Source organism: Pseudorasbora parva, chromosome 19 (assembly GCF_024679245.1).
Source record: "Pseudorasbora parva isolate DD20220531a chromosome 19, ASM2467924v1, whole genome shotgun sequence".
Classification (NCBI taxonomy): Eukaryota; Metazoa; Chordata; class Actinopteri; order Cypriniformes; family Gobionidae; genus Pseudorasbora; species Pseudorasbora parva.
The window spans coordinates 34,106,711-34,365,054 of record NC_090190.1 but is presented as its reverse complement, the minus strand read 5'-3'; the positions used below and the strand labels follow the sequence as shown (position 1 = coordinate 34,365,054).

The window sequence follows — 258,344 nt, the reverse complement described above, 5'->3', positions numbered from 1 at the left end:
AGAGAATTCTTTGGCCATTAACACTTTAAATATATTTGAGTGCAGTTTTAGTACAGCTCAATAAATCGTAAACTGTGTGTACTTGCATAATAGATACATGCTTTATGAAACACATAAGGCTAGTGTTTTCAACTCTAAAATGTCCGACTTCAGAGACCAAAAAAAAAAAAAATCAACAAAAAAAAAAAACCCTCTTTTGTCAAATCAAGACTTTTATTGTTTTCTCTATTCTGGAAATGGTTGTAATTATTTCCATGTTTGAATTCACTCACATTTGTTTTGTTTGTTTTACATTGAGTTCTACACACATTAGAGTAATGATAGTGGCACATGTTTACATGTAAAGTCATAAAACAATTCAAACATTGTTGACACACAAATGTAAGAGCTTTTTTAGAGTCAGTGTTCACAAAAAAATCTCTTGGCTACTCTAAAGCTATGTGCCAAAAAGACATAAAATATTAATAATAGATTTTATTTCTAACGCACTTTTCATTCCGAAGAATCTCAAAGTGCAACAATGGAAAAGGGAAAAATAACAACAATTTATAAAAAGTAAAAATATAGATTAATACAAACAATCAACACATAAAAGCCTTTCTGAACAGAAAAGTCTTCAGTTCTGCTTTAAACTGGTCCAGGCTCTGAACTGTTCTCAGCTCACTGGGAAGGCGGTTCCAGAGTCGCGGTGCAGCCGAGCTGAAAGCTCGATCCCCATGGTACGAAGCCTGGTGGTGGGGACTTGAGGAAGCAGATGGCCTGAAGTTCTGAGGGTGCAGGTGGAGGATTTCAGACTGATGAGTTCCTGTAGATATGGTGGTGCATGTCCGGTGATGTATTTATGTGTGAGCAGGAGGATTGTGTAGTTGATTCGGGGTGAAACAGGAAGCCAGTGCAATGAGTGTAGGGTGGGAGTGATGTAATCATATATACGGACACTCATAGGGACTCTGGCAGCACTGTACTGGATTTATTGAAGCATCTGAATATTTCTGACAGAAATCCCACTGAAGAGTCCGTTGCAGTAGTCCAGCCTGGTGGAGACAAAGGCATGAACAAGTTTCTCTGCATCTGGAAAGGTTAGAAGGGGACGGAGTTTGGAGATGTTTTGAAGATGGTGGAAGGAGGTTTTGCCGATGTGTTTAATATGGTCATTGAAGGTCAGCTGGGGGTCAAACCGAACCCCTAGGTTAGGGACTGAGGAGGAGAAAGTGATGACCTGGTCATCAAAGATGAGCTGGGATAAGGGAGAGGAGTGGATCTGATGAGGGGTGCCAACCAGTAGTGCCTCAGTTTTACTGGAGTTCAGCTGGAGGAAGTTACTTCCAATCCATCCTTTAATCTCCTCAAGACATGCGTGGTGAGTCGTGACAGAGCTGTGGAGGGGCTTGGGGCAGTTTTAATATAAAGTTGCGTGTCATCAACATAATGACAAGATAGTCCATGTCTGCTGATGACAGGACCGAGGGGAAGCATGTAGAGGATGAATAAGATTGGGCCGAGAACAGACCCCTGCGGAACACCACATTTAACAGGGAGCAGTCTGGATCCATTTTACAGAATGTTATAATTCATTTTGTCATCCAGACAAAATTTGATAATATGAAAACCAATTTTAATTTCTGTGTTTAAAATAAAATTGTGATTAGATACAATAATAGAAATAGACTATATATATATATATATATATATATATATATATATATATATATATATATATATACACATACACATACACATACACACACCTAAAGGATTATTATAAACACCTGTTCAATTTATGCAATTTCACTCATTAATGCAATTATCTAATCAACCAATCACATGGCAGTTGCTTCAATGCATGTAGGGGTGTGGTCCTGGTCAACATAATCTCCTGAACTCCAAACTAAATGTCAGAATGGGAAAGAAAGGTGATTTAAGCAATTTTGAGCGTGGCATGGTTATTGGTGCCAGACGGGCCGGTCTGAGTATTTCAATTACTGGGATTTTCATGCATAACCCTTTCTAGGGTTTACAAAGAATGGTGTGAATGTATGCAGCAGTCCTGTGGGCGAAAATGCCTTGTTGATGCTAGAGATCAGAGGAGAATGGGCCGACTGATTCAAGCTGATAGAAGAGCAACTTTGACTGAAATAACCACTCGTTACAACCGAGGTATGCAGCAAAGCATTTGTGAAGCCACAACACACACAACCTTGAGGCGGATGGGCTACAACAGCAGAAGACCCCACTGGGTCCCACTCATCTCCACTACAAATAGGAAAAAGAGGCTACAATTTGCATGAGCTTACCAAAATTGGACAGTTGAAGACTGGAAAAATGTTGCCTGGTCTGATGAGTCTCGATTTCTGTTGAGACATTTAGATGGTAGAGTCAGAATTTGGCTTAAACAGAACATGGCCCCCACAGTCAGCAGATCTCAACCCAATAACGGGAGCTTTTGTGCCCTGGATGTGCATCCCACAAATCTCCATCAACTGCAAGATGCTATCCTATCAATATGGGCTAACATTTCTAAAGAATGCTTTCAGCAGCTTGTTAAATCAATGCCACATAGAATTAAGTCAGTTCTGAAGGTGAAAGGGGGTCAAACAGAGTATTAGTATGGTGCTCCTAATAATCCTTTAGGTGAGTGTATATATAGAAGATCTGTTGATTCTTCATTGATTGTCATTCATCAAACACTAGTTTATACAAGGAAAAAAATCTGCACAATTATTTAAAGTCTTTGCTCACAGACTAGTGGCTGGTCAATGAATTAACATCTCCATTTGAACTCTGGTTTTGTTGATGTTCTCCATTATCTTTTTAAGAAACTCAATTTGAATGTATCTTCCAAACATTTATTTGCCTGCTGTATAGTGATGTTACACCAATCACAAGGTATATCTGCTGGTTTAACTTGGTATTGTTCAGCAAATTTGGTGTTGTACTTAGCAAAGATATACTTCCAGAAGTCGGTGGCCTCAATACTAGAGTCAGGCTGTATCCTCCAGTCTGGGTAGATCTGTCTGTATTCTTTATATGGATGCCACTGTTGTCCTGTGTCTTTACAGCGGAATGATAGTTCACTAGCAACAAGAGATGAGCATATGTCAGGGATTAATTTATTTGTGTTAACCCAACTGTAGTAACCAATGCCCTGTGGCCGATGAACTGAGGCAAAATGTTCAGTATGTTCTTTTCCTCCAGCTTCACATGGTGCTTTGCAGAATGGACATTTTTTCCCACAGCCAAACACTCTGTTGAAGAGCACCTCTTGAGGTCTGTTTAGTGACAGTCTGGCTAGCTTAGCCCTTATATCCCTTTCTCCATGTAGTTGATATTTTAAGGCCTGATACATTTTGTCTATTGATGATTTAAGGCAATCTGGAAAATCGGCAGGGTCCGAGTTGTTTAAAACCAGAGTTGCACTGAGGGTGTCAGTTGGTATGACCAGCTCTTTATCAAGACATTTGAAGACTTTGGTCACAAAAATGTGTATATTTGTTCCCTCTCCAGCATCATTGCTATGGCAGATGTCTGCTTCTCTCTCTGCTCTTACAGCATCCTTGATTTTGTTGATAATTGTGTTCAAATGTTTCATCTCTAACTTGAGAAAAGAGTCTTCCTTTGAAAAATGTTCAATGATCTTCTCTGAAATCCACTCAGTTACAAACTTCTCATAGTTCACCACATACTCAATAATATTGTTGAAGTCTTTATCCTGAAGCAGTTGTTTTAAAAGTGAAAACTGGAAAAATGACCTTGTGCTAAAATCAACAGCTGTCTTGCCTGTCAACATTTCATCCACAATGTCCGGTCCAAGACGTTTCTGGATGTATTCCATCACGGCAGGGGCGAAGCATTGCATGGCACACATCTCTGCCTTCTTCTGACACTGGTCTCGTTGGTAGTAGAGGTCTTTAAAGTCAGCTAACCACTGCTCTTTGAACCTTTCAAGAGATGTCAAAGGATCGGTTCTCTGTATGTAGTCGTCATGCATTTTCTGGAAAGCTCTTGCTGCAATCCCACAAATGTGGATCTTGAGAGATGCTTCAATTTCAGGGCTGATCTCTACATCCTTGCAGTCTTTCAATTCCTTGTCAATGGAGCACAGCAGTTCTTGTATGTCAGCACTATTGTAGTCTGATTTTGCACTTGTCTTACAGTTCATGAATGTTACACTGTGATTTATTATGGTTTGACACGACTGTTGTATGTATCTTCTTTTATTTCTCTGCTCAGGCAGAAAAGAACACATTTTTTTAAATATATTGTCTGTTTCGGTGTTTGCCAAAAAAGATCCAGTTCCACACTGATCTAGACTTGTGACATTTATTAGCATCTCATGTACTGCCCCACCTTTCATATCCAGGTTACTGCATAAGAGTCTGTAGGTTTCCTTCACCACATCTTGCCTTGGTAGAGCTGTAAAGGAAAACTGCTTTACAATGTCATCCCACATTTTTTCAAATTCCTCATCTAGTTCACTTTCAGAGGGACTCGTTTTTCTATTCTTGCAGACACTGATCAAATTAAGCACTTTGTCTCTCATGGTATCCCTCTGCTGTAGCTTAATAAATTCCACCTTTGCTGTCCCCTTCTGTATCAATACAGCATTCTCCAGTTTGATTCGTATCTCTGTCTCTGTCTCCCTTCGAAGGCCTCGTACACTATTTAAAAAGTCCTCCTTGTGATTTTCAACAAGGTGCACATGCTCCTCCTCTCTTTCAAAGTATTGCTGAATTTTATCAAAAAATATTTTCTCCTCTCTGTCAAGCTCAGCAGCAGCTTCATGTTTCAAGTCCGCTAATATTCCTCTAATGTTAAGTGCACCTATTGAACGCACTGCCATTACACCCATGTTTGTGATTTTGGTTTCAGATTTTGTGTACCAGTCAATCATGTGCTTCTTGAAGGCCCATTCCCAAGTGTTAAACTCGACACAAAGTTTGGAGTACGCTTCAGCGACAAGGGTGTTGCGAAAACTGAAAATAAAGTTTTCAAACTGGACAGCCTTCCAGAGACTTCGTATCCATTCTGCAAATGCCATGAAATCCTGTGCTGGGACTTTTGTTGACTTGAAAACCTCAAGTATACTGTCCTTGAAGTTATTCACCTCCTCGCTGTAACCGGTACTAACAGGGGCCATTGGTGGAGTTCCAAGCCACAATCCAGGTATGTACCAGTTGTTTTTTTCAATCTTGTAATCTAGAATGTCTGCAAATTTCTTGTTTTTGCCCATTTTCTCCATTTTAGCTGCTGCTTGTGTCATTTCATCTAGCTGTTGCAAGAGAATCTTTCTCTCTCTCAAGGTCTTTTCGTACACCGCAATATCTGCAGTGTTTTGATGCACAAAATGACAACAGGGTCTTTTCCCCACCTCTTTCATCCGGAGAAAAGCATGGACGACAATTTGCAAAGTGTCTTTCATTTCTGTAGCGTTTTCCATGGCAATGTTGACAATAGTGATGTCGCTCAGCCCAACAACCACAGTCGCAAGTTCATTATCATGCTCGTAGCTATCAGCTAGTTTAGCCAACTCTGGAGATTTTAACCCCTCAGTGTCAATCACAAGGATATAGTCACATTGAAGCTCTGATCTGAATTCCTCAGATACGCCTATTAGAAGCATGAAGGCGCCTCTTGTGCATCTTCCACTGCTAACAGCAAACTGAATTCCAAACATTGTGTTGAGTAGAGTAGACTTGCCCGTACTTTGGACTCCTAGAACTGTTACAACTCGTATCCTGTTGTGAGGTCTTGTCAGGTTGTTGAGTGCCGTGAGAACATCTCTAATCCACCTCAGTGGAATGTTTGATGCCTCTCCATCAATAAGTTCTAGAGGAAACCCAGTCAGCATCAATTGTGCACATATTTTTGGTAGGTTCTTCAGGCCAGGGTTCTTCCAATATCCTTTTGCTGACTCATAAAGTTGACTCAACTCTCTCATGAAGTGTTGAACTCCTAAAGAGCTGTTGGCAATCTCATTTTCCAGATCTCTGAGACGTTCTTTATCATCTGTGGCATTCTTACATACGTTCCTATACTGCTCCTCAAGCCTGGATAGGTGCTTTCTTGTTAGACTGTCTAAATAAATTTTCATCCATTTGAGAAAATGCATCTGTTCATTCGTGGAGTTGCTCAAACCAGAAATGAACTGATATATTGCTTCACTTATCCTTTGACTTCCTTGTTCCATTCTTAGATTCTGGATTCGACTTTCAAGGTCACTCCTGTATTGCTCAATGTTTTGTTTTTTCGCCTTAATTCGACACATCTCTTTCTCCAGTTTGGATAACTCTTTCCACGGTTTGCCTTGCAAAGGGAGTTCCTTCATTTTATATTCTGGTATATTGCCGATTTTACTTGTGATTCTATCTGCCCTTTCCTTTGCTCTTAGACATATAGCATTGGTTTCATCTACAATAATACCCAGATCTGGTGCAATCTTCGACATGTTTTTAATACTTAGTTTTATAGAATCTGTAAGTATTTCAGAAACTGCATCCTGTAGTATAACAGAAAATTCAGCCTCATTAATGTTGCCTTCCTTGAGGATTACTGAGTATTTTTTGTACTTCATCTGTGACAAATTTAAATTGTTGCTTGATGTTGGACAATTTTGGTTGCAAACAAGAACCAGTTTTGATTTGAGTTGCAAGGAATCCAGAAACATCTCATTGGAGTCTAAATCATCACAAAACAGAAAAACTGCAGAAGATGTTTGGCTCAGGAAAGCAAATTGGACCTCAAACGCAGAAATATCCCCACGAAGATTAGCCAAAGCTACTGGTTCTGTAAAGATATCAGAATTTCTCTTCCCCCCAGGGAGATACCAGCTCATTTCAACAAGACCATTAGAGATCTTTCTTGGAAAGTTTCCATTTATCAGTTTCCTGTGAACAAAAGTGTCATGATGTTGCTCTTTGTTTCTGAGGAGATGATTAAGGAACTCAGACTTGGACAAGCTGCTTTTTCCTAGTCTGGCAAAAGAGATCAGGGGCAAATCAGTTAGCACAATACTGTCATCCTCTAAACCATGGGATCTGAACTGTTTTGTTATGTCCCTCAAGGCCCAAAGCATCAGAGTGCACTCGTTCGTGTCACAGTTTGGCAGCAGCAAAGGCACAGAGAACTGACACATTGACATTTTTAGAGCCATTTCTTGCTGGAGGAATGGATCGGCACAGTGGAACAGAGCTGTGATCAAATCCAGCGGATTGATTCCTTCCTGATCGCTGTAAAATCCAGTAGATATCTCACTGATATTGACACCTTTCTGTTCACATGTTTTAGAGTTACACTTTGAGGCACATTTAATGCTTCTAGCTGATGAATTGACCATCATGAGCTTTCTGAGGAAAACCCACGGCAAAGATTTAAGATTATGTGCAGTTTGGTCCTCATCTGATGGTTTCCTTAATTCCAACACAGACTTTAGAGACAATTTATCCCTCAGGTAGCGTTGTAGTCCCAGATCCATTAATACTGATTCCATATTTATGTCTGCAATGCAGAATTATACAGTTATGTATATGTGTACATATAATACATTCAAAACATGGCAGTAAATGTGTGTGTGTGGAATTATTTATCTGCTGAAAAGACCATTTTGTATTTTGTTTTGGATACTGGTGTCCAAGTAAGCTTCTTAACTAAGATTTTTTTTAAACATAAAATTTCCTTGGGATTAAACCCATATTCCTTTTGCTAATGATTGATAACCAGTTCTGCTCCGGATGGGGCTGAGATTAGCAATAGCCAGTATGGTAGTTGGGTGAACTAACACGGAAGCAAAGACCTCGTCAGTCACTATAGTGTACATCTTCAAGCCAGGTGAGTGAGGTTTACCTGCTCAACCATCTCATAGTTGGCTTCTAGTACAGCACCAAACCAACCTGGATTCGAATAGAGGTATATATGGTCTTATATAGTCTTTTCAGCAGAGTTGCATTGGCTTTATTATTTCATTAGGTAAAGGAATAAATAACTTACTCGTGCGTTGTGCGATTTTTACAGGAATGCTCTCAAGCATTATGCCATTTGTTTCAATTACAGTGTAGACAGAGAAGGAATATTCAGTTCCTGGTTGTAGACTTAAATTTGCTTCTCCCATATTTGTGAACATCGATTCTATTGTATTGGCTTCATCACTGCAGATCACCCTGAAACTGTGAACAATCTTGTCATCAGTCATCATGGGATCAGTCCATTTCAGATAAACAGAAGTAGCACCATTTTTGATTTCCAGGTTTTCAGGTGGGAGTGGCACTGTAGAGGGTTGAAAAATTCCATATTGTTTTGTGCAATTTCATTTGTGCATTAACTAACATAAAAAAATGTTGCTATAAATGGACAGGCTCCTAAAACAGTCACTTACTTGTATGGACAATTAAAATTGCTGGTTCGCTCTGTTTGTCATCATCCAGTATTATGTTTATTGTAGCTTTGTATTCAGTGGCAGGAAGTAGGTCTGTCATTAAAATTTCATTTACATTTGATTTCACAGTCACAGATTCGGTTTCCTCTTCATTTTTATACATAATCACTTGGTATTTGTATAGACTGTAATCTATTTTCTGAGGTGATATCCAACTTAGTTTCACAGTTGTTGGTTCCACTGAGACATATTCAAAATTCTCAGGTGCTGGGATTACTACAGAAAAAACACATAAGTAAACATAAATCATTTGGGTTTCTATATATATATATAGAATATACAACCAAAAAAGTTGGGACAAAATAGTGCAATATCAGAAAGGAGTTTCTCAGAGGAAAAAATGCAAAGAGTTTGAAGTTATCATCATCTACAGCGCATAATATCATCCAAAGTTTGAGAGAATCTGAAACAATCAAGGACGGTCAAGGACGGAAAACTTTCAGTTGGAGAACTGTTTTTTTTTTGTTTTGTTTTTTACAGTATACAGGAATGCTACTGTAATGTAAATCACTACATGGGCTCAGGAATACTTCTGTGAAAACAATCCACCATTTTCCGTTGCGGCTAAAACTCTATTGAGCCCCTTTCACACTGCGATTCCGGCAAATACACGGATAATGCGACCCGGCATTTGTTCCTGGGCCGCTAGATTTGGTCCATTCACACTGCCAGCGAAATACCGTAATATGTGCGCTTTCACACACAACGCTTAACGGTCCCGGGTCGAGTTGACACGTGACATCCCGCAATATTACTAGGTCCCCGACCCGGGTCGAATTCGGTAATCAATGCCGGGACGTGGTTGCTTTCACACAGAAGGCGACCCGGCAATGTTCCGGGAATATTGCGGGTCCGACGTGCAGTGTGAAAGGGGCTCAAGTCAAAAAAGAAGCCATATCTAAACAGAATCTATCTAAACCAAAAGCGCAGCGTTTTCTCTGGTCCAAGGCTCAATTAAAATGGACTGTAGCAAAGTGGAAAACTGTTCTGTGGTCAATTCTTTTTGGAAAACTGTGACACCCTGTCATCCGGACTAGAGTGGACAAGGACAACCCAAGTTGTTATCAGCGTTCAGAAGCCTGCATCTCTGATGGTATGGGGTTGTATAAGTGCATGTGGCATGGGCAGCTTACACATTTGAAAAGACACCATCAATAATGAATTGTATGTCCAAGTTCTAGAACAACATATGCTCCCATCCAGACGTCACATTTTTCAGAGAAGACCTTGCATTTTCCAACATGACAATGCCAGACCACATACTGGATCAATTACAACATCATGGCTGAAGAAGGACACGGGCACTGCAGTCCAGATCTTTCACCCATAGAAAACATTTGGCGCATCATAAAGAGGAAGATGCGACAAAGAAGACCTAAGACAGTTGAACAACTAGAAGCCTGTATTAGAAAAATGGGACAACATTCCTATTCCTAAACTTAAACAACTTGTTTCCTCAGTCCCCAGACGTTTGCAGACTGTTATAAAAAGAAGAGGGGATGCCACACAGCTGTAAATATGGCCTTGTCACAACTGTTTTGGAATGTTCAAATCCAAAATGAGCCAATATTTGGCATGGCATTTGAAAAATGACTCACTTTCAACTTTTGACATGTCATCATCTATGTTGTATTCTGAATAAAATATTGAAATTTGAAACTTCCACATCATTGCATTCTGTTTTTATTCACAGTTTGTACAGTGTCCCAACTTTTTGGAATCGGGTATATGTATGCATAAAGGTAGTAATAAAGTGGATTAAATACATAATACATGGTGGAAAGGATGTATACGTTATAAGGACGTACACAGTTTAGACGACTATAAGGTGAAGTGCTCGTTCATTATTATGATATTTGACTACACCCCTGATCTTCCTATAGATTTATCATTGAAGTTTGGAAAGTTGCTATTTTAAATTATTATTTATGCTTATAGTGAGTTAATCAATTTGTTAAAACTTAAAACAATTTGTTTTTGGTGTATTCCAATTGTCTGCATCTGAATATATTTTAAGACTTTCCCCAGACTGGCAATAATAGGATGGATGTGCACGCCATTCAGTCGTAATTTCATGAGATAAGTTTAACTGTTTCCAGGTTATCTTTCCCCAAAGACTATAGAATGTCCAGAACTCTCAATTGAATGCAAAAATGTCACATTCATTTGATCAGTATAGGTAGGGCTGTACTGTCTCTATCTTGTGACATCAGAAAGACATCATGTATAGCTTTCCTTTAAACTGTACTTTATTATACTAATATACATGACAAACATAAGCAGCTTGCTATAAGTTTACCTGTGCACACAGATGCAGAGAAACTCTTCTTTTCTTCAACCGCCACTACCGTGATGTTATAACTTGTGCCAGGTGAAAGCTGTTTTATCTCAAAATGGTTTTCACGTGTTGTTTTTGTAAAATCTTGTTCTTTATTCTTCCATTTGATTTTGAATGTATGTTGTCCATTTGCAGCCACATCTGGATCTCCCCACTCTAAGCGCACTGAGTGTGGGCCTACATCAGTGAATCTAATGTGACCTGAGGGAGGGGGAACATAAAGTGTGTAATTTTTCTGCCTTTGTCATCCAACATAATAAAAAATAAATAATTAAAAACTTGTTTTTGTGTCCCGTCATTTGAACAGGTTTCCTGAATATGGCCCTCCATCTGCAAACAGATACTCCTGTCCGAAACTCACACTGCTGGTTGAGTCAGTGTTACTGTTCTGGGCTCATTGAAATGTGCAAACAAACAATGCAATGTTTAATAGTGCCACAGAACCCGTGTTTACACATTTCGACCTACAAACGACTTACATAATTGACTTTCCTTATTAATCAGAGGAGAATAAGTTTAGGGTCAGAAAGTTTGATCAAAAAATATATAATGTTACAAAAGATTTTATAGAAAATGTAAATCTGTTTATTCTATTCTTTAAAGAATCCTAAAAAAAAGTATATTTGTATATTCATAATTTTTGAGTATTTAGTACTACAAACAAACAGACAGACAGACAGACAAACAAGCAAGCAAACAAACAAACAAACAAAAAACAACTTTTCATATCATTTCATATCATAATCATTATCACAGGATATAACAATTTGGTAACACTATAATGATAATGGTTTGTCATTAATAGGTAACTGCAGGGAGTAATGCAGGACAAATGAGTATACTATCAACACTATAAAATGATATAGAAGCAAGACTCAGTAAGCAATTGCAAATTTAGGATTTGGATAGTTCCTAATCAAATGATTACTGAATGAGATTAGCCTAATTAGGAAATATTAACCAATTGACAAATTATAAAGAATTAGCTTTTATTACTAATCACAACATTTACATGCATCTGAGACAAGAGCAAATTGATACATTTATTATTTTTTTCACTTTTCCCAGTAGTTGAATGACTATATAGGTAGAGGGACTTTAGTAGAGTGACTAGGTAGTGACTTTATGTAAAACACTGTTAAAAGTTGATCAAAATGTGTTTAAAATATAATCATATATAATATATAAAATTATTTTCTCTCCAGTATTTGATTTCAGTTTACTTGTGAATACCACTGCTTTCATTAGGGTCCTCAGCAGTTTTCTTTAAGGTAATATGAATGTTTTTTGTAAGACATATATTCTCTATGAACATCATCTTAAGTTTTAATAGTCATTCATTCATTCAACATTCTGAAAATCCTCTAAAAATAGACTGAACTTATTTGCCTATATTTTTGTAAGATGGTAGAGAAAGCATTGAATTTGAATATGCAAAAGACTTTTTGAAAATTAAACAAATATATTTTTGCATATTTAATGTAATAATAATTGGGGGTTGACTGTTTATTTTGATTCCAAATTTAAATGTATTGTTGCCAAAACGTATATATTTTTGCCCAGCCCTAAACTGGTAAATGTGGACTATGAGGCAATTAGATATTATAAACATTATGCATTCTGTAAATCTGCTTTGAAACAATCTGTATTGTGAAAAGCACTATATAAATATTTGGTGACTTGGTTAAAATAACATTGGATAATAATAAAAAAATACTCACATGTTGATTCATAGCGATCCATCCTCCTTGAGATTCAAAAAGCAAAATGATTGCCTGTATGTCTCTGTTTTGCTTATATAAGACATTAGTACTTGAGTACTTGACTTTCAGTTTTGATTGCATGGGTTAAGCTCTTATAGGGGTGGATCAAAGCTGGTTACTAGGAAAACCTTTATTGTGAGATAAATAACAAAAATATAAACAAAAGGCAATGGCACGAATAATTCAAGTTGGCAGAACACAGTTCTGTGGGGTACTTCTGCTTTTTTTTTAAAAAATCGTAGCTTATTGGTGACTTTATTGGTACTTCGTATTTGAACACTCAAAAAAATTGAGGACAGGATTTGATAAGTGGTTGGGAGGGGGCGTGGTTCTGCGGGGTCTGCAGCGGGAGAGGAGAAAGAGCAGAGCAGAGCAGAGCAGAGCGGCATGTAAGTAGGTCACCGTCACGCACAGATGACGAACACCTGTTTCTGATTGCAGTAATTGGCGTGGAGAGACCATTTAGGCCATGTCCACACTAAAACGGTTTCATTTGAAAACGTATATTTTTCTCTCCATTTTGGCCTTCTATCCACACTGAGACAGCGTTTTAAGTCACTGAAAACGTATCGTTTTGAAAACGCTCTCAAAAGCGGATACATTTGAAAAGGCCGTCTTCGCGTTGTAGTGTGGACTGTGAAACTGGAAGCTTTTTAATACGATGACGCATTTTAGCCATGTGAGGCAGTCATATAACCAATTCAGCCAAGACAGTAAATGACATTGTACAGCAGTTGTTTTGTATGCTTTCTGTTTTGACAGCCTTAAATATTAATGTCAGTTTGTACATACTGTTAAAAAACTCAGTGCCTTTTCTCGACATTGCCGCAAAATTTCAAAGAGTAAATCGAGTACCGGAAATGACGCAAGTCGAAGCGTCTTGGTTTTGCTCATGCGCAGTACGGGGATGTAAGCGTTTTCAGACGTTTCAGTGTTGATGAAATTTTTTTGGAAAACGATTGAATGAATCTTCCAAATAAGGCAAAAACAGAGCATTACATCCTGGGGGTTGGGGAGGCTTGTCCACAGATCCCATGGACATCACTTTTGCCATATGTATACGTATCTATGGCTGTTGCAAGCTTGATAATAGCGTGTCATTTTCTCTCACAAACCATTGCAACCAGTTGCTGCTTCTGCTTTTAGAGGGAAACACTGCCCATACCTGCTTATCTAGGATCAGTAATCCTCTGTAAGCATTTAATTAGCATATTAGCGAAAAGAAGCAAAAGATCCAATGTGTATCTGTATTTGGACTCGTCAAACGATTACATTTCCAACGTGTTTTCGCTTCGGTGAGTAATGTAGCCAATCACAGACATGTGTGTAGATTTCTACAACGCAGTTGGCCAATCATAGGTATTGAATCTGGGATCCACTCACTGCTCGAGTGTTTGTCCAGGACACAGCTGAGTTCAGTTAACACGCGTCTCTTTAAGTGCAGACATTGTGAAAATAAAAGATTCATTGTATACCAGCTTCACGAATTAATCCACTTCTACTACTTTTAAGATTAGTGTTAAAATGGACAACAACAACAAAAAAAATCTAATCTGACAACCCTAGAACACATGCTGAGGGGTTAAATATTAATACTGGATAGGTTGTATGCTTGAACCAGAAGTGTCTGACAAAGTTTTAATAACAGTTTTGGCCTCCTGACTATTAGTTATTACTACTAACTAGTTACTAACACCTAACCCCAAAGAAGTTAGAGAGCAGTTATGTTAGGATGGAATTATTAACTATAGTGATATGTCAATTAAGCAAAAACTCACTTAATTTAGATTTTTTTTCATCAAAACATGAAAAAATATCATGTGATATTACTTATCTAGTGAATTCATCTTAATTTAAGATTTTTTTTTAAATATTTAGACTAGAAACGACAAAAATTCAAATTAAAAAGAGCTTTTTTTTTTGCAGTGCACAAACATATTCAGAAAGAGCTCACGTGAGAGTGAAGAAAACTTTCCTAACCTCTGCATACAGCGGCCTTACTAATATGCTCCGCATCTGATATTATATAAAAAATCATTAAAACATGGTACTAACTCAAATAATTATGCAAGTGGATATAGCAAGCAAAAACATCCTAATCTGACATGAATGTAACTTCCTACAAATTACTGCAGCCTCCTCATCTACAGGATGCTAGCTGTCATTTTGACAGTTCCCTCTTGATGAAAATATTCAGTGAATGAATGCACCTGCACTGCAAAAAATGATTTTCTTGTCTTGTAATTCCCAGTCAAAATATCTAAAGATTTTTAAATCAATGTGCATTTCCACATAAGAAATGCATGTTCCTGGGGACAAAAGAAAAAAGCTAATTTAAGTATATTTTTCTTATTTAGCAAATTATATGCCAATAGCGTAAGAAAAAATACTTAGTATGAAAAGCATGTGCAGCGTGAATGAATGAATTAAGTATTTAAACAGCGCTGACACTTTAAAAATGGGGTAACTGAGTAGAAGTTACCTCTCTTTCAGAAACGGGCTTGACTTTATATATAATTTATATATATAATTTGCACGTAAACTTGTTGTAAAAAGTTAGAGTCTTACATTAATAATAGTCAGATTTTGTAATTTGCACGCTTTTTTTACTGTTGATGAATTAGTCTATTATGATTTTAGTTTTTTGAGACGATTGTAAATTAATAAATAAAAAGTAAATTGATCTAAACTAACGTCCCATCCCAACATTTTTTAAATTCTGCATCAGAGTAATCAACCTTTACATATTGAGCCCTCAACATCGGGATTCTCTCTCTGCTAAAAACGTGTTATGGCAAAATAAATATATGGCATTACCCAATTAATCGTACAATAACAATGAGCGTTGTTTAAACTTAGCCATCTAACGCAGAATTTTTTAAATGTTGGGAAGGGACGTTTGTTTAAACCAGTTTATTTTTTATTAATTAATTTACAGTCTGCTCAAAATCAAAAATCATAATAGACTAATTCATCAGCAGTAAAAAAGCGTGCAGATTACGAAAACTGACTATTAACGTAAGATGCTAACTTTTTACAAATTCAAATTCAAGTGCAAATTATCTCTAACTTCTTTGGCAAACATCATTAATAATAAATCGAATTTAGAAAAAAAACAATGCACATTTTACCAATAAATAAAAGGAAACAATCACCTTTACATACCTGTAATCCTCCCACTTGCCTCTGCTCTGGCATGCTTTATCTGTTCTGTTGCGATCTGCGTCTCCTGCCGATGACGTGTTTTGCGGGGGCGTGACCCCGTTTCTTGACTCCACCCCCACGTCAAACCAGTGCCACAAAGAGAACCGTGCAAAAATGCAGCGCAAAGGAAAACCGGTAACGTGAGCGTACGCTTGACTGAAACGCAGAATAAAATGAGCGGTGCAAATCATTAAGTGAGTTTGAACATGTAAAATATGTGGTAAAGATAAAATAGGATTACAGCTGTCATAGATTTTTGTAATTGATTATAATTTTATTTTTGCACTACTTTATTTTATTTTGCAATTTATTATTTTTGTTTGCAAAACTTATTTTTTTCCGCTCAATACTTAATTTTTCCTTGGCAATTCTTTATTTTTGTTTGCAAAACATTTTTTGTATTGCTCAATTCTTTTTTCTTTTTTTTTTTTGCAAAACTTTATTTTTGTCCTCTCTAGCTCAGTGCCAAAAGAGCGAAAGAAGCGCTAATCTTAGCGGTGTGATCATGTGCTGCAGAGGCAATCCTACAGGGATGATTACATTTCACTCACCAAAGGTAGGTCAAGTCTATCAAAGTCAAAGAATTTTTGACACAGAAATACTCCATCAAACGTTTTTGAAACTTTGTCTATGTTTAGGATGGGAATCCAAGTCTTTAACAGTGTAGCTCAGTATGCATGAAACAGCATTTCACCCCCCCCCCCCGCCCCTTAAGTCACACTTTATTTTAAGGTGACATATTGTACTTATAAGTATAATTACTGAGTAATATTAGTTAACTATGTACCACTTACTTTAGAAGTACAGTTTGGTGTAGGGTAAGTTACTTGTAATTATGCATAAATTACTGTTATTACTATAGTAAGTACGTGTAACGTGTAACTACGTCACTTTAAAATTAAATGTTACTGTGCTTTAGATTATTAAATACATAAGTCCAGTATTTTGCAAATATAAAAAATGTCAGACTCCAGAGACCAAATAATGAATATCAAGAACTTTATTGTTTGTATTTCTATAATTATAATCAGTAAATGGTTATAAATGCTTTTCATTGTTATTCATTCATGATTTTTTATATTTTTTGTATTAAGTACACATTAGAATGGCAAACGTAAAATCATAAAACATTTCAGACATTACATTGACACTGTACACGTGTAAAAGATTTTCTAGAGTCAGTGTGTTTACAGTGCAGTGAGAAATCTCTCAGCTACTCTAAAGCCTGATATGGTACAAAGACAAACTGTTAACCATGTTACAAAAAGTAATTAATTTCTTCATTGATTCTCACTCAGCAAAAAAAAAAAGTTTTCTAAAGAAAATTTGCTGCACAATATTGGAATTCCCTATAAGCCAGGGTCACATTCTGCTCACAGGCTCAATGGCCTGATCGGTGATTTCAGTACTTCTCAAGATCATCTCTACTTGTGTTACTTACTGATATTAAACATCGTCATTATTTTTTGTGTGAATTCATTAAGAATGTATCTTCCAAGCATTTATTTGCCTGCTGTACAGTGATTTTATACCAATCAGCAGGTATGTCTGCTGGTTTTAAATTGTATCTCTTAGCAAATTTTGTGTTGTACTTAGCAGAGATGTACTTCCAGAAGTCGGTGGCCTCAATACTAGAGTCAGGCTGTATCCTCCAGTCTGGGTAGATCTGTCTGTATTCTTTATATGGATGCCACTGTTGTCCTGTTTCATTACAGCGGAATGATAGTTCACTAGCAAGAAGAGATGAGCATATGTCAGGGATTAATTTATTTGTTTTATCCCAACTGTAGTAACCAATGCCCTGTGGCCGATGAACTGAGGCAAAATGTTCAGTATGTTCTTTTCCTCCAGCTTCACACGGTGCTTTGCAGAATGGACATTTTTTCCCGCAGCCAAACACTCTGTTGAAGAGCACCTTTTGAGGTCTGTTTACTGAGAGTTTGGTTATCTTAGCCCTTAAATCACCTTCTCCATGTAGCTGATTTGCCAAGGCCTGATGCATTTTGTCTATTGATGATTTAAGGCAATCTGTAAACTCAGCAGGGTCCGAGTTGTTTAACGCCAGAGTTGCACTGAGGTTGTCAATTGGTATGACCAGCTCTTTATCAAGACATTTGAAGACATTGGCCACAAAATTGCAGCTGTTGTTTGTCATGCTTTTTGCATTTTCAATTGCTGTTTTGAGATGGCTGACAATTGTGTTCAGATGTTTCATCTCTAACTTGAGAAAAGAGTCTTCCTTTGAAAAATGTTCAATGATCTTCTCTGAAATCCACTCAGTTACAAACTTCTCATAGTTCACCACATACTCAATAATATTGTTGAAGTCTTTATCCTGAAGCAGTTGTTTTAAAAGTGAAAACTGGAAAAATGACCTTGTGCTAAAATCAAGAGCTGTTTCGCCTGTCAACATTTCATCCACAATGTCCGGTCCAAGACGTTTCTGGATGTATTCCATCACGGCAGGGGCGAAGCATTGCATGGCACACATCTCTGCCTTCTTCTGACACTGGTCTCGTTGGTAGTAGAGGTCTTTAAAGTCAGCTAACCACTGCTCTTTGAACCTTTCAAGAGATGTCAAAGGATCGGTTCTCTGTATGTAGTCGTCATGCATTTTCTGGAAAGCTCTTGCTGCAATCCCACAAATGTGGATCTTGAGAGATGCTTCAATTTCAGGGCTTATTTCTATATCCTTGCAGTCTTCCAATTTCTTGTCAATGGAGCACAGCAGTTCTTGTATGTCAGCACTATAGTCTGATTTTGCAATAGTTTTAGATGAAATTAATACTTGGCTCTCTTTTATTATTCTGTCGCATGTTAGTTGTATGAGTTTATGTTTTTTATTCCTCTGTGCAGGCATAAGGGAATTCCTGAGTTTTTTAAATACATTAACTTTTACAGTCGTTGCATAAAAAGGTCCGGTTCCACACTGATCTAGACTGGTGACATTTATCAGCATCTCACGTATGGTTCCACCTTTAGTTTCCAAGTTACTGTGTAAGAATCTGTACGTTTCCTTCCCCACATCACAGCTTGGTAGAGCTGTAAGAGAAAACTGCGTCACAATCTCATCCCACATTTTTTTGAATTCCTCATTTAGTTGACCATCAGAGAGGTTATTTTTTGTAGTCCTGCAGGCACTGATCAAGCTGAGCACTTTTTCCTTCATGGTATCCCTTTGGTTTTGCTTTATAAGTTCTACCTTTTCAGTTCCCTTCTGTATCAATACAGCATTCTCCAGTTTCTTTCGTAGATCCGTCTCTGTCTCCCTTCGAAGGCACAGAGCGCTATTTACAAAGTCCTCCTTGTAATTTTCGACAAGGTCCACGTGTTCCTCTTTGCTTTCAAAGTATTGCTGAAGTTTACCTAAAAGGCTTTCCTCCTCTTTGTGAAGCTCTTTAATAGCTTCATGTTTTAAATCAGCCACTACTCCGTCAATATTAATTGTGTTGCTTGACCGCACTGCCATTACACCCATGTTAGTGATTTTGGTTTCAGATTTTGTGTACCAGTCAATCATGTGCTTCTTGAAAGCCCATTCCCAAGTGTTAAACTCGACACAAAGTTTGGAGTACGCTTCAGCGACAAGGCTATTGCGAAAACTGAAAATAAAGTTTTCAAACTGGACAGCCTTCCAGAGACTTCGTATCCATTCTTCAAATGCCATGAAATCCTGTGCTGGGACCCTTGTTGCCGTTAAAATATTAAGTATCCCATCCTTCAACTTTCTCACCTCCTCACTGTAACCGGTACTAACAGGGGCCATTGGGGGAACTCCAAGCCACAATCCAGGTATGTACCAGTTGTTTCCATCAATGTTATACTCTAGAATGTCTGTAAATTTCTTGTTGTTGCCAAGTTTCTCCATTTTAGCAGCTGCTTGTGTCATTTCATCTAGCTGTTTCAAGAGAATCTTTCTCTCTCTCAAGGTCTTTTCGTACACCGCAACATCAGCAGTGTTTTGATGTACAAAATGACAACAGGGTCTTTTCCCCACCTCTTTCATCCGGAGAAAAGCATGGACGACAATTTGCAAAGTGTCTTTCATTTCTGTAGCGTTTTCCATGGCAATGTTGACAATAGTGATGTCGCTCAGCCCAACAACCACAGTCGCAAGTTCATTATCATGCTCATAGGTATTAGCTAGTTTAGCCAACTCTGGAGATTTTAACCCCTCAGTGTCAATCACAAGGATATAGTCACATTGAAGCTCTGATCTGAATTCCTCAGATACGCCTATTAGAAGCATGAAGGCGCCTCTTGTGCATCTTCCACTGCTAACAGCAAACTGAATTCCAAACATTGTGTTGAGCAGAGTAGACTTGCCCGTGCTTTGGACTCCTAGAACTGTTACAACTCGTATCCTGTTGTGAGGTCTTGTCAGGTTGTTGAGTGCCGTGAGAACATCTCTAATCCACGTCAGAGAAATGTTTGATGCCTCTCCATCAATAAGTTCTAGAGGAAACCCAGTCAGCATCAATTGTGCACATATTTCTGGCAATTTCTTCAGGGCAGTGTGCATCTTATTTTTTTGTGAGTGGGTTGATTCATATAGTTGACTCAACTCTCTCATGAAGTGTTGGACTCCTAAAGAGCTGCTGGCAATCTCAGTTTCCAGATCTCTGAGACGTTCTTTATCTTCTGTGGCATTCTTACATTCTTCCCTATACTGTTCATCAAGCCTTGACAGATGCTTTCTTGTTAGATGATCTAAATTGATCTTCATCCATTTGAGAAAATATAACTGCTCATCTGGGGAGCAGCTCAGGCCAGAGATGAACTGATATATTGTTTCTCTAATGTCACTGCTTCCTTGTTGCTTTCGTAGTTTCTGGATTTGATTTTTAAGTTCACTCTTGTAGTGCTCAATGTTTTGTTTCTTTGCTTTCAGTCGACACATCTCTTTCTCCACTTTGGATATCTCTTTCCATAGTTTGTCTTGCAATGACAGTTCCTTCATTTTGTATTCTGGTATATTTGTGATTTCTTGAGTGATCAGGTCTGCCCTTTTCTTAGCATTTTGACAAATGGTATTGTTTTCATCAACAAGAATCCCCAGTTCTGGTGCAATCTTTGACATCTTTTCAATACTAATTTTAGTAGAATCTGCAAGTATTTCAACGACAGCCTTCTGTAGTGCATCAACAAAGTTAAAATCATTCATGTTTCTATCCCTAAGGATTTGGGAGTATGGTTTGAACTTTGTCAAATTGTCTCCTGATTTTGAACTGTTTGTGGTGCAAACCAGAACCAATTTTGATGTAATTTGTAGGGCTTCAAGAAATGTCTGATTTGAGTCTAAATCATCACAGAACAGAAAAACCGCAGAGGATGTTTGGCTCAAGAAGTCGAATTGGGCCTTAAAGGCCAAAATATCCCCACGTAGATTAGCTAAAGCCACTGGCTCTTTAAATTTGTCAATAGTTTTCTCTCCCCGAGGGAGATACCAGCTCATTTCAACAAGACCGTTAGATATCTTTCTTGGAATGTTCCCATTTTCCAGTTCCTTGTGGAAAAATGTGTCATGATTTTGCTGATTGTTGCTGAGGAGTGTGTTCAAAAATTTAGACTTGGACACACTACTTTTGCCTAGTCTGACGAAAGAGATCAGGGGCAAATCAGTTTGCACAATACTGTTTTCCTCTAAAGCAGCTTCTCCCAAAGAATGGGATCTGAACTGTTTTGTTATGTCCCTCAAGGCCCAAAGCATCAGAGTGCACTCCTTCGTGTCACAGTTTGGCAGCAGCAAAGGCACAGAGAACTGACACATTGACATTTTTAGAGCCATTTCTTGCTGGAGGAAAGGATCGGCACAGTGGAACAGAGCTGTGATCAAATCTAGCGGACCGATTCCTTTCTGATCTTCATATATACCAGAGTTACTGGAGTTAGTTGTTTCTAAGTTAAAATTTGAAGCACATTTTATAATTCTAGCGGATGAATTAACCATCATAAGCTTTCTGAGGAAAAGCCACGGCAAAGATTTAAGACTATGTGCAGTTTGGTCCTCATGTGACAGTTTCCTTAATTCCAACACAGACTGTAAAGTTAGTTTATTCGTCAGGTGGTTTTGTAGTCCCAGATCCAATAATACAGATTCCATATTTATGTCTGCAATACAAGGGTTATACAGTATTATATCTGTTTCAAATCATTGTAAGAAATTGATGTGTGAAATGATTCTTTCTCTGCTGGAAAAGACTAGCATATACTGAATGTTTCGGATGCTGGTACCCCAAACAAATGCATTCAGGATACTCATTTGATCAGTTCATGCATTTATTGGGGTTTTAAAAAGTGAAAAATTGCGTCAGGCTCAACTGTTTAAGCAACGGGAAACACAAACCAGCACTAACCAGCATAAACCAACCTTAATCGTTATGGATGTTCATGCTGGTCTTTTCAGCAGGGTCATATTGGTTTTATTGTTTGATCAGGGATAAAATACTCACTTGTGCGATGTGTGATTTTAACAGGAGTGCTCTCAAGTTTTGTGCCATTTAACTCAACTACAGTGTAGACAGAGAAGCAATATTCCGTTCCTGGTTTTAAATTGAACACATTAAGCTCTTCCTGATCTGTAAATGATTCCATTGCATCGGCTTCACTTCTCCATATGACCCTGAATCTGTGAGGAATCCTGTCATCAGTGATAGGGTCAATCCATTTCAGAAAAACTGAAGTTGCTTCATTTTTGATCTGTATGTGTTCAGGTGTGAGTGGCTCTGTAGGGGATTATAAAACTTCATGTCATTTTGTGCATAGCAATTCCATTTGTTTATTCACTAAATATTATTATAATGCATTGGCTGTAAATGAGCAGGCTCCTCTTACTTGTGTGTATGATTAAAACGTCTGGTTCACTCTGTTTGCCATTATTCAGTATTGTGTTTATTGTAACTTTGTATTCAGTAGCAGGAAGAAGATCTTCGATTAAAACTGTATTTTCATTCGATTTCACAGTCACCGATTCTGTTTTTTCTTCATTTTTATACATAATCACTTGGAATTTATAGAGACTGGGATCCATTTTTTGAGGTGGCGTCCAGTTCAGTTTTACAGTTGTTGCATCTTCTGCCACATATTCAAAATTCTCAGGTGCTGGTATAGCTTCAGGAAAAAAAACAATACATGAGTAAATAAAGAATAAATAATGCACCCAACTTTTTTTCAACCCAAGTACATTTGTGAGGTCAGGCAATGATGTTGGATGAGAAGGCCTGTCTCACAGTCTCTGCTCTAATTCATCCCAAAGGTTCTATAGGGTTGAGGTCAGGGATAGTGGTTGAGTACTCGAATCCTTAAAACGTGACAGCGACAATCGCCCTGACTTGAAAAAATATATTTGTATATTTTTTGGATTGGTAACTGCGGCGTTTTGGGCGATAACTAAGGTCTGATTGGTTAGCATTAGACAGCACGCCTTCCAGACCACGAAATTAAGTGAAACTGAATCGCGCAGGGATGCCTAGAAGCACTGCGATTGTAAAATATAGTGCAATATGTGCAGTGCCAATCTGTCATAGCATTATAATGAGAATACGATTGTAATAGAATGTTGAATTCTCTGTGTTTTAGTTCTCCGTATATCAGCGCGCTGTTAAAGGAAATCCACAACAAGAGTTAGGCTACATCAGAGCGCAGTCAAGTTCATGGGTGCATCCACGTCCTTTTCCACAGATGCAAGTTGTAAGATTACTTGTTTAATACTTGATTATATGTTGTCTATATCTGATTAATCTCAGGACGTGTTTGGTTGAGTTTAATACCCAGCAAACAAAGCAACCCAGGCTCATTGGAAATATGTGACTCTGCCTACATTTTTGCAACACCTGAAATATGTACCTCCAGGTACGTTTACCTGCACTTTTTGGGTGAAACCTCCACCGGAGGCGCTAAGTGGTAATATTTTTTCTCCATTCCCAGACTGATCTCACGAAATGGCGTATGTATGACACGCCAATTCGTATGCCATTTTGGCGTGCTATCAAGACGCATAATCGCTTTTTAGGTTTCTTTATACCCCTACACTGCCTCTACCCCTAAACCTACTCGTCACACACACACACGCACACACACAGCCCCTAAACCTACCCATCACCAGAAACATTCTGCATTTTTACCTTTTCAAACAAATAATTTAGTATGTTTATAAATCCATTTACCTTGTGGACAAACACATATTCAGACACATTTTGAACGTGTAACTTAATCCCTTCCCTAAACCTACCCATTTGTGTATTATAAAAAACAGGATATAACAGGTAGATACAACTGCATGCATAATTTATTCAGAAAGTACAAATATCCCAAGTGTTCCGAGGCCAAACGATTGATTTGTGTGAAGAAAATCCCCAAAAGTGATCAGTCACGTCGAATCCATCCGCCAAAGATTAATAATACATTTCAAATATTGCCGCCGGAAGAAACGTCACGTCAGCTTTAACAGCATCGGCTGTCGTGTGTCTCGTGACCAATTGCGTCATTAGTCCAGCTTTGATTGTAAAATGCCATTGACTCTCATGTGTCTCGTGACCGATCGCGTCATTCAACTTGTGTGTATCATTTGAATCAGAAATATGAATGAACGAGTGCGTTTGTTCTGTTGAGGAGCGCGATCATCATTTCAACGACTAAAACATTAAGATCAACTCTGTTCTTCACATGAAGATATCATTTGACTTCAGAAGACTATGAATGCAACATGAGTTAATACTTTTATACAGTTTTTTGGTCCGTTTTTGCAATAAATACATTTATTTGGCTGTTACGTGTTTTGTAATGTTGAGAGTTGGTAGGTTTAGCGTAGGAGTGGAGTTAGTTGCTTCAAAATATAAAATTAGGCTATAAATATTCATTCTGTGAGATCAGGTTGGCACGCCACGTGTATGTTTACGCGAAGTCATGATGTCATGTTGAGAATCTGGAATGGAGAAAAAATATTACCACTTAGCGCCTCCGGTGGACGTTTTACCCAAAAAGTGCAGGTAAACATACCTGGAGGTACATCATTCGGGTGTTGCAAAGATGTAGGCAGAGTCAGTATTTCCAATGAGGCTGGGTTGCAACAAAGGGCTGCCGTTATCTCGGCTGGTGATTCCGCTTTAGCTCTTAATTTAATTTTACTTAATTTACTTAAATAAATAAATAAATAAATAAATAAATAAATAAATAAATAAATAAATAAATAAATAAATAAATAAATAAAAGTAATAATAATAATAATAATAATAATAATAATAATAATAATAATGTTCCTGGATAAATTATTTATAATAAATACTGCAATAATTCATAAAACAAGAGCTGCCTATTTATTTTTCATTGTGATATTAATCAATGTAACTTTGTCACTTAACAACTTTTCTTCTCGCATGTGAGCAAACCCAAACCATCCACTGATCCAATATCATTTGCAAAACCCAAAGGAAAAGTTTTTCTTAGAAAATCAATCTAGTGACAGAAAATGTTATAGTTGACAATTTGAAGAAATAAATATCAATAAATGGTTTCCTTAAGTAAACCTGAAATGCACGTTTTACTATATAATTAGTAACAAAATGCATCATGTAGGTTTTATAGTTTAAATTATAGACTATACTATAATATACATGACAACCATAAGCAGCTTGCTATAAGTTTACCTGTACACACAGATGCAGAGAAACTCCTCTTTTCCTCAACCGCCACTACCGTGATGTTATAACTTGTGCCAGGCGAAAGCTGTTTTATCTGAAAATGGTTTCCTTGTGTTGTTTTAGTATATTCTTTTTCTTCATTCTTCCATTCGATTTGAAATGTTTGTTGTCCATTTGCAGCCACATCTGGATCTCCCCACTCTAAGCGCACTGAGTGTGGGCCTACATCAGTGAATCTAATGTGACCTGAGGGAGGGGAATATTTGGATAAGAGTTCTTCAATGCTTTTGTTAAAGATTAAAGGGTTACTTCAGCGATTAACATATGGCTTTGTATCAGTAGAAACCCGGGAGTATATTTAAATGATCGTGCTCCCCCCTCTTATATCCCCCTGAGACGAGAGATTTATGCATTTTATTTCTGGAAAAATTCCTCTCGTGACGCAAATTGACGATATTTGCGTCACGAGAGGAATGATTGCCCAGAGGCTAAAGACTACAGCCAGCAGAGGGAGCCATTTCCGCATGTTTTCATCTCGTGCATGGGGAATGGAGATCACACTTACAGCACAGCTCAGCTACAGGCATTAATTTAAATGGATGCTAAGCAATGTAAGTGTTTTAACTTCTCAAATTAATTTCTATGAAAGTTAAGCTTCCAAAGGCATGAACTGAAAACGCGTTGTGAATGTATGCCGTGAATGTGGTCGCGATTACCTCAGCTCTCATCACGAGCTCATCAGCTCATTTATGACGTTAAATGTAATCTGACTCCTAATCTGAGTCAGCTGTGAAACTCACGCGGCAACTCGATCGTTATATTGAACAGACACGTTCAGTATTTAATTGTAGGAACTCAGTCTCTGTAATCCAGTAGCGGTGGCTTTGGGAATGGCCTCACAGGGCAGCGAAGCATTCTGGCATTCAAGGTGCAACCAGGAAGTAAATAAGGGCGCCTTGCAAACATGACACCAGCTTTTTTGTCTTCAGGGACTGTTTTGTCTGAATGCTTCAAGTCAAAATGCAATCCAAAATCATTTTATTCCTGCCTGGGATTAAGAGCGTGCCACAGCCAAGCTCTTATCAAGTTGTTTGTTTGTTTGTGTGCAATGGGAGCGTTTGTTCAATCCAAGATTGCTCCGCTCTCGTCTGACTCTCTTCCTGAGGGAAGAGGGTTTTTGCATCTGAGATTAGTAAAGTGGTCCCGCTCACGCCGAGGCTGAGTGCGGACGCACGTCATGATTTCCTCGAATGGGGCTCAACGATCGTCACGTGAGGTCGGTTCCCTCTGGTGATCTGGTGGCTGACGAGATCTATCAGAAATGCTCTTAGGGATGGCTGGTGAGAAGATAAACTAGTTCGCAGCCATCCTGACCATGTACGTGGAGCCGATGGATGTTATGGAACTGAATGATCGTTAGACTGAATATTAGACTGAATGATCGTTTTCTCCCCAGAATTAATTCATCAGCTCAGTTGAGCTTTCCATTCCTTCCTGATCTCCTTATTGAGATCGGGAGGGCATGGAAGAACCCATATCCAGTGCATTCACTGACATCAGCGGATTGTGAATGCTGATGTTTGGAGGATGAGTGGATTTGGATATGTGTTCTCACCATGGATTGTCGTTAAGAGTAATCTACGGTCCTGGTAGGCGAGAACACTGAGCGAGCACACTGAGCTTCAACCCTGCCATCTGAGCTTTTTCAACAACATTTTCATCAGATGGTAGGGCATACACAGCAGCGGGTCAGCCTGGTGCCACTTTATACACAATGTCGGTGTTACAAGCGTACTAGGAGAATCTGCTGAGGGATCTCAATCAAACCATGTGCGGCAGTGTCTGAGGACACGCACGCCGCTGAGATCCGGGTCCCAGGCAGGCGGGAGGCGTCACGGTCATAGACCTGTGACGGGGCCTGAGGGCCAACATCGCCTCTGGTGCGCCCCGCGGTTAAGGGTGGGGCACCAAGAGGCAGACTCCCATAGAAGAGGAAAGGTGTATTACAACGTGGTTGGCGTGGATGAAATGGTCTTCCCCTGGCGGGTGGGTTAAGAATTACAACTGACTTTTATTCCTCTTCTTCATCATCTCCCCAGGCGCTTCTTATATTCTGCCTGTGGTGGGGCCGTGAAGCGATGATACTCTAGGTCCTGCCTGGCTGGTATGTGAAAAGTGCCCCCCTCAGGTTTGGTGCACCGAAGCATGCATGTTACATGGAAGCGATGAGGCACCGGAGGAGAGTGGGTGAGTCCCCTTTGTAGGGCAAACATTCTTTCTTTCCCTTATGTTTGGACTATGCTTCCCTGAGGGGTTTTGTGGGATGATGGATGTGTAAATCAAGTTTCTACAGAGAAGATTGGGCCTGTAGTTCCCAGGTGGGGGAGCTAGAACGATGTTTGTGATAAACACTGTGTGTTAATGTTAGGCTGTATGCTTTGTTAGTGGAGTGGAGTGCAGCACTATGGTCTGTTGTAAGCAGTTTCTCGCTGGGGATCTGCTTCGCGTGGGTCGGTCGGATGCCCTCCTGGAGCCGTAACACTGCCATGGCTGACACCCTTGCACGGACGGCGGGCCGCTGGATGAACAGACGACTGTCCTGGAGGCAGGTGACTTAAGTTGTACTCCCCTTGCTTTAGAGGGTTCAAGGCGTTTTTTGCTGAGTACACTGCTGTTGGCAATGTGTTTTAGGCCCAGGCTGGTAGGTGCTGCCCGGGAGAGGGCCCTACGGGTCGCTGGGACGGACCGGCTTCAGAAGGCCGGCCGGCGGTGAGACGCCAGCTAAGGCAGTCCCGGCAGTTGACTCCAGGACAGGTGGTAGGCCTTGGCAGGCCTCCTTGCGGCCTCCTGAGCACCCCTGTAATATATGTGTTCAGCAGATCCTAGGATCGAGCAGAAAAAACTCCCCTCGCTAGCAAGGGTTAGAAAGCACTATGCTGAGTATTGCTCTCCAGGATTCCTGTCTCTGAGCCTATTTTTTTTTAATCAGGAGGGGGGTCAAGACGTTTTTTAGGAGGGTCTTGAGACCCCATCATCCTTAGGGCTTCACCAGGGTATCTCATCTCTCTGGCTTCACCTTGGTCAGACTTCCCTCTGCCACAGATTTCAGAGTCTTGGTCTGCACATCGACCCTCCACCGTTTTAGTTCTGTTGGGCTCCTCCTTCCCTCCAGCTCACCCACGTTCCACCTCAAACACTTGTTGCTGCGACTCTGCCTTGGCCTCTGGTATCGCTGGCTTTTCATCTGTGCCCAGCCTCCAGTTCCATCAGCCTTGTCTCCATCAGTTGTTCCCCTGGAGTTGTCAGCCAAGTCTCCACTGTAACTCCTCCCTCTCTCGACTCCACCATCATTCTTCATCCTGGCTGCACTTTGGGTTCCCACCTGGCTCCTCCTGCTCCTGGCTCCTCCTACCATCATCACCATGGTTTCTCCCACCTTCACTTTTCCTGCCCTTAACCTGTTTCACATCCTCCTCTAGAACCCCCTCCCTCCTTCTTTTTGAGGGCCATGTGTTTTTGTTTCATTTTGCTCTTTGTTTCACCGCTTTACCTGCCCGAGATCTTGTTGGTTTCCTTTATTGTTAACTGTTTCCCAGTCAGGATTTTTTTCTATAAAAACGTTGCCAGCCACAGCCAGTTTTTTTTTTAACATTTTCACACAATTTTCATGCCAATTTTCAAAGAGAACAAACCCTCTGCTTTTCTTGAATATGAGAAAGTTTAATTAAAAAAAAGAAAACTGCAAAAAATTTGAGAAATACTTATTTTTGTAAGGGCCAGTTTACACATGGTCACTTGCATTTTTCCAGATAGCTAACTGGTTTATACATCTGGATAAGATAAGAATGATGATCAAAACATAGATGGATTAATCATTAGATTGAGTCCATTAACACCCCCAAGAAGTTTCACAGTCCTAGCTCTTCCTGGGTAGACATTTCATTCAATAACATTATAGCCATGTTGATTTATATGCAGTTTAATGTTGAGGATCGTGTTATTTTTAGGGCTGGGCAAGTTAACGCGTTATCACGTTAACGCATTCATTAATTAACGCCGACAATTATTTTATTGGGCATTAACGTAGTTATTTATTATTTTATTGAGAGTCCGTTGCTCACTGCCTCTGGATACACATACAGACAAACCATTGATCACATGAGAATACAGTGCTGTCTGTAGCCTAAGCTAGGGGGTTGACATTCTTTGTTTAGGACAAATAAAATATAAAAATAACCAAAAATTCGAGAATGATTCAGATTTTGTTTTTATTATATTCAATGTAAACAGCGATTGATGAGTGTATCTCTGCCTCTGGTATGTTAACAAGTCGCGTTGAGGCTCGCGCTGCCTGTCTGTGTGTGTGAGACATTTGTGGAGGAATCAAAACAATTGAGCAGCAATATAAACTCACAGAAGAAACATACTGGGGTAAAACTGAGTTTTTTGTAGTTGTTGATATTTATGATATTGTAACAAGTCGACTTTGCAATCGTGAATTGTGTAGCGTGAATGGTGTAGTTCAGTGTTAATTTTGACAGCAAATTCCGATTTAGTCTTAGGGCGTTTTCACACCTGAAAGTCCGCACCAAGGTCCGAACCAAAGTTTGTGTTTGGACATTTGGTTCTTTTTGGTTTGCTTTCACATTGCAGTTATGTTAGCGCACCAAAGAACTTTACATGACGCACTGGCGTCCTGTCATCATCATCTATTTGGGCTGCATCTTAACATTGATTGGTTTGTTAGCGGACGTGCGTCTGACGTCAGTGTGTTGTCAATTCAGCGACTAACTTTGACAAGAATGAATGAACAGACGCATCGTTGCCACTTCATTTTAATTTTGACCACTTCATTAAGATTTGTTTTGTAGACACCTTTATTTTGTATCTTAATTTTAATAAATGTTTCATCGTTTGCCTGAATTTAATAAATAAGCTTAAATAAATAATATAACATCCCGTGACGGAGTGATCATTTGCGTTGCACATGAACTGGAGCGGTCTCATAAATAAACCGAAACTCAGCTTACTTCTCACAGACATCAGAAATATATATATATATATAGTCAAGCAGAGCACGCTGTTCACGCGAGCTGACATGACTACACAAGCGGTTCTGGATAAAATGCTGCGCGCTCCCTCACTGCATGTGCTGTGAGTTTAATCTGTGTTTTTTCACTAATCCTACACCAGAACTTCCTGTAAATGGTCTGAAAGTCCGAACTATACAGAAAATGCTTTCACACAAGAAACGAACCGAACCTTTGTTCTGTTTGGTCCGGACCGAGACTACCTCTTTTCGTCGGACCAAATTTCGTCTGTTTGGTCCGGACCATGGTCCGAGGGAGGTTTCACACCTATAATTTTGGTTCGTACAAAACTGAAAAGTCAGAAAATCCGGACCAAACAAGGTAGGTGTGAAAGCACCCTTAGTCTTTTGAATAACACACCATTTAGTTTTAGTCCCATTTTAGTCATCTGAAATCTTTTAGTCTTAGTCTAGTTTTAGTCGACTAAATATCATAAGAGTTTTAGTCTTAGTCTCACGGGTCGGTTTGTATAACGTTTTAGGTTCACGGTTTCAGTACGGTTCGGTATTTGCTATGTTCACAGAATAAAAGTTATTAAAAATAAAGAAAATAAGAACAAATAACTTATATACAAGCAGTAGCACAAATAAATTCTATTGAGCAAAGATACTGATAAAATGAACAATGCATTTCCTGTTTTTTGTTAGTTTTAGGTAGAGAAATAGAATAAATAATCAAATGTAAAATAATTACATATTTAACTGTTTAAATGAAAGATTAATCCTTATTAAACTTACACAAGTTATTCAATCAAGAGCAGTGAGTCCTCATATTTTCTTTGACATTAAAGGTTGCTGCCCCTTTAAGACAGGGGTACGCGTCGTTTTTCTCGACTGTATAAAGTTCACTTAAGGCATATTCAGACTATGTCTGCTTGGATACTTAACAAGATGGACATGTTGACATACTTTTTGTATGAGTTTGTCCGTTCAAGCGCAAGACTTGAAAGCTACCTGAATATTTGCGCGCTGTTGGACGCGTGCGCGCTCTCGGATGACAGATCTTCACACAGTCCCTCCCATATATTTTCGTCTCATTTTTATTCGTTGTCTAAAGTGTCAGTTATATTTCGTCACGTTCTTCGTCATCATATCTGACTTTTTATTTAGTTTTTATTTAATTTTCGTCCGTGAAAAAGGTTAGTTGACGAATATTTTTCGTCATAGTCTTTGTCAACGAAATTAACACTGGTGTAGTTCAATAAACAAGTAGCCTAAATAATATATTAAGTTATAATATAATTATAATTATATAATTAGACCTTTTTTGTTCCATTTGACCCATTATTTTACTGAAGTACATAGTTCTGGAGGAAAGCAACACAGCGCGGTGTTTTGTTGCTAAATGATTCAGCGTTTTGAATGAATCATTTGAATAAACGACTCAATGACTCACTTATGAAGACGTTCTCTTGCTGCACCCTATTGGTGGTTATGTTTAAAAGTATGATTGCATGTTTTATTGAGAACATCAATCTTATAACATTATTTTTTGCAGCTGTATTTTTTGCAGTTTAAATTATTTAATTTATATTTAATTTGGGATTATTTAATTTGATAACAGCCTATAGTGTTTTTACTATGACAACTGAATTTATTAATTTATTAATCAAATGTAAGAATTTTATATGAAAGATGATGCATACATTTAATAAGATTTAAAAAAAAAATTGCCTTTATAAAATTAAATAATGCCCTGGGGTGAATATCACAAATATGCAGATTTAAGTAGGCCTATGTAAAAACTGACAGAACACTGATGAGAATATTACTACAGAATCAATATATGTATACCACCAATTTAATTTAATTGGATTAAATTAATGTTTAAGTTGATATTTACTGCTGTAAAAAGTGGTGAAAATTGAGTTACTCGATTCTGGTTTCTTAAGTGTATTTTAAAAGAGAAACATCCATTGAAATTAAAGCAGTACAATGAATGCATCTTAAAAAGAAAGAACTCTGCTTTTTTAAGTAGAATTGTTAATGTACAATGCTTTGCAACCTTTTTTAATAAACCGCAAGAAAACCTCTGCAGAATGGTTGTTATTAAATGCTACCAGATTACTGGTTGCCTTCTCAAATATTAATGGCTGTATTTTTAGTGCTAGCAGTCAAAAATAAAAAATAAATCTGCACAAAACGATTTCACACTTGCACACTTTCTTTGTGCACTTTTAAATGATTAAAAGGATTACAGTATTAAAAGCCTTAAAATGATGTGAATGGAAAGTTATCATTAGCATCCTAAGCTTTAATAAAGAATATACAAATATCATTAACCTCATCAGAAACCACATAATAATCCCTTAAAGGGAAATTACACATTTATGAATGTCCTAAAAAAATGGAAATGTATAAAGTATACGTTAAATTTACTTCCATACTTTCAGTTTCTTCCTCTTCTTCTTCTTCTTCTTCTTCTTCTTCTTCTTCTTCTTCTTCTGTTTCTTCATCTATGCACGTTCTTGTATTGCTATTGTTACACAACACAAACATATTCCGAAAGTGTCCATTGATAGGGCATTCAAAATATAAATATATAAAAAAAAGTTTCTCTCCAGTATTTTTCATTCTAGTTTACCTTTGAGAACCAATGCTTTCATCTCCATGATGAAATTCCATCTCTTGCATCAGAGCCTGGTAGTTTTCTCTAGGGTAATATTTTAATGATAATGTTGATTGTAAGAAAAAAATCTGGACATTATACAAAGATTTAATATGCACAAGTGAACATTTCCCATCAAGTATGTAAAAATCTTCCAAAATATTATTTATAAAATTATTTATTTGTCTACTTTTGTGAAATGTATGTTATTCATATTAAATTTTACACAATGGCCCAAAAAATGGGCTAAAATAATTCAAAATAAGATTATAAACAATACTCACAGGTTGATTCAGTGTTTTTTAAGACCTGCATCTTCCTTGAGATTCAAAAGACAAAATGATGGACTCTGTCTAATATATGACACTTATACACACTAACCAGCAAAGCTTGCAGTGTTTATTACATGAGCTCAGTTCCTGTCATAGGTGTGGGGTCACTGGTCGGACTGGTTTATGCGTGTTTTTTTGGTGTTTTTTTACATTTTTGAATGTTAGGTATGAGGAATATGTTGGTAATGTATGCTGAGAAAGAGCGAAAGGTTAATATAAATCAAGAAACAAAATAACACACTTGATGACACAAGAATGTTTTCAGCTGATGGAAAGAAACTTTTGCCAGCACGCGAATGTGAAATGTCTGTTGTTTCCACCACAGGATAAAATATAGAAAAATAGATATAAAAAGTCACAATTATCTTTTAAAGTGTTTTATTCTGTGTCAGAAACAAGCTTCTATATCATTAGTGCTTGCACAAAATGTGAACTTAAAATTTACTTATAAGAACAGGTAGTACTTCTCAAATAAAAAAGAAAGTACAAAATAAACAAGTATCTTAATTATAGTACTAATAAGAAAACCAGTAGAATCCAGAATGGAGAATTATGCTTACCTTTCATTATAATTTCTATAACAGATTTGGTTACACTTTATTTTAAGTTGTCATTGTTACAATTTAAGTACTGAGTAATATTTAGTGAGTACATGTACATACTTTAAGGTTAGGCTAGGATTAGGGTTAGTTGCATGTAACTATATGCAAAATATACAGTTATTACTATGTAAGTACGTATAACATGTAACAAGGACACTGTAAAAAAAGTGTTACCACAGATTTTAATAGTTAATGATGCTTACCTCAGATGGCAAAAAGCATTATCTGAGCAAGTCCTTAGTGCATCCTGGTGCCATGAGTTCCACAGGAAAGCGATGCACACGCACCCAGCCTTCCACGTAATGTAAAAGCAAATAAGATTCATCAGACCAGGCCACCTTCTTCCTTTGCTCCGTGGTCACTTTGGTGCTTTTGGCGGTGGACAGAGGTCAGCATGGGCAGCCTGACAGGATTGCACCTATGTAGCGCCATACGCAACAAACGGTGAATTCTGACATCTTTCTGTTAGAACCACCATTAACTTCTTAAACAATTTGATCAAGCTACAGTAGCTCATCTGTTGGATCGGATAACACGGGCCAGCCTTCGCTCCCCACGTGCATCAATAAGCCTTGGCCACCCATGACCCTGTCGCTGGTTCACCCCTGTTCCTTCCTTGGAGCACTTTTGATAGATACTGACCACTGCAGACCAGGAACACCCCACAAGAGCTGCAGCTTTGGAGATGCTCTGACCCAGTTGTCTAGCCATCACAATTCAGCCCATGTCAAACTCGCTCAAATCCTTACGCTTTCCAATTTTTCCTGCTTCTAAGACATCAACTTTGAGGACAAAATGTGCACTTGCTGCCTAATATATCCCACCCACTAACAGGTGCCGTAATGAAGAGATAATCATTGTTATTCACTTCATTATGTCAGTGGTCATAATGTTATGCCAGATTGGTGTATGTTATACATTACTCATCAAAATAATTCAAGCAATTTCAACAAGTTATAAGCATCAACTTGATTTTCTTAAGTCAGCTTTATAAAATTCACTGTAAGTTAAAATGACTTGTACAGTCAATTTGATTATACTTAAGGCAAAATGAAAGGTTTTTTTTGTTTTGTTAAAGTGTTTGAAAAAGTTTTGTATTTTTCTCAGGTTTTCTGGTTATATGATCTTTTCCAGCAACTACATTTAAAAAATAAATTTACTGTATATACAAAAGAATTACAAATATGTCCTCTTACGACTCTTTCAATGTGCTACAGGCATTTTTCCGTTTAATAACCAGAAAACCAGTTAGACCAGCACTCAAAAAAATGCTCCCCAAATCCAGTAAAGACCAAAAAAGAAAAGAAAAAAAGATTGCAGCCATGCTGAGAATTCACTAACTCTGATTGAACTATGGCAGAGCACATGATTTACTGGAAGATCGGGCCCTTCCTATCAGAGCATGCTACACAATACCCTATCCAAGCTATTGCTCTATCCAGGCTGGACTATTGTTATACTCTCTTGGCAGGGCAATGACAGTGTTCTTCAACAAGCCGAAAAGAGAGCACTTCACACCTCTCTTAATCAATTTGCACTGGTTTTCAGCCGCTCTAATCAAGGATTTAAGGAACTGATGTTTGCTACAGAACAATAACTGAATCTGTGCCCCAAAACATCCATTGAAATTAAAGCAGTACAATGAATGCATCTTAAAAAGAAAGAACTCTGCTTTTTTAAGTAGAATTGTTAATGTACAATGCTTTGCAACCTTTTTTAATTAACCGCAAGAAAACCTCTGCAGAATGGTTGTTATTAAATGCTACCAGATTATTGGTTGCCTTCTCAAATATTACATGGCTGTATTTTTAGTGCTAGCAGTCAAAAATAAAAATAAAGTTAAATATTTTTGTTCTCCATCTCTTTCGTTGTGCACTTTTAAATGATTAAAAGGATTAAAGTATTAAAAGCCTTAAACTGGTGTGAATGGAAAGTCATCATTAGCACCCTAAGCTTTAATAAAGAATTTACAAATATCATTAACCTCATCAGAAACAAACAGGAGGAGATTTAAAGTATCAGTTCCCATAATAATCCCTTAAAGAGAAATTACACATTTATGAATATACTAAAAAAAATGGAAATGTGTAAAGTATACATTAAATTTACTTCCATACTTTCAGTTTCTTCTTCTTCGTCTTCTTCCTGGTTATATTCCTGATCTTTTCCAGCAACTACATTTAAAAAATACATTTACTGTACATACAAAAGTATTACAAATATGTCTTACGACTCTCAATGTGCTACAGGCATTTTTCGGTTCAATAACCAGAAAACCAGTTAGACCAACACTCAAAAAAATGCTCCCCAAATCCAGTAAAGACCAAAATACCAAAAAATTGCAGCCATGCTGAGAATTCACTGATTTAACTATGACAGAGCACATGCTACAATTATTTATTTTTATTATTTATTATTATTATATATTATCTATATTGATAAATAAAAAAATCTGTTGGATAGAAAACTCAAAGTACACCACACAATACATCCAAGCAAAGACTGAACAGAACATGTGGCATCAGTTGCTAGCCAAGAGCAAAGCAAATAAACCAGAACTGGACCTTATAATACAATCTGTAGTATTATCTCAGCTTTAAAGGGGTGATGAATTGAGAAAACAACTTTCCCTTGAGGTTTTATATATTAACAGTGAGGAAATTAAGTATTTGAACACCCTGCTATTTTGCAAGTTCTCCCACTTAGAAATCATGGAGGGGTCTGAAATTGTATTCGTATGTGCATGTCCACTGTGAGCAGTGGCGTAGCACCAAATTTTGGGCCCTGGGTACAAACCATCTTGCTGGGCCCCCGTACCATGTATGTGTATGTATAGAAAACTGACTTCTAAGCCCCCCCCCCCCCCCCCCCCCCCCCCTGCCTCGGGCCCTGGTTACTCAGTACCCATTATCCCCACAGTCCCGACGCCTCTGACTGTGAGAGACAATGTATGATTGTCTATGTATATACATTGTCACAGTATATCTTCAATGTATGATTTTTTTAACTATTTATTTTTATGATACAGCTGCAAATAAGTATTTGAAAACCTGTCTATCAGCTAGAAATCTGACCCTCAAAGACCTGTTAGTCTGCTTTTAAAATGTCTACCTCCACTCTATTTATTATCCTAAATATACTCCTAAATTAGATGCACTCCTTTTTGAAGTCGTTAGCTACAAGACACCTGTCAACTCCATACAATCAGTAAGAATCCAACCACTAACATGGCAAAGACCAAAGAGCTGTCCAAAGACACTAGAGACAAAATTGTACACCTCCACAAGGCTGGAAAGGGCTACGGGGAAATTGCCAAGCAGCTTGGTGAAAAAAGGTCCACTGTTGGAGCAATCATTAGAAAATTTGCGTACCAATGAAATCAATCCCCAATGGGGCTAATGAGTGGTACGACCTGGATGCACGTGACAGAATAGCCAAATTAAAGGAAGTGCAGGTGGGCCATGATCAGGGAGGTTTTAATAAGGGGCTCGGAAAGTTTTGTGACAAAGTAGAAAATGCTGCCAGGTCTCTTCCTCCCTCTATCCCGACTGACTCTTACCAGGAAGTGCAGGTGGCCCCCACTCAGGGATCCGCCCCGCTTCCTGATAACAGAGAGGAGGGACCGTATGAAAAGGCACGCCCAATATTGAATGCACAGGTTGAAATCCCTCCCCCGTACAACCCAGAGTTTCTTTCCGCACAAGCAAAAAGTAAATTAACCACAGAGGTCAAGAATATCAGCTTGTCCTCTGTTGAGGCATATAAACCCAGAAAAACAGTCTTTGCCGCCCCAATCCGACATTCGGAGTGGGACAACCAGAACACTGAAATGGGGGCTGGGCATGAATATGGGTCATTGACCAGACTAACCCCAGCTGAGAAAAATAGTTTGCTTGCGGGGATAGAACCTTTCAAACTGTACAGCCCAAATAAAGTTTTATGGGATAAGATAGAAGCCATTGCCAGACAACAAAATCTGGGCATTGCTGACATACAAGCACTGGTGGAAGGATTAATCCCTACCAGTAAACTGAAAGCTGTACAAAGAATTAGACCCCACCCCTTTGTTCCTTCAGTCTGGCCTGACACCGCCCTGAGAGACTCTGAAGCTGACTCTACTGATGAAACTGCAAACTATTCTTCAGTAAAATTCTCTCCGATTATTGAACATCCTGACTCCTGGTCTTCATTTCGCATATCTGGTCTATGGGTCAAAACTGTCAACCCCTAACAGTTTTTTGGTGTTTCCGCCCGGTTCGTTCCTTCAGACTGGACTGAGTACTGCGAGGCCTAAACCACTTACAAGTATGAGGTTGAAGAACTTTTAGGTCAGGGGTCATACCCCTGGACCAGTGTAACCCAGGTCAAACAGAGAGTAGGGGAAAACCCTTTAGAATATGCTGACCGTTTTCGCATAGCCTATGAAACTTACTGTGCTGTAAACTGTAAGCCTGAAGATTGTGATTGTTCCATTGTCCTTGAATCAGGCACAGGCAGCCTGAACGTGCTTCCCTTATCTCAATGTGGCCACCATTGTAAACAGAGATGCGCAGTGACTGATGTTGACAAAGAGACTGAAACTCAACCTGAGTGGAAGTTTTTGATTTCAAAATTTCCTGATGTTTGGGCAAAAGATACATTTGATTGTGAGCTTGCCCAAGTTCAGTCACTGAGCATCCCAGGACCCATGCATGTAGCCAAACGACAATACCCTTTAAAAAATGAGGCTCGAGAGGTTGCGAAGAGTGTGGTAGACAGATTATGCAAACAGGGTATCATAATACCATGCACCTCTCTGACAAATTCACCGATATGGTCCGTGAAAAAGAGCGACAACTCTTGGGGTCTCACAACAGACTTCACTGCATTAAATGCAGCTTCCGAAAAGATGCACCCCCTTGTCACGAACCCCGCCATGATCCTTTATGAAATAGGGTCTGAACACTGTTATTTCACTGCACTGGATATTTCTAACACTTTCTGGACTTGCCCTCTAGCCAAGGAGGACCCAGGAAAGTTTGCTTTCACCTGCAGGGGTCGCCAATGGACATGGTGCCGTTTCCCACAAGGATTCTGCAACTCTCCAACCCTGTTTCATCAGGTACTGGCATCCTTCATTGATCCGGTAAGAAAGACTTTTGAAAATGATGGATCATTTGTCCTACAATATGTGGATGACATTCTGATTGCCAGCCCAAGCAAATTCAAACATTTAGCTGCTGTACAAACTGTTTTGAATGCCCTGAAAGATGGGGGATTCAAAGCCAACTTGAAAAAGGCACAGCTGGCACTGCCCGAAGTGACTTATTTACGGCAGATTGTCGGGGTGCACGACCAACGAATCACTCCAGAAAGAGTCAAAGCCATCGTTGAACTTCCAAAGCCAAACATGGTTACTGGTCTAAGGCAGGTAATGGATCTTCTGAATTACTGCCGCCAGTATGTTCCTGAATACACTGAACTTTCTAAACCCCTCACAGAATCTCCTAAAGGGGGAAAACCTGGATCCAACCTGATCGACTGGACGGAGGAGATGGAGGAGGTGTTCGTGAGTATCAATGAAACTCTCACTTCCTCCCCAGCACTGAGACATGCTGACAACAGCCAACCTTTTCACCTGTGGACATGGGTGGGAACCCGATCATACTCCGCTGCCATTGGCCAGAGAGTTCCAGGCCGAAATTCCTACGGAATGGTAGGATATTATTCTGCTCCTATTCCTGTTTCTATGGCAGGTCAGCACCCCTGCCTGCTGACATGTGACTGTGCAGAATGGGCTGTGGAAACCACAGAGGACATTGTGACACATCAAAAGGTGATACTGCACACAAGACATCAGATTTTGAAGTTATTGACAAACACTTGCTTGAGCTCTATTTTAAATCAAAGACGAGCAAAGGGGGAAACCACTCTTCTGAGTAAGAATGTGGAAATTCAAATTGACATAGAAAATGCTGTAAACCCTGCCTCCTTGCTTCCAGAAGAAGGAACTGCCCACAACTGTGTCCATCTGATCGAGAACGACAGCCAGAGCCCTCTCCAGGCCGAACCATTATCTGATGCCATGAACTTGTTTGTTGACAGGTCCAGTTTTCATGAACAAGGGCAACGCTCCACAGGCTGGGCTGTGGTAAAGAACATTATGAGACTGTTGAATGTGACTCTCTTTCAGGGGGAGGGGCTCAGGTGGCAGATCTGGTCACTCTCACGCGTAAACTTCAATACGGCAAGGCCTTCGGGACGGTCCGTGATTTCGGACCTGTGTGGAAACAACGGGGGTTCCCTATCACCCCTGGTCTACCCATCTCTCATCAAAAGCAGGTACAGAAACTCATGTCTGCCTGTGATTTTCCTGCAGAAGGAGCTGTTATCAAAAGAACAGGACACTCTACTGATAATGCCCCAGAATCCAAGGGCAACCAAGCTGCTGATGCTGCTGCCAGGCTGGCTGCACAACAGACAGAGACATGCGTGAGTGTAATGGCTATCTCTCCCCAGGAGAGTGAGCCACCCAGAGACATTTATGCACAGGATAAAGATCCTGAAGTAACAGAGCAATGGACAAAACTTGGTGCACTGATGAACTCAGATGGACTTTGGAAATTCAATGAACGTTTTGTCTGCCCTGTTTCTGCTCAAACCGAGCTCCTGTCGTTATATCAAGGGTTGGCACATGCTGGGCCTGAGAAACCATATGCAATGATTTCTAAAACATGGTGGTGGCCAGAGATGAGAGCTTCGTGCAGGGATTTTTGCAGATGTTTAGTTTGCTTTAAGGTTAATTCTTCAGCTAAGCTAAATATCCCCTTAGGTCACGCCCCATGTCCCCAGGGTCCGTGGACCCATCTTCAGATTGACTTCATAGGGCCACTACCCCCTAGTGGGGGCTTTTCATACATCTTAATGATTGTTGATTTGTTCTCCAGATGGGTAGAGACTTTCCAGTTGAAGAACTCTACTGCAGATGCAACTGCCTTGATGCATCTGCACATGCTCAAACTAACCGTTGACTTAACTGTTTGGATGTGAGTGTTCGTTTTAGTCTTTTCTATCTGTGCAGGTCCTCTTGCTGAGGAGCAAGCTGAATCCTGCCGAAGAGGACAGGAGGATGCTGACACTAACGAACAATCTGAGAAGCGAGCTGACAAAGAAACATGTTGTACCCCTAATGTGAGTGGAAGGTGTGAGAGCCTCGGAATGGGGACTGGTCTTTTTAGTGGCCAGCATGTCCGTGATGAGGTGAAGAGACAAGTGTGACCCGTCAGGGAAGCATGAGTCACCACTCAACCTTCCATAGAGACCTCACTTGTAGACCAGACGTGGTGGTATTGGACCCCACATTGGTCTTAAAACGGGGGATTGAAAGGGGGAGTGGGCCGACACCCTTGCCTCTTCAGCATATGCATCTTCATCTTATGCATCTTATCCTTTTGAATGATTTTTAATAACCTCATGAATTAAATAATCAATTATTATCCTTTCAAAATAATGAATTATTGACAATCAATAATTTAATTTGATCATTAATACATTTAGCTATTATTTAATATGATTTTGACTCTATGTCTGCTGTATGGTGTCTAATTTGCTTTCCAAAGACAGTCTGACCCCTATCTATGTGCCCTGACATAGATAGCCTGACCTCTATCTCTGGGTCCTGACCAACAGGGCCTTGGAGAGAAAGTTAGAACCTCCAAGAGGTGAATCCTGCCTTTTGTTAGTAACCCCAGGACAGGAAGGGGTGGGAGGATTTGAGTCTCCCAATTGTGATTTCTTCCCATTTATATAGTGTGATTTTTCCCATTGATAGAAGTACATTTTTGTCTTTATATTTCTTTATATTTCTTTATAGAATGAGTAGATGATATTAGTCATACTTTTCTTTCTGGAGATTTGTTTGTCATGTGGTGTTGATATCTTGTCCTGTTGATAAGCTCACTGCTGCGCTAACCTTGGAGGAGTGATGTGCCCTAGAGTCTTGTGTGTGTGTGTGTTACATGTTCTGTGCAGGTCTATGGAATGGATTGGACCGCTTTTCTCACACCCTAGACCTCTTGGCGTCTTTTTAGGACTCCCCTGAAGTCAACACTACCCCAATCTTGGGATTGTCTGATGTATACATCCTGATTAACAACAACAACATCTCCTATCTATTCTCGTGTGACACATTGTTTAGACTTTATGCCAATCAGTAATATTCCACGTGTTTGTAATGATGTAAATCATGCCCTTGAAATTGGTATAACTGGTGTGGTAATGTTGTGTAGAGTAGAGTCTGGCCTGACACCGCCCTGAGAGACTCGGAAGCTGACACTACTGATGAAACTGCAAACTATTCTTCAGTAAAATTCTCTCCGATGATTGAACATCCTGACTCCTGGTCTTCATTTCGCATATCTGGTCTATGGGTCAAAACTGTAACCCCTAACACATTTTAGTAGAATCTGCAAGTATTTCAACGAAAGTCTTCTGTAGTGCATTAACAAAGTTATTATTATTCAAGTTATTATCATTCATGTTTCTATCCCTAAGGATTTGGGAGTATGGTTTGAACTTTTTCAAATTGTCTCCGGATGTTATACTGTTTGTGGTGCAAACCAGAACCAATTTTGATGTAATTTGCAGGACTTCAAGAAATGTCTGATTTGAGTCTAAATCATCACAGAACAGAAAAACTGCAGAGGATGTTTGGCTCAAGAAGTCGAAATATCCCCACGGAGAGGTTTAGTTTTCCGGTTCCTTTCTGATCTTCATAGATAACCAGAGTTACTGGAGTTAGTTGTTTCTAAGTTAAAATTTGAAGCACATTTTATAATTCTAGCGGATGAATTAACCATCATAAGCTTTCTGAGGAAAAGCCACGGCAAAGATTTAAGACTATGTGCAGTTTGGTCCTCATGTGACAGTTTCCTTAATTCCAACACAGACTGTAAAGTTAGTTTATTCGTCAGGTGGTTTTGTAGTCCCAGATCCAATAATACAGATTCCATATTTATGTCTGCAATACAAGGGTTATACAGTATTATATCTGTTTCAAATCATTGTAAGAAATGGATGTGTGAAATGATTCTTTCTCTGCTGGAAAAGACTAGCATATATGTTTCGGATGCTGGTACCCCAAACAAATGCATTCAGGATACTCATTTGATCAGTTCATGCATTTATTGGGGTTTTAAAAAGTTAAAAATTGCGTCAGACTCAACTGTTTAAGCTACGGGAAACACAAACCAGCACTAACCAGCATAAACCAATCTTAATCATTATGGATGCTGGTCTTTTCAGCAGGGTCATATTGGTTTTATTGTTTGATTAAGGATAAAATACTCACTTGTGTGATGTGTGATTTTAACAGGAGTGCTCTCAAGTTTTGTGCCATTTAACTCAACTACAGTGTAGACAGAGAAGCAATATTCCGTTCCTGGTTTTAAATTGAACACATTAAGCTCTTCCTGATCTGTAAATAATTCCATTGCATCGGCTTCACTTCTCCATATGACCCTGAATCTGTGAGGAATCCTGTCATCAATGACAGGGTCAATCCATTTCAGAAAAACTGAAGTTGCTTCATTTTTTATCTGTATGTGTTCAGGTGTGAGTGGCTCTGTAGGGGATTATAAAACTTCATGTAATTTTGTGCATAGCAATTAAATTTGTTCATTCACTAAATATTATGATAATGCATTGGCTGTAAATGAGCAGGCTCCTCTTACTTGTGTGTACGATTAAAACGTCTGGTTCACTCTGTTTGCCCTTATTCAGTATTGTGTTTATTGTAACTTTGTATTCAGTAGCAGGAAGAAGATCTTCCATTAAAACTGTATTTTCATTCGATTTCACAGTCACCGATTCTGTTTTCTCTTCATTTTTATACATAATCACTTGGAATTTGTAGAGACTGGGATTGACTTTTTTGAGGTGGCGTCCAGTTCATTTTTACAGTTGTTGCATCTTCTGCCACATATTCAAAATTCTCAGGTGCTGGTTTTGCTTCAGGCGAAAAACAATACATGAGTAAATAAAGAATAAATAATGCACCCGACTTTGTGACTTTTTGTGTAAGCTATATTGTTACGTCAGTAGGTGGCGACAAGACTTCATTCACTCAACCGATTTGTTCAGACATGATTCATTCAAGCTCATTGGGTGAGCAACTGAGCAATTCTTTTTTCAATAATTTAATTATTCAACATGTTATTCGGATTGGCAACACTCCTACTTTTCCCATATTCCTGAAAATAGAGTGTTATGTATCTTTGAGGAGTGTTTTTAAATTTAAGTAGTTACCATAGATATCTACTGCTATAAATCTGAAGAAACTAATGAAATTAAGAAGTTTAAAATAAATTATGGTGTTAAGGAGAATTAGATTTTTTTTAAAAATAGAGTTAGTAAAATATGTAAAGATACTGCGAGATGTTATAAGCTCGGTTCACTCTATCATTCACTCTTATTTTAAACAATAAAGAAACTCACAACCGTATGCTTCTCAGTGCACATATACAAGACTCACAATTTAACCATAAATGTTCTGTCACATCCTGCTGACCATAGACATTATAACATATTGTAACATGAAAAAATCTATGAGTAAGGGGGATTTTCTTTCCTATTATTATGTATATGAAGTGAAAATCTGAGCTTCTCAAACTATTTTTTGTTTTAAATTGTGTCCACCATGAATTGTTTGTGGTTTGCTATTGCTGTGATCTATTAAAGACTATCACAACTTCTGTTTCATGCAGACATTAAGACATTTTAGTCTTGATTTCATGAGATCAGTAACCCATAATCTTTCAAATTAGATAGACAATCCTTTTTTAAAGACTATAGAATGTGCTTCAAATACATATTTACGCCTGGTTTTACAAACAAGGCCTTGATTAAACCAGGATTTGTTTAAATTAATTCAATTAGGGCATTTAAGTATATTTAATAAATCATGCCTTAGACAATAACAAAACAAAACAACAACAAGAAAAAAACTTTACAGTGCGCATCTTGAGACCAAATGGCACTGACGTCATGTGTTTTAAGCTATGTCAGGAAAAAGTTATAGTTATAGTACACATCAATTTAAGTTCACATAAGTTTACCTGTACACACAGATGCAGAGAATCTCCTCTTTTCCTCAACCGCCACTACCGTGATGTTATAACTTGTGCCAGGCGAAAGCTGCTTTATCTGAAAATGGTTTCCTGTTTTAGTATTGAAGGGGGGATTTTGAAATCCACTGCCGCTTCAATATACCTGTATATATTTATATCCTAATTAACTTCATAATCAAAACTTTAATCAATATTTATCCTATATTATTATAATGATTCTATCCAGTTATGATTTTGTTTTAGTTTCTTGTTTTCTAAAGTGTGTATTTGGTCTCTGAGGAGTGACTGAGGGTCTGGCCTAGAGATGTGTGATGTGTCATTAAACACTGGCAACAAGGTCATGTGTTTGGATTTTGGAGGTATCACACACCCCTAACATGTCAGGAGTGGAGTAACAGGGTTTGCTCACTTAGCCCGGCTTACAGATATGAAATATGGATTTGTCTTTCATTTAATTTATTATGTTTTATTCCTTTTATATTTCCTTTTACTGAAACACTAAAGACTCAAGATGAATATTGCCTGTACTATTGTGTGTCCCTCTCACTAAAGGAAAGCACATGTTATCAGTATGTTTTGGTAAGAACTGGTTAGAACTGGAGCTTAATCAGCTCCAACCTTGGAGAGACTGTGTATCTGTGTATGTGCGCAATATTCTGTTACAGATCAGAATGGTGTTCAATGGGCACCCTAAGAGATGGGTGGACTTGTTGTTCTGGGCAAGCTGGCGCCTGCTCCAGATCTGGAAGGTCACTATGGGCCTAATTCTGGGTGAAAGCATCAACAAGTGACACGTCAGTGTAAACGTGCATCAGATTAACTAACATGAGTGGAAATTTACCATGACTGTGCATTGTCTCTGAGCCAATCAGAACCATCCACATCGCAGTAAGGATGTGGATAAGACCTTGAAAATGGTATAACTGTTGGGACAATTGTATGTACGATAGGGCGAGGCAACGAGACGGTGAGAGAGGGAGCGTGGCCTACGAACTCCTTGTGAGACTTGAAGCTGGCTTCTGCTTTTGAAACTGCAAACTATTCTTAAGTAAATTTTTCTTTTAAGTAATTGCAATCCTGACTCTGTCTTCATTTCTTCACTACTGGTCCTGGGTCATAAACTGTTAACCCCTAACAGTATATTCTTTTTCTTCATTCTTCCATTCGATTTGAAATGTTTTTGGTCCATTTGCAGCCACATCTGGATCTCCCCACTCTAAGCGCGTAGAGTGTGGGCCTACATCAGTGAATCTAATGTGACCTGAGGGAGGGGAATATTTGGATAAGAGTTCATCAAAGATTAAGTGTGTAATTGTACAGAAATTTAATCAGGTTATTTCGTTTTTAAACTGGTGTTCTGAACACAGTGCAGCCATAAACTCACGCAACCACTGAGCCAAATTTATTGTTTTTGTCTTTTTTGTGATGTACAAATCAAGCATTTAAAATCATCCCACACACAATTTATAGTTTACCTTGAATCTGAGAAATTACACAATTAAGTAATACATGCAAATAATAAAAAGGAATTTCATATACCTTCAGTTTCTTCTTCTGATTCTTTATCCATATATGTTCTTGTATTCCTAGTGTTTACAAAAAAACAAACATAGTCCAAAAATTTCCATAAAAAAAAAATATAAATATATAAAATACGTTTTTCTCCAGTATTTTATTCTAGTTTACCTTTGAGAACCACTGCTTTCATCACAGTCCTCCATCTCTTGCTTCAGACCCTGGTAGTTTTCTGTTGGGTAATAATTTAATATTAATGTTAATTGTAAGCCATATTTTCTCTAAGAACATCATCTAAAAATATAATACTCATTAAATATTTAAAGAATGTGGTAAATATTAAAAATATATATATATTTTTTTTAATTACTTGCTTGCCTACTCATGAAATGTATGCATTCAGATGATAAAATAATTAAAACAAAAATTAGAGGAACATTACAATAACTCAAATTAAGAATGTAAACAATACTCACAGGTTGATTCAGTGTATTTTGAGAGCTGCATCTTCCTTGAGATTCAAATACAAAATGATGGTCTCTATGTCAATATACAGGTCTTTCTAAAAAAATTAGCATATTGTGATAAAGTTCATTATTTTCCATAATGTAGTTATAAAAATTTAACTTTCATATATTTTAGATGATATCCTTGCACACCAACTATTGAAATACTGAAATATTTCAGGTCTTTTATTGTTTTAATACTGATGATTTTGGCATACAGCTTATGAAAACCCCAAATTCCTATCTCAAAAAATTAGCTAAATGGCTAAAGCTGTGCACATCCCATTGTGTCAGTATAAAGACAAGTTGAGTAAAACTGTTTTTACACATATGCATTGCATACGTATAATATGTGTATGTGCTTGCACAAGTTAGGAACTTAAAAATATACTGATATATGATATTTGAGGCACCTTTATATACAGTGCTAACACAGGTATTTTCAAAAGCACAGCTTTTTCTATGCAGTTTGGCTGTTCGTCCACGCAAATGCAGTATTTTTTGAAAACTCTGGCCAGGGTGAAGATTTTTTGAAACTCTGGTTACAGCGTTGTCATGTAGATGCTGAAACCGGAGATTTTGGCTTGTTAAGTCAAAGTGTGCACCTTTCTCTCCTTTGTTTGATGTCAGATTTTGCACGTTATCTTTTTTGATTACATGAGTCGAGTCTATGCGCCGGATGTAGGCTAGCTTTTAATAACTCTGCTAACAGCGCTTATCACATGTACAGCCTAAAGATATATGTGCAGGTATCTCATTGTATTGCGAAACAAAGGTGCGAGAATGCAATAATACAAAATAGTAAGGCAAGTGTGTGAAGCTATTACAGTCCACTTGGGCCTTGCTGTCACTGAATCCAAAGTAAAAGAACTGCTAGAAGGGTTTCACTGAGCCCATGGCATCCCTCTGTGCATCGGTGCCTTGGATTGAACCCATGTGGAAATCAGGCAGCCAATAATTTTTTTTTTTTGTGGTTTCTTTCATAGGTTCACTCAACGCTGTGTGGCTATGATGCACTGGAAAGCCTTCTGGGCGTGCCGATTGTCTGAAGCCCTTATATAATCAAGCCAATTCATTGGCTGATGGCGCGGGCGCCACCCCGACGCTCTACCGTTGCCATACTATACTGGCACGTGTGCCATCTGCTCCTCAGATTTCTATGCCTTCATGAAGCGGCCATTTCTAGCCCTATGGTTTCGGTTTTCTGGCCCAGATATCTTGGATTTATTCGACTTTATCACCTGCACTTTAGCTACGCCGGATAGTGGAACTATCAGTGAGATTAAAATCTTCTTCTCAAAACCCTCCGCTCTAGGCTTGCGGTTTTTGAGAGGGAGTCATTCATTTTTCCCTGTAGCGCTTCAAAAAAGAAAAAAAGAGGTCTCCAATTGAAAATTTTCTAGTGACCGATCACTTCTACATTTTTTCAGTTAACTTAGACATTTAACTTAAACATTTAGATGTGATCAGTCACTAGCAAATTTTCAATTGAAATTTTTTTTTTTTACAGTGTTCAGCAGCCTACGCTGAGCTCGTCGACATGCTTTCGCACGCTACTGAAAAGCTCACTATTGAGTGGCCACGAGGTGCAATCTTCTCAATTTGATGATAAATTTTTAAGTGGCCCTAATTCTAGGCCAGCGTGGAGAAAGCTGCCATTTTTCAGCGATCTGCATAGTGAAATCTCCAGATCCTGTAAACAGCCCTTCTTAGCCCACATGACAAATGTGGCAGCGGCTGACTTCACCAACCTCGTTGGTTCTGTGGAGCAGGGCTATTCAACCATTCCCACGGTGGAAGATATGCTGCCCATCTCGCTCCCGGTGGTTGAAAAATTTAGAGCCGCCAAGTCCCATTTGGCTGCCTTCAATCAGTTTATGCTTAGGAGGGCTAGGCACTCTCCTAACCCCTCCCCCTCTCAGTCCAGAGAACGCCCTTCTCATAGGAGGGAATTCCCTGGTAGGAGGAGCGACCAGGGTCATCCCCCACCCACCACGATCTGGGGAGCTTGCTGTCGCCCATTTCCTCGCCAGCGGCCCCACAGACGCATTGACCCGAAGCAGCCAAGCAAACCCAGAAAAAGGAGAGCTCCACCTCACGTCCGAGTTTGGGTCAGACCGCGCAAGCATTTCTGCCCACCTTTTGCCAGCTTTCCTTGTCCAGCTCTGTCACTTTTGCCGCCTGGCGCGTTTCTGAGTACAAAACTGGCCCGACCCAAGCTTCGACGGGTTATTCCTACTGTAGTAAACAGTGCCTTAGAGGCTTCTGTCCTGCAACAAGAACTTGCTTCTCTCCTCATCAAAGGGGCGATAGAAGAGGTCCCAGTATCGGAAATGGAATTTGGCTTCTTCAGCCATTACTTTCTGGTTCCAAAAAAGGGCGGTTGACTATGCCCCATTCTGGACTTTAGCCTTTTACAAAGGGAAGTTCAAGATGTTAACGCTGAAGGCTATTTTGTCACAGATATGTGTGGGGGACTGGTTCATCACCATAGACCTGAAAGATGCCTACTTCCATATTCAGGTCATCCGACGACACTGGAAGTTTCTCAGATTTGCCTTCGAGGGAAGGGCTTATCAATACAAATTCCTTCCCTTCAGCCTCACCCTGGTGCCGAGGACGTTCATGAAGTGTATGGATGCTGTTCTGGCCCCACTGAGGCTCCAGGGAATCTGTATACTCAATTACCAGGACGATTGGCTCATACTGGCCCACTTCAGGGAGTTGGCTCTTCAGCACATTCAATCCCTTGGCTTGAGAGTGAACACTGACAAGTGTGTTCTCACCCCAGCTCAGCAGACCACCTTCTTAGGGGTTTCGGCAGAATTTAGTTCTGATGCAGACCTGTTTGGTTCCTGCCCAGATTTTCAGTCTTGTGACATGTTTGGCCCACTTCAGGCTTGGCCATCATGTTTCTGTAGGTATTTGTCACAGGCTTCTGGGTCTCATGGCCGCAGCTTGTGGATGAAGCTCTTAGGCTCCAAATAAACAGGATTGGCCCTCCGCCGGCTAAAGGTGTTACGCCGTTGCTCCCACGCCCTATCAGTATGGCTGTACCCTCTCTTTCTCTAGAGGGGGGTCATCATGGGGGCTGTTAACCATCAGCAAATGATTATGACGGATGCCTCTCTGACTGGCTGGGGCACGGTTTTCGAGGGCAGACCAGCATGCGGGAGGGGACATAAACATTTGCTCTTGGCACATAAACTGCCTAAAGCTTAGAGCTGTCTCCCTGGCTTTTCTGCACTTTCTACCCTCTCTCAAGGGGCCACCATGTCATCGTCAGGACAGACAATATGGCAGTGGTGTAATATGAATCGCCAAGGGGGCTCACACTCACGCAGCCTGGACAGGCATGTGCTCCTTCTCCTCCTGTGGACTCAGGACAAACTCCTGTCCCTGAGAGCAGTCCATGTACCCGGGATCTTGAACCTTGCTGCAGATTTTCTGTTGAGGCAGAAGCTCAGGTCAGGGGAATGGATGCGGAACCCTAAAAATGTATCTCAGATTTGGGAAGTGTTCGACAGAGCAAAGGTGGACCTCTTTGCCTCGGAAGAGTCATCCCAGTGCCAGCTCTGGTTCTCTCTGAGCTCCCCAAAGTCATTGGGGATAGACGCGTTCACGCACCCATGGCCCAGACTGAAACTCTGGGCATTCCGGAGTTCAAATGCATTTCTGCCCGTTAAACTGATTCTGGCGGTTCTGTGCAGGGTGAAGGAAAGCGGAGTCAGTCTCCTGCTTGTGGCCCCTTTTTGGCTGTTCCAGACATTATTCTCCTACTGGACTCTCCACCTAGGAGATTCCGGTCAGAGAGGATCTACTGTCTCAGCTTCAGTGCAGGATTTGGCATCCTCGCCCAGAAATTTGGAAGCTGTAGGTATGGCCTATCAAGGGCCATCAGCTCTAGACGCTGGTCTTCCTGCTGATGTTCAGGAGACCATTGCGAGTGCGAGAGCTCCTTCCAGTAGGAGACTCTACTCCAAGTGGAGGGTTTTTGAGTCATGGTACTCATCCCATGCCGGGTGGGTTCAGTACTGGAAATTTCTGCAGGAGAAGTATGCCGCTGGAGCAGCAGCCATCACCCTTTACCCTTGCTCGTATTAAAAATCTTAATTTGTGTTCTACTGAAGAAACAAACACACCTAAATCTTGGATGCCCTGGGGGTAAGCAGATAAACATATTTTTTTTATTTTTGGGTGAACTATCCATAACTGGTTAGACAAGCACTGATAGCATAAGAAATAAGAATACTTTGTGTCAGAATTAAAAAATAAAATAAAAACAAGATAATTAAAATAGTTGTAGAGAGAATTAATTTAAAAAAATAAAAATAAAATCTGCCTGATTCTCTGATTTCAGGTACCCCTATCTGAGATGGAAGAGATGGAGCAGGTTCACAGTGTCTCCTGGACCTACACATCAGTATTTGTACTCAAAGTATGGGTTTAGCCATAAAGTGAACTTTTTTTTTTTATCATTCTGGGATTGCAGTTATTGGTGAGAAACCTTTTGCCCTGTAATGCTTCAAAAAATTGGACACATTTGAGTGATATGGAATAAGTGCTTTATATGATGATGATGAAAAAAATAATAACATAACCCCAGAACAAATAATGTAGAAAAATACATTTTTGGTCAAATTAAAACCTTTATTTTTTTTTTCTTTTCTTTGTAAGACTAATTCTACAATTATATTCAGTAAATGTATCAAATGTTTTTCATTGATATTCACACGTTTTTTTCTACACCCATTAGATTTTACAATATGCATATTCATAAAACATTTCAAACATCATGTTAGCATTATGTTAACATTGCTGAGAAATCTCTCAGCTATACTTTAAAGCAGGGGTCCACAAACTCGGTCCTGGAGGGCCACTGTACTGCAGAGTTTAGCTCCAACCCCAATCAAACACACCTGAAACAGCTACTCAATGCATTAGGCCTGATTTGCCTTAATTTGTTCAAAGCTTTATTCCTGATTCCAAAACTTATTTTTTCATTGACTGACATTCAGCTATCACTAGCTTTAAACAAGAAATTCTGTAGATACAATATTTGATATACTCATATACCAAGATCTTTGCTTACAGGCTCAATTGGTCAATGGTTTGAGTACATCTCCAGTTCACCTAAAATTGTGTTATTTTTTATATTTTATTAATTTTTGTATTTGTATGTATTTTTCAAGCATTTATATGCCTTATGTTCAGAGATGTAATACCAATCATAAGGTATGTCTGCTGGTTTAACATCGTATCTTTCAGCAAATTTTGCATTGTACTTAGCAAAGATGTACTTCCAGAAGTCAGTGGCCTCACTTCCAATCTCAGGCTGTATCCTCCAGTCTGGATAGAATTGCCTGTATTCCTTAAATGGATGCCACTCATGTCTTGTGTTTTCATTGCGGAATTCTTTTTCACTAGCAACAAGAGATGAACATATGTCAGGAATTAGTTTTCCTTCTGGAATCCACCTAAAGTTACCGATGCCTTGTGGCCGATGAGCAGATGCGAAATGTTCAGAATGGTCATTTCCTCCAGCTTCACACGGTGCACTGCAGAATGGACACTTTTTCCCGCAGCCAAACACTCTGTTGAAGAGCACCTCTTGAGGTCTGTTCTGTGACAGTCTGTTGAGCTTATCCCTGACATCGCCTTCTCTACATAACTGACCTGCTAAGCTTTGATGCAGTTTGTCTATTGATGATTTAAGACAATCTGCAAACTCAGCAGGGTTAGAGTTGTTTAACGCCAGAGTAGCATTGAGAGTGTCAGTTGGTATGATCAGCTCTTTATCAAGACGTGCAAAGACAATTAGTCACAAAACTGTGGATGTTTGTTACCTCTCGAACTTCATTGCTACAGCGCATGTCTGTTTGTCTCTGTGCTCTTATAGCATCCTTGAGTTTATTGATGATTGTGTTCAAATGTTTCATCTCTAACTTTAGAAAAGAATCTTCCTTTGAAAAATGTTGAATGATCTTCTCTGAAATCCACTCAGTTACAAACTTCTCATAGTTCACCACATACTCCAAAATATTGTTGAAGTCTTTATCCTGAAGCAGTTGTTTTAATAGTGAAAACTGGAAAAATGACCGTGTGCCAAAATCAAACCCTCTCTCGCCTGTCAACATTTCATCCACAATGTCCGGTCCAAGACGTTTCTGGATGTATTCCATCACGGCAGGGGCGAAGCATTGCATGGCACACATCTCTGCCTTCTTCTGACACTGGTCTCGTTGGTAGTAGAGGTCTTTAAAGTCAGCTAACCACTGCTCTTTGAACCTTTCAAGAGATGTCAAAGGATCGGTTCTCTGTATGTAGTCGTCATGCATTTTCTGGAAAGCTCTTGCTGCAATCCCACAAATGTGGATCTTGAGAGATGCTTCGTTCTCAGGGCTTATTTGTAGATCCTTGCAGTTTTCCAAATTTTTGTCAATGTAGCATAGCAGGCCTTGTAAGTCAGCGCTAATGTAGTCTGAGTTTGGTCTTGTCTTACAAGTAATGAATTCTCCACTTTTATACAGTATTCTTTCACATGCCACTTGTATTAAATGGTTTCTTTTATCCCTCTGTTCGGGTGGAAGAGAATGTGTGAATATTTGAATTATATTGCCTGTTTCAGCCTTTGCAAAAAACGGTTCAATGCCACACTGATCTAGACTGGTGATATTTAACAGCATCTCACGTACGGCTCCCCCTTTCATTTCCAAGTTATTGTGTAGAAGTCTGTAGGTTTCCTTCACCACATCTTGCCTTGGTAGAGCTGTGAAGGAATGCTGCCTTACAGTGCCATCCCACATTTTTTTAAATTCCTCATCTAGTTCACTTTCAGAGAGACTTTTTCTTCTCCTCCTGAAGACAGTGATCAAATTGTGCACTTTTTCTTTCATGGTTTCCCTATGCTTTTGTTTTATACGTTCCACATTTTCAATTCCCTTCTGTATCACAACTGCATTCTCCAGTTTGTTATTTAGGAACATCTCAGTCTCTCTTCGAAGGCCCCGCGCACTATTTAAAAAGTCCTCCTTTTGATTTTCCACAAGGTGCACATTTTCCTCATCGCTTTCAAAGTATTGCTGAATTTTATCAAAAAGGATGTTCTCCTCTCTGTCAAGCTCATCAGCAGCTTCATATTTTAGGTCAGCCAAAGTGTCATTGATGTTAAGTTCATCCATTGACTGTACTGACATTGTACCCATGTTTGTGATTTTGGTTTCAGATTTTGTGTACCAGCCAATCATGTGCTTCTTGAAGGCCCATTCCCAAGTGTTAAACTCGACACAAAGTTTGGAGTATGCTTCAGCGACTAGGCTGTTGCGAAAACTGAAAATAAAGTTTTCAAACTGGACAGCCTTCCAGAGACTTCGTATCCATTCTTCAAATGCCATGAAATCCTGTGCTGGGACTTTTGTTGCCTTGAAAACCTCAAGTATACTGTCCTTGAAGTTATTCACCTCCTCACTGTAACCGGTACTAACAGGGGCCATTGGTGGAGTTCCAAGCCACAATCCAGGTATGTACCAGTTGTTTCCATCAATGTTATACTCTAGAATGTCTGTAAATTTCTTGTTGTTGCCTCTTTTCTCCATTTTAGAAGCTGCTTGTGTCATTTCATCTAGTTGTTTCAAGAGAATCTTTCTCTCTCTTAAAGTCTTTTCACGCACACCAACATCTGCAGTGTTTTGATGCACAAAATGACAACAGGGTCTTTTCCCCACCTCTTTCATCCGGAGAAAGGCATGGACAACGATTTGCAAAGTGTCTTTCATTTCTGTAGCGTTTTCCATGGCAATGTTGACTATAGTGATGTCGCTCAGCCCAACAACCAGGGTTGCAATTTCATTATCATGCTCGTAAGTATCAGCTAGTTTAGCCAACTCTGGAGATTTTAACCCCTCAGTGTCAATCACAAGGATATAGTCACATTGAAGCTCTGATCTGAATTCCTCAGATACGCCTATTAGAAGCATGAAGGCGCCTCTTGTGCATCTTCCACTGCTAACAGCAAACTGAATTCCAAACATTGTGTTGAGGAGAGTAGACTTGCCCGTGCTTTGGACTCCTAGAACTGTTACAACTCGTATCCTGTTGTGAGGTCTTGTCAGGTTGTTGAGTGCCGTGAGAACATCTCTAATCCACGTCAGAGGAATGTTTGATGCCTCTCCATCAATAAGTTCTAGAGGAAACCCAGTCAGCATCAGCTGAGCACATATTTCTGGCAATTTCTTCAGGTTACTGTATTTCCAGTTTCCTTGGAAGTGAGCTGACTCATAAAGTTGACTCAACTCTCTCATGAAGTGTTGGACTCCTAAAGAACTGCTGGCAATCTGATTATCCAGATCTTTGAGACGTTCTTTATCCTCTGTGTGATTCCTACATACATCCCTATACTGCTCCTTAAGCTTAGACAGGTGCTTTCTTGTTAGACTGTCCAAAGTTATTTTCATCCATTTGAGAAAATATTGCTGCTCATTCAGGGAGCAGCTCAGGCCAGAGATGAATTGATTTAATGTTTCTCTCATGTCGTTGCTTTCTTGTTCCATTCTTAGATTCTGAATTTCACTTTTAAGTTGACTCATATAGTGCTCAATGTTTTGATTTCTTACCTTTTTAAGGCGACACATTTCCTTCTCCAGTTTGGATATATCTTTCCATGGTTTCCCTTGCAAAGGCAGTACCTTCGTTTTATATTCTGTTATATTTGTGATGTCTTGTGTGATCAGCTCTGCCCTTTCCTTTGCTTTTTGACAAATGGTATTGCTTTCATCTACAAGAATCCCCAGTTCTGGTGCAATCTTTGACATATTTTCAATGCTCACTTTTGTAGAATCTGCAAGTATTTCAGCAATAGTCTTCTGTAGTTTAACAACAAATTCAGCATCATTCATCTTCCTATCCTTGTGGATTGTTGAGTATGTTTTGAGCTTCATCTGTGCCAGTCTTTGTTTCAAATTGTTTCTTGATGCTGGATCATCTGTGGTGCAAACCAGAACCAATTTTGATCTGTATTGCAGGGAATCCAGATGTTTCTGGTTTGAGTCGAAATCATCACAGAACAGAAAAACGGCCGAGGATGTTTCACTCAAGAAAGTGAATTGAGCCTTATATTCATAAATGTCCCCACGGAGATTAGCTACAGCCACTGGTTCTTTAAACTTGTCAGTTTTTCTCCGCCCCCCTGGGAGATACCAGCTCATTTCAACAAGACCATTAGAGATCTTTTTATTAATGTTTCCGTTTTCCAGTTTCCTGTGAACAAATGTGTCATGATGATGCTGACTGTTGCTGAGGAGTTTGTTCAAAAACTCAGACTTGGACAAGCTGCTTTTTCCTAGTCTGACGAAAGAGATGAGGGGCAAATCAGTTTGCACAATACTGTTTTCCTCCAAACTCTCCTCTTTCAACGAATAAGATCTGAACTGTTTTGTTATGTCCCTCAAGGCCCAAAGCATTAGAGTGCACTCCTTCGTGTCACAGTTTGGCAGCAGCAAAGGCACAGAGAACTGACACATTGACATTTTTAGAGCCATTTCTTGCTGGAGGAAAGGATCGGCACAGTGGAACAGAGCTGTGATCAAATCCAGCGGATTAATGCCCCCCTGATCTTCATAAATATCAGTTTCCTCCGTGATTTTAACGGGTTCCTGTTTTAAATGTCTGGCTGATGAATTGACCATCATGAGCTTTCTGAGGAAAAGCCACGGCAAAGATCTAAAACTATGTGCAGTTTGGTCCTCATCAGATGGTTTCCTTAATTCCAGCACAGACTGTAATGTCAGTTTATCCCTCAAGTGGTTTTGTAGTCCCAATTCCATCAATACAGATTCCATATTGACATCTGCAATGCAATGTTATATATGCGTTTATATTGGACTATATATGTACTATATATGTACAGTTATTTATGCTTCAAATCATGATGAGAAATGATTGTATGAAATTATTCTTTCTCTGCTGAAAAGACCAGCTTACTTACTAAAGTGATCACCCATGTGTAAGACCACCATTTTTTTTTTAAATATCTCATTATCTCATTACCTGATCAGCACATCTTCCAATTTACTTTCCTTTAAAAAAATGTACATTGTATTCAAGGTAGACATTTTATCAATGCATTTCTGCATTGCGACTTTAACACCATGCTTGGAGCTAAGGAAGAACCAAACAAACCTGGATCAGATTAGAAAGAGCTGAGCTGGTGTTTTCAGCAGGGTTGTAAGTAATAATAATAATAACTTACTTGTGCGTTGTGTGATTTTAACAGGAGTGCTCTCAAGTTTTTTGTCATCTGATTCAACTACAGTGCAGACAGAGAAGAAATATTCAGTTCCTGGTTGTAAACTGTATACATTTGCTTCTCTCATCTTTGTTAGAAATGACTGTATTGTATTGGCGTCATTACTGCAGATCACCCTGTAACTGTTCTTGTCATCAGACATGGGATCAGTCCATTTCAGAGAAACGGAAGTTGCACCATTTTTGATTTCCAGGTTTTCTGGTGAGAGTGGCACTGTTAAGGGTTAAAAAATACCATATTGTTTTAATTTGACCATCGACTAAATATTATGAAAACAATTGGCTGTAAATGAACAGGTTCCTAAAACAGTTACTTACTTGTGTAGACGATTAAAACGGCTGGTTCACTCCCTTTGCCATCCTCTAGTATTGTGTTTATTGTGGCTTTGTATTCAGTGGCAGGAGAAAGGTCTTCCATTAAAATGTTATTTTCATTCGATTCCACATCCACTGATCGTGTTTCTTCATCATTTTTATACAGTATCACTAGGAATTTGTAATTATTGGCAGTCATTTTCTGAGGTGCCGTCCAACTTAATAATATAGATGTCGGATCCTCCGAGACATATTCAAAATTTTCAGGAGCTGGTATTGCTTTAGAGAAAAATGAATAAACTCATAATACAAGTTGTAATCAAAAAACGCTTCACAAATATGAAATGATAGTAGGTCACATTTGTTTTGTTTACTCTTATTTTGACATTCTGTTCCTTTTGTTGTTAAAGGTCAACTCCGGTGATTAACGCATGGTTACAAAGTAGATAGTTCTCTGGGATGCATTTTCATTAAATCAAATGTAAAGAGTTTTATGTCTTAAAACAAATTAGCTTATAACGCTAGTGTATGGGGCATAGGATAAGTAAAATTAAATTGGTAGTTAATACCACTAACAAGGCTCAAAATAGCCTCACACTAACACGGTAGCATAATTAGGGTCCCTACATGCAAACCGAAACATTGAGAACTTTTTTGTAATTGTACAAACAGTTTAATAAGAAGATACTTTATAAAGACAGTACATTACGCATTTACTGACAGGCGCCATCTTGGAAAACTGTCTTGTCCAGTCGAGTCACGAACGCTGTGCTAAGTGATGACCTGTGACTTGGAATCTCATACGGGACACCTTCTTTTCTTGGAGTAAGTCAACCATATATTTTAATAAACAGTTATAATTCATGCATTTCCATGTAACTAGATTTCACAAACTTAATTCCAATCGACCAGCTTACTTAGCACAGCGTTTGTGGCTTGACTGGTCGAGAATGTTTTCCAAGATGGCTACTGTCTGTATACACGTTATGTACTGTCTTTATAAAATATCTTCTTATTAAACTGTTTATACACTTACAAAGTTCTCTGCTTCGTTTTGCATATAGGGACCCTCATTATGCTACCATACATGTGAGGCTATTTTGAGTCTTGGTAGTGGTATTAACTATCGATTTAATTTAAAGGTCCTGTTCTTCGCGATCCCATCTTTCAAACTTTAGTTAGTGTGAAATGTTGCTGTTAGAGCATAAATAATAAATGTAAAATTATAACGCTCAAAGTTCAATGTCAAGCGAGATATTTTATTTAACAGAAGTTCGCTTTCAAAGCCTACAGCGAACGGCCGGTTTGGACTACACCCCTGCACTTCCTTGCAGTAACTAACCCTCCGCCCACAAGAACATGCAAAATAGGGGGCGTGGTCTCGTTGCTCTCCCACTTCAAGAAGAGCGCACGCTGAGCGCGTGCCTCTCCCCGTTATGGTAAGAGGCGGGACCTTTCTGGGCAAAGTGCTAAAGTGCTGTCCAATCACAACACGGGGAGCGCTGGCCCAATCAGAACTCTTTACGTATTTCTGAAGGAGGGACTTCATAGAACAAGGAAATCATCAGACCATTTTTAGGACAGAGAAAACAGCGCTGTACAGATAAGTAAATTGTGTGAAAAATACAGTTTTTTTTTACACGCGAAACATGAACTTATGTTATATTGCACACTGTAAACACAATCAAGATTTCAAAAACACACATTTTAACTTATTCTATGCCCCATACACTCGCGTCATATAATCTGTTTTTAAAAGATAAAACTCTTTACATTTAATTTTCATGAAAACACATCCCAGAGAACGATCTACTTGGTAACCATCTGTTAATTACACCAGGATCATTTTTCACCGGAGTTGTCCTTTAATTCCTGTTTCCCAGCTCTGTTTTCTTGGTTTCTGATTATGTCCTTGTTTGTTACCATGGTTACTTATCATTTCCACCTCTGTCACATTTAGTTTTCTTTATTTTGTTCCCTGCATTCGTAGCCCTTAGTTTGCCTTTTGGGTTTGTTGGTTATGGTCTGTTGTTTTTTTTGTTTTTTTTGTTTTTTTGTGGTTGTTTTCTACGATTATTATTCCGGCTATCTAATGCATGTTCCTAGATGGGTTTGTGAATAACTAGTTTTGTTTTGTACAGAGTACAACATGGCTAAAGACACGCTTTATGACAGCCACAGTGTAATAGATTTTCCTTTTAGATTTATTATGAAATTAAAGCAAAACAGTGAAGATATCATGTTATATCTTCTTGTCAGTATTGTTTCTGATGCCGAGTCTGTCTAACCATTTCTCCTCATAATCTTCTCCATACTACTTTAAAATACAGTATTCTGAGCAGAATTCAAATGGGTCCGATGCATTTTCTGGTCCCATAAGATCCGCTCTGTGCTATCGTGTCACTGGACCGGAGCAGACTGTGTCCACTCTCAACTGTTTGCATGACATTATAGTGCACTATGTGCCACTCACCATATAGGAAATAATTGTGTGAACAAGTGACCGATTTCAGCTGCAGCTTCAGTGTCTATTCATAGTGTAGGGGATGGGACAGGAAATCAGATAAGAAGCTGAAGTGCAGTAATGTCATTAAAATGAGTGTGTGGAAATGAGAAGGAGATTGGATAATCGAATTAATGCCATATGGTATTACAGTTACAACAAGAAATACATAAGTTATTTTGATCACACTTTAGTTTAGGGTCCAATTCTCACTGGCTAACTATTAACTAAGACTTTGGTGTTCTCTCTGTATTTACTTTTCTTTTTACTTTTTAAAGTCCTGGCAACAATCCCTAACATTGTGTTTTGCATGTGTAACCCCTCCTGTTTGAGGCGCCCACTCTAAGTGGGACTCGAACCCTGGTCCCCCGGCATGAGAGTCGGACGCTCTAACAAGAAAGCTAAGGTTGCAACCTCTAAGCATCGGTTGCTAGACTAGCGTGAGATCAGAGGAAGGAGCTTTACTCACACAGTAGCTGGCCTCCCTTACACATGGGCAAGCTCTACTCACACATAGAAAATGTTTAAAAGCTGTTAGGCCTAATATATGCAAATACATATACTGTAATTTAGTTTTTAGGATTTAATGGAGATGCAGGTGGAGGTAAAGCACTAGAGTGCATTCTACAATTAAAGGAAATGTACTGAGATCACATTGGTAAAACACACCCATAAAGATATTTGAAGAATGAAGAAAAACAAATCATGTCATATGTCACAAATCATCTTTTCATCATGTTGCTTTATCTATTATGTTAAAATGTCATGTTACCACTTACAATCTACTACAACATGATTCTTTTTGTAATGTTCTAATATACCGCCAAATAACATTTTTACTTTTGGTATTGAGGAGTCAGTGATGAAAACTGATAAAAAACCCCACAAAGATAAGATAAGAGGAGAAGTGATTTTTTGTCCCTCAAGCAATGTACTCAAATGATGTTTAAAAACAAACACATATGCAATGTTTCTCTAATTATTTACTTAATTATATCTCTATAATTAGGCCTATTCAAATACATCATGCAGAGTGGTCTTTGATTATTTGTGGCAATGTATTTTATCATAATATAATGTACACAATCATTGTAAGCAACACGTTTACCTGTATTCACTGATTTAGAGTAACACTTGCAGTTGTCCTCGAGTGCCACCACTGTGATCGTATAAGTTGTTCCAGGATGGAGTTGTTTGATCTCAAAATTGTTTGTATTTGTTGTATAAGAATAAGTTACTCTTGAAGCTTTCCATTTAATTTTAAATTGTTGTCTATTTGCAGTTGCACCTGGATCTCCCCACTCTAAGCGGACAGAGTTTGGGCCTACATCAGTGATTCTAATGTAACCTGCGGGAGGGGAATATTTAGGGGAAAAAAAGTTTATTTACATGATTTTAGTTTCTCTTTAATTAACTGGATGTTTAAAAAAAAAAATCTCAGTCACTTGTCACCACAGAATTAAGATGTTAGATGCATGTAAACTTCACAATATATAAATAGCCTATATTTCCTTACCTTCATGTTCTTCTTGTTCTTGTACATTCCTTGTTTTCCTGTTATTTTTACACAACATACACTTTGTCAAAATGTCCTTTCACAGTATATTGTAAATTATTATAAATTATTTTCTTCTCAAGAGGGAGTATTTAATTCTAGTTTACCTTTGAATACTGCTTTCATCAGGGTCCTCCATCTCGTTCTTGAGAGCCTGGCAGTTTTCAGAGATGCATCTTCCTTGAGACTTAAAAGACAAAATGACTGTGCTTTCGTCTCTAAATAAAAGACATCCCCATGCACTAAACTATTTATTGGAATACTTTCACTTTAAAAATGTACATAAGCTCAATTCTTGTCAGGGGTGGAGTGTGAAATGACAGTAGGGAAAAGCTATTGTATTGTGTAAAGACTCATTTAAAGATTACATTTAAAGTAGATTTACTGCCATTTGGAGACATCCACAAAGGATCGATTTACAGGCCATATTTACAATGATTTACTACTATTTGTTATTTATACAAATGTACTCTAAAAACACATCTTATTGGATCTGTTTTTACCTGGTGCACTCACATATGATATGGTGTGTCTACTCAGTCTTTGATACTTGTAGCTGGCAACCATTGTAAAAAAAAATATTGTTGTTTTAACTTAAAAAAGTAACCTGATTGCTTTAAAATTGTGAGTTTATTGAAATAAAACATTTGAGTTGATACGATGAAGAAAATTGGTTTAATAGAAACTCAAAATAGTATTGTATCTAAACCACATAAAAATGTGATAAATCATGAAAATAGCACAATTTGACATATTTTGCTGTGTCATCACAAATAAAACACAAACAATTACCCGATATTCTTACAAAAATCTTTTAATAATATTTAAATAAAGGTTGTCGATTCTCAAAAATGTTCATTGCATTAACTCAAATTTTTTATTTCAATGAACTCAAAATTTGAAAGTTTAAGTCAATAATACCAGCAACTGTTTTATTTGGTCAATTCTTCAAAATATATTTTGTATTCAACAAAATAAAGAAATTACTACAGGTTTGGAACAACATGAGGGAGAGTCAATTATGCCAAAATGTTCATTTTTGGGGGAACTATCCTTTTAATGTTCTGTGTAGTATGGTAAACAGAAAAGCACAGAGGGGCAATTTTTGACATTTGCAACATCAGAGCACATCAAAGTTGTGTAAGAGATGGTTCAGAGACACCAGAGGGGTTCTTGTCTCTGAAAAGAAATGTCAGTAGAAACAACACAACACGGTCTAGTTTACATGAATAAATTAATAAATGAATTTGTATATGGTCATACACTTACATGTGTCACTATATTATTAACATTTTTGACTAGTGAATTTCGGAGGATGTCAGATATGTGCATTCTGTCCGTCATCTGAGGCAGTAAGTCACTAATATAGTTGTAAATAACGTACAGGTTATAATGTTTACTGTAGCTATGCGGTTAGCCTACTTTTTAAGTTATTAAAGGGTAATCCAATGTTAATCTTGAGTATATAAAGTGGTATTGCATCCTTCATATCTCCGAAAACAGTCTTTAGTTTTATCATATTTAAAAAAGACAGATAACGATTCTTCCTGAAAACAGCCAAACTCGTGGAGTATTTTAATAACCACTAACTGGTTAGACCAGCACAGAAAATGTTCTCCAGAAAGGGCCAAATACCAAAGATCTTATCCATGCTGAGAATTCCCTGACCCGGATTTAGATTGATTTACTGTAAACAGTATTGTGTCTGATATCTCTCTTAAACATTAACAAGCATATTAAACTTTTCATCAGATTATTTTTTCAGATTTTATTAGTTTATTGGGTCAATAAGGCAGCATTTGTCCCATTACTGTACATTTGTTGTGTTTCTTCATTGAATACACTGACTGCATTAATGTTATTTTGACAGACCAATAATTAGTTTCAGTCAGGAATGAAAGGACAAAGAGAGAACAACATTGTGAATGTGTTAGCCAATGCATTCTTGTCAATTCTTCTTCTTCAAGGAAATAAAAAAGCAGGTGAAGGTTTAATCTGTTTTCCAACACACACACACACACACACACACACACACACACACACACACACACACACACACACACACACACACACACACACACACACACACAAAAACCAATGGACAGCTGCTAAGGCAATGTGGTATCACTTTAAAAAAGGGTTCATTGGTTAACTTAACATTGGTTAACTACATTAGTTAACATGACCTAAGAATAAACAATACTTCGACAGAATTTATGAATATTAGTTAATGTTAATTTCAAAATGTATCACAATTCTATCAAATGCTGTATTTATTAACATTAGTTATGCACTGTGAACTAACATGAACAAACAATCAAGATCTGGATTTTTATTAAATACCATTAACAAAGTTTAATAAATACTGTAACAAAAGTAGGCCCATTGCTCAGTTATTTCTGAGTGTGAAGAGGCAAAAAAAAACTTTTACATTTTCAACATATTAGGCATACAAATAAAAGTAGGCTACGTCACATTTTAATGCAAATGCGAATATTATATTCTATTTCAAAATGATTATTATTAGATCGGAATTTCCTTCACTGTTCAGTGAAAAACTGTTCAATGTTCAAGACATGGTTATGGCCTTGGTTCATAATTTTACAACATTGACAACAATGAGACCTTATTTTAAAGTGTCAGTGGCAATGTATTGGATTAATGGTTATTGTCAGTATTTAGAAAATCGAAGCTGCTACATTAAATTCATGAAGGGATGGGAATTCCACCTGATTGCACCGAGAAAAGATTCTCAGAGGCTCGACAACAGCGCTATCTGCTGGCTAGTAAAGTCTGCAACATCCATAGTGTGTGCGTGTGTAAACAGTGCTGGGTAAGTCACTCAAACCACATCAAAATGTAGAAAAAAATCTCTTCGCTTACAAATGAAACATTAGGCTATCTATTAATTAGAAAATAGAGTTACCTACATTAGACAATTAAAAATAAAACCAACCAATCCAAGCTGACACGCAAAACCGAAGCGATTCAGCAGAAAGTGAAGCATCGTTTGTCATTGATCACGTAGGCTTACTTTTCTGAAAATATTACAATACAAAATAGTAAATTACGCCGCGTACTCGATCCTTGCATTGCTAACGTTATGAGCCTCGAGGTAGCCCAGCTGATTATCTGCTGACTAAGGCAAATATCAAGCAAATGTATTTCTGTTAACTTTGCTAGACCTTTTCACGTTGACATTAAATGATTAAGTTAGTTCACTTTAAAATGAAAATTACCTCATGATTCACAAACCCTCAAGATATCTTGTGGGTATCCCCTTTTCACCTTCTTTCTGGTGATGTTTTCAAGCTTTAATGGAAGTGAACGTCGCTCACGAGTTTAAAGCTCAAAAAGTGTATAACCGGTAAGTTATCAACACGGCTCCGCCTGTGCCTCTCGCATTTCAAACTGCTTATGCTACGTCCAACGTAATGCTTTTTTCACCCCGTAGGTTAAATATGGAAGGCGGACCAGCCGAAAGCTAGATATTTTACTTTATAATGAGTTAAATATGGTTATTTTTCTTACACAAGCCCATCTATTCGCTTCAGAAGGCCTTTATTAATGCCCCCAGAGCCATGGGGAGTACGATATGGATGAACTTTTTTGAGCTTCAAACTCGTGAGCCCCTTTCACTGCCCTTTGGCTAACATCAGGCTATTTATTATTATAACTCTGATTGTGTTCATAAGAAAGGAGAAGGTCATTTAGGCCTTCCCCTGTTGAGGATGCATAATCATGGGGAAATTTTCAATTTAAAATGATGAACTAATCCTTCAAATCTTGTTTAAAAAACGTTTGAAAATACTAATTGGTTTGTGTAAATGATTTTGGGGGCAATTTACAGTATTAGGCTTATACTAGATATATTTTGTTTCCTATACATAGATAAAAATTAAAAAATAAAATAAAAACTACTGTAGCCATATATCAACAGGGGCAATAAGAACACATATGGTTCTTACATGTCTTGTAGTAGCCTATGATTTTGTAATAATTACTTTACGAAAGTATGCAAATGATGCAAACAAAATTCCTGGTCAGTGACTTACATTCCTTGCCAGTTTTGGTTATGAATCATGCATTAATTGCTGTTAATGATAAAGAAAACCTGTGGAACCACAGTCCACAACTGCAAAACTGAATTGAATTAACTATCTTTCAATTGAATTATTAGCTGAAAACAACACTGTTTTAACTATTTGCAACTTAGAGAATTTGCCTGAAATGTTTTAGTTCACTCACACGTTACCTTAGCTTGATTACTCAAGTTTTGCATGTGTGAACTGATTTTATTGAACATGTGGAGACAAGATACATGCATTATGTAAATGAGTAAGATTATGTAACTTTTGTTGTTACAAGGAGGACAACTGAGGTCACTGGAAACCTCACTGATGTTTTACAAGTTTTAAATTAAACAGAGATTATAGGAGTATGTTTTACAAGAAAAAAAAATCATGTTTAATTTAATGTGTTACTTGTTATTTCTTTAGGTTTTTTTGTGAGATTTACTGATGTATTCATATTAGTATATCAGTGGTGATATAGGGATTATTTTGCCACCCCTAGTCTTTCTGAGTATGACTGTGGGGTTATATTACCAAAGAAGTGTCCTTTTTTTACAGGGCAGCTTCTCACCCCTATATGTTGGGGCATGAGGACTCACAAAGACCACAGGTTGAGCACTTCTGCTGTCCTCACTAACACCTCTTCCATCAGCACCATGTCTTCCTAGAATGTTTCCCATCAAGGCACTGACCAGGCTCAACCCTTCTTAGCTTTAGTACATTGTAAACGCCAATAAATTGGCAAAACTTTCATCAATTGAGGCAATCAGTTTTTTAAGTTAAGAAATGTAAAGTTTAAGTATGCAGAGCTCGCAGATTTTTATTTTGTTATACATTGTTGTTGTGAACTTAAAATATATTACTTTGTGGAGTTAATTTGTATGTTTTAGTAGTGGAAAAATGATTTGCTTTAACTAGCTAATGCAATAAATGCTACCTTGCTAATTTTGCAATGCTTTGGTAGCATTAGCAAAACACTTGCTGAATGAGGACAGCAATATAATACATTTAACAGATAGATATCTGTTCTCAAACTAAGATCATTCTCCACTTGTCACCATTATGGTAACCATACAATCCTCACATAACAATTCTTCTAAACTAGCACAAACTATTAAACACCCTAAATCTCCCACTTAACATTAATCACTCTACACACACACAAAACATATAATATAGCACTTAATTTTGGTATTTACTGTCTCTTTTGAGCGTTGTAGCGACTCAGGCGAATCAAACACACAATCGCCAGTTACATTTAACAAATATGTTTTGAAAGTTGTGCTCACTAGCATACCTTCCCCCAACACAACAGAGGGAGATTCTTCAGTCACCCTGGAAACCATCTGATAAGGTGTTTTATGGCCGGAAAGAATGTGGCCACAGGAAGTCTTATACACAAAGACTTTAAGACACAGAGCTTTTGCCTCAAATTATAGACAAACCATCTATAAATGAACATGCACCCCAGGACATTATATGTAAACACATAACTGTCTTGTAAAATGTTTATTCTGTATGGTATTTTGCATATTTTTGTCTTTGTCTTAACAAAGTACTAGTTCAGATAACCTCATATATGTCATGTCTCCTATCAAATTAATGCTCACTTCACGACTTACACTTCCATGTATATCACTTATTCAGAAAATGCAGTGTGTGTTTGTTGCATTAATTATAGTATGAAGAACTCAGAGACCCACTGAGTCCAACTTTTAAACAAAGAGCTATAAATTCTGCTGAGGAATTTCCCGCCGGGAAATCCCAACACTCTCATTGGTTAAGTCTAACCCTGGAGGGTGGGACTATTTCCAGACCTTAAAAGACCAGTGAAGACAGGCTCTTCTCTCTCTCTTCTCTCTCTGGCTGAACCAACACATCATCGGGGCTGGCACTTAAGCCATGCCACCAATGCAGGCCCTCCAAGCAGGCCTCAGCCCTTCCAAAAATCTTCTCTTCTACAATCCGATCTTCAAGAACACGAAGCATCGCTAAAGCAAACAGCCGCTTTCCTCTCTTCCTCGGAAAGAACCACCAGATACGCAGGAACAAACGCACACACGCGAGAAGCCACAACTAGAGCAAGTATTATCTTCCAAATTCAACTGCTGTAAAGAGGGTGTGTTATTTTCCCGTTGGGATAAATTAACTCCGTGAAGGTCGTATCTGGTGAATTGAAGGAAAGTTGGTTCTCACCCTCCCTCACTCTCTTTGTCTCTCTCTCTCTCTCTCACTCTCTTTGTCTCTCTCTCTCTCTTTTATCTCTCTCTAATTTCAGTCTATTCATTATTCTGTTTTATGTATTCTTTCGTTAATATCTATACTTCTACTCTCTTGATGCATATTTAGTATGTACTTTCTGTGTGAATTGTAGTGTTATTTTTAGTCTGTGTTTATTAAACCTTCAAAAGACATTTAATGAGTTGAATCTGTTATTCTGCCACATACACAAAGTCAATGAAACTTGCGATCTAACGTTACCTAACTGCTTATGCTACTATGTTAGTAAAGTAAACTGTATGACCATTTGAAATATTGAACTTATCCTGATCAGTAAAGTTAATGTTTCTTATGCGCTCGTAAAGCAGTAATCCCTTTATTGAGAATTGATTTGAAAAGTCTATAACTAATTTGCAGGACAAACTTAGTAGGATAAGTTCAAGCAATTCCATAAAGGGTTACTTGTATTTAATTAAACAATTTTCCCTATCGGAAAATTTTAATACGTAATGAACAACTGGCAAATTATATTCATAAATTCATGAATATTGAATATTAAATCCCTTTTGAGTTAATTATTCCCCGAGACATTAAACTCATGAGTCGTTGTTGTTACAGCGTCATGGCAAAGCATGCTGACTGAGAAATAAAAATCCCAGTGAACAAAAGAGTGAACAAATCAGATTACTTAAAATGCACTCGTTTTCTCAAACGGAAAAGAAAGTTCTAAATACTCATCAAAGTTAATTTGTTTGAACTAATTTGTTAAAGGGTTAGTTCACCCAAAAATGAAATTTCTTTCATTAATGACCCCAATGTCGTTCCACACCCGTTAGACCTCTGTTCATCCTCGGAACACAGTTTAAGATATTTTAGATTTAGGTCGAGGCCTTTCTGTCCTTTGAATGTCACTATACTGTTCACGTCCAGAAGGTAATGAAAACATCAGAGTAGCCCATATGTGACATCAGTTGGTTAGTTAGACTCTTTTGAAGAGTCAACAATACATTTTGGTCCCAAAATAACATTGTCTTCTCTTCCGTGTTCCTCAAATAAAGAATAAAACGGTCATAATTCAAGATTCGGATCGCGTATCAAACTGGCAAACTGCTGAAATCACGTGACATTGGCGATATGAATCACGCTGATTCACGACCGTTTGATTCTTTATTTGAGGTTTGAAAACAAACGCGGAAGAGAAGGCAATGCTGAATAAAGTCGTATTTTTTGTTATTTTTGGACCAAAATGTATTGTCGACGCTTCAAAAGAGTCTAACTAACCAACTGATGTCACATATGGACTACTTTGATGATGTTTTCATTCCCTTCTGGACGTGGACAGCAAGTGTGCATACACTTACATTCAAAGGACAGAAAGGCCTCGGGCTAAATATAAAATATCTTAAACTGTGTTCCGAGGATGAACAGAGGTCTTACGGGTGTGGAACGACATTGTGGTGAGTCATTAATGAAAGAAATTTCGTTTTTGGGTGAACTAACGCTTTAAATTTGAGTTGGCTCTACTCAAACCAATGAATTATTTTAAGCATAAGGGTTTGCAGTGTGGGTGTGCTGGTGAAAGCTTCAGGTCGAGTTACAGGTTTGTGCAGTACATCTCCTCAAGCTCCCATATAGCTTTCCAGGCATAGACCAGCATGATAGTCATTGTTGTTCATTGGCATTTAGTTGCTTATCTGAAGTATGTTGTGAACAAAGGCACATTCTAGATATTTATCAATTTGTGTTTCAAGTAAAGATGACAAACACACTTCATTTAATTCAGTGAACTCTGTTCAGTTGAGTTCACTTGATTTTAGAATACATCAATGATGCATTTATTTGAAGTAAAACTAGTAATATCCCCGTGATTTATTCCTGTGAGGGAAAAGCTGAACTTTTACTCCAGTCTTCAGTGTCACCAGATCCTTCAAAAATACACTATACAGTTTTTGGGACGCCTGCCTTTACATGCACATGAACTTTAATAACATCTTAATCCGTAGGGTTTAATATGGAGTTGGCCCACCCTTTACAGTTATAACAGCTTCAACACTTCTGGTAAGGCTTTCCACAAGCTTCAAGAGTGTGTTTATGGGAATTATTGACCATTCTTCTAGAAGAGCATTTGTGAGGTCAGGCACTGATGTTGGATGAGAAGGCCTGTCTCTCAGTCTCCACTCTTATTCATCCCAAAGGTGTTCTATCGAGTTGAGATCAGTACTCTGTGCAGGCCAGTCAAGTTTACTTGACTGGCCTGCACCAGTCCCCCCTTTACTAAACTTTACACATGGCACAATACAGTCAGGCTAGAACTATTCTCCTGGCAACCACCAAACCTAGACTCCATCAGATTGCCAGACAGAGAAGCGTGATTTGTCACTCCAGAAAACACGTCTCCACTGCTCTAGAGTCCAGTGGCGGTGTGCTTTATACCACTGGATCCGACGCTTTCAATTGCACTTAAGGATATAAGTCATGGAAGCAGTTGCTCAGCCATGGAAACCCATTCCATGAAGCTCTCTATACACTGTTCTTGAGATAATCTGAAGGCTACAAAAATTGGAGGTCTGTATTGAAATTTGGTGATGACTGCTCACTGTGCGCCTCAGCATGTGCTAACCCCGCTCTGTGTTTTTATGTTGCCTACCACTTAATGGCTGAGTTACTGTTGTTCCCAATCCTAAATGCTTTCACTTTGTTATAATACCACCAACAGTTGACCGTAGAATATTTAGTAGTGGACTTATTGCACAGATTGGCAACCTATCACGGTACTATGCTTGAATTCACTGAGCTCCTGAGAGCGACCCATTCTTTCACAAATGTTTGTAGAAGTGTCTGCATGCCAAGGTGCTTCATTATACACCTTTGGCCATGGAAATGATTGGAACACCTGAATTCAATGATTTGGAGGGGTGTCCCAATACTTTTGGCAATATAGCGTATATGCTGATTTGTTGCTCAAGAAAAATATATTCTTATTATCCTAAATTATAAATTTTGTGGATACTATTTCAGGATACTCTTTTAAATAGAAACTTTTTTTATTTGAAATAGGTTAAGTTGTAACATAACAAATTTCTTTACTGTCATTTTTGGTCATCCTTGCTGAAGTTTTAATTTCTTAACTAAAACATATGTGTGTGTGGGGCCAAATGCTTTGAAATGATTATTATCTATCACATCAGCAGAAATCTGCAAACCACACACATTGTATTTCGACCATGCAGTCTCTCTCTAACATTAATAACATTGTTTATTTAGAAGATATCTGGTTCTCACAATGCACACTAGCTTTCTTATTGAAGTAAATACTCTTCACTCAGCTCATCATTGTTATGTAACTACAACTGTTCTTTCAAAACCACTACAGCATGAAAATGAAAATGCCACGATATTGATTTTAGGATAAAGCAGTCAAGTCATGTTTTTACTGTGTTTGCTCAAATGACAAGAAAACAAAATAATAATAATACTAATTTGTTACATTTATATAGCTCTTTTTTATGCACTCAAAGCGCTTTACATAGAAGGGGGGAATCTCCTTAACCACCACCAATGTGCAGCACCCACCTGGATGATGTGACGGCAGCCATATTGCGCCAGAACGCTCACCACACACCATCTGATTGGTGGAGAGGAGGTCGAGTGATGAAGCCAATCAGAATAGGGGAAGATTAGGAGGCCATGATGGACAGGAGCCAATGGGCAAATTTGGCCAGGATGCCGTGGTTACACCCCTACTCTTTATCAAAGGACATCCTGGGATTTTTAATGACCACAATAACGAAAACTATGACTTTATTCAGCATTGTCTTCTCTTCCTGGTTTATTTTCAGTCCTCAAATAAAGATTTGAACGGTCTGAATCAGTGTATTGATTCATGATTCGGATTGCCAAGGTCACGTGATTTCAGCATTTTGGCAGTTTGACACGCAATCCCAATCATGAATCTAAATGCTGATTCATAACCGTTCGAATCTTTGATTGAGGACTGAAAACAAACCACGAAGAGAAGACAATGCTGAATAAAGTCGTAGTTTTGTCGTAGTCTATACATGGACAGTATAGTGTGCATACACTTGCATACGCTCTCTGACTAAATATCTTAAACTGTGTTCCGAAAATAAACGGAGGTCTTAGGGGTGTGGAACGACATTAGGGTGAGTCATTAATTACATAAATTAAATTTTTGGGTGAACGAACCCTTTAATATTTAATGTTTGCCCTAGATCCAGTCACAGGACAGTAATAATCTATGTTCTGTAACCTGCTGAGCTAGATAGCATTTTCAGGCACTTGATGGGTTCATGTAGAACTTGTTTTTGCGTTCCACGCTGGTCTTCTATTGTTTTTTTCTGTAAACGTGCCACACCACACCATCAGCATTTCACGCATGGGCGGCATATTTTTAAGATGCTGTGCAATCTAAATTTAAAAAAAGTTCAACTTTCAAAATGCGTCTCGCATTTTAATGAGCGTTCTTCCTTTTTTTGCTCTGCACTGTCTCAAATTTGCTGCCTTTTAATGTAAATGTAAATCACACACTTCCCTATACTATACAGTATGTGAAAAAAGTATGTGAAGAAAAAAGTATGTCTAAATTCACAGTATGAGAAAGATGACCCACTGGTGAGATTCTGAAGTGTGCGTTTGATAAGACCAAAGTAAAGATGTTCAGTCATAATGCACAAAGACTGTCGCTGTGCATTATGACCATACATTTCCACTTAAGTCTCATCTGTCCAAAGAACACTTTTCTAGAAGTCTACTTGTTCAGATGTTTTTTTCTTTCTTTTTTGTTTTTTGTTGGCAAAAGCTAAACTAATGTGAAGTTATCTGTCCACCATCTAAAGCTTGCCCAAAATCAGCTCATGCAACAGAACAATGATCCCAAAAACACCAGCAAATCTACAACAGAATGGCTGAAAAAGAATAGAATCAAGGTGTTGCACAAAGCCCAGTCAAAAAGTCCAGACCTCAACCTGCATGAAATTCTTTGGCAGGACCTTAAAGGCTCGATATGTAAAATTTTGCATTAAAATATCCAAAAACCACTAGAACAATGTTATATATATTTGTTTACTTGTGTACTTACATTGTCCTAAATGTTTCCAAGAATGTTTAAATCCAGAGAAATAAGCAATTTTAACCAGGACACGGACCGTGTCCGTGCGTCGCCTATCAGTGACAACCTACCCATTACCCTCGATTTCGTATTATTTTTTTGAAACCTTTGGCATAATAAAAGCTCTGCGAAATCAAAGCGTCATCAAGCTATGCCTTTGTTTTGAATAAGTGGTGAAAAATTACATATTGCGGCTTTAAGTTGTGCATAAACATATGCCTAAAACCGCAAGGAACTGAAGCAATTTTGTAGAGAAGAGTGGCCCAAAATTCCTCTCACAACATGAGAGAATGATACTGTCATACAGAAAGTGATTACTTCAAGTTATTGCTGTTAAATTTGATTGTAAAAACAATGGTTGGTCAACCATGGTTTCTCTTTTGGCTTTATTTTTTGCTAAATAAATAATGACACGGTGTAATAGGCCTGTGCCATATGCTGCTGTTTAGCTAATGTTTTATTTTTACTTAATTTTAAGACCTTCTAATGACCAGATGATATTTGTATTATGTCCTGACTCCTGAGACATAATTGTCCTTTCTTTTTAACATGACTGTTAACTCACTATTGAAATAAAGAAAAATCGCAATGGCCTTTTTAATCTTTATTATTTGGCGGAAACAAATATTCCATACTTGTGTGAGGAACAACAGACTGTTGTGGGTATGTGTAACATAAATCAGCCTTTTTTAGTGTGCTTGTGTCTGCTGTCCTTTATAAACATTATTAAACATTATAACATATTTAAAGAATTATTCACCCAAAAAATTATTTTGTAAAATTAAAATTAAAAATTTAAAAGTTTATCTGCTTACCCCCAGGGCATCCAAGATATAGCTGTATTTGTTTCATCTGTAGAACACAAATTAAGATTTTTAACTCCAACCGTTGCTCGAATCTCATCCTGTATTCTCAATGCCATCGCTTCCACCAAAGAAGGTAAAAAAAAAAACGGTGTGATCATAGAAATGTATACATAGATGCCTCATTCGACCTATCTGTGCAGGCACTAATGAGGAATCTATATATGATTGCGCCAGGTTTTGGACCTTCGGCGGAAGTAATGGCGTTGGGAATATTAGATGAGATTCGTCTGCTATGATGTAAAAAAACAAACAACCAACATAAATACTGTTCGGTTTCTCGCAGAAACCGATCGTTTCATTAAGACATCAATGTATCGTCACAAGCCGCGGGGTTTAATATGGCTCTATATGTTTTTTACTCTCATAGTAACTCTCATAGAAAAACACCCCATTGGCATAAGCACACATTGGGTGCCCTGGGGACAAGCAGATAGGGGGACTAAATGTCCCGTTTTCCCAAGCCATGTCCTGTCCTGGCCATCCTGGCTGTTTTTGTATAATGTAAAGAAAATGTCCTGGTTTTCAATATTTTTCATTGGGCCATTGAATTGACCAGCACTCGGGCAATCTATAAGTAGCTCATTACCGGGCAGAGTGTCCTGGTTTGGTCACCCTATTAGCAGATAAACATCAAATTTTCATTTTTGGGTGAACTATCCCTTTAAGACTGTACTAATTTGTTTCTAGATAAATTTCTTTCTTTGAGACATTTGTAGTTGTGCGACTCGTCCTAGAGGAAGCGCTGTGGAGTGACGGCTGAGGGAGGTATCAGGGCTTGTCCTCTGGTGATCTCACTCACCCTGCCTTGTACACGGCAAACAGCCTTCTCATTACGTGAGTCACAGAACAACACATGCAGTAGTGCAGAGCAGACAGTCTGCATATGTCTTCAGCAAGGTAAGACGCCTTTTTTTCATATTTATGTATTAGGCTATTCAACGGTATTTATGCTAAACTACAGGGAGATCTTAAAGAATTCAATTAAATGTTATATTACTTTCTCAATCAACCGGGAATTCCGACGGCGGATGTTTTTCAGTCGTCAGAGTAGCGAGTTTTTAATAGTTTATTTAAACTGTTTACATTTGTCTTTTTAAGTGACTTACAGTATCGAGTTTTTTTGTTTTGTTTTGTTTTTATTTTATTTTACATTCATTAGGTTTTCGGAATGTCACACAAAAATGTTGAGGGCTTCTCTACGTTCCATCCTAACCAATAAGTGTTAGCAGTAGGACAGCAATACCATAAGTTCCCCATGTAATTATATTCTTAACATATGTTTACTGTTGTGTTATATTCGGTGATTATATGTCGGTGATTATATGTCTGTGATTTTAAGTGCACCAGCTACTAAGCTCTTAAATTTATCTCTTACCATGAGACATATTTTGGTCATACTCTATCATATCAGATGCCATGCCCTCTGTGTGGAAACATATCATGCTGACTCATTGGTTTGTGCCTTCCTTCATGCAAACCATTTCAAAAACACTGACTTTTTACTATATTTGAATGTGCAATACTTAATGATTGTGAGAGGATTATAGTATTTGCTTAAAGGTTTAGGACTGTGTAGTCTATATGTCAGTATATATTTAAATCAATCTGAATATCAAAAGCAGATTTCCTTCTAGCAAATTATACAGATTGTTTTCCAGAGGAGCGCCAACATTTATGCACAATTTTACGATGCAAAAAGACTGACTCTAATCTGACCCATGCTGACTAGTATTATCTAAGTTTATGTACTTTGCTGACTCACTGAGTTCTTTTAGATCATGTCTTGGCACAAACGATGCACAGTGGCTCTTGGGGCAAGATGAGGTCACTTCCCCCCAAATCAAAAGGATAAATGAGATCGTTGGTAACCTCACCTATATGTTTTTTTTGACTATTCAAAGGACGCATTCACACCTAAGCCTTCGTTGATATGTGGCAGGTAGCCTTTCAGAATATGATGTGTATGTATCATGTGTGTGTAGAAAATCTAGCAGTCATTTTTTATGTCAAGACAAATTCACATACAAAGAGAAAATGTCTCTATATTAATATGTCACATACGTGGAGATTTTGCAGGTCTCTGTCAAAGGCAAATGGCCAAAACATTTGTCAGTCTTACAATGAACGCCCTTTTTTTCTTTTTTTTACATGCACTTGCTTGCGTTTGTATGGTTTTGAAGTACTAGTTACGTGAAGTATAGCTGATGGTATTTCATATAATGATTCCTGAAGAACACTTCTATATGGTTCACTAAAAATAGCTTCAAATTTAAATGGTTGATCTCTTGAACATTTTGGAGTATTATAGTACTAGAAAAATAAGATTCATAGAGTATAACCCTGACCATTTTGAAATGTGATTTATAGCATGTTTTTCTCCATTCTGATACTCAAACCATTTGATACTTTGGAAATATGTAAATCACCAAACAGTAATTTGCAACACAAGACCTTAGGGCATGCTTGTCAATTACATGGATTGACAGAAACCTGGAAGGAAAATTAACAAAATCATTTACATTTCCACTTAAATGATCAGCTTTCGTTGTTTTTGGATCAGTGTCAATATATAAACAGGTCTTTCATTTCCACAGTAATACATCAACATTCTGATATAACAAAGACTAAACAAGTTTTACATAAGAGCTCTTAACAAGATTGGGTGAGAAGAGGTTTTATATCAGCATGAGATGATGGCATGTGACGCAGAAGTAAATGTTTTCAGGCTGGCTGGATTTCCACTTGATTTCCACTTGTCACAGTCCTTGATGGATAGAGTGTTATCACTGATGGTCCATGTGTCGAGCTGGAAATCAAAATGTTCAACTCCCTCGTGGAAGAACAACAACGTCATGTTTACCAGGATCAACTAAAGTCTTGATTTTCAAAAATATGGGAAGTTTGCGGCTCCATTGTTGCAGTAAACTTGCACCACATTCTTGAATGAATAATTTATAGATGCACGAACATCGACATTACATTTTCACGCCCCTAAACATGATGCGGAACAAAATTAAGTATGATTACAGGTTAGTTTTAATGTTAGCGTTAATCAGAGGTGGATACTAGTGGAGTATTTTTTTACTTAATGAGTGTTTTTCTTTGGAAAACTTGAACTTTACTACATTCCAAAGCATAAAATAAAATGTCATACTTTTTACTGCACTACATTTCATAAATAAAAGTTGTTGTTTTTTACCTTTAACTACTTTAAACATATAGTACTTTCTTACTTGTACTTAAGTAAAATTTTAATTACTTTTACTTGAGTAAAAGTACATGTTTAATGTAATTAAGTATTAAATGATATTCAATATGAAACACAGTGCAGTAAAAATGACAATATTATGTTTTGGAATGTTGTGAAGTAAAAAATTTCCAAAGAAGAACACTGATAAAGTACATATTCTTGAAAAATAAAATGACTTGGAAAGTAAAAATACTCCACTACTGTCCGCCTCTGGCCGGTGTAAATACAGTTGAATTATTATTATGGCAGTTAAACTTTCTCTTGGGCTGTCATTGGTCAATGAACGCTGCGAAAGAGTGCAGACCTTCTGCCATCAGTGTAAATGTCTGGCTACGTGAGACTCCCATGAACTTCTTTGATGAAATGCGTCGCAAAAAAACGCATTTAGTCGACAAGAAAACACTAGTCGACAAGAAAATTGTAGGGACAGCACTGCATTTATGTTTATCTTTATACACTGGGGTCTCAGACTTCTATTTAGTTTTTTTGTGTTTTTTTTTGTAATGTATAATGTAGTTTTTTATTTTATTTTTTTATTTTTTTATTTTTTTACATTTATTAAATTTAACCATGTGAAGCAAGTATCCAAGTATGTGAAATTAAAATGATTTTCACAATGTCATGCATGGTACAAGTTTTTTTTTTTGTTGCAAAAAAGTGTTGTAACAGCTTTAAGAACTATTTTTGTAATAACAAAAATAACTGAATGTTTAAATACAATAATACAATGCACCAAAAATATATACAGCTCTGGGAAAAATTAAGAGAAATTATTGTTAAGTGGTCTCTTGATTTTTTCCAGAGCTGTAAAAGTACAATTTTCAAACAGATTAAAGTGCAAAAGAATTAGGCTATAAAGAACAACAGGTAACAAATTAATATAAGGTCTCATTTTTTTAATGCATTAACTAAGATTGAGCAATAGCTACATTTGTTACAGAAAGTATAATGTTGTTGGTAATGTTAGTTAAGAAATACTGATCATTGTTAGTTTTATCTTAGGTCCATCAAAAAAGTTATTTTGTAATTAAACAGTAACTAAGACATTAAAATTACTTAGAATAATTAATTTTTTATAAGTTTTTTCATTGTCAGTTTTGTAATAATGAATTAACATGTTAACTAATGAAGTCGTATGTCTTTTGGACAAATAATCCAAAACATTCTAATCATTAGGGCATGTTGTAGTCCAAATTAAAACATAATGTTTAAGTTTGAAAATAGATAGCCTATTAAATCTTTAAGTATTAAGTATTTCGTGCTGAGCCTGTGATGAACAACATTGAGATTACAAAAACAAATGGCTGTTTTAAAAACTTCTTCACTAGGTGGTTGCTTTTGTTTGCGGGGTTTCCAGGGTAATCGCTGCATTCTGCCATTCCATCAGCATCCTCTGCTGTCACTGAGCGGCACTTCATTCAGCCCGTCTCCTTCACCCGTTCAGTCATGTGCAAACGCACGTTGGGCTTGTTTACATCTGAGCGCATGTCCCTTTGACTCAGAATAGCTGTTGAACATTTATACGGTTGATGGGCAAAGTATTCTTGAGTGCATTATAAATTGTTAATAAATTATTATTTACGATATTTTGAAGTGCCCACAATAACAATGTTGTGCATATTCATTATCGTTATAAATCACATTACCGAAAATCAGCACATGCCTAATCACAAACTTGCTTATTTATTTAGAGATAAACATTATTATCTTATTTATTAAGACAAAATAAATTGTCTAACTTAAATGTCTTAGTCTAAAACTAGATGCAAAATTTTGTTTAAATGACACTGTTCATTTGCATGAAAATTACGTTTTGGGGTCCTGGCAAATGCAAACTTGTTGCAAGTTTTTGAAAACGATTCCTTTATCGTCTCCATGCAAACAAAAAAAGTGAATATGTGGAAACGATGACGTCATGCACATGCATATTACGTGTTCAGACTAATGGTGCAGTTTCTTTACAAAGTGATATCGCCACCTACTGGCCAGGCATGAATAATACAGCATTTTTTGTTGTTTTCGCAGATCAGTTTTGTTCCAGATTGTTTTGACAGCGTTGTCTCATACATGAAAAATGTCTGTTTTTAGTACATAATTGTCATGTAAACATACCCTTTAATAATTACTTAAGGTTCCCAGATTTTTTGTGTGCTCGCAGACTTTTTGGATCCCTGTTTTTAGTACCATCCGTTTCTGGTCTGTTAACTTGCTCTCAAGCAGATGTGCCAGACATGCTTGTGCAAAAATGAACAGCAATTGCATGTACGCTTCTAGCAAATTCCACACGATCAGAACATGAAACAATGCATAAGACAGACTTATCTTTGCACAAAGAACAAAATGTAAAAAAAAAAAATTGATCTTTTGAATTCTTTGCTGTGGTCATAAAAAGCTCACCTTGACCAAGTGTTCAGATCAGTTGCGTATAGGTCTTTTATCACTTAAAATGTCCATTTATTTACAGTAAACATGTTCCAGGCACTAATGCATTGCTCGGTTATAGTCTAGCCTGGTCATGACATGAACAGTTTTTGGTCTAACAGAATTTCCAAAGCAACTGCAGTGATTTCTCCCATATTTTTCTTCTCCATGAAGTCCTGGCTTAGGTAATCGGACACCTCCGGACTGATTTAATGTTGTGGAGGCTATCGTACAGGCTGTGGAATGAAGCCTGGAGGTCTGATTCAGTACAAATTGTCCTTTTGAAAGGTCAAGCTGTTTTCTTAACCATTCGGAAAGGTTATTTTGTGATTTAGTTGAGCTGACAGTGAATGTAGATGTATAGGGTAGAAGCTAGGCAATTCAGCATTGCAGCATTCCTGGTCAAATACCTGAAATCACTTATATATGCAAATAGGATCCTGTCTGGTGTGTCTCAATGTATAGACCATTCATTAAAAAGGACGTCAATCTAATGGCGCCAAGAAAAAAACCATTAGGCCAGAGACGATTAAGGTAATTATGACAAAGTGCTGCATGACCGATGGACGAGTTAATGAGAAGGGTGTGAGAGCTCAAGAAGAGAACATAAAGTCTTGATTGTGAAATTCACAGGGTGTGGCAGCGCTCCTTTAAAACTTTCTTTTCCCCCCCAGAATGCTCCTTTTTCTGTTGATTGTCAGGCTGCATGTTTTTCTGTCAGTTTAGAATGTACTTTTTCTAAATTGCTGTGTGGTGTGTGTAGATTTCCCCCCGAGGCTGTTATTCTTTCTCTCACCTTGCGCACGTCCCCTTTGCTCTACCTGCAAGGATAAAACATCACAGGGCTGATGATTTTTCAGCTCAACATGCGCTTCACATGTGCCTTGCAAAGTGTTTACACACAGAAATATAGACGTGCAAAGCAGGTGAAGACAGGCTGGTTGATAGAAAGGAAAGTCCTAGACAACTAAGGCAGATAACGCCAAAATAAGTCATGTTTAAGCCCACACAGATAATAATGATTAATTGAGGCTGTAAGTTTAACATTAAAAAAAAAAAAATCTTTGTTACTTTACTTGGACAATTTAGCTCACTTCATTTGAATTTGTATAATTATATATCACACTTTTTATCCTGAATAATCTAGACCATGCTTTGTAGACATGCACATTCATATTCATATTTCATTTATGTGTTTCTTGCTTTGGACATGTTGCGGTACGCTGGTCGTATCTTGCTGTAATCTAGTCTTTATTTATTTATTTCCTTGTTTGGCAAAGTGGATTTTTTCGTTTTGCTTCTGAAATGGAAGCACTCGCTCAAAACGAGAATGTTTGCTGCTTTTTCAACGTTATATTTAAATTTTGTCACAACTTAATTTCATTGTGTACAGTCTACTTACTAGGGGTAAGGAGATTTCTAGTTCCCAGAGTGCTTTGCATGAGATAATGTGGTCCCACATTATATTAGGTGACCTTATATACTATGCACATATCAGAAAATAACTACACTAATATTGTGTTCATATTGTGTTGCAAAACACTTCTGCTGATATTGAGGTGGGATACGGTAAAGTTAGGGACAGGTGTGGTGGTATGGGTAAGTTTAAGGGTAGGGTTAGGTCTAAGGGAAGTGTCAACAGTGTACATATTAATTACATATGTAATTACATTCCGGTACAATGCAATGTACACAATAAGCACATTGTATCAAACGATGTTAGTACATAGTAGTTAAGGCCACCTAATATAAAATGGGTCCAAAACTTTCATGTGTTTCAAGTGTTTTTTAAGAAAGATAAATGAAGGAGAAGGCTTGAAATTATTGTTTAATGTTCGATTAAGTTGTGATTTAGAATTTTTTTTTTTTGTCATATTGGACTTTTGGGAATTCGTATTGACGAGTGGAGCCTGATTGGAGGTTGATGACAGCAGTTCATATGAAATGCTTAACTCAATGAGCAACCGTTTTTAGCAGTAATGTGGTTTGTCTCTAGTGCAGTCTGTCACATATAATGAAATAAAACAAATGCATGTCGTACGAAAGTGTTTTCACAAGTTATTTTTACGTCTAGTTTTATTGGTGCTTAATTGGTTGAATTATGTTTCTGCTACTCAAGTATTTGAGTTGTGTTTACAAGGAAACTTGAGTTGAAATTACTTAAGGGTGCATGTTGAAGACGTACAGTCTATTTGGTCAAACACAATTTATGAGTTAAAAATACTTAGTCTGATGCAAATAGTTGCAAAACCAAGGCGATCTCTAACAAAGATTAAGTTTTTTACACAATGTTTTTTTTGCATATAACCTGATATTGTTTATATACCAATGCAGTGCAGGGACTTGTATGCACATTTATGCAATTTTAAATTATTTTAAAAATAAAATAGTTCCAAAAAATTATATGTTTAAAATAATTGTTCATGTTTTTGAAAGAAGTATGTTATGCATGTTAATAGTAATATTGTGAAACGTTATTACAATTTAAAATATTGAAATGTAAAATGTATGAAAATATGAAAATGTAATTACTAATTTATTCCTGTCATCATTACTCCAGTCATTTGATCCTTCAGAAATTGTTCTAATATGCTGATTTGCCTGTCCAAGAAACATTTTAATGTTGGAAATTATGGTATTTTTTTCAGAACACCTGACCAGGAGATTACTTCGTCTGTTTGTTGACTTCTTCCTGTTTGTTATTAAATTCATATTGTGTGTTTAATATTTGTGGTATTTCACACAAAGCAGTGATCGAGACCGCTGTGAGACACTAGCATAAGGATGGTATGGTACATAGATGCTTATCCACAAACTGTGTTCTTATCTCTTGTACTAAACAAAGGGCAAGCACATGCTAACCTGGTAAAGCCACCTACACCTTTTATTATTGACTTCCATACAAATCTCACCATCTGTTTACACAGACGCTCTCCATCGTGCCTCCACCCTTCACTGGTATCTGGTGTAACTGGAAGTGGAGTGAATCAACAGTCTATTTGAATGATCTCACTCTTATTCAATATATCTTTCTGCTGTCTGTGGTCACATCCCAGAGGATCAAACCCTTTTCTCCTCCTGTTCTCCTGCATGGACATGTTGGTGTCTCGGTTAGATGTAATCACTTCCTCTCTGCTGTATGCTACGGATGTTGCTCTGTTGTCTATAAGAACAAGTTGGTTATAGTAAACCACAGGTTGAATATGTTAATAGCTCTTTGTTTGCAACTGTAAATGGTTTGTCATGATTTATAAATGTTTGTCATTTTGAAAGGTAAACCATAGTTTGATTTGTCAATTCACCTATATTTATATAGTGCTTAATACAATGCAATCTTCACTGTGATAAACAGGAAAATAATTATGAAAATGTAAAGTCTCAGAGCGGGGTCAGCGCATGTGTGGCCTTTAGATTTTCTCAAGAACAGTATGTAAAGAAACTTCATGGAATGTGTTTCCATGCCAGAGCAGCTGCATTCAAGCCTTACATCACTAAGTGCAATGCAAACTGTCGGATGCAGTGGTGTAAAGCATGCTGTCACTGGACTCTAGAGCAGTTGAGACGTGTTCTCTGGAGTGATGAGTCACGCTTCTCTGTCTGGCTATCCGATGGACAAGTCTGGGTTTGGTGGTTGCCAGGAGAACGGTACTTGCCTGACTGCATTGTACAGAGTGTAAAGTTTGGTAGAGGGGGGATTATGATGTGGGGTTGTTTTTCAGGGGTTGGGCTTGTTCCTTTAATTCCATTGAAAGGAAGACTTAATGCTCCAGCATACAATACATTTTGGACAACATCATGCTCCCAACTTTGTGGGACAAACACTCCCATAAACCTTGTGGAAAGCCTTCCCAGAAGAGTGAAAGGTGTTATAGCTGTGTGGGCCAACTCAAGGCATGCGTCCCAAACCTTTTGCCAATGTAGTGTAGTTTAATTCAGCTATAAGCAGCTCTATGTAAAACAATAGTCATTTATTCAGCTTGAGTCAGTTCAGTGTTTATTCAATTCAGTTCAACAACAGTATCAATGTTGCAAAATGCATCATTTAGGAAGCAAAATCAAAACAGGTCAAATCTAAATAAAGCAGCTCTGTAGAAAACACATGTCATTGTCTAGCTCAATTCAGTTAAAGTTTTGGATAGTTCTGATAGTCAATCAAATCAATAATATTACTGAATTTTAAGTGTCTAATAAACCCCAACTAAACTCGCCAACCATCTAAACATTTGTGTAGAACTCCAAAAACAATGAATATTTCAAATAGGTTTCCCAAACACTCATACTGGTTGTAGTCCCTCTCCAAAGTTAACACCATTGGCTGAGCCGCTGTTGCAGTGTCGAGCTGGTTTGGATGTTGAGATATATTCTTCAACATTTTTAATAGCATCCCAGATTAATGGCGTTTAGACTTTTCATGGAAATCCAACCACTTAAGTGTACTTATACTTGTCTCTACACATTAAGCTAGGCTATCAGAAAATGATTTATCATGGAAAGCATTACATCATCTTTATATCTCTGGATTAACTACTAAATTATGTAATGTAATGATAGTTTTTTCTCCTTTCTTTTTTGAGCTTTAAACTAGCAATTAGACAAATCCTAAAAGAAAAGATTTGATATGTCATAGAAGTATAGGTATGCATATGTTCCCATTATGCTCATTACATAGGACTTTTTGCAGTGGAGATTACGTTATTATAAAAAAATGTTGTGAGTAATTGTCAGATAGTTCAGTGTCTATTGGAACTAGTCTCCCTCCTAGTCTCATTTTCTCTAATTATCTATCCTTCACACCTTATGTTCTTGGATGTAATTCTTGTCTCTCTTTTGTTCCACTTTAAAAGATTGCAAGCGTCACTGGCACTGCACAACTTTATCCAGAATTTGATCATCAAGACCTCGTAGAACATCTTACAGGTACACACATTTCCCCTTCAGATGAAGAGGAATATAAAACAGCCATCTATATGTTATAATGTGATGCTTCAAATATAAGGACACTTTATATCAATATTAAAATTGATTAAACGGATATAAAATAAAAATTTGGAACAACATGAGGGCGAGTAAATAATGACAGAATATTTATTTTGAATTGGATTGGAAAACTTTATTAATCCCGTTAGGGAAACTGATTTGCCACCAACTTCGACAATACAACAATCAAACTCAACACACAGTAAACATGGATAAAATAGATTTTTGGGTGAACTATCCCTTTAACCAATGAAGATAGCTTTTTCTTTTTGTTATATGGCGGTCCCATTAAACCACATAATTGTTTGCTACTACAAATGCCTTTTAATGTATAGATTTTATTGTTTTACCCTTGTCTCTGGACACAGACCTTTGAATTTAAAGGAACACGCAGACTTTTTTGGATACTTCACCGCTTTTTCATATTAAACTATGTTATTCCCTTAACTAAAACGAGTTGATACATACCTCTCTCGTCTCAGTGCGTGCACTTAATCTCTCTGACGCGCGGTGATGATCTGATAGCATTTACCTTAGCCCACTAAGCCCAGTTCATTCACTATGGTACCAAACAGAGATCAAGTTAGAAGTACCAAACACCTCCACGGTTTCCCTATTTAAATACAGTTACACGTATAGTTGAATGATCAAGTATGGTGATGAAATAAAACGTGGCACTTCTCTAATCAGATAAACAAGGAGAATTATAATGTATGGCGGAATAGCACTTCTGAGAGTACTTCGGCTCGGCGCAGTAAAAAGTCCCGGCCGAAACATCTTTCCTCACACCTCCCCCTCACTCTCTCATTTCTGTCAATAGGGAGATGTGAGGGAAGATGTTTCGGCCGGGACTTTTTACTGCGCCGAGCCGAAGTACCCTCAGAAGTGCTATTCCGCCATACATTATAGTTCTACTTTTTAATCCGATTAGAAACGCGCCATGTTTTATTTCATCACCATACTTGATCGTTCAACTATTCTTGTAACTGTACTTAAATAGGGGAAACGTGGAGGTGTTTGTTCGCTTCTAACTTGATCTGTTTGACAACATGTTGTTGTTTTTATAAATTTTTAACTTTTATTAATCAAGGATGCATTAAAATTATGAAAATATTTAAATGCTGTTCTTATGTACTTCCATCAACAAATCCTAGAAAAATACCTGAAAATAAATTATAACTGTTTTCAACTTGAATAATAATTTTTGTACAACACTGTGAATCTGGTTGTATAAAGAAAGCAAAGAAAAATCAAGTTAAATATCATCAGTAAACAATACTATTTGTGCATCATTTCCAATAAATTTGCCGTTTTATTCAAAAAATGTCCATCGTCATTTCCACTAAAGAATGCACAACGTGAGATGTGGTACAAAATTAACATTTGCTAGTTCAGAAATGACAAAATAGTCCCTAGGGTCAAAAGTGCACACACACAAAGAAACATCCAATCATACACCCACTCAACAACATCCTTCAGAACCCTGTCAGACTCCCTGGCTTTAGAAACCAGGTCTCTGCACAAAGTTAAAAATCTAATGTGCTGATGTCTTTGTTTGCAGTTCCAGCTATTGCTATTTAAGTAGTAAATAATTCACACGGCACATATACGGACCGGAGGATCAGCTGTTGACAAGAAGCAGAAACGTGTCAAGATGTTGACTGATGAGGTTACACAGGTGCAAGAGGTCAGTGTTGTCACCGCCCACTCATTAACCATGACACATCTGTATGTGTCCGTAATCTCTCTGGTTTTTTCTTCAGGTGAGATACTGCCTGAAGACTCTGAGGGAGCAAATGGCAGCCAGACAAAACAATAACAACAATAATAAGGTAAAATGTTGAGATTTTTAATGGTTCTGATGGATCTCATAAAATCAGTCTATTATAGTATACTAAATATTAGATTTTAAGTAGGTATCCATGGTTTCCTCAGTTGCTACAATGTGCATTGTAATTTCCCATCAGCACTGGAATGCTTTGCAGTTTTCTTCAAATTTCTTTACTAAGCTAAGCTGTCGCTTTGTAAAATAATCACTTTTTTTGTGCCCTAGGTTCCATCCAATGGCTTTAAAGTTGATGTGCTTGTGAGCAAAGCCAATGGCTCCAATGGGTTTGTCAAAGGATCTTACTCTAAAAGTCAGGTAAACCATTTGTCATAAAAATATTATTCATATGTGCCATTATAAATACACACCTATACACCAATGTATAGGCTACTTACAAAAGCAAACAAACAGAGACACTCCCATAGAAAGCGAAAGAAAACATTCAGTCCACTCAGTGTATCACATTTCAGTTGTTTTGGACAGGATTGAATGCCGTATTGTGAGTTAAAAAAAAGCCCATTCCTCCATTTAAGGATGTTTATCCTTCAGCACTTAACCTTTCGAACTAAAACGAATAACCTCCCTGTTTGAAAATGTGAATCCTGTTCTACTGTACAAACTCACAAATAATAACGTTAATGAAAACAAAGAGAACACAAAGTAACATATACAGTTCAGCCCATCTAATGAGGATATGAGGACGTTCATAGATTAATAATTTGGCCTCAAAAAAACCATTACCACATCTCTGTTCATTCTTGTTTTCATGTTGATGTGCTGAGATTTGGAAGCGCATGCACATTAACTTTTTGCTTCTGCCTGTGAAAAGTCACACCCTTGACATGATGCCTTTGGGAGCAGCAATTGCCAAAATAGTGGCTGCTCAGTAAACAACCTGTCATTCTGTCTTTACTACACACCTACAGCGCCCATGCACACAGACTATAATTTTCCTTATTTTATTTAATAATAATAATATTATCATTATTATTATCATAATATATAATTTATTATAAAAATCAATACTTATTTTTAGTAGTACTTTTATCTACAAGCTAGAGAGAGAATTAAAATAATATTTTAAGTATATAAAGAATAAACTACTAGAATATCCTAAATATACCATGTAAGTTTAATTACATACAGCAGCTCCTATGCATACATATATTTACTTATTTTATTTAAAGAGGACCTATTATGCTTTTGTACAATTCCATCATTCTTCAGTTTGCAATGTTGCTGTTTAAGCAACTCTCTGAAATGGCTTGATTTGTAGTCTTGAGTTTTCAGGACCGTACACACATCACAATATTCCTCACGTGCAACCCCATTTTACTAGCCTAGAAATCTAGACGCACCCTAGCGGCAGCAAATTTAATCTGCCCGCAAGTGTCGTGTAGGAACTCTCAATATCCTTCCTCACAATCTGGACGGGCCAATCACGTCGTGTATAGAGTCGGTGGGCGGGGCCATAATGACGACGGCCGAGTTGCGTTTGCGTGCTTCTAGTAAACACAGAAACTGGCGAACGGCGGCGGTCTATTGAATCAGCTCTGACCGCGACTCTGGAAGACTTGGAGTTAAGCTTTTCTCTGAGAAAAGAACGGCACTGAAGTCATTCTTAAAAAGGGAAGATGTGTTCGGAGTTTAGCCGACCGGATACGGCGAATGTTTAATCTATCAACAAGCTCTGTTTCACCTTCGTTGCTCTGGTTGGTGAAGCGCTATCCTATCGCGTGCAGAGGGAGTTTTAAAGACAACCGTTTATCCCACCCCTCGAATTGAGCCCTGCCAATGGTGAGTTTCCAGACCAAACATATTGATGTGGGTCTGGCTTGTCAGGCTAACATTTTACAGAATCCATATGAATTTTCTTCTGCTGAAAACAAAATATATATTCAAGAATGTCAGTAAACAAACAGTTGATGGACCCCATTGAATATATATATATATATATATATTCCTTACTTTGGACATTTTGAAAAATGCAATAAAAACAAGAATCTGTGAGCTGTCATTCTCTTTAACCTTTAACTGACACAAGTACAAAGAAAAGATTTCCAATGTTTTAACTGACCAACATACTTTTATTTTGTAAATATAAACCAATGTGCAACACACTCCGAAAGGCAGACAAAGGCATGTTTACCACTGTGTCACAACACCTTTCTCTTTAATTACATTTTTTTATCATTTGGGAATTGAGGATACCAATTACTGCAGTTGCAAATTAAATTTCTACCCAATCTAGCCAAGACAGCTGCTCAACCGTCTGTGGTAGTTGTCTGATTCATACATTTTCAATAGGTGTAGTGTCTATGAAAAAAAACTAGGGATGCACCGAAATGAAATTCTTGGCCGAAGCTAGGGATGGCTCGATACCACAATTTTGGCTTCGGTACGGTACTACAATTTAAAACCGAAGTACCGATATTAAAACGATACCACACAGTCGGATATTGGCGCAGGTATATTGCACATGAGTACAATTATGCAAGTTTTGAGTTTATAAAGTGGGATATTATCACAAATGTTTATTAGTAAATTAATCAGCAAAGCTTATCACATCAAATCAGTCATTTGAAAACTTTCTTGTGAGAAATAATTGCAGCAAAAATCTCTCAAAATTAGCAAATTGCATCTGGTTTCAAAAGACATCCCACTACACTAAAGCAATCTGTATAATCCGATTCAACATTTCACGCTCGTCTCGGGATGGATAACGGAAATAATTTAAGCGATTTTATAGCATTTCGTAATAACAGTTACAGGAGATATGAGCTCATAAACGACACACACACACACGCCTGTGAGCTCGCACATTACAAAGTTTCCTTAATAAGTCAAATACACAGAATTATGTACAAATGTCCGTCTTTAGTGAGTATTCACATAAACACAGTCAGTTCTAACGCGAATGTAAATAGTGCAATATACGCATGCAAATATAATGAGATCTAAATGTCATTGGTTGAAACGAAAGCTGGAGATTTTGTGATGTTCGATCTTATGTTAGGCTATGTGTGTGCGTTGATCAGTGTAAAAAGAAAATAAATGTCTAAATGAGATGGTTTGAATGATTCACTGACCTGTCGATCTCTTAAGAAGTCTTAAAGTCAGGATAGTGACGGATGCTTCTAGGTTTGATGGTTCTTCATCAGTTTTATATGCAAAGTAATTACAAATTTCACTTCTACTCCTCTCTTTATTAATTCGTTTTGGGCATCTTGAGTGAGATTCGACTGCTTTATCCATTTTGTTCGTCTATGTTGTCACATTTGCCGGTTTTTTCGGGTCAGTTTGGGTGGCGCGCTGCCATCTAGCGGTGAACTTCGGAACAGCATATACCAAAATGTGCAAAATCATGATATCGTACCGTTTGAAATAAAATATATACCTTCGCATCCCTAGCCGAAGCCGAAACCGAATAATAATGAAATGCTTGGCCGAAGGCCGAATACCGAAAGCGGTGTTTCGCATTTTTTCCATTTATTTGGCCATTTTACCATTACAATAATTAAATAGTAAAAATTTGCTTTTTACTATTTTGTGTTGCTTTTCAGAGAAATAAATCACATAACAAAAATACACTCTGTATGTCTACAACATCAAATGTGCATTGAATATTGCAAAAAAGGTGGATGAACCCACAACAAATAAATAACTGTCCTAGACATAAGCCTACTTAGCCTACTTCTTCAGGAAAAGTGGCAGGTTCTTCTTTATGAAAAGTAGCTTCTCTGCTTTCTCACATGAGATGCAGCACTAAACAGTGCTTCCACACTGCTGACATGTTTGCTGCATAAAGCGCGCACCTCTCACTCTACGTGGGTTACTATTTGATCGCGTCATTAAAAACGTCATTGTTCGGCAAAAATTATTCGGCCTTTTTACTTATTCCGAATACCGAAAGTGCTTTTTTTGGCTATTTTCGGCCGAATAATTTCGGTTGCAGAACATTCGGTGCATCCCTAAAAAAAAACGGTTGTAGAATGTGCAAAATGAGGACTTCCCAGGAAAGATGTAATCTCGATGGCAGTACATATCCCAATATACGCCTTCATACACGGCCAAGGCATACGCAAAAAAAGGGATGAGGCCTGGTTGAGTTGTGTTAGTAGTGTGTTGTAATGAGTGAAAAAGATGGAACACGCTCAAAACAGTTGACACAACACACTGGTCCAGCCGACCAATCAGAGCACATTACACTTTTTGTAGTGTTGGGTCAGAGTCCACCTTGTCAAGTCCATGTCAAGTCTATGTCCTTAATCAATTGAGTTTGACTGGGAGACGTTTATTTATGTCTTATCTTAATTTTATGTTTTTTTATATTTCCAAGCCCGTGTCAAGTACGAGAACATATATATATTAAGCATACAATAATATACTTAAATAATATACAAAATATGAAATGAAGTGCAGCTGCAAATGATGCTATACTTTTTATACTTATAAAAATATTGTATTAAAAAATTACAATAATTATTGTGATAAAGTGTCCAAAAATACATAATACTATGCTTTTTTCCCTGGTATATTTTAATTTGATGGCATGGTGCTTTTGTAAGGTGGACGATGCAGAAGGAATATATCAAATATCAGAGCAATTTTAACATGATTTCTTATGTTTGCACAGGGCCAGGAGGAAGATGAAAGCTGTATAGCCTTAAAAGAACTCACCAAACATCTGTACGCTCGTCTGCAAGAGATGGAGAGGAGACACCAGGAGGAGATAGAGAGATTACAGGTCAGAAACCTAATGGATAAAACACAGCAGGCAAATTAATATGACTGTGATATAATGTGGTTTGTCTTTCCTTAACTAAACCCCTTGTTTTTTTAAAACCTACATTAGGCAGAAAACACTGAATATCAGCGGCGGTTTCTAGAGGAGCATAACTCTTGCATGCAAAAGTCAGAAACTGAGGCAGATGAACAGAGCAAGCGTGTAAAAGAGATGCAGAAGCTAATGGATGGTTTGAAGCTGGAAAATTCCACACTACAAGAAAAGTTGGCTGCTAGCGAGGCTGAACTAGAGAAACTGCGAGGGCTGAAGAAAATGGATAGTGAGGACAAGTGAGCCCTATTTTTTTCCCTATACATAATGCATTGGTCTTATGTTTAATGTTTCCTTGGTTACATTATATTTTCCACCGGCAATTTAGTAAGCAATAAATTGGCCTAATTAAAACTCTATTAGTTGCATTGTGCTGCCATAGAAACCATCCTTCATTGTCACGCCTTTCGCATGGAATTTGACATGCTATGACTCACTTTTGTAGAATAAAAGTAAACACCCTCTGCGTTGAGAATGCAGTTGTTTCTTTGTAACATGTATGTGTTACTAAAAGTGTTATTTGTTAGTGTGTCCACATATAACATACAGTTTTTTTGTACTGAAGGTCTGAACAACTGAAGAAGGAGCTGGCAACTCTGAAGGATAAAAACCATAACTTAGATGACATGCTCAAAAGCCAACAAAGGAAAGTCAGAAACATGATTGAACAGGTACTAGTTCCTGCGCACAGAATATTTGGAGAAACACCCCATCACACAAAGATACAAATCACTAAATGGCATTTGCCAACCATTTTATTTTATATATGTAATTTGATGTATTTTGAAGTGCAGCAGGATATTCAATGAAAGTTTCTGCTGGTCTTAAAAAGTCTTGATTCACCCTTACAGAAATTAAGGCCTTAAAAATGTCTTACATCAGAGCACAAAGTCTTAAATTAATAAAGTGATGGCATTAAATGCTGCATGCACTGCAAAATCTCCCTCAGTATTTTTGTCCTGTTTTATTTTTGTTTTTAAAGCGGGGTCTCTCCGCTCTGCTCACCAAGGCTTAATGTATTTGACCGGTTGTGTGTGTGTGTGTGTGTATATATATATATATATATATACTTTTAAAGAAGTATGCTCATAAAGCTCAAACAGTAGGACGATCCTTTTTTTGGGTGATTCTCAAAAACAAACATGTTGTTTTATAGCGTTTGCTCAGAGATCAGAAGTGAAACTCAACCTCATTCATAAATAAAAGATGCCGTCATTTCCCTGCTGATCAGCCTCTGTGCACTTTAGATCTCATGTTACACAATAGCTTCATCCATGAACACTGAAATAAAAGCAAAAGCATTATGCTTCATAAATGAAGCTCCATTTAATGTGTGTAGATAATGCAAATTTAATTTCTCATGATAAAAAAAAACTCATGATTACCATATTACATCCTTCAATAGACTTAAAATCATCATTAGTGCTGGCATTCAGTTATTTATATTTTCATACTGTACATGATAACAGGTGCAAAATTCACGAACCATAATGGAGCAAAGAGACCGACTCATCGGTGACCTCAAAGAGAGGGTGGCTTTCCTTGAAGCTGAGGTCAGTGTCTATTGTTTCAAAGAATCTCTTTATGTTTTCCCTGCCTTTCACTGTGTGACTGTAACATCAAATGTGATCTACAGAACAGAGAGATGCATGACCGGATGGAGTTTTATATGGACAGTGAAGTGCCTAATCCATATAGCTCAGACATGGGGTCCAAGGTTGTCTACAGGTATTTTTTAAATAATGTATGCATGTAAAGAAAAAGGTTTTTCTCTATACACATTGGCCACTATTAATGGCTCCGTTATATTCCGTACTTTATGCAACCTCATTTTGCCCAGATAACAGCTCTGAGTCTTCTCCTGTAATGCCTGATGAGTTTGGAGAACACTTGACAAGAGATCAGAGATCATTCCTCCATGCAGAATGTCTCCAGATCCTTCAAGTCCATGTTGGTGCTTCTCCTCTTCAGATTACTATAAGATTCAGGTCTGGGGACTGGAATGGTCATGGCAGACCTTAATTTCGTGCTCATTTTTTTGTTGATTTTGATGTTTGTTTTGGATCATTGTCCTGTTGGAAGATCCAACTATGGCCCATTATAAAAAAATTAGCAGAAGCGCTCAGTTTTTTTTTTTTTTATGTTGGTATTTGATAGAATCCAGAATGCCATGTGTCTGAACAAGATGCCCAGGACCGCCGGCAGAAAAATAGGCCCACAACATAAAAAATCCAGCAGTATATTTAACTGTGGACATGGGGTACTTTGAACCAAACCCATCTGGTGTTTTTTTGTGTGTGTGTGTTTCGTTTGAAGAATCTGACAGCTGAATAAGCTGGAGTTTGTTTTCGGATGATTTTTCTTGAAACCCTCTCAAACAGCATGTGCTGATGTAGGCGCTGTTTGACCCCAAGAGTCAACTTTTTTTTCTGGAATTCTCCAGCTGTGATCCATGGAGCCTTTGGCCACTCAAACTATCCACTTTTTTTGAAAATAGGCTCATTTTCCAAGTCACTTAGAGTGAAACAATTGAGTTTTACCCTTTTTAATCTATTCAGCCGATCTCTGTTACTGGCGGTAGCACTTTTAGCATAGCTTAGCATACATCATTGAATCATATTAGGCCATTAGCATAGCTCTCAAAAATGACCAAAGACTTTATTTTTTCAAAGATAATATTTTGCCAATTTCAAACTTGACTATTCTGTAGTTACATTGTGTACCAAGACCAACGGTAAATGTAAAGTTTAGATTTTTATACCGATATAAATAGGAACTATTTTTTGATTCCTGCGTAGTAATTATGGAACTTGGCTGCAGTACCATGGGTTCAGCGGAGCGATGATATTAAGCTGCGACTGAAAGTAATCCTCAGATAGGTATCTTCCAATGCGACCAGCGCTAAGTTTGTGTCGTTGCAGAAAATGCAGAGTTTCAGTCGGCAAATTATGCTGTGGATTTACTGTGCGATTAGCCATGGTTCTGTGTGTTGTAAAGAGCTGTGATAGTGAGTCGAAGGTGTATACTACTACCATCATGTTTCACAGAATACCAACGAAAATCAAGTAACGAAAGAATCAGTGGTTGACTGCTCTGAACCATAGATATCAAAACACCAGTAGATTCAAACAGGAAACTGCATGTTTTCTCAAAGCATTTGGGATCAGATAACTATTTAGAAAACATGGACAGTGTTACCACGGTACAGCATCTAAAGGATCTGGCCAAACAGGGCGAAGTGTATCATCTCCCATGGCTGTAAGTGTAACATATTTTTTTAGCTTGAACGACCAGATTGAAAAGCACTGCTGTTGTCTTTAGCTAACGTTACCTGTGAATGCAATCACTAGCGTGGGGGATTGCACGGCCATTTGGTTTATACAGTATAATGTTAGTAGTTTTGTTTTAGAGTTCTGGTGAGGTAACTTAGTGTATAGTTTTGATTAAAATGGAATGTGGAATTGCCTGTATTGTTTATCTACAGTTTCTAAGGTACAAAATACTACATTAGTGATGTTCCCTTGTGTGCCGAGGCTTCAGAGCGTGTTTCCTGCATTGAAAATTATTTGCCGGCCACCAAATTTTTTTTTTGTCCTGTCAAAGCCTTATTTGATCAGTTTTTTGTGATTTATGTAGATGACAGGGCGCATGTTAGCTGAGTGACAGAGAGAAACGACAGAGAGCGTGAACTGTCTTCAGAATAAGCAGCACTGTCTTAGCATATTTCATTCACATATAATGTTAGTCAAAATCAAAAGGTCGGAAGACGATGGTCCACGTCGGACCATTTTTCCTTGAATTTTGACTCTTCTCTCTTCGTCCCTTCTGCCCCAGTCTGTTCAGATACGGTTCGGGATCTGCACCAAAGTAAATTTCTTCTGAAGCGTCTCACAAACGTCTCCATGGTTACAAGGCACGCTCTTTGTGCAAGCAGATTGGCACGCTGGTTATATTGATGGACATTTGCCTATTTTTAGATGCTGTATAGCAACTTTTCATTCCTCGTTGGTCTTATTACACGATGTAACGATATAAGAGTCAAGTTTTAAATAGGAAAAATATTGAAAGTCTGGTTATTTTTTTGAGCACTGATGCTAATGGACTCAATATGGTTTAATGATGTATGCTAAGCTATGCTAAAAGTGCTAACGCCCTATACCGAGATTGGCTGAATGGATTAAAAAACTGTGAAACTCAACTATTTTCAAAAAAAGTGGAGTGTTCCTTTAAGACAGGCAGATTCATAACATTTCCTGTGGATTGGAACTTCCTAATTATTGCCCTGAAGGTGGAAATTGTTTTTTTTTTTGTTTGTTTGTTTTTTGTTGCACTTTCAGGAGCTTATGACTCACTGTTCATTTCCTATCAAATACATTACGTACAACAACTCCTGCATATTGACAGAAATGTTTATTAATATGCACTGTCCCTATAAATGAATACATAAATAAATATGAGCGAGATCATATTCATATTATAAAAACATATGATAACAACATATACACATGATGCAATTCTTAAAACCAATAAATACAATTTTAGTTCAATATTCATTCCAAAATCTCAACAATACCAACAAAACACTAATTAATCATCATCATCCATAGAAATAAAATGTACTTCTATACACCATTTCCTTTTCAAATGTAACATATCATTATTCATTTTATAAAACTCATTCTCTATTTTAACTCTTGATTCCCCCAAGGCTTTAAACTGTTCTACTATTGAATATTTTATCTTCATTTGCAATTGTATATGCTTTCCATTTTTTAACTTTGCTTGACCAGTTAAAAAAATTGGAGAAAGTACAGCACTCACTCTGAGACTTAACATATTTAAACCCCCCCAAAAAACAAATGCTGTTTTTAAAAAATTCCAACCAAAGCCTTTAAAAATATTCTCTAAGAGATCCAAAACAGATGTAATTCTGCAACAGTCAGAAAAAAATATTGAAACCAGTATATGGCACATTACAGAATTTACAAACTGAAGATGTACTAAAGTTACACTTAGACAAAAACGTTTTTTGTTGCTAATGCACAATGCATTATGAGAGAGAGAGAGAGAGAGAGAGAGAGAGAGAGAGAGATGTCTGTAATGTCAAAGTAAAGGTTTATATAGACCCTATACTTAAAATCACTTTTTTATCGTTCTTTCCTTCTTGTACAACCAACCAATCACAGTCTTCAAAAGACAGTCATATGTAGCAACAGGGTCAGCCCTGCCTCCTGACTAAAATATATTTTTTAGAAATTTTAAATATGAAGGGGAATATCTAGAGGTACCAATAATTGTGTCCAATGTGTATTAGAGAAACATTTATTTCCTAATGTGGAACCCCCCAACACACACATACATTGGTTTTACTTCAATGAAAGGTTGGAATTTAATTTTATTTTGTATAAAAGATAAAAAAAAAACAATGCTGATTTATTTTCACAGCAGCCTTGTTTGATCATATTCACCAAGGGTGCCAATAATTATGACAATGTCTTTATATATTCAAAAAATGTATTTACCATTTTGTTTTATAGCAAACCTCTGACGCCAACAAGCCCAGGAAACAAGTCACTGCCATTCATCAAAGTGGTCGAGATCAAGTCTTAAACCATATGAGAAAAGAGGAAGATTACAGATGAAAGAAAGAGAGACTGAGTGAGAGAGGCATTTCTGCATCGTCCATCAGTTTAGCACACATGGGTAGCACTTCTTTTGTATACAAGTAATACAATCCTTTGTATATAGGACTGTCCTGTCTGGCTTTAATTGGAATGTCACGTGTATATTGGATTTGCTGATCATACTCTACACCTTCATGCCTTAAGCAACTTCATTAAAAGTAGATCTTATAAGTAGTGATATTTATATTTCCTAATGATCACTGTCTAAATCATGTTACAATCTGATAATGCAGCCATTGTATAAATATTGTGACTGGCAGCCATTTTGAGTAATCTGACTAAGCCAAAATATATTAATGTATCCCAAATATAAGCGATATTTCTGTGCTACATATGTATCTTTGTATATACAATATGCTGATATACCGTTCTGAATTTAACTACCTTGCAAAGTCTTTTCCCTTTAGGAACTGACACTGTAATTGTATTGTGTTCTGAAGAACTATTTTTCTGTTACTGTATTCAGTGCTAGACTCTCTCCATCTCTTATTAAATGTGAAAAAATGTTACTGTAGATGGAATTGTAGTGCTATGCACATTTCTCTGGTATTGTATTTTTGCTGGTACATGTATTTATCTTAAGGGCTAATAAATAAAACGTATTTAAGATTGCTTACAATATGCGTTAGACAATGTTACTTGTATAAAAGTGTCTGTTAAATCAATTTGATCACTCCATTTTGTTTAGTAGGCTAACATTCAGTGTATTGTAATTGCTACTAGTGTAGATTAAATAATGCCATTTTATGTTGTAGTATTATGTATATTCGCTGAAATTACAGAAGCAGCCCGTTAACTAGATGTGTGTATGTTCATTTACTTATGGACCGTGTAGTTTATCATATGTACTCTTTGAAATTATTATTGGTGTGTGTCTGGAGCTCGTAAACATTCCGCACGGACCACTAGCGACATCTACTGATAGGACCGTGAACTACAGTAAAATAAAACATGTTTCTTTCATATGAAATACAAAAGGACGCTGAATATATTCACCTTATATAGGCAAATAGCCTATTTAAATAGCTCGGTTTAGTTGTTAACTCTATAAAGCCACTATAAACACAAAGTTTTATGATCAAAGCTGTCTGTAGTTTTATTTGTGCAATGTAATAGCCTTTACTTATCACCAATAGGCCTACATGAGAAAATGTTTAATTAAAAAAGCCTGTACAATAAATAAAATATGATACAGTATGCTTAACTGTACGGGTAAATAGTTTTTATGGCACATTCCAATACAGTAGCCTACCGGTTGATATTCTGTTTTAAGAAACCATTCGTGGGTCACAATCTAGGCTACTTTTGTTGTGTTAACTGCTAGATAAGGTTAGTTAGTAAACAGTATCTACATTTAACCTAGTGTTAAGAGTAGCTAGTTTTAAACACATTATGTCCTGGTTTCACATACATGGCTTAGATTAAGCTAGGATTAGGCCTTAGTTAAATTAAGACATTTAAGTAGCTTTTATAAACGTGCCTTCGGAAGAAAAAAACATTACTGATGTGCATCTTAAGACAACATCATGGCACAGACGTATTTTAAGATCTTGCAGTGCAAGTTGCTTTCAATTAAATCAGCTCAAACATGGTTATTAGACTATAGGTTTAAACCTGTTCTGTGAAACCAGGGGGAAATGTTTTAATAATGACAAAGTTAACCTAGTGACCTACACCTAAATGTGCAACATTGTATCTATTCTTTAAACGTTAGTTTATATAATGTAGGCCTATTTAATGTTTATTAAATAAATCAATCAGGTTCAATGTATAACGCAGGTTATAATTTATTAATGGAATATATATGGCATAGGGCTACATCTATATGTATGTTATAGAGTCAAGTGAGTTTTTGCATAACATAAGATAGCCGCATCAACTAGAGGGTGACATATTACATAATTGTGTTTAAGTTGTTATATATGCACGTAGTCATCACGTGGTTGGGCTCTGCGAGTGAAGCCGCAGTGGCTGTGATAAACCACGTGACGCGGTGATCCGGGTGTCAGTGTGGAAGAGAAACAGGTAAATTTTGAGTCTCTCGCTTATTGTCTGCGCGAGTCGGTTCGGCCTTGTTGTCGGCATTGGGGAATCGATTTAGGACGCGAAAGAGTTCGTGTTTTGTTTCCGTCTGATTAGGAGGTTGATATTAAAGCCTCCTTCGGTCGGTGTTATCTCCACATTTCTGACATCCAGCCTGGTCTTTGGTTAGTACCTCGCCTGTTCATTTTTTTATCAGTTGGGGCCTGTAGGCCTCAGTGAAGCCTCGGTGTCGAATGCACATGAGAACCGACTAGAGTCCGCCTCATCCCGGGGGGCGTGTGCCTTCCAGTTTAAACAAACGTAAATTACTATCGTGTCGATTAATCTAACGGATGATTTGCACAGTCTGTCATTTAAGTTGAGAAACTAAATAGTTGATTAGCCTTAGGGAAAGTTTATTTTTTGGGCAGCATAATGATGCCCGATAACCGGCCATGAGGTTATTAAACGCGGTCAGGGCGGAAGCCACCTATTATGCAGAACTTGCCTTTATTATTTTACTTATCAGTAACTTAACCCTTTGCGACTATTAAAACCGTGTGTATGTGTGTGTTCATATAGGATCGTTGGATCTGCTTGTTTGAGTTTATTCGAGTTGCTTTTCCAAGGCCCATCGCCTGGACCAATTTATAACCCTTAATCTCTGAAGATTTTTATTATTAACTAAGTTTAATCGATTATAATTTGCTTTACTCCTGGACCGGTAAGTCGATATAGGATTCCCAGGATGTCGATCTAATGTAACGTTAGAGCGCCACGGGTAATGTTGGTTACCTGTTGGATGCCTATTGTACAGCTTGATTGGGTAACGTTACTTTTTATTTTATGCACAAGGCGATTTTATGTTGCTTTAAATGGAAACCTGTTTAAGTGCCTCCATTCTTGGGTATTTTCCATGTTATTGCTAACAAATTACTTGTCTGGCGTTGTATATACTATGGTATATTATAGAAATAAAACCCTTCACATCTTTGATGTTGACTGCCTACACCTTTACCCATTGGCTGTGTGTGATTGTTTTCACGTCTACAACATGCTCTCAGTGCGACGGATGTACCCTCGCCCTCACCCGGTTCAAAGGCCGTTAAGCTTGTTTTTGTTGAGCTTTGTCCGTTAACGCACGCTGTTTCCCGCGGGTGGACCCGCGTGTTTCTGTCTCGCTGGTTGATTCTGTGCGCGTTGTGAAGTGCGCAGTTGCTTTCGGCCACCACATGCCCTGCATTTCCTCATGCGCAGAGCTGCTATGCTGTGGGCTGTTTGGTATATCCACACATGCAATATTGCATAACTCTCATCAGGTGGATTTCTTTTGCTGTTATTTTGTCTAATAATCCGGCGTTGTGGTGTTTTTCGTTGTTTTAAAATATCGATAAACTAAAGCTGTTATGTTCCGGAAGCGCGTGCATAGTTGACCTGTTGAATCTTGACTTGTAAACACCGTTCGTTCGTTCGTGTGTGTGTGTGTGTGTGTGTGTGTGTGTGTAATGGTTGCGCAAAGCGAAATTCCCAGAATTGAATTTGTCAGTGTTCTGGTAAAGTTGTGCCGTCGTTTTATGAATAGAGCGTCGGACATGTGACCGTGATGTTTACTTCCAGATTTGGCTAATCAAAATGGCTACACAAGGTGTATCGCGTTTGTTTGCATCCATCCATGTTTTCTTAAAATGGTTTGTCTAGAGACCACATGATGTCATGATGATTGTTTGGTTTTTAGAGCTATTAATATTTTTTTTCAATCTTTCTCTTTTAAAGGCGATATTCCATTGTAAATACTGTTATTTGTATATACTGTAAATGATGACTTCAGTGGGCGGAAGCCGGCCCCGGGGCAACTGGGAGCAGACACAGGGTCAGACACAGAGCCAGTCACAGCACAAGCAAAGGCCCCAGGTAAGTTTACAAGCATGACTTTCTATTGATAATGAAACGGACCCTTCGCATTTCTGGTGTAAAAGCTGTGGATGGGAGATGGTGGCAAATATAATTTTTGTATTTCCAATACCTCAAATGGCAAAAGAGACCAATCGCATTTGCCCTATTTCCAAAAGAGGGGAAATTGAGAGATTGATTACAGCAGTCAGAATAGAGCTAGATGTCAAATTTGCTATCATTCCTTAAAAAAAAAAAACAATCTCGCAACAGTGTTAATTCACTTTTTGTCATTAACTGCCACGGTAATACACCAGAAAGAATAGCGTTATACATGTCTGTTGAAACTTTGAAAAATTCTCCTAGTGTCATACCTCAAAGCTTCTTTAACCCACCATAGATATATATAAAATATATTCTGACTTTGGCATCAAATAACTAGTTGGGCATCAAGTGCCTGTTTACACTTGGTTGCTTTATACGTTTTTGATTGGATGGCTAACCGATCATGAAAGGACCAGGGACCTATTGCACGACTAGAAAAAGGGATTAAGCTGGAATATCTTGGTGTTCTTGTCATCTGTATGCAAAATTTAGTACACCTCTGTCGTGCATACCCTGATGGTAGACTCACACTCACCCAGAACAATGATGAAAAATAACGGTATATTAGCGGATAAATTGGGCCAGGATCACTAAGATATCCCGGCTTAATCCCTTATCCTAGTTTTGTGCGATAGGCCACAGGTGTAAATGCCCTCTGAAAGGCGTTCGAGATGGGTTTAAGTCCGATTACTCGATAGATACCGATAGGCTTGAAGATTGGATATATATCCGTTTTGCGGAGGCGCATTTATGTGACCATGTGTAAATGATATTTTGATGAGTCAGATGGCTATCTGATCAGTAAAAATGCATAAAGTGACCAGGTGTAAACATGTCCTTAATGTTGAATCAAGTGTTTTGATAAACTTTAGTAAATCAATATCCAAAGTATAAAAATTCTCCTGCACAAGAACAGGAGTAATTTCTTTAAAATATTTTTTTTACTTTTGGCTTAAGTTTCATATTGTCAACGGTTTTATGCTTGATAATTTTGGATTCTATACAAAAAGCCAGCCGATTAGTATAAGGGACATGGTGCTGGAAAAAAATGTGATGGGAGGAAGAATAAGTCTTAAGTAAAGTCATAGGTGCTTTTGGCTCCTCTTTAGAACTGAGTTCCCTCACAACCTGTTGAGCTCTTTGCAAACGAGAGGTTTTCTGCAAACATTTGCAAGAGTGAAAAGGCATTGACGAATTATCAATTTTTATAAAGTGATGCAGGATTTATTTAATTTTATTAATCTGCAGTCAGCGTTTTCTGTCTCCGGACAGACAGCAGCACACCACAAACCCATCACTGCTCTCTCTATAGTGCTGAAGGGACAGTGTGTGCCACAGTAAAGTTTGAGCTGCTACCGGATACTCTCTCTCAGCCTCCGTCTGAGATCGAGAGCAACATAAGGCTCATATACTTGATTGACTCAAGTTTCCTTTATGTCACTTTAGGGCCTCTGTAGAGTTGTTATTGACAGCTTTTAGTATGACATTTAAGACGCAGCAGTCATTAAATCATCAATCATACGTGACCATTTTCTCCTTTTTGTTCATTCAGGCCACCGCTGAGCAGATCCGACTCGCGCAGATGATCTCGGACCATAATGATGCAGACTTTGAGGAGAAGGTCAAACAGGTGAGTAGGGATCTCAACAGTTTAGCTCGCAGGAAAATAACGGCAGCTTCTGATTTACCCACATCTCAGTTTCATGTGGTCCGTACAATTCAGAAAGTCCATATTCTTTGTTTGGCAAATGGCTCGACAGTAGCTTCTAATTGTTTTTTTCCGTGGACTATTTCTGATGTACGTTTCATTTTCAGACGCATACACACAATGCACACGCAATTTCCCCCACTGCTTTCTTTATAGCTCTGATGGGGACCATACGTGCCAAAGTAAAGTTTGAGCTGCTACCGGATACTCTCTCTCAGTCTCCGTCTGAGATCGAGAGCAACATAAGGCTCATACACTTCCTAGTTCACTCAATGTTTCCATCAGTCCCCTCAGCCACTTCTTTTTTTTGTTGCCTTCAAAATATATGCACAGTATATGTCATACACCCATGTGGAGAAATCCCCAGAGATCGAGAAGGTGCTTCCTTTACACTCATGTCTGAGAGTAAAAGAGAGAGTGACATAGCACTGATTTACTTGCTGGTTGTGAAATTACAGTCTGTATTAATTTAAAATAATTTGGGTAACATGCACAATATGGGTCTTTAAAGGGTTATTTCACCAAAAAAATTTACTCACCATCAAGTTGTTCCAAACATGTATGAAGTTTTTTTTTTTTGCGCTGAACAAAACAATTCGACACATTCAGAAGAATATGGGTGTCCAAACAGACCCTATTGTTTCTTCCCAACCCATGGAAGACAATGGGGTTCATCAACTGTTTGGATACCCATATTCTACTTTTTATTTTGTAGAAGAAAGATATTCATACAGGTTTGAAAACTTGATGGTGAGTAAATGATGGCAGTTATAATTTTTTGGTGAGCTATGCCTTTAAAAAGATTTTTTTTTTATTGGCTTCCATGTATCTCTATATAATATACCCACATTAAATAGTGATTTTTATGCTTTTATCTTTTCCCCCACTTTTCCCCCCCAATGCTAGAGTTTTTCCTAATTCTTATTGCTCCTTTTTCTCTTTTTAAGCTGGTTGACATCACAGGAAAGGATCAGGATGAGTCCATGATAGCGCTTCATGACTGCAATGGAGACGTCAACAGAGCCATCAACATCCTGTTGGAGGGCAGCCCTGATACTGTGAGTTCAGGCTTGAGTTTAGAGGTAGAAAGGGTTGTTTGTAAGAGAAATGAAATGGCCCAAATATATATATAATTTTTTTTAGTCTCGTATTTTTTTAAAAATTTAGTTAGTTTAATTTTCAGCTTGTTTTATTTTGTAGGTTACCTCTTAGTAGTTTTGCTGTGCTTAGTTTTAGTTTTAATATATATCTATATAGCTGGATAGCAACATTTTTCAGTTTTAGTAACATTTCCAATTAGTTGCCAATTAAATATTTCAATTTTCAGCCATTTATTTAATCTTTTTTTGATTAATGAAAACGCTAACAAAAATAACCTTTTTAGGGGGCTTTCACATTGGCCATGTTTGCCACAGAATGAATCCGAGTGTTTGTTCCAGATGCCACCCGCAGTGTTGGTCTGGTTTCACACTCACTTGATTCAATTGAACCCTGGTGCATTTGTGTTTGTTACATCATCACAAACCTGATAAAAAACAGGATGTGGGTCAAATTGTTTTATTAATTTGGTGAAATTATGCGCAACAGTAAACAACGCTAGGTGTGTTGCAAGGAGGCGGCCTTCTGCTGCTTGCAAACTGACTCTTTTAAGGAGACTGCAGATTGTGAGCCATTCATGTTTAAGTTGGTTTCACATTTATTTAAATTCCACCACAGTTCCACCTTCTACAATTAGTCTCTGGTTCAGAACCCTGGTGCACTCCTGAGTCTGCATGTCAGCTTTCACCAAGTGCACTTCTTGGAAAATGAAGCCAAAGCAGCTCTATCACCCCTGATGGTGGGTTTCAGTATAGCTTATAAACTCTGCCCCCTCTGTGTATTCTAATGGGACTAGACAAACTAAACAATAAAATTACACTTCAGATAAAAATAATTTTCCAAAGATTTTTTTAAATTTAGTTTTAGGGGTTTATTTGATGATAAAAATGGGTGTGTAATGTCATGATTGACGTTTCACATCCCAAACTTTTTTTGGGGATGTGATTGAAGCTTTAGCTTCCTTTTTTTTCATACTGACATAATGAGTTGCTCAGCAGTAAACCGTATTAACAGATATTGAGTGTGGGCAGGGTTTTGATGTTGCATCTCTACTTCCTGCTCTACTGCGCAGACGCAAGTCCCAGATCAGCGAAGATGTCTGCCCTATTTGCACATTGGAGGCTTCACTTTTCTCCAATGGAAGATGGTGAACATTACCTTTTTTTCATGCCCACTTTTGAACTAAACTGCCCATGTGAAAGGACCCGTAATTATTTTGTGAAGACCTGTGCAGTGCAGCCAACGACTTCCCTAAAGCTGAGCAAAGCAGGTTGTTTGTTGGGTGTGCTGCTTTCGCTCATGCTCTGGGGAAGTGTGCTTGTGCGCCCTTTCGGGAGAAGTGCCCGTACAATGAAAATCCACCGTTGTTGATGTCACGCAGACCCGTACTCAAAAAAAACTTTCTGGAAGGATTATTTTTGCTACGAAAATACTCCATCAAATGTCCAACTTATTATTTTTATTTTTTTGAGGGCTACTGTAGAAACTTGATGGTGCAAAATGGCGACTTCACTGTAAAGGGACCCGTTGTATTAGTACAGGGTATCCGCGGGGTCTTGAAAAGTCTTAAAAGGTGATAAATCAATTTTGGGAAAATTAAGACCCTTATAAAGTATTAAAAAGTCTTATCACGGCTTTATAAAGTCTTAAATTTTGAAAGTATTTTGTTCAAGCTTTGTCAAAAGAGTTTGACTCCAAAAAGTATTTATGAATATATTTATTTTCATCCCCATAAGTATTAAAAAACAACGGGGTGCTCAGTCTGAGATCGGCTCGGAGCGCGCGCGCCAGGAATGGAAATTAGCATCGCCACCAGTCAAATGCGGCTGATTTTGAGTTGTGGCGGGTGAACTCGCTTCACCTACCGAGCTGTTTCACCTCTCTGTAAACTTTGTTCAATGCATGCGAGTGCTGCCGTATGTGCGCATATAACCAGTCGTTTTCTCCGTCATCACTCGCGTGGAGACGCGCCGTGAGACTCGCGCGCGCTGAGAGAAGATCTGACGCTGTGCATCATCCGAGAGCGCGCGCTCGTCTCACAGTGCGCAAATATTGAGTTCTCTTTCAAGTCCTGCGCTTAAACGGACAAACTCACACAAGAAGTATGTCAACATGTCCATCTTGATGAGTATCCTAGAAGACATAGTCTGAATATGCCTTAAGTGAACTGTATAGTTTGCACAGTCGAGAAAGACGAGCATATCCCTGCCTCAGATCTTAAAGGCGCAGTAGCCTTTACTGCTGCCTGAGGGATGTCCTTATATTTAGTTTGACATTAAACAATGCTCTTTATTGAATAGCTTTTGTAAGTTTAATAAGGATTAATCTTTCATTTAAACAGTTAAATATGCAGTTATTTTACATTTGATCACTTTATTCAATTTCTGTACCTTTCTGCAGGCCAGTAGGCCTGTACATTATTATTTAATGTACACATGAGTGAGGTCGAGTTAAACATTTTAGTTTGAATTTTATTTTTCGGTTTTCGGCTTTGGTTTCTTCTTTTTTTGTTTCGGCCAAGAATTTTGATTTCGGCGCATCTCTACTGACAATGTTCTGCTCAGTATGTTGTCAACACGCTTCAAAGATGCCAAAACGAATAGTTTCATTCTTGGGACTAAAAACCATAAAACTGGAAGCCATAAAAGACCACAAATCATCGTGAAAATGTCAGTATTTCATTGAGACTTGAGATTAAATAAACTGCTTAAGTATTGTAGAGCTTGTAGTATTAATTTGTTAAAAATAAAAAAGTGGCTGGTAAAAATATTGAGTGGTAGACTTTGAAAAAAGTTAATTTCCATCCCTGGCGAGCGCTGTCTACAGGTGACGTCATGTATTTTGTGAAATGCGCAGTTAGGTGATGTCGCCCTCCATACATTGTAAAACAGATAAGCAATATAAACAATACAAAATTGGCCCACGATAGAGATTTTAAGTCTATATTCGACTACAACTGTTTATTAAAGGGTTGTTGCCGATTAGAACTTGAAGTGCGATGAGGTCTTAAAATATTTTGAGAAGGTCTTTAAAAAGTCTTAAAAAGGTATTGAAATTAACTTCAGGATCCCTGCATATACCCTGTAGTAGTTAGTAATGGCTCATTCTGATGTAATAAAAACAACGGTTCATTATGTCAGTTTTTTTATACACCACTAAAAACATGGTTATGTATATAATATTGCATGTCTGTTAATAGATTCTCATAAATGCTACATGCTGCACCTTTAAATTTGCCTTTTGCTTTGCAGGACTCTTGGGAGATGGTTGGGAAAAAGAAAGGAGTTTCAGGTCAGAAGGAAAGCACACAGACAGAGGGAGGAGATGAAGGAAAGGAGAACCGAGAGAGAGGAGGAGAAAGAGATGTGGCACGTCGCCGAGGAGGGGCCCCAAGGAGGGGCCGTGGAGCCAGTCGCGGACGAGAGTGTGAGTGGAAAGAATGCTTCTGCACTTTTTGACACCCTTTTATTTTAGTCTGAAAGACTTCATGCCACTGTTTACCAATAGAGGGTATGCATCGACACTTTCCCGCCGAAACATGCCCCCTCAGCCGTTACTGAGTGGCTAAAGAGCTACTGCATGGCTGAATTTAATAGGGGAAAATTAGATGGTTTGATGCTGGTCCGGGGGCGTAGCCTAGAAATCTAGACGCACCCTAGTGGCAGCAAATCTAATCTGCCCGCGAGTGTCGTCTAGCAACTCTCAATACCCTTCTGAGCTGTATTCCCTTACTCTTGCCGAGTCAATCACATTGTGTATAGAGTCGGTGGGCGGGGCCATAATGGCCCAGTTGCGTTTGCGTGCTTCTAGTAAACAGAAACTGGCGAACGGCGGTCTTTCGAATCGGCTTTGACCGAAAAGAACGGCACTGAAGTCATTCTTAAAAAGGAAGATGTGTTCGGAGTTTTGCCGACCAGATACGGCGAATGTTTACTCTATCAACGAGTTCTGCTTCACCTTCGTTGCTCTGGTTGGTTGTGTACCGTATCCTATCGCGTGCAGAGGGAGTTTGAAAGACAACCGTTTATCCCGCCCCTCGGGTTGAGCCCTGTCAATTGGTGAATTTCCAGACCAAACATCTTGATGTGGGTCTGGCTTGTCAGGCTACTGGGGGCATGCACCTCTGGAATAAATCAAAAAAGTATGTATGTGTATATATATATATATATATATATATATATATATATATATATATATATATATATATATATATATATATATATATATATATATATATATATATATATATAAATAACCTCTTAAATCATGACTTCTGGCAAGTTTTGTGAATAAAAATTGAGACATACAACTATGACATACTATCAACAGATTCAAGGCAGGATTATACAGTTTGATTCTTCATGTCACTAGCCTCAAATATGCCTCTTCACTGCATAAAAGCGTCCAGATGGATATAAAAGAATGGAAATAAAGTTAGATGGTAACAAACGTGGCATTAAACGTTTGTCACTTGGTTTTAACTGCTTGTGGTAATGGATACTAATGTTAGGATCAGCCTCGATTGCATACAGCATCTAGTCAACAAAGTAATTGTAGTTATAGTAAAGTGTACTGTACATACAGTTTTGTTGTCTGTTTTAAATCCGTTTTTGAAGTGTCCCACTCTGCTGCGTGCAATCTCACGTGTCATTCGCTATAGCAATGGATACAAGCTCACCGTGGTTGCGCGAGCACTTGTTTGCACAAGCTTGCAGTCTTCTGAATTTATTTTGTAGTTGACAAAAATGCGTTGGGAAAATGTATCGGAGTAAAAGTATACTTTTTTATGTGGGAAATGTAGTGGCGTAAAAGTTGACAGAACTTTTTTTTTTTGATTCTCCCCAAAAATATTACTGATTATGTTGAGAACTTGCAGAGGTGCTGTAAATGAATACATTGTAGGGGAAACGCTGAGTAGTACTGGCAGCAGTGGTTTGAGTGAGAATTCTACTATTATCAATTCAAGTCTTGTTCTGGAGGGAGGCACAGGGAGGGTACCTCCCCCCAGCCCACCACCCCCCAAAACCTTTCCTTGTGCTAGGCCTGATAATGTTGCCCCCTCAATCTTTTTGCCACTCAGTGGGCGTAACCAGTCACTCCGGTCAATGGTGATGTCACGTGCATACCCTCTAATTGCTAAGCGATGCAACATTCACTGTCATTTATTAGTTTGCAGTCAGCGTTTTCTCTGTCTCCGGACAGACAGCAGCACACCACAAACCCATCACTGCTCTCTCTATAGTGCTGAAGGGACAGTGTGTGCCACAGTAAAGTTTGAGCTGCTACCGGATACTCTCTCTCAGCCTCTGTCTGAGATCGAGAGCAACATAAGGCTCATATACTTGATTGACTCAAGGCTTGTGCCTTGGTTTTTCAAATAAATCAGTAACTTGTGCTGCCCTGTCAAAGTGAGGTAATGAGAAAGCAGAATAGATGCTATTATTCCTAAACACCAGAAGAACTAATTAAAAAGTGTGTAAATGTAGCAGCAATTTCCTAATGTTTTTATTTTCCTGCTCTTAAATTCCCTCAAAATAAAGCTTGCATGCCACGTAATGCAATTAAAAAAAATCAAGTCCAGGCAAGTCTCTTCAACTAATTCCGTCCTTTGTTCCCTCTCTTCAGTCCGTGGGCAGGAAAATGGGTTAGATGGGGCCAAGGCAAGTGGAGTCACGGGCAGAGGAATGGAGCGAGGCCGTCGAGGAAGGGGCAGAGGAAGAGGCAAGTACTTCTATTGGTAATGATTAACTAGAATAAGTTGATGGTTTTGGTTTGACTATCTTCCTGTCCTGCAGGTGGAGCTGGAAGAAGAGGAGGGAGGTTTTCAGCTCAGGGCATGGGGTAAGATTGTGTGCCTCCATCCAGGTCGTTCTTCTTTTTGCATGTACACTAGAGATCCCCCAGATTAACAGTTCTGGGAAATGCTGATGGTATTCAGCTAGCTAGTAAAATGTATAAGCTTGTGCTTCAAAACCTGCTAAAGGTATGACACAAGTTTTTAGCATAAAGTGCTGTTCTGGGTTTAAAGCCTGCTGGTGTGCTTATCTTGAGACTGTATGCGCATTCATAGTATTTAAACCTGACCGTTTTTAATGTGTGTTCCATGCAGAAGCTTAACAAGGTAAGTAAGGCTACGTTGACACTGTCAGTCCACATCCAATTGGAATCTGATCTAAATTTGACTGTCCACACTGTCGCGCAACTGTTTGGATCTGATTTGTGTTGACTGACGTTTTTTCGTCCTAAGGAATTTTTTTTTTCTTTGGTAGGTATATGCTAAAAACGCCTATTTACGACATGACTTCAACACGCTGGAGTACTGCGTTTTATGAGGCGGCGGCAGAAGAAACAGGCTGTTATGCGTGGCTTTATGCTGTCGACTTGAAACGTGCGTTAGTGGCATTTTCTGCTCATCCGGCACTTTGCAACACAGCCTTCTTTCTGCAGTGACTTTCACCATGTTTCCTATAACAATGGCTGATGTTTGTTTTATGCAGTGCGAATAGACATATTTGGACGGCGGTTGTTTTTCGTGGGTTTGTTTTTATTGCCATCCGAATTCAGAATGTCAGTGTTTTTCTCCCACCACCCAAGTAAAAAATCCCCGTCGAATTACCCACTGTTTTTATACAAACAGAGTTTGTGGTAATTTAATTGCCATCAGAATCCACATCTCACAAAAAAAATTGCTTAAATTCACTTTTTATATCCTTTTTGACCAATGCATAGCACCGTATGTCTACTTGTCGCTGTAATTAGGGGGAATTTTAAAAGTCTAGCCTTTTATTACTGAAATGCTGGTGAGTATTTTCAAGAGCCATACATTTCTTCACCGCTCAAAAAAAACAACGCATGTAAACATTTGAAATGGACTGTTATTACGACAGCAATTATATGTTAAAATAACCAAGCAGCATTATCTAGCTCATGTAAATAAGAGGCTATATCTATATAGCTTCCTATTTAAAATTGATAATTATGATTATTATTCTATTAAATTAAATATGCATTTATTATATGCATTATTACTCAGGATCACAAAACTCTGCCATGAATAAATCGGCATTCGAATGCACAAGTTTTATCACTGAGGTCGTGCGCAAATTATATATATTTTTCCCTTTGCTTTTCACATTTGCTAAATCTGATCGGATTTCAATTGAATATGCACAACAATCGGATTTGGACTGACGAGCTGTTGTGGGTTTATTTGCTGCTTTTTGGTGCTATGCCCTTTTTAGGCTTGTTGATTTACACAGTTTATTAAATTTTTTCATGGCAACTGGGGTGGGCAGTAGAAATGCAGCTAGAAAGGTCGACATTTAAAATGTTTTATTTTTATCACTTGTGCAAAATGCCACCTGATCATAAGAGACTTCTTTTAAAAGAGAACCTTTACAGACCCTAAACATTTCACTAAAATGCCATCACATCATCTTCCTAATTGAGCAAATGAATCTGAGCAGATATGGTTATGTATAAATATATATTTTTTTAGTACTGGTAGTTGTTGTATTGCAATATAATGTTTAAATAATAGTTTTACAATTAAGTTATTTTTATAATATTACATTTTTCTTGGACTTAATTCTTCTCAATATAGCCTATATGAAGGTACAGATTTTTTTTGTTTGTTGCCCAGCCCTAAAAACAACCAAGATGCTTTTTAATATCTTGTAAAGTGGCAAAAGGTTTTGAATGTGTTCAATGTGTCTTTCATGCTTTTTAGAAATGTCAGAATTTCAATGTCAAATTTAGCATCTAGTTTGGCTTTTTTTAAATTGTATATACACGTGTAAACTGCGATATCCAGTAGTCTAGACGTGCTGATATCACATCTAAGCCATGCCTAGCCCTGGACTAGATTTCTGATTTTGTCAAGGACATCTCTGGTCACTCTTCTTTGACAGTTGCCTTCAGGCTTCTTAACTGGCGCCTTTCGCTTGTTTGGTTTGAAGTGTGCGTTTGGAGTTTGCATGTTTGGTTTTTCAATTCTGGACCTCCAGGTACAAGTTTAGCCTTGTATGATTTGGTAAGTCGCACCACTAGCTTAGTTGTTTCATTCTCAAGCTTTAATGCCTATAGTGCAGGTGTGGTGGTTTGACTGGTAATGGACGCGAGCATGAAGGTTGCCATTGCTCTCTCTCGCGCACACACTCAAGCACACTGTTCACACCATGCACCCCCGTCTTTCTGCCTGTGTTGAGATGCTTGTAATTCTCCCTGTTGTTTCTCCCTAAAGCCAGATTGATAAGGGCCCCAGATATGATTTGTCAGGAGATGAGAGGTGAGTTAAATTTATTAGTGTTGGTTTTTGTTTGTGTAGGATCAAAGGGTTTAATAGTGATTAGTTGGTTACTGAAGAATGCTTTTGAATTTGAGCTTCACATATTTAGTTTCCACCAGGTTGGTTTCTGGGTTTGAGATTTGACTGGAAAGCCCATTTGTTCTTGGTATAATTGCAGTTAGCACTTTACAACAAAGGAGTGGTGTTTTTTTTTTTTTTTTTTTTTTTTAAGGTTGTAGTGGAATTGTTGGTATGAATTTATTTTTTTTGCACTGTTTACTGATGGGCTCTGACGTTATTTCTTGCTTCCCTCATTCACACAATTCATGCTCAAAAACAAAATTAACTTGTTTTTTAGTACGTTCAACCCAGCGGACTACACTGAGCCAGCCCAAACAGAGGAGAGCTACACAAGCGGAAGCACTTGGAGTAACACGGGCAACCTAGAACCTGAGGATGGAAACCGTGAGTTTGTCTCTTGTAAACCCCGTCTCCAGTTCCCATCAGTGTTTGCATGCATTCACGCTAAAGCACAAAGTGTCAAATAGAATGTTCAGAGTTGCCGTTCTGACTCGCATCTGTTTCTGCAGGGCTTGAGTTTACAGGTGGAGAGGGAACAAACTATCCTCGCAAGTTTGACTCCGCCCCTGGTGAGTTTTAACGGCTTGCACTTGACTATTTTGTGAAGGATTTGTTCACCTGCTGTCATTGTAAGTAAGCTGAGTGTCTGTGCGACAGGTGCTTGGAGAACTGCCACGGAAGAGTGGGGCACGGAGGACTGGAATGAGGATGTGAGTATTTGAACCGAGACCATAAACCTGCTTTCCAGTTGAAGCCTGAGCAAATCTAATTCTTGTTCTCTTCTGTCTAGCTGTCAGAGACCAAGATATTCACTGCCTCCAGTGTGGCGTCCATGCCCATTCCACAGGAGAATGTCACCATTACAGCTGGACAGAGGTATGCCTGTGGCTTTAAGGAAATGTTATGGATTCAATTGAATTTTAAACTCCATCAACAGCATCTGCAAACTTTTCAGTTACTGTTTAACATTATTTTGACTTGTCATTTATCTGCCTACACTGCTTGTCAAATCTAGGGATGGAAGTTTTTGTTTTGTTTTTGAAAAGTCTCTTATGCTCACAGAATTAAAGTCAATATTGAATGCAGAATGTAATTTTACACACTGATATGCTTTCACAGATGTGTACATTTTCTTGATCTGCTGCAGTCATGGCATTATGATAACGTTATTGATGTAAGCATGTTTGACGTTCAGGATCGATTTGGCGGTGTTGCTGGGGAAGACTCCTCCCTCCTCTTCCTCTGAGGCAGAGCCTGCTTCGCTTGAAGGCCCACAGCCGCCGTCTCTGTCTCAGTCTCTGGTGTTTAGCAACTCAAAGCAGACAGCATCACTGTCCCAGTCCTCCTCCAGTGCCCCTTACAGCCAGCACAGCATGGTGAGCCAGATGATAAAAGCTCAGTCCCACTTTATATTAAGTGGCTTTGTGCTGTGTACTAACATTTTTAAATTAATCATTTTATAAAATGTGCTTTTTGTGTAAATGTTTTCATGTTGCACATATTTTTAAAAATATAACTCAATGTAATTAAAGCTGTAATTAATTTCTATAATTACATTACCTACCCATATCACCCAACCTGTCCATAACCCTTCTTGTATTTGACCTAAATTTGTAAAAACAGAACTTTTTTGCAGTACAATATGAACACATCAAAAAGTACATTGTACTTATTTTAAGTACATAGTTATTTAAGCGACTTAAAATAAAGTGGGACCACATGTCCTGTCCCGTCTTTGTTAATGTGCATTTTTTGCTGTAAATGTCAGGTTTTTATATTTTAAGATGTATTAAACAACACAACTGTATACTACCTAAACTATCTGGAGGCAAAGTTCAACCATATTGTTTGGTTTCTCTTTGTCCTTTGCTCAGGTGAGCATGCTTAGTAAGGGTTTTGGTGATGTTGGTGATCCAAAAGTAACCACTGGAGGCTCCACGACTGGTTCTCAATTCCTGGAACAGTTTAAGACGGCCCAGGCTTTGGCCCAGCTTGCAGCCCAGCACTCACAAAGTGGACCGCCCAACGCTGGTCCTTCATGGGATACCAGCTCCACTTCACTGGGGCAATATGGTAAGAGGGCCGGCATGGTTTGAATCACTTCTGTGACTGTTCAGCCCTTTCTGTGAAGTCTTATTTATTTCTGTGTCTGCAGATATGAAATCTCAAACAGAGCCTGTGCACAGCCCCTTCACCAAACGGCAGCCCTACCAGCCCACCTCCACTTCCTCCTCCATGATGGATGCCTTCTTGCAGGAAAAAGCCACGCCCCCTTCTACCACCTCAGCTCTGCTCCCTCAGTCCACCCAGTCATCTTCACTGCCCCAGACCATCAGCACCCCTGTCCCCAAACCCTCTGGGCCCTCCCCAGGTCAACAGAACTCTTCCAGCCCAGCCGACCCGCAGGCATCCAGCCCTCTCCCGCTGCAGCAGCACAAACTCAAACAGCAGAAGAAGAGGGCTTCCATCACTACCAAGGTCATAATTATGAAATCTGGCTGTCGATTAACGGTCTAAAAATAAGTGTTTTTTGTTTAGTTTTTTTATGGCCATTACATTTTCTATTTTAATTGTCTGTTTTAGAGCTTTGATTAGAATTGTTTGATTATTTGATCGTGTCAGGCCTAGTCTCAGCTGCTTTTATGAGAATAATAGCTTTGATCATATTCACCTAATAGAGTTGCTCTGTCTTTTTACTCAATGTTGTGATTTTTACAGATTCCAGCACTAGCGGTGGAGATGCCAGGATCTGCAGATATATCCGGGCTCAACCTGCAGTTTGGAGCATTACAGTTTGGCTCTGAACCGGTGCTTCCTGAGTATGATGCCTCAGCAGCTGTTGCCACAACGACACCAGGCAACCAAGGCCAGAACAGCCTTTACACAAGTGCTAGCAAGTGGGTATCTTGCTTCACTATATCCAACGGCTGAGACTCTTGAATGGGACAGTAACATCATCACAGAGTCTATTGATTGGTTTTCTGGTTTGTCCACAGTGAGCAAGCTACATCCCTTTCCAACCCCAGTCAGATGGAGCTGTATGAGCCAAGAGTCAGCCAGACACGGCGCTACCCTCCTTCAGTGTCCTCCTCGCCACAGAAAGACATGCAGGCCAAAGTGAGTTTTCTATCAGTGTACCAGCACAAGTCTTGTTAGAATTATGCATCCAAGCAAACCTTTTTTTTTCTTTTTCTTTTTTCTCACAGAATGGGTTCAGTTCGATACAGACGTCACAATCTATGGAAGGTAGGTCAAGCTTTAGCAAATGGTTTCAAAGTAAAGCGATATAAATATTTATAATGTAATTGTGGTTTTAACTGCAGTCTGACATTATTGAGGATGTCCCTCACTTTGCCAAAAACATGCCTAGAGTAGTGCCAAAAACATGCCTAGAGTAGTGCCAAAAACATGCCTAGAGTAGTGCATGCACTGCTATGATGAATTAAATGCCTTTCTCCACTGATGTTCTAAGTTGTTCAGAGTTTCTCTGGATACTTATTTTTAGAAGGCAGACTGAGATGGTGCACAGGAACATTTGGATTCGGATGGGCTAATTTGCATATTCATGTTTCTGCATATACTAAATGAAGCAAACGTGTAGAAAAACAAACATTTAAATTTAATTTTGTTGAGTTTTAAGGGATAAAATTGACGACAGGGGGACTTAAATATTAAAGATGATCTTAAAGGGTAACGCTTTATTTTAGTGTCTTTGTTACACCGTTTAGTGTATTTATGTACAATTCGTGGTAATTGCCACACCCTAATCTTATAGTAAGTGCATGTTGTTTATTATTACTCCGAACTTAAATATTTATTTGCACTGTAACATGCACCTTAAAATAAATTAATTATCCCTCCCAGCTGCAGCAGGCTCTGCAGTGCCCATGAAACCGGCGTCCGACTCAGTCGTCCCACCATCAGTTTCCAACATGGGCTCAATGGCTGACCCCTCATCAGGTCCTCCTTCCCTGCTGACTACATCCAATCAGACGCCTCTCAGTGCTCTTGGGCATGAAGATACCTCTTCCAGCTCACTGGCTCCTCAACACAATAAGTATGTCATTTTTTTTTTTTTTTTTTTTTTTGCTGTTTTACTAAAATTTTGTGAGTGATAACTATGTTGATGATGATGATGATGGATGTTTCCCATCAGCTCGCTCCCTACACAGCAGAACAGTTTGGCACCTTCAGTTCGCACTTCAAACTCAAGTCTGCTGGTGAGTTTGCAACTAAACACTTCCTTTTGCCAATTACAGAGTGAAATTTGTATTGTCCCTATACATTTCTATAATGCATATTCCTGGTCTTGTTTTTCTTCATGAAATTTCATAAAAGGCCTCAATGTCTTAAATTGGAGCAGAAAATCTTAAATTGAATATGCCATTAAATTAGAGCCCTCTGATTTCTGCAATGCAGAAAATGTGGATTTGTTAAAATTACTTTGTCTCTGAAATGACTGCCATTTTAAAATTAAGTCCTGTTGATTTTTACTTTACAAACAGCCATTTATTTACATTTAATGAAGTCATATGAAGTTTGTTTTTATTTAATATTAAATGTATTATCTCTTTTGCTCACTGTGATCTTCCTTCAACTTCATCTCAGCACTCAAGTGTGGATGCTGATTCCAGCTTGCACTCCTCATCCTTCTCCTCGGTCTCTGTGGCTCCATCTTCAGTTCCCCCGCCCTCTTCAGCTACTTCAGCAGCCCCAATCTCCCACAGCGTCCCTGTTGCCCCCTCTTCATCTGTCAGTTCAGTCTCTGCGCAGTCCGCCCTGGGCCCTGTCAGCAGTCTGACCATGGGATTGAACAGTGCAGCTGGTGTGGTTTCGATGGTCCCCCCTCCAGCTGCTGCATCTTCATCTGCTGCCTCGGCCTCTGTGGCACTTTCATCTGCCTCGTCTCGCAGCACGGCTGCCTCAGGTAAGAACTGGAGTTATTAGGGTTTGTAAAATATAGTCTGATACATGTTTAATATGTATCTGCCATGTAATAGCCTGGTGATCAGGTGATGCTGATATGGCAAACTCCATTATTACTACTAAAGGCATATTCCATTACATAATAAATAACTGGATAAAACCATTGCTGCTTCATTTGTTTGTATGATGCTTCATCTAAACAGGGAAAGCACCTCCAAACCTGCCTCCTGGAGTGCCGCCCCTGCTGCCCAACCCTTACATTATGGCTCCTGGCCTGCTTCACCCATACCCAGTGAGTGTTTGGCCTGTTTTTGGTGTTTTTTTTTGCTGCTGCATGCTTTGACCTATTTGGTATCTTGTTTTAGCTCACAAACCTCTTATGTCCTGCAGCCTCAAGTTTATGGCTATGATGACTTGCAGATGCTGCAGACCAGGATACCACTGGTGAGGGCTTGTTCCTGTTTGAGTAGCTGAATTATTTTAGACGAATGCAACAGAAATAGGTTTGTGACGTATAAAGGAGTCATTATTTTTGCCCTCTGCAGGACTATTACAGCATCCCATTTGCCACTCCAACCACAGCACTGACTGGCAGGGAAGGCAGTTTAACGAACAACCCTTATTCTGGTAAGATGGAGGTTTAATTTCCTTTTCAAATTCAGTCTCTCCATTGTATTCAGTATCTGGACAGGGTATCTGAAGGCTGTGAGCCCAAAGCTTCATTGTCTGAAACGCTGTCTGAAATCTTTTTATTAGCTGGTGACCTGTCGAAGTTCGGCCGTGGTGATGCCTCATCTCCTGCCCCTGCCACAACGCTGGCTCAGCCCCAGCAGACCCAGACACAGACGCACCACACCACCCAACAGCCCTTCCTCAACCCAGCCCTTCCACCAGGATACAGCTACACCAGCCTGCCCTATTACACTGGTGTGCCTGGTCTGCCCAACACCTTCCAGTACGGCCCAGCCATGTTTCCGGTAAAGGCGCTTAAGGCATCTTTACACGACCTTGTTAAATCAAATGTGCCTGCTTTATATTCAGTGAAAAAACACAAAAGCCAGACTGTTATGCCTGCTTTGATCTACCTCAGTCCTCCTTACAATCAAAGTATACCCTTTGTAATAGTCAATGTTTATGCCATTTCTGATCTATGCATGTTTCACTACTGTAGCTGGATCTTCCAGTGAAAACGACAATTTTCTATTTGGTGAAGTAAGCAGGACTTCATTTTACCAATCATTTACTCCGCTTAAACCCGCCCCTCCGCAATTGGCTGCAAGCATTTATTTTTGAATGCACTGCCCATATCTCAATCCAGTCAACAACTTCTATACTGGTACAGAAGTAAAAAAATCTTTGCTGCTTTATTTTCATTACGACTTTTAAGGACTGTTTCTGAATGTTCCTCCAGGTGGCTCCTACCTCCTCCAAACAGCATGGTGTGAATGTTGGTGTCAATGCGTCAGCTACAGCCTTCCAGCAGGCTAGCGGTTATGGATCACATGGATATAGCACTGGTAATGCATTTTCTTTCATGCAACGTTTAAAATGCAGTAAAAACGTTCAGATGGAATGTTTTACAACAGAATCTGCACTAGAATTTTGTTTACCTGAAAATGCTCTGCTGACAATTAGATCTTGCTACCATCTTGTTCCTCATGGCCGAGTTTAAGCCATGTTTAACTAAACTTGGTCAGTCACCTCTTAACCCTACATTGGCCAAGTCCGTTCCTTTTCTTGTCTGTGAAGTTGAAGCATGAGATGATTGGTCATATGTTAAAGGTATAAGCCTTTACTAAGGTAATAGTACTGCATCTTGTTTGGTTTTTGCAAAACCAGATGACCTTCGTCTATCACAACTGTACTGCATGGAGTTTTGTGTCGCTAAGCTTTAAACGTCGATCCTACTTGTGGGGTAGTCTTATCATACAACTTGACTTGGAGTGTCCTGAGCAGAAATCAATCTGCAGCTTCAAGCATATGGCCATCTTTGAACATTTTAAGAGCAGATGTTGGCCAATCATCTGCTTGAGAATCCATACAACTAGTGAGTCCCAACTGACGCACAAATAGTCTTAAGCACTTTGACGTGCCGCTAGTGGGTGGGTTTCTGTGGAACCAGTGACGTAAGGAGAATGAGGCGGGAGGGAGGTCGCTTGATTTAGGGTGGTGGGTTCACACATGCTTTCCACACGCTGCTTGCTTTTGACCATCCACCACTTTTGAGCACTGTTTGTGTTGTACCCTCCCATTCCTTCGCTCTTATGCTCCCCCCTCCATCTAACGCCTCTTCTAAAATATTGTCTCTTAGCTTTAGAATCTTCTTGTCCTTGTTTCTTTTCTTTATTCTTTTTCCATATTGAATATCTTCCAGCTTCATCTTAGTCATTCCTAATGTTCTGTTTTTTGGCCCGTTCTTTTTTTTCCCCTTCCCTTTTGTCTAACACTTGTATAGCTCCTCTATATCCTTAATGTCACACTACTCTTTTCCGATTAGGCCCCTCCCTCAGCTTGCTGCACCCCAGCCTCCATCCCTGTGCCCCCTCCCCATTACTCCTCCTTCCCTCTGGCCCTGCCTGGTGTGTGTCTAATGCTGTGGGGCTGTGGCTGTGTGTGTCTGACCGTTTGCAGGCTATGAGGATTTGGGCCAGGCTTCGGCAGGGAGCGGGGATTTCTGTAAGGGTGGCTACGGCACCGCCGTTGCTGCAGCTGCTGCTGCCGCCGCCGCTGCTTCTGCGCAAAACAAGCCTGCCAGCTCTGTCACCGGGCCTGGAGTGGGTGAGTGCAGCCTCACGCTAAAACCCCCAATTTCCTTGTTCCTCCTCCCTTTTCTTTCTTAAGCTCTCTCTCTCCCCTCATTTGCTCCTAACTTACTACTGGTCAAGCTTGATGAAGCGGTCACATGCCACCTGGTCTCAGATGAAAGAAGATCAGGAAACTCTTTGAACCTAGAAATTTCTGTTCTGGCTTGAGGACGTTGAAGTCACTTTCTCTGGATTGAATATCAGGGTTGTTACTTCTGTGACAGTCTTTTCTTTAACACTCTTGAAAGGGTTTCTTTATGGTGCAAGAAACCAACTACCCAAATGCGTAAGATCTGATTAGTGGAGTTGTTTGACTGGCCTTTTTCAGTTTTTGAAGATATTTAATGTGTACAAATTGTTTCTCAGAAATGGAATAGTGTTTTGTGCTAATAGTTTTTAAATATTGTGAACAGTCCGCTTGATGATCTGGGCTGCTGATAGCAGTATGGTTTTCAGATTTGATTTTATGTTAGCGAATGTTTTTCTTTCTTCTCACAACATGCCATATGGTTATTTTTAAGCTTTTATTGGGGATATTTGTGAAAAATATTTTAATTTACCTCTCACACTGAAACGCATGTGATGGTCACGTGTTTACATCTCTGCCATCTCATATGAGGACACGAACACCAGTCACTGGCTAGTGATTTACTGAAGTTTCTTCCCGTGCTGCATTTTCACTGTTCACAATTTTGACATCGATACCATGGAGAAAAAACCCAACGTTATAGGTATTTGTAATATTATCCCATAATATATTAGGCTGCTGTCACTTACTCACTTTAAGTACCTGACATACAGGTAGGGACGAGAATCGGTATTTGGGATCGCGTGGATATAGTGTGTGGTCGCGTTTCGCAGCATATGAGAGGAATGATGAGATGAGTCAGACTCTATACATGATGTGATTGGCCTGACCAGAGTTTGCCATTTACAGCTCAGAAGGGTATTGAGTTGTTAGACGACACTCGCGGCAAATTAGATTTGCTGCTGCTAGGGTGCGTCTAGATTTCTAGGCGACAAAACATGACTCAAACTTCCCAAACAGGTGAACAATTTATTAAAACCGAGGTAGATATATTAATTCCTAACAAAATCAATATTAATAGAATAGACTATTATTAATATAAATAAAATCCATAGTAAAATCTAGAACTGAAATATAACATTTGGCTCTGCTGACTGCAAAGTGTTTTAACGATGATGTTTGTCAATAAACAACAACAACAATTTTATTTTATATATTTATTTCTGGTCAGCAAGCCACTTTATAAACAAATTACATTGACAAAATAAATAAATGAACTGCGGGCAGCTTTTTTTTTTTTTTTTTTTTTTTTACTCTACACTATATATCAATTTATTTTTATATATATATATATATATATATATATATATATATATATATATATATATATATATATATATATATATATATATATATATATATATATATATAATAAAAATACATACTTAATTGTGCAAGTAGTAAAACGCAAACAGGCAAAATGGACATTTAGAGTCCTGAGTTTTTGCTCCTGAGTTAAAGATGTAGAAAACAGACAGTTAACCGTGGTTTTAAACTATCCCTTATTGTCAAAACATGACAAACACCCCAAACAGGTGAACAATTTATTAAAACTAAGGTAGATTTATTTATTAAAATCTGAATTGTGGTCAGCATTTTTGTACTCTGCACTGTATATCAATAAAATCATTACTTAATCGTGTAAGTAGTAAAACACGCACTCACAAAAAAGTCCCCTGTGCATCTCACTCACTCACTCACTCACTCACTCACTCACTCACACACACACCTTGCTTCACAGTGGATTGGTCCACTGTGCATCTCGCATATGCACATGCACCTTACTGACAATCGGCTGGCCGCGAGAGAGAGTACAAAGTTCAGCTGTGGAAGTCCAGTAAGGGCTGTCAATTCGATTTTATTCACTTTAAACATCGGATGAAATTATTTATTTTGATACAGGCGATGCTGAGTCATTATATCACCAAAGACAAACAATTATGATACTGATGTATTTTTCCACAAGTCCAGCGTTTTAGTGATTTATAGTTTGGTAACGTTAGCTTGTTGTAAATCACCCACTACAACTAACAAGGTGATTAGCCTAATATCAGTTCATGCATAGGCTTGTGTAGCTTTAACGCTGTGTTGGGCTCAATGCTATATGGAAGAACTTCGAAAAAGCAAGATATAATGATCAAATTATTGCGTAGAACGGTTGGCAAGATGGCATCTGTATATCAATTTTTAATAGTAACTCTATTTTTCTAATTTCTCAAGCACTGACAGCAGAACTGATAGCATCGGAGCTTATCAATACTGTAGTATATCATAGTTAAGCACCGGGTCTCCTTTAATACCAGTTTTCAGTACTCATCCCTATGCACGGATCCATTAGACTTTTACGCATTCGTTTTATTTCTCAAATGTTTAAGTTTACTTGAAACATGACTGACTGACTTGAATACTTGCCAAGACTGACATTTTAGTATTTGAGTGTTTAAGTGCAATAAGCAGTGAAAAAAAACTTTTTATTAATAAGAGGTGGCTTTATGTGCGTGGACTTTGGGTGAGCATAAAATCTGCAGGAATGAGTAAATGGCAATACATAATCTAATGTATTGTATGATATTCAGCCCTGTAACACCAACAATATCAATATCTGGAGCAAAGGAAACGGATGAGTGAGGGAAGGCGTGTTTGTGTGTCAACTCTATCGGAGAGATGAGAGGGTGAGAGCACAGCTGGTGTATTGTGTCTAATCGATGGGAAATGAGCATTGGAAGTGTTGGATATTTCAGTATCATTGTATATTTTAGGGTTTGACATTTTATGTATCGTTTTGTGCCTCTGTTGTGGATTTTCATTCTTGTAGTTTTTGCCTCGCAATCTGTTAGATCAGTGAACAAAAGTGGTGCCAGTTCAAGGCTGTGACACAGTGTGGTACCACAGATGAGCATTTTTTACACAGTTGTCCACCTAAAAGCCTTTTAGGGACATGTTCCTTGTAAAGGTCACATTTTAGCATTCCACATTTGGAGAAGTGTAAAACTAAACCAATTCAGCAGTCATATTCAAGTCAGCGTTATAGTGACAGTCTGTCTCAGCTTAACAAAGTACTACCGTTGATGTTTTGCTAGTTTCAGTGAACACCATTTCATACATTTTGACTTTTCTGCTTTAGGAGTCTCTGTGACATCAAGCAACACAGGAGTCCCTGACATTTCAGGGTCTGTTTACACAAAGACACAGGTGATGACCCACATCAGATTTTAATTTAATTTGAGTCAAATTTCACAAATGCTAAAGTGTCTTAATCTTCCCTCCAGTCTTTTGAGAAGCAGGGTTTCCACACAGGAACCCCAAGCGCTTCCTTCAGTTTGCCCTCTGCTCTTGGGAGTGGCGGCCCCATCAACCCTCCGGCTGCAGCGGGTTACGCTCCGGCCCCTTACATGCACATCCTGACCCCGCATCAGCAGCCACACTCTCAGATGCTCCACCACCACCTGCAGCAGGACGGACAGGTCAGCTTGCACCATGATGCCTTGTGTTTACCAATGAGGAAATAAAGAAATCATCTTCTGCTTTTCTATCCCTCATCCTTTTTTTTAAATTGAAAGTTCTTCAGCGTGTGGAAAACCCTAGATCTTTCGTGGTACTTGAACCACGAGTACACAAACAGATTGACTGGATTTAAGGAGTTTTGTGGTTGAAATTAAAAAAAAGGTTCTGCATCCTTCCCTTGTGGGTCATTTTGACCACCGTAGGAATGATTGGAATGCTTCAGTACACATAGAAAAACCTACAAATGCTTAATTCAAACTTTAAAATAACTAATTTTATGGCTTCGTGTTAGGGCTGGGCGATATAACGATAATTATCACGATATAATTTTCCTCGATAACAACAGTTCGATAAATTCTCGATATAATGCTTGCGCGCTATGCGTAATGCTGCGCATGCGCATTGCAGACCGGGCTTCTGGGTGCTGCACGCGCTGCTGTTTACAGTCAGTGGCTGACAGGCTTGGAGGATCAGAGTGAAGTGAGAAAAGAGTGATAGTGAAAGCTCAGAGCCCACGACCAGCTCGGAGGACACCGATAGCGTTGGCAAGTTAGTTCGCTCAACTTCAGTGGTTTGGAGATTTATTAAATGATCGTTCTTCTTCCAAGTTCTTCCATATAACTACATTCCCACACGGGCTTATTACCTTGTTAGTTGCGGTGGGTGACTTACAACAAGTTAACGCAAAGCAAACTATAATCACTAAAACATCGGACTTGTACATGATCGCTATCATAATTGTTTGTCTTTGGTAATGTATTAATGACTCTGCATCGCCTGTATCAAAAGAGAAATAATGTCATCTGATGTTTAAAATAAATAAAATAGTCTAGGCAGCCCTTACTGGAGATCCACAAATACTGAACTTTGCTCTCTCCCTCCTCTTGCCACCAACCCCGTGCGTGCGTGAGATGCACGGGACCTTTTTTTTTTTTTTTGTGCCCGTTTGCGTTTTTAGTGTTTTACTACTTACACGATTAAGTAATGATATTATTGATATACAGTGTAGAGTACAAAAATGCACAAAATATAATAATAATCATAATATTAATAATAATTTCCCCTTCCAAATCAAAGCTTATTGTGTTTGACTTGGGATGTATTCTATAATAATAATAATAATATTGTTTATCCCCTTCCCTAGTGGACTTAAAACATTTAAATAAATGTTCCGATTTCCAAGTCATAAATTGGAAAGGGGTAAATAATATACATTTGTTTTTTTTGTTTTATTATAATATGGCATGTCTTGTTATTCAAATGCATTTTATTACATTTCTATTCCAGTCTATGGTGGTTTTCAAACTTTAATGGGGGGTGGAGTAATTATTATGAAATTATTGAATTGTTTTTTAATATAAATGTATAATTTTCTCATAGAAATTTAATTTGACTTAATTTAAATATGAATCTATTCTTCTTTCAGAGTGGCTCTGGACAGCGTAATCAGAACGCCTCCATTCAACAGAAGTCGCAGATCAACAAGTCGGGATACAACAGCTACAACTGGGGAGGCAATTAAACCCCCCCGTCCTGTCCCGTCTAGTGTTCCAAAGGCTGGATTAGTGGAACCTTTTCTTTGTCCCCCAGATACCTCCCCCTTTTCTCTGTCCTCCACGGCGCTCTCTCTCCTCTCTCTGCACGGTCACCCTGCAGTTCCAACCCCATTCCACTGGTGGCGCTGTCCTAAGAGAGAGATAGCACTGTAAGGCGCCGCTTGAGGAGGGGGCACGGGGGAGAAGTCTTAACGGGGAGTGTGATCTCGCGCATATTTGGATAGTTACATAGGCCTTCATGATCGGAGTATTGAGTATTTGGAGTTTGTATTGTGTTCAAAATGCATAAAAACCCAGAACCCCCTTTTTTTCTGGAATATGTAACATAGATCTGTTTTCTAAAAGGACATGTTTAGTTTTTTCCCCTTTTTTCTTTTTACTGATGGTTAAAATGAAAAAGAGGTTTGAGAGAGGGCAGGATTGTTTTGTTTTCCTCACACCGTTCGTTCTTTTCCGCTGCTTGCTTGATCAGTACCTGCAATCCAAATGTACTTGCACCTCCTCTGTTTCTCCCCCTGCAATGAGTTTTTACCAAATTTTATTTTGGGAAAAAGGAAGATATCACTCTAAATCAGCTAGTGCAGTTGTGAAGTTTATTTTTTACCAAATATAAATAGATATATGGAAAAAAAAAATGTATAGGTGAGTTCACAGGCTTTGGTTCTGTACTGCGTGTGTATGTGCATGTGTGAGTTTTGCTTTATTTCGTGTGTGAATGAATGAATTGCATCATCAGGGTGGCCAGTATATGAATGTTCTGCTTATAGAATAGGCTTCAATGTGTATTTCTTTTATTTCTTTTATTGGAGCCTTATTGTACTCTCTAGATGTGAGAAGTGCACTGGTCACCTTAACTTCAGACTATTATTTTCACCTATTTTTGTCATTTATTAACCACCCTTCATGTTGCAGGGACATTGGATTACGTTAAGGCATGACTTTTGACCTCAGCGTTTTGTCATAAGCGTAAAGTTTCTCATTTGCTTTGGGATTGAGTTCACTGTTTTTTGGGCCACCGTGTCTTTCCACAGCCTTTGTCCTCCTGTCACACCTGCAGTCATTCTCCCCCTGAACCGCCCCACCTTCTGTCCCCAAATATATTCTTTTAGTAATATGATTATTAGGAAAGTGCTGATGGACAGAATTGTACTATGGGTTTTTTTTTCAGTGACTTTCTTTTTGTACTGTGCGTTTTAAAAAGATTTAAATGGATAAACTTGTCTTGTACATATATATATAAAAACACAAGTACTGTAGTCTGTTTGTTTGATGGCTTCTTTTCTCCCCTCTTGAATCCTTACACAGACTTGTTAGCATTTTTTTTGTTTGTTTCATAATGTTTTTTTATTTTGTAAAAAATATATATATAAATATTAAGTAAATAAACAAGAAAAAGACATTTTCATCATTTTTGGATGTGAATGTCTTTTTTAAGAAAACTACGTTTGTGTGCCTTTTAACTGCAGTCTGCTTCTGTGTTCTAGTTTAAGTTTGATTATTTCAGTTGTTGCTTTGCAAACAAGAAATGTAGGAAAGTCACCGGATTCTTTTAATTAAACCCAGTATGAGATGCGCCGTTGACACACCCCATTTTAAAATGTCAAGAATGTGGGTTTGTCGATTCATTCTTTGCATGGAAAAAGCCTTTGAGAGTTTAACTGGGATATTGCCTTATATAAACCTCTTACATAAACACAAATAGCAAGAGATATGATTAAAATAATAATTGGGGGTTTATTTAAATAGCTTGCAGCACATTTAGAAGCTCCTAGAGCAGTAGCAGTTGTTGGGAAAAACTAATTTGCTTAAATTTCCAAACGTTCATATAGCAATTTGAGGTTGTAGCAGGTCTCATCTGAAGTAAGATGCCTTTATTGCCCTCCAAATGTCCATGAATTGTACCACATTGTATTCACGTTAATACATTTGCTTAATTTCATAGTGGAACTTTTTTTCAAAGCATGTAAACAGAGATGTACCGTAACCATCCAAAATATTCTATTTTCTTTAACATGAGGACAATTTATTTAGAAGGTATTTGTGACCTCTGAAACCGTGCAACTTAAAAAAAAAAAAACAAATAAAATAAACACCTTTCCAAACTAGAGTCCACCTAGTGGATTTTGGCCATTTCCACCACTATATATTAGTGTGTATATATAATGTGTATATATATTATTATTTTTATGTACAGTCTATGGCAATGATGCATAGACATAGACTATCCCCATAAAGGGATAGTTCACCCAAATATGAATTTACTCTCAAGTAGTTCCAAACCATTATAAATGATTTTGTTCTGCTGAATACAAAAGATATTTGGAAGAATATTTGTAAACAAGCAATGACTACCATAGTAGGGAAAAAATACTATGGTATTTTACTCTATCTGCTTTGTTACAAACATTCTTTAAAATATATTTTGTGTTCAACAGAGAAAAACTCCGTACAAATTGAGGGTGAGTAAATGACAGAATTCTCATTTTTGGGTGACATATTAATTTAATGTAATGTACGGACTTTTATTTTGAAATGTGTTTTCCGGAAGCAAGTGGAAAGATCTGGTAGGACTCCTCTTTGCCCTTCCTCCAATGCTGGATCTCTGATGCAACTGTTTATGTTGTCAATTCCGAAGGTTCACTGGATACTGCGTCCTTAAATGAGCGTATTTGATCTGTTTCGTGGGTTTTTCGGGGTTCCCGGTGGTCATTATCATGGTGATGGCCGCAGGTGAGTGTTTTAAGAGTTTAATGTTGAAATGACACCTGCCAGTTTACTCAATGGTTATGATGTCATGTATTGTAGCATACATGATATAAGCTACGCCATTGTGTATAATGTTATGAAGTACCATGCTTCACGATATTTCCTCTCTTTTTATTGCTTTTATTTACGGATTTTTTGATGTTAGAAATAAATGTTTGGTGACTTCTTAATATAAACTTTATAAAGCAGTTTGAAATTTCAAAGTATTTTCGTTTGTCATCACTGTTATACGTTATTTTGTAATACGATAACTTCTTCAGTGCAGAAATGTGGTGTTTTATTATTCCCCAGAGTCGTTGACAAATTACTAATATACCTGAAACCATATGGTACTTAAAGGCATAGTTCGTCCAACAACAACAAATCATAATTATGTCATCATTTAATCACCCTCAAGTTGTTCCAAACCTGTAGGAGTTTCTTTCTTCTGCTGAACACACACACACACACACACACACACACACACACACACACACACACACACACACACACACACACACACACACACACACACAAAAAAAACATTTTGAAGAATGCCAGTAACCAAACCGTTAAAGGGCCCTATTGACGTCAATAGTGAACGTGAAAAAAAGTGAACTGTTTGTTTGCGCTGTTTTTCAAAATATCTTATTTCGTGTTCAGAAGGGGAAAAAAAGAAATTCACATAGGTTTGGAACAACTCGAGGTTGAATAAATGATGACAGAATTATCATTTTTGGGTGAACTAGCTCATTAATACGCTCTTTCAGTTTTACTTCGACACATTATAACATGAATTAGCTGCTGCTAAAAAAAAAAAAAAAAAAAAAACACATTTGAAGGCATTCTTAGACTTATAAAGATAGATTAGCATTTTTCTATAGATAGCCTACTCAAAAGGTATATTAGCTGCATCATCTGATATCTAAAGCACTTACCCTATTTATTAAATAATGTCACTTGAGTTGACACTTTTAATTAACTAATTGTTTCTTAATGTTTTATGAAAAATCTAAAGATTGTTTTTCACATGTATACGAGATATTAGTTCTAAATGCAAATGTACCTCATTCCTGCACTGTTCCTGATTAATACACTAGTGACATTTAGTTCTCAGTGGTTTTAAATGCTCATTTAAATGTGTTTTAATCAGGGACCCTTTCTTTGATGGGATGATTCATGATGATGATGATGATGATGACGATGATGAAGACGATGACCGTGGATTTCACTACGATGACTTTAATAGGCCACGTCGGGACCCGTTTGATGATGCCTTCAGATTTGGTTTCAACTTCGGGCCTGGCGGGATGCGCTTTGAGGAACCTCAGCTGTTCGGACAGATCTTCCGGGATATGGAGGAGATCTTTGCTGGTCTAAGTCGATTTGATGAGCACCGTGGCTTTGGACATAGAGGTACGTTTGCTCGGTTCCTCATGTTTATGCCTAGGCATCTGTACATCGTGTATGATTTAATTTAGATTTTATAACCTTACTGGATGCCTTACTGGATTTCAAGTAGTCTGTTTACAAAAGTAAACAGATATAAGATATGTGTGTGTAATATATGTATATGTATATGTGTGTGTATATATATATATATATATATATATATATATATATATATATATATATATATATATATATATATATATATATTGTATATACACACACACACACACACACACACACACACACACACACACACACACACACACACACACAGGTCCTTCTCAAAATATTAGCATATTGTGATAAAGTTCATTATTTTCCATAATGCAATGATAAAAATGAAACTTTCATATATTTTAAATTCATTGCACACCAACTGAAATATTTCAGGTCTTTTATTGTTTTAATACTGATGATTTTGGCATACAGCTCATGAAAACCCCAAAATCAAATCTCCAAAAATTTGCATATTTCTTCCGACCAATAAAAGAAAAGGGTTTTTAATACAAAAAAGTAAACCTTCAAATAATTATGTTCAGTTATGCACTCAATACTTGGTTGGGAATCCTTTTGCAGAAATGACTGCTTCAATGCGGCGCGGCGTGGCGTGGAGGCGATCAGCCTGTGGCACTGCTGAGGTGTTATGGAGGCCCAGGACAGGGCCGGCTCTAGCTCTTTGGTTGCCCTAGGCGAGATGGAGTTTTGCGCGCCCCCGCCCCGCCCCAGTCACTTTTATCGTCTCTAATTCAGCACATATCTGTTTACCTATAGGCCTACCCCTAACCGAGAAGCACTTATTATTAAACACGTTAGACGCTTTATTTCCACTTCTCTAATATTTTCTCACTTTTTATTGAAAATAAATGCCTTTCCGATCTGATATGTGATGGGAAAAGGGAATAGAGCGAGTGTGGCAAAAGGCAGACTCGACCCTCTGATTGATATGCATCAATACTTGATGACATGTGTCTTACCCCTACACCACAGCCACTGCAGAGAAAACAGTGATTTCCGTAATTTTGTCTAGCCCAATCAATCTTTAAGTAGCCTAAAACACATCATATTTGTGTTTAATGTAAACAATATGGCATCTATCATTACTCCAGTCAAAAAAAAAAAAAACGAGAGGCCCCACTTTTTATTTGCTCCCGACGCCCATGTAGATTGCATACTTTTCATAACTAACGTGCATACTTTATCCATATTTATAACAAACTGGACTTTTCATCCATGTAGGTTATTGTAGATTCCATGTAGGTTATTGTATATTTGACAATATTAATAATATTTATAAAATAAATATTAGTTGATAATATTGATAATACTAAGTAATTTTATTTTGTTTGACAACGTATTGACTAAGATAAGAAGACTAACCTCTATACTGGGCTTTCTTTCTTTCTTTCTTTCTTTCGATTTCTTTCTTTCTTTCTTTCTTTCTTTCTTTCTTTCTTTCTTTCTTTCTTTCTTTCTTTCTTTCTTTCTTTCTTTCTTTCTTTCTTTCTTTCTTTCTTTCTTTCTTTCTTTCTTTCTTTCTCTTTTTCCGTCCCTGTGCGTGGTTTAGACGCCTCTTTTTTGATGAACGCGCAAGATGAGCACTTGCCTGACCTAACGCCTGAACTAATAATCAATAATCACCATCAATTCAATCTAATAATCAGGTTAAACCTATTAAACGTGTGGCTGAGGGGGCGCCCTATGATGATCATGTTTAATAGACATTGTTGTATTTCGCTTGTTCCGATTCTATGCTTAATGGGAAGTAATGGGCGGCACTAGAGCGCGCTCGCGCCCCTAACACAATTGTCACCCTAGGCAACCGCCTAGCTCGCCTATAGCAAACGCCGGCCCTGGCCCAGGATGCTTCGATAGCGGCCTTAAGCTCATCCAGAGTGTTGGGTCTTGCGTCTCTCAACTTTCTCTTCACAATATCCCACAGATTCTCTATGGGGTTCAGGTCAGGAGAGTTGGCAGGCCAATTGAGCACAGTAATATCATGGTCAGTAAACCATTTACCAGTGGTTTTGGCACTGTGAGCAGGTGCCAGGTCGTGCTGAAAAACCAAATCTTCATCTTCATAAAGCTTTTCAGCAGATGGAAGCATGAAGTGCTCCAAAATCTCCTGATAGCTAGCTGCATTGACCCTGCCCTTGATAAAACACAGTGGACCAACACCAGCAGCTGACATGGCACCCCAGACCATCACTGACTGTGGGTACTTGACAATGGACTTCAGGCATTTTGGCATTTCCTGCTCCCCAGTCTTCCTCCAGACTCTGGCACCTTGTTTTCCGAGTGACATGCAAAATTTGCTTTCATCTGAAAAAAGTACTTTGGACCACTGAGCAACAGTCCAGTGCTGCTTCTCTGAAGCCCAAAAGTGGCTTGACCTGGGGAATGCGGCACCTGTAGCCCATTTCCTGCACAAGCCTGTGCACGGTGGCTCTGGATGTTTCTACTCCAGACTCAGTCCACTGCTTCTGCAGGTCCCCCAAGGTCTGCAATCGGTCCTTATCCACAATCTTCCTCAGAGTCTGGTCACCTCTTCTCGTTGTGCAGCGTTTTTTGCCACACTTTTTCCTTCCCACAGATTTCCCACTGAGGTGCCTTGATACAGCATTCTGGGAACAGCCTATTCGTTCAGAAATTTCTTTCTGTGTCTTACCCTCTCGCTTGAGGGTGTCAATGACTACGTTTACATGGACAACAATACTCTGATATTAATCTGATTAAGACAATACTTTGATTAAGAGGCTCCCATGTAGACAGCGATTTCTAATTACCTTAATCTGATTAAAGTCATAATCTAACTACACATAAATCGGATTAAGACATGTGGAGTATGCCTATTTTAGTCGCATTATCGGAGACATGTACACACCTTAATCTAACTATTAATGTCATGTCGGAGATTTCGCCGCATTTTGTGACAGGACACATAAAGTTACACACAACAGGGAAGTGCAGAGGGGAGGCTTTGGGGGTTTGAGCCTCTGCCTTTTTTGAAAATGAATCAAAAGTGCCCCTCTCAACAATCATCGATAATATTGTGGCCAATAAAACAGAATTGAAATTATAATTAATATAACAACGTCTACAAACCAGTAACAAATGCCGGAAAAGTCACGTTTATCTTTTACAGATGGATCATTCAGTGAACGCTGTGGCTCAACGGCAGGAAAAACAATCCAAAGAGTCATGATTTTTAAACCTTTTTCATCATTAATCAAAGATATTATTCTAAATGTAGGCTGTCAATAGGGAGGAAAAAGGGGCAGTGTCTCTTCAAAAAAACAGAAAGAGACAATACATATTATTACAAAAATAAATCAACGTAAATGTATATAAAACATTATAAAAACGCATGTTTTTTATACTTCTTAATGAAAAACATGCGTTTTTATAATGTTTTATATACATTTACGTTGATTTATTTTTGTAATAATATGTATTGTCTCTTACGTAACACTGTCAGACAGCGACACCCGCAGGTGAAGTTTGCGGGTTTCCTGAGCCCATAAAATTAACATACCTGCTAAAGTCACGCTATGATTGGATGTTGGAGAACATAGCGTGGCATAGGGACGTAATGACGTGCCATAATCGATCTATGTTCTATCACATGTAAAACGGGAACATGAACGGAGTACTCTAAAAGCAACTCATGTAAACACCTTAATCAGAATATTGTCTTATTTAGAATAAGGTCAATAATTAGATTACTGCTGTCCATGTAAACGGAGTCAATGATGGCCTTCTGGACAGCAGTCAGGTCGGCAGTCTTACCCATGATTGCGGTTTTGAGTAATGAACCAGGCTGGGAGTTTTTAAAAGCCTCAGGAATCTTTTGCAGGTGTTTAGAGTTAATTAGTCAATTCAGATGATTAGGTTAATAGCTCGTTTAGAGAACCTTTTCATGACATGCTAATTTTTTTAGATTTAAATTTTGGATTTTCATGAGCTGTATGCCACAATCATCAGTATTAAAACAATAAAAGACCTGAAATATTTCAGTTGGTGTGCAATGAATCTAAAATATATGAAAGTGTAATTTTTATCATTACATTATGGAAAATAATGAACTTTAACACAATATGTTAAGTTTTTGAGAAGGACCTGTGTATGTATGTGTGTAGGTATATATATATATATATATATATATATATGTGTGTCTCCCCCTGCCCAGCAGGTGTCCCATCAATAGAAGCTCCGCCTCCTCGGGAAGGTGTTGAGAAAGGCAGGAGTGGGGCAGGAAGTAGTAACCCATACAGAGATTTCATGTTGAAGTCACCTGAGAGCACACCCAACAATCCACCTCTCACTCCCCCCTCTGTGGCACCAAAGGACAGGGATTCTTCATCTCCACAGGGTCCCAGCAACTCCTTTCCCCAGTGGAAACCCTTCTCAAAGGTGAATCAGTGTTTCAGTGTACTTTTAAAGCAAGGGTGTCCAATCCAGCTCCTGGAGGGCCACTCGTGCAGAGTTTAGCTTCAATCGCATACCTGCATCAGCTAATCATAGGCTGCGTCTGAAATCTCATACTCTCTTGAGTAGGTACTCATTTTGTAGTAATTACTTCACAACCACTAAAGTACATTCTATATAGTATGAATGAGTGTAGTAGGGATGTTATACATTAACGTACACACCACATTTGCTATGTTGTTGTCATGTGACCTACCAGCGTCAGTTGCGTTGCTTCATTACTATTCACTAATCCTCTCTCGTAGCCTAATGAGATAGTAAAGTGTCCATCTTATGCACACTTGAGAATCTCACCAGAAGTAGTAGGTCACCCTGGTACTTTTTGCCTACTTTTTATTTATTTATTATTATTACTTATTTTGTCACACATTGTATTTTGCCTACTATGTAGTAGGGATGTATGCAATTTCGGATGACTTACTAAGCATTCTAGAAGCTTCCAGAACAATGCCCTGAAGGATAGTGACCCTCAGGAGCAGGTTTTCTCCTGTTTTAGAGTCTTTTCATGCTGGGTTCACACTTGATTGTCTTCATTTTATTTTTAGTTTAATGATCTTTGGAAAGATGGTCTATTAAGACCGAAGGAGAATGAGAAAAAACAGGATGGAGGTAATGCATTTTGCACTATTTTTATGATTAAAATTCAAGTACAGACAGTAAACTCTTCTGAAATATATTTTTTTTAAATCACTATAGTTATTGACATGAAGTCCTTCAATGAATTGATTGCCTTGATGCAAGTATGCATCCAGGCTATAAAATGTCTTTGGTTTGCAAAACCTTTTTGTCTTCTGGTTCCACCTTCAGATCTGGATTCGCAGGTGTCTTCAGGTGGGCTGGATCAGATCTTGACTCCAGCACCTTCACAGCCAAAGATGAGGTCATTTTTTAAGTCTATCAGCGTCACCAAGGTGGTCAGACCAGATGGAGTGAGTGATCCTGTTAAATTTCATCCTCAGAAGTATTTCTGATAACAAATATCATAATCATGTACAGCAAGGCTTAAAATATGCCACGTGTCCACATGGTGTCTAAAAAATTAAAATAGAGATTGTGTGTGTATATGTGTAGACAGTAGAAGAAAGGCGAACAGTCAGAGATGGTGAAGGTAATGAAGAAACGACAGTGACCATCTCTGGGGGTCCAGGTGGCCAAGATGGGCCGCAAGATCAGTCTGGTCCTCTCATGTCAGGTTAGCCGTTTCTAGCCAACATGTAGCCTATGGTCTTAAAAGGTAAAAGATTAAAAAAATATATATATTATAATAATGTTTAGAAGCATTGTGGTTTATATAGTGTGTAAAGACATTTTTAAAAAGTGTTATATTCCTCAAGCTTTTACAAGATCAGTTTTGATTCTTGAATAATCGCCCAGTAATGTATTTTCTGTATCTTCCAGGTGGTTCTGACATGCAGGATGATTTCTCCGTGTTTTCTAAGTTCTTCAGAGGCTTTCGAGGCTGAAACCGCTCTGGACACAAACCAAAGGACCATCTCTCTTTTCTGAAATCCATCAACTGCCAGCTACAATAATAATTAGGATTTTTTATTCTTCAGTCTGATTGAATTCTGTGTGGAGATCCAGTCTGGATGAAGTCAGTGAACAACAATTATTTGCTGCCACAAAATGACCCTGATGACTTTGCTTTACTTACTTTTGAATATCATTTCCATTAAGGATGTATAAATAATGATATTAATATCCTGAACTTTGGGTCAGTTGTTGAAGCCAGTGTCCTGAAAAGGACTGGCTGTTGGTAAAGAGGATCCATTGGATTTTGTCATGGAAAGATACTGCAGATGACAGGCCAGAGTATAATATATATAGAGAGAGATATTGTATTTTTAATGGTGTTATTACAGTGAAATAAAGCGAAAAATGTGATCTGTCCTGTTTTTCTTCTTTTGTGTGGAAGGTGGGAAGCTTCACAGTCTCAAGTTGGTGGTTTCCTTTAATATAACTTTTTTAATTTAAGAGAACAGGTCAATATAAATAAAGAGAGATGACCTCTTTAGTCTAGCCATAGTTACACTGATGCAAACAGGGTTAAAAAAGTAGATTAGTTGAATCGTTTGTTCAGCTGTAATTTTGCTCAATGTCAAAATGCTTCAAATGTAATGGCTTTTCGTAGAATGCCAACCTGGATGTAACCTAAAGACTTTATATTTTACTACAGAACTCATAACATTTCCACCTTTCTAATATTGTGTTGGTCCTCCTATTGCTGCCAAAACAGCCCTGACCCATCCAAGCATCAACTCCACTGACCCCGCACTTGTTTTTTTTAGCACATCCCACAGATGCTCGATTGGATTGAGATCTGGGTAATTTGGAGGCCACGTCAACACCTCAAACCATTCCTGAACCCTTTTTGCTTTGTGGCAGGGCGCATTATCCTGCTGAAAGAGGCCACAGCCACCAGGGAATAATGTTTTCTTGAAAGGGTGTACATGGTCTGCAACAATGCTTAGTTAGGTGGTACGTGTCAAAGTAACATTCACTTGGTGCCAGGACCCAAGGTTTCCCTGCAGAACATTCCCAAAGCATCACACTTCTTCCGCCAGCTTGTGTTCTTCCCATAGTGCAACCTAGTGCCATGTGTTCCCCAGATAAGTGACGCACATGCACCCGGCCATCCATGTGATGTAAAAGAAAACGTGATTCATCAGACCGGCAGTGGACAGGGGTCAGCATGGGTATCCTTTTCCCATACGCAAAAAACTGATGCACTGTGTATTCTGACATCTTTCTATCATAACTAGCATTAACTTTTTGAGCAATTTGAGCTACAGTAGTTTGTCTGTTTGATCAGACCACGTGCATCAATGAGCCTTTGCCACCCATGACCCTGTCGCCGGTTCACCACTGTTCCTTCCTTGGAACACTTGATAGATACTGACCATTGCAGACCAAGAGAGCACAAGAGCTGCAGTTTTGGAAATGCTCTGACCCAGGCGTCACAATTTGTTCCTTGTCAAACTCGCTCAAATCCTTATGCTTGCACATTTTTCCTGCTTCTAACACATCAGCTTTGAGGACAAAATGTTCACTTGCTGCCTAATAATCAGTATATTTCAGAGATAATCATTATTCAGCTGGTCATAATATTATGCCTGATTAGTGAATGTTATTGTTGTTGTGCAGCTGTTTCATGTTCCTGTTAGTCAGTGTCTTTCCAGGTAATGATGTATACCAATATGTAGAAGATTGTGTTTCTTTTTTGGAATGTGGCAGTCTTTTTCACAACAAGCTCACCCAGTTCTGCTTCATAGACTTGTCAGTCTCTGTTTTAGTAAACTGTCAGCATTGCTCTAATGTTGAACCATTCACCCCGGAATAAGGCATGTAGTGACCTTTCAGATCTGGAGCAGGTGCCAGATTGTCCAGAACAAGTCCACCGATCCCTTAGGATCCCAATTGTACACCACCTCAACACTGATCTGTTACACAGACTATTGGGCACACACAGATACACAGTCTCTCCAAGGTTGGAGCTGATTAAGCTCCAGTTCTAACTAGAATGTTCTCTAAAACGTACTGCTTTCTCTCAGTGAGTGTATCGTCTTGACTCTTTAGCCTTTCAGTAAAAGGAAATGTAAAAAAAAAAAAAAAAAAAGTATAATGGAAGCCAGTAGCCTGACGTGGTCATACTCAATTCTAGTTAGAATATGAGTCTGAAACTGCTCCATTGGGCTGTGATTATGGGGCGTACTTCAACCGAACCAGGAAAGACATCAATTGGCTAGACCTACAACCAATCAGAGCAACGAAGCAACGCATTACATTAGTTGTCAAATGTCAACAGAGCTCAACTGCACTGTGTTGCTACGTCTGCGTTTTTTTCCGTGGGAATTTTCTTCAATGAGAGTTTTAGCAGGCAACCTTGCCAAAATAACACACATTTTACCCCCCAAATGCCAGTTTTTTCCGGAGAACCCCCCGAGACGCTATTGTTTAGGGCTAGTAGTTGGCGGGTTTTGTTATAAATCTTGGCAACTCTGTCTGCACACACGCTGAAATAAGCAATCTTTGCCTGTGTTTTAAAAAAAGAAAAGAATTTAAGGATTCTTACCAACATCATGATCATTTCAGAGAGAAATTGTGAAGGTGAATGCATACACAAACAAGTTCTCCATTTAGGATTTGAACAAATATAATCCAAGCATCTTTGATGACGTGCATGATTACGTTACTGTTGATCATCTGTCCGTCATCGTCTAAAGCCCGCCCTGATGATTTCATTGAACAGTTTCTGTTCGGTCATAATCACTCCTCTATGTATCGAGTCCAGACCGAACTGCCTGTCCTCAAATGTTGTGGACGGGGCTGAGTTCGGCTGGCATCCAGGCTAGGAAGCCAGGCTGAGCAAGCAAACACTGTTTCTGCCCTCCTGGCATATCAGAGGGTGTGTGATACCTCCAAAATCCAAACACACAACACCTTGCTGCTATCAAGGGTTTAATGACACATCACACATCTCTAGGCCAGACCCTCAATCCCTCCTCAGAGACCAAATACAAACTTTAGAAAACAAGATCAGTGGTTTGCAATATAAACTAAATGAAAAGAATCATTAAAAATCATGGACAAATATTGATTAAGGCTTTGATTATTATTTAATTAGGATATAGGTATATTGATACAGCAGTGGATTTCAGAATCCCCACCCCCTACCCCCCTTCACTGTCAATGTCAGGTAATATGATTAGTAAACTATAGTTCACTAATCCTTTTTTATTTTTTCACCAATATCTAACCGGTACATTGCTGGTTATGCTACATATCACAACCATAGTTGTTGTGAGCATTGGTTAGCTTTGCACCCAATCTGATCTTTATCTAGTGACAGATGAGACATGAGTGATATCAACTTTATTGAAGTTGACTTTATACTCAGTTATCTAATGATTATCTCCTCCTAAGTAGATAGAAGCTTAAACATTACTTCAAAAGTGATGTTTTTTTTTTTTTAAACCAGCAGAGTAATGAGTGTCTATTTTAAATGTGATGTTTTTCATGCCGAAAATCTAGGTAAAATTGTAGTCCATTGTCAAGACTCACATGATGGGAACACTAAGAACAGCTGCACACATTAACTCTTCTGGAAGCATTCAGACATCATCAGGTCAAACATTTATGTCAGGCTTTGCTTAATTGACTAAAACTAGTTAATAAAAAAAGAAAATACAAAAAACACTAAGGGCCTGAGAACAAATTTACCATTTACTTAAATAGAAAAATATGCATGACAGATAAAAGTATGAGTACTATAATATGCCATAGACTGTAAAAAAAAAGATGGACGACGTCTCAGTCTCCTCACTATCAACTTTTATCATCGCTGATTTGGGATCTGCGCCTGCGCAGTAGTGACTTCGAGACCTGCGTCTGCAGTAGAGAGCATGCGGAAACCAAGGGGGTAATCTAGCGCTCGGAAAGCGTTCCACCCCTAGGGGCTGCCATTGCTAACCAAGCCATCACCTGCTGTTAGCATCCCATTGACTCCCATTCATTTTTGAGTCACTTTGACAGTGAATAACTTTACATCTGAGACGTTTAAAGACTCAATTTGTCCATTGTTTATTTCTAAAGAAACACGACAATGTATAAAAGGCTCCATTACCTTGTATCTTACACTATCGCCCCACAGAAGCTGTTTTTGTAAAAATAGGCTAACGATTGCGTCATAACCAGCGCGACTCTGTCGCACAGTTGAGAAATTACCGTATAGACCTGAGGAGACGCTCGCAGGCAATCTTTTACTGTCTATGAGACAGTCGGGGGGACGTGGAGACATGAAGTCTGATAAAGTCAAGGGGGAAGAATGGGGAGAAGCCCATAGTGAGCCAAAAGCAACGGGAGAAAATATTTAAACAACGTGATTCAGCTTTCACTTTCCACATCTACTAGAAGACTCACAGCTGTCAGACAGGTTGCTTACGTCACATCTATGTCCCCAAGCTCCGTCTGAGCCTGCGCAGTTCGCTCAGCCATCAGGAAGTGAGTGGCCCTAGGTTGACTTCATTATTTAGCCGTTGATGTCAATGGGATCGCTCGGTCCATTTCTTTTACTGTCTATGGCGGAAACCCCGATATCAAAACTCAGGAAAAACTCTTTTGTCTCACTGACAAGAAAACAGAAAAGCTGTAAATCACAGCTGTCAATCATGACTTCACCCCCTGTTTTTATACTGTCAAAAACTAAAACTAAATAGTTCACCCAAAAATGTAAATTATTTCTATCATAATTTGTTAACCCTCAAGTTGTTCCAAACCTGTATGAGTTTCTTTCTTCTGCCGAACACGAAAGACAATATTTTGAAGAATGTCAGTAACCATTTATCCCGATAATAACGGCTGATTTTTCCCCATATAGAAAGTCAATGGGGGTCCATCTGTTTGGTTACCCACATTCTTCAAAATATCTTATTTTGAGTTCAGCAGAAGAAAGAAAAATTCACACAGGTTTGGGACAAACTTGAGGAGTGTGATGACGGAATTATCATTTGAGTTTTTCGAGTGTAGGCCTATACAGTAGGCTATATCAATATATATTTTTAGAAACTGGAATGAGGCATGACGAAACTTAATGTATTTGCCATATCAACAGTTGAAAATTGTGGCAAAATTCAAAAGTCTTTGGAAGATATCACTAAACATGTAAGCTATACCATAGCAAAAGTAAAACATTTTGTGTTTATTGTAAATGAGACAAATCTGATATTATTGTAATCTTATATCTGTCCTTAAACAGTTGAAATAGTTCTTTAATGCTGATCTAACCTAGCCTAGAAATCTAGATGCATCTAGCAGCAGCAAATCTAATTAAATCTAATAATCTAATAAAATCAAACATCTTGATGTGGGTCTGGCTTGTCAGGCTAGATCTAACCAGCAGAAGACACGGTTTAAAGCAGTTCTGCAGATAGGGTGCGTTGTAACACTGCGTTGAGCCCCTATTAGAACTACTTTTATGAATTCTATTGAGAAACCATGAGAAAAAAGATGAATACAGGTTGAGAGTCAATCTTCAAAAATGATTCATTATTATTATGTTTTGAACTATGCTGTATAGCTGTGTTTAACGATGTGTTTGTTATCAACCTCAAACATTTGTTTATTTTTAATTATATATAAAAAACATAATTGTACCGTATGACAACATATGTTAGCTTGTCTTGTGTGTGTGTGTGTGTGTGTGTGTGTGTGTGTGTATGTATGTATGTATGTATGTATGTATGTATGTATGTATGTATATATATATATATATATATATATATATATATATATATATATATATATATATATATATATATATATATATAATTATTATTATTATTATTATTAGGCTATTATTATTTATGAAACAAAACCACATAATTAAACTAGACGTGTGAAATTATTTGGAGGGAAAAAATAAATACTCAATTTATTACACAGAGCGAGACAGTCAAAAAGCGTCCTATCTGTGCTTGAAGATAGCCTACGTAATGATTTATTTGGAACTATTTTATGGCGATATAGAGCAAAATGTCACAAAGTAATTTCATATTAACTTCTGTTTTTTTTAATTGTAGCCTGTAAATTATGTTTGGGAAAGCACGTTATTCGTCTGATATGTTGCTTTGCTATAGGCATATTGTTATAGCCCTAGCTATAAAAAACTAAACAAAAAACGAACAAACAAAAAAACACCTGCAGGAGATTTTATTGTGAATTATATTGTTTCAGAAATGTGATTTTATTGTAATATTTGTTTGACTGAGTTTGGTTGAGTGGTTGCTTAATAACTGTATTGCCCATCCGCAACTTGCTCCCATTAATGTACCAGCTGCAAATAATAATAATAATAAACAGCACTAGTTTTTGTATAAATAATCATGAATTTAAAAATGCTTAGTAACTCTTTGTATTTGTATAGCATTTTCTGTTTTAATCCAACAAAACAGCGTCACAAACGCGAGTGTTCGATTTTTAACGTCACAGATCGCCGCATCAATTCTTAGAACGTTCGGTGAGTATATTGTTGAATGCAAAGACTTTTTGCTCTTTTTAGCGAGTCGGCGAGTGTGTGAGTATGCTTTTGCAGGGTTTGGGGATATGAATTTTAATCTTTTCATAACTCGGAGAAGAATCTGCTTAAACTGGGATGTTATTGTCACGATTTACTGTATTTAGATAAATAAATGCTACACAGAGGCGGTTTGTGTGGAAAGTTAGGCTGATATCTAAATCAATAATGATCAAACCAGTATACACAGTTTTCTATGTAAATGTTGATCATTTATATTTCATTGATCATCCGATAGCAAGTACTGTATGCAGGGCTCGACATTAAACCTGTTCATGTGCTTGTAAATCTGTCATTCACTTGTCCGAGTAAAAAATTAGCTTGAGCCGAAAAAAATTATAATTCAAAACGCTGAATCATTCAGTAACACACTGTTGCTGTGTGAGACGCCTTATGTTTCTGCTGTGATCTTTGTTTAGAACTATTTTAGCTGAAATATACAAAAACAGCTAATATTGCATCTAAAATGTAAGTGACTTAATGTTAATGAATTATTGTCATTTGAAATCAGCGTCACATTTTCAGTTGTGATGGTATTCTGGAAAACAGCACTCTTGTTCGTGTGATATTGCTCAACTATATCATATGTTAAAAATATAAAAACTAATTTAGAATTTGAACTGTGTATGTTAACTAAGTTTCTTTGTGTGAGCGGCGCTCATTTGTTTTGTATTTTTCCTCGAGAGGCTGCGTGAGCGTCAAAAGCATCTTCCAGTTTTGTTATTGACGTTTTAATCAGGCTGCTTGTCCGGTCAGTCAAGTAAAATTCTCTTTCACTTGCCCCTTCAGAAAATCCACTTGTCCTGGACAAGCGCTAATGTCGAGCCCTGCTGTATGTATACTGTATGTTTACTCAACTCATCGCTTTCTTTTCTCTTTCTTTGATAGTATTTCACAGTTTTAGATATCAAAGTATTGTCCGCGTGTAGATCATCTTTCACCATCACATCAACATGAGTATCAACATGTCAACTATGCCCACCATATTTGAGATTACAGAGCAGCCATCTGAGTACTCGGATGAGCTCATGACGGCCCTTGCTGCGGGGCGGTGGTGGGCAATCATGGAGGTTTCCGATCCCATCTCTGCCGAGCCTGAGGACGTCATGTATGGGGACCTCATCTCAGGCCAGTGTTGGGGAACAGAGGAGGCAGGAAGAACTTCATGCCCCACATCCCGGCTCTTCAGTGCTGCATCTGGGAAGGCTCAGTCCCGGAACTCTGGCTTCTCCGATACAACACTGAAGACCACCAAGAATTGGAGGCGGAAGACACAGGGAGCACCTGTTCCTGCTGAGTCGCACCAGGAGCCACATGTGCCTAGATCCCCAAAAAGAGGAAAACTCAGGATCCCTGATTATCTAACTAAACATCTGAAAGAGGCCTCTTTAGAAACTGCCAAGTCTCTAAAGAGAGCACCTGTGGCTGCCTCACAGGTGATTGCATGCTCCCCACATGCACCTGTGCAATCACCTGTGCTAACCAGACCCGCAAAGGAAGCACCTGTGCCAGCTAGTCCCAGAAATGAAGCACCTGTGTCATCCAGAAACAAACAGGAGAGCCTCGCCTCATCCATGGTCTTCAGTGATACTTCTGAGGACGTCCCGGACTCAGATGATTCTCTGAAGAACACACAGCAGCAGAGAAAGCGGAGGCCGAAAAAGCAGCAGGAAGCACCTGTTCCCAATGGGTCCCCAAGTGGACAACTCGGGGTCTCTCTGCATCAGAGTGAGGATCTAAAAAAGACCTCATTTGAAAAACCAATGCCCAACAAGCCTCTAAGGGCACCTTTGGCTCCCATGCCAAAGATCTTAGGTTGTCCAAAACTTAAGATCCCTGAACCACCGAGGCAGGAGTTGCTCCAACAGAGGACTCTAGCCCCTTCCCTAAAGATAGAGCCTGTCAGCTGCACAAAGCTTACGGACACAATCTCCGAATGGAGACATGTTACAGACCCTGAGCTGCGGAGCAAAGAGCTCCTGAGGCAGCGTTTACAGAATGCACCAGCAGTTGTGCCTGCCTCAAGCCTCATAATCCGTAGGCCGCAAAGGGAGAAGTGGAGGGAAATGTTGGAGCAGGAGCAGCAGAAGAACCCAAAGGGAGAGTCTGTTCCTGCCAAGAGAACACTTGTTCCACCGTGTTCCCCAAAGCGACCACCCGGGTCTCTCCAGGGAGCACCCATGCCCGGTTGGAGCACAGAAGCTCCTGTAAGTCCCTTCTATCTCTTGTATTGACTTATTTTCAGATTTATTTAAGTAAGCACAACCTTCAACTATGCTACGATGTTTTCCAGGTCCTCTCTTTAAAATCCTTTTATATTTCAAAACGATTAAAACATACAGCTTTAGATTTAGTCTAAGAAGCACAAACCTGTCCAGTATTTCACGATCATATGTGCATCTGTTCACTCAACAGGCACCTCGACAGAAATTTGGTGTGGAAACTGACAAAGCTCCACAGATAAACACTTCGAAAGTGAACCGGAGGACTCTGAGCAGCCTTCAGCCCAGGACCCAGCTGACCCAGAAACGAGCATTGGTTAGTCTCACCTATCTCTCAGTTTTACTAATCGCGTTTAGAAATTAAATACTTCAATCATTTGTCATCATTTTTAAACAGATCCCTCATATCGAAATAATAGAAGCAAAGTGTTCTTTAGATTAAGAAGCACTCATTAAATCTGGATTCTGTCTGTTCCTTCAACAGGACATTGCAGGTGTGGACCGTTCACCACCCCAAAAAAAGCAGCGAAAGGAAATCAAAATCAAGGACCAGCTGTCAGATCAAGGCAGCATAGACCAAATGGATTATTTATGCTACATTTTTACCAAATGTTGTGTTATTTAGAATATTTAAAATGTTTATTGTGTTTATACATGCCTTATATAAAATGCATGTATAATAAAAAATGAAATCTAATCTGTGTATGTATTTATTTGTCAATGACAACACACATGAATTAGCACTGGCGTTATAACAGATCATTTTCATCTGCTGTTTATTACAATATTATTACAGTTTTTATTACTTAATCATTTTAAGGCAATGGATTTCCTCACTTTAATTAAAGTCAACCGAACACTTTTTACAGTGTGGAGGGCCAGTATCCTGCAGAGTTTAGCTCTGACCCTTATTAAACACACCTGAAACCAGTCAAGGTCTTCAGACGTATTAGAAACTCCCAGCCAAGTGTTTAGGAGCTCAAACCTGCGGGACGTTTGCCCCTTCAGGAGCAGGACACTTCTGCATAAATCATCTTCTGTATCTCTTTATTATTATTTTTTACCTTTTTATTCTGACTATAGAGAGGGAGAGCCAGAGTAAAACACATATTTTTGAAAATGTTGACAGTATTTGGAATAAATTGGCAAAAACAGAACATTTACTTTTGTTTCAAAATGAAGAGATGAGTTATGCATATATATGAGTCATGTATAAACCAGCAGTTCATCACAGATAAAAGTTAACAATAAACTACTCATCGTTTTATTACAAAAGGGCAATGTACTACATGTAATTGTCATTCCTTCTCCAGACACACACACACACATCAGATAGTCTGCGTTTTTATGTGGTGTGATAATTATCTAAACAGAAGAGCATGCGTTCTCTACGCTGCTGACTGGATCTTTTCATTCGAGAACTCCTCAATGGAGTCCTGAGAATCATCTGTCTGGCCTACATTTACTCTTATATGTAAAGGAACAGAAAAACACCGACAGTACAGAGGTCAGAAATAATGGATCGTCTGCTGAGGAGATGCAGAATCAAGAGCAGCTTGATCAGAGAATGCCTGGCTGAATTTTTCGGAGTCTATGTTTTGATAGTAAGAAAGTAATCTTCATATCTATATTTATAATATTTGTGCCATTAATGAGGCCAACACTGTAAACTATTTAAATACGATTAAATACTACAGCATTTCATGTTTAATTCAATGTGTTAATTGCCATTTCATTGTAATTATCTGTGAAATTTTAACAGCAATTAATAGCAAAGCTACATTTCTACACCCATTTTTTTGTGTACCTGTACTTATTCTAAATTCTGATTTTCTTTGGTAACACTTTACAATAAACTTCCATTAGTTAACCTTATTAATGCATTAAAAATGAACTATTAATTTGCTACATTATTTATTAATCTCTATTACTGCTATTTATATTGGAACATTTTCATTTTCATTTTTGGAACATTTTCATTAAGTATCATTTTCACTACACAAATGTTTCATTCACAGTACCTGCCTTTCCTAAAGCCTTTACAATCAAAATTTTGATTTGCACTTCTCGTTCAGTTTAATATATTTGTCTGTTATTTAATCCAACTGAAATTAATGGTTAATCATTGGTTATTATTATTCATCATAATTATTACACCTATACATATCTATAGACAGTTCTATAGAACTGCAATGTCCGATATGGATAACCAAACGTAATTAATTATTTTACATAATTGATTTATCTTAAATGTGTGTGCGTGTGTGCGTGTGTGTGTGTGTGTGTGTGTGTGTGTGTGAGAGAGAGAGAGAGAGAGAGAGAGAGAGAGAGAGAGAGAGAGAGAGAGAGAGAGTTCACTGTTAGTTCATGTTAGCTCAGGTCCATTAAATACTATTAAAGGGCACAATATGTAACATTTTTGGATTAAAATATTAAAAAAAACTACTAAATATTTTGTTGACTTGTGTACTTATCCAAAATGTTTCCAAGAATGTATAAATCCAGAGAAATCAGCAATTTTAAGTTAACCAGGACCGTATCAGTGCATCGCACATCTACATTACCCTCGATTTCCCTCGTTTTATTTAGTAAAAACCATGGAAACACCAAATACAGGGAGTGCAGAATTATTAGGCAAATGAGTATTTTGACCACATCATCCTCGTTATGCATGTTGTCTTACTCCAAGCTGTATAGGCTGGAAAGCCTACTACCAATTAAGCATAATAGGTGATGTGCATCTCTGTAATGAGAAGGGGTGTGGTCTAATGACATCAACACCCTATATCAGGTGTGCATAATTATTAGGCAACTTCCTTTCCTTTGGCAAAATGAGTCAAAAGAAGGACTTGACAGGCTCAGAAAAGTCAAAAATAGTGAGATATATTGCAGAGGGATGCAGCAGTCTTAAAATAGCCAAGCTTCTGAAGCGCGATCATCGAACAATCAAGCGTTTCATTCAAAATAGTCAACAGGGTCGCAAGAAGCGTGTGGAAAAACCAAGGCGCAAAATAACTGCCCGTGAACTGAGAAAAGTCAAGCGTGTAGCTGCCAAGATGCCCCTTGCCACCAGTTTGGCCATATTTCAGAGCTGCAACATTACTGGAGTGCCCAAAAGCACAAGATGTGCAATACTCAGAGACATGGCCAAGGTAAGAACGGCAGAAAGTCGACCACCACTGAACAAGACACACAAGCTGAAACGTCAAGACTGGGCCAAGAAATATCTCAAGACTGATTTTTCTAAGGTTTTATGGACTGATGAAATGAGAGTGAGTCTTGATGGGCCAGTTGGATGGGCCCGTGGCTGGATTGGTAAAGGGCAGAGAGCTCCAGTCCGACTCAGACGCCAGTAAGGTGGAGGTGGAGTACTGGTTTGGGCTGGTATCATCAAAGATGAGCTTGTGGGGCCTTTTCGGGTTGAGGATGGAGTCAAGCTCATCTCCCAGTCCTACTGCCAGTTTCTGGAAGACACCTTCTTCAAGCAGTGGTACAGGAAGAAGTCTGCATCCTTCAAGAAAAACATGATTTTCATGCAGGACAATGCTCCATCACACGCGTCCAAGTACTCCACAGCGTGGCTGGCGAGAAAGGGTATAAAAGAAGAAAATCTAATGATATGGCCTCCTTGTTCATCTGATCTGAACCCCATTGAGAACCTGTGGTCCATCATCAAATGTGCGATTTACAAGGAGGGAAAACAGTACACCTCTCTGAACAGTGTCTGGGAGGCTGTGGTTGCTGCTGCACGCGATGTTGATGGTGAACAGATCAAAACACTGACAGAATCCATGGATGGCAGGCTTTTGAGTGTCCTTGCAAAGAAAGGTGGCTATATTGGTCACTGATTTGTTTTTGTTTGGTTTTTGAATGTCAGAAATGTATATTTGTGAATGTTGAGATGTTATATTGGTTTCACTGGTAAAAATAAATAATTGAAATGGGTATAAATTTGTTTTTTGTTAAGTTGCCTAATAATTATGCACAGTAATAGTCACCTGCACACACAGATATCCCCCTAAAATAGCTAAAACTAAAAACTAAAAACTAAAACTTCCAAAAATATTCAGCTTTGATATTAATGAGTTTTTTGTGTTCATTGAGAACATGGTTGTTGTTCAATAATAAAATTAATCCTCAAAAATACAACTTGCCTAATAATTCTGCACTCCCTGTACTGATTAATATACTATGTGTTTTATTAGACAGGTGGCTAACGGTTTGGATACATTCATTGAAAGAAAACGAATCATTGTTATATAGCTCAAGACAGTTAGTCTTATTGTTTAAATCTTGTTTTCTTGATTTACCATGAATGCCATGTTGACCATGCCTAATATCGATAGCTTACTGCAGTGTGAACAAGTGTCTCATAGTAGCCGAGTAGCATTATAACATAACTTTCAGCACACTCAAAATGTATCTAATATGATAAAACCAACCCGATCTCATGGCAATTTGTACGTATTTTACAGGGTGGCTAATTCTTACGAATTTGTACGACCTCACCGCCCCTAAACCTACCTGTCACGGCGGCTTAAACAAATCGAATGAGGGCGTATGAATATATACGAATTAGCCGTCTCACACAAATATGTACGAATTGGTCATGAGAACAGAAAACAGCGCTGTGTTACCCCACATGCAGATAATCGGAAGAAGAGGAAGCATTCGCCTGCGGCCAGTAAAAGCTCCACTGCTCTCGAGTCATGTTTTGCACATATCACATTAGCAATCGCTCCAGTGGCCTCATTCTGCTCCAGCAGCTTTCGGCTCCACCCAGCTTCATACTGCAGTAACGTTAAAAAATCGTATCCATGAATATTATTTCTGCCCGAGTCCCATCGGATTCTTTTCCACTGGCTGTAGAGGTGGAAATCAATGTGTCATCAAGCTACGCCTTTGTTTTGAATAAGCGACCTCTAACGGTGAAGATTACATATGGTGCCTTTAACAGATACAACTTTTGATTTGTAATAATGTATTAGTACATTCTTTAGAGGTATTTTTTCTTGTTATACTGTACATGTAAATGGTAAATCTACTGAAATAGGGTGAACATATTTTGATTACCGATAACCAGGACACTCTGCTCGGCAATGAGATGCTGAAGTGATACTCGAAGTTTACTCAAAGACGCCTTATTAATTTCAATACATTTAAAGTATGCCCCCTCTGTATGGATAGACAATTGTTATATTACAAAATACTTTCTATAACCAAAATGTCTATGTCCTGGGAAAACAGGACGTTTGATAACCCTATACTGAAATGTACTGACTTGCACACATCTATTCAGTAGCACATGCACAAAGAATTTCAGCAATATTCTAGAGGTCAAACTTTGAAGACTTTGAACTACTTAATAATCTTTTGCCGCTTCTCAGGAACTGCCGTTACCATAATGACCAACAATCTCATTGTGCCATAAAGCTTTTCATTATAGACATCATGTCTAAGTACACGTTCAAAACAGATAATTCTTCAAAATGTCTTGATGTCACTCTCTCTACACTTCAGCTTTTTGGGTGTGGCTCAGTTGCCCAGGTGACGACCTCTCAAAACACTAAGGGCGACTACCTGTCAATCAACCTTGGATTTGCACTGGGCACCACATTTGGAGTCTATATTTCAAAAGGTGTATCAGGTACAAACTCTCCAGTGCAGCTGTGTATATTAAGTATGTCCATGCCAATAAAAATATTTCTCACCTGTTTAAGGAGCTCATCTGAATCCAGCTGTTTCCCTCAGCATGTGTGTCCTGGGAAGGTTCTCCTGGACTCGTCTTCCTTTCTATGTGTTGTCACAGGTTTCAGGTGCATTTCTGGCTGCAGCAACTGTTGCTCTTCAGTATTATGGTGAGGGGATCTTAGTCGATAGGTAATCTCTCTATAAAAATACAGTACAGTAAGTACATCCAAATTAAGACTCTTATTCAAATGTATTATTTTAGATGCCATAATGGATTTCACTGGAGGGCATCTGACAGTTAGTGGTGCCACTGCTACAGCTGGTATCTTCTCAACTTACCCAGCAGACTACCTGAGTCTATGGGGTGGAGTGGTAGACCAGGTCAGTAACATATAAAACGGGGACATTGCTTGAAATGCTAAGACTATTCTTAAAGGGTTAATTAACCCAAAAATTAAAATTAGACCCTGATATATTCACCCTCAAGCCCTGTAAATAACAATAAAAATCGGAGTTATCCACTTAAACTCCGAGGACCCGGTACAGGGTCCGGAATGACATCGTCATGTATTTACTTTCCATTTTAAATGTCTGTGGAGGAGCTATGTCATATGTGGTACCATTTGAAAGCTTAGAGTCTCTACTTTCTGGAGATATGCATCACTTTGACATTTGTTTTACACAAAGTAATGTATTTACACTAAATTACTCTGATGTCATTTCCGCCTGGATTTGGCCTACCCAAATTGAAAAGCCTCCCATACACACATACAGTGGTCTAGGTTCAAAATGTTGGTGTCATTTTACAGGAAACCCTTTGAAGTTACATAAAACACTGCTAAAAGTGATAAACATGTAAGTATATGTTGTGTAAGCTGTTATAACCGCCCCAAAAATGAGGCGCTTTTTGATTTTTTTTATATAAATTAATTTTTGAAAGTGTGTAACTCAGGCCCTGTGTGCTCTAGGACCCTGCAGACACTTTGGGCTGCTTCCAGCATGTATAATTAATTTAATGACACTGGAATATTGCATTTATATCGCTGTATATGGTGGTAGGAGGGGGTGGTGGAGGGGGGTAGCAGGGTCGGGGGAGGGGCAATAAGGGGTAAAAAAGGGGTAAAAAATAGGGGTCATCCCTTCAGACCCATTTGAGTAAATCTTGCACACAACATGACACAGACAAAATTCTTTTTTCCACTATTTTCTGGAATTTAGTGGAAACAGCCCGAACTGTCTGCAGGTTCCTAGAGCACACAGGGCCTGAGTTACACACTCTCAAAAATGAGGGGGGTGAATAAAGGCCTGAAGCGAAGTGGTGCATATGTGTGAGAAAAATTTCCATATTTAAAACTTTATGGACTAAATTAACTAGCTTCCGGTGGTCAGCGGTACAGATCTGAAGTGAGCTGTATAGGCAATTAACTTGTTCTCAGAGCCGGACAGTGTTGAAGTATTTTTACTTTCCAAGTAATTTTATTTAGTAAGTATATTTTTTTAGTTATTAGTTTATGTTCTTTATCAGTGTTCTTCTTTGGGAAAATTTTTACTTCACAACATTCCAAAGCATAATATTGTACTTTTTACTACACTGCGTTTCGTATTGAATATCATTTAATACTTAATTAGATTAAAAATGTAGTACTGTATACTTTAACTCAAGTAAAAGTAATTAAAATTTTACATCAGTACAAAAGTAGCCTACTGTAAGAAAGTACTATGTAATTAAGAGTTAAAGGTAAAAAAACCCTTTTATTTATGAAATGTAGTGCAGTAAAAAGTATGACATTACACTGTAAAAAATAATTCAGAAATAATTTACCTGGTTGCCTTAAAGTTTTGAGTTCATTTAAATTTGAGTTAATACAATGACATTATACAAATACATTTTTGAGAATCGACAAACTTTATTCAAGTATTATTAAAAAAAATTGTAAACATATTGGGTAATTGTGTGTGTTTTTGATGACACAGTGTGCTTTTTCATGATTTATCACACTTTTTATGCTGTTTTTTTATGCAGATACAATAATATTTTTAGTTTCTATTTACTTAAACCAGATTCCTTCATTGTATCAACTAAAATATATATTTTTTTTATAAACTCAAAATGTTAAGGCCACCTGGTTACTTACTTTTTTAAGTTAAACCAACAATATATTTTTTACAGCGTATATATTATGCTTTGGAATGTAGTGAAGTAAAAGTTTTCCAAAGAAGAACACTGATAAACATATACTTGAAAAATGTACTTGAGTAGAAAGTAAAAATACTCCACTACTGTCCGCCTCTGCTTGTTCTGCAGATAATTGGCACAGCTGCTCTGCTAGTGTGTGTTCTTGCATTGGGAGACACTCATAACACACCAGCACCGCCTGGTCTGGAGCCTGTCCTGGTAGGAGCAGTTGTCCTGGTGATTGGTATTTCAATGGGATCTAACAGCGGATACGCCATCAACCCAGCAAGAGACTTGGGACCAAGACTCTTCTCTTATATTGCAGGCTGGGGAGATGAGGTGTTCAGGTCAGTGTAACAAACAATGATCAATTAATATATAGTGATGTTAGTGTTAGTTTTTGAAAGTCTCTTATGCTCGGTGCCCTGTAGAGAACAATGCAATCGCAAGGAGATTGACTTAAAGGAAGTGTATGTAAGATTGTGGCCAAAACTGGTACTGCAATCACTTTCCCCTCTCCCCCTCCCCCTGACTTGAGGTTGCCAGATAGGCTGCAGGATCCAGCAGGAACGTTTGTAGCTGCAGCTGTGGTAACTAGAGCAGATCTGGCAACCCAGATGCAGAAACACAACTGACTTCGTAATTGGTAGATAGGTGGAGGGCGGAGCTTCAGGGCAAAACACGACATGTCAACATCAACATCAGTTGAGGGCTGCAACAATATAAATATCCTGGCCAGACTACTGTTGTCAGTGATATAAGTATTTGAAATTAACATGATTTCTTAATGTCTAGTGACATAGGGCCATTTTATGATTAATTGAGATACATTTCTAACATACAGTTCCTTTAACAGCTTGCACCATTTTGAATTTCACGACAGAGCTTTGTATTTGTTTGAAATAGGTATTATTAAAAAAATTGTAAACATATTGGGTAATTGTGTGTGTTTTTGATGACACAGTGTGCTTTTTCATGATTTATCACACTTTTTATGCTGTTTTTTTTATGCAGATACAATAATATTTTTAGTTTCTATTTACTTAAACCAGATTCCTTCATTGTATCAACTAAAATATATATATTTTTTATAAACTCAAAATGTTAAGGCAACCTGGTTACTTACTTTTTTAAGTTTATGATTAATTGAGATACATTTCTAACATACAGTTCCTTTAACAGCTTGCACCATTTTGAATTTCATGACAGAGCTTTGTATTTGTTTGAAATAGATATATTTTGTAATATTATAAATGTCTTTACTATTACTTAAAATGAATGCATCTTTGCTGAATGCAAGTAATAGTTCATAGCCCCTTAAAATCACCAAACTTTTGAACAGCAGTGTGTGAATATATATGTACAGATAAAAAGAAAACCTTTTCAACACTAACATGAGACTACTTCTTGTCAGGGCCGGACACGGATGGTGGTGGGTACCGCTGGTTGTACCGTGTGTAGGTGCTCTTCTGGGTTCATTACTTTATGAGCTGCTGATCGGCATACATCATCCAGACTCAGAGCTAATGGATCCTGAAGGCCTGGCAGCGGTGGACCAGAAAACGTTGGAGTTAGAGGGTGTGCAGCCGAAGTTTGACACCAGTAAAGAAAACGGCAAGGAAAGGATCTTTTCCATGACCTCAGCAGACATACGCTAAAGTGAAAAGAATCTGTCAAACGCATGATGGAATCTTAATTGTTACAATTGATATGTATTTAATTACAACTTTTTGTAGGTTTATAATGAAATACATCCAACAATTACTATGTAATAACCTGAAGGCTCGCTTCAGAGTCCTTCATATTTTCTTTTGTAAGCAAAAATTAAAACATATTCAATTCCAGCTCTAATGAAGCTGTGAAATTTTACAATAACATTTAGTTTAATGTTAAAGTTAATAATTTAATACACTGACAATGGAGACCTTATAGTAATGTGCAATCGATTGATTTTCTAGCTAAAAAAAAAAAATCACAAACCGCAACATCAATTTATTTCTGTATGTATTTTTCATCAGTAATTGCATTGCATTTAAGGATTTTGCTAATGTTGATATTCAATTCGGTGCATTTTACTATTATTAGTGTTCCCAGCATGCACCGGGACACAAATCATTAAGGACACCATGATCTGTACCGTACCAATTTACTGTTTTATTTAGAAAGAGAACTGACACAGATGTACGGCAGTGAAACAGGCAGGTCATCACAGAAGAAGATGGCTGTCTATAGACTGTCTATGTATGGGATGTATACATCTATTACTGGAGAGATAGAAAGTCACACTCACACAGAGGATTCACACGATCACGATTATTTTTTAAGAAATGTGGTTTTCGACAAGCACAAAACATTCTGATAGAAAAGACTCTTATCAAAGAAAAAAAAAATACACAAACAACATTCATATTTGTACATAATTTGCCATAAAACACACAAGCAATCCTTCAAACTCAGTGTTGATTTTTCAATCAGATGAAGCCGTAAAAATTACATCAGGTCCCGAACACAAACTTTCACTAGTAGCATTTCAATATCACCTTTCAGCTACGGGGGGGAAAAATACAAAGACTTATTCACATTTCCAAATGCAACAACCATATCAAACTGATGTACTGCATTTATACACATATAAAATGAGCTCAAGTGTATCTGCGAATGAAATGTAATGAATCCGTGTTTACTTATATTGACCTTTTTTGTCTATTTAAACTTTACAATCCATCTTTGACCTCATATACGTCTGTTCTCCTTACACAAATGAAACTTTTCCACATTTCTTTTTTAAGTTCTCAATGATTATCAAAAGACTGATGAATGCTTCAATATAAATAAATATCAGTACTACAATGTCTGTACAATATCGTTACATTTAAAATCAGTGTTTTCCTTTATTTGTAAAAAAAAAAAAAACCTTCACTAGCACCCTTTTTGCTTTAATGCTTTTGTGGATTGACGCTCAGCTCAGCGGAAACCCAGCAGACGCCAATTGCTCTAAAAGTAAAGTCGTTTTCGAGCAATACAAAGCCTGTCTGAGATACAATTTGACCTTTTGTAAATGTATTTAAAAGGCTGAGGATGTTACAAACAGGGAGCGATTGGAGGAACGGGCGAAATAACTTTAATATCTTTGTATTTCGGAAGACAGTTCACATTACAATCAAAACGACGGGTTAAGTTTTCCAAATTATATGCATTATTTTTAAACTCGTCTTATTGGCTGGTTCAAAGCCGTGTCCTGTTTTGCAATGGCTTTTCCTTTTTTTCATTTTCCCCGTCTCACTCGTTCTACAAGGGTTTATCGGTCCTGTGTGCCGTGATGAAGGCCATGCCATGCGTGCGGAAGTGCGTGTTAAGGTCCGATGTTTTGTCGAAGCGCCGGCCGCACACCCTGCAGCTCACCCCTCCCTCCCCGTCCTCGCCCGCTTTAGGTGAGGACGGCGATCCGTCCTGCGGAGACGCGCCAGGCGATGCGTTTCCACCACGGCCGTCATGCTGACCTTGGCGCAAGCGGTGTGTAATGAATTTGTGTCGGCTGAGAGAGCCGGCCGAGGCGAAACATGCTCCGCATTGCAGGCACTGCTGAGACGCGTTCTCTGCGTCACAGTGGACGGGAATGTGCCGCTGGAACTCTTCCCAATCCTGGGTGGTGAAGCCGCAGGGTGTGCAACGGAAAGTGCCGTCGTCTTCCTCCTGCTCGACCGGTCGGTTTTCAGACGCTCGAGTTCTCTTCGCTGGACCCGAGGCGTCCTCTCCCGTGTCGTCCGTATCGCCGCCACCGCCCCCTGCAGCTGGAGCTCCGCCCTCATTGTCAAGCTCAGATGAACTGCCCGCCCCGTCACCTGGAAGTGAACGCTTCCTGGTGTTTGGAGCGCTCTGAGAGAGGATATTAAAATGAATATGTGGATAATTAAATATAATGAACTCTAAAGAGGTAGAGAGTCCAAACTGACCGGTTTGTCTGTTGTTTGTCGCGCTCTAATGCCATGTCTGACCCGAATGTGCTTCTCCAAAATCAGGCGACTGCTGAATGTACGTTTGCCCTCTGAGCAGTGCCTGAAAGAACAACATCAAGAGAAAAACAATCAAATAAAAAAATTTTTTAGGGAGGAAATGAAAGATTCAATTAAATTGGTGGTTGATGAATATTTGACTCACGGGCAGTGGAAGACTCTCTTGACGCCCTCATGTATTATTCTGACATGTCGACGAAGGCTGTTGGCCGAACTGAATGAACGCTCGCACGATCTGCAGGGGAACTTCTTCATTAACTAGAGGAAGAAATAAAAAAAGGCAGGTATTACACAAATTTAAAGAATTTACTTTTTATTTTACGTAAACATATTGTAATTAAAGCTACAGTGTGTAATTTATTCATCCGCTAGAGGGCGCCTATTCAAAACAAAAGCGGAGCTTGATGACGCCAAGTTTGAGCTCAGAACCTTGGGACGTGTGGTCTTCACTTCACAACCAGTGGAAAATAATCATGCTAGGACAGAAATCATGTTCATGTACGCGGTTATTAACGTTACTGTAGTATGAAGCAGAGCAGAACAGAACAAAGTGTTGTGGAGCTGAGCAAGGCGACTGGAGCCATTGTTACGCAAACATACGCCTCGCGAGCAACAGGACTTTTATTATGACGGGACACAGTTGCTGGCACTATTTCTGCTTTTCCGGTCATGAGTACGAGGTAACGCAGATATGACACCATTGACAGGCGACTCCCTCAGACGTCCTGGCTCCTTGGTTAAAATAGCAATTTTCTCACAATTTACAAATAGTTGGAAACATTTTGGATATTGTAAGAACTAGAGCTGCAACTAACGATTATTTTTTCTGTCGACTAATCTAACGATTATTTTTTCGATTAGTCGACTAATCTAACGATAAATTTTTTTACCCTTTGAAATTTTTCAAAATTCTGTGGCACCCCCTCGCATAAGTTACGCTAGAGGTGTAACAGTACAGACTGCTCACGGTTCGCTTTGTATCACGGTTTTAGGTTCACGTTTCAGTACAGTTTGGTATTTGCTATGTTCAGGGGAAAAAGGACTACTGTCAAATGAAAATAAAGAAAATAAGAACAGATAACTTAAATAGAAGCAGCAGCACAAATAAATACTATTGAGCAAAGATGAGAACAAAATAAACAATGCTTTTCAGGATTTTCAGGTAGGTCTAACATTAGTTTTTAGGTAGAGAAATGGAATGAAGTAATCAAAAGTAAAATAACCACACATTTAACTGTTTAAAATCAAAAAAATAATCCTTATTAAACTTACAAAAGCTATTCAGTCAGGAGCAGTGAGTGATGTCTTTATCTTTTGTTTGACATTAAACAGACAGCAGTGAATGCTACTGCCCCTTTAAGACCCACGGATAGTCGTCGTATTTTCTGTATAAAGTTCACTTAAGGCATAGAGTAGGCTATGACATTTTGACATACTTTTTGTGAGTTTGTCCGTTTAAGCACAGGATTTGAAAGATAACTCATTATTTGCGCGCTTTGGGACGAGTGCACAGAGACAGATCTTCTCATTCGAGTCTCCTGGCTACACGGGGGTGATGATGGTGAAAATGACTGCTCATTTTCGGACGTACAGCAGCACTCGCATGCGTTTTATAAAGTTTACAAAGAGAGACCGTTTTGCCCACGTTTTTCTTTTATTATCGCTGTTGTTGTTGTAGTGTACCTGAGGAGTCAGCGCGTGTATCCATCGACAGAAACATACATACAGCATGATTTTCAAGTTACAACCCATATTAAAGATGCGTCATCAGATGCGAGATGAACCGAAGTGTAAGTGCGTCCCCGCAACTTTTGCTCGGGATCCCGGTTGGGAAACACTGGTCTGTATTGATTGACACACACCGCGCTGGTTTGTTTAGAATTATATGAGCGCCGTGACCGCGCGCTGCCGCGTGATGAAGGCGTGTCGCAACTCTGTTATTCAACTGCTCTGGTTTTAAAAGCTATGTCATACTAAATGCGCCAAAATGCAATAAAACTTGTTTACGGTCGAATGCAACGTGTGTGTGTGTGTGTGTGTGTGTGTGTGTGTGTGTGTGTGTGTGTGTGTGTGTGTGTGTGTGTGTGTGTGTGTGTGTGTGTGTGTGTGTGAGTGAATAAGAGACGCGCAAAAGGACGGAGAGAGAACTTAAGGAAATGCAGCTAAACGAATATGCGTGCGTCTTTTAAATAGCGTAAAAATGAATGAATGACGAATGTGGCGGCCGTTATTGATTATGTGGCAGTCCGCCACAAATTAGTCTATGTTCGGGAAACACTGTTTGGCCTCTGTTTAAAGTATTCCCATACTTTTGATATTCGCGTTCTAGGTTTTTGTGATAGAACCAGGAGCAGAAACCAACATTACGCGAGATGAACGTCTGACACGACGCGTCGACGCATTTCACGAACGTCGACGTATTTCCGTAGTCGACGTCATCGATGACGTCGACGCGTCGTTGCAGCACTAGTAAGAACTCAACTGAACAAAATATATAACACTGGGATGGTGATTTTTGGATATTTTACTGCAAAAATACTACATAGTGAACCTTAAAACGAAGACTACATATTGAAAATGTGTTTTGGGATAGCAAGATTTATTTGAAAGAAATGCATACTTTTATTCAGCAAGGATGCATTAAATGGGACACCGTTGAGATATCGGTGAGAACTATAGAGACAGAGAAGTGTTGCTTACTTATAAAAAACAGAATTTCTAAAAGCTGATATGTGACATGGTGTACAGCAAACAAGCTAAAAAACACATAACCAATTTTTTATAAGCTGTCGACCACAAAAACCGAGCGTTTAAGGAGACAAAAGCGGATACAGGCAATAAGACGTGAAGCTTAGGGGAGAATGGAATCCTGACACTCAGTATGTCTCAGTATGCCTACGTGTGCAGTAAACATTTTGTCAAATATCCAAATGTTTTATATAATATATTTCCTGTTGCCCACTACATTCCCCTACAATAGGCGTAGTTCTCAGTGTAATAACATGTCCACTTTTGTGTCCTTAAAAGCTCGTTTTTTTGGGTCAACAGGTTATAAAAACTTCTGGGTTTTTGGTTTTGGATTTTTTAGTTTGTTTTCTGTACACCTTGTCACATATCAGCTGTTAGACATTACAAGGAGGCAGCTTCCTGCAATACAAAAGTCAATGGAGACACTTGATTTGTTTTCCTCCCGGTTGGCGTGGCTTTCAGATTATGACGCGTGTCACTCTTTCTCTATGCTATTCGTGAGAGTGATTGCGATATGGATGATAATCAAAACCAGGCAGATGTCTTGTTAATATTTGGCAGAGAATCTGATTGAGGCAGGAACTGTGTGGAGAGGGGGTGGCACGCAGCAACTCATTTGCATTTAAAGGCACATGCACAAAAACAGTCTGTTCTTAACTGTAGTCAGAAATGGGTATTTACAACATGGATTTATAAATGATCTGATGTATTTTAAGCTGAAACTTCAAAGACACACACACATTCTAGGGACACCTGAGACTTAAATTACATCTTGGGCACAAATAGGAATAATAGGCCCCCTTTAAATTAATCAAAAGTGACATTAAAGACATTGTTACAAAATGTATATTTAAAATAAATGCGGTTTAAAAAAAATCCTCCACAAAAATATTAACCAGCAACTGTTTTTAACATTGATAAGAAATGTTTCTTGAGCAGCAAATCAGCATATTATAATGATTTCTGAAGGATCATGTGACTGAAGACTAGAGTAATGATGCTGAAAATTTAGCTCTGCATCACATGAAAAAAATACAATTTAAAATATACTGAAATAGAAAACAGTTACATTTTAAATTATACATTTTGTTTAAAATGCTATTTTCAACTGACTCCAAATATTTAAAAAAGAAAAATGCAAAACGCAGAAGTATATAATATTATCATACATTCATAGAATAATCTTTTAGCTCAAATATATAGCATCTGTGCTTGCATTTTCTTGTGATTGCATCATGTATGTCTTTAAGGGTACCAACCGTTCCGTGGTCGTTCTTCATGTGGTCGATGTAATCCTCTCTCTCAGCAAAGCGTTTCTTGCACTCCCTGCACCTCCACTCCATATTCCCGCTCTCTGGAGAGCTCGGCTGCTCTTCCTCCTCATTCTCCTCCTCTTCTTCCTCTTCTCTCTCCTCCCCTTCCTGCTCTCCCTCCTCTTCTTCCCCCTCCTCTTCCTCCTCTCCCTGTCCCTGGCTCAACTCATCTGAATTGTTTTCAGCTGGTTTGGGTTTAGATGTGGAGTTGCTGGCAGGGGCTGTGACAGGAGGTGAGGTGGTGGGCGGAGTCTCTGCTTTGACAGACAGGCCTCTATGAGCAGTCTAAGGGGAAATATGGAAAGACAGCTCTGGTCAAAAGCATGAGCGAGACAAGACAAGGAAATGTATAAAAAATTCACATTGAGGTGGCTTTTGTACTTGGTAAGAGCATTAGAGCAAGGTGATATGCAGAAATCACTCTGTAAAGGCCAAACCAAGAGTTTTACTGTATGCCTTTGCTGACACCACATTCTTTAGGGGAAGTGAAAAGAATGGGTAACACAAAAGGCAAAATAACAATAATTGATTTAAAGAGTAATCATTAAATATCCTTGTTAAAAATAATAAACTAGACGTATTATAGTATTACTATTGTTAAGATATCTACCTTGATGTGTTCCATCATGGAGCCTTTCTGGGCATAAAGTTTAGTGCAGTCTGGACATTTGAACACATGCACCTTCTGTTTGGCCAAGTGAGTGTCAAAATGCATGTAGAGCAAAGGTTTCTGGGTAAACACAGTGTCACACATGACACACTTGTAGATCATCCTGTAGAATGAGTATAAGAAAATAATGAGGATCAGAGCTATACTCAAAATATTGCCCATCCATGGCACTAATCATGAAAAGCTGTGTGTGATGTGGTTCAACCTACTTAGCCTGTGCAGCTGTGAGGGCGGGATGTTGGGAAGTGATGTGCCCCTGGGCGCTCTGCGCAGATTTGAAGGCCATCGGGCAATTGGGGCACTTATGAAAGACTTCACAGTGAGCTGTCTGAATGTGGGACTTGATAGAATTCAAACCGCCGAACACAACTTGACAACTGGAGCACCTGGAATTAAGGAAGTGGATTTGAGCATGCGCGAGTACAGGCCGGCGATTTCTTTTTATTTAAAAAAATGTAATATTACAAAACACTGATAGGAAATTGAAAGCCAGGAACCTGTAGCCGATGCGCCTGGCGAAGTGAAGGCAGGACTCTTCCAGATGGGTTTGAAACGTGGCCTGGCGGGCGGTGCCACCACATTCGGGACACACATGGGGTGCACGGTGCTTATGAATCCGCTGATGGGCCGACACACTGCACCAGTTAGGCAGCATCATGGGGGGAGAGCAAAGCGTACAAGTCTGAAATATAAAAAGAGACAGAGTTAGTTAGTAAGTAAGCTAAGTAATTTTATCTAGCTTATACAGAGATGCTGGGCCCTATTTAAAGGGTTTGTTCACCCATAAATAAAACTTTTGTCATTAATTACTCACCCTTATGCCGTTCCAAACCTGTAAGGCCTTCGTTTATCTTCAGAACACAACTGAAGATATTTTTTATGATATCCGAGAGCTTTTCGACCCCTCTGTAGAAAGCAATTTAATTAACACTTTCAAGGTCCAGAAAGGTAGTAATGACATCGTTAAAATAGTCCATGTGACTCCAGTGGTTTAACCTTAATTTTATAAAGTGACGAGAATACTTTTTGTGCGCAAAAACAAACAAAAATAACGACTTTATTCAACAATTTCTTCACATCTGTGTCAGACTCTTACACTGTTGACATAGTGTAAATGGTGCAGCGTTTCCTATTTTTGCGGCAGAAGGACTCGAATGCGTTGTCATGATCATGTGAACTACCTTGGCCAATGGTAAGCCGGCGTTCTGGAAGCACTGCACTTTCACTGCGTCAACAGCGTAAGACTCTGACACAGGCTAGAAGAAATTGTTGAATAAAGTCGTTATTTTTGTTTGTTTTTGCACACAGAAAGTATTCTCTTCACTTCATAAAATTAAGGTTGAAGCACTGGATTTTAACGATGTGTTTAATACCTTTCTGGGCCTTGAAAGTGTTAATTAAATAGGTGTCTATGTGGGGTCAGAGAGCTCAGATTTCATCAAAAATGTCTTAATTTGTGTTCCAAAGATGAATGAAGGTCTCACGGGTTTGAAACGACATGTGGGTGAGAGATTAATGACAGATTTTTCATTTTTCACCAAGTTGGATGAAGCTTTTTGAAATTACAAAACTGACCTGTGATGGTGATAGAAACCTCAATCAAATCAGTAATGAACGGATAAAAACGCAAAATTATGTCAAATACTTGTTTTGTCGAATATCCTCATAAGCACAGTCTAAAATGAGTTAAAAAGTGATAAATAAACTGATAGAGTTAAAAAATAAGATAAGTGTGAGATCTGTGTCATGTGTGTCAGGTCTTTAAGTGACAGCAGCCCAATAAACCTGCTGATGTCTGTCCTTAATGTTAATCAGACATCTTGACTGAATAACTTTTGTAGCTTTAATAAGGATTAATTTATTTTTAATTTATGCAGAGAAGATACAGAAATTATTCAAATTCTATATATTTACCTGTTAGACCTTCCTGAAAATATTACTGTTTATTAAGGTTACATAGATTAAAAATAACTGACATGTCTTTTAATGAGATTTTTTGTGTACATTTAAGGTCCTGCCCACACAAACATGGGTATTTTTAACACCGCAGCTTTCTCTTTGCGGTTTGGCCATTCGTCCACATGCAAATGCAGTATCCGGTCACTGAAAGTGAACTTTTTTTGAAAACTCCTGCCAGGGTAAAGATTTTTAGGAACTCCAGTTGCAGTGTGGCGTGAGGACAATGAAGAAGGAGATTTTGGCTTGGTGCGTCAAAACCATAGACAGTAAAAGAAATGGACAGAGCGATCCCATAGACTTAAATGGTGGAAAATTAAGTCAATTAGACGCACTCACTTCCTGATGGCTGAGCGAACTGCGCAGGCTCAGACTGAGCTTGACGACGTAGATGTGACGTGAGCCTCCTGTCTGACAGCTGTAGGTCTTCTAGTAGTTGTGGAAAGTGAAATCTGAATCATGTTGTTTAAATGTTTTGTCCCGTTGCTTTTGGCTCACTATGGTCTTCTTCCCATTCTTCTCCCGCGACTTTATCAGACTTTATGTCTTTATGTCTTTATGTCTTTATCAGACTTTATGTCTCCACGTCCCCCCCCGACTGTCTCATAGACAGTAAAAGATTGCCTGCGAGCGTCTCCTCAGGTCTATACGGTAATTTCTCAACTGTGCGACAGAGTCGCGCTGGTTATGACGCAATCGTTAGCCTATTTTTACAAAAACAGCTTCCCCGGGGCAACAGTGTAAGATACAAGGTAATGGAGCCTTTTATGCATTGTCGTGTTTCTTTAGAAATAAACAATGGATAAATTGAGTCTTTAAACACCTCAGATGTAAAGTTATTCACTATCAAAGTGACTCAAAAATGAATGGGAGTCAATGGGATGCTAACAGCAGGTGATGGCTTGGTTAGCAATGGTTAGCTATGGGTGGAACACTTTCCCAGTGCTAGATTACCCCCTTGGTCAAAACAGGAACTGGCAATAATCTTTTTCTTCCAGGCTTCTGATTGGCCAACATAGCTTTACAGTTAGGGTTATATTGCCACCTGTTGGTTTGGCTTGCTTTTGACATCGCTTCATAGTGTGTTTTTGGTTTTCATGTGGACACTTTTTTTTAATTGGAGGAGGAAAATCTGTTAATAAAAATACATGTGTACGTGTTGACTAGGCCTTAACAAGGCAAGTAACAATTTGGAACCTTCCCACTTGGACCAGAAGAAAAAATCCTTAGCTTTGAACCCTGATATATAAAGGCAATGCACAATGAGTTTAGGTGAAGATGGCTTGAAGTTCACTTAAATAAAAATATTTGATATTTTTTTCAAACCAATTAAAATGTTAACAATGAGAGCTTTCACTTTTTTTGTAATGTTCAATGGCTAAAATTAAGAAAAAAAAACATGTAATAGAATACATCAGTATCAGTACTGGTAACAGTGATACAGTCCTTTGTTCATAGCACAGTACAAAAGATGCCATTAAACGGATGTTTTGTATTAACTGTCGTATTGTTTTTTTTGTACATTAATTTGGAGATTTATTGTGAAAGTATTACAGCATCAAAATATACAAAAAACATTAATGTCAGGTGCGAATAATTTTCTTAATCAATTGACAGCAGAAATAAAAGGTATATACACATTTTTATATCTGTCAGGAATAAATGTTACTTTTAATAATTATAGATACACAGACTTACACGTTTTATATATATATATATATATATATATATATATATATAAATATAATCTTTGTTTTTTTCTTCTTTTTTTTAATTTTATTTTTATAAAATGTATTTCTGACAGATATCAAAATATGCTGTAAAATTAAAACATAATTTTGTGGTGAAGTAGACATGCAAGTAGAGCATGAAAAAAATAAAATAAAAAAATCCCATCAGAAAGAAAGAAAATCATGTTTACAACATTTAAAACTTACCGAATTAGGAGTAGCTCTGATTTGCTGGAAATGGGTCACTAATTCAGCCTTGCTTGAAAATTGGGCTTGGCATTCAGGACACTTGAAGTTGTGATATTGCAGGGCCTCGCCTTTCTTGCAGGGCAGCGGCATCAGGGCTTGGGGACTCTGGGGTCCACGGCGGGCAGGGCTGGGCTGGGTTGAGGCCGTGGCTGGAGACGGGGAATCCTTTAGTGGACTGGAAGTGGACGGTAGAGAGGTCGTCCCTGTTGGGGTGGTGGAGGATGACAGAGGTGGAGAGGAGAGAGATGGAGAGAGCATACCTAAAGGAACGAGAATATTAATTATCAATATTAAGCTGAAAAAGTCCTATTCAAATCTTCACAAAAACTACAGCATTTCCCACAACTTACCAATGGGAGTAGTGTCTGCCTGGCCAATCATCTGCTCCACTGTGACTGGTCTCATAACCAAATGTGAGCACTGCATGACCAGGCCTCGTTCCTTGTGCTCCCGAGCGTGTAGCAAAAGACTGCACTTATTGAAGAAAGCCAGCCGCTTTGCACAGTGATTACATGTCACTTCTATTCTTAATGAGCGCCGGTCGTAGTGTCGTGCCAAGCTGCGCTCCAAAGCGAAAGAATCTCCGCACTCCAAGCATCGGTAGCCAGCAGCAGGCATTGGAAGACCCCATTCAGGGGGTGGTGGGGTTGAGAGGTCCGGACGGTAGCTGGGCAGCAGGTTCTTGCTATTCAGGATCTTGTTGAAAGCCTCAACCAGGCTGGATTGGCTACGGGAAATAACTGCACCGGTGCTGTTGACGATAGATGCTGGTTTACATGGCACAGTACCTCCATTGGCAGTTTTAGCGACTGTAGGGCGCACGCTTATTCCGCCAACAGCTGGAGCGACTGGTAAAGTGGTGGCTTTTGTGATGCTCACCGCTGTGGCGGAAACTTTCATTTTATCGGATTGCATGGTCATTTTGTTTTGGACCTTGCTGGCTGCTGCTAACATGGCACTACTGGCTTCTAGAGTGGACACTGGTAGGGTTGAGCTTTTTACCACTTGACCAGCAGTGGAGTCATTTTTTCTGGCGCCTTTCGCAGGGTTGGCTCGATTTCCCGTTTGGGTTTTACTTCCATCTTTGCCTGCATTGGCAGCACCTCCCTTACCCGCTACTCGGGTAACCGTGCGGGTGATGCCTCCTGTAGATGTCTTAATGGTCTTGATGCGGACTTTAAGTGGTCTGGAAGGAACATTGCTGCCAGCTACAGCTTTGCCACCAGTGCTTGGCGTTGAGCCAGTGTCCGCTGGGAGGGATTGTGCAGTATTGACCTCCATTTTCTCTCCATCCCTTTTCCCACCATCCTTACCATCCACATTAACCACATCTTTTCCATTCTCTGTAGACCCTTTGTCTACTTCCATCTCCTCTTCTTCTTCCTTGGGTTCTTGAAGGGCGGCAGATGGTGATGAAGATGCCACCGCTGGGCTGCATGATCTTTTGGTAACTGCAGACGTTGGCATGGAGGACTTGGGCATCTCAGGCTCAGGGCTCTCTGGCGAGTCTCGTTCTTCAATTACATGCTCTGGGTTTCGCTCCTCTTGCGGTAAACTCTTTCCGGTTCCTGTTTGGACTGGTGCGGAAAGCCAGTTCTGTTGAGCTCGAGGTGAAGCAGGTGAAGCCATGGGGATGTCACCTGGTTTGGGGTAAGCGCTGGGTGATAGGGACGTTGAAGGAGGGAGAGATGGAGACTGTGAATTTTCTGGAGGTGACCTCAGCCTGCGTGACAGTTTCGGAGGGGTGGGCGAGTCCGGACTCTCGTGGATGACTAGAGATCCTCCAGAATCAGGATCTGAGTCCTCTTCATCTGAATCTACGCGTCTGAATGCAGACGAACTAAGACGTGGTGTTCCGTTAAATGGCTCTGTTAGAGATGTAGCAAGGGGTGATGATGCCACAGCCCCAGAAACTCTGGAACCAACTGAGGGAGAAGACGAAGATGGCGAAGAGGATGTAGCTGTAGAGGGGGTGGAAAGAAGTGGTTTAGGTGGGGGAAAGAAAGGAGATGCTGCTCCACTTGCCCCACTTGGAACTGCAGGGGCTTTTGCCTTGTCTGCACCTTCTATGTTCATCTCCTGCTGCATATGCTGCTGTTGCAGAAGCTGCATTTTCCGGGCCCTTCCAACAGAGTCTCCAGCGCCTTGTGCCATTAAGGGTTTTAGCTTATTGAAAATGTTGCTACCCTGTTTGGAACTGCCGGAAGATCCAAGGACAGACCCTGCGGTCTCAGGAATCGACTTTGAGCTGCATATGGGCCACTGCTCCCCATTTGGCTGGCAACGGGTCTGCGACATATGTGCTGACCCACCGGACGACACAAATCCATTATGGTTGAGTGGGTCTGGTACCGAGTTATCACCACCATCAAAGGGCTCAGGGCGAACACGGTTCTTCACAATCACGCTAACAATAGAAGGGTCACTCTGAGAATCTGAGGATGGGCTGGGTGATCTTATGGCTGAACTTCCACCTACTGAAGCATCACCAGACTTAATGAGTGATCCTCCACCTGCACCCTGATGCCCCTCAACCTCATCTGGTGCTGACTGGATAGCCTCTTTGGCGTCAATGTCAGGAATATCAAACGCTGCCAATAGGTCATCGAAATCGGGGGTTTTCATGTCCCCCATGCCGGGTCAATGGACTCAATCCTAAAACACAAATAAAATGTCTGAAAAAAAAGTGCGTGATAAGAATTGCATTAAAGGGATGGTTTATCAAAAATTATAATTTAACCAAAAGTAAACATCATTTACTCACCCTCATGTTGTTCCAAACCTGTATGACTTTCTTTCTTCTGTGGAACATATAAATAATGGAAGTCAATGGTCACCAAAACAGTTTGGTTGCCAACATTCTTCAAAATATCTTCTTTTGTGTTTCGCAGAAGAAGGTCATACATGTTTGGAAAGCCATGATAGATATATGAGAGACACAAAATTAAGATATATGCAGGGGCTTATCCCAGTTCTCTTTAATACTGATATTTAAAATAATATTTTATACAAACCAGTGAGATTTAAAGATGTCTTTCATGCAGACAAGGGGTAATGTGTTCTAGTTTTAAACAGTATATCATAGCAAGTCATCTTTTTTCATGAGGTGATTTTAGTATATAAAAATGTATTTTTTGCACAAAGATATTTTATTAAAAAATATCAAGTATTCTATGTTTGTAACCCTAGTAATAGAAACTGCTTCGAGTTGATGAGGCACCAATTAGTTAAAATTGACAGTTTTTGACACATGCATCCTGCTGTTTTAATAATAGCTCATTCTTTTCTTTGACGACAACAAAAAATATATACAAATATATAAATACATCACGCTACAGCAAAATGACAACGAACGGCTTTGTTTTGTTAGCTTTGGCTAACAGCCACGCAATGGTTCTGTACAAACGAAGCATTGGTGTCTGAACTAGAAGACATTCTCTTATTCAGTATAAAAAAAACTAATATTTTATTTTTTTATATCAAAATGTATGATCTAATAACCACTTTTTCTTTATTTAACAATGGATCATTTGCAGGTAACAGACCCTGTTTAGCACGCTACAGCTGCTATGGTATCAACAAGAGATTCCAAACAAGCCCTCTTAGATTGAATAAAAAAATACATGAATACATAAATGGTCAATAAAGAAAGATAATGAATTAGCAACCATTAAACATGTTACAGAGATCAATTTGGTGTATAAAATAAAACAAACACAACTGCCTGAGAACGGCTAAAACCTCCATCTGACCTGGCTAACTACAAATGGGGACCGAAATGTATCGCTAATGGTACGATTAAAGGGCTTTTGTCACATTTTGTCCCTTAGTTGCGGTTTTGGTGTTGGTGTGATAATAAATAAATAGCTCGTAGCCTCATAAACAGATATATGACGAATATTTTTGGGTTTGTTCTGTCATGACGGCGGGGTCCGTGCTGCCCCGTCGCGAGGGTCATTTAAGCGCAGGCCACTGCATGTGCACGGCAACATTTACCTGTTTATAAATAACCTCACATGGATGCCACATTATGCCTTTATCATCATGCATTTTTATGTACGTGTGTATTATTTTTGGGTTGTGTATTTTCATGCACGGACAGTGATTTTGTTTACCTGTTTTTTTGAGATTCCCGACTATCCTCGCTCCAGATGAAGCGCCTTAACTTCCCGTCATCGATCGAGTACGGACAGGTCTTGGCAGACAACAGTACAAAAAATGGACAGAAAAATTATTCTTTGTCTTCTTTGTTTATCTTGTAATGCGTGCATGAATGGGTTTGGTGAGTTTTAGTTTTTCATATTAATTTCAAGGAAAACACGAATGTTATCATTGCATTTTATGGATGTATAGTGGTTGTATATTTACATCCTTCCAGGATCTCATATTTCACTGTCTTTAGGTTGATTTGGTTTAGGCCTTTATTAGAAGCATTGCGGTTTTTTGCATCCCCCAAAGCGCAGAGGCTTCATGTTTATCATAGTATCGTATAGTATATATCATAGCCCATAATTGAGTAAAAAAACAGGATAGTTTCTTTTCTATAGGCTTTAGAAATGTTGTTGCCATTTCATCCACAAAATATTCTTGCATTTACAGACTCACAGGCTCAGATAATAGATTGTCCAGTAATATGAAAGACAAGTACACAACAGTCACTCATTATTGTGAATCTGTATGACTCCTGGTTGGATAGACAGACACAAATGCTGTGTATAATATAAATCTTTATTTCTAAAAATCGCTAGTTTAAGAGATGAAAAATCTTAAAATATATGTCGACCAAGTGTATCAAAATGCATAAATATACACAGCAAAGACAAGTACTTCACTGGAAATTAATGGTGCTTAATTTATCTCGTCTGATGTTTTCATAGACTAGGTTATACTGCCATCTAGAGATCCCTGATGACATGCACAATCATGGACACTTTACATCTGCCAGCATTTTAATTCGTAATATTTTTGTCGTTATAACATTCCTAAAAACAAAACAAATATGTATAATACAACAATATAAACATGTAGGGTATAAGGGAAAATAAATAAATAAAGAATTACGCTAAATTTGGAAACAGGTCAGAATCTTTACCATGAGCTGCTGAGAAAACTGAAAGTGACCATACTTGGCTTCGTTTGGTGTTAAATGTCCTTGTATGTTTTTCTGAAAGTTTAATAAAAAATAAAGAAAGAACAAATAAAGTGAACATAGAGACTTTTATTTGTGAGTAATCACTGACATTGGGTGCGTCTCAATCAGCTCCCTAGTTTAGTTGTCAGGGCACTGATCAGGGAGTCAGCCCATTGACGTATGTCCTGATCAGTTCCCTGACTAGTGAACTAGGGAGTTGATTGAGACGTAGGGATAGGCTGCCGTCATGACGCCCTTGCATCTTGACCAATAAGAATTGAGTTGTAGCCATTCGAATTGGATTGTGGGTGGGGTTAGAAGAACTTGCGAGGGAAGTTCAAGCGCCAGTCAAAAGTAAGCGGTTGTTGTTGTTGCAAATTGCGTTTGGAAAAAACTGTTTTCACACTAAAACGAAAGTACTATTTGATTAAGTAAACACCTAAATTAATACATTTACAAGAAAGAAGAAACAGTAAGTGTTATAAATATACTAATCTAGGATAAATTTTGCATTTGCAGTTGCATTCATTAGCGCGAGCTAACTAGCACAACGTAATGCATAACGTTACTAATACAATCTTTAACTTACACTTATTGAGAAATAAAACGGGTAACTACTACTGTCCTTTATTTTTTTAGGTTAAGACGAGTATTAGTTGTCTACACATAAACGATGCAAATAAAAGTTTATGACATGTCAGTTATTCCATCTCTTTTTTTTTTAATCCAGAAACAACACCACGCCATGTCCCACAAGCAGATTTATTACTCTGACAAATATGACGACGACAAATTCGAGTACAGGTAGGCAAATATTCAGTTCATCTGCACTGTTTACAAGTATTGTTTAACGCGTTAGGAATTCCAGAGACGACAGCGCTGTACATGTACTAATGTTAATAATAATGGTGTTCCAGTGCTTGGCTAAAAATAGATAAAATTAAAAGTTGAAATTTAGTTATGTTTTTCATAAGTTTAGTAAAAGGATAAGCTAATATAATACTACTTTACATATATGCACATAAATAGGGTAATGCGTAATATGTTGTTTTTCAATAATTTTTAGGCATGTCATGCTCCCTAAGGATATTGCTAAAAGAGTTCCCAAGACTCATCTCATGTCAGAAACAGAATGGAGGAACCTGGGTGTTCAGCAGAGTCAAGGATGGGTGCATTACATGATCCATCAGCCTGGTATGTGTGTAGTAGGCATGGGTGTGGTTTTATGTTTATTTAACAATAAGCTTACATTTTCTCAAGAGCAATTTTGAAAGGGACACAAATAATACAGCCAAATTGTACTTGTAAGGATATGAGTATACAGAGGAAAGCCTTACTACTATTATTATCCATTAACATAATCCTTCAACAACACAGTTGTTTAAATATGAGTTAGGTTCATAGGTTCACCACGTAGTCATAATTACATTATCTTGCATCCTCCATAAAGTATTTTAGGTTTTGTCTGGGACAGAGGACTTATCTTACTTAGATGTTCACCTGCAGCAAGCCCACTGATCTGCCAGTTTAACGTCATATTGAGCAAAACCCAACACAATGGTATATCTACAATATTAGCCTAATATCAGGACATTCGCTCAGCAGGATCGAAAAAGTAGTGTATCCTACATAGTACTTTCTGATCTCTTCGCAAAAACACTCGTCAAGTGTGCTGTCCATTGTAATGTTTTTCTCCTCCTGTTTCAAGCATGTGTTTTTTTAAAATAATTTTTCTGCACTCTTCTTTGATTGCACACTGTGCATTGAATTGTGTGTATTACTACCTAGTGGACTCCTCTTTCTTGCTTGTATGTGCACCCTCCGCACGGTCTCAAGGGACACTGACACTGGTGTGCAGATGTCCGTAAACCCTCCTCATGATAAAAATTACAGAAGTATTGATGGCTGAACTATACTTTGGGCTTTATTTTTTCCGTGTGTGTTAGGGTCCACGTGAGAAAAATCGGAGGGTGTACGCAGAGACTATGTGGACATCCACTTGCCTCCTATTTTTTTGACCGTGCGGACAAGTATTTGCAGTTACTAGGCTACAAAAGCACCAACTGCACATGTGCTGCAAAACAACATCGACCTGGACCGAATTTGAAGAGAGGCTTTGTGAAGACATCGTTACCCGCACCTCTACAATCTGTTTTTAAAACAATACAAAGACAGTCAGATGTGCAATAATTTGTGGAGTGAAATTGGAAGTGTACATGCCATAGACTGTAAAAAATATGGATATAGTGTCTGTGACGTCACCCATAGGTTTCCGAAGAGCAGTTCTGAATCGTAAAGTAGAGACGAGCTGGCCTTTGCCATCTTGCCAGCGCGTCATTGTGCGTCACGCCCAGAAAACAGAAAATGGGCAAAGAGGCAGGACGTGGGCGGAGCTTAGGTGACGTGATGACTAACGGACCACGGATAAATGGCTATCCACCTGTCACTCAGAGTGGCCACACCCTTAATTATGCAGAACTTTAAGGCTTTATATAATGTAAACAAATTAAGTTATACAAAAATTCACCCTCCTCACAGTTGTCATGAAGGGCAAAATTAACCGTATAGACCAAAACCACAATTTGTACCAGGCTGTAAATATGTTTTTTTCTGCTGTAAAGTTGGGCATTTTAACATGGGGCTCAATGAGATTGATGTCTCTAGCGGCCAGTCGAGAAAATTCAATTTTAAGTTATTTCCTTATTGGCTTCAACAGAAACTGGGGGAGTTTGCCGTTTGGTACGCACCGATCTACTGCGCATGTGTGGAACTTGTCGTCCGCCGAACGGATCCCAGCATACACTTTCAGTTGTATACAAGTAGTCCGCATCTGCATGCATCTGCGTACGCATCTGAAATGGAGTGTAACTGAGGCTTTACTATTCAATAATCTACGGTATTAACCAAGCTACAAAACAGGCTAGGCAACGTTATAATCGCTCATGGAAAAATACATTGGTTATAATTTTTTTTGTCATGACTAATTTATTAATGACTCAGCATCATCTGTATTAAAGAGAAAATAATAATATCATTGAATATTTAAAGTGAATAAAATAGCCTTGTAGAGCCTACTTACTGGAGTTCTACAACTTCTGAAAAACTGTTTTTCCCACCAGACCTGTGTGTCACAGCAAACTGGTTGGACTAAACCACTGCGGCAAGGGAGGAAGGGAAAATGTTTCTAAACTTTTTTTTGGCCCCGTTTGTATTTGTATTGTAGGTCCTGACTCCTCTGACCAAGGTAGTAGGTGTCAAGAATGGGCTCATATATTAATGTTTCACAAAATGTTCTTGTTTTTGACTTTTCTTTTTAGAACCCCATATCTTGCTCTTCAGACGTCCCTTGTCCACGGCCTAATCCCGCGACCCCCAAATCACCGGAATTCTATAGAATGGACACAGGATACATTGTCTGAAGATGTCTGAGAGATGCTGAGTGGACCCCAGATCAGATGGCGTTGATATCATTTGTGCTGCTTCTGACTGCTTCTTCTGCATTCATTGTAGACTATTATGTGGGTCAGACCATTTCTGTGCTTAATCTCTGCCTTAAAGGGTTAATTCACCTGGAAATGAAAATTGTCATCATTAACTCACGCTCATGTTGTTCCACACCCGTAAGACTTTATTCATCTTCTGAATACAAATGAAAATACTTAAATGAAATCTGAGCGCTTTCTGTCCCTTCATTGACAGCAATGCAACTACCACTTTGACACTTGAAAAAGTTTGTAAGGAGATTGTAAAACTAATCCATATGAATTGAGCAGTTAAGGCCATATTTTCTGAAGAGACATAAACTTTATACACTAAACAGAATTGCTTTAGGCTTTTATTCACATAAAAACTCATCAGCGTACACCAGTTGATGTGAACAGAAGCTCAAGCATGCTTGCTTGATGTGTGAGAACCAATGAGCCACGTTTGAGCTTCTGCACGAACCAATGAAGTTCATTCTCATGTTGTGCAGCGCGTTTGAGCTTCTGCACGAACCAATGAAGTTCGTTCTCATGTTGTGCAGCACGTTTGAGCTTCCGCAAGAACAGGTTTATCGTCACGTGTCAAGCAAGTACGGTTGAGCTTCTTTTTATGTTAACGGATAAATGTTTATATGTGAATAAAAGCCTTAATATAATCAATTAATTATATAATGCGATTGTGTCTCCAGAAAAATTAGATCAAAATGCTCGATTCATATGAATTAGTTTCACGATCTTTCTGTGAAATTTTTAAAGCATCAAAGTTGTAGTTGTGTATAGGGTTTATAGAGGGGCAAAAAGTATTTTTTAGAATATCTTCATTTGTGTTCCAAAGATGAACAAAAGTCTGACGGTTTGGCATGAGGGTGAGTAAAGGACAGAATTTTCACTTTTGGGTAAGTTGTGTACAATTTCCTACTGCACATACAGTATATTTATTTTTGCTACTTATCAATCCTATGTTGTCATGATTCTGCTTTACTTTATGAATTTATTGGTGGCCCTGAAAGGTCAATCAATAGTGGAAAGGTTACTGCTTAACTAAAATAAATGTCTTCCCCTAAAAATAACTCCTGTATGTACAGATATCTGTTTCAAAATTAAGAAGCATCTGAACTGATTTTAATTATTTTTTTGTATTATTATTTTAACTCCCACAATATGTATAACATTTGACCGATAAATTAAAAACAGAATATCAATATTTTGTGGTGTACAAAATGTTGTACATACCTCACCTTTATGATTGTTTCTATTTTATTGCAAGCATTACACAGCTTTATTCTGCGTGGCTGTGTGTGACCATAATGGACAGAATTTGATAAGTCACATAATGGTCACACAAACAGATGCAAACTCCAGAAATCACCTTTTCGAGATCAAAATAGGTAATTTACGAGATTTGCGTAGATCTAATGAGAGAGTGTTGGGGGAGGGTTTATTTTTCAGGCTGATCTTTTTTTTTCTCGTTTTGTGAAGACATTACAAGGTAATAAAGAAATAGGGTTTAACTTACGAGGTGGTGTACAATGTGTACCATATATATGCATTTGTAACAAGTGGGATCTTCAGTTTTGAGTGTTAATGAAGCTAAGATGATTTCCAACATACATTTTATCGGGTTGTTGTCATCTTGTATTTGTTTTATGCATTCAACTCCCACATCTATTGAATGTGTTTTATAAAGGGTTGTTTTGCCCTGAGAATGTGTATGCTACACTCCCACATACGTAGCGTAACGCTAGGGGTGTAATGGTACAGATAATGATTGCTCACGGTTCGGTTTGTATCACGGTTTTAGGTTCACGGTACGGTTCTGTATTTACTATGTTCAGGGGAAAAAGGACTACTGTCAAATAAAAATAAAGAAAACAAATGATTTAAATACAAGCAGCAGCACAAATAAATGCTATTGAGCAAAGATACTAATAATAAAATAAGCATTGCTTTTCAGGTAGGTCTAACATTATAGTTTTTAGGTAGAAACATTTAATAAAGTAGTCAGGCAGCATTCAGTGTGGAGCTTGTCATTTCGTTGCACAGTAAGTTAACAGTTAGGCTAGCCTACTTATCATGAACTTTTGTTTGATTGTGTTTTATGGTTTAGGCATTTTATAACATTTTGTGAGGATTCGTATGTTTTTTAAATTTAAATTGTGGTTTCCAGTTGCGTTTATTAAACGATTTACTTATCAAAACAGATCAAGATCTGTTCTATGTTGCTAACTCTTTGGGAGGATTAGCCTATAAGACACATCACATTACCCCACAGTGACCTCTAGTGGTTATCTCAGGTAACAACTTAATCTGATATCATTGTCAACTTTTCTTTAAAGAAAAGATAAGTAGTGAACATAATGTTATTCTTTGATATGTCTAAATTTTTATTCAGTATAACATCTTAACTCAACATTTGTGTACTTTAAACAGATAATACAATTGTTAAACTAAAACACATGCAGTTCCTCCTTTCTATAACTTTAAGCAAAATCTCACAAATTTAGTATATCAAGGCATTGATCAGACTTGCTGTCTGCAGCTTTCTTCAGAAGTTGCTTGAGAATATGAACACCCTTCTCAGCCTTGCCATTTGACTGTTCTGGATTCAAGGTAACATGCTTAACGTCATAATGCACTGAAAAATCTTGCCGCTCTTTGCTGCCGAAACATGGGCCATTGTCACTGATGACGGTTTGTGGTATTCCATGTCTTGCAAAAATGTGTTATCACACACTTTGTGGACATAAGAAAGAAAGTATAATTCAGGGTAGTTTAAAGAGTAATCAATAATTATTGCCTTTCAGATAAAACATATCCACTCCAACTTTCTCCCAGAGTAATGTTGGTAGGCTAAGTCCGGAATTATCATTGGTTCTTTCATTCGCCTGCTTCTGAATTTCTGACATGTCACACTGTCGACCCGGTTTTTAACGTCTTTGTTAATTCCAGGCCAGAAGACTCTCGCTCTCCTCTTACATTTCTCTACACCGAGATCTTCATGGATTGTGTGTGTAGTATGTCTTGTCTCAAGCTTTGTGGAATGACGAATCTGTTTTGATTGAGGAGAATTCCCTTCACAAGTCCTACCATTTATTATTCATGTTATCAATGACAACTTGCAATTCAGTGTCCTTTTTGGTTTCCTCTGCATTTTGCTTGGACTTTTTATCTGACACAGGAAATGTTCCCATGTATCTGAACATCTGTTACTCTCACTACTTCTTGTACAGGGTATTTGCCAGCACCAAGTATTTGATTTATACTTGATTTAGTAGATTTTTTTTTTACAAACAAAGTGGGGAACAACGCATTTTTTACAGTTTCCCATTCATTGCTAAAATCTAAAAAATGCCCCATACACGTGTGCGTGCGTGAGTGAACATGCTTGCTCCATATTGCATTTGTGCTCTAGTATTAGTCCTTCATTTATGTATGAAAATTTTTCAGATTTATGCCATTTTTGTTTATTTTACTTGCCATTTCCAATAAAAATACTCTCTGTTGCAGTCACATACATGCGTGTGTTTGTGTGTGTGGGTGTACGTGTGTGTGTATGAGATAGAAAGTTTGTTCCACTTTGTGCTTATGCTCTAGGACCAGACCTTGATATAAATGTAGAAATTTTCAGATTTATACTGGATTTAGTTTATTTTGTTTTGACATTCATTTTCAAGGTGGGGTCAATCTGACCCAGAGGGACTTAAACGGTAAAAAAATTTTTTACACACCTTTAGAACAACCAAATCAAGCCCAGATTTTTTGTGCATGTTTAGATAGATTATTTAGGAAAAGTCTCATAGCCCTGAGATGAAGGGAACACTTTTTAAAAATGGATGAAAAGTCCATCGGGGTCAGCTGGACCCTGAGGGCCGATCAAGGGTTAAAAGTAATAGAGCATAATAGTGTAAAAGTAATGCTTACGCTATCAATATAAGTGTATGTTTTTTGTTTGCTTGAGCCTATAAGGGCAAACTATATGAAAAGACTTGTGTTTCCTGATTAACACACTTTCATTTGTAATATTTTTTAAAGGGGGGGGGGGGTGTGAAACACTCAGTTTCAGTCAGTGTCATGTCAATCTTGAGTACCTATAGAGTAGCATTGCATCCTGCATATCTCCGAAAAGTCTTTATTTTTTTTAATAATTATATAAGAAAGATGCGCTGTTCCGAGTCTTTCCGAAAAAAGCCGAGCGGGTGGGGGCGTGTCGTGTGAGCGGAGCTAAATAATGACGTGTGCTCGCTGCTGCTATGTTGAGTCGAGCTGTGTCATCCCTAACAGCGGGAAAAAAACTTTATTCAAAATAAAAATATGGCTTTTAATCAGATACAGCCATACATCTATGATCCGGAATCAGACCCAGAGGCTGCAGTTGAACAGGAGCAGCAGCAAAAACGACTAGAGCAGGACGTCACTATGTGGTAGGTTATACACTAACTATATAATATGCTTAGCGTCTTGTGTTATTTACATATTTATACTTGAATTATATCGTCGTATTTTTGTCTTTGAAGGTGTACATGTGGGAAGTGCAGTTGTGCACGTGTTTTTGTGTGTTTACGTGTGGTTTGTGTAGACAGTAAGCGGACTAAAAAAAACACAGACATTTGAAGCAGTCTCACTCACCCTTCTAACGTTGGGACTGCTCCATCATTCAGCATTAGGCGATTGGGAAAATCCGGCGTCAAGCTGGGCCTTGTTTATGAAACAGTCGGCACCGAAATGCAGCGAACAGACATAAACATTTGCGCAACTCAGTTGCTGATCCGGAAAAGCAAATTACATCCACTGTTGCCTTAACGCGGGGTTTTTGGCGAATCTGTGCAGGACTGTCTTGGTCTGGCAACCAAAAACGCCATTTTTATGTGACATTGTTATGTGCACATCACCTGTCCTACAAGCATCCTACAAGCCAGCGCTTTGATGGGCGTAGCCTGTTGCTTTCGCTCTCTCCTTCGCTCTCTCTCACGCGCTTCCGGTAGAATTGTCCGTAAGGCCCATACAAGGAAATTCCGCCCCCATTAACGTCAAAGGGGACGCATGATCTCAAAAAACTTGCCGAAACTTATGACTAACCGGAAGTAGTATTTTTGACAAAGAAATACTCCCATCAAACGTCCACCTTAACTTTTGAAACTTTGTCTATGTTTAGTATGGGATTCCAAGTCTTTAACAGTGTAAAAAGATCAGTATGCATGAAACAGCATTTCACCCCCCCTTTAAGGAAAACAGGCCAGTTTAGCTCAAAAGGAAATCAATAATTAATTTATAGGGAATTTTGAAAGAGTCCCTTATTTTCCGGCCAGTTGGATGACTTTTGATAGATACTGACCACTGCAGACCTGGAACATCAGACAAGAGCTTTAGTTTTGGAGATGTGCTGACCCAGTCGTCACCACGATTTGACCCTTGTCAAACCCCTTCAAATCCTTACACTTGCCCGTTTTTCCTGCTTCTAACACATTACCTTTGAGGATAAAATATTCACTTACTACCTAATATATCCTACCCACTAACAGGTGCCGTAATGAAGAGATAATCAGTGTTATTCACTTCACCTACACCCGCCTGATTGGTTTGATCCTGGCTGAATCCGAAATCACTATTTGAGGGGACAACCATTTGTAGTGGTGTCAGAAACCATAGTGGACATGCTCAAGTGCACTCATTCAGTCCCACATTGCACGGCAATAACGAGTAATAGCAGATTTACAAGCAATGTCTGTCTGAATTCACTATCTCGTTTTCATTCACTCCTTCAAGTGAACTGTATTAGTGGACTAAAGTGGGTAGGGAATAGTAAATGAGGGTTTAGGAGGCCATTTCGGATTCAGCCCCTGTAAGGTGACATATGTAGAGAGTTAGGAATGATATTTATAGAAAGATAATCAAAAATCGGATAAAATGTACAATAGACAGTAGAAGGAGAAAAATGTGTATTACTATTGCAGTACCTTCGCAAACAGCAGGTGCACTGATAGCCTACAGGAAACAAGAGATGCATCGATGTAGGCAGTATTAAAGCGACGGCATAAGATGAGGCATTTTATAACTCCCACTTCCTTTAATCTTAGAGAAGAGCGGGCAAACATCTCGACGAGCAGAGCAGCAGGAAAAGGAAAGCAGCGCTTCCCCAGCTAGAATTTTTTGGTTATTAGAATGTTCTGGGAACATTACCATGCATTGTTCTATAAATGTTTTCAGCGGATAGTTGTATTTTTGTTCCCAGAATGTTCTTTTAAAAGTTAGGATAACATTCTTTAAAAACATTATAAATGTTTTGTGATATTTCTTAAATGTTTACACATAACATATTTAGAACATTATTGTCATGGATTTCTGAAATGGAGGACCCAGGTGCAGAATAAACAACAAATGACACTTTATTAACAAGACTGAAGACAGGGTACGACAAGGAAGTGACAAGGAGTGAGTTCAAACAGATCAGCGATCAATGATTCGGATCGCCAGTGTCACGTGATTTCAGCAGTTTGGCAGTTTGACGTGATCCGAACTGCTGAAATTACATGACACTGGCGATCCGAATCATTGATCGATTCACTGATTCATTAACCGTTTGAATCTTTTTTGAGGAACACGGATGAGAAGACAATGCTAAATAAAGTCGTAGTTTTTGTTTTTTTTGGACCAAAATGTATTTTTGATGCTTCAAGAGATTCTAACTAACTAACTAACTGATGTCACATATGGACTACTTTGATGATGTTTTTATTCCCTTTCTGGACATGGACAGTACAGTGTGCATAGACTGCAAATGCTCTGGGACTAAAATATAAAATATCTTAATACTTATAATATACTTACAAACTATTGTATTTCCATATTTAGGGCCAAAGCCCTGAAAGGGCACAGAGCCCTATTGTTCTTCTAAGGACAATTTAGTTTTTTTGACTATTCGGGCACTTTCGGGGCCCTTATCATGCTTGAAAACTCTTGAAACTTTGCACACACATTGGAATCTGCGGCCATCAGGGCCGGACCAAAGCTGGTACCCGGGCATGGCAAGGAGGCTCGACAGTGCCCCTTTAATTGGAGTCTGAAAACTTGTATTTGTACTCTATATATCAAACACACTTGCACATAGATGTATGAAACTCGATACATAGAGCTCATCGGGCCAAACAACTTTCGTGCTCTAAGTTATGCGTCAGCCCAACAGGAAGTGAGCTATTATGGATTGTTCAGAAAACGCATGCTCTGAAATTTGATATACTCCTCCTAGGCGATTGACCCAGTCAGTGCCAAACTCGGTCAGCATGAAGTCAAGACACCGAGGATGCTAAATTGCGGGCGGATTTTTTACATCTCAAACGGCTTGGCCGTGGCGAGGTGACAAATTTATGGAGAGAAATGGGAAACAGTAAGTGTGTTATAAAGTCTGCATACATTGACTGATTTGGATGAAACTTCAGCTGTGTGTTCGTTGTAAGAGGCCGATCACATGGATGTGACTATTGTGAGTCAAAGTTATAGCGCCACCAACTGGCAGCAGGAAGTGTATCACTTTCAAAATGCTTTGAAATCACCATCTTATTTTCACCCGATTTACTTCAAACTTCATCAGTACAATGTCAAAACATAGCAGATGTAAAGCTAGTAAGCACTTCTTGATATTGTAAATACTGTTGCCATGGCAACACATCAAACTATAACATTCTTTTTTGCTGCTTTTGAGACTCTTAAAATGCTTCGAATTACATGAAACTCAACACATACATCAGACATGCTGTACAGTAGATATGGGCAAAGACTTAAAAACCGGCGTGGTGGAGGAGCTCAGTAGCGCCATCTTTTGACAAAAGTAATGCAATCTTTTGTCAAAAGTGGGGGGGTTAGTCTTATCTTTAGTCACCAAACTCTGTATATATATTGTTCTCTTTGAGCCGGACAACTTTCTAATTTACAGTCATTAGCTCCGACCAACAGGAAGTCAGATATTTAGGGCTTGAGGTGTAAGGACCTTATTGTAATTGCTCAGTCCATCATTCTTCTTCTCCCAAATGAATTACATTTTTGAGGGCCTAAACACGCATGACAACTCATGAAACTTTGCACACGAAAATATACATCTGATATGGGTTTCAGAATTAGGTGTGGCAAAATGGTTCGATAGCGCCACCTACAAAATTTTAATTAAGCTTCATTTGCGCGACGTTTCATGTGTGAGTATGAAAATTCGGTAGACGCATTAAACAGCCCAATACCTACAAAAAAGACCCTGGGCGCCAAATCTGAAAAACCAACAGGAAGTGAGATATTTCGAATTTTCTTTGGTAAATTGGTGCAGTTTTTGCCATTGCCAGGCGTTGTACTTTAACAATCTCCTCCTAGAGACTTAATCATATCAACATCATATTTGCACAGTCTAATCTAAAGGCCTTTGTGCCGTTACATTGGGAAGATCTTGAGTTTTCACTAGAGGGTGTGTCCGTGGCGGCCTCACAAATGTTGATGTTTCGCCATGACACATGAAGTTGTTGTAACTCAAGCATACAATGTCCGATCTGCCTCAAACTTCAGATGTTTGACAAGAGTCCTGGCCTGAAGACATCTACTGCTCTGTATTTTCTACTGCACAAGAGGTGTGATTATCGAGCATTATTCGAATGACTCTGTATGCAATTGGATAGTCAACTAAACAGACTACAAGAGCCATGATCAATGAGCAACAATCCATCGTTTCTCTATCCGTCAACGTGTTAAACCCGCCAATAGCGTGCCAGGTGGATAAGTTAGTCTGTGATTGGTTCCCGCAAAAGTGTAACAGAAACAGTAGAAATAAATGTACGGGTTTTCAGACTGTATTGACGGCTGATGTGAATGGTTTTGACGCAAAATATTCGCTTATTTGTTTTGCTTTTTCGTTACGCGTCCGGTGTGAAAGGGCCTTAATGGTGAGTTTTTTTGTTCTGTTTTTTTGCTTGACAAAATGGCACTCAAACCAATCAAGTAATCTTAACTTGGGTTCCCTTTCAGTCGGTCACGTATGATGTACGTCGGACTGACCAACGAATTGGGACGTATGTCTCCGTTCCCTCCTTCAGGGAGCAAGGGTTACCATACGTAACAGAGACGTTCCCTTTCAGTCGGTCACGTCCGACGTACATCTCCGTTCCCTCCTTCAGTGAAAGAGGGTTATATACGTAACCGAGACGTTCCCTTTCAGTCGATCACGTTCGACGTATATGTCGGACTGACCGACGAATTGGGAACGGAGAACTGACCCACTGACGGAAAACTGACGAATTGGGAACTGACCCAAGGAAACGGAGATGTACGTCTCAATTCGTCGGTCAGTCCGATGCACATCTCCGTTCCCTCCTTAAGGGTTACCATACGTAACCGAGAAGTTTTCTGAGTAAGTAAGGAATAGTATGTGAATAGTACAGATTACTAGATTTTTACAATTAAGACATTAAGTAAAGTTAACTAAAAAGTGTTAGTTAGAATCACATTTGGACTTTACAGTGTAATATCGGCCCTTTAAATAACACAAAAATACTGGGCCATTAGACCAGGTTTCGGTTGGTCAATTATCTAAGTGCCACGTCTATTTCTGTTGCCTCAAAATAGCAAAGCACCAACAATGCACCTGAACACACCTCATTTTTAGCCCAGCATGCTCATTGGCGTACAGATGGGCGCAAATTAATTTTCTATTTAAACAACGCAGCACAGGACGTGAAAATGACAACTGCGTCAGGTTGAAACTAGCTGTGTGTATTATAGGGTCCTTGAATGGTCATTTGGGAATTTCCGTGTGAAGATAAAGCTGTCAGTCACTGATTCCAAAAAGTGTACATATATACACTAAGGACTCCATTCCTGTAAACCGTACTCATATCCCTACCTGTGACACGGCACGACACTGGAAGCATCTCTCTACAATAGTGGACAAAATTCCACCTCTGCAGGATTGTGAGGTTGGTCTCTTGATAGGCTACAGTTGTCCAAAGGCTTTGGCACCAAAACAGGTGATTCTAGGAGGAGACGATGAACCATATGCGGTCCATACAGACCTAGGATGGAGCATTGTTGGTCGCCTGTCTTCACACTGAAGGGGGGAGTGGGCCGACACCCTTGCCTCTTCATCATATGCATCTTCATCATATGCATCTTATCCTTTTGAATGATTTTTAATAACCTCATGAATTAAATAATCAGTTATTATTCTTTTAAAATAATGAATTATTGACAATCAATTTTATTTGATCATTAATACATTTAACTATTATTTAATATGATTTTGACTCTATGTCTGCTGTATGGTTTCTAATTTGCTTTCCAGAGACGGTCTGACAAAGACAGTCTGACCCCTATCTATGTGCCCTGACATAGATAGCCTGACCTCTATCTCTGGGTCCTGACCAACAGGGCCTTGGAGAAAGTTAGAACTTCCAAGAGGTGAATCCTGCCTGTTGTTAGTAACCCCAGGACAGGAAGGGGTGGGAGGATTTGAGTCTCCCAATTGTGATTTCTTCCCATTTATATAGTGTGATTTTTCCCATTGATAGAAGTACATTTTTGTCTTTATATTTCTTTATATTTCTTTATAGAATGAGTAGATGATATAAGTCATACTTTTCTTTCTGGAGATGTGTTTGTCATGTGGTGTTGATATCTTGTCCTGTTGATAAGCTCACTGCTGCGCTAACCTTGGAGGAGAGATGTGCCCTAGAGTCTTGTGTGTGTGTGTGTGTTACATGTTCTGTGCAGGTCTATGGACTGGATTGGACCGCTTTTCTCACACCCTAGACCTCTTGGCGTCTTTCTAGGACTCCCCTGAAGTCAACACTACCCCAATCTTGGGATTGTCTGATGTATACATCCTGATTAACAACAACAACATCTCCTATCTATTCTCGTGTGACACATTGTTTAGACTTTATGCCAATCAGTAATATTCCACGTGTTTGTAATGATGTAAATCATGCCCTTGAAATTGGTATAACTGGTGTGGTAATTTTGTGTAGAGTAGAGTCTGGCCTGACACCGCCCTGAGAGACTCTGAAGCTGACTCTACTGATGAAACTGCAAACTATTCTTCAGTAAAATTCTCTCCGATGATTGAACATCCTGACTCCTGGTCTTCATTTCGCATATCTGGTCTATGGGTCAAAACTGTAACCCCTAACAACACCATGAATCACAAAGCTTTGACACTATCTGTCATAGAGTCAGCATTAAAGAGCTTCCCCCAGTGACTCCAGCAGATGTTATTAAAGTTTTGGAGTCTGACTTCAAAGACACTGGTGAAGATAATAAAACTGTGTCACAGGATGACATCCTCTTCTTGAATAAACTGCAGCAAGGCATAAGGAATAACGATCACGGGCATTACAAGATGCCACTCCCGTTCAAAGTGAGACCTCACCTGCTTGACAATAAGCAACTTGCCATCGTAAGGCTCAATCATCTTAAAAGGAAATTGTTGAAAGATGAAAGGTACAAGGAACACTATGTCAGTCTTATGGAGGACGTCATTGAGAGAGGTGAGGCAGAAGAAGTGCATGACGAAGGAAAGGATGGAGAGAAGTGGTACATCCCTCATCATGGGGTGTACCATCCTAAGAAGCCAGACAAGCTACGTGTTGTCTTCGACTGCTCCGCCAAGTATCAAGGAACCAGCCTCAATGACCACTTGCTCCAAGGCCCAGATTTAATGAATAAGCTGACTGGTGTTCTCTTAAGATTTAGACAACATCCCATTGCCCTTATGTGCGATGTTGAAAAGATGTTTCACCAATTTCATGTGGAAGAAGCAGATCAAAACTACCTCCGTTTTCTTTGGTGGAAAAACGGAGATTTAACTTTACATCCACAAGAATATCGCATGAAGGTCCATCTTTTTGGTGCAACCTCATCACCTGGTTGCGCCAACTATGGTTTGAAACATCTCGCTAAAGAGAATGAGTCTGTGTATCCTCTTGGCTCAAAATTCATCACATCTGACTTTTATGTAGATGATGGCATCACCAGTGTGACCAGCACAGAAGAAGCTGTCCAGGTAGCAAGAGAAGCTCGACAACTGTGTGCCTCAGGTGGTCTTAGACTACGCAAATTTATTTCAAATGACAGAGTTGTCCTGGATAGCATTCCTATTTCTGAACGAGCCAATGAAGTAAAGGCGTTTGACCTCAACTTCGAAGACACACCTTTAGAAAGAGCTCTAGGGATCCATTGGCACATTGAGTCTGACAGATTTAGGTTCTCTGTTGACCTCAAAGACCAGCCAGCAACACGCCGTGGTATACTATCCACAGTTGCATCACTGTATGATCTGCTGGGCTTTATTGCTCCTTTCCTGCTCACTGGAAAATTAGTGCTTCAGGAAATGTGCAGAAACGGAACAGGCTGGGATGACCCCCTTCCTAAGGAATTGCAGCCAAGGTAGGAACATTGGAAAGCTGATCTTCTGAACTTGGAAAGGATTAATATACCCCGCTGTTATGTGCCTGCAAACTTTGGAAAGGTCATCAAAAGAGAACTTCATCACTTCTCTGATGCCAGCAACAGCGGATTTGGCCAGTGTTCCTATCTGAGACTCACAAACGAAGAAGGAAACATCCATTGCTCCCTGGTCATAGGTAAATCCAGAGTTGCTCCCATTAAGGTCCAGACTATTCCCAGGCTCGAACTGACAGCTGCAGTCATCTCAGTTGCCATGAGCAATATGCTTAAACGAGAGCACTTCTGGACCGACTCCCAAGTGGTTCTGGGATACATTAACAACGAAGCACGCCGCTTTCACACGTTCGTGGCGAACAGAGTGCAGAAGATACATCTTAGTACCACTTCTCAACAGTGGAGGTATGTTCCAACCAATGAAAACCCAGCTGACCATGCGTCAAGAGGTTTAAACACCGGTGAGATTCTAACATCCAATTGGTTGACAGGGCCAAAATTTTTATGGATGAAGGATATACCTCCTGTTGCAGACATTGACACATCACTAACGATTGGAGATCCAGAAGTAAGACAGGCCCAGACACTGAGTGCAGAAACAACAGAAGTCAGCCTCTCAGACTGCTTGTCAAAGCTGTCTTCATGGTATAGAGTTCAAGGTGTGGCTCGCCTTATTCTCAGAGTTAAAGGGGATAAATCCAGCAGTCACAGTACGGTAGCTGAACGAGAAGATGCTAGACGCATAATCATTAAAGACTTACAAAGGAGCACCTATCCAGAGGATATTAAAGTATTGAGCAGGGGAGCCCAGCTGTCACCTATCAGCAAGCTGTATCATCTTGATGCCTTCCTAGATCACGAAGGAGTACACAAGGTGGGAGGAAGGCTTAGTGATGCACCCCTACCTAGCTCTGTCAAACACCCAGTGATCATTCCTAAAGATCACCACATAACAAAGATGATCATCTCTCAATGTCATGAGAATGTCAAGCACCAAGGAAAGGGTCTAACAATTAATGAAATCAGATCGCAAGGCTACTGGATTCCAGGAATGAGCAGAGCAGTAGCTTCCTATGTGCATCACTGTGTGACATGTCGGAAGCTCAGGAGACCTACGGAAGAACAAAGAATGGCCGACCTCCCTTCAGAGCATACACATCCATCCCCACCATTCACATACTGTGGTATGGACTGCCTTGGTCCCTTTGTCACTAAACTGGGTCGAAAGGAACATAAAAGGTATGGCCTCCTCTTCACCTGTTTCAGCTCCAGAGCTATTCATATAGAAATGCTAAATGACATGTCTACTGATGCCTTCATCAATGGTCTGTGCTGTTTTGTTACATTACGGGGAGCAGTGCGACAAATTAAATGTGACCAGGGCACCAACTTTGTAGGAGCCAAGAATGAGCTGAAAAATGCTCTCAAGGAGGTCGATGCAGATTGTCTGACAGTGTTCTTAGCTGAGAAGCAGCAGTGCAACTTCATTCTAAATGCGCCCCATTCAAGTCATGCAGGTGGGGTATGGGAGAGGCAAATCAGAACAGTGAGAAATGTTCTTCGCCCAACTCTCTCATTCTCTACTGACCGACTGGACGATGCCTCACTGCGGACATTCTTTTACGAAGCCATGGCGATTGTAAACAGTAGACCACTCTCAGTTGACAACCTAAACGACCCCAACAGCCTTACACCTCTGACCCCTAATAACCTGCTCACTATGAAATCTGTTCCAGCATTACCACCACCTGGCAGATTTATCCGAGAAGACATCTATACAAGGAAAAGGTGGCGTCATGTTCAGTACCTCGCAGAGCAGTTTTGGAGTCGTTGGCGTAAGGAGTATCTCTCCAACATTGCCACCAGGCAGCGCTGGCACGCAGCAAAGAGAAACCTCCGAGTGGGAGATATTGTCATGGAAAGGGTTGATGATCTGCCCAGAAATGAGTGGCGGCTGGCCAGAGTTACAGAGACTACTAAGGATAAGGATGGGCTTGTGAGAAGGGTCAAAGTATGCCTTGGTGACCGGAACCTGGGAAAGGATGGTCGTCGCCTCAAGAAGATGTCTGTTATTGAACGTCCAGTCCAGAAGCTGATCCTGTTGCTAGAGACTGTCTAGCTTCTTCCAAGAGCAACCAAGTGTATCCTTTTCATCATACTACTTAAATTCTAGTATTCATACACCATAGTTTGCACACACTTTTGTTTTAAGAAATCATTTGTGATTTATGTTTCTTAATGTCATTCAAATCACTCATGATTTGGTGGGAGTGTAAATGACCATTAAATCCCCCAATCACTGAAGTGGGCTGTCACCTTTACCTCCGTCCATAGAGGGCAGTGTTGCATTGAATGCAGGAAGAAGCCTTTCACAAAAAGGGACTTTAATATTAAACTTTAGCCAAATGTTTCAAAATAACCCTTTATTTTTTATGTTTTGGTAGTGAAATGATACTTAAGAAATACTTAATGTTGACATTCTACACGTTCTTGTTTTTTAAAAGAGCGTTTGTTTCTCACCTCACATACCTTTATTTTGAAGTGTCGATAAGGAAGAGCTGCGGTGCGCTGTGTGTATGTTGGCGCACATTTCTAGATGAATCGTCATTCTGATTAATGCTACTAGAGAAGAAAGGTTATTTTTGGGTACTCTCCTTTAACGTCTAAAAGGTTTCTTTCTACCGCTTAGCTCCTGGCTGATGAAGGGCACAAGGTATTGTTTGAATTGTTTTCAATGTATGAACTTTGAGAGACTTAGTGTTTATATTTTCTATCTAAAACATTTAGTTGTGAGTTTCTCTTGGTTTGCACTTTAAGTGGATTGTTTACAGCAAATCTAGTCTTTATTCGGTCATTATGTTTTTTCTCTCTAAATTGAGATTGTAAGTTGTACTAAAATTAATTAATTGTCAGCTCCGGTGTTTCATTTAGTTCATATTGCACTCTAAAGGGAGATTGTTGTAATTAAAACAATTTATAAATCCATATAGGTCATTCAAACACTTCAAAGAAGTTTGTTAATTGTTTTAAAACTAATTCTGCTAAGTGCTTTATGTGCATTAAAGCTACTGTCAATGTTAAAATAATTTGTTATTCAGGCTTACTACAGAACAGTAATGCAAGGTTATTATATTAGCCTGTATGTTAAAATATGCTTTGTCACATGCTGTATTGTGTAGGCCATCTAGATTACAAATGTGTATTTTTTAATGTATAGGTTTATGGACATTTATACAATTTGCACAGATGTCTAATTATTGTGTATTTGTTTGTTTTATTTAGCTCTTACAGTGTTTTTTTGGAAATTAAACCCCTTACAAACATCAGTTCCTGGGAGTAATTGCATCTGTTCAGCCGGGAATGCTACATCAACCTTGGTGGCAAAATCCAACAGGGCTGCGGGGCAGGCCGCCGCCTCTCTGCATGCCATGGCAACTCTTCAGGCCTACCAGGCCAAGTTGCTTTGTGACATGCAAGAGGTTAGGGCTGATCCGGGGCTCAGAGATGAGCTGCGTGCCGCAACCGACCTCGCTCTCCAGCGACGAAGGTGACTGTGCGCTCCCTGGGTCAAGTGATGTCCACTGCTGTGGTCCAGGAGAGACACCTATGGCTCAACCTGGCCAATATACGCAACGGCAACCAAACTCGTTTCCTACTCGCTGCCAAGGGCGCCCTCCAGCGGCTCCCACCCTTGTGCGCAGCCCCAGCAGCAACCTCCACCCGGGCTGCACCGAGGAAGCTGCCCCAGTCTGTTCCAGCCACACAGCCCACGAAAAAATGTCAGGCTAAGCGGTGCTTGTGAAGCGGACAGCTCAGGGATGGCCAGTTCTTTCAGGGAGACGGTAGCAGGACCACTCCTTCCCCTGGTGGAGGGCCGGGGGGCAATCTTTTGTTCAGCTGCTGGCCCACGGGTAAGCAGCACCCTAATGTGGTTAAAGAAAGAACTGACATTCCCATCCCAGTGCACACAGATACCGGTAACGACAGTGCACGCAACCCTGGGGTCCCGCCACTCTCGCATCTCTCTGTCGTCAGCCTCTTCTCAGAGCAAAACCCAGTGGAACGTGCATCCTTCCCTGGTCTCCTCTGTCAGGACGCAGCTGTTAACCGTGCCCCCACACCGGGACGCTACACCTCCCACGTCCGGGCCGGTATGCTGCCTCGCTGCCCCACCCGGGGTACTTCTGTGGTCTAATATTTCTTGAACGGCTGCTAATTTTGTTTTATTTTAATAAACTATAGTTTTAAGGCTATTTGTATGAGCTATATGTTACATAACACCATTGTGAGGAGCTCTGGAAATGTAAAATGAAAGCCATGTGACCTTTCAGAAATAGAAACATATTTATTTTCAGCAATCTTATGCAGAAATGAAAGTAAAAGTGCATCAGGTGCAGGAAATGTTGATATATAAGGATGTTGATATATAATTTGCATGCCATGGCAACTCTTCAGGCCTACCAGGCCAAGTTGCTGTGTGACATGCACGAGGGTAGGGCTGATCCGTGGCTCAGAGAAGAGCTGCGTGCCGCCACCGACCTCGCTCTCAGGCGACGAAGGTGACTGCACGCTCCCTGGGTCAGGTGATGTCCACTGCTGTGGTCCAGGAGAGACACCTATGGATCAACCTGGCCAATATGCGTGACGGCAACCAAAGTCGTTTCCTCGACGCTCCCATATCCCAGGCTGGGCTATTCGGCGGTGTGGTTGAGAGTTTCGCCCAACAGTTCTCAGCTGCCCAGAAGCAGACTGAGGCTATTAAGCACATACTGCCCTGGTGGCTAGCTGCTGCCTCCACCCAGCCACCTGCACAGTCAGCTCAATCTACTCGCCGCACAGTCAGCTCAATCTACTCGCCGCCAAGGGCGCCCTCCAGCGGCTCTCACCTTTGCGCTTCCAACGCGGACAGCTCAGGGATGGGCAGTTTACTTCAGGGAGACGGTAGCAGGACCACTCCTTCCCCTGGTGGAGGGCCGGGGGAGAATCTTTTGTTCAGCTGCTGGCCCACGGGTCAGCAGCACCCTAATGTGGTTAAAGAAAGAACTGACATTCCCATCCCAGAGCACACAGATACCAGTAACGACAGTGCGCGCAACCCTGGGGTCCCGCCACTCTCGCCTCTCTCTGTCGTCAGCCTCTTCTCAGAGCAAAACCCAGTGGAACGTGCATCCTTCCCTGGTCTCCTCTGTCAGGACGCAGCTGTTAACCGTGCCCCCACACCGGGACGCTACACCTCCCATGTCCGGGCCGGTATGCTGCCTCGCTGCCCCACCCGGGGTACTTCTGTGGTCTAATATTTCTTGAACGGCTGCTAATTTTGTTTTATTTTAATAAACTATAGTTTTAAGGCTATTTGTATGAGCTATATGTTACATAACACCATTGTGAGGAGCTCTGGAAATGTAAAATGAAAGCCATGTGACCTTTCAGAAATAGAAACATATTTATTTTCAGCAATCTTATGCAGAAATGAAAGTAAAAGTGCATCAGGTGCAGGAAATGTTGATATATAAGGATGTTGATATATAATTTGCATGCCATGGGAACTCTTCAGGCCTACCAGGCCAAGTTGCTGTGTGACATGCACGAGGGTAGGGCTGATCCGTGGCTCAGAGAAGAGCTGCGTGCCGCCACCGACCTCGCTCTCAGGCGACGTAGGTGACTGCACGCTCCCTGGGTCAGGTGATGTCCACTGCGGTGGTCCAGGAGAGACACCTATGGCTCAACCTGGCCAATATGCGTGACGGCAACCAAAGTCGTTTCCTCGACGCTCCCATATCCCAGGCTGGGCTATTCGGCGGTGTGGTTGAGAGTTTCGCCCAACAGTTCTCAGCTGCCCAGAAGCAGACTGAGGCTATTAAGCACATACTGCCCTGGTGGCTAGCTGCTGCCTCCACCCAGCCACCTGCACAGTCAGCTCAATCTACTCGCCGCACAGTCAGCTCAATCTACTCGCCGCCAAGGGCGCCCTCCAGCGGCTCTCACCTTTGCGCTTCTAACGCGGACAGCTCAGGGATGGGCAGTTTACTTCAGGGAGACGGTAGCAGGACCACTCCTTCCCCTGGTGGAGGGCCGGGGGAGAATCTTTTGTTCAGCTGCTGGCCCACGGGTCAGCAGCACCCTAATGTGGTTAAAGAAAGAACTGACATTCCCATCCCAGAGCACACAGATACCAGTAACGACAGTGCGCGCAACCCTGGGGTCCCGCCACTCTCGCCTCTCTCTGTCGTCAGCCTCTTCTCAGAGCAAAACCCAGTGGAACGTGCATCCTTCCCTGGTCTCCTCTGTCAGGACGCAGCTGTTAACCGTGCCCCCACACCGGGACGCTACACCTCCCATGTCCGGGCCGGTATGCTGCCTCGCTGCCCCACCCGGGGTACTTCTGTGGTCTAATATTTCTTGAACGGCTGCTAATTTTGTTTTATTTTAATAAACTATAGTTTTAAGGCTATTTGTATGAGCTATATGTTACATAACACCATTGTGAGGAGCTCTGGAAATGTAAAATGAAAGCCATGTGACCTTTCAGAAATAGAAACATATTTATTTTCAGCAATCTTATGCAGAAATGAAAGTAAAAGTGCATCAGGTGCAGGAAATGTTGATATATAAGGATGTTGATATATAATTTGCATGCCATGGGAACTCTTCAGGCCTACCAGGCCAAGTTGCTGTGTGACATGCACGAGGGTAGGGCTGATCCGTGGCTCAGAGAAGAGCTGCGTGCCGCCACCGACCTCGCTCTCAGGCGACGTAGGTGACTGCACGCTCCCTGGGTCAGGTGATGTCCACTGCGGTGGTCCAGGAGAGACACCTATGGCTCAACCTGGCCAATATGCGTGACGGCAACCAAAGTCGTTTCCTCGACGCTCCCATATCCCAGGCTGGGCTATTCGGCGGTGCGGTTGAGAGTTTCGCCCAACAGTTCTTAGCTGCCCAGAAGCAGACTGAGGCTATTAAGCACATACTGCCCTGGTGGCCAGCTGCTGCCTCCACCCAGCCACCTGCACAGTCAGCTCAATCTACTCGCCGCCGAGGGCGCCCTCCAGTGGCTCCCACCCTCGTGTGCAGCCCCAGCAGAAACCTCCACCCGGGCTGCACCGAGGAAGCCGTCCCAGTCTGTTCCAGCCACACAGCCCACGAAAAAACGTCAGGCTAAGCTTCGCTTCTGACGCGGACAGCTCGGGGATGGCCAGTTCTTTCAGGGAGACGGTAGCAGGACCGCTCCTTCCCCTGGTGGAGGGCCGGGGAGAATCTTTTGTTCAGCTGCCGGCCCACGGGTCAGCAGCACCCTAATGTGGTTAAAGAAAGAACTGACATTCCCATCCCAGAGCACACAGATACCGGTAACGACAGTGCACGCAACCCTGGGGTCCCGCCACTCTCGTCCCTCTCTGTCGCCAGCTTCTTCTCAGAGCAAACCCCAGTGGAACGTGCATCCTTCCCTGGTGTCCTCTGTCAGGACGAAGCTGTTAACCATGCCCCCACACCGGGACGCTACACCTCCCACGTCCGGGCCGGTAACGCTGCCTCGCTGCCCCACCCGGGGTACTTCTGTGGTCTAATATTTCTTGAACGGCTGCTAATTTTGTTTTATTTTAATAAACTATAGTTTTAAGGCTATTTGTACGAGTTATATGTTACATAACACCATTGTGAGGAGCTCTGGAAATGTAAAATGAAAGCCATGTGACCTTTCAGAAATAGAAACATTTATTTTCAGCAATCTTATGCAGAAATAAAAGTAAAAGTGCATCAGGTGCAGGAAATGTTGATATATAAGGAAACTTTGATTAAAAAAAAGATTTAAAAGATTACATATTTTAGATATATACTTGTCATAGGATTTTAAATTATTAATTTTACTAGACATTGCACTAAATGTCTATATTGATCAGACAGACTCAAAATACATTTATTCTCTTATTGAAAGCACTCTACAAGCACAGTGTATTCCCAGTTGCTATGATACAGAACCCTATCCATGGCAGTAATGTGTTACTAGTATCTCATAAAAAAAATATTACTGAATATAAAAATGCAGTGTAACGACGTTCGTAGAATGAGGAAGGAGACAGGAACTGGCGAACATTTAAAGACATAAATAAAACGGTATCACTTGAGAATAAGGGTCATTAGTTAACATAAGTTAGCGTATTAACTAACATGAACAAACCATGAGCATTAGCTAAATTTTTTACTGTACTTGTTCGTCTTTGTTAACATTAGTTAATAAAAATACAGCTGATTATGGTTTGTTCATGTTAGTTCACACTGGTCAGGCCGACCAAATCCAGCTCCATCCCAAGGAAAGGATGCTCTTTCATGGGAGTAATGGCCGCCTCCACGACTTTCGTGAAGACACGGGGCGACAGGGACAGCCCGAAGGGTACAATGCAAAAAATGCTTTTCTAACTTGGCATTTTCATAGGCCCCGAGGCCAGCTATGTGCCAGGGTATCCGTGCCGAGGGTCCCCTCGGTCAGGGAATAGAACAACTGGCAATGGGCCATGTCCGGAGCAGCAAACAGGTCTACCTGTGGGGTCCCAAATCGGCTCCTTATCAACTGGACCACCTGGGGATGGAGTCTCCACTCTTCCGGGAGCACTGGCTGTCGCGAGAGCTCGTCGTCGCACAATTGAGCAGGCCTGGAATGTGAATGGCACGAAGCGACCTCAGATGCTTCTGACTCCATAAGAGGAGATGGCGGGCAAGTTGTGACATGCGAGCGGAGCGTAGACCAACCAGTTTGTTGATGTACGCAACAGCCGCAGTGCAGTCCGTATGGACAAGAACGTGCTTGCCATGTAGCGGCATTCTGAAGCGGCCCAGCGCAAGACGAACTGCTAACAACTCCAGACAATTGATATGCCATTGCAGTTGAGGCCCTTCTACATACCCGAAACTGCATGTCCATTGTACGTGGCACCCCAGCCAGTGGATAAGGCATCTGTGGAGACAACAGCATGCCTGGACACTTGTTCTAGAGGCAATCCTAACCATAGAAATAAAGGGTCTGACCATAGGCTGAAGGTTTGGCGGCATCTCTGCGTCACTGAGACACAGAGGAACCTGCTGTGCCACACCCGTCTTGGGACTCGGTCGTGTAGCCAGCGATGAATCGGTTGACGTTGGATCAATCCGAGTGGCGTGAGGCACGCTGTCAGGCCAATCGAATCCAGCTCCATCCCGAAAAAAAGGATGCTCTCTCATGGGAGCAATGGCTGCCCCCGTGACTTTTTTGAAGACATGGGGCGACAGGGACAGACCGAAGGGTACACTGCAAAACATGCTTTTCTTACTTATTATTTTTGTCTGGTTTCTAGTCAAAATATAAAAAAATTCTTACATTAAGAAACATTTACTAGACAAGTAAAAATTACTGTCTTGTTTTGGGAAAAAAATAACTTTCTACAAAGTTTTTACTTAAAATAAGCAAAATAATCTGCCAGTGGGGTAAGCAAAATAATCTTGTTTTCTGTTTGAATTAAGATTATTTTGCTTACTGCACTGGCAGATTATTTTGCTTATTTTAAGCAAAAACCCTCTTAATTTTGAGATATTTCCCCCAAAACAAGACAATTACTTTTGCTTGTCTAGTAAATACTTCTTGTTTTAAGAATTTTTAGATGTTTGGACTAGAAACAAGACACCCGTGGCGGTGTCTGAGTGAGCGGGGCAACACCTACCTGCTTCCACTGAGGGGCCCCTGCTGGCAATTGGAGAGGCGCCTGAGGGTTACAAGGCATGGCAGTGTCGAACACTCTTCGCACCCAGAGATTTTGGAAACTGCTCTTTCTGTGAGAATTTGGGTCCCACTGGCACTGGGGCCAGTGGCAGAACACTAACAGGTTGAACAAACAGATTTCTCCCCCGGCCCTCCTTCAGGGGAGGAAGTGGTGCTGCTGCCCCTTCCTGAAGAGCAGTCTCCTTCAACTCTGGGTGGCTCATTTCAGGGTCTCTTACGACGGCGCTAGCCACCTGGCTTGGCAGCGGCCTAAGCGGGCTAGACATACTTTCCATGGCAGGCTCTACGCCTACGCCCGGGTGGAGGCTGCTGGGCGCGAGTGGGAGTGGGGGCGGCGGAGTCGGCACCTATTTAATAAAAAATGTACACTCTTAAAACAAACGTGTTGAAAATAACACAACATGAGTGTGATCAGGGGTCACAAACTCAAATTTGTTACTTTAGTAAACAAATTAATGTTTATTGTGTGTTATAGATTTATTATAAATATTTTACTATAAAAGATTTTTTGAAAAAGATGGAAATACAATAGAAATACAATAGAAATACAATATGTACACTTACCATGAAATCACACTGAAGCATTGAATACTGTTCAAAAACTGTTGTGTTTCTTTAGCATTTTCTTCTAGTTTTAACATGGAATTAACTGTAAAACATACTTAAGAGAAAAATAATTTGTCATTCCATTTTTGTTTTTCTTGTTTTAACATGGAATTAACATAAGCATTTCAGAAATTTAACATACAAAACATTCATCAAACACTTCTATAACAACTTACATCAAATATGATACAATTCTCTTTTAGGTACTGTAAAAACAAGTTTGACTAGAGCAATCTTTTAATGAACTTGAAAATTGGAGTCAAAGATTTATGAGGGGAGATTTATGATCTGATGTTAATGTGCCCTTATTGTGTTTGTTATTGTGAACTTGTAGATGATCTCATTTTGTTTGACTATATATCTATATATCATGGTCAACCAAACCAGTTCTCTATTGGTGAAGCAGCAGCTTTAAATGAACATGTCAATCTTGTTCAAAGGACAGAACAAAAGGGAAGGCACTAAATACAGAAGAAGTTATTAATAAAGAAAGCAACCCTAACAGATCTGTAACCAGTTTTTCTGTAACCTCATGATCAAGACATTTTTCGAACACCTATTTTTTTCACTTCAACTATCACTGTTGTGTTCACTATGTGTGGTTTTTGAAGCGTGAACCTTGGGGGTCCCGTATACTTGCACTCACGGACATGGATTTTTTACATAATATTCTTCTGAATAAAGAAAACCCTATTCTGCGATAATTTTCAATTTTGGGTGGAGTATCCCTTTCTCTAGTATTATCAGAAACAAAAATTGTATATTTCTTAGCAAAGAAAATCTGTATTCCATTTATCTTAAAACTTTTAATCTCATATGGTCTTTTGAATTCTGCTATATTCCAGTTTATTATCATGAAGCTGTTTTTCAATCTGTAATACAGTATATAAAGCCCTATAGAACTAAAGGTGGCTTGACTATTAACGTTATATACTGTACCAATGACTGCTCTGCAGAACAAAGCTTCTGTTCAGAGCCTTTTCAGCATAAGTGTTGGGCCAGTGGTGGGTTGGGGCCTGCAACTGTTCCAGACAGAGACAAAATCAGAGACAGTAAAGACATAAGCGCATGCAGAGAACATATCAATTCATAAATTAAACAAATAAAATCCATTAATATTTGACCAATGATTAAAAATTATTTATTCTACTTACTAAAGGGATAGCTCACCCCAAAATGAAAATTACCCCATGATTTACTCACCGTCAAGCCATCCATCCATTATAAAGTGAAGTGACGTGACGTGTGGCCAAGTATGGAGACCCATAATTTATGCTCTGCTTTTAACCCATTCAAGTGCACACACATTAGTGAATGCACACACAACATGGACACACACCCAGAGCCCAGGGTGCAGCAGATGGGGGTTCGGTGCCTTGCTCAAGGGTCTCACCTCAGTCATGGTATTGAGGGTGGAAGAGAGTGCTGGTTATTCACTCTCCCCACCGACAATTCCTGCTGAACATGAACCTTTGGGTTACAAGTCCAACTCACTAACCATTAGGCCAATACTGCCCCCTAAAAGTAATCTACATGGCTCCGAGGGGTTAATAAAGGCCTGAAGTAACCGAGTAACTGAGATGTTTGTTTAATATAGTCCCAAGTGCACACCAAACAATTTGTTATTGAAGGCTACATTTTACTAAGGTGACAAAATAACTGTGAATCGAAAGCAAACAAATCAGATGTCTGAATGTCCTAACACATTGAACACGTTGAACTTCTCGTTGAATCTCTGTGTTCCATCAAACCTGTAGTGGTGATTCCTGCATGTAGGTGTGTTTGTGACATACTGCTTATTATATAAGACTGTCAATAAATGTTGTTTCTATTCTTTCTAACAACATCAAAGGTAAGACTGTTTTCAAAATACATTATTGGAATATAAAACACTATTTTGTGTTTGTTTGCAATGCCTTTGTATTGATACATTTCATATTGGCAGGAATTTGCTGTTGTCTCTAAACTTGAACAGACATTGAAAATATATTTTACGTTCGCAATAACCTTATTATATCAACATTAAGTTTCTGACTCTCTAATTTCTCTAATCTTATATTTATAAATCTGGAAGCCACTGTTCCTAAACAGGTTGTTTTTAATTAGTAGGTCAGTCATGTTTGCTCTTGTTACTTTGAAATGCACAAATGAACTGACGGTGATACCATCAGCCTGGTTGATTGAACCAGAAAATGCATGTTACTGGCCTCAATTCAAGTCACCAGAGAAGTGCACAGAAGCCGTAAAGAAAGGATATGACATGATTAGTTCAGGAGAAAAAGAACGGAAGATGCTAGAAATTAACTACCATGGAGAACATGGCAAGTTCTTTTTCCAAATTATTCTTTATTTGTTGTTCCGTATGTCATTATATGTCAGTGTCAAAAAGTCTTTGAACTGTGATTACCAGTTCCAGTCATAACCATTTCTACAGATCCATCAATAACATTAATGATGTGTTTGTTTGCCCTGTGTTATGATGATATATTTCAGAGACTTACGAGAATGCTTTAAAGGCACATGAAGGTAATCTTAGGTAAACATTGGAGACTAGACTAATTTAGCTTTTTATTAGGCGTTCACAACAACATTCAAAAGTAATGACGTCATACAATTATCTGGCTGACCGTTTTAACAATGTTTCTGAATTTAAAGCTTTTGAGTCAGACTCATGCAAATTTGACTGATTTTATAAAATTTTACGACTCTGCTGAAGAAACCCATTATTTGATTATTTGTACAATAGAGCAGTTGAGCTTTAAAATTATATAGCCATTTTTGGCTAAATGATTATGATACTGTTTAATATTTATTTGGAAGAGACCGTTGATGAGACATAATTTTTTTATCAAGTGAGCTAAAAAAAAAGAAAAAGAAAAAAAGAAAATAATTTGAGACACTGAAAATATTCCCTCTTTGGGAATTTAAATGTGTTTTTTTTATTGCTATGCATTGCATTGCTTTCAACATTAATTTGCGGTTGTCTCTAAACTTGAACAGACATTGAAAATATATTTTTACTGTCGCAATAACCTTATTATATCAACATTAAGTTTCTGATTCTCTAATTTCTCTAATCTTATAATTATAAATCTGTTTTTAATTAGTACGTCAGTCATGTTTGCTCTTGTTACTTTGAAACGCACAAATGAACTGACGGTGATACCATTGTTACATGCCTGTCCTGTCTTGTGTGCACATGTGGGATTTTTCCTTCTGAGCATGTGCTCATGTAATTGTCTGATCCCTCCCCCCTTGTTATCTGATTAGTGTTGATTTCTCCCACCTGTTCCCTCTTGATTTCTTCCCTTTATAAGCTCCTTGTGTTTGTCAGTCTGCGTCTTATCCTTGTCTCGTCTACGTCTCCCGGTTCCCTGTGTTGGTATGTCTTCAGTTCATGTTTTTGATTATGTATTTTGCCCCCCTCGTGGGTTTTGTTTTCTGTGTCTGTTTATTTTTGTTGTAAATAAATTTTCAATTCTGCACTTGAGTCCTTGCACCATTTCTTTTGTGTGTCCGTGACATAAGGATACGACCATCTGAGGACACCCGAGGACTGAGCAGAATGGGGATCTTTCTATTCCCATCTCTCTGCCCTTCCGCTGCATCAGGAGAAGGTCAACACAGCAGACTCCTTTCCCTCCGACAGGAGGGAGCTAGCATAAAGGAGTTTGCTTACCGGTTCCTGTTTGCAGTACAGGGGCTCAACGTCAGTCAGACAGAGCTCAAGGACATGTTTAACATCCGCCTTAATGAGCCAATCATCGCCTGGGAGATGGGAATGCTGAGGACGCTATCATTTTGGCAGTTTGTGGGGTATGTGTACGATCGTGATGGTGGAGGAGTGCCCTGGAGGGGTGGTCTTCCACCTCTTGGGCCTCCCCCAATCTTCCCCACAGACTGCCAAGTCCCCAGTCCTCCGATGATTCCTTTGGGGAGAAGGTGGAGGAAGAATGGCTCCACATTCACCACCCACCTGGTGGTCCCAGTTCCAGGGGATCCTGTGCCGGTGGTCCCTGTGCCGGTGGTCCGTTATCCGGTGGACTCAGTTCCGGTGGTCCGTGTTCTAGTGGACCCTGTTCAAGTGGTCTTGAAATGGAGGAGAAGAAGAAAGGCTCCCTCCGTGCCTGTTCCAGTGATCCCAGTGCCGGTGGATCGTGTTCCGGTGGTCCCAGTGCCGTTGGATCATGTGCTGGTGGATTGTGTTCGAGAGGTCCCGATGCCGGTGGTCCCTGCACCGGTGGTCCGAATTCCGGTGGTCCCAGTGCCGGTGGACACTGCTGGACCGGAGAAGTTTCTCCGGCGCTCTGCTCTGCCTGCGCCACTGAGGCGCCCTGCTCTCCCTACTCAAATAGAGGGAATACACGTGACGTGACCATTAGCTGGAGCGACTGCGATTACACCCTACTGAGTGGCAATGTAGCATATTATTAGCGAAAAGGAGTTAGCAAAAGATCTAGTGTTTATCTGTATTCGCACTTGTCAAATGATTACATTTCCAACGTGTTTTCGCTTGGGTGAGTAATGTAGCCAATCACAGACATGTTTGTAAATTTCTACAACACAATTGGCCAATCACAGGTGTTGAATTTGGAATCCACTCACCACTCGAGTGTTTGTCCAGGTGCTGAGCTCAGTTAACACACGCGTCAATCCTCTGTAAGTGCAGACATTGTGAAAATAAGATATTCATTGTACACCATTGTGGCAAGCAGCGAGGCGAGGGGCCGTGAGAGAGGGCCGATGGCAAGTGATAATGAGCGCTGGCTGCACGCCACACCGGTGTCATCTCACGGACAACTGCCAGCACACACATAATAAAACATCAACAAAACCATAACATAAAGTCCAGGCTGGTCCTCTCTTGTCTTCCACTGTCTTCGCTCCTTCTTTTATACTCCCGTCACTCCGCCGTGAGACGACACCGGTGTGGTGCGCAGCTGGCGCTCATTATCACTCGCCACTGGCCTGCTTTCACGGTCCCTCGCCTTGCTGCTTGCCACAAGCAGCTTCACTGTGGAATTTTGTGAGATTGCTTTTATTGAATGGGTGACAGCTTTTTGTGATTATAAAGTACAGGTCCTTCTCAAAATAATAGCATATTGTGATAAAGTTCATTATTTTCCATTATGTAATGATAACATTTTTCCTTTCATGTATTTTATGTATTCACTCCAACTGAAATATTTCAGGTCTTTTATTGTTTTAATACTGATGATTTTGGCATACAGCTCATGAAAACCCAAAATTCTAATCTCAAAAAATTAGCATATCATGAAAAGGTTCTCTAAACGAGCTATTAACCTAATCATCTGAATCAACTAATTAACTCTAAGTACCTGTAAAAGATTCCTGAGGCTTTTAAAAACTCCCAGCCTGGTTCATTACTCAAAACCGCCCAATCATGGGTAAGACTGCCGACCTGACTGCTGTCCAGAAGGCCATCATTGACACCCTCAAGCGAGAGGGTAAGACGCAGAAAGAAATTTCTGAACGAATAGGCTGTTCCCAGAGTGCTGTATCAAGGCACCTCAGTGGGAAGTCTTTGGGAAGGAAAAAGTGTGGCAAAAACGCTGCAAAACGAGAAGAGGTGACCGGACTCTGAGGAAGATTGTGGAGAAGGACCGATTCCAGACCTTGGGGGACCTGCAGGAGCAGTGGACTGAGTCTGGAGTAGAAACATCCAGAGCCACCGTGCACAGGCGTGTGCAGGAAATGGGCTACAGGTGCCACATTCCCCAGGTCAAGCCACTTTTGGGCTACAGAGAAGCAGCACTGGACTGTTGCTCAGTGGTCCAAAGTACTTTTTCGGATGAAAGCAAATTTTGCATGTCATTCGGAAATCAAGGAGTCTGGAGGAAGACTGGGGAGAAGGAAATGCCAAAAAGTCTGAAGTCCAGTGTCAAGTACCCACAGTCAGTGATGGTCTGGGGTGCCATGTCAGCTGCTGGTGTTGGTCCACTGTGTTTTATCAAGGGCAGGATCTCCTGAAAAGCTTTATGGAGATGAAGATTTCGTTTTTCAGCACAGACTTTTCAAGACATCAGCAATGTTTCAAACCCAAAGTGAAATAAATCTGGATTAAACTTGAAAGGCAGTACATGTTTACTTCCATGCAATCAGCTAAAAGCAGGATTTTGAGGGATTTCATTAATTCAGAAAAAGAGAACAAAATATTTTTTTTTCAAGAAAAAAATGTCTCATAATTCTGAGATAATTAAGTCGTTAATTCAGAGAAACAGAGCAAAAAAATGTATTCATGAAAAATTATCTCATAATTCTGAGATAATTAAGTCATTGATTTAGAAAAACAGAGCAAAAAAAAAAAAAAATCTTGAAAAATTATCTCGTAATTCTGAGATAATTAAGTAATTATTTCAGAAAAACAGAGTAGATTCTTTTCTCTCAAGTGAATGCAATACACTTCCGTAAATGTTTCAAGTGTTCAGAGGCCAAACAATTGATTTGTGTGAAGAAAATGTCTCCATCCGCCAAAGATCATGCACACATTCAAATTAAATAAATTCCTGCCTGGAGAAATGTTGAAATGAAATGGCATCATTACGTCAGCTTTGATTGTAAAATGTCATTGGGTCTCGTGTGTCTTGGGATCAATTGCGTCATGCTAAAGAGTCGTGTGTATCATTTGAATGAGATATGACTGAGTGGGTGTGTGCGTGCATTTACGGAGTGGCGGGCCAAATATTGTTTAGTTGTGGGTAGGTTTAGGGTAGGAGTTGCTCCAAAATATAAAGGTTGCCTATATATATTAATAAAATCATGTCTACTTTTACAAATGCAAATAATTAAATGCGTCTTGATCTGAAACTGAAATCAATGTAGCACCTGTGTGTTGATTTAGTGACCCCTAGAGGTACCTTTAGCTTCTTCATTATGACATGGAAAGCACTTGACCATGCTTAAGATTTTGACGCCTTGGGGGTGAGAATGGGTTGGAAGTTCCTGTTCTAGTGTTGGCATTCTGCGCTATTCCCCTCCCCATGGACCAGAGCTTATATTCTCCCCAGTTGGCGAACCCTGTCGAGCTGCTCCGTCACCCATGGCAGTCAGACATTGTGGAGTGTCTGACGCCAGGCCTAACACTCGTAGGCAAGGCAAGGCGAGGCGAGGCGAGGCGAGGCAAGGCAAGGCAAGGCATATAGCACATTTCATACACAATGGCAATTCAAAGTGCTTTACATAGAAAGGAATTATAATAGGGATAAAAAATGCATAAGAAAAAGAATACAATGTAAAGAGAATTAAAAATAATAAAATGATGATAACCAAAGAAAAGAACAGATAAACTAAAACAGTTATAAAAAGAATTTAAAAAATGATGCATAGATCATAGTCAGTCAGACGTACAATAGCACAGCGCTCATTCAGTAAATGCACAGCTAAACAGATGTGTTTTGAGTCTGGATTTGAATGTGGCTACTGTTGGAGCACATCTGATCTGTTCAGGAAGCTGGTTCCAACTACGGCTGGCATAATAGCTAAAAGCAGACTCTCCTTGCTTTGAGTGAACTCTTGGTATTTCTAACTGATTTGATCCTGCTGATCTGTCTTGCCTGGAAACAAAGCATCTAATTCTTGCAATATTTTTAAGATGATAGTATGCTGATTTAGTTATTGCTTTGACATGACTACTGAAACTCAGGTTTGACCCCAAAATCACTCCAAGATTCATGACTTGATTTTTTGTTATCAGACCTTTCACCTCAAGATATGCATTCACATTTAGAGTTTCATCTTTGTTTCCAAATGTAGTGATTTCAGTTTTGTCTTTGTTTAACTGAAGATAGTTTTGGCACATCCAGTTGTTAACTTCATCAATGCATTTGCACAGGGAGTCTTGTAGTCATTAGGTCAGGGCTATTCAATTACAAAATCAGCTGGGCCAGATTTTCAAACTAAGAAAGTTAGCTGGGCCAGTTATTTCAGCGGCGAAGCAACTCGTAAAGACACATTTTAAAACCAGCACAAACAAATTTATTGAATACATGTAATGTTTATTCATTGTTTCTCTTTCAACTTTGGTTAGTTTGCACATCAAAAGGTATCAAAATACTATAAAAGAGCTTACTGAACAGAATCTGAGGTAGCCCCTAATTTTTCCAAAAAACTGACCTAGGCACCTCTTGTCTTTGTCTATCTAGGCAACATATCTCACTTATCTGATCACAAAGTGCATAAAACAAAATAGTGCACAGTAGTAGATAAGCAATAACATTAAGTTTCCTTTTGAAACAAAATAAACATTTTGCTCACATTTTACCCAGGAACATCTCAAAGTGCATAAAAAAGTGCACAGTATTCACAACTAACACAACTAACACATGAATACAAGGTGGACTACTGCACATATTGCACATACTGAGGGAACATATTTGAAATCACCACATTTGTGATTAGGCATGCCTTTATACACATCCAACATTATACTGATGTAGGCTACAGTTATTCAGCTAATTTAGTGGGAGAAGTGACATTTTTTGTTTTGAACGAGAGCAGTGACTTTAGGCTCATAAGTTGTCAATGCAATCCGAAGGCATTGGTGGAGAGTACGGTCTGTCAGGGAGCAACGAGAGTTGCTTTTTATGGAGTTCATGTGTGAAAAGCTTGACTCACATGTGTAAGTTGAACCAAACATACTAAGCATGACGATCGCTACTTTCTTAATGTTAGGGAACTGATGTACGTTGACATCAGTCCAAAACATTGTAGGCCCGTTAGTGCGAAGCTCCTGTGCCATGGTTACAGATGACCGCATGTCAACAAGTTCGAGTGTGAAGTTCCCCTCGTCAATGGAAGGAACCACTTGCTTTGCTCTGGCGGATAAGTCCCCTTCTATTGCAACAGTGAACGGGTCTCTGACAAAAACGGCCACCTCTGTGGGCAGAACAAGTCCATCCAATCGACCAGCAAAGTTAATTTTCAACCTCGCAATAAAATCTGTCATCACATCCGTGATTTGTGCGGGGGATGAGATGCATTTGCGGAGTGTCGGAAAATGCAGCATTCGGCCTGTGCTCAAATCAGTTGCGAAAAGGTCCAGTTTAACTGGGAATGCACGCATATGTTCCACAAGGTCGATGACAGTTTTGTCTCTGCCTTGTAGTGCCAAATTGAGATCATTCAGGTGTTTGAATATGTCACACAGAAAGCAGGCATCAGCCATGAAGTTGTCGTCCAGTATGCGACTCAAGTGCGTTTCTGCCTTTTTTTGCTTGCTGCTGCGGAGGAAAGTTATGATCTCCTCTCTGAGACCACAGAACCGCTCCAGTGCTTTGCCTTTGGACAGCCACCTCACGTCATTATGCAAAAGCAGGTCGTGGTGCTCAGCAGACAGTTCTGACAGCAGCATGCGGAACAAGCGGTGTTGGAGGCTTGATGTGGAGCGAATAAAGTTAATTGTAGCCATCACGTTGTCCATGGTCGTTTTGAGCGCCCCACTTAGTTTCGCGCACAACACCGCCTGATGCACAATGCAGTGTAAGGAGATCAACTGAGGTGCAACAGCGGACCAACGTGCTGCCAAACCATTCACTTTACCTGTCATGGATGGAGCCCCATCTGTCACAAGCATGCACACACGCGTCATATCCAGACCATTGTCTTTAAAAAAAGCGGAAATTTTCCCAAAGACTATATCGCCCGTTGTGTGTCCTTCTAACGGCAGTAGGCAGAGAAGCTCCTCTCTGAAGCATTTGCTGTCAAAAAAACGGACATATATGCACAACTGAGCAGTATCAGTTTTGTCTGTGGACTCATCTACTGCTATAGACATAGTATCAGCTTTCATCAGGTCTCCTAACAGTGTTTCATACACATCTGCAGCAAGAATTTCAACCCTACGAATGTTGGAAGTATCTGACAGGGGTACGTTTTTTATAGCAGAAGCCACGCTTGTTTTAATTTTATCGTCATTTATCACCTCATCCACGACTGCCAGCATACAGTCCTTCACGGTTTCAGAGTCTGTGAATGGCCTTTTCTTTTTTGCCAGTATCCAGGAAACACGAAGGGATGCTGCGGTTGCTCTCTCTTGGGCTGTGAATGACCGCACCATGGTAGTACTGCTCCGTTTGTAAGATGCAATCAAACTCTGCACTTTTGCTACCCTCTCTTGAGATCCCTCTGGAAAATTGGTGCGGAAAGTCTGGTGTTTCTCGCTGTGGTGCCTCCGCACATTGTATTCTTTAAATACGGCAACGCACTCATTACAAATTAAACACATCGGTTTGGCGTTTAGATGTGGCGGTAAAATAAATAAATATTTGTCAGTCCAGGCAGGGTTAAACTGACGGTTTTCATTGGCAATTTTGCGTTTTAGTGTTGAGAAAGACATATTGATTGTAATCTAGGCTACAACCGGCTCGCTCTGCATTGTTTGCGTTGTTGCTAGGCTACGTGGTCTGTACTACTGTATGAATTTACGTAGGGATGTGCATTTTTGGCGGGACCACGGGCTGGGCCATTTGGAGGTTGCTTTCGGGCCGCATGTGGCCCGCGGGCCGCCAATTGAATAGCCCTGCATTAGGTGATAGTGCTAAGTAGAGCTATGCATTGGAGGAACCTTTGCTAGGCAGGGTCCCCATATGTTGAGACTCCTATGGCAGTTCCATATCTGTATTCTGAACTCATATGTTGAACTGCCCAAACTGGCCAGTCCATATGACGCCAGGCCTAACACTCGTATGCATCGGAGAAACCTTTGCTAGGCAGGGTTCCATATGTTGTGACTCCTATGGCAGTTCCATATGTGTATTTTGAACTGCCCAAACTGGCCAGTCCATATGCGTAACTTCCACATGTTACCTCTCTCCGGGCAGGATGTGGCTTCCGCAGCGTTCCCCTCCCTAGAGGGGCACGCTTTCCCAGTGTTTTCCAACAGAGTCATTGAGTGGGACATGCGGAACACAGTGATTGAATCTCTCTGCGTAGGTCTTCCGCCCCTACTATAGGGGGGTCTGAGAGACTTACCGTATTTTCCGGACTATAAGTTGCTCCGGAGTATAAGTTGCATCCGTCAAAAAATGCGTCATGAAGAGGAAAAAAACATATATAAGTCGCACTGGACTATAAGTCGCATTAGAGCAGAAGCAGAGCGGGAGTCGCATGCGCATGCATGCACCCGCTTACGCCTGCTCACTGTGCATAACCAAGCAGAAGAAAGAAAGTTTGAAGTGAGTGAGAAACTTATGAGGGGCTGGCGAAAAGCAGTCGTTACTTTAATTGTAATGAGGAAAACAAAGAAAGCTAATCGCGGACTGTAAGCAAGATGGCCAGAGATGAAGGAACAAGTCCACAGATGCTTGAACTCTCTGCCGGGAGATGCTCAGCCAGGCGAGCCAAACGCTCTCGGCTGCATATTTTACTACATACAGTTTGTAATTTGACTTAACGTCTCTGTTCCCTCCTTCAGGTAACTGAGACATTACCAATGACTTTCATTGTATGCTGACCTGTTGTGTTGTGACATTTTTTTCAACATAACTTCTTTTATGTTAGAGAAACTCAAACAGGTCTGGAAAGAATTCAGGGTGAGTAATCGATGGGCAATGTGATTGAAAACGGTCACATTAACTGAAAATATTTGACTAGACCTAACTTTAATTTAACTGTCTAAATTTTTGAACTCTGGAAACATTTTGCTTTTACGTTTAACTAAAATCAATAAATAAATAAATACAGAAAAACAAAAACAAAAACAAACAAACAAACAAACAAACAAACAAACAAAACAACCCAAAACCCCACACAACAACAACAAAAGGCAATGGGTTGAAGTTAATGTTCCCTGGGTGTGTTGTATTATATGATCTCTCTTTGTTTGACTACATAATAAGAATGTCCTAGTCTATATACTAAACCTGTTTTATTGGAGTGAAGTTTTAAAGATTCATTCCATATTGTTTGTTGCTAATGAGCACAAAAGTAAACACTTCATCTAGATAGAACATCACTTTATCTGGGTTGCAAAGTTGGGCACCACATTAAAATGTAATAGTTAAAAGGCCCAGTTTATATCTTTGCTTATATTTTGAATCTGTTCATATTTTTCCACTGGTCTTAAACAACAGAGGGTGGTGGAAAAGCAGTTTGTTGAGGTTTTCATGCTCGCAACCTCAGCCTCAGGGAAAATGCAAAGATGTATGCAAAAGAGAATGCAAACAATATGCAATATTTTGTGTTTCCTTATTAATATATCCTTATTTTTTGAGTCAATAACACAACTGCTGCTGTTCATTTTGAAAATGTCCCTCAAACAGAGATTTGAGGTTTGAAGTAACAATTATTTTTGCACTTAAATAAAAAAGAGGTTCACATACAGGTACACACATATTCTTCTATATCAACACTTTTGTCATGATGAGACATGAAGTCCATTGACATGAAGCCTAAACTGAACTTCAATCCACACAAAAGAGAGAAAAATGAAACATGTTTCGTGTTCTATTATATAATTATTTATTACAAGTTCATAAAATACTTTAGAATAAACAGTGCAATGTAATTACTGAAATGTACAATGGAATCTTAATCCAATTTTTTGCATTTAATTGTCCAGTTAACTAAAACATAATCATGAGCCTAAATTGTTGTGAGTTGGTTCTTTACAGTGCAATTATGAAATGTGTTTAGTGTTGGGTAATGGAACGATCACTTAATAAACTGGTGGCATTTAAAATAAGGGATGCCTAGGACAGAAATTAAAAACCACTGTACAGTAACTCTACCTCCTGTACTTTATGATGTTATAAAGGTTTGTTACCAGCATTCATACAGATACTGCTGAGTGTGAGAGCTTGTGATTTCAGTGCACAGTAAGTACTCATGACTCATGACAGACTGTTTTGGCTTTATGGTTCTATTCATGTCCTTATTTGTCAAGTTGTAGTGAGCTGTAACTAATCATCATATACATTCTTTTATAATATAAATGATATGTGTAATTTATATTGAATTAAATCATAAATATAATCTAAATACACAAAACTGGATATTCTTATTACAGTTAAGACACGGTCTTAATTTGAATCATGCACAACAAACCTGATGGGAGCAGTTCTAGTGGAAGACAGTGATTAAAACCTTCAGATAACACATCTCTGTAAGTTAAACCCAAATAATTATTTACTGTATGCAATGTATTATTATATTATCATTATACAGTTTTTTTTCCCCTCAGTTGAATTAACAATTAAGTTCCCTTTCGTTCAGTCACTCCGACGTAACGTCAGTTACTGACGAATGGGGGTTTCGCCTAGAAGCCAATCATCTTCGAGATCTTAGAAAACGCCCAATGGCAGTCCCAATGCCATGGGCATGCGAGATTTGCATGCGTAACTCCGCCTACCCACATGGGTATATAAGGAAGTAGCTTGGCATGATCGCATTATGTTTCTGCTTCGGAGCCAAGAGCATCTCTTCACTCCTGCATGCCTGAATTCTGAAGTCCTCTCTTCAGTCTTCGAGACGAGCGGTTCTCCAGGATGTTGGTGTAACGGCACGTTCCAGCGATCTCACATTGCCTGCCTGCTGATCTGTGCAGTGATCTGCAACAGCTGTGTGTGTTTTCCCTGGGCGCTTTGGCACTCTGCAGAGCTTCCTCTCACAAAAAGAGCTTGCGTGTGGCACGTCTTTTTCAAGACGGTTGGCCCGCGCACTTCTGGGTGCGGTCGATATCTGTTGCTGTCTTTGGGACGCATTCACTGCTCGACGTGTTTAGGCCCAGCACGTTCGGACAGTGTTTGTGGATGTGCTGTGTTCCCTCTGCGGGAACATGACCATCGCGATGTTGTGGTCGAGACTCAATGATCTCGGTAGAGAGAAAGTCCCCTCTGCCACACCCTGATCTACCATCTCCGAGAGAGGTGGTACTTTGGCTGGTGGCCAAGGTGACTTGAGGGCGGTGCTGTGGTATTAAGAACCCCGACGATCATTCCTTGGGCCACTCCCGCCCTCTCGCACATCACTTCCAGTGAGTGCTGGACTGAAGCAGCGGGACCGTCTGCTGACGCACCGTTCGTTTCGTTCACACTCGCACACTCCAGATAGCGGCTAGAGGTTGATAGCCGCATCTCAAGGTGGGCTAGAGTTCTTTGGGGATGACGATTCGGCTATGCTCCGCCTCCGGGTGTGGTAGCACTGTAGAATCTGACCTAGAGTTGACAGCCATGTTATCTCGGGCAGCCGCGAGCCTCGGGCTGGTGTGGAACTCCGCCCTGTCACGAGTGCTTGCGGTTGGGCGACTGGTTTTTGGAGGTGGCACCCGACAGCTGCGGGCCCCGCCCCCAATGCCATTTCGCTCCCGAGATGCATGAGGAGTGCACGCGGTCCCGGTGATCTCCGTGTCTTCCCGCGACCGTTCGGTGGCCTCCTTCGCCTTCTCTGCCCTCGAGGGGTCGCGGCCTAAGGGTACACTGGGGTCCCTCCCCCTCAGTCAGATGCTCTGTTGCGCACTACGGTGTCCACTGAGTGCTTTGACCTGATGCAGTGAGGCTATCCTAAGCGCCCTCCCAAGCCTTTTGGCTCGTCTACTTCGGTGGCGTAGTCCAGGAGTGCTACGGGGTAAGCTGCCGCCCCGATGCGTATGCACGAGGGCAGAGCTGATCCAGGGCTTACGAGCTGCGTGCCGCCACCGATCCCGCCCAAAGTGGCATAGGTGACCACACGCCCCCTGGGTCAGGAGATGTCCACAGCTGTGGTCCGGGAAAGACAATTGGCCTTACTTGGTCGATGTGGGAAGGCTGAGTGAGCCCGCCTCCTCAGCTCACCCATATCACAGGCTGGCCTTATTGGCGGCACGGTCGAGGACTGCGCCCAACAGTTCTTGGCCGTCCCCAGAGGCAGACTGAGGCCATCAAAAACACTTACTGCCCTGGCTGCCCGCTGCTGCACTTAAGCGCCGCCAGGCGGGCGGTCAACCACCAGGGCGGTCTACGCTCCCGCCTTATGTCCCAACTCGCCCGCCATCTCGTTTAATGGAGTCAGAAGCGCCTGAGGTCCCTTCGTGCTGTCCATATCCCGGGGATCCTGAATCGTGCAGCCGAATAGCTCTCACGGATTCAGCCAATCCCTGGGGAGTGGAGACTCCATCCCCAGTTGGTCCAGCTGATCTAGGATCAGTTCGGGGACGCACAGGTAGATCTGTTTGCCTCCCATGACTCGTCCCATTGCAGCCTATACAATTTCCTGCCCGAGGGCACGCTTGGCACGGATGCACTGGCGCACAGCTGGCCGCAGGGCCTACGCAAGCATGCGTTTCCCCCAGTGAGCCTTCTTGCACGTGGTTTGTGCAAGGTCAGGGAGGACAAGGAGCAGGTCATTTTGGTCGCCCCGTACTGGCACGGCCGGACCTGGTTCCCAGAACTAGTACTCCTTGCGACCCTCCCTGGCCGATTCCTCTGAGACAGGATCTCCTCTCTCAGAGACGGGGCACCCTGTGGCACCCGCGTCCCGATCTTTGGAGCCTCCAAGTGTGGCTCCTGGACGGGACACGGCAGGTTTGAGTACCCTACCCCCTACGGTGGTGGCTACCATCACTTCCGCTCGGACCGAGTCCACGAGACAGGCCTATGCGATGAAGTGGAACCTCTTCGTCAGTTGGTGTTCTTCCCGCCAAGAAGACCCCTGGAAATGCCCGATTGGGTCCGTGCTCTCATTTCTCCAAGAAGGGTTGGATCGAAGGCTGTCTCCTTCCACCCTGAAGGTTATGTGGTCGCTATCGTCGCATACCATGACCTCTTGGATGGTAATCCGGTAAGTAAGCACGACCTGGTCATCAGGTTCCTGAGGGGTGCGAGGAGACTACATCCTCCTCGTGCTCCTCTCGAACCCTCTTGGGACCTCTCAGTAGTTCTAAGTGCTCTGCAGAGGGCCCCATTTTGAGCCTTTGCGGTCAGTAGATGTTAAGTTCTTGTCTATGAAGACAGCGGTCCTAACCGCATTGGCCTCCATCTAGAGGGTAGGGGACCTGCAGGTATTTTCGGTTGACGAAGCGTGCCTGGAATTCGGGCCGGGTGACTCTCACGTGATCCTGAGACCCCGGCCTGGATATGTGCCCAAGGTTCCCACCACTCCGTTCAGAGACCAGGTGGTGAACCTGCAAGCGCTGCCTTTGGAGGAGGCAGACCCAGCCTTGGCACTGCTCTGTCCAGTACGCTCCCTCTGCGCTTACGTAGACAGGACGCAGTGTTTCAGGACCTCAGACCAGCTCTTTGTCTGTTATGGTGGGAAGCTGAAAGGGAAGGCTCTCTCAAAGCAAAGGCTGTCTCACTGGATAGTGGACACCATTGTTTTGGCTTACCAAAAGCAAGGGCGCCCATGCCCCCTTGGGGTCAGGTCCTCTCGGAGTGTGGCCTCCTCTTGGGCTTTAGCGCATGGCGCTCCGCTGACAGACATCTGCAGAGCTGCAGGCTGGGCGACACCAAACACATTCGCCAGATTCTACTATCTCCGAGTGGAGCCTGTATACGACTATGTACTCGCCTCTACAAGTGGCCGGTAATGGATTGGCTCAGGTGTCTTCGCTTGCTCGCCATTCCACTCCACGGACTGGATACGTGCAATATTTTTCTCAGGTGAGCTCCCCGAGAGCCCTGAACTCCTCCAGCACTGACGACGCTGACGCCAGTAAGTCTGCCCTTAGTTCAGACACTCGTGTCCGGCCAGGTGTATGGCGTTTAAATAAAGTCAAAAGTCGCACGCACGAAAACCACGAGCACGCGAATAAACCCAAGCGCGCAAAACAGACCCACGAGAGGAAAATAACAACGCGAGAGCGCATCTGTGCACCCGCGAGAGCGCATCTGTGCAGCCGCGAGCGCATTTGTACACCGCGAGCGCGCGAAACAGTATTTAGGGGCGGAAATGAATACTAGCGCAAGCCCCTGCTGCCTAGCGCGCACAACTGCAAATGAGTGCTCGCGTGACTACTCAACACTCGCTCGCTCCTCGAGTTGACTTTTGACACTTTGAGGGCGGGCAATGACTTTTGTCTTCCCACCTGTGATTGGTCATTTGGCCTAGGACAATCTGACCTTTGCCATCAGGACTAGGACAAGGCACGTTTTAAGGAACCATTATGTCGGACCCTGAGCAGGTCATTTCATTTTTAAGTCTTTGCGTTTCGAGTGCAATATATTCAATATATGAAATTGTATTGTACAATTTCGAAGGTATTTTGTTTACAATCATCTTGAATAGTTTGTATAGGACCTTAATACTAAAAAAGATAATCAAATTTAAGATAAAGCTGGCTAACCCATAAATGTAGGATGTTAAAGGTTAGTTTTGACCTACATTGACAATATACAGTAAATAAATCATCGCTGAGTAGCATTTCTAGCTACTTAACAAAGCTAGTATGCTAATGTACTAAACAAAGCAGCGTAAATGCAATCTTTGTGATTTATTTATCTGACACATGGTGCTGGATGTTCCGCTTGTGCCCGTATAAGGTCAAAGAGCTCTTGCAAAGCCTGGGTGATAGCAGGGGTACTTGTATGTGACTGGACAGGGCCTCCAGAATATACAGCTCCTGACAACACAGAAACTCCAGATAATCTAAATCCAGTGGTGTTGTGCTGAAGGCCTGTTGCAACTTGTGGAAAAGATTTTCCAAAAAGTGGTGTCTTAGCTATTGACAGAACAAAGAATAATTAATGAGATGTTAAGATACCATGTCACTTTTGTGATAAACACACTTCAAAAGTTGAAAGGGTTACATTATCTCTACTCATCCTTTGAGTCCAGGAAAGTATAAAAAAAATTAGATAATGAGCATCAAAGTTTGATTTTACTTACTAATTTCCCTATTTCAAACATGGTCTTAGTAGTAAATATATCAAAATTATTTTCTTAATTGTTTGCATATAGGATGACAGAAAACATCAAAACGTCACTTTTTTTTTGTTTTACACTTTTTACAGGGTCACATAGACCATCAGCAGAAAAACGCTTTCAGTGATGTAACCCTTAAGTTTCACTAATGCCGTTTGTAATGTGTTCTAATCATTTTATAAACGGCATTACGATAATAGCAATAGGGCAAAAGGGGTCGGTGCTGTGGTTTGAATAAATCACAAAGATGCATTTACGCTGCTTTGTTTAGTACATTAGCATACTAGCTTTAAGTAGCTAGAAATGCTACTCAGCGATGATTTATTTACTGTATATTGTCAATGTAGGTCAAAACTAACCTTTAACATCCTATATTTATGGGTTAGCCAGCTTTATCTTAAATTAGCTTATCTTTTTTAGTGTTAAGGTCCTATACAAACTATTCAAAATGATTGTAAACAAAATACCTTCGAAATACAATTTCATATATTGAATATATTGCACTCGAAACACAAAGACTTAAAAATGAAATGACCTGCTCAGGGTCCGACATAATGGTTCCTTAAAACCACCGTGTATTTCCACCGTAAGCCTCCCTGAGCGGGTGTATTCCCTTTGCAACCTTGCCCCCCTGGGGTTAAAAATACACCTGCGGCTGGTACCCCCGTGATCTTCCGTATTGCAGCCCTCCGGGTCATACGTGTATCCTTAAGTCCTCCCTACGGGTAGGCATCTTGGCGCATATCTCCTACTGGAATATGCCTCCCAGTGTACCTTGGTATTCCTGCGTTAAGTAGAGGCCTTTGACCGTCCTAACTTGCATCAGGGCACTCACGCTTGCACAGGGCACTGGAAGACAGCCGAGTGGCGTGATTACATTGGGACCCCCATTCGTCAGTCACTGACGTTACGTCGGAGTCACTGAACGAAAGGGAACGTCTCGGTTACGTATGTAACCCTCGTTCCCAGAGGAGGGAACGGAGACGTAACGCCCCGCTACCACATCCGCTGTACCGCTGGAACGGCTGAGAGTTCAGTCTTGGCTCCTCAGCAGGTAACATAATGCGATCATGCCAAGCTACTTCCTTATATACCCATGTGGGTAGGTGGAGTTATGCATGCAAATCTCGCATGCCCATGGCATTGGCACTGCCATTGGGCGTTTTCTAAGATCTCGAAGATGATTGGCTTCTAGGCGAAACCCCCATTCGTCAGTAACTGACATTATGTCTCCGTTCCCTCCTCAGGGAACGAGGGTTACATATGTAACCGAGACATTCTCCAGACTAAAATAAGTGCTCTCAAATTGATTAACATGACACAGGAAACACATTATAGTTCCCTTTGTCGAGGGAACTCGCACTGCGTCATCGAGTGACGACACTGTGGGGAACGCCCCCAGCGTGACGGCTCTGAAGTATGAATGAAATCAGCCACCAATCTGATTGGTGCAACGTCATGACGTAGTAGGTGAGGTGTATGCGGAAGCTATAAGAAGGCGCCGTCTTATACAACAGACAGTCTTTGCTCTTCAGCGAGGCGCTCTGTGTTGATATTGTTTGTCTATTTACTGTTGTCTGTCACCAATATTAACAGAAAGCATGGGAAGCAAGCAATTTAGACGGTGTGTGCACCCGTGCCCGCGCTTCATTACGGGCTCGGACACACACCAGCTGTGTGTGCAGTGTCTCGAGGCGCAGCACGCTCAGGCGGCGCTTGAGGGTGCCGCCTGCAGCGAGCGTGAGAGGCTGCCGCTCCGGGTGCTGCGCTCACGGCTGGACGTTTTCACTGAGAGCGGCCAGGCTCGCGAGCCCCGTGGATCTGGTCCCGCGTCTGTTGAGGCAGTGTGGCGGCATAGATCCTTGGGCTCACAACTGGATCTCGCGACGGGAGGCGGGCATGCTGAGGCATCTTCCTACTCCTCGTCCGAAGATTCAGACGCTCTTCCGCCTTGCGAGGAAGCCCGCGCCGCGGCATCTTCCCAGGAGGGCGATAACCCAGAGCTGATGCTGTCTGATTCCGAGGGATCAGATCAGTTCAGCCTGGAGGCGGGCGGAGTGCATGTGAATTCACCTCTTCACTCCCCCGCTCAAGAAGAGCTTGTGGACGTGCTGACACGCGCTGTGGCCAAACTCAACATCGACTGGCCACAGGAAGAGGTGGAAGTTCAGCCTGTGAGCAGGTTGGACGGACGCTTCTTCCAAAAGCGTGCTCAGCTGCCACGTAGGGTCTTGCAGTTTTTCCCGGATTCACACAACGAGTTGTGTATATCTTGGGGAAAACCGTACTCGGCGCGCCTAGCGAACCCCCCAGTTCTTGATTTTGGGTGTGCTGTGGGTGCGTCCGAGGCTGGCTACGGGGCGCTTCGAGGAGGCATTAGCGAGCTATCTGTCTCCCGAAGCAGCAGCGTCCCTGAAAGCCCCTGTCCTGCCCACCAAGCCATTCAGGGACAGATCGTCCCTGGTGGGCAGGTCGTATCGAGTGGCTGGGAGAGCTGGTAGCTGCCTGCACACCATAGCGGTCCTGCAGGCCTACTAAGCTGAGCTCCTTAAAGAGCTCGATGAGGGAGATGGTCCATCCCCGGACGACATTACAGAGCTGCGGGAAGCAACCGACTTGTCTCTTTACGCGTCACCAAAGAGACGGCCCATGCTATCGGCCGCTCTATGGCTGGCTTGGTGTGCGTGGAGAGGCACCTCTGGTTGAAGGAGAAGGAGAAATCCTTTCTTCTGGATTCCCCGATAGCCCCTGTGGGTCTCTTTTAGGCGACGAAGTAAATAGCGTCGTCGAGAAATTCCAGGAGGTGAGGAATCAGTCGGCGGCTTTCCGGCAGTATCTCCCTCGCCGCCAGGGGCCTCCTGTAGCCAGCAGGGAGGTCTCTGGTGGCCAGTCCCGGCCGTCCACCAGCGCCGCTCACAGGCAGGCGCAGAAGGAAAGCATCGCTTCCCACGCCCCTCCCGAGGGAGCTTGGCAAAGGAGTCGGCGTTCTCGCCAGAAGTCTTCTAAGCCTAAGGGCGATTTAAGAGATATCCTTCAGGCGAAGAAGGCTTCTGGCAAGCGGTCCTAGCTACGGCGGGACCGCTCAGAGCTGGCCCTGCCGGGGGCGGACGACCGAGGTCGTTCCGAACCCGCAGCTCTGGGGAAATCGATGCTGTGCTTCCGTCGTTAACAACGCTTCGGGCCTCATCGATGTCCCGCGGACGTACGCCGTTCCAGCCGCCTCAAAATCGACCTGCGGCGGGGCATCGAATGCGTGCGCACACCGAAAATCCTCCCTGACTAAGCTCTGCCGGGCGGCCGCTTCAGGGGGTCGGGCAGGAGGTTCGGTGGGTACCAGAGACCAGCCTCGAGAGGCTGGTTCCCCTAGTAGAATATATCGGCGCGTGGTCATGCCTCCCGAATATCTCTGCCTGGGTCCTGAGTACAGTGGGAAGGGGGTACAGACTGCAGTTCAGAGCTCCACCACCGAAATTCAGCGGTGTGGTCTGGACCGTGGTCCCCCCGGCCCAGGGGCAGGTTATGGAACAAGAAGTGCAATCTCTGCTGGTCAAGGAGGCTATAGAACGTGTTCCTCTGCCAGACAGGGAGTCTGGGTTTTACAGCCGCTACTTCATTGTTCCCAAAAAGGGTGGGGGCTTGAACCGGACTTGAACCGGTCTCTGAGGAGATTCAGGTTCAAGATGCTCACGATTGGTTCGTCACGATAGATCTAAAGGACGCATATTTTCATGTCTCCATCCTTCCTGCCCACAGGAAGTTCCTGAGGTTCGCTTTCGGGGGCGAAGCGTACCAATATCGGGTGCTTCGTTTCGGTCTAGCTCTTTCCCCTCGCACCTTACCAAGTGCATGGATGCAGCTCTGGCCCCGATGAGGCTCCAGGGCATCCGTGTACTGAATTACATCGACGACTGGCTCATAATGGCTCTGTCGCGCGAGATGGCGATTCGGCATTGAGATGTCGTTTAAGCCCATCTCAGGTGCTTGGGGCTGAGACTAAACACGAGCAAAAGCGTGTTAGTACCCGCCCAGAGGACTACGTTCCTTGGTGTAGTAGCATTCCTCCCCAGCATTTCTCCTGGCACATAAATTGCTTGGAAATGTTGGCGAGTTTACAAAGCTCTGAGGAGCTTTCTCCCGGACCTCCACGGCCACCATGTCCTGGTACGATCCGACAGCATGTCAGTAGTATCGTATCTGAATCACCAGGGGGGTCTGAGGTCGCGCCCACTATGCAGGTTGGCGCATCAGATCCTCCTGTGGTCCCAGGAGAAACTGTTGTCTCTCAGAGCGATGTACGTCCCAGGGGACCAGAACCAGGGAGCGGACGTCCTGTCGAGGCAGGGGTTGAGGCCCGGGGAGTTGCGGCTCCACCCCGAGGTGGTGGAGGCCATGTGCGAGAGGTACGGCCCGGTGGAAGTGGATCTGTTTGCATCTCTAGAAACGACCCACTGCCCGCTGTGGTTCGCCCTCAGGCATCCGGTTGCCTCTCTAGAAACGACCCACTGCCCGCTGTGGTTCACCCTCAGGCATCCGGCCCCGCTGGGGCTCGATGCCATGACACAGACGTGGTCGAGGCAGCGTCTGTACGCATTTCCCCCGATCGTTCTGCTCCCGGGAGTTCTAGAGCGAGTCCGCCGGGAGGGCATCAGCCTCCTATTAGTTGCACCCTGGTGGCCGACCCGAGTTTGGTTCTCCGACATTGTGGCACTGCTAGACGGCCCCCCATGGCAGGTCCCTCTGAGGAGAGATCTGCTGTCTTAGGCAGGGGGAATGATATTCCACCCCAGGCCTGAGCTGTGGGACCTCTGGGTCTGGCCCTTGAGGGGGCCCAGTACCTAGGGGATGGCCTGCCACAAGAGGTCGTAGAGACCATTCTCAGCTCTAGGGCTCTGAGGAAACTGTATAGCCTTAAGTGGAATGTCTTCACTAGCTGGTGTAGAGAACGGAGGGTGGACCCAGTTAACTGCGCTGTGGCCTCAGTGCTGGAGTTCCTCCAAGACCGTTTCTCCGCCAGTCTGACCCCATCCACTCTGAAGGTGTACGTGGCTGCCATAAGGGCTTTCCACTCGTCTTTAGATGGGGGACCGCTGGGTAGGCACCACTTGGTTTGTACGGTTCCTTCGTGGGGCTAGGAGGTTGAGGCCTGCGGCTCATCCCAGAGTCCCGGCCTGGGACCTGGCGGTGGTTCTCGAAGGGTTGGTTGAGGCCCCCTTCGAACCACTGGAGTCGGCTGAGGCGAGAAATCTGGCCCTTAAGGTAGCCTTTCTCCTCGCTATCACTTCTCTGAGGAGAGTGGGGGACCTCCAGGCCTTGGCGGTCACGCCAACTTGCTTGGAGTTTGCCCCTGACGGGGTGAAAGCTATCTTGCACCCCAGACCGGGCTACGTGCCCAAGGTTCCATCTATGGGGATGGGGTCAGTTTTTATTCAGGCATTACATCCTCCGCCTCACACGACGGCTGAGGAAGCTAGGCTGCACCTGCTCTGCCCTGTTAGGGCATTGAGGATTTATTTAGACAGGTCAGCCCATTGGAGGAATTCGGACCAGCTTTTGGTGTGCTTTGGCCCCCCTAAGAAAGGGTTGCCTGCGGCGAGACAGACTATTAGTAACTGGATCGTTCCAGGCTATAGTCACGGCTTATTGGGTGTGCAATTTGCCTTCACCCATAGCCGTAAGGGCTCACTCTATGAGGGTTTTGGCCTCCTCGGTGGCCCTCCTTTTGGGAGCCTCACTTATTGAGATTTGTGAGGCAGCGAGGTGGGCTAACCCGCACACCTTTATCAGGTTTTATAAGCTGGACCTCTAGAGGGCTTGCATCCTGAGTGTGCCTGAAGTGTCAGCTTCACACCAGGATGGACATGCTTCGTTGTGGCATAATGGGTATTCGTTCCCCAGAGTGTCGTCACTCGACGACGCAGTGCGAGTTCCCTCGACAAAGGGAACGTCTCGGGTTACTTTTGTAACCCTTGTTCCCTGAGAGGGAACGAGACACTGCGTCTCGTCGCCACACCTTCACGTCCCAGCCAACACGTGTATGTGGGGCCCACATGGGTTAAACATGGGTTACAGGGGTACAGAGTGGGCATGGGCTCAAAATGGGCATCTTATCTGGGGCCCACTTGGGTGAACTAAGTAGGTCCCACATGGGCAAACCCAGCTGGGCTCCACATGTGGGACCTAGTTGGTTCACCAATGGGAAATGAGTACATGGGTTGAAAATGGGCTACACAGCTAATTAATTTTTACCAAAAAGACAAGTGCAAACACAGTCAATTCCAAAGGTTGATTACATGGGTAGATAGCACACAAATATGCAACCTTGAAATAATTATTTTATTTTCACACTTTAACACAATGTGACTTCAATCTAATAAAAATCTAAAAATTCCAACACAATTGCAATTTTACCTAATTTTCAACCATGAATGAATGTCACGATGGCCTATTACCGAAAGTCTCCTCCAAAGGCTGAATGTTCTCTCTAAATGTGCACTCGTGGCCGGGAACCACAGAACATTTTTTCTATATATTATTTTGTAAACATAAGTCTATACATTTTCTTTTTTTTTTTTTTTTTTAAATGCAAGTTATTTGTAGATTAATGTAACAAGTCATTGTTGTCCATTGTAATTTGTAGGCCTAAGTTAAATTCTATAGTTAAAGTTCTATAGCCTACATTAGTTATTTTTGTAAAGCAAGCTATTTGTAAACTAACCAGAGTAATACTATACATTGTTTATTTTTGATATGTAACTTGAAATGTGTTGCTGTGTTTTATTTTTGTGAAAAAAAATAAAAGAGAAGTGGTTGTTCTGTACATTGTTTATTTGTTAATGCAATTTCTAATTTGTACATTAAACTAATTCTTCTATAAATATATTTTCCGGTCAAATTAAAATGTGTAAATTAAAATACTTTGGTCTATACATTACATAAAGTAGGCTACTTTTTACAACTATTTATACAGTATAATTTAGGTTTAACATCAGAAAGAACACATTTAAATTAACAGATAAAACAGAAGACAACATTTGTATGTAGGCTACACTTTCATTGAGCTGAGTGGGAGACCATGCTGGTCCGGGATGGGCTGCACAATAGAGACCCTGGCTCAGCCAGAGGGACATCATCCGAGTTGTGTCCACTGTCTTCATGTTTGCTGGACTGAATCAGTCGATGCCATGTCATAAAAAGTACAACGCATTTGAATAATCAACAAAAAAAAAAAAAAAAAAAAAAAAGAAGTAGGCTGGGCTACTTCAATAAAGTCTTGGACGTAAATATATAAATGTGAAAATGTATTGTAACGGTTACATTTAACATAAGAAATAATATGTTAACTAAACCATAGGTTAGGCTTTAAACCTGGTCATTGTCTGGTCTCCTGATGTCGCAGGCTTTGAAGCATGTTAAAATCCGCTCAAAATTCATAAAAAGCGAATAAAAAAATCTATTAAAAAAAACACTATTTTGCCTCCATTTCTCCTTTTAAAATCCCTCACAAACCTGCTGTCAGTTTTCACACACCTGCTATAGGTCATTTAATGACGCTTGGTTCAGTGTTGCCAAGTCTGAAATTTGGCTACTTTTACACTATTATTGCTGTGCAATGTTTGTTGCCTGTAGTCCACAGGTTTGAGTTGGCTTTACCCTAGCAATATTTCTATCTCCCATCCGCCGCGTTTTGGCGCATTTTGGCCGTGATTCCGCAACTTTTTATTTGCAATTGGAGGGGTTTTGTTGTTTGGACCTGGCAACCCTGTGTCCGGTTTGGCTTTCGAAGCGCGCACATTGTCACAGCCTCTGTCACTTTGCTGAAAGACAGGATTTCTTGCTGACTGCCAGTGGATTCAAGGTAAGAACAAACAATTTCTAAACTGAAATGTTAATTAAAGTACATTGTTTTCAAAGCATAAGGTTAATCATAGATTTTTTTAAGTTAAAATTTTAGTTAGACTTCGCTAAATCGTGGCATTTTCCGGCGCCATGACCAAACGATAAGCATAACTGTACCCTATTATAGAAATAATCTTATTTTCTTATAATTAGTAGTATACAAACTGTGAATTATTACAAATATTTTGGAGACTTCAGCATTGAAATTGTAGGCTACCACTGTTTTCCGATATAAATCCCTCAATGGTAGTAATTTCTTAGTTTGTGTAAAGTGTGCACATCAAACTCCCAGAATGAAAGCAGGACTTATTTATATTTCCAATGTAATTATGAGACAAGCGTTCCTGCCTATGTGCTTCTTTTCCTTTTTTATTTAGTGTTAATTTAAATAACAAATGCACAAAAGATTACCAATATAGAAGCGTTATTTATTTATTTTGCCGTGAGAGGCGCCTTTTTAAAATGGTTTTCTGATAGCAGTGAGCGTTTTGCGGGCTGTTTATGCGTTTATAAAGAAGCGCTATGAGCGCATGAACCAAAAAAAAAAAGCACCTCTAAGCAGCAAAGCGTCCGACGTCATCTCGTTTTTTAACACTCAAGAATACTGTTCCAAATAATTTACATTGGCTTCTGAAGGATTTGGTAATACTTGAGTCATAGTAATAGTTCGGATCTTCACTTAATAATTAATTAGGCTATATGCATCATTCTAATTATTAATCTGAATGTAGTACTTCTCAAAGAGTCATGACATTTTTTGTCATTGATTAGCTAATAATTAATTGAACTGAAAACAGTAGAAAAAAAAGGAAATAAGTAATTGGTTATGTAAGAAATGAGGGATATTTCCCCCAAATATAAATCTCAAATTTCTCCTGAGTACCACCAGCCCTGCACAGTTTGTATGTCTCCCTCATCTATCACACCTGATTCAAATCATGAGCTCATTAGCAGAAACTGCAAAACCTGAAATGGGTATGTCAGCCCCCTCCACCTTCAACTCCTTTAACGGGTGTTACTCCAGACCGCACCAGGACAGTTCTGCAAGGTGCCAGTTCTTCATTTAGAGATAAGACATAATGCTTTTATCCAAAATAATGAAATCCAATTTCTCAACTGTTTACATTTACTTTAGACATAACCGACTGTGTTTACAAGAAAACTTGAAAACTTGATGGGTATAACTATTTATGATTAAATGATGACACAAATTTAGTTTTTAGGTAAACCATCCCTTTAAATATTGCCCTGTGCCCTTGTTTCTGTGTTTGATTGGTATATAATAAACCTTTGGAGCAAAAATGTTGCTCTTGTCACTTTTGTAAAAATCCACAGAAACCATTTGTGTATAGCAGATATTATATCTGATACCATTATTTTATTTCCTGAAAAATGTCAAAGTGCAGATAAATGAAAGCTTTAGCATAAGTTCTGCCAGGAAGACTTAATTGTTACGTCACTTTAACTTCTATCTATCCAATCACATTCTAATACTTGGGTATAAAAGATCGGTACTTACTCATGTTTGAGTTCGCAGATGCTGACGCACCAATTCACCGCCATCCTCCCCACCACCTCCAAGTCAAATCCTTCCCTACTCCACCCCACCACCACCACCAGGATGGTCCCTTCCATACCTCACGGGGGGGGGGGGGGGGGGGGGGGGGGGGGGGGGGGGGGGGTCGGCTGCGCCTCTGCCTTCGTCTTCAGGCAGGATATGCAGAGTCCATACCCTCTGATTGCGAGCTACGGACGGGGCCTATGCCAAAGTACTTTATTGCTTGCTGGATTGTTAATAAATGGATTATTGTCACAGTATTTATTCTCCCGAGTCTTTCTGGCAGAACTCCTTTTTGTTGGAATTGAATCTCACTTTAATGCTCTTTAAATATTTTACAGGAAGCTTGAAAAAAAATGTGCTTACAAACTCTATTACCAGAAGAGACGCAGAAAAGGCAGTGTCAAAGTGGCTAATCGGTGCCAGGGACAGGGGAGGACACCGCACTGTGAGGGCACGTGGTGGACAGCAAGACGGGTAAATAATTTAAGTCTTGCTTGGTTTTAAATGGTAATAAAAACTATAAAAAGATAAGAATGATAGTGCATATCAATACAAATTCAAAATTGTTTTACCATTTGAGAGCTGTTACATACAGTGCAGATGAGGGACGTTGATTTTACTGATCTTTTTTTTTTCAATCATATATCACTCATAAATGATTAAATACAAAAAGAATAGTAGCTATTAAGATTGATGTGATTTGGAATGCCTGATAAAAAAATATGATCAGAAAATCAACGTGCCTGAAAATCTGCACGCAGTGTAGAGCGACCGTAACTTGTTACAGTGACTTGTCCTGGAATCTGTCAGCTCTGCATACCCACTTCAGGTCTTGCATAATCTCAGGTCTTCTATAATAAGCTGATAAGATGAATCAGATGTATTAGATGAGGAAGACATACAAAGGCTGCATCTGACAACTTATGCAGCTGACTCGATGCCTCTCCGACCTATCAGCCAACGACTTAACAGGCAGCGCTTAGATAGTAAGGTACCTCACAAAACTGATTTCGGAAAGACTTATGAGGCAGCACAATGGTTTAATGATCTACAACAAAACAGAAAGAGCATTGGTAACAGCATGTATTTTCTACAATACTAATTTCTCATCAAAATTACTTCAAAAGTGGTAAAAGTTGGTCAAAATGTACTTTTTTGCACACCCAGTATGTTCAGTGCTGAGGGTATTTCAGGACAGATTTACCAACTTCTGATCTAGACCAACTTCATGTGGGGTACCAAAAGGCTTTAAGTGTGAAAAGGGGAATAAAAAAAGTGGAACAATGGTTGATTTAATTTATTTTGTCTTTTCAAAGGGTCGTTGGGAGGCCGACGACAGAGGAGTGAGGAGCTGCACTGTTTTCTTTTTCCATTTTGTTTGTGAAATACATTATTTTTGAGTGTTCAGATATGCAATTTATGTCAAATTAAGTTTGTCAGGAGCTTCATTTTAATGTATACATTTTTTATTGTTGATATTTTTGTGTTATAAAGTTATAAATGTTATAATAGTCATATTTGAATTGTTCCTAATAAACCTTGATTAATAACGTAAATCATAAACTGGTTTCAGTTCATTGAATACCTTTAACATTTGAATGTAGTTAGTGGATTACATGTAATGTTTGTATTACGGGGTTTACTGTAAAATAAGGTAACCCAAACAGAAAATGTGCAAGCCCATATATATACCCGTTGTGGCCCATAAGAGCCCAACATTACACCTATCTGGGTCCCGTCATCAGCCCATATGGGCAGACCCATGTAGGCCCCAAATGGGTGCTACCTGAGTTACCCATATGGGCCTAGTATGAGCCCATCAAGAGACCCATCTTCAACGCATCTGGGCAAACCCATGTAAGCCCCAAATGGGTTCTACCTGGGTTAACCATGTGGGCCCGGTATGAGCCCATCAAGATACCCACCATCAACCCTTCTGGGCAAACCCATGTGGGGCCTCCATGGAAACTGAGGACAAAATTAGCTGGGTCCCAGTTGGGTAGCCCAGGTGGGCCCCAGATATCAGCCCATGAGCAACCCCTTTGGGCCCCACATGGGTGTGTTGGCTGGGGTAGAGCGCTCGCTTCATCGCAAAGGCTGTCTGTTGTATGTTGTATGAGATGGCGCCTTCTTATAGCTTCCGCGTTCGCCGTCACCTACTACGTCATGACGTTGCAACAATCAGATTGGTGGCTGATTTCATTAATACTTCAGAGCCGTCATGCTGGGGAGGTTCCCCAGAGTGTCGTCACTCGACGACGCAGTGTCTCGTTCCCTCTCAGGGAACAAGGGTTACAAAAGTAACCCGAGACTTTTTCCAAAACCAATTGTATATTAATAATACAATAATATAATGTATGAGTTAATACTAATATTTAGAGGGATAGTTCACCCAAAAACAAAAATTTTGTCATCATTTACTCACCCTCAAGTTGTTCCAAACCGTTATAAGTTTCTTTGTTTTGCTGAACACAAAAGAAGATATTTGGAAAAATGTTTAACCAAGCAGAAAGGAAAATCATTGACTACCATAGGAGGAAAAAAAATACTATGGTAGTCAATGGTTGCTCTTTCTGCTTGGTTACAAACGTTCTTCTAAATATCTTCTTTTGTGTTCAGCAGAACAAAGAAACTTATACTGTCAGGCTTCTGCCCTGGCAGCTCTGTCTGTTTTGTCTTTGTTTAATGTCTCTATGTTTGTGCTGTGTCTTAGTACTTGGATCTGTCTCTCTCTGTGTTTGTCATGTGTTCCTCTTGTCCTGCCTCCTTGTTTGCTGTTACCACACCCCCTTGTTTAGTCTGGTCTAGTCCTCGTTTCACTAATTGTGCTCACCTGTTCCTCATGTGCTCTGCTCCCTTTATATTGTGCTACCTTCCCTCTTGTCTTTGCTGGTTCATTGCATTTGTTTGTCCGTGCAAGCTTCTAGCCCAGTGTCTTGTCAGTTCTAGATTTAGTGTCTCCTGTTTTTCTAGCTTTAGTTCCTGAGTTTTTGACTCTAGTGAAGTTTCTGTCTTTATTTTGGTCCGCCATCGCCCTGCCTGGTGTTGCCTCCGAAGCTGTCGTCAAGTTCATTGGCTGCCTGGACTGGTCTCAGTGGTCATCCTCCCCTGCCCGTCATCGTGGTGTCTTTCCCCTGCCTTGGTGTTTGGACTGTCACTCATCCACTACCCCATTGTGTCTGTTGATCTGTCTTGTTAATAAACTGTCCTTGTTGTTCACTCTGCATCTGGGTCCTCCACTTCCTGATTCCTGACATATACAGGTTTGGACTTGAGAGTAAGTAAAGAATGTGTTTGGATGTGTAAGTAAATTATTTTGAAACTATGTATCTTAGTCTGGACAAAGGTGTAAAGCTGAACAAGAAAAAAAAAACATTACATTTTATTATATAAATGTACATAGCTTACAATACACTTAAAACTAAATTGATATAGTTTTTTTTTTTTTTTTTTTTTTTTTTTACGAGTAAGAAATTGCTTATTAAACTATCATTTCAAGAAATGGCAAGTAACACATTGAATTAATTTTTTATTTATAAAACATCAAAGTAGTCCATCAGTGGGTTAGTTCGACTTTTTTGACGCATCGAAAATACATTTTGGTCCAAAAGTAACACAAACTATGACTTTATTCAGCATTGTTTTTTCCCAGTCTGTTGTTATCCGTGGTCATGACTCCAGAGTCATTAATGACCTCAATTTCATTTTTGGGTGAACTAACCCTTCAAGGCTAAAAGTAGCTCCTCACTTAGTGAGGAACTCTTAAAAATAATGGGCATGTCAGTTAAGTTTAGGACTCCTACATTTTTGCTTTAAAAGTATTTCACTAAGCATTTTAGTGCTAAAATGATCTCCTAAATCTGTGAAATGTTAGGAGTAGTCAAGAGGACTCAAATCGCAAACAATCCTAACGGCTGTTGCAGACATTTCTCCACTTTCTCTCTTCCACTTCGCTTTCCTGTCTACTCAGTCCTATCATAATAAAAAGGCAAAAACGACAATAATATTTATTAAATAAAAAAATACAATAAATAATGTTTACCTGTGGCAGTTGTTTCACGTGTTCACACTTTCAAATGATCGGATAGAGTAAAAGAGTAAAATAAGCTATTTGGCATGCTGTCCGAGGGGATCGAGGCTCTGTGCTCAGAATTTAGCCCAAACCTGGAGTAACCTACTTCCTCGTATCCCCGTGGCTGGGCCAAAAGTGAGGAGTCAGGGTTGTGGAGGGATGCAGAAAGCAGTCGAGGTAACTAGGCGAGTCAAGTGTATACTCGAGCTGATTAGACTCCTCCCTAATTAATAAAGAATAAAACTTTATTTATAAAACATAATTTATATTCTGCAGTCTCTCCAGATGAAGACATATGAAGCTGACATATTTTATCTAAACATATTTTTAATTAGTGACACTTAGCTTTAAAATCTTTATTTGATATATCAAAACAATTATTTTAAAATCTCTATGAATATGTTAACATGATAACTCATTCTACACTATTTCTATGATTAAATCACTGACAGAGACCCACCCCCTATCAGCCAATCACTCTGGGCATAGTTAGTAAGCGTGATGATGACATTATCCATTGCAACGAGGTCAACCGCGTCCTTTCTCTAAGCCTAAGACTCTCTATTCCTTAGTAAAAGTTACTCTTAGCAGCTTTGTGAATAGGTTTTAAGAGGAAACTCTTAACTAAGAACTTTTACTGCTATTTAGTAGAACTCTTAGTGTTAAGATAAAATGTTTTGTGAATATGGCCCCTGATTAATATTTTCTGGTAAAATATACAGGTCCTTCTCCAAAAATTAGCATATTGTGATAAAGTTCATTATTTTCCATAATGTAATGATAAATATTAAACTTTCATATATTTTAGACTCATTGCACACCAACTGAAATATTTCAGGTCTTTTATTGTTTTAATACTGATGATTTTGGCATACAGCTCATGAAAACCCCAAATTCCTATCTAAAAAAATTAGCATATCATGAAAAGGTTCTCTAAACGAGCTATTAACCTAATCATCTGAATCAACTAATTAACTCTAAGCAGGGCCGGCTCTAGGTCTTTGGTTGCCCTAGGCGAGATGGAGTTTTGCGCCCCCCACCCCTCCCCACTCACTTTTATCGTCTCTATTCTAATTCAGCACGTCTTTTTTCCTAGGCCTAACCGAGAAGCACTTATTATTAAACACGTTCGACGCTTTATTTCCACTTTTCAAACATTTTCTCACTTTTTATTGAAAATAAATGCCTTTCCGATCTGATATGTGATGGGAAAAGGGAATAGAGCGAGTGTGGTAAAAGGCAGGATCGAACCTCTGATCGAGATGCATCAAATCTTGATGCCATGCGACTTACCACTACACTACAGCCACGCTAAAGAATGTAATGAACACAGCATATTTGTGTTTAATGTAAATAATATGGCGTCTATCGTTAGGCTGCTCCAGTAAAAAAAACAAAAAAAAAAACGAGAGGCCGTATTTATTTCCTTCCGACGCCCACGTAGAGAGCGTTTGTACTTTTTATAAATAAAATGCATACGTTACATTCATAACCAACTGGACTTTTTATATTTAAATGACATCCATGTAGGTTATTGTAGATTATTGTCAGTGAAGTTATGTTTGCAATACGTATAGTAATTATGTAGAAAACTAGCAAGTGATAGCTTAGTGACAATATTAATAATATTTATAAAATAAATATTAGTTGATAAGATTGATACTAAGTAATTTTATTTAGTTTGACAACTTATTGGCTGAGATAAGATGACTAACCTCTATACTGGGCTTTCTTTTGATTTTCTTCCTTTCTTTTTTCTCTTTTTCCGTCCCTGTGCGTGGTTTAGGCGCCTCATTTTTGATGAACGCGCAAGATGAGCACTGGCCTGACCTAAAGCCTGAACTAATAATCAATAATCACCATCAATTCAATCTAATAATCAGGTTGATAAGTAATTAAACGTGTGGCTGAGGGGGCGCCCTATGACGATCATGTTTAATGAACATTATGTTGTATTTCGCTTGTTCCGATTCTATGCTTAATGGGAAGTAATGGGCGGCACTAGAGTGCGCTCGCGCCCCTAACACAATTGTCGCCCTAGGCGACCGCCTAGGCTGTTCCCAGAGTGCTGTATCGAGGCACCTCTGTGGGAAGTCTGTGGGAAGGAAAAAGTGTTCCAAAAAACGCTGCACAACGAGAAGAGGTGACCAGACTCTGAGGAAGATTGTGGATAAGGACCGATTGCAGACCTTGGGGGACCTGCAGAAGCAGTGGACTGAGTCTGGAGTAGAAACATCCAGAGCCACCGTGCACAGGCGTGTGCAGGAAATGGGCTACAGGTGCCGCATTCCCCAGGTCAAGCCACTTTTGGGCTACAGAGAAGCAGCACTGGAAAAGCCTGAAGTCCATTGTCAAGTACCCACAGTCAGTGATGGTCTGGGGTGCCATGTCAGCTGCTGGTGTTGGTCCACTGTGTTTTATCAAGGGCAGGGTCAATGCAGCTAGCCATCAGGAGATTTCGGAGCACTTCATACTTCCATCTCCTGAAAAGCTTTATGGAGATGAAGATTTCGTTTTTCAGCACAGACTTTTCAAGACATCAGCAATGTTTCAAACCCAAAGTGAAATAAAACTGGATTAAACTTGAAAGGCAGGACATGTTTACTTCCATGCAATCAGCTAAAAGCAGGATTTTGAGGGATTTCATTAATTCAGAAAAACAGAAAAAATATTTTTCATTTTTTTTCATGAAAAAATATCTCATCATTCTGAGATAATTCATTAATTTAGAAAAACAGAGCAAAAAAAAAAAATTCTTGAAAAATTATCTCGTAATTCTGATATAATTAAGTAATTAATTCAGAAAAACAGAGTAGATTTTTTTCTCTGAAGTGAATGCAATACACTTCCGTAAATGTTTCAAGTGTTCAGAGGCCAAACAATTGATCTGTGTGAAGAAAATGTCTCCATCCGCCGAAGATCATGCACACATTCAAATTAAATAAATTCCTGCCTGAAGAAATGTTACATAAGATTTCCTAGTGAAATTGCATGTGTGTGTGCGTGCATTTACGGAGTGGCGGGATCATCATTTTAGCGATTAAAACATGAAGATCAACTCTGTTCTTTACATGAATATATATCGAATGACTTCAGAAGACTTGGAATGCAACATGAGTTAATACTTTTATACTGTTTTTAGTCCGTTTTTGCAATAAATACCTGTGACTGTACTTTTATTTGCCTGTTATGTGTTTAATATTGTTTAGTTGTGGGTAGGTTTAGGGTAGGAGTTGGGTTAGTTGCTCCAAAATATAAAGGTAGCCTATATATATTGTGACAGTCGTCAATGGTTGGTATTTTCCTATTTTGTACAGGGGGTGGCGCTGTTGAGCGTATATACCGGAAACCAGGTAGGAAGTTATTTAAGGAAGTGTGATATGTCTCTCGCTCTCTCTCTCTCACGCTCTCTAGCCGCTGTTGTCGTCAGACGCGGGTTATTCCCGGTCACGGTAATGCAAGCAGATGGCTGTTGTGAGTATTGTTGTTGTTGTAGACCGCGTTGCATTGAGTGTTGATGCTACATATAGTGCGGCGGTTGTCTTCCTATTCTAGTGCTTACGATTCACATTTTGAGGAACATACATTTTCCTCATTGAATTTCGTAAAGCATTGGTGAGTCTGTTTGGAGAGCATTTTTGCTTATAAATGGAGCGTTGTGAGAGAAAGCTTTTTCTAATCTGGTTGTAGAGATGTTAATTCAGGGCATTATATGTAACGTTAGTATGTTTTGAGGTAGGATGGGGTTTTCGTTTGGTGTTTATTTTGGCGCTCGATTTGCCGAATTTATTTTGTAAATATTGGGTTATATAATGATTTTAGGCCCAGTAGCAATGAGTGACATGAAAAGCAATTGTTTTTTTTATTGTTGTTTGAACTTTGGATCCAGATGATTTCAGATTGTTTTACATCCCCGTTTTCCTCTTAAGTGACTGCCTTATTGTATTTGATTTATGTCTTTGTTACTGCATACAAATGTATTGTATTGCATGTAATTATCTGATTTATTTAATTTTTTATTTATCTGTTACTCATTTATTGCTGTGAGGTTCCTGGGTTTGAGTAGTTTGTTTATTTATTTATTTATTTATTTATTTATTTATTTATTTATTTATTTATTTATTTATTTATTTATTTATTCTTTTGAGTTGAATATGATGTACTGAAAATTGACTGGAATTGAAATTTGAATAGAAAACTTTTTTGAATCAACTTTCTTGTGGTTTCTGGTTCTATGCCATTTTTATAGGATAATTAAGGTTATCCCTATTTGGTGTCTTTAATGATGTATTTAATTAAATAATTGTGGTGGTTTTTTACCCCTGGCGCCGAATTTAACCTTTTGATGCCCAATACCGTCACAGAAGGGGCGCTCGAACAGGGACCCTCAGATATTGTGTGTTTATTTACCAATCGTGATTTTTTGTGTAATTATGGAACCCAGTTCTCCTCTTATACATTTTGCTGGATTTGGAGATGATGGCAGTTTGGGACCATTTCATGATAGCCTTCCACTCCTCAGAATGTGGAGCTGTCTTTATTAGACGATGGCACAGGTGTAGAACAACCATTTCTTGGTGTCCCTCTGATTGGTTTGGGGAACCAAGCAGATGATTTAACTATATTTTCCCAAGCAATTGATTCACTTAAAAGTGTGTTTGTGGACACTATAGCTTGGCAGAAAAAATGGTTTGAGGAAAATGCTAAACTTTGTGCTAAAGACATCCCTAAAGAGATATTAACACTAGTTGAAAAGGCGCAAACTGATTTTTTAGAGGTTCTTAATGAACGCATGCAAAATTTTACCAATCAAACAATGGATGCCATTAAGTGTGTGGTGTGGCAAGCAGCGGGGCGAGGGACCGCGAGAGCGGGCCGGTGATTAATGTCAACGAGTGCCAGCTGCGTGGCACACCGGTCTCGTCTCGCGGTCATGTGACGGGAGCATAAGAGGAGGAACATGGCAGCGGAAGACGAGAGAGGACCAGGCCTGGATTTTATGTTATGTTTTGTTTGTGTTTGTGGGCAGTCGTCCGTGAGGGGCTGCCCACGTTTTATTTTGTGTGTGTTTGCGGGCAGTCGTCCGTGAGGGGCTGTCCGCGGTTTTACTTTCGTTTTGTTTATTTATTTTTAATAAATGTGTTTGAACCGTTCGCCGGTTCCCGCCTCCTTCCTTCCCATCTACAAAAATTACATTGGTGCCGAAGCCCGGGAGGAAGGAGGGACGCGCTGTCGGAGAGCCCTCGCTGCTGAGGGGGATCGCGGTGCTGAGGAGGTCGGGCAGCGCGGATGATGAAAGACCGCGAGGGCTGCCCGAGGCGATGGTGCTGGAGCGAGAAAGGTGGGACAGAGACCTCGCTGCCGTGCCCCTGGGTCGAGGTGGGGTGGCTGCCGTCCGAGAGGGAGCGGAGGAGTCGCCGCGCTTGCCGTGGGCCGGAGCCTGCTGCCATCCGCCTGAGAGGGGAGGAGCAGGGAGCGCGGGGCTCGCTGCCGGGTCCCTCGGAAGGAGGAGTCACCGCCGGCCGCCAGGGGGCGGAGGAGGATCGAGCTGCCCACCAGGCGTCCAGTACCATCGCACAGCACCGTGAGGAAGAGCCTCTCGGCGGGCGGAGGGCCGAACGGCAGTGTGTCTGGGAACCGGACCAGAATTTTTTTTTCTCTCTTTCTTTCTTTTCTTTTCCCTCTCTCCCCTCTCTCGTCCGCGGGCTCCTCGTGCTCCCGTCTACATTTCTCTCGCCTCTCTGTCCTTACCCCCAGGTGCCGCGGCCGGCCCCCCCCCGGGAGAGGGGGGGGGGGGAGTAGAGCGCAGTCTCGGGAGTGCCCCCCGGCCTGCGAGGGGCGATGGGGGTATGTGGTGTGGCAAGCAGCGGGGCGAGGGACCGCGAGAGCGGGCCGGTGATTAATGTCAACGAGTGCCAGCTGCGTGGCACACCGGTCTCGTCTCGCGGTCATGTGACGGGAGCATAAGAGGAGGAACATGGCAGCGGAAGACGAGAGAGGACCAGGCCTGGATTTTATGTTATGTTTTGTTTGTGTTTGTGGGCAGTCGTCCGTGAGGGGCTGCCCACGTTTTATTTTGTGTGTGTTTGCGGGCAGTCGTCCGTGAGGGGCTGTCCGCGGTTTTACTTTCGTTTTGTTTATTTATTTTTAATAAATGTGTTTGAACCGTTCGCCGGTTCCCGCCTCCTTCCTTCCCATCTACAAACCGTATTACAAAGTGGAATGCCAGACAGTCATGCACCGAGTTTAAGGATTTGTTTGATGATGCTAACAGTTCATTATTTTCTTCTTTCAAAACAGCTATCAAAGAACATAGTGCAGGTGGAAAGGAGTTGCAAGAAGAAGTACGCAGTCTGAAGCAGCAAGTGTTTACTATGCAAACTTCTCTTGATGCCCTTAAGCAGAGAACCCCTCAACTTGACAGTAAGATAGTTGAATGGGAGGATGTTGCTCCTGCTCCTTCTCAGGTATGTTTACATTCAGCTGCACCATGCAATACTGGGGATTTGGTCAGTCAGGTTTCTGTTCCATCTAGCCCGATCCACTAGTTTACTTAGAAAGATGTAAAGACTTCTTGGCTCTCAGACCAATGTCAAATAGTGAAATTCTTGCAACAATGCGTAGTGTTTTGCATGCTTCTGCCCGTGATTGGTGGGAGACTGTGAGATTCAAAATTGATACTTGGGAATGTTTTTAGCAAGCTTTTTTAGCTGTTTTTTTGCCAGAAGATTATCAAGACATGTTGGAGGATCAAGTACGAAATCGGTTACAGGGGGCAAATTAAAGTATTCATGATTTTCCCTTCTCATTTCAAGCTTTGTTTAAGCGTTGGAAAAAGGAAGCTACTGAGGATGAAGTTTTAAAAGCCCCCCTGTTAAAAGCTATGAACCCTTGTTTTGCAAGTCAGCTTCGAGGTCGTGCACAGACTGTTGAGGAACTAGTGAGGTTGGGGACTCAAATAGAAAGGGATTATGATCATCAGTAAAAGTATAATCAGCTTCAGTTGTCTAAGAGCACTACATTTGACCAGAATTCACAGACTAGAAAAATAAAAGAGGTAGAACAAAAAGTTATCTTGCCTTCAGAGCAACGAAACCCAAGCTTGATGTGTTGGAGGTGTCATGAAAATCAATCTCCAGGTTCTTGTCCTAATTTCAAGGTGGCTTTGAGTGGAAAACACTCTAAAGGGCATACACAGGGTGGTAAAGAATCCCAGGGTCGTAGTCATCAACGAGGGGTAGTGTCCGCTTATGATGTGCAACGACTTAAAGAAAGATCCAACTAGTAGCGGACAGGACAAGCTAGTTGGCCCAGTTGTTCTTAAACAGTTGGTTGTTCCCTTAACTGTGAGGAACTGTACTAGGAAAGCGCTTGTAGATACAGGGGCAACCTACACATTATTGCATTTTGATTTATGGAACAAGATGAAAGGACCTAAAGAGCAACTTGATGCATGGCATGAAGGACCTCTTTATCTGGCTAATGGTGATGCTACTATGCCTCTTGGTCAGAAAATGCTTGATTTTTATTTGCATGATTTGCATTTCCAAGTTCCTACAGTTGTCCTTCCAGCTCAGAAACTTGTCTATTCGATGGTTCTGGGGTTAGACTTCATAGCGTTGACTGGTTTGCAGCTTAATATTAAAGATCAGTTGTACAGTTTCTCAAGGGACCTGGAAAATCGTGTTTTCCCCGTTCAGCCACCAATTACCTCAGGGGATTCTTGGAGGTTTTGTAAACCACCTATGGATTGTAAGCCTACTGCTTCTCTTTATTCCGCTGTTCCTCCTGTCCAACTTGAGTGGTCAGTGAGTGAGTACATGGAGAACTATGTGCAGGAAAAAACTGGAGTGGAACTTGTTGAGCTTGTACAAACCAAAGTCAATGAGAGTAATTTATCAGACAAAGAGTCTCATGTTCTTTTTACTCTCTTGTATGATCATCCTGAAGTATGTACTCCTTCTCTTGGTAGGACTCATCTGGTTCAGCATAAGATCGCGGTCCGTACAGATGTGGTTGTTGCGCAAAAGCCATATAGGTTACCAGTACATAAAAAGGAAATGGTCAAGGATCAAATTGATGATATGCTTTCACGAGACATTATTCAGCCATCTCATTCTCCTTGGGCATCTCCTATTGTGCTGGTGCCTAAAAAATATGGAGGTCAGCGATTTTGTGTCGATTATCGACGATTAAATGCTGTGAGCGAAAGTGATGCATTCCCTCTCCCTACTGTGGGTGAAATCTTGGAGTCACTTGCTGGAGCCAGTGTGTTTAGTACTCTTGATCTTAACAGTGGGTACTGGCAAGTGGCAATAGACCCAGACAGCATGGCTAAAACTGCCTTTGTGTCCCCTTTTGGGTTGTATGAGTTCAAAGTTTTACATTTTGGTTTAAAGAATGCGCCTGCCACATTTCAAAGGCTCATGAATAGGGTGTTGGTTGAATGTTTAGGACAGTGTTGTTTGGTTTATCTAGATGACATAGTCATTTATTCATCAAATTTCAGTCAGCATATACAAGATCTCCAAAGGGTTTTGAGGTGTTTGCAAAAGGCTGGATTAACTTTGAAACTTCAGAAATGTAATTTTTGTTTAACAGAAGTTAAGTTTCTTGGCCACATGGTGACCACCGAAGGGGTGAAAGCAGATCCTGCTAAAACGGAGGCAATCCAGAACTTCCCTGTACCAAGAAATCTAAAAGAACTTCAGCGGTTCTTGGGGATGAGTGGATGGTATCATAGGTATGTTCCTAATTTTTCAGCTATTGCCAAACCCTTAAAGGCCTTGAAACGAAAAGGAGTCAGTTTCCAGTGGTCAGCTGATTGTCAGGCTGCTTTTGAGAATTTGAAAATGCACCTTTCTTCTTCACCAATATTGGGACACCCTAACCATGCTTGCACATTTATAGTTTATACAGATGCTAGTTCAACAGGTTTGGGTGCCATTCTTGGTCAACGACCATCTACGTTTGGTACGACTGAAGAAGTACTAGCATATGCAAGCCGTACGCTTACTAGTGCAGAAAGGAATTATTCTACCACAGAGAGAGAGTGTTTGGCTGTTGTTTGGGCGATTGAAAGGTGGCGGCATTATTTGGAGGGCAAGTCATTTATTGTTGTGACCGATCATGCGTCTCTCCTTTGGGTGTTTAACACTACCAAGGCAAACTCTCGTCTGATTCGTTGGGCTTTGAAATTACAAGAGCTTGAATTTACTCTTGAATACCGCAAAAGAAAGCTTAACAGTGCTCCCGACGCTTTGTCCCGTATTAGTAGCCCTGACTCTACCCCAATAATCGCGGCTTATACTAAGCAAACCCCAGATAGTCTGGTCCTGCAGTTTCCTCTCTCTGATGAGGATATCTGGACAGCACAGCAGCAAGATGTAGAGGTCCGAAGAGTATATCAGAATGTAATTGATAACATGCAGAGTCCAGATGATTCTGGTTCTGGATTTGTTATTCTAGAGGACAAGGTTTACCGGAAGGTGACTCATCCTTCCAAGGGAACCTATTTCCAAGTGTATGTCCCACAGATCCTTCGACAGACTATGCTGGAAGCATATCATTCCAACCCATTATGTGGGGATTTTGGCCGTTATAAGACACAAAAAAGTTAATGGATGTTGCCTTTTGGCCAAATATGTGGAGGGATGTTTCAGAGTTTGTTAAAAATTGCGTCCGGTGTCAACAGTGTAAGCCTGAGTGTCGTAAACCAGCGGGCCTGTTACAGCAGATGGAAGCACATGAACCGTGGGAATTGCTTGGCGTGGATCTTATGCGTCCATTGCCTCGTAGTACGCAAGGTAACACCCAGTTAATGGTGGTAGTAAATTATTATAGCCATTGGGTGGAGTTGTTTCCGCTTGGAAAAGCTACTGCTGTGACAATTGCACAGATGCTGAGGAAGGAAGTATTGACGAGGTGGGGTGTTCCGAACTGTTTGTTGTCGGACAGAGGTTTTACCTCAGTTTACTTAGCAGGTGGGGAGTGGTGCAAAAATTGACAACAGCATACCATCCCCAAACCAACTTCACAGAACGGGTGAATCGGACCGTTAAGGGGATGATAGCATCTTACGTGTTTGGTGAACATAATCATTGGGATCATTATTTGCCAGAGCTGAGGTATGCTATTAATTCTGCTGTTCAGGAGAGTACTGTATACTTTCCAGCAGAATTACTCTTGCACAGAAGGTTGAAAGGACCTTTTAAACGTGTTCTAGAACCACACCAGAGCAGTCTCAGGGTTCTTAAAGATTTGCAGGAGATGGTAAATAATGAATTTGTCTCAAGCTAAGGAGAAACAGAAACATTATTATGATGCCGGTCGTAGGATTGTGACTTACTCCAGGAAGAATAGGGTTTGGATGAAAGCACATCCCCTTTCCAAGGCCTCTCAACAATTTACAGCCAAATTTGCAGCAAAAGGGATTGGGCCTGTAAGGCTGGAAAAAGCTAGTAGATGCTGGAAATGTCTAATCACTCTAAGAAAACAAAGGAAATTAGCATCTGAACTCATTCATACAGTTAGAGTCTCCGTCCGAGACGACATCACACTGAGTGAACCATCTATGAATGACTCTAATTTACATGCCTTTCCTTTCACATGAAAATTCCCCCAAACTACTGCTCCCCCAAACTTGAGATCACCTGAAATGCACCAGAAATCTCTTTGTTACAATGTCAATCCTCACGATACAGTATTATATGTGTTTGATATCATTTGAAATGTCTCAGTGCGACTGGTACAAATATCTCAAGTTTAGAAGTAAACTAGAACATCATAAATGTTTTAAGGGTTTAAAGATATCTTTCCTTGGTGTATGGTGGGTGTGGCTTTCAGCCATTTGGCCTCTCTTCTAATCAAGTCTATAGGACCTGATCAATGCAAATTCCTATTGTGAACTGGTGTTTCCATTTGAAAGAGTTTCAAATGGTTCTGGGTATGTATCTGGTTCTGGGTATTTAAGGAAATGTTGCAAAGAGCTCAGGGCTTGACACTTTAAACCGGTCAGCCCTTAATGTTGGATGTCTCAAGATAGCAAGCATTATGTAGTTTTCAGAAGTCAGGTATATATTTCATTCTTTACTTCAGAGTATTTGATGTTATATATGGATTACCTTTGAATTGACTATGTAATTGGCTTTATACATTTACCTGACTGTAAATAAATTGTTACACTTTGATTGATTCTGACTTGCTCTGGAATTATTCAGGTTGGGTATAATTTCAACAAAGGGTTAAGCGGAATAATTAAATGTGTAGTTAAACTATTAAAGAATGACCAAATAACCAATTGGCATTCTAACCTAAATTCTAAATTATCATTAAATGGAGTCAGATTAACGAGGAATTGGAATAAAATCCCCTTTTCCCCGCTGAAAAGACGAACGCGCAGCGACCTTCACCCGCCGATCGTTAGCCTCCATTGGGACGATTTGGGCGACCTTACAATTTGGTGACCCCGACGTGATGTGGCAACTCTCTTACAAGCAACGTCTTTTCAGCGAAGTATTCGATTTTAAAATCAACAAGAGGTTTGAACTTCTCTTTCTTCAGCTGTTCTGGTAAGTAAAATTCTTTTTGCCTTTTTAGAAATGTTTAGGGAAAAACAGACGCATCCCATATAGACACATTAATAGAACGGGTCGGAATACCCAATGTTAGACCGGAACCGTATTCCAGTGGGGTCTAAGAATTTAGATACATCACATACCAGGGACATGATAGCGACAGCGCAGTAGAGGAATTAAAACTTGTGTTATGGATTTTAAAATATTTCTTTGTCGGCGTAGACCTACAACAACTAAACCTAAATTGGAAAAACATCTTCTAAACTATTTCCTGGGACTCGATAAACATTTGTGTGGCGGGGGCGTGGTTTAGCGAGGTCTGCAGCGGGAGAGAGAGCCGCGGGACGAGCGGTAAGTGAGGGGGTTGGACGCAGATTAATAACACCTGTATCTTGTTCCAGTAATGGGCGTGGAGAGGGGATAAAACGCCAGTGGAACCAGAGACCAGGAGGAGAGAGAGACGGACGGTTGATGCCAGAGACCCAGAGACTGATAAACCGGAACCCGGAAGTTCCGACCCGGAAGTTATCGTTGTGTTATGAGTTTGAGAGAAACCACACTATTGAGTGTGTTTTGAGTATTGAGTTACTAAATAAAGCAAGCATCAACCGTCCAGCCGACCCCCCGTGTCCTCTTCCTTCCTCACATTCACGAACTTATTACAATTTGTAAATTAGAGTGTTTTTAAAATCAGCTAAGTGCTTTCTCCATTGTTTTATTAGCTGCAACAAACTAGCAACGCACGATGAGAACGAGCAAACAATAGAATTAAAAGTCTAAGTTTGTAAACAATTGGAAAACATTTGTGATTTGATAAATACCCACGTTGATGCATTTGTTTATGAAAAGCAGAGTGGGAAAACAGGGTGATGCAATGCAACATGTAAAAGTTAAGAACTTTTGTTTGATCAAAACTGGCTACAACTATTATTGCTACACAGCTAAATTACCCGTGACTAAAAATGATTAAGAGGTGGTACAATTAAATCTAAGCCTGATACACAAAATGATAGTGATGTTGTTACTGTATTTTTGTTAAGAAACCGCATCCGCATGATAATGTTTCTGAGTGGCTCACAGAGTCCACGGGGCGTACCACGCCCACTCGGAGAACAAAGACTTTCTCTCCATGTTCAATGGGAGCGTTTAGCCAAATAAGTAACATAAACTAAATCTATCACAGGAATTTGACTGCACTCAGCATGTGCTGCTAGTTCATTGGATGTTAACAGCAAAAGAGTCGCTCATTGGCCTTAAGCCTGATTGTTGTTGTGCAAGCAATGTACATGCCAGCCAGCTGTGACTGCAGGGCCGGATCAAAGTCATTATCTTTGAGACACTTCGATAAATATGTTGTTGCGTTTGATTTCATTTCGATTTACTCTGAAATTATTGATTTTAGTGCATTAGGATGTATTGTTACCGCAAATCTGTCAGGTTAGTAACGGACTGGAGTTCAGTTTTTGGGTGGAGCTTTGAGGCACGCCGACTGAGATTTTAGAGTTCCGCCTAACGCTTGGTATTAGTTCGTATGCATTTTCAAATTTGTAATTGTAATAAACACGTGCGCATTGAACACACGATAGTTGTTTGTGTTAATAAAAACACCCAGGCTATTTAAGGTTATTCTTTAAAACACAAGATTGCTTTACTGTAAGTGTATGAAACACTTAGGATAAAGGTTGTAGATGCTATGCATTCTAGACCATGTATCTTGTGAAAAACTGAATAAATGTGTTTCTATGTTGAATTTGTTTGTCTCCCAGGTGGAGCATAGGATTGCCATGTGGCTACAGTGTTATTCAATTGCATTAACCATGAAAATGCTATAACGTATGTTGTGTTAATGACTCAGTGGATCATGTACATCCATGACACCACAAGACTACGCTCAGGTTAGTACACGGATGTTAGGTTTTTGCCCCTTATTCGTGTCTCATCCCAGGTTTCTGAAGTGGCGGTTGAATGAACAAAAACTCAGCGCTGAGGGAGAGTATCCAAAATCTCTCTCCACTTTATTTAGTAAAGCAGAGGTTATATACATTGAATATGAAGGGTGTAACATGATTTGAACCAATGAGAGAAAAAGTACATCATATAGCTCAGGGTATAGGAATGTGATAAACAAGTCTAAATATGGTCATCTCTTGGTCAGATATCCAGGCTTTCCTTGAGCTCCTGAAGATCTTGTAATAGAAAATAGCAGGGACCATTTTCTAACTCCCAGTCACTCCACCAGCACCTGTTCCTTATATGGAGTGGTTCCAGAAGATGTAAACCATACATTCCAATGTAAAACATTCAAACATAGAATACATCTTCCTCAGAGAGAGGGACAAGAGACCCTCTGACCACTTCTCTTCCATGCTGAGACTAACATAAAATCTATCACTGCCCCTTTTGGCAATAAAATTGCCACACTCAAATCTCAGCATTACTTTTCTTCTACACAAATACAATTAGCCATATACTCATAATATTCATCAAACATTTCTGTTTTTTTTTTTTCATAATGCACTCAAGTTTCATTACCCGTGATAACAACAGCTTGTATAGAAATAAATACATTTGTTAGCACAACCAGGTGAAATATAAATTTAGCAATCATGGCTTGAGAGCTTCAATGATAATTATTGCTGGTTCAAGATATCGAACAATTTCTTCCTTCGTCTCCTTTTCGAACGTCTTGGTTCTCCTTCCATTGGATCTTTCCTTGGTTCACTGGCTTCCCCCTCCTCATTGATCAGCACATTTCCTTGGGATGGAGCTACCTTCAGTCGACTGGCATGGATCCACTGTGGCTGGAAGTCAGTCAGCACTCCGGTTCTCGTTACAGCAATGGACAGCAGGACCCAGATATTTCGGCTCTCCCAGTTTTGTGGGCTTCAGACTCTTTATCAACACCTGTTGTCCTGGAACGAAAGGATGAGTGGGCTTTTCTGCAGGAAGAGGGAGAGAAAGAGAAACATCACCATTGATGCTATTCAAAGTTTTGACTAGGGAATCCACATAATCCGTGATGATCACCTCCGTGTCACCTGTGGAAAAATCGCCAGCGCGACCTTTGACCCATGGGGTCGGGAAAGGTCTACCCATAAGGATTTCAAATGGAGACATCTTTGTTGTTGCTGATGGTGACATTCTAATTTCTGTCAATACAGGAGGCAGCAGATCAACCCAATTTCTGCCTGTATCAATGCACACTTTATTCAGCCTATCTTTGATAATCCTGTTCAGATTTTCAACCTGTCCACTTGATTGTGGCGAATATGGTATATGAAATTTCCAGGTAATTTGAAGTTCTTTAGCTAGCAACTGTGTGACTTTGGAAGAGAACGGTGTTCCATTATCACTATCTATGACCGAAGGTATGCCAAAACGCGGTATAATGTCTTTCGCCAGAGCTTTCACTACCGTCTGTGCATTTTCTCTTCCACACGGAAAAGCTTCAGGCCATTTAGAAAATCAGTCAACAATCAGAAGAAAATATTTATTATTTTCACAAGGAGGCATGTGCGTAAAATCAATTTGCAAGTGTTGGAATGGTAGCTCAGGATGTGGCAAAGAATCATATTTAGTTGCTTTGTGCTTGTTGGTTTGAGCACACACCAGACAAGAATCCAGTATTAACAGAGTATTTCTTCGAGCATTTGCTATGCAGTAAGATCGATTCAACATTTGTATCACTTTCTTTTTTGACACATGTGATACACCATGATAATGTCGACACAGCATAACAATCGAAGATGCAGGTAATGCAAGTCTACCCTGTTTATCTCTTAAAATTCCAGCTTGATCTGGTTTTACTTCATTGTCTGCCCAATGAGTCAAATCAGCTTGCGTAGGGTTAGCTTGTAATATTTTAATGTCCAAATCATTAGTCAATGATGAATTCATCATAGGCACCTCTGTGCCCCTTTTGCTTACATGTGGACTTAATTTCCCTTCTTTAGCAGCCCATTTCGCTATTTCATCTGCAAATCTGTTTCCTTTGGCCTCATCTGTTTCTCCTGACGCATGTCCGGCTACTTTGATAACAGCAAGTTTTGATGGATGTTGTGCTGCATGAATGAGCTCCGCTACAATGCTAGAATGAGCAATTGGCTTTCCTTCTGAGGTTTTAAAATTTCTTTCTTCCCATAATTTAGCAAAATCATGGACTATGCTATATGCATATTTGGAGTCAGTGTATATATTAACACACTGACCTTTTGCCAATTGACAAGCTCTCGTTAAAGCAATCAATTCTGCGACTTGTGCTGACTTGTATGGCAAAGAGTATGCCTCAATTACACTATTAGGTAATTCAACAATACTATAACCGCACAAGTATGTATTATCATTTGGTTTGAAACAGGATCCATCGATATACCAATTGTTCCCCTCCTCCAGGACAGATGTAGAAACATCTGGCCTGCAGGCTGTAGAAATCTGGATTCTGGACAGGCAATCGTGGTCATCACTCTCAAATTCACCTTGCATCAGCAACCTGTGCAAATGTACAGTAGGGCCATGAATAACAGAAGTTGGTTTCAGAATCAAATTAGCAGTAGCTAAAAATATAGCCTCATAGCCTGATCAGCGTTGAGCAGTCATATGTTGTGTTGAAATATTATTCATAATGACTCCTACCTGATGAGAAGTGTGCACTATCAATTTATGTGGTAATACAATTCGTTCAGCATCCTGCACCATGATCGCTGTTGCAGCCACTGCACGCAAACTAGCAGGGAGTCCCCTGGCCACTGAATCAAGAGTTTTAGCCAGAAAAGCTATAGGACGAAAATTACCTCCATGAGCTTGGGCTAGGATTGCAGCGGCTGTGCCTCCACCTTCGTGCACGTACAGGTGAAACTCTTCAGTGTAATTCGGGAGGCCGAGTGCAGGAGGTCTCATAAGAGAGGATTTCAAATGTCTGAATGCTTGGTCCATTTCAGCTGACCATGTAATGTCCTCTGTGTCCCCCAGAGTAGCAGTTCGTAGGATTTTGTCATACATGGAACAGTTAGGCACCCAGGATCAACAGTAATTAACCAGTCCCAGGAAGCTTTGCATTTGCTTCCTTGTCGATGGGTGCTTAAAGGTTGCAATAGCTTTCACTCTGTCAGCAGACAATTGCACTTTGCCCTGTGAAAGTTCATGTCCAAGGTACTGCACCCTCCTCTGTACCCATTGCAGTTTCTCTATAGATGCTTTGAAACCTGCTTCCGCCAAAATGTTGCAGACAATTTTAGAGGCAGCAGCACACATGTCCTCTGATGCACCTGTGATGAGAATGTCATCTGCATATTGAAGCAGACAGGTGTCTGGAGGAAGTTTGGCATCTTTCAGTGTTGCATGCACTACAGCAGAGAAAACAGCCGGAGAATCTCTGAACCCTTGCGGGAGTCGTGTCCACGTCAATTGAGAATTTTCCAGGGTAAATGCAAACAGTGGCTGTGTTCGGCGATCAACAGGAATGCTGAAGAAGGCACTACAAATATCCAAAACAGTAAAATATGAATGTTCAAAAGGAATAGAATTAATTATGGTTTGCACATTAGGTACAATAGGAGATAATGGTGTTACTAACTCATTAACTTTTCTCAAATCTTGAGTTAGGCGCCAAGAACCATTTGCTTTCTTAATTGGATTAATTGGTGTATTATATGGTGAATGAGTGTGTACCAGAATACCTTGAGCCAGTAATTTATCAATAACAGGAAGAATACCCTCCACCTTTTCTTTTGAGATGGGGTACTGTTTCTTATAAACAGGCTTGTCTGTTATTAGCTTAGCAAAATAGGGCTGGACAACAATGAAAGATGATCAGTCCCCTTTCACTCTTCCCGTATTTATCAAAAAATACGAGGATAACCACTTTTAACAACTATGAAAAAAGTGCGGTACGAAAATACGAGGATCAATTTCTCAACAGACAGTAAGATGCACTTAAGCATTTTATTTCTTACCTGTCTGGAGAAACCCCAGAGACGAGCGCCCAAATTGTTAGGTTTTTGCCCCTTATTCGTGTCTCATCCCAGGTTTCTGAAGTGGCAGTTGAATGAACAAAAACTCAGCGCTGAGGGAGAGTATCCAAAATCTCTCTCCACTTTATTTAGTAAAGCAGAGGTTATATACATTGAATATGAAGGGTGTAACATGATTTGAACCAATGAGAGAGAGAGAGTTCATCATATAGCTCAGGGTATAGGAATGTGATAAACAAGTCTAAATATGGTCATCTCTTGGTCAGATATCCAGGCTTTCCTTGAGCTCCTGAAGATCTTGTAATAGAAAATAGCAGGGACCATTTTCTAACTCCCAGTCACTCCACCAGCACCTGTTCCTTATATGGAGTGGTTCCAGAAGATGTAAACCATACATTCCAATGTAAAACATTCAAACATAGAATACATCTTCCTCAGAGAGAGGGACAAGAGACCCTCTGACCACTTCTCTTCCATGCTGAGACTAACACAAAATCTATCAACGGACTAGAACACAGTTTTTCGGTGGAGCATTAAAGCACACCAGGCTGATGTTTTAGAGCTTCGACTAACACATTGGCGTTCAGATACGTAGACTTGGACTGCGGGTTGAAAGACTAAAGACGTCTTCCGTTTAGAACAATAACAAATTGTTAGACCAATCTAAATAGGGCAACCCTAATTTCTGATTGTTGTAAAATTGCTCTAAATTACGTAGACGTGGAAAACCACGGCATGATTATAGAAAGTCACCATTAGAGATAGTAAGTTGGTCCCTTGTATCTGTGGCGATGGTCATGGGCCTCTGATTGAAAGCAGTTTGCATTAATTACGAGAATTCAAACCCAAGGGGACTGAACAAAAATATCTTGGAATGATCAACGTGTAGCACGGGCGTCCAAGATATCAGTCGTATGGCCTCTACTGACGACCAAGACTGACGAGTTTGTGAATACTCATGTTATCGGAATCTTGGTTTACTGACTATAACGCAATATAAAAGATTTAACCTCTGTCTACTTGACCAAGACTGATAAGTTTGTGATTATGGGCCCGCATACTGGAAAGTGCGAAGACCCTGTGACCCTAAGAACCTAATGAATGATTTCAATAAAGTAAAGAGTTAAGCAGAATAATCAGACGTTTATTCATATTTGTAAAGTATTAGAAATAATTAAAACATTTACATTATTGAGTCAGATGAAATATTGAGGTAATGCATAAAGAAATGTATTGGATTTTAATCTTGTTGTGTTGCATTGGTTCAATTTCCAGTACCAAAAGGGAGGGGTTGTGCTGTTATCTTTTGCCTTTACAACAACACAGCTATATGTGTGGCACTGATAATCGCAAACCAATTCACCCTTCACCAAAGAAGTACCTCAATTTTTTTTACAGGTCACAGAGACCTCAAATAATCAAATGTGTGTGCGACACCGTAAAACAAAATTCAAAGCAGACAACACCAAAACAGGTGAATCAATTTCTGCCCACAGATCTGACTGTAAAGGAGCAACTGGAAATAAAACCATGGGAACCAACCCATCGGAATTCGAGACAGTATGAGCGATAAAAGCTCTGATTGATCCAGAAAAATTCTCCAGCAGAACTGGGGTCTCTAATGCTCACAACAGAATGTGAAGGCCCGACTGTAAGAACAGTTTTAAGGTGTCACACACTTTACTAAAACAACAGCAGCAATTCAGACCTGGCCGATGAAACAGTTTCATGTGACAGCCAGGATGAAAATTGCAACAGGCATAATAGTACCATTAAAATAAGTCCACACCTGACTCTGAAGCTGTTGATGATGTCAGAATTAACTGTGATTCTCTGCATTATTTCTGTCTCAGGTTTACAACTGCAATTCCTTAGAGGATGGACGCTGGAAAGGGGCTAACACCCCCATCAGAGCCAGAACGATGGAATTGTCAGAACAACTTGAAATGAAGGAGATGGGTGCGAATACACTTGATGGGGTCACTCACACTTCACAAAATGTATACATGACCTCCCAGTGTAGCACTGGAACTAAATTTTGCAACACAGATTGTTATTGATAAGACTCCACCCATCTCCCAGACAAGAACACAAAACACACACCTCCTTCACTACACCCTCATATCACCTGAAACAGATCAAATCTATCCAGTCTGTACACTACACATCATAGATGACATAGAGTCCAAAAGTGTTACTTAACTAAAGATCTATTGTCCATCTTTTCACACCAACAGATCCAAATAGCTTCACACACACAGGACAGTAGAGTTGGTCACATGACGACAATCTAACGAAGACACACCCACACACACATACACTCACTCTCTCTCTCTCTCTCACACACACACACACACACACACACACACACACACACACACACACACACTCACACACACACGCACACACACGCACACACACACACGCACACACACGCCGTGACAAGGAATACACAGTCTCCATTATTGTATGACTAAACATATTTAGATCTGCCTTAATTGCATTGGAAGATTCCTGAACAAACACAGTGGTTATTATATATATATTATATATATATACAGTCTTGTTCAAAATAATAGCAGTACAATGTGACTAACCAGAATAATCAAGGTTTTTCGTATATTTTTTTATTGCTACGTGGCAAACAAGTTACCAGTAGGTTCAGTAGATTCTCAGAAAACAAATGAGTCCCAGCATTCATGATATGCACGCTCTTAAGGCTGTGCAATTGGGCAATTAGTTGAATTAGTTGAAAGGGGTGTGTTCAAAAAAATAGCAGTGTGGCATTCAATCACTGAGGTCATCAATTTTGTGAAGAAACAGGTGTGAATCAGGTGGCCCCTATTTAAGGATGAAGCCAACACTTGTTGAACATGCATTTGAAAGCTGAGGAAAATGGGTCGTTCAAGACATTGTTCAGAAGAACAGCGTACTTTGATTAAAAAGTTGATTAGAGAGGGGAAAACCTATAAAGAGGTGCAAAAAATGATAGGCTGTTCAGCTAAAATGATCTCCAATGCCTTAAAATGGAGAGCAAAACCAGAGAGACGTGGAAGAAAACGGAAGACAACCATCAAAATGGATAGAAGAATAACCAGAATGGCAAAGGCTCAGCCAATGATCACCTCCAGGATGATCAAAGACAGTCTGGAGTTACCTGTAAGTACTGTGACAGTTAGAAGACGTCTGTGTGAAGCTAATCTATTTTCAAGAATCCCCCGCAAAGTCCCTCTGTTAAAAAAAAGGCATGTGCAGAAGAGGTTACAATTTGCCAAAGAACACATCAACTGGCCTAAAGAGAAATGGAGGAACATTTTGTGGACTGATGAGAGTAAAATTGTTCTTTTTGGGTCCAAGGGCCACAGGCAGTTTGTGAGACGACCCCCAAACTCTGAATTCAAGCCACAGTACACAGTGAAGACAGTGAAGCATGGAGGTGCAAGCATCATGATATGGGCATGTTTCTCCTACTATGGTGTTGGGCCTATTTATCGCATACCAGGGATCATGGATCAGTTTGCATATGTTAAAATACTTGAAGAGGTCATGTTGCCCTATGCTGAAGAGGACATGCCCTTGAAACGGTTGTTTCAACAAGACAATGACCCAAAACACACTAGTAAACGGCCAAAGTCTTGGTTCCAAACCAACAAAATTAATGTTATGGAGTGGCCAGTCCAATCTCCAGACCTTAATCCAATTGAGAACTTGTGGGGTGATATCAAAAATGCTGTTTCTGAAGCAAAACCAAGAAATGTGAATGAATTGTGGAATGTTGTTAAAGAATCATGGAGTGGAATAACAGCTGAGAGGTGCCACAAGTTGGCTGACTCCATGCCACACAGATGTCAAGCAGTTTTAAAAAACTGTGGTCATACAACTAAATATTAGTTTAGTGATTCACAGGATTGCTAAATCCCAGAAAAAAAAATGTTTGTACAAAATAGTTTTGAGTTTGTACAGTCAAAGGTAGACACTGCTATTTTTTTGAACACACCCCTTTCAACTAATTGCCCAATTGCACAGCCTTAAGAGCGTGCAGATCATGAATGCTGGGTCTCATTTGTTTTCTGACAATCTACTGAACCTACTGGTAACTTGTTTGCCACGTAGCAATAAAAAATATACTAAAAACCTTGATTATTCTGGTTAGTCACATTGTACTGCTATTATTTTGAACAAGACTGTATATATTGTATATCTTCATAATTGTGATTGAATATTGAATATTATTGATGATGTTATTATTATATGCATATCATCTATTTAAATATATAAACTGCACTGACTTTTTGCTGCATTTCCTTAGGTAATTCAGACCAAGAATACTTAAATTCCGCTGTCACTTTATCACAGTGATAAACACAGTGATAAACACAGTGATAGTGAAGAATTATGTGATTAAATACCACCCCACCAATTATGACCTTAAAAAACACTTGAGAGAAGGTGTACCAATCGCACTGCTGACATGAACCCACATTGTTTTTTATTTTTGTTTTCTTGCATTATATGTTCTTATGCATTTCTCTACGGCTTCAAGTTCATCAGTGTTCAGTCGTTAAGTTGCCATTAAGACTCTTTTCAGGTGTCAACTACGGGGAAGCCTTCAACCTATTGAAGTCTACCCAGTGAACCACACCATTGGAGGTGTGAGGATTACACAAGGAGAGTCAGATTATCGGGAAGGTGCTACAGAAGCAGAAGCTTCCCCATGAAGAAGTGACACGTTAACTGAACATTCACCAAGGTCCGAGACTGACTCTATGAATATGCTGTGCTGAACTACAGGTAGAACACCTGGACACATTCACCCGCCAGCTGGAACTCAAGCTACACACACCTGGTGAGACGGTGTCCTGCAGGTGAACAAAGAACCTTCCAAAGGTCTCTACAGCTGCTAATATTACAAAGACAATTTCTACATCTCAAGGATTACAAACCAACATCTAACTATGATCCCATAGGACCACCAGAGTTTGACCCAACGGGATCAAGAGGTGGAATCTGTAAGGCTGGAAAAAGCTAGTAGATGCTGGAAATGTCTAATCACTCTAAGAAAACAAAGGAAATTAGCATCTGAACTCATTCATACAGTTAGCGTCTCTGTCCGAGACAACATCACACTGAGTGAACCATCTATGAATGACTCTAATTTACATGCCTTTCCTTTCACATGAAAATTCCCCCAAACTACAGCTCCCCCAAAACTTGAGATCACCTGAAATGCACCAGAAATCTCTTTGTTACAATGTCAATCCTCACGATACAGTATTATATGTGTTTGATATCATTTGAAATGTCTCAGTGCGACTGGTACAAATATCTCAAGTTTAGAAGTAAACTTGAACATCATAAATGTTTTAAGGGTTTAAAGATATTTTTCCTTGGTGTATGGTGGGTGTGGCTTTCAGCCATTTGGCCTCTCTTCTAATCAAGTCTATAGGACCTGATCAATGCAAATTCCTATTGTGAACTCATGTTTACATTTGAAAGAGTTTCAAATGGTTCTGGGTATGTATCTGGTTCTGGGTATTTAAGGAAATGTTGCAAAGAGCTCAGGGCTTGACACTTTAAACCGGTCAGCCCGTAATGTTGGATGTCTCAAGATAGCAAGCATTATGTAGTTTTCAGAAGTCAGGTATATATTTCATTCTTTACTTCAGAGTATTTGATGCTATATATGGATTACCTTTGAATTGACTATGTAATTGGCTTTATACATTTACCTGACTGTTAATAAATTATTACACTTTGATTGATTCTGACTTGCTCTGGAATTATTCAGGTTGGGTATAATTTCAACAAAGGGTTAAACAGAATAATTAAATGTGTAGTTAAACTATTAAAGAATGACCAAATAACCTATTGGCATTCTAACCTAAATTCTAAATTATCATTAAATGGAGTCAGATTAACGAGGAATTGGAATAAAATCCCCTTTTCCCTGCTGAAAAGACGAACGCGCAGCGACCTTCACCCGCCGATCGTTAGCCTCCATTGGGACGATTTGGGCGGCCTTACAGGCCTTATCGAATTGTAGAAAAATTAGGCCCAGTAAATTATCGGGTTGTGCGTGAGGATAATGGAGAGGACTTGCGTACAGTTCATGTATGCAATTTGAAATATGCCTTTCCCGCTGCTGCAGAGTTTGATCGTAAGGAAAGGGAGAAAGTTTTGAATTTTTTTTACTGAGGAGTCAGATGATGAGGATTTTCTAGGGTTTTAATATTGATGAAATGATGTCCTGAATTGATTAGTACTCAGTATTGTAAGTCTAAATGATTTATAAATGACTGAAATCTATTTGTTGAGTGTAAGAACTACTGTTTTATGCTGTTGTTGCTGCAGGGTGTCATGGATTGACATTTCCCTGTTGATGATCATATATTCATAATGTTACATTATATTAGGGGATCTTTCTCCATGGGGGGAAGAGTGTGACAGTCGTCAATGGTTGGTATTTTCCTATTTTGTACAGGGGGTGGCGCTGTTGAGCATATATACCGGAAACCAGGTAGGAAGTTATTTAAGGAAGTGTGATATGTCTCTCGCACTCTCTCTCTCTCACGCTCTCTAGCCGCTGCTGTCGTCAGACGCGGGTTATTCCCGGTCACGGTAATGCAAGCAGATGGCTGTTGTGAGTATTGTTGTTGTTGTAGACCGCGTTGCATTGAGTGTTGATGCTACATATAGTGCGGCGGTTGTCTTCCTATTCTAGTGCTTACGATTCACATTTTGAGGAACATACATTTTCCTCATTGAATTTCGTAAAGCATTGGTGAGTCTGTTTGGAGAGCATTTTTGCTTATAAATGGAGCGTTGTGAGAGAGAGCTTTTTCTAATCTGGTTGTAGAGATGTTAATTCAGGGCATTATATGTAACGTTAGTATGTTTTGAGGTAGGATGGGGTTTTCGTTTGGTGCTTATTTTGGCGCTCGAGTTGCCGGATTTATTTTGTAAATATTGGATTATATAATGATTTCAGGCCCAGTAGCAATGAGTGACATGAAAAGCAATTGTTTTTTTATTGTTGTTTGAACTTTGGATCCAGATGATTTCGGATTGTTTTACATCCCCGTTTTCCTCTTAAGTGACTGCCTTATTGTATTTGATTTATGTCTTTGTTACTGCATACAAATGTATTGTATTGCATGTAATTATCTGATTTATTTAATTTTTGATTTATCTGTGTCACGGTTCATGGATTCCCTGTCTCACTCTTGGGTGCGTGTTGAATGTAGGTGAGGGCGGAGCCTGGGATTGGCTCATCACGCACCTGTGGCTGATCACCTGCACCAGCTGCAACTCATCACCTTCACCCTATTTAGTCTCTCTGTTTCTCTCTTGTCTTTGTCAGAGCGTTGTTGGATGTTCCCCTTGTGTCTCCGTGTTGGTTGTCGTTTCCCCCTTCCGTGAAACGCTGGATCCCTTCCCGGATTACCTCAACCGCTCTCCGAGTCACTGCTGCTCACAGCCTGCCCGTGTCGCCAACAAAGTCTCTCTCACTGCACCGTCTTATCCGGACTTCTTCTGTGTTCTGAGTTTTGACTTCTGTGACACTTCTGTCAATAAACTGAGTTACTTGCAATTGAATCCTGCCTCTGTGAATCCGTTACAGAACGCTCTGACCAACCATGGATTCAGCGAGTATCAACGCCCTACTGACCAGCAGCAACGAGAGACTGGACCAGCAGGAGGCGAACTTAACTGCCACAGGACAGGCAGTACACACCTTGGTGGCACGGGTGGCCGAGCTGACCCAACAGATGCAACAACTCGTCGGTCCCACTGTGCCCGACCCACCGCCGATTCCCCACACACCATCTGCATCGCGGCAACCGGAACCACGTCTGCCTACCCCCGAGAGTTATGCCGGTGAGAGCAATTATTGCAGAGCCTTCCTTACCAAGTGTTCCTTGTTTTTCGCTCTTCAACCGCAGACTTTCAACACGGAAAGATCCAAGGTGGCATTCGTCCTCACCCTGCTCTCCGGACGAGCCGCACTTTGGGGAACGGCGGTGTGGGAGAACCAACATCCTTGCTGCTCCTCGTTCCAGACGCTGGCGGCAGAGATGAGAAGGGTGTTTGACCTAGCGGTGACCGGAAGAGAAGCGGCACGTCAACTCGCAGAGCTCCGCCAAGGTAACCGCTCGGTCTCGGATTATTCCATCGAGTTCCGCACCCTGGCCGCCGAGTGCAAGTGGAACGAGGAGGCACAGTGGGACATGTTCCTGCCTGGGCTGGCTGACCGCATCCAGAAGGAGATATTCGCCATCGACCTTCCGGAGAAGATTGACGGTCTTATTGATCTTGCTTTGAGGGTGGACGCTCGTCTGAGCAGGCTGAGGTCCAGGATGGAGCCTCAGCATGGGAGTGTCGAATGCCCTCAGGCCAGCGCTACGGATGCGGTCAGCTACACCTTCGACCCGGAGCCCATGCAGGTGGGTCGAGCTCGGCTCTCCCGGGAGGAGAAGGCGAGACGGAGATCCCGTGGTCTTTGCCTGTACTGCGGCGGGAACGGACACCTGCTAGACTCCTGCCCGGTAAAAGACCACGCCCGGCGGTAAGAGGAAGGCTACTGTCGGGCGGGATCTCCGTGGAAAAGACCTCATCCTCCACTCTCCTCCCGGTGAGATTGCTGTGGGCAGCTCAGGATTATTCCAGCCTCGCCCTCCTCGACTCGGGAGCGGAAGGTAACTTCATTGACTCTGCCCTTGCTCATAAACTTAACATACCCACCATTGCACTCAAGAACCCCATTTCTGTCAACGCACTCAACGGACAAGTTCTCCCTGACATTTCATTCACCACTGAACCACTTACACTGATCACTTCCGGCAACCACGCATTTCATTCTTCATCCTGGACTCCCCTTTGGCTCCCGTTGTCCTCGGTCACCCTTGGCTGGAGTTACACAATCCAAGGGTTGACTGGGGACAAAATTCTGTGTCTGCGTGGAGTGATAAATGTTATGAGTCTTGTTTGGTGTCTGCTTGTTCGTCTGTTTCTCGTTCTGTTTTTCAGAGTGAGACGGTGAATCTGTCTAACGTGCCTCCGGAGTACCTCGACCTGAAGGAAGTGTTCAGTAAGTCCCGAGCTGCTTCTCTCCCTCCGCATCGTCCCTATGACTGTGCTACAGATTTACTCCCAGGTAAGTCTCCGCCTAAGGGCAAACTATACTCTCTTTCTATTCCAGAGAGGGAGGCCATGGAGAAATATATTTCTGATTCTCTAGCCTCCAAATTCATCCGCCCTTCCTCTTCTCCAGCGGGGGCGGGGTTCTTCTTCGTGGGGAAGAAGGATGGTTCTCTGCGACCTTGCATTGATTACCGAGGGCTGAATAACATCACGGTAAAGAATACCTATCCTTTGCCGTTGATGTCTTCAGCTTTCGAGAGGTTACAGGTAGCATCCGTCTTCACGAAGTTGGACTTACGTAACGCTTATCATTTGGTTCGCATCAGGGAGGGGGATGAATGGAAAACCGCATTTAACACCCCCAGGGGGCATTTTGAATACTTGGTCATGCCTTTCGGCCTTTCCAACTCCCCAGCGGTTTTCCAGGCACTTGTCAATGATGTGTTGAGAGACATGGTCGACCAATTCATATATGTCTACCTGGATGACATTTAGATTTTTTCTTCGTCTCTCCAGGAACATGTTCGACACGTCAGGCGAGTGCTTCAGAGGTTGCTAGAGAATGGGCTTTTTGTCAAGGCGGAGAAATGCGCTTTTCATGCACAGTCTGTTCCTTTTTTAGGGTACATCGTGTCATTGGAGGGAATGCGCATGGATCCCGACAAGGTTAAGGCTGTGATGGATTGGCCAAGTCCAGATTCCCGTAAGGCCCTACAGAGGTTTCTGGGGTTCGCCAATTTCTATCGGCGTTTTATTCGCAATTTCAGCCAACTAGCCGCACCTCTGACTGCCTTGACCTCTCCCCGAATGACGTTCAGGTGGTCCGATACAGCCGAGGCTGTATTCACCAAACTGAAAAGCCGCTTTGTTTCGGCTCCCATCTTAGTCGCCCCTGATTCCACACGTCAGTTCGTGGTAGAGGTCGACGCGTCAGAGGTGGGGGTAGGAGCGGTTCTTTCACAGCGCTCTCCCTCAGATGACAAGATGCACCCGTGCGCGTTTTTCTCCCATCGTCTTTCTCCTGCCGAACGCAATTATGACATTGGTAACAGAGAGTTGTTGGCCGTCAAGTTAGCGTTGGAGGAGTGGCGTCATTGGCTTGAAGGGTCGGGGGTACCTTTTATTGTATGGACGGATCATAAGAACCTTGAATATATTAGATCTGCTAAAAGACTCAACTCCAGGCAGGCTCGGTGGGCACTTTTTTTCGGACGTTTTGACTTTGTTCTCTCGTACCGCCCCGGGTCTAAAAACATCAAACCCGACTCTTTATCTCGTATTTTTGATGCTTCCGAACGCCCGGTTACTCCCGAGTGTATTTTGCCAGAGAAGATAGTTATCTCTACACTCACATGGGAGATCGAATCGAAGGTCAAAGTGGCCTTAGAAGGGGTAACGCCCCCGCCCGGCGGCCCACCGAGTTGTTTGTTCGTTCCGGAGGGGTTAAGATCCGAGGTCCTCAAATGGGGTCACTGCTCCAACATTGCCTGTCATCCAGGGGTAAACCGCACTTGCAGTTTAATAAAGCAACGGTTTTGGTGGCCACTTATGGCTCGCGACATTCGCAGTTTTGTTTTGGCTTGCTCGGTCTGTGCGGTTGGTAAGACATCTAACCAACCTCCCCAGGGGTTACTTCAGCCGCTGTCTGTTCCTTCGAGACCCTGGTCCCACATCGCTCTAGATTTTGTTACCGCCCTCCCGCCCTCCCAGGGCAAGACGGTCGTTTTGACCGTCGTGGACCGATTCTCGAAGGCAGCACATTTCATTCCCTTGCCCAAATTACCCTCAGCCAAGGAGACAGCGGTATCTGTAGTAGATCACGTCTTTCGGTTACATGGCCTCCCGATGGACGTGGTCTCCGACAGAGGTTCCCAATTTGTGTCCAAATTTTGGCAGGAGTTTTGTAAATTACTAGGAGCCACGGTTAGTCTGTCTTCGGGTTATCATCCCCAAAGCAACGGTCAGACCGAGAGAGCCAATCAGGATCTGGAGAGAGTGTTGCGATGTTTGGTATCCAAGAATCCTTCATCCTGGAGCCAGCAACTCTCTATGGTTGAGTACGCTCATAACTCGTTGCCAGTGTCATCTACGGGCCTTTCGCCATTTGAGTGTAGTGTAGGTTACCAGCCACCTATTTTTCCTAGTCTGGATTCCGAGGTCGCGGTCCCCTCTGTTCACGCCTTTATCCAGAGGTGTCATCGCACATGGACCAGAGCCCGTGAGACTCTGCTCCAGGTGGGAGCGCGCACCAAGGCTAAAGCCGATCGCCACCGGTCTAAGCCTCCCGTTTACGTCGTCGGTCAAAAAGTGTGGCTTTCTACCAAGAACATTCCTCTCCGCTCCGTATCTAATAAACTTGCTCCCAAATTTATCGGCCCGTTCACTGTCACCAAGATCATTAGTCCGGTGACAGTCCGCCTCAAACTCCCTCCGGCGTACAGGAGGATTCATCCCGCCTTCCATGTATCCAAAATCAAACCTGTTTTTCACTCCCACCTTAATCCGCCAGTCCCGGTTCCCCCACCGCCGCGACTCGTAGATGGGGAACCAACTTATTCGGTTAATCGCATTCTGGATTCTAGACGGAGGGGACGCGGTTTCCAGTACTTGGTGGACTGGGAAGGTTACGGTCCGGAGGAGAGAAGTTGGGTTCCTGCTAGGGACATTCTGGATCACTCCCTTATTGATGATTACAATCAACAGGTAAGGTCGGCTGGGAGCGTCAGGGGACGCTCCTAGGGGGAGGGGTACTGTCACGGTTCATGGATTCCCTGTCTCACTCTTGGGTGCGTGTTGAATGTAGGTGAGGGCGGAGCCTGGGATTGGCTCATCACGCACCTGTGGCTGATCACCTGCACCAGCTGCAACTCATCACCTTCACCCTATTTAGTCTCTCTGTTTCTCTCTTGTCTTTGTCAGAGCGTTGTTGGATGTTCCCCTTGTGTCTCCGTGTTGGTTGTCGTTTCCCCCTTCCGTGAAACGCTGGATCCCTTCCCGGATTACCTCAACCGCTCTCCGAGTCACTGCTGCTCACAGCCTTCCCGTGTCGCCAACAAAGTCTCTCTCACTGCACCGTCTTATCTGGACTTCTTCTGTGTTCTGAGTTTTGACTTCTGTGACACTTCTGTCAATAAACTGAGTTACTTGCAATTGAATCCTGCCTCTGTGAATCTGTTACAATCTGTTACTCATTTATTGCTGTGAGGTAACTAAAAGGTAAATGTTCCTGGCTTTGAATAGTTTATTTATTATTTTTTTTCCCCTTTTCTTTTGAGTTGAATATGATGTACTGAAAATTGACTGGAATTGAAATTTGAATAGAAAACTTTTTTGAATCAACTTTCTTGTAGTTTCTGGTTTTATTTCATTTTTATAGGATAATTAATAAGGTTATCCCTATTTGGTGTCTCTAATGATGTATTTAATTAAATAATTGTGGTGTTTTTTTTACCCCTGGCGCCGAATTGAACCTTTTAATGCCCAATACCGTCACAATATATTCATAAAATCATGTCTACTTTTACAAATGCAAATAATTAAATGCGTCTTGATCTGAAACTGAAATCAATGAAGCACCTGTGTGTTGGTATGGTGACACCTAGATGTACCTTTAGCTTCTTCATTATGACGTGGAAAGCACTTGACCATGCTTAAGATTTTGACGCCTTGGAGGTGAGAATGGGTTGGAAGTTCCTGTTCTAGTGTTGGCATTCTGCGCTATTCCCCTCCCCATGGACCAGAGCTTATATTCTCCCCAGTTGGCGAACACTGTCGAGCTGCTCCGTCACCCATGGCAGTCAGACATTGTAGAGTGTCTGACGCCAGGCCTAACACTCGTATGCATCGGAGAAACCTTTGCTAGGCAGGGTTCCATATGTTGTGACTCCTATGGCAGTTCCATATGTGTATTTTGAACTGCCCAAACTGGCCAGTCCATATGCGTAACTTCCACATGTTACCTCTCTCCGGGCAGGATGTGGCTTCCGCAGCGTTCCCCTCCCTAGAGGGGCACGCTTTCCCAGTGTTTTCCAACAGAGTCATTGAGTGGGACATGCGGAACACAGTGATTGAATCTCTCTGCGTAGGTCTTCCGCCCCTACTATAGGGGGGTCTGAGAGACTTACCGTATTTTCCGGACTATAAGTTGCTCCGGAGTATAAGTTGCATCCGTCAAAAAATGCGTCATGAAGAGGAAAAAAACATATA

The 258,344-nt window shown here is 40.1% G+C and overlaps 10 protein-coding genes, 1 long non-coding RNA gene and 1 other non-coding gene across 24 annotated transcripts; 6 read left to right on the top strand and 6 right to left on the bottom strand.

Moving 5' to 3' along the window:
• Positions 1–2,721: 2,721 nt before the first annotated feature.
• Positions 2,722–12,561, bottom strand: LOC137048342 (interferon-induced very large GTPase 1-like). The gene is made up of 5 exons (XM_067426467.1): positions 12,488–12,561; positions 10,728–10,967; positions 8,369–8,644; positions 7,984–8,259; positions 2,722–7,494 (listed from the first exon to the last, which is right to left on the bottom strand). The coding sequence occupies exons 1-5, from the start codon at positions 12,507–12,509 to the stop codon at positions 2,804–2,806; spliced, it is 5,505 nt and encodes a 1,834-aa protein (XP_067282568.1). The 5' UTR covers positions 12,510–12,561; the 3' UTR covers positions 2,722–2,803.
• A 4,631-nt stretch (positions 12,562–17,192) lies between these two features.
• Positions 17,193–27,919, bottom strand: LOC137047399 (interferon-induced very large GTPase 1-like). Its single transcript, XM_067425030.1, has 5 exons — positions 27,835–27,919; positions 25,378–25,617; positions 22,568–22,843; positions 22,186–22,458; positions 17,193–21,844 (listed from the first exon to the last, which is right to left on the bottom strand). Exons 1-5 carry the CDS (start codon positions 27,917–27,919, stop codon positions 17,193–17,195), a joined length of 5,526 nt encoding a protein of 1,841 aa, XP_067281131.1.
• A 23,778-nt stretch (positions 27,920–51,697) lies between these two features.
• On the bottom strand, positions 51,698–62,037 carry si:dkey-204a24.11 (interferon-induced very large GTPase 1). Its single transcript, XM_067426458.1, is given in 8 exon segments — positions 51,698–52,935; positions 52,937–56,972; positions 57,375–57,431; positions 57,537–57,644; positions 57,749–58,024; positions 61,357–61,596; positions 61,765–61,802; positions 61,911–62,037. Coding segments are annotated over 8 exon segments (5,433 nt in total). The 5' UTR covers positions 61,943–62,037; the 3' UTR covers positions 51,698–52,289.
• A 2,519-nt stretch (positions 62,038–64,556) lies between these two features.
• tuft1b (tuftelin 1b) lies at positions 64,557–97,872 on the top strand. 2 transcript variants are annotated; one of them, XM_067425659.1, is made up of 11 exons: positions 64,557–64,636; positions 84,606–84,678; positions 86,300–86,425; positions 86,502–86,570; positions 86,792–86,881; positions 91,203–91,313; positions 91,422–91,642; positions 91,969–92,074; positions 92,873–92,956; positions 93,040–93,131; positions 96,941–97,872. In XM_067425659.1, the coding sequence occupies exons 3-11, from the start codon at positions 86,393–86,395 to the stop codon at positions 97,011–97,013; spliced, it is 879 nt and encodes a 292-aa protein (XP_067281760.1). In that variant the 5' UTR covers positions 64,557–64,636; positions 84,606–84,678; positions 86,300–86,392; the 3' UTR covers positions 97,014–97,872. The 2 variants fall into 2 exon arrangements, with proteins under 2 accessions (XP_067281760.1, XP_067281759.1); XM_067425658.1 differs by lacking the exon at positions 64,557–64,636 and adding an exon at positions 74,860–74,987.
• A 1,112-nt stretch (positions 97,873–98,984) lies between these two features.
• ubap2l (ubiquitin associated protein 2-like) lies at positions 98,985–126,598 on the top strand. 6 transcript variants are annotated; one of them, XM_067426323.1, is made up of 30 exons: positions 98,985–99,112; positions 100,883–101,020; positions 102,657–102,734; positions 103,760–103,870; positions 107,162–107,336; positions 109,536–109,631; positions 109,706–109,751; positions 112,153–112,197; positions 112,556–112,662; positions 112,788–112,847; positions 112,936–112,988; positions 113,069–113,154; positions 113,474–113,654; positions 114,153–114,351; positions 114,434–114,756; positions 114,997–115,175; positions 115,275–115,395; positions 115,485–115,524; positions 116,143–116,335; positions 116,435–116,498; positions 116,887–117,205; positions 117,408–117,496; positions 117,595–117,648; positions 117,750–117,831; positions 117,961–118,181; positions 118,616–118,721; positions 119,836–119,982; positions 123,221–123,288; positions 123,366–123,560; positions 125,027–126,598. In XM_067426323.1, the coding sequence occupies exons 2-30, from the start codon at positions 100,925–100,927 to the stop codon at positions 125,120–125,122; spliced, it is 3,630 nt and encodes a 1,209-aa protein (XP_067282424.1). In that variant the 5' UTR covers positions 98,985–99,112; positions 100,883–100,924; the 3' UTR covers positions 125,123–126,598. The 6 variants fall into 6 exon arrangements, with proteins under 6 accessions (XP_067282424.1, XP_067282423.1, XP_067282426.1 ...); XM_067426322.1 differs by lacking the exon at positions 98,985–99,112 and adding an exon at positions 99,119–99,294; XM_067426324.1 differs by lacking the exon at positions 98,985–99,112 and adding an exon at positions 100,405–100,428.
• Positions 126,599–127,727: 1,129 nt separating this feature from the next.
• hax1 (HCLS1 associated protein X-1) lies at positions 127,728–135,722 on the top strand. 3 transcript variants are annotated; one of them, XM_067425296.1, is made up of 7 exons: positions 127,728–127,886; positions 129,055–129,317; positions 133,540–133,763; positions 134,384–134,447; positions 134,646–134,767; positions 134,910–135,072; positions 135,237–135,722. In XM_067425296.1, the coding sequence occupies exons 1-6, from the start codon at positions 127,816–127,818 to the stop codon at positions 135,033–135,035; spliced, it is 870 nt and encodes a 289-aa protein (XP_067281397.1). In that variant the 5' UTR covers positions 127,728–127,815; the 3' UTR covers positions 135,036–135,072; positions 135,237–135,722. The 3 variants fall into 3 exon arrangements, with proteins under 3 accessions (XP_067281397.1, XP_067281395.1, XP_067281394.1); XM_067425294.1 differs by having other exon boundaries at positions 127,730–127,886; positions 133,543–133,763; positions 134,910–135,030; XM_067425293.1 differs by having other exon boundaries at positions 127,730–127,886; positions 134,910–135,030.
• A 9,770-nt stretch (positions 135,723–145,492) lies between these two features.
• aqp10b (aquaporin 10b) lies at positions 145,493–153,729 on the top strand. The gene is made up of 6 exons (XM_067425224.1): positions 145,493–145,735; positions 149,652–149,778; positions 149,852–149,989; positions 150,085–150,203; positions 152,128–152,345; positions 153,413–153,729. The coding sequence occupies exons 1-6, from the start codon at positions 145,649–145,651 to the stop codon at positions 153,654–153,656; spliced, it is 933 nt and encodes a 310-aa protein (XP_067281325.1). The 5' UTR covers positions 145,493–145,648; the 3' UTR covers positions 153,657–153,729.
• A 403-nt stretch (positions 153,730–154,132) lies between these two features.
• Positions 154,133–168,880, bottom strand: znf687b (zinc finger protein 687b). 4 transcript variants are annotated; one of them, XM_067425214.1, is made up of 11 exons: positions 168,793–168,880; positions 167,442–167,478; positions 165,028–167,332; positions 164,636–164,937; positions 161,240–161,424; positions 160,952–161,128; positions 160,683–160,845; positions 160,019–160,357; positions 156,157–156,269; positions 155,952–156,054; positions 154,133–155,874 (listed from the first exon to the last, which is right to left on the bottom strand). In XM_067425214.1, exons 3-11 carry the CDS (start codon positions 167,309–167,311, stop codon positions 155,287–155,289), a joined length of 4,254 nt encoding a protein of 1,417 aa, XP_067281315.1. In that variant the 5' UTR covers positions 167,312–167,332; positions 167,442–167,478; positions 168,793–168,880; the 3' UTR covers positions 154,133–155,286. The 4 variants fall into 4 exon arrangements, with proteins under 4 accessions (XP_067281315.1, XP_067281316.1, XP_067281317.1 ...); XM_067425215.1 differs by having other exon boundaries at positions 165,028–167,352; positions 168,793–168,864; XM_067425216.1 differs by lacking the exon at positions 167,442–167,478 and having other exon boundaries at positions 168,793–168,875.
• Positions 160,446–160,585, bottom strand: LOC137048583 (small nucleolar RNA SNORA13). The gene has a single exon (XR_010899468.1). It is a non-coding gene; the product is annotated as a small nucleolar RNA SNORA13 (small nucleolar RNA).
• Positions 168,881–170,126: 1,246 nt separating the features above from the next.
• Positions 170,127–175,490, top strand: cks1b (CDC28 protein kinase regulatory subunit 1B). Of its 2 annotated transcripts, none has more exons than XM_067425360.1 (4): positions 170,127–170,162; positions 170,539–170,612; positions 170,875–171,002; positions 173,126–175,490. In XM_067425360.1, the coding sequence occupies exons 2-4, from the start codon at positions 170,554–170,556 to the stop codon at positions 173,167–173,169; spliced, it is 231 nt and encodes a 76-aa protein (XP_067281461.1). In that variant the 5' UTR covers positions 170,127–170,162; positions 170,539–170,553; the 3' UTR covers positions 173,170–175,490. The 2 variants fall into 2 exon arrangements, with proteins under 2 accessions (XP_067281461.1, XP_067281460.1); XM_067425359.1 differs by having other exon boundaries at positions 170,147–170,280.
• A 25,472-nt stretch (positions 175,491–200,962) lies between these two features.
• Positions 200,963–206,988, bottom strand: LOC137047398 (protein FAM200A-like). The gene is made up of 3 exons (XM_067425029.1): positions 206,895–206,988; positions 204,705–206,273; positions 200,963–201,084 (listed from the first exon to the last, which is right to left on the bottom strand). The coding sequence occupies exons 1-3, from the start codon at positions 206,986–206,988 to the stop codon at positions 200,963–200,965; spliced, it is 1,785 nt and encodes a 594-aa protein (XP_067281130.1).
• A 14,703-nt stretch (positions 206,989–221,691) lies between these two features.
• LOC137047966 (uncharacterized) lies at positions 221,692–225,211 on the top strand. The gene is made up of 3 exons (XR_010899294.1): positions 221,692–221,778; positions 223,719–223,854; positions 224,697–225,211. It is a non-coding gene; the product is annotated as an uncharacterized lncRNA (long non-coding RNA).
• The last annotated feature ends 33,133 nt before the right edge of the window (positions 225,212–258,344 follow it).

What these genes read in the sequence shown, in the direction of transcription:
- LOC137048342 (XM_067426467.1), bottom strand. Translation starts at nt 12,509, where the DNA reads ATGGATCGCTATGAATCAACAT. An exon ending in CTCTGCATCTGTGTGCACAG is followed by an intron (nt 8,645 to 10,727) that starts GTAAACTTATAG and finishes TTTTTTCTGTAG; the next exon opens with TAATCCCAGCACCTGAGAAT. An exon ending in AATTTTAATTGTCCATACAA is followed by an intron (nt 8,260 to 8,368) that starts GTAAGTGACTGT and finishes AACCCTCTACAG; the next exon opens with TGCCACTCCCACCTGAAAAC.
- LOC137047399 (XM_067425030.1), bottom strand. Translation starts at nt 27,919, where the DNA reads ATGGCAGTGTTACGGCTCCAGGAGGGCATCCGACCGACCCACGCGAAG. An exon ending in ACTGCTTACAACAGACCATA is followed by an intron (nt 25,618 to 27,834) that starts GTGCTGCACTCC and finishes CCCCTCCCTCAG; the next exon opens with GTCACATTAGATTCACTGAT. An exon ending in CTCTGCATCTGTGTGTACAG is followed by an intron (nt 22,844 to 25,377) that starts GTAAACTTATAG and finishes TTTTTCCTGAAG; the next exon opens with CTATACCAGCACCTGAGAAT.
- tuft1b (XM_067425659.1), top strand. Translation starts at nt 86,393, where the DNA reads ATGTTGACTGATGAGGTTACACAGGTGCAAGAG. An exon ending in AGGTTACACAGGTGCAAGAG is followed by an intron (nt 86,426 to 86,501) that starts GTCAGTGTTGTC and finishes TTTTTTCTTCAG; the next exon opens with GTGAGATACTGCCTGAAGAC. An exon ending in TCAGAAACATGATTGAACAG is followed by an intron (nt 92,075 to 92,872) that starts GTACTAGTTCCT and finishes ACATGATAACAG; the next exon opens with GTGCAAAATTCACGAACCAT.
- ubap2l (XM_067426323.1), top strand. Translation starts at nt 100,925, where the DNA reads ATGATGACTTCAGTGGGCGGAAGCCGGCCCCGGGGCAACTGGGAGCAG. An exon ending in TTTTCAGCTCAGGGCATGGG is followed by an intron (nt 109,752 to 112,152) that starts GTAAGATTGTGT and finishes TTCTCCCTAAAG; the next exon opens with CCAGATTGATAAGGGCCCCA. An exon ending in TGCAGACCAGGATACCACTG is followed by an intron (nt 117,649 to 117,749) that starts GTGAGGGCTTGT and finishes TGCCCTCTGCAG; the next exon opens with GACTATTACAGCATCCCATT.
- hax1 (XM_067425293.1), top strand. Translation starts at nt 127,816, where the DNA reads ATGAGCGTATTTGATCTGTTTCGTGGGTTTTTCGGGGTTCCCGGTGGT. An exon ending in CCGTGGCTTTGGACATAGAG is followed by an intron (nt 129,318 to 133,539) that starts GTACGTTTGCTC and finishes CCCCCTGCCCAG; the next exon opens with CAGGTGTCCCATCAATAGAA. An exon ending in GTCTGGTCCTCTCATGTCAG is followed by an intron (nt 135,031 to 135,236) that starts GTTAGCCGTTTC and finishes TGTATCTTCCAG; the next exon opens with GTGGTTCTGACATGCAGGAT.
- aqp10b (XM_067425224.1), top strand. Translation starts at nt 145,649, where the DNA reads ATGGATCGTCTGCTGAGGAGATGCAGAATCAAGAGCAGCTTGATCAGA. An exon ending in TATTTCAAAAGGTGTATCAG is followed by an intron (nt 149,779 to 149,851) that starts GTACAAACTCTC and finishes CACCTGTTTAAG; the next exon opens with GAGCTCATCTGAATCCAGCT. An exon ending in TGTTGCTCTTCAGTATTATG is followed by an intron (nt 149,990 to 150,084) that starts GTGAGGGGATCT and finishes GTATTATTTTAG; the next exon opens with ATGCCATAATGGATTTCACT.
- znf687b (XM_067425214.1), bottom strand. Translation starts at nt 167,311, where the DNA reads ATGGGGGACATGAAAACCCCCGATTTCGATGACCTATTGGCAGCGTTT. An exon ending in GGCAGACACTACTCCCATTG is followed by an intron (nt 164,938 to 165,027) that starts GTAAGTTGTGGG and finishes TCGTTCCTTTAG; the next exon opens with GTATGCTCTCTCCATCTCTC. An exon ending in TGAAGAACGACCACGGAACG is followed by an intron (nt 156,270 to 160,018) that starts GTTGGTACCCTT and finishes TTCTTCCTCTAG; the next exon opens with TTAATGAAGAAGTTCCCCTG.
- cks1b (XM_067425360.1), top strand. Translation starts at nt 170,554, where the DNA reads ATGTCCCACAAGCAGATTTATTACTCTGACAAATATGACGACGACAAA. An exon ending in GACGACAAATTCGAGTACAG is followed by an intron (nt 170,613 to 170,874) that starts GTAGGCAAATAT and finishes AATAATTTTTAG; the next exon opens with GCATGTCATGCTCCCTAAGG. An exon ending in TTACATGATCCATCAGCCTG is followed by an intron (nt 171,003 to 173,125) that starts GTATGTGTGTAG and finishes TTTTCTTTTTAG; the next exon opens with AACCCCATATCTTGCTCTTC.
- LOC137047398 (XM_067425029.1), bottom strand. Translation starts at nt 206,988, where the DNA reads ATGTCCCACTCAATGACTCTGTTGGAAAACACTGGGAAAGCGTGCCCC. An exon ending in CACATCCTGCCCGGAGAGAG is followed by an intron (nt 206,274 to 206,894) that starts GTAACATGTGGA and finishes CCGTATTTAAAG; the next exon opens with AATACAATGTGCGGAGGCAC. An exon ending in GTTTGGTTCAACTTACACAT is followed by an intron (nt 201,085 to 204,704) that starts GTGAGTCAAGCT and finishes AAAATTCCACAG; the next exon opens with TGAAGCTGCTTGTGGCAAGC.